Consider the following 288,358-nt stretch of genomic DNA (forward strand, 5'->3'; position numbering starts at 1 on the left):
TAATGAGGCAACAATATGTGGCAGTCCATCCACAAGGAAAACCTGGCTTGGGACCTTGCATTCTTCCTTTAAGAGGGCCAGTCTATCTATGACACAGGTAAGAACTTGAGGGAACTGGCCCTCAGAATTTTGTGATTTTAAACCACGAAAGAGAATCATCTTATGACAAATGCACCCTCAAATACTTTCACTTAACTAGGTGCAGTGACATTACAATGTGGCTCACAGAAAAAAAAATCCTGCAAGTCCCACTAACACGAAAGAAATGCATGTCTGATTCACTACTCATGGGGAGAAGCAATCCTAGATTTCCTATTACTGATATGTATTTAATGAAGTCTAGATTGTTGCATGAATATAAGGATGTTCACTTGTTTTCTTTCTTTCCTTCTCCTAAAAATTTTGCACTGTGTGGGTGTATGTATGTGTGCACACATGTGAATACAGACTATCCATGATGGTGTGGTACAGCAGAAAGCTTTGATCAGCACGCATTTGGGATGACTCTGATCTTTACTCACTTGTGCCAAAGCCACGAGTAAGCTGTCACTCTCCCAAAAGAGCAACAATAGAACTTACATAGCACACCACACCAACCGGTGTTCTGTGTGTGCTACATGTTTTAGAGCAAAACTGTTTTAGAAAATATTTAGAGTTCATCCATTTTGAAGAACATTATTTTTCAGATTCCTCAATCTGCAAAGCCAAGTGCTTGCATGATCACTTTTTTCAAAAGTGAACACTGGATTTGGGAGCCTAACTTGAGACACCTTGCCTTCATCTGGAGAGGAGATAAGTATACACAGCTCCAAATGGAACTGCAGGCATTTAGCACCTCAGAAAAATCAGGCCCAAGGTATCTCAAGCTGGGCACTCAAACATGGAGGAGGCACCCAAAATGAGGTGGAACTTTTGAAAATTTGGCTGTATGTATCCAATTGCACAGGACTCTCATGATGTAAAGCTCCCATTCCCAGTCTTAGGGATTCATAAGAAACAATGGTCTTTAATTCTGTCACTGGTCCAGGACTGAACACTATCCATGCTTCACCATAGGGCAGGAGAAGAGGGAAGTACAGTGCATACTGTACTCTATTCCTTCTCTGCCCAGTCTACTTCAAACATCCCAAACCTCTGCTCAACTTGCAGCTGTCCTTGTGGGTACAGAACTTGTTCCACAAGGTGGAAGGTCCCAAGATATCAGCTCTTAAAGTCATCACATTAGTAGGCACAGAAAGGCTACTTTAGGTAATTTTTAGAGTTTCTAAAATTTTATTAGTTATAATTTTTTTCTCTTCTTCATAGTCCTGTCGAGTCAGACACCCAGTGATGACAGCCATCTGGCTTTACAAGAAGAGATGCATGAAAAACAGCACCAATAAAAATTCTTAAAACTCGCTAAAAATCTTTCTGAAATAGATTTTCTGTAAAATATATAGTGTACACAGAAGACATGCTGGTGTGGTATCGTGTAAAGGTCTTTTTAGCACTCCTTTGTTGGAGCTGTCTAATCTACTCATGACTTTGCTACCCATGAGTATAATGGCCACCCCAAAATCACCCCAACAAATCCTTTAAATACCTGTCCCCAGCATGAATTATTTATCTGTCTATAGCTAATATATATATATATTTCATTCAGAAGCATAACTGGTAAATAGATGAATACTTCTAGTTTTGCTTTCTTCAGGTAGGAAAACAAATGCATATTTAATATATATAGCAAAAAGTTCAGTGCTAACTAGCAAAATATTTCCAAGCTAGAGTGTAGGGGGCTAGATTTTATGGTTGTGAGGCCTGAACTGAGAAGTATGATTTTAAATGTAAAATCACCAAAATGTTGCCAGCATTTGAGCCAATGGCACTGCAGTGTGGAAACGTACTGGCCCTGCTACTGTCCTCTCCTCCTCTCTACTTCCTCCTCTCGATGTGGCTCCCTGCTTTGTGTGTGCATGTGCAGATGAGTCAGCAAGCACCATATATCAGGACTCCAACCCAGATTCTATAGGCTGTTTCTTTTGGGAGCGGGGCAGGGATGAAGGGACAGGGGAAAGGAAAGTTTCAAAGGAGAGATGCTTGGAGAGTTATTTTTTGTTAAAGAGGGACATATACTAAGGGGAACGATACCATTTTGAGGATCAGTGAAAAGTATCTTAGGGACTTGAGCAATGCTGCTATGTGCTGGAGATTTAGAGGACCAGGATGTGCAATTTCTGGAGGCTTGGAGTCTTTGATGCCTGTCTACTTTGTAGACAAAATTGATCAGATTCAGACTGGATTGGCCAACTCTACTGTAGCACATCTGGTCAGGAAAGGACAAATGCACCTTCTCTGGCTTAATTTTTACAAGGTTTGCTCAATGAGGTCAGGATGAGCTGGGGAACCAGGGAACTTTAGCCAACAACAGATAAGATAGACTGGTACCCCTCCCAAAGAAAAGAAAGTACTGGACCTAATGCTGCTGGAGATTAACCTCTTCACATGATACTCCATAATTCTCTCTTGACACTTTCAGTCTTGCACACTAGCTCCTTCTATTCATCTTTCCCTATTTGGGTAAGGTTCCTGAGAAGGTTCAGCCAAAGCAACTCTGAATCCATCTGGAGTCTTCAGATTTTTATACCCCCTTTCAATTTGGCCCTAAGCCTTAAGATGGCACAGAAACGGCAGTCATTTTGTTGGTCAATTATCGCCTGCTCCCTGTGAATAGAGGTCAGATGTGCATTCTGATTCTTTTGGACTCATTAGAGACCTTTGATACCACTGACTGTGAGACTGAATTGACTTGTCCGTGTACTCCACTCAGGGTGGACAGAACCATGTTTCAGTGGTTTCATTATGTCCTCTCAGACTGATCCTAGAGGTTGGTGTTGGGCATTGCCCATCTGCAATGTAGTTAGATGATTGGTAGTGATACAACAGGTTCCAATGTGGTATCTCCCAGCAGCATGCTTTATGGCCTTGGCAGGTGAGTCACTTTACCTTCCTGCCTCAGTTTCTCCATCAGGGTTTGCTGTCAGTATTAATCAGTGGATGCTTGTACAGCACACCGAACATGTGAAGTGCTATTTAAATGCTTATTGTTATTGACACAATGATTTTCTCCTGCAGGGCTCTGGAGGTTTGTAATCTCCTCTGTTTCATCACATAGGTAAAGTTCCTGCAGGAAAAAATGAAATTATCTGGGCTGCAGGGCCATCAGACATAGCTCTGTGTCTCTTTTTGTAAACATGAGGCTGACCTGGTTTCTTAGGTATTGTCTACATTACATCAATGTAGCAACAGGGGCACCAAAAAGCAAGCAAACAGCGGTTGACAAAGCCTTATTCACTCCTAGGTGGAATTCAAGGTACTACTTCTTCGTGATTCACAAAGTCCTATGTGCTTGGGGTCCTGGTTAGGTCTGATTTGAAACAATGCAGTAGAACTCTTCCAAACTCTTCCCACAAATCAAATTCTGTCCACTTGAGCCACTGAAGTTAGGTATGATTCACAGCATATGGTGCAGACATTCAATGGTCTTATTCTTTCTTGTGTGCTTTGATAAGCAGGAACATAATTAACAATGGGACATTTTAATTATCCTTGCTATGCTGCAGAAACACCCCACTGAAACGAACAGTGGCCAGTTCGCACCTCTCAGAGAAGACACTGCTGAATCATGTACACTTGGTTCACAAACATGCGGCCTAAAGACGTTATTTTATGAAAGCTGAGAGTGTGTTGTACACCACGGCAGATTCCAGAAGAAACTCCTGAGTTTCTGGGCTGCCAGCTGGCCCAAACTGACCTCTTGCCTGGCTCTTTGAGAATCTCTCCCCCTTATGCTGCTGCAGGAGTTAGAATCATAGATGATTAGAGTTGGAAGAGACCTCAGGAGATCATCTAGTCCAACCCCCGCATTGAAATGGGCTGGGCATTTATGCCGTCAGTCTCGAGATCTGAGTGTCTGGGAAGCCCAGGGTAATTAATGGGCTTTATGCAGGAGGCTGTTTCGGTTAATATTTGACATCAAGTTACTTAACTTTTTTAATTTTGTGTACAAGCAACAGAAACGATCAGATGGGCACATTTAAAACTCTCCCAGTAAGTCAACTATCAAAATTTAAATAAATATTCACCTGCACAGCCACTGGCTACACAATCGGCGGTGCCACACTCCCAGCCCCAACACTCAGATCCACACCAAGTCTACAGGTTTTCAGTTCAAACCTTCTAGCAGTCTCCCCTCCCTTTCCTCTGACAGGCTCAGTGCAGAGGGTTTTAATTACAAATTATGTTTTTCTTCACAACATTTTTTGGATATTCTTCGAATGTATCCAACATAAGGCAGACAAGTGGAACGGGCTAAACACGCTGTTCGAGGTGCTGACAGCACACTCGGAGTTCCACTCTTGTCACTACCATGAGGTACTCAGAACCACTTGGCATGTTTTACACAAGCAACAGCATGGAGCAAAGCAGTTATCTTGTACCCAGTCTCCAGAGCCCGCTGGGGAAGTCAGACATTAAATGGAGTGCTCTGAGCCACTCCAGAACTGCAGTGAGTCTCGTACAAGCCTGTGCTGACGTGAGGCAGAGCCGAGGGAGCTTGCCTGCTGCATCACCCTGCAGCAGGGTGCAATATACTCTCCTGCCTCACCCTCCGGGGTGTGGTGTGCATCTTAGGAGGCACTAGCAGGGAGCCAGTCCTGAATCTAGAACAGCATTTGCGTCTGGACCTTGCATAGGGCTGGGGAAAGCTCTCTCTGCAAGGCCAAGGGACAGTCTGGCCCATGGTGTGGAAGCAACCCTTTTTTTGGAATGCTGTTACAGCAGATCCTGCAAGCTCACTCCCTCTCAGACAATCTCTTGTTTATCTTTCCTCAAGAGGAAGGATCTTAAAATAACTTTTCTTAAACCCAGCATTTGAAATTATTTCAGTCTCTCTCTTCTTGAAGCAATCATTCCAAACCTGTGTGGCCCACGTGGTCTGATTTCAGCCCGTTTGATTGCGGCCCCTCAAATGGTTTGAGTTCTTCTCTGCTAGAAGCTCCGAGTGGCTCACTGTTCGCTCTTTATTTTCCAAATTTGTTTTTTATTATTATTATTTTATTTTGTTCTCTTTCAGCTATTGCAATTGGCGAGACTTAATTTAGATTGTAAGTCCTAACGACGTTTTTCCCATGAAGTTATCTATTTTATCCCCTATTGTAATGGTTTAGAATGCAGAAAAGTGATGGAAAAATCCAGGGATAGTGATAAATCTCTGGGACGGCGAGTGAATAGGTTGAAGTCTTTATGCATGGGGTTGTACTTGATACCCGGACACACTGCATGAACCTTTGCTAGTCACCGACTCCTCCTTTCATAATGCCCACTGCAATATCCTTTTTGCCTAGACAAATAAAACCCTATTCATACATCTAAACCCCTTTAATCCAAATCTCAGTCCTGTCTTTCAGCCTGTATCACTTACCCAGTAGCTACCCTACTTATCTGAATGTTTTGATGTCCTGACTCATGTCGGATAAGCTGGGTGTTGAGGGAGCGCATACACAGCACATGCTCCAGTCACAGGCTGGCAGGGCTTCTCTGCTCCCACCCAGGAAGTAAGGGTTTACAGTGATTGATTGCAAAGAGTTTTCCATATTTCCGAAATAAACTTCTCAAGCAGAAGAGAAAGCCGGTGAGGAGCCCAGGCTGACTTTTATTCTATGAGGCAGGAATGTTGCTGTCTTTGGGCTCCCCTCTCATCTCTGTGTGTAGTCAGACATATCCCAGCTCCTGGGTAGGTTTCTGCGGGGGGGCTGAGGCTGTTCCCTGTCAATATGGCAGACTCTCCACCTAGAACACCAGCTCCTTGGGACAGGGACAGCATCTGCCTTTGTGCTTTGTTCAGTGTCAGGCAAACATACTCCGCACTCACATACAAATAATAATTTGAGCCTTTTGCTGCGATCGTTTGTCCACTTCTGCTCATTTCTTTCCTTCCCCAGACAGAGGAACAGGACACAAAGAAAGATGAAGGAAGAGCACGCCCTCCTTCCTCCATGGCTCTGTATTTACAGCAACACCTGCTTATGGCCCTCGCTCCCCCATGCTTCCCCCAGCTCTAATTAGTGATGCAATCCCACAAAGAGTGAAGTTGCCTGCCACCTCCCCTCACTCACAATGATTTATGTTCAATTTGTACAAATGGAGAAAATGAGATTTCAAATTTCAATGCCATTTCTGCAATGAGGTGATTAAAAGAGAGAGAGGTATTGCGTTCTACTGTATAGACTATTGATCCCAGTGCTATTTGCCTTTGCAATAACCATTAGCTCAGTATTATTTGCAAACCTCTAATGTGAACCTGGAAATGCAATTTACATTTGTGCTTTACCTTATTTGCTTTAACAAAACAACACAAAAGCTTTGGGCCTTTCAAACTATCCATATTGTCAATATAATTACCAGCTCCCCCCACAAAAAATATGTATGTGCAATCCCATCGCTTCCGTGTAAACTACCACAAGACTCTAAATATTGTTCAGAAGAAAAAGGAGTGAAACTATTAAAAGCCTCTGATCATTTGACAAATTGAATGCAAAACAAATTAAGATAAGCTTTCTTTCTGTCCACTTCTTTAATTCCTGGGCCCACAGTAATCTGCAACAGTTTCAGCAGAAGCCTTTGAGTGTATCCCAGCAGTAGGAAAGTGTTGACAGGAAGTGTCTGATTGGAACATACAAGACAAGTGCAAGCACACGCCTCTGCTCAAAGCCCCGTGCTTTTGCTTTACCACTAGGAAAGCTGTTCCTCACAATCACCAACTGAAACCCCTTAACAACCAGCACAAAGTGCACACGTACCCCTTGAACTCATACACACCTCTTGAAAATACACACACACACACATTCTTTTGGGGAAGACACTAAAAAGAAAAGAAAGAAGGAGACGGTAATCAAGAAATAAAAGAATAGAGTTGTACTAACACCACTCAAGTGGCAGTTTATCAGCCTCCAACTCTTCAAATAAGACAAGGCAGTTCCTCTTTTCTCACTGCTTCTGTCCCTGCAAAAACATTAGCTGCTTCTACTGCCTGGCAGAGTCTGGAAGACGAGAAAAAGAAAGAAAGAAAGAAAGAAAGAAAGCTAATGACCCATAATTGCCATGATAGTGGAATAGGGGCCAGGCAGCTGTTTTACATTCCTGGTATGTATAGTATGCAAATATCTACAAAGGGCCGACACAGTTACTCTATTGTGGATTCTGAGGGTAACCAAATTAGCCTTTGGCAGCCATGGTAATTGGGAGGTGCTGTTCCCATTAGGAGTCCTGCAAATTATGAAGAAAAATGGACCAAGGGCTTTGTCACAAATAATAATACCAAGAAGAAAAGAGCAGGCAGCCGTCTTTTCTTTTCTGTGCTTTGCTTTCTCTTCCTCCCACCCCCACCTTTTTTATTTTTGTTATTTCTAGATTGTGCTGTTAATACCTTTCTGTTTAGTAATAAGAAAACAGTCTTCAGTCCCCTGCTGAACCATGCTTGGGCTTTCATAGCAATATTAAATTTTGGGGAATACAAAATATGGGCCTGCAGCAGCAATCCCAGCTTCCCAGAGCACAAGTCGCATGATCAGACACTGCATTAGGTCAGACAACTCTGCCTCTGCCTCTGCCATTCATGACAGTTAGCTGCTTGAGCCAAAGTCAGAGAAAAAAACATTTCCTGTCACTCCTTGTGAAGCACCTAGATTTACTGCACACGCAGCTGCATTTCCCAGCGAGTGGTTTTATTTTGTCCTCCCTCCCTTCCACCTTTCTTGCCTGTCACGTTCTCAAGTTCCAGTGTGCAGACTGCCATGTAACTGCTGTGATCCTCTAGAACGTGGTTCTCGAACTATTGTTCTGGTGATCCCTTACACGTAGCAAGCCTCTGAGTGCAACCCACCTTATCAATTAAACACATTTATATATTTAACACCATTATAAATGCTGGAGGCAAAGCGGGGTTTGGGGTGGAGGCTGACAGCTCGCGACCCCCCATGTAATAACCTCCTGACTCCCTGAGGGGTTCCGATCCCCTAGTTTGAGACCCCCTGCTCTACAAAATCTCAGCTTCCAACTTTTTGACCTGGACCCATAAGCTGTGAAGCCACAAATCCAAACCAAAAACATTCAGAGCCTTAGTCCATAGCTTCCTTCTCCGACTGTGTAGTTCAGGTTTCCCAGATGGACTCATTGAGATAGTAGGTGACACTGAGCTGAGATCAGGTCTCTGTGGTTCTCAACCTATTTACCATTGTGGGTCACATATGCAGCCACACAATATATTTACTACCTGTATAGCCCTGATGATGTCACATGGGCCGCATTTGTGGCATCTGGCACAAGGTTATTGGGCTGCAAGGTTAGGAATCACTGCTGTGTACTGTCACATGTAAGTTTAGACAACTCACTAGGCGCAGTCTTGCCAGATGCCACAAATGCAATCCCTTCCTACCCCCAAAAGTTGTTGGAAGGCACAGTGATAAGGGATCTGGTAAAGGAATTCTGATTTGTTCCTCATCTTCCTTTCTATACATGTCAAAATATGAATGATAAGTCCCAAGTCTCACTTTTCTGGTCTCTCATTGGTTCAACAGAAAAATTAACAACAACAAAAAAGAGAAAAGGAAGCATCATAGGAAAAAAAACTTCCGAAGTCTTATTCATTTCCATTTCCTCTCCCCTGTGTACCTGCTTTATTTAATCATGTTACTTCTAATAAAAGCAGGGCTGAAGTCTTTAATATTTTAAATTTTCTTTTCTTTTTCTCTTAAGTGTCAGCACTAAAGGATAGGACAGAAGCTGCAGCTGAACTGGAGAACGGATAGGTTGAGATTCCAGATGCATGCTCTGGAAAGTAACATGGTAAAAAACAGGCACAATAGCCAAAAATTATACCAATGCAAAAGCTTAAAATAGGGCAGTCAAGCGATTAAAAAAATTAATCACAATTAATCACATGATTACAAAATTTAATTGCAATTAATCGCACTGTTAAACAATATTAGAATACCATTTATTTAAATATTTTTGGATGTTTTCTACATTTGCAAATATATTGATTTCAATTACAACACAGAATACAACGTGTACAGTGCTCACTTTATATTTATTTTTTATTACAAATATTTGCACAGTAAAAAACAAAAGAAATAGTATTTTTCAATTCACCTAATACAAATACTGTAGTACAATCTCTTTATCATGAAAGTTGAATTTACAAATGTAGAATTATGTAAAAAATAAAACAATGTATAACTTTAAGGTCTACAAGTCCACTCAATCCTACTTCTTGTTCAGCCAATCGTTCAGACAAACAAGTTTGTTTACATTTGCAGGAGATAATGCTGTCCACTTCTTGTTTACAATGTTACCTGAAAGTGAGAACAGGCGTTCTCATGGCACTGTTGTAGCTGGCGTCGCAAGATATTTATGTGCTAGGTGCACTGACGATTCATATGTCCTTTCATGCTTCATCCCCCATTCCAGAGGACATGTGTCCATGCTGATGACGGGTTCTGCTCAATAACCATCCAAAGCAGTGCAGACCGATGCATGTTCATTTTCATCATCTGAGTCCAATGCCACCAACACAAGGTTCAGAGGGGTAGCCGTGTTAGTCTGTATCCACAAAAACAATGAGGAGTCCGGTGGCACCTTAAAGATGAACAGATTTATTTGGGCATAAACTTTCATGGGTAAAAACCTCACTTCTTCAGCTGCATGGAGTGAAAATTACAGATACAGGCATAAATATATATTGGCACATGAAGAGAAGGGAGTTACCTTATAAGTAGAGAACCAATGTTGAAGGCCAATTCAGTCAGGGTGGATGTGGTCCACTCCCACTAATTGATGAGGAGGTGTCAATACCAAGAGAGGGAAAATTGCTTTCGTAGATGGTTGATTTTCTTTTTTGGTGGTTTGGGTTCTGTAGTTTCTGCATCAGAGTGTTGCTCTTTTAAGACTTCTGAAAGCATGCTCCACACCTCGTCCCTCTCAGATTTTGGAGGACACTTCCGATTCTTAAATCTTGGGTTGAGTGCTGTAACTATCTTTAGAAATCTGATATTTCTTTGTGTTTTGTCAAATCTGCAGTGAACGTGTTCTTAAATCAAACAACATATACTGGGTCGTCATCCGAGACTACCATAACACAAAATATATGGCAGAAATCAGGTAAAACCTTGGAGCAGGAGACATACAATTCTCCTCCAAGGAGTTCAGTCACAAATTTAATTAACACATTTTTTTTTTAAACAAGCATCATCAACATGGAAGCATGTCCTCTGGAATGGTGGTTGACGCATGAAGAGGCATATGAATGTTTACCATATCTGGCACCTAAATACCTTGCAATGCCAGCTACAAAAGTGCCATGCGAACGCCTGTTCTCATTTTCTGGTGACATTGTAAATAAGAAGTGGGCAGCATTATCTCCCGTAAATGTAAACAAACTTGTTTGTCTGAGTGATTGGCTGAACAAGAAGTAGGACTGAGTGGACTTGTAGACTCTGAAGTTTTACATTGTTTTGTTATGGAGTGCAGTTATGTAACAAAAAAAATCTCTATTTGTTCATTGCACTTTCATGATAAAGAGATTGCACTACAGTTCTTGTCTGAGGTGAATTGAAAAATACTATTTCTTTTGTCATTTTTATACAGCAAATATTTGTAATCAAAAGTAATATCAAGTGAGCACTGTACACTTTGTATTCTGTGTTGTAATTGAAATCAATATATTTGAAAATGTAGAAAAACATCCAAAATATTTAATACATTTCAATTGGTATTCTATTGTTTAACAGCGCGATTAAAGCTGCGATTAATTACGATTAATTTTTTAAAATCACAATTAATTTGAGTTAACCGCGTAAGTTAACTTCAATTAATCAACAGCCCTACTTAAAAGCAAAAATAGGTGAGCGCCTGGCAATGGAAGAGGCCCCTGACTTAATAGGCATTTATAAAACACAACAGAAAGACAAAAACAATGGGTTACTGTAATACTGGCTATAGACTTTACAGGAAGGGCAAATTCAGACATAAAGGTGGACAGTGCTACACTTTAAGTCCATAGAATTTAATGAAATAACATTTCTCAATGCAAAGTACTAGACCGTAGAATTTGTATGGATGTAAATATACTAGTCTTGTTATACCACCAAACCAAATCCAGAAAAGGATATTGAGTAGGCAGTATTGAGGCAGAATAAAGAATGAATTAAGTCTCATAAAGAATACAAGGTCAATTCAGCTATTTGCATATAAACTGGTCAAATGTCCTATTGGGACAAAGTGTATAAAAGCAATCTCTTAACAACTTAAATGATTGCTTCTTGGAACAGCTAATCCTAGAGCATACAAATGGAGAGGTTATTCATGCTTTCGACTTAACACACAGAAGCACCAGTGTATTCTCATTCATTGTTTCCAATGAGGCCTATCACTCACTAGAAGATGAGAGTCTAGGTAGGAGCTAGAGAATGAAGGCTGAAGAAGTTCTTCAAGTTGCCTCCTTCTGAACTCAGGAACTTCCCATACTCATCCCTCCCAGGGACTGTGGGTTCAGGTCACTTCCCACCAGTGCATCCTTTCTTGCTCTTTCATAGAGCTACCAGGGGTTTGGAGTGCTGACCTATCACCTCTGGTCAGGCAGAAAGCTGGTACTAGAAGTCTTCCTCAAAGTTCCTGAATATAATTTTATCAACTCTCTTTCATTGCATACCTCAACTTCGGGCAAAAAAATCATTGGCTCATTGGAATAGATTCCAGTAATCAAAAGAAGAGATGTGTCACCCTTTGCATGTGATTTATATCATTCCATGTAACCATCAGAGACATGAGCCTCCTGTCAGCATTACTGTGTCAGGTTCAGGGGCTGACTGGAAATCAACTTCCATGTTTATTCCCTATGGAGCTCCCTGCATACAGCACCATCAATGGACCTACACCCTGACCTGCAAGAACTCCATTGTCTTAAAGGGAGGTTTTCAATGCCCATCTCCATTCAGCTCTGAGATTGCTCACTGGCCTTCCCATAGTCAGATTCCAGAAAACACACCTCTACCCCGATATAACGCGAACCGATATAACACGAATTCAGATATATCGCGGTAAAGCAGCACTCCGGGGGCGGGCGGGGCTGTGCACTCCGGCGGATCAAAGCAACTTTGATATAACACGGTTTCACCAATAACGCAGTAAGATTTTTTGGCTCCTGAGGACAGCGTTATATCAGGGTAGAGGTGCAGTTAACACAGAAGTCCAGTGCGATCTTGCTCTCTGACAGCCTGATAGACAGATGGAGGAAGACGTGACACATTAAACCGTTGAGACTTTTCTGCAAGGGGAGCTCACTTGTTTCCCAGGTGATCTGGCACTATGGGCTGACCCTCCTGTACACTAAGCCCCTGCACACCAAGCTAGCGGTGGAAAGGGGCCTGAAAGTGGGTGTCAATGCCAGAAAGGTGTAAAGGGGCCTTAATGTAAATAAGAATCAGGCCACACAACTCCAGGATACCAGAGCTGCTTTAACAATGATAACAACCTCAACCAAGGAGAGTTTTATTAAGTGTTCACAAGAATTAAAACCAGCCTGTATAGGACAGAATGTGTCTTCTAGAGCACACGGATGTTTTACTTTTTCATACTTAGACTAACTCCATCTTAAAACCACTGTAGTAAATGTCTTAACCCCAGATCTTTATTTTTTCATGGTTTCCCCTCAGGGCCTCTTTAACCAGCGCACAGAAGAGTCACTTCCCGTGTAGGTGCAGTTGGCACGCCTGCAAGTGTACTTAAACTTTGCGTCTGATCAAGTTATGTGTATTGGATCTGAAACCAGTTAGTCAATTCTTTCAGGTCCCTAAGTGGCGATTTGTGGTAATGTCTACATCAATACTAACAGAGCGGTCTGCTGGCTGGTTTACGTAAAGCAAATGCCTAGAAGGATGGAGGGGCTGCCTCCAAGGGTTCTCTCAGCTAATGGAGATGTGGCTGAAAAAAGAAACAGACACAGCAGAAGTGCTGCTTTTACAGCGACTGTATTTTATAGAAACATCCAACTAACTGGAGATGACAGGCAGGCACTTCCCAGACCCACTCTCTTCCTTCTAACCCCAGCCCCAGACACAAACCTTCCGGTGAGCCTTCCGACACAAACCTCCGCTCTGCCACTCCCACCCTGCTCCCTGACTCTGCTTCCTCAGCCTTAGCCCTAACAATCAAAGGGAAAACAACCGGAATCTTCCGTTTGCCGTCGCCTCCTGCCCAGAAAAAAAGTAGAAGTAAAGTAAAAGTTACAAATAATTTTTAAAAATACAAAAAACGCTATGGTTAAATATAACTAAAAACACCCCAAAAGGGAAAACGGCTAAAAACAAACAAAAACACGAATGACAACCATAAACAAAGGCAGAAAATGGCTAAAGTTATCACACATTTTTGTTAATAAAGGCACAGTTCAAAATAAAAAAAACGGACAAGGGTTAGACAAACAACAACACTTAACAACGCTGGACAAGCCAGCTGTGGACATAGCCTCACCCTCACCCCTCTGTGAGGCCCTTGTACCTATTCCTTGTTCCTTCAGATTTTTCTTCTTGATCTTAATTAGACTGTCAGAGCTTCGGGGTACAGGCTGCCACATTCTATGTGTTTGTACAGCGCCCAGCACAAATGGGGCCTGGATTTTATTGGGGCTTCTGAGTGCTATTGTATTATTCATACAAACAAATAAATTATTATGCAAATAGGCTCCAGAGGGTAAGGACTTTTATTATGTGTTTAATTTCTCTGTAGGGTTCCATACACACCTATGGGGCTAGAGAGATAATTCTACCCAGGTCTCCTGTCCCAAGCACCAAAAACCCCATCACTTCTTCAGTGACCATGTGTTTTCTTTCATCTTAGATCAAACAGCCCTGAGCAGAGATGATGCATGTGTTCATGAAGAGCTCTGTATTTCTAGAATTGTACTGCTTAAGAGAATTAGTGGCCGACAAGAAACAACAAATCAGAGGAATTTAAGGAAATTTGGTTAGTCTGCGATAGATCTTTGGATTAAATGGGCCCAGTGTTCCCATGGACTGAGAAGAGAAGGGGTCAGTCAATCAGGAGTTACATTGGGTGCGGTATGCATATATGAGCATGGCTTGTACATCTTTTGTCACCGTTACTGGCTGCAGTGTCTGTGTGTGAAACCCAACCCCATTTAAGTCAATGGCAAAACTCTGAGAACTGTGATCTATTAATACTTGTATTGTCTGCAGGTTCTCTGTTAGCTACTTGACTTTCACCCCCATCTCTCTATCTCTCTCTGGGAGATCCCGATGTTACACAACACAGTAGTTTCTGAACATAAAACTGATTTTAAAACAAAATACAGAAACACAGTAACGAAGTGCACGAGGCATACTCAGCCTTCACACCCAAGAAGTAAAATACTTAGCAGATTTTTCATGTACTACAAGCAAACATGAAGTAACCTAAAAGTCTAGGATGTGTATTGAAGACAATAGCAGTTTTTCATGGCTGAGATCTGCTGCTTCAATTCACTGACAAATCCCAGAACATCAGTGGAGTCACTGACTAGCATGGCCACTAAACAGTTCCTGGCTCCAGTGGCCGGGGGATGTCCTCTGAGGACCCCCCACCCCCCGCAAGCCACAGTCATGGCCGTGCTTCCTGCCCCAACCGTGACCTCTGATCAACTCATCCTGCTCTGGTGGCATGACCTGGGGGCCTTGTTTATGAAAAATGCAGACACTGTTGAGAACTCTGGGCGCGATCCCACATTCCTTGGACACAAAAGCTCCCACTGATCTCAATCCACAAGGACACAGAGGCAAGATAGGGTCAGGTCCTACATGACTGCACCACTGCAGTGTTACTCATGAACATACTGGCTTCTACAAACGGCTCTTCTTCCTCAGATGTCCCACCCAGGCAAGTGCAAGGTGCTGGAACTGTCAGCAGATGGCTATAGGAGATTTAATAAACGCTTCTAAATGTAGTGTCTTTAAATAAGTAGTGAGAGTGATTTGTTTCCTCATAGTTTTACTATCTTTTATTAATTATTTGCTTTATAATTGTTCATCATCGTCTCTCTTTATCTGTGCTGCAGACATTTAGCATATAATTGATGGAAACTTTCCATGAACATGATGCTACAAAGAAAAGGAGTGACATAGTAGTTTAGAATTTGCAGACTATCACACGCGGAGCACACACAGCTGAGTTATGAAACTCTGCTAGCCTCTAAATTCAAAGTATGGCGCTGCATTCAGAAACTGCTGAACAGCTGGAGAGAGGAGCTTGGACTTGCAGCCTCCCGCCACCCACCCACCCACTCACCCGAGAACAACAGCTCCATTCCTTCAGCTTTTTCAGCCATTTATTGCTGGGATATTAACTGGTACAACCGGCAACTTGTATCTACTTGCTTGGAAGAGGGTAGCATGAAACTACAAATGCAACAGCCATGATGTTCAGCTGATTCACACTCTCTTCACACCAGAGTTCCCTGGAATAGAAAATCCTAGGGCGAGCGGAACAGATCACTGAACAGTCAGCATTTTACTCAGCTCCACTGAGCTTCAAAACAGTCTGAGCTGAGGATGAACAAACTCACTGCACCAAGATTTCCCAAGAAAACTAGGCAAAGAGGTCTGGCAATGAATCAGCTGTGAGTGTGTGTGCACATGAAGTGTGATATGCACATCTGCACAGTGTGTATGTTCAGTGACATGCAGGTGTGTCTGTATATGGTATGTTGGGTAGTGTTGTACTGCATGGATGTGTGTGGGGATCACTGATGTGCACATATGTATACAGATGCGTGGTGTGGTGAGGTGGATGCACATGTAGGTGTGTGTGGATGGTGGGAGGTGCATATGCAAACTTGTGTGTATGAGAGATTTACGCAGGCATAGGTGCGTGTGGTCAGAAGTAATGGGGGTGTATGTAAGTGTGGATACACTTCACAGAGTCATAGCTTCCAAGGCCAGAAGGGAGCATTGTGATCATCTAAGTCTGACCTCCTGATTAGCACAGGCCAGAGGCAATGCATGGGGGGGTATCTGGGGTCATGTGCCCCCCCAAATTGCTCAGTCACACAGCGTGGCCAGGCCTCCTCCCTGCGGGGCAGCTGTGTCAGCGAGCTGTGCCAGGCAGGCAGAACAGCTGGAAGCTGCAGGGAGGAGCTGCAGCTTTCCAGGAGGGGGGCTGCGTGAGGGAGGTGTGACTCAAGCTGTTTGGGGGTTGTGCGCGTCCTCCCCCCCCCCATCAGCAGGCACAGGTTGTCTCTGGCACAGGTCATAGAACGTCCGCAAAAATAATGTACAGCATATATTCTAGAAAAAGAGTGTCCGTGATGGAGACCCTTGGTAAATTGGTCCAATGGTTAATTACTCTCACTATAAAGTTTACACCTTACTTCCAGTCTGAATTTGTCTAGCTTCAACGTCCAGCCATTGGATCATGTTAGACCTTTCTCTGATGAATTGAAGAGCCCATTATTCAATCTTTATTCCCCAAAATATTAAGTATTATAGATATTTACAGACTGTAATCAAGTCACCCCCTTAACCTCCTCTTTTGCTATCTAAATGCAGACACTCTAAATATATATCTGAATATATTCAAGGAGCTCAATCTAAGGCAGGTTTCTAATCCTTTAATCATTCTCCTGGCTTTTCTCCGAACCCTCTCCAACTTGTCAACTCCTTCTTGAATTGTGGGCACCAGAACTGGACACATTATCCTAACCGCAGTCACACCAGTGCCAAATATAGAGGTAAAATAACCTCTCTGCTTGGGCTCGAGATTTCCCTGTTTATGCATCCAGGCTCTTTTGGCCATAGCATCACACTGGGAGCTCAAGTTCAGGTGATTATTCCCCATGACCCCAAATCTTTTTCAGAGTCACTGCACTCCTGTAAGTATGGCCTATGTTCTTTGTTCCTAGATGTACACGTATACATTTAGCCATATTAAAATGCATACCTGGATGGCATGTGTGTGGTGTTGGGGAATTGTGAATGCAAATGTGGGTACGAGGGGATGAGGTGTGTGCGCAGAGGTTCCAGCCTGCGGCTGCGGTACATGTGGGAAGGGAGGGGATGTGAGAAAGCTTGGCTGTCCGTGGACAGTGCGTGGGGGAGGAATGGGGGTACAAATGTGGCTGCATCTGCGCAATGGCTATTGAAGTGCAGTCTTTCATCTTGATTCAGGACCAGGGTATGTCACTTTCTGCACGTGGCTGTGGCGGGCAGGGCTGCCAGGCCCCAGTAAAGGGGCGATTTTCCCTTCAGTATGGCCAGGAATTCCAGAGCTGGCTGGTCAGGGAAGGCCTGGGACCTCTGTGTCTGGAGGATGCACTGACTGAGAACATGCCAAGGGCACTCTGCTGAAGAGACCCGATCACATCTTACACTGGGGAAAACCCCAGGAACGGCGAGAGCTCAACCCCCACCCCCCCACAAGGGTCCGGCTGTCCCACGAGATGCAAGGGAAAGAGGACCGTCTAGTGGTAAGGCACTGGCCTAGGACTCTGTTTGGGCCCTTGGACAAGTCGCTCTCTGGGTCTCCATTTCCAGTGTGTAAATGGCGATAGCACCACTTCCCAGCTACACAGGCTGGTCAGTGTTTTGCACGTGGCTGCTTGCAGTGTGCTCTGCCTGGGAACTCTGCGCAGGAGTTAGTGTTTGCACCTGCCAAGGTGTCGACCCATCTCCACTGTGTGTTGTTAACTATAATGAAATGAAATTGTCTCAGCCAATCAGAACACAGGACTGCTGTACAGCCACTGAACCCTAGGTGAACAGTTCTTCCCTAGTTATGCAATTCCCGGCACGCTGATTCCACCTGGAAGTCTGATATGCACAATCACTTTGAATCTGCAAATCTATCTACTCTGATTAATTATTACAGACCTTTTTCTCTAATTGGCTCCAGTAGTTAGAATTTTCAAGCTGTTTGCCAGCAATTAAGATGCCATCTCAACCTCTCACTCCCACCAGTTTAAGCATAAAAATGCCCAATACAAGAGTCAAGAGAATGGGGTTGTCAAATCACGGTCAGGAAGGTGTTTCAAGCCCCTTTCACTCATTTCCCTCCTCAGGCCCAGTCCTCCCACTGAAATCAAGAGAGTTTTGCCAGTATGAGATCAGGAACAGCTCTTCCCTCAAATGGCTCTGCCCTCACCCACCTTCCATCCCCACAGGCCAGCAGGGCTCCAGCCCCACAACTGCAGTGATGTGTTTACATGGTTACCTTGGGACAATCCCAGCTCCTCCCTCTCGTGTCCATTTTAACAATCAATATGAAAGAACCATAGCTGACAGCATTTCTGGGGAGTAGAAGCTGGCTGGGCCGTGGGAAGGAAGGGGGGACAGAGAGCAGATGGAAAATGCAGGCAGAGAGAAGGTGGTTGATAGGAGGGAGGAAGAACCACCACAAAGATTTTATGAAAGTTTGTTTTAAACAACGTCACTTCCCTAGGAGAAGGAGAAGGGCCTTTCTTCTATTTCGGTTCAAATTTGAATTTTTAATATCAAAGGTCAGTATAATAATGAAAACTTGAGGAAGCTTCCTGCTCGCACAGTAGGAACCTTGTTTTGGTAAACTCTTTGACCTTTGCATTCCAAATGTAGCTAGCTCAAGGTCCTGGGCCCCAGCCCTGCAATCAGATCTATGTTGGTAAGACTCTTGCCCCTCATGGAGCCTGGCTGACATCGGTGGGTTTCCATGGGAGTGCAAAGGTCCTCCCTCTCACACCACAGATCAGATTGAAGGATTAGAGCTGTGATTAGCAGGAAGCACCCTCAAATTCTCATGCTATTTATACAGCATGATAGATATGTATAGCACTTTCAAGACAATTAAGAAAAAGAGTCCGTGCCAGAAGAACCATATAGATCGTGGTCCCTTTAAAGTAGCTATTAAAAGTTCCACTGGATTCAGTGGGAACAGGATCCAGCCATAATAAGACACCACCAGAAGGATAAAAGGCACTGGACAAGAGGATGCGGTAAGGGTGGAGGTAACCCAACAGAAGGTAGTGAGAATACATGTTTGTGATACAGCCTCAGTTTTATAAACAATACTTTGATTGTATGGCTATCTTAAAATGTATTAGGCTGTATGTTTGTTTTTGCTTAGGTTTTATATTATATATAATAATATATAATAGCCATACAATCAAAGTATTGTTTATAAAACAATATAACATATAACATATATACATAAATAATGTGTGTATGTTTGGCTGTTTATTTTTAGACCAAGTAGCAGATGAATGACAAGAGATCACTGAAGTGTAGGAGGGTATTTGTTTATTTCACACTATGGAACAGACATTTTTCTCCTATATATTTTGGGATCAGCACATGTCATATCCCATTGCTATGGCATAAATATAAAGATAGATAAACACACACAGGTGTGTGTCTGTCTATAGATATCTATTTATATAGGTTATATTTATACAAACTCAGCACGTGTGATGATATCCAAGTGATTAATTGCAGAGCTAGGTAGTAAACGGCATTTATCATGCACCTTTGACTGCCTCACCTGCACTCTGCTCACTCCCCCAATCCTCACTGCAACATATTCTAACATTCCAAACTTCCAAGAAGCTTCAGAAGTTGACATTAAACACCCGTGCGCGTGCGCGAATGCGCGCGCACACACACACACACACACAAACACGTACGTACGTAAAAATTGCCAGAGAAACATTCCCTCCTTCCCCCAGGTATGGACTTTTTTCCCAAAACTGCACTCACCTGATGTGCAGGTTGGGAAGATTCAGTCCAGCACCAGTAAGGTTTAAGGACAGTATCTCATTACCCATCATGACTAGAAATTGGAGCATTTGTCCCATGAAAGAGGAAAATCTGTCTTGCCAATGGATACAATGTTTGCTCTAAAGCACAGGTAGGCTGAGACATATGACTTTAAAACGGAGACATTTTAACAAACATGTAGGTAATGTTTAGAGGCATTTTAAATATAATAGTTTTAATTTTTCTCTCCCTCAGTTGGGCTCACGGGTGTTCAGGTAATTAGGTTTATAGGTAGGAGGATGCAAGAAAAAGTAACAATACATTTTAAAAAACCCTCGCAAATGTTTTCAGAACAGCTTTCTTGTAAAGTATGTGGCAGATACAAGATATGTGAGTGTCTGTGGCGGGATCACATCCTTAAAACATATACCATAGATTCCTAGATTCCAAGGCCAGAAGGGACCATTGTGATCATAGTCTGATGTACAGGCCAGAGAAATTCCCCAGAATAATTCCACCATAACAGTATGTGGTCCCTACATATACACAGATTTACTTATTTATATAATTTCTACAATTTATAGCTATCAGTCGATAATCAAGCCAATACTGCGAATGAAACTGACAATCAGAGAAAGCATCTAAATTAAACAGAATTGGAGTCTCTTTCGAAGGATCCTTTAAATGAAAGAATTCTGCTGAAGACTCCATGGCATTTATTGAGAACACCTCAGAGCAAGACTCAAACTGTGAACAAAATGGAAAATCTCAAAGAGCTCTCAAAATTAATTAGAAAAATTAAAACAATTTTGAAAGAAGAGCCTCTTTGGAATGGAAGTTCATTCAGCTGATGAGCTGCTACTTTAGGGAGAACCATCTTGCCTTATGTCCTCCTGTGTTTGGCATGAGGCAACACTTCATTAAAAAGCAACTCATTCTCAACTGAGGTAAAAGTGACTCATTACAGCTGAACAAAATTCTTTCTTTGGGTTACAGAAAATAACATTACTTTTTTCTGCACAATAAACTATTTGTTTACCTTGATAAACTGTGCCTCCTGGACATACCAGGTTATCTCTGTGTGCTGATTTTCCACCAGGTGTTAAAGTTAGTAAAGAAAGGTTGAGGAAATAGCATTAAAAACCCTGACAAAGATTCCTATCGGACATACACCCATGCACATGTACACGCTGCTTTAGAATTCTGAGCATGGCCTTTCTGATTGGCTCTGGGCATATAGTTGTAGCTGTGTTAGTCCCAGGATATTAGAGAGACAAGGAGAGACAGAAGTTGGTCCAATAAAAGAAAATACCTCCCTCACCTTGTCATTCTGATTGGCTGTCAAGTCCTCCAAGATGAAAAATGCCCACTAAATGCATTTAAAATGTTCATTTCCTTTGGTTACCAAACCATACCACCACCGATAGGAATTACTAAACTGTCAAGGAGTTAAAGTTACTCGTCCTTTGGTATCTTGTCTCATAACAATATCTAAGATGTATAATAACTATCCATAAATGCACTGTTTCATGTTTTCTATCTATGGTAAGGTTTTCGATAGCACCCATCATCATAGCATTGAAGCACTGATTCATTTTGTTGTTGAACCAAAAGAAATATCTTCAAACATCTCACTGTGAGCACACAGTTCTGACCACTGCCCACGTTTCCCCCTGACTTCTTGAACATGCATGTGGCTTTAGTCACAAACATGTGCAGTGCTGTCTGTTAATCTCAAGACAGCAATCACAAATACACACGATCATGAATAGGCGGCAGCAAGTCTGTGCCAGTGCAGTCACATGTATGCACAATGTCCTTTATTTGTCTGTGATGCTTAAGAGAGAGTCCCCAAAGAGCACGGTTCTGCCACCATGTGACAGTGCTTCTACTCTCTATGCCTCACAAAATCCAGCCTCTCCATTGCCTGAGGGAAAACCATGGCAGCTTCACTGCGAGGCACCCTCTTCACCCGTGGAAGTAAGGGCAGGATTATCCCCCAAAAGAAGAGAGGGCTGTTCAAACATCCTGGGACGGAACATCAGATGTGTCAAACAGAAAGTACTGTATTTACAAATGAAGAGCAAATGAATTCAACTATAAAAAGAATGCTTAGCACTTCGAAATGTCACCATACTGCGAAAATAGCAGCTTCTTTATGAATTTCAAAGGAATAAAGAATGCAGCTATTAGAAAGGACTGGCCATTCCTACTGTATGTACAGACTTGGGCAGCTGAACTAGCCTGGGCCAATTCCAGGTGAAATCTCTGGTTTTGGTTAATGATGTTTTCAAACCTACTTACATTATCAGAGTCATGGCAATGTGATTAGGGTAAAGGGAAAAGCCAAGGGTATTCCTCAGAGACCAAAAGGGAGTTTTGTTCCCTCACAGGAAGGGCTGCTGGGACCAAACGTGCTAACAGATCAGTGTTCAGACCTGCGCTGATGCAATGAACTTTGGCTCTTTCAAAGTCTCAGTCCTTCCAGCTGCCACTCAACACCCAGGTCAGAATGAGTCAAAACAACTTGACTGATATTCTTTGACAAACTGCAGTGAGCAAGATCAGAGTGAAAACTCTGCTGAGACCTTAACAGCCTCTCCCTGGCCTTCTGTGCTTTAAGTTTGAAGGAACCACACTGAAGACAATTAACAAGCGACACATACAAACTCGCTATCCCTGGCTTGGGAAAAGGAAAACTAAAATCACTCGTCTACCTGTCCTGCCCTCAAAATTATTCTGTCCCTGAACTCCAGCCATCAACAAAGAAACTAAAGAAGAAATACTAACAAAAAGTTAATTAGTAAACACGCAGAAATTGAAGGATTTGGGCTGCAGATTCCTCATGACCAGAGTTCGGGAGTTCCTCCCTCCTTTGAAAGCCTCTCCATCTTGGAGAAAGTGTCTCTTTAATCCAAGCTAATATTTCTCTCTCTGTTGCTGAGCACAGGGGAGGAAGCCGGGTAGCTTGTATTACAGAATTTACAGCAACTCTTTGAACACGTAAAAGGAGCTGCATTTGTCTGCTTTTTACTATCACAAAGTCTGCCTAGCACCCAAAAGGCAGGTTGACCCAATCCCCAGAACCAACCCAAGAGCAAGTGGTGTGTTCACTGTGCAAAACATGGCAGCATAAAAAAAAAAAGGAGAAGGAATTATTAGAGGGAAAGAGTGAGTGAAAATAAAGAAGAAACGGGAGCTGGGCCAAATGAAGACAAAGCAATGCACTTAACCCACCTGGAGAGCAAAACAGGGCATCAAGTCTGTGTTAGCCAATCACCTGGGGTTTGCGACAGGGAGGAAAATCCACATGGGTTCATTTGGCCGAAGAGTGTTTCACAAACCTTTACAGTGCTGCTATGAAAGCTCTCAGAATCGTCCCACGTTCCCTGTCAGACTGTGGAGATTGGCTGCTGGAGTGGTGGTGGGGAGGGGGGTGGACTGGCTGGTGGTTTGATGGGGGCGGGGGGATTCACTGGGAGGGGAGGGTTGTTCAGAAATTATTTTTTTAGCTGCATATACTGAATGAAGAAAACAGTTTATTCCTTCTGGGTCATGTGAGAGAGCCGCTGGCAAAGATAATAATATACGAGGCAACAGAATGAGAGAGAGAGAGAGAGAAGCAAAAGGCTTTCTATTATTCGGGACACCGGTGATGCACACTGAAGCAGTCGGAAGATTAAATTAAGTATTATATCTGCTGACCCCATTGCCATGGTTACCGGACAGCGGAAAATATTAATCAAGCCAAGCCTTTTCAGCTGAACATACTAGAAAAAATGCTAAATATATATGTATATACTTGCTGCTTTGCTGTGCTAATGTAGAACACCAGCGACTGAACCACCTGATACTGTCAAGATAAATAAATTAAAAATATTCTTCTCTCTCTGCGAAGGCTTACGTCACTGTGGAGAGCGTAGCATCGGGAACGGAGCCTGCAGTGCGCTTGCTTTCCCTTTAACTGATTTTAAAAACAATAATGAACTATAAAGTCTGGTTTGATTGCAATGTCCAGGGTGTATTTAAGGCTCTCGTCTCACAGGAAATCTAGCCACAAACTAACCCACTGGTAAGGCATCATCCACATTGAAATATGACGCTCAGGATTATTGTAAAAATAAAAAAGTCTCTGTAACCATGAGGTTGATAAGATTGTACAGGGATTCCATTCTGCCCCTTACTGCAAAACCAGAGAACTCAGATCCCCACACTGCCACTCAGGGTTAGAATTGCGCCTACTGTACAAGCTATGAATTTCAGCACCATTAACATTTGACTGCTCCTCAACACCAAATTTTGCCTCTTCACAGACCACTGCCACCCAGAGGAGATAAAAGATGTTTCCCACAGACTTTACACCTGCTCACTATTCCCAAGAGTAAAAGCTAGAGCTAGTATTCAAAGCTAATATGGCTGCAATCTTAAGGATGCTATATATGCTGGCAAATCTTCACTATTCCTCTGTGTTGCATGCCTAATCTGCAGTGGGTTGGGTATGTTTAGTTTCCTGTGACTCTGCCATGGACTCTGTTTGTCTGACAAATGCAGTGTATAATATGGTGCTAAAAGATGGTATCCAAGGTAGTAGAAAAACTGGTATAATATATTGGATTATATATTGATCCTGTAATTAAAAAGACTGTATTGTAATGCACAAAAAACACTGGTCAGAGTAAGGCTTCCTGTGCAACCCTAATGTTGGCATTTCCTGACTCTTGAGTCCTTGCCCATGCACCTGCACCCCTAACCATCTCTTAAAACAGCTTCCTATATGGGATTTTCTAGATTTTCTAAAAAGAAAAGAAAAAAAATGAAAAAAATCACCACCACTAGTAACCTTCTGCCCACATAGCAAAACCAAAGGGGGACGGGGAAACTGAGGAAGAGAGGTTAGTTTGTTTGCTCACAGTGAGTGAGACAGGAAGTCAGTAGTAGAGCTAGAAAAGGAATCCAAAAGAACTCCAGTCTGCTACTCTATCCACTTGACTACGCTTCATGTCATACATCTCCCATACTAAAAGAAGATTATTTTCTGGAGCTGCTGGGGAATTTTTCAGCAAAATGTTTTTCCGTTGGAAAATGCTGATTTATCAAAACTGGAACTTTTCCTGGAAATATATCAATTTAGAAAAAATGTTTGTTGGGAAAGTGTCCCAGGTCCAGGAAAGACTTTCTGGCCAAAATAAGAGACCCAGAGATCCCAAAATAGCCAGGAGTCCAGTGGTTAGTGCACTCCTCTTGGAATCAGAGGTCAAGTCCTTGCTATGCCTGATTCAGAGCAGCTCCTGGGTCTGCTACCTCCCAGGCAGTGCCAGGGCATTGGCTACTCTGTGGTGACACTCTCTCTCCAGCCCAACGTGCCCTCACCACAGCACTAGAGCATCAGTCTGCAGCTCTCTGGACCAATGAATAGTTAACGATTTATACAAAGTGGACAGCTCCAACAGGAGAGATTAAGCAAGTGAGAGACTGCCTCTGTAACCTGATGGATAGGGCATTCACCTAGGACGTGAGAGACTCAAGATCAATTTCCTGTCAACAAGAATTCGAAACAGGATCCCCCAAATCCCAGTTGAGTGCTCTAACCACTAGGCTATTGGTTATTCCATGGTGGGCCTTTCTCATCATGAAAAAATTTGAAAGGTTTCAGGTTTGTTCCACATCAAAATGGAAACAAATCTCAAAATCTTTCACAAAATATAAATTCTGTGTTTTGACCAGCTCTGCTATTTTCCTCATGGTCACCTTGCCTTAGTCTCACTACTTGCAATCCCTCATTGGTTTACATATGGGTTTTATGTGCAGGTGCTGCTCACCTGCCTCTACAAGTAACAAACGTACAGAGGATGTTTTGGCAATAGCGACCCAGGACGTTCTGTTTTCAGGTTCACAGATATAAAGATGAGGCACTGCCAGAGACTGAATTCAGAGTAACAGCCGTGTTAGTCTGTATCCGCAAAAAGAAGAACAGGAGTACTTGTGGCACCTTAGAGACTAACAAACAGAGACTGAAGTGACAAGAGAAGAGGTACTAGAACACACCGATAAACTAAGGAGCAATAAATTGCAAGGACCAGGAAAAGGTAAGAATTTTGAAAGAATTTAAGAATGAAGTGGCTGATCTGCTAACAAAAATATGCAATCTCTCCTTAAAATTAGCTACCATATGAGGGCACTGGAGGGTAGCACATGGACCTATCTTTAAAAAAAAGCCACTAGAGGTGATTCCAGAAATTACAGACCAGCAGGCTTTGTACCAAGTTTCAAGTAAATTGGCTGAAATTATCAAAATAGAATGATAAACTATCTGGATAAATATGGTATGATAGGACAAACCAGCATGATTTCTTTAAAGGAAAATTGTGCCTCTCTAATCTATCAGAACTCTTTGAGTGTGTCAACACAAAGATGAATAAGAGACGGTATGATAGAAGAGTACAAAATAATGAGCAGTACTGAAAGGTAAACTGGGCACTCACATATACTCCCTTATAATAAAAGGCAACACATTTAAAACTGATAAAAGAAAATACTTTTTTACTTAACACATCATATTTGGAAGCTGATCAACTCACAACTCTTGTGATGCTAATGTGCCTCCGTAATCCATCACATACTGTTTATGGAGAAGAGAACCCCTAAACTGGAGGAGGTTTGAAACTGGAAAGAGATACAGAATGTTTTATAGTTGGCCCGAAAATCCTGTGAACGTGTATTTAATACACTGATTCACACAAATACACCTGTAAACACACTGACAAGCACAAACTGACGCTTGTACCCACACTGAAACACAAACAGGCTGATGTGCTCACATAAACACACAAATGTGCGCGCATGCACACACACAATCTCTTGTCCTTTACTTTTAGAGAGGAATTTTGGCAAAAATTAGGGATAATAAAATATATTCTATTGGGATTTGCAAAATACTGCAGATTGTGATAATGTATTTAACTTTTTGTATAAATATTTTTAAACAGGAACAAAATCTTATGGCTGAATTAAGATGACCTAAAACACAATGCCAGATTTATGGAAGGCATCAACAAGTAGGCTTATTTCATTAAAAAAAATGTTAATAAAGACTGAGATTCCTATTTGTTCTTGATCCACTCTGATTTTAGCAATGGTTCTAGTGATAATTATTGACTGTCTATATTTAGAGAAAAACAGCACATATGGCAATAACAGGGCAATCTAATATCTAGCCCCTCAGCTTCGTATTTTCTATAATTTATGAAATCCAGTAATTGTAACAAATTATTCAATCCGTTTGAAACTAGATAGATATCAATACGTAACAACTAGGCATGCCATTTACTCATTACAGCTCTCGAGATGGAAAATATCTCCCCATTAATCCTTAACATAAATGAAGCAAACAAGCAAGCAAACAAAAAATGATGTTCACCTTTCAACCCACATGGTGTGGGCGCTTCCTAAAATGTACTTACTGACACTCAAGAGGGATGCCAAGTGTCAGCCAAGTGGGCTCACACGATAATCAACAGTCACGTCTACTTTCAAGTACATATACAGTCATCGATACATGATGGTACATTCGTGGCCGAATTTTACCCAAATGTCACTCCTACCCGAATACACAGCCCCACATGTCCCCACCTGATTGCCCACAGAACAGGAAACTTTGTAAGGTCTTCCTGACATTCCCCAGGACTCACAAGCCCTATCCAGGCAGGGACCTTAGTCATTCGCACAGTCTCTGCCGCCTTAAAATGATTTTGAATTTTTTCTACTATTTCAGTCATTGTCAAGCTCCCTCCCTGTAAACCCTGTAAACCACAGGGGAAAGCTGAGTACAGCACGAGATGGAAGGCCAACAAAAATATCACCCAGAGTTTTCAATCTTCGAACAAAAAGAACAGGAGGACTTGTGGCACCTTAGAGACTAACAAATTTATTAGAGCATAAGCTTTTGTGGACTACAGCCTACTTCTTCGGATGCATATCTTAGAATCTTAGGACCTTCATGAGGATTTCCCATTTGTACAGCCCTCCCCCTCAAACAAAGAAACAAGACCCAAAATAAAACCAAGATGCAAGATGGCTTGGACCACTCACTGTCTGGCCAGCAATCCATTCCTGGCTGGGAAAATGATTACTACACAATGGCCAGCGTGGATGGCTTAGGGCAGCTGTGTCATATAAATTGTCAGCAATGACCATAAGCACTCAGAGAAACAATTTAATTCTTCACTCCCGCCATCATGGGCTGATATATTCTTTCAAGGTCATTACCCAAGGCTAGGAGGGTCACATGATTAACGAGTGACATGTCCAATGAGGGCTGGTGTGCTTGAGCAGGTCTTATATTAATTAGACTGAACCACTGGAAAATAAATGTTGCCAAGAAGGGAGGGGCCACATGTGAAACCAGATCTCTGTCTCCCCGTCCCTCACAAAAATCCAACACCCTGCCCTCCCCCATTAGCCTTAAACTTTTGATTTTAGAAATTACAAAACATGGTACATAAAGCATGCTTCATGTCTTGTTTGAAATGACCAGCGCTCTCACCGCAAGTTTCTGTTAGGTCTTTGTCTTAAGCTTTCCTTCCTCGTTACCTGAATTTATTGTCAAATACTGAGTGATAACATGAGAGAGAATTATTCCCAATTAATTACACACCTCAAGAGCAGCAAAAAATATTGCCTAAGCCCTAATAAACTAGCTGAGGCTAGAGCATTCAAAGCCCCATGGCAAATACGGGGCCCTTGTTGATATTTTTCAAAACACAGTGGGTTTGCTGAAGGGTTTCAGTGATGAGCCAACACACTATTTGGGGAATTGAATGGTTCTGAAAAAAATCAAAACCACCCTCTTCCCAAACTCCTGGGTAAGGCGTTAGACGGGCATTCCTGACTTCTTTCCATATAACCCAACAAGAAGAGAAAATCCCCAAGGCTTTTGATTAATTCTCAGCCTCTTTCTGCAGTGTGAGAGGTGAGGTTTCAGCATGATCAACCATCAGAATGGGTCTGTCCTCTCTACAGCCTTTGAAATCAGGGCTGCTGCTTTCAACACCACCACAAAACAGTGCTTTTCAATTTGGGGGTCCACAGATTATGTCTAAGGAGTCCATGAGTGGTTGTCATTACCACAGAACAGTGGTTTTCAACCTGGGGTCCGCAGACTATGTCTAAGATCTCCAAAGGGGCCTGCACCTCCATTTGAAAAATTGTAGGGGTCTGCAAATGAAAAAAAGTTGAAAACCACTGCTCTAAATGACCCTAGCCTGTTGATGACCCCTGGCAAATTAAGCAAACCTTCCTGTCTGCGTCTCTCTATATCAGTCGCATCTCTTTTAAGGTGAGCATAAGGCCTGCCTGTGAGCTGGGATTCTACCAAAGCCAAAGGGATTAATGTCAAGCTTCCCATTTGCATTTTGATATTGGGGAGTTCATAACTGCGGGGGGAGGAGAAGGGGGGAAGAAGTTTTGTGAATTTTGAAGCCACTCAACTGAGCAGATTAAAAATATCCAGATCCCACCAAAGAACCCAATTCAGCAGGTTTCTTTTGTCTGATGTACAGCATGTAAGAGCAACTTCCAACTGAGTAAAGCTTAGCAGAGCTCCTACCTGCTCGGGCAGCCCACAAGTCTTAGCTGAGGTGGGATTCAGGCTGCACACAAAGTGGCCCTGACTTTGGCTGGAACAGAGAGGGCAACTCAGAAGGGGGTTGAAAAGTGGTTCTAAATCACATTTGTACTCTCTACCCTGGGGCTGCTGTTAATTATGCCAGCCGCCAAAGCCCCAAGGCGTCGATATGCAGCTGCTGATCACTAGGGTTGCAGGAAAGCCTCAACCATATCCTAATGATGGCAGCCACCTGTGAGGGGGGTGCTGTAGGAGCTTCTATGCCAGCTCCACCACCTGAAAGCCCACCCTCGCCCTGGGGTTCCTCCCCATTGCCAGGTACACCAGCTGTAGGAATGCTTTGCCCTGGCCATGCATCATACCACAGAATCAGCCAGAGATGGGAACAATTCATTACCTAGCCTAATCTGGCCATCAGCTAACAATCTGCACACGTTTGAGTACATGGGACCATCCAGCTAAGACTCTTTTGTTGAATAAGTTGCAGCTGCTGTTGAGAACAGGTCTAATTCTCCTCCAGCCACCTTAATCTATTTTTTTGGGGGGGGAGGGTCTCCACTAACCATATTGCTAAATGCTAATGGTCTCTTACTAGCTGCAAGTTCCGAAGTGTAACAGGTACTGCAGTTATGCCAGAACCCCCATCCATACACCTGGTTACTTGTGAGAGACAGCACTGAAGGCCTTCAGGCATGCAGAAAGGAAATGCCATTATTCTGGTGTGCCCTCACTTCTTGAAGCTGGTCATTATGTATATACTACAAGAAGCAATAATACTATTTTGAACATACGCTATACTCTGCATTCAAAGTTTTCAGACACTTCAAAAAAGTAGATATTCTGTATCCAACTTTAGAGATGGGAAACAGAAGGGAGGTTAAGAATTTTTTAGTATAATTATTATTAATAATGAAGGCCACTCAGCAATTCAGTGATATAAATTACAGGATTAAGAAAACAGGCTTCTCTGACATCCACCTCTGTGATCTAACCACTATACTATTCTACCCCTCTGAGGAGTGTGGCTGGGGAGAACAGACACCCACAGCTTGGAATCCCTCCAATCCCATTTCTCTGGTTACCCTGCACATTTTATAATCCCCTTCATTCTCAGAGAAAACTAGATGAATTTCTGCCATTTTGCTTCCCTTGTGGTATGTCCTGCCTGCTCTTTTCCCATCTGCCATTTCACATGGTTTCATTGCTCCCCAGCCATTCACTTGTACTTTTGCATGTTTACAGTGCTTCTGCCTCTGATTCTCTTGTTTGTGAACAACAACCGAGCTCCCGAGGAACAATAACTGGGCTCCTGAGGAGGTCAGGCTTTCTAAAGCAGTAATCCACCCTCTGATTAATGTGCCCGTTGCACACAGCACCGCACACATAGGTCTCGATTGGTCTGGAGACATCTCCCGCCCGCCGTGCCATGTTGAACTAATTTGATGGTATTAAACCTAGCAAGAGAGAGACTTAGACGGAGCTAAGACTATCTATTGTTGTTATGTGGAGAAAATGTGTTTGCATGTTAGCTCAAAACCAGATTTCCCTACAAAAATCTAGAAGTCAGTAAGTACAGGTTCCCACAGGTTAAACTGGGCTTGATTTAGCTGTCCTAAGAGACTTAGAGGGACTGATGAATGATCCTATTGCCGCCAGGTGCTCCTAGCAGACGTGCCTGAAGTTTGCACTTTTGTATGAAAAGAGTTTACACAAATACGGAGCACTCAGGGTCTGAGTGAACATAATGGGCCTGATTTTCAGTAGACACCCGTGGCTGGCCTGTGCCAGCCGGCTTAGGCCGTGGGGCTGTTTTGTTGCTGTCTAGAGTTCTGGGCCCAGGCTGGACCCAGGGCTCTAGCATCCTGCAGGGAGGGAGGGTCCCAGAGCCCAGACTCCAGCCCGAGCCTGGATGTCTACACAGCAATGAAACAGCTCCACTGTCTGAGCCCCATAAGCCCAAGTCAGCCGGCACGGGCCAGCCCTGGGTTTTTTTTTTTTGCTGTGAAGACATACTCGAAGATACTGAATCCCCACAGCTCCAAACCTGGTCAATGGGAGCACTCAGCAAATCTGAAAAAGTCTGGTATTTTGGAGAGATATTTAACCAAGCCTTCCTCCCACATTGTGCTGATGTCTGCCTGCTGACCAGCAGCAGTACTGGAAGCTGAGAGACATCCTCCTGTATCTTATCCTACACTGTCCATGATAAACCAGCACCTTTATCTAAGGTGTGCCCAAGTGTACCCTGAAAGCTAAATTTGATGAACGGCATTCTACTAAGGCCTCTCTCATTTTACTACAGAGCTTGAGCCTACAGATAGTCCAGGTCCCAGCATGCAATTTTCGCTCAGTCTGAATGGCCCGCCTGCAGCTAGGAGCTGTGATCTCCTTCATATTCAAGACAGGCCTGGATGTGTTTTATGGAAATTAGATATATCCCTTAGGATCCTCACAAGTTACTCACATGCCTCTCGAATGGGCACATAGTTGGGGTCCATCAATTTTACCTGCTTGGGCCTCATTTCCAAGCTGTGAAGTGTGGGGTGGCAATTGACAGGGCTCTGAAGCATGTCGCCGGGGTGACAGAGACAGAGGCCTGTCCTCTGAACAATCCTCCCTCATATACGGGTGGGACAGAACAAGCCGTACCAATAATCTGAAATACGATTGGCTGGCCATTCCAGCATTTCTGTTTTGAATCTCAATAACCCACAAGAAAAACCCGCCCGAAAGGAGGACATTGAGAGGATTACGCCCGGGCAGCATCTCACTTTCTTTCGCTGGGGCTCACTGCCATATCATGGGTTAATTTGAACGGGCTAGAATGGGGAGCAGAAAAGCACTGACCCTTTCTTGCCTCAGCCTCAACCCTTTATCCGGTGCCCAGTTCTAATGAGCGACTGCAGAGGGCTTCGCAATCATTTTTCAAACGACTGTTGAAAAGTTCATGTCCAACAGAGACCCAAACTCTAGAGCTGGAAGCGGAAATTCAGCCAATGACCCAAATGCAAACTCCAAGTGGACAGTGCTCATTAGACACAAACGTCTTCGTTTTGCACCAAAGTTTACATTTATTCATAAATTGTTTTCTAGCCGCACATTCAGCTCAGCTTTCTTCCTCGTCCCGATGGAACAGGCAGCTCAGTGTAACACCAAAGCAAGACCTGACATACAAGTGTCCCTAACAGTGTACCCTGGCCGACGCACGCCTTCCCGTTCCCCCGGCTGAGACGTTTATGTGTGAAGACTAACCAGGGCAGTGCCTGTCTTCCCCACACCCAGGCATCCCAGTTCTCGGGCTGCAATGGGCACCTGCTGCTGTGTGGACGCTGAAGCAGGGATCTCTATGATACAAATTGAGCTAATAGTCTGTTTGTGTTGAAGGTGATGGGGGTCTTGTCTCCCACCCCACTACTCCCTTTTGAATGGGCTAAGACTCCCTAACCCCAAAAAGGGTGGAGGGGAGTAGCACCAACCGCTGAGCGGCTCGTCTTGGGGCTTGCTGAACCTACCTTACCCAGCCCGTACTCCAGGGTTGCTGTCTCCTGGTAGGCACAGGGTGGGGCTGGTACATGGCCTTCCTGAGGACAGTTTCCTTGAAGGTTTCCAGGAGCCTCCTTTGGGAGCCATAGAGCCGCCATCTGCTCTCTCCCAGAACCACCCAGAAAAGCAGTGCTGGGAAAAGCCGGTTTCCAAGGTTATATTCCACCTTGAGGTGATTGCCAGGGCTGGAGAGACGGGGCCAGCTTACCCACAGCAGCTCCTTAACCCCTTCATCAACAGTCTGGGTTTCGATACACCCTGGCCTGCCAGAGTGAAACTGCACACAGCAACACTAGGACAAAATACTAGATGACAGAGTCTGAGTACGTCTACACTGCTGCCTCACTCCCCAAACACACCAAGCTGCAGCAGAGCATCTCAGAGCCCAGGTCAACTAGCTTGGGATCCTGGGGTTTGCACTATGCAGCTACAAACAGCAGTATAGACACTCCTATTTGGGCTGGAGCCCAGGCTCTGAACCCTGTTGAGGGGACTGGGTCTCAGAGCCCGGGCTCTCACCCAAGTGGGAATGTCTAAACTGCTGTATTTAGCACTGTTGCATGAGTCCCGTGAGCCTGTGTCAGGTGACCTGGCCTCTGAGCCTTGCTGCCATGGGTTTCTTTTCTTTTTTCTTTCTTTATTTTTTTTTTTGTAGTGTAGATGTACCATCTGTAGCTTCCCAACTCACCAGCACAAATCAACACAACTGTACTCCTTCTCTATGCCAACTGTCTGCACCAGCCGCAGTACAATCACACAGCACACTATTAGCATGGGCAAACAAACTACAGAATTCAAAGCCAGACTGACAAACAAGCACATAAACTCAGGGAGATACATAATGGAGCAGTGTGGTTGCAGGGGATCAGCCTGAAGAAAGGGTGACGCTAACCTACCCAGGGGATGAAGGTGAAAGACAAATTACTGTGAGATAGTCGCATTAAAATTGTGTCACGCCTGGATAAACAAACACTTGTCCACACACCATGTGCATGGGAGGGAGAAGGCTGTTTGTGCGGGTAAACACGAGCTCTTGTGGACAAAGCTGCATAATTGTAGAGAAGTATGTCCCTGTGTTTTTAAGTGACGCTGGGTGTGTTAGCGAGTGCGTCTGTGCACACTTGAATGTGTGTGGGAGTCACTTTAAAGAGAAATGTGTTCTCGCTCCCAGTTTCTGCAGTTACTCTTGATAAAACTGATTTTTAGTGCAAGAAAATAAAGCCCCAGAGCATTACCTCCCCCCCTTTTTTTTATAAGGCCTCTGGCCTTACATTGCTGTTTATCACCTAAGGCAAACTCTCTCCCTCTCTTCCTTTCCCTCTCTGTTTCTTTAAAGCTCTAAACCACAAGGCAGCATGTGAGCAACACCGTGGGTCAAGATATCAAAAGCAGGAACTTTTATAGGTTTCCTCGATAACACGGACAATAAAAGAAGGCGGCAGCACAAGCAGCATCACTGACCTTATTTGATGCTGTGCAATAAAGGGAGACTGTTCCTTGCCTGCCTGCGTGTGTGTCCAGGCTCGCTGGCATGTGGAGAGAGAGGCACTGTCTAAACAGTCTAACTCTTGGGTTGAGGCTTTCAAAGCTATTTCAGCAATTAACACACAAATACTTGTGATGACTAAATGCAAGGAAGGTAGTACAGCAAGAACTTCCAGGGGGCACAAATAGAGAAACTACAGGCAACATACACACACATGAAAGCACATGGTCTGTCACACTGCGGCACGCAACGACAAAGACACATTCCCTTATGGATGCCAGGACCCACATACACACACCACGCACCTTCCATCAGCTGCTGGAAAACGTGTGCACCCACCCCACTCATTCCATATAGGAGCGGTAGTAGATGTGTACATATCCCATAAAGCAGTAGGGGCGCAGACGCACACACTCCAGCGAGCACCCAGGCCACACACACACACACACACAGTGCATATAGCAGCTAGAACCCACTACACACACTAACGGCGGCAGGTAGGAGACACATGTACCTGGCCACACATCAAGTTAGTTATTATTATTGATTATTTGTATTACATCAAGCCTCAGAGCGCAGTCATGGATCAGGGCCCACTGTGCTAGGTACTGTACAAACACAGAACAAACAGATGGTTCCTGCCGTGAGGAGCTCACAAGCAACGTATTAGACAAGAGACAGATGGGAAATCGGGATACAGACAGATGGGGGATTTCCAAGTCATTAGAACTAGATGAAATTTACAGACCAAAACTTTTTCTGTGAAAAATGAAGATTTGGCAACATTGAAACATTTCACAAATTCATGTTGGTTTCACCAAATAGTTCATTTAGGGGAAAAACTCCCCAAAGTTAAAAAAAAAGAAAAGAAAAGAAAAGAAAACATTTTGTTTTGATATTTTCAAAACCAAACATTCCGATTTTTCAGTTCAAAACGGCATTTCATTTTGAACTGTTCTTTCCTTTTATTTTAAAAAAATTATAAACATTTTAAAATGCTCAAAATCAAACCAAACTTTTTAGTTTTGGATTGAACAAAACATTTTGTTCGACACCAAATTCCCCACCCCCACCTGTATCTGACTGATACACTAGCCCCCGATCCCTTTGTTAGTTACACATTATTACTTGAAGCTTATAACACTGACTCTACAGCAGCATGGTCTCTGAACTCTGTCACATTTCCGCCCCTTCCTAGGAGCGCCCTTCTCATGTTCAGGGATAAACCTCACTGCTTTGGGAAAACTGCTTGGCAGAATGGAGCTAAACCCACTGATTCTAGCAGCCACCTGGGGTAGTCCAAGGGCTTCTGCCCTGGGCAGGGGACATGTAACTTTAGCCCTACGTGGTGGAGCTTGGGCTTGGGCTTCAGGCTTGCTGGGTGGGGCCCAGGGCCAACACCAGCCTTGGTGACCCCATTAAAATGGGGTTGCGACCCATAATTTGAGAACCCCTGCTCTAGCAAAAGGGGGGGGGAGGGGGACTCTCCCAGTCATTCGGCCAAGGCACTCACCTTCGCCTACCCTGAGATCTAGGTGTCTGCTATATTTCCTGGGCCATCCCCTCTCCTCCCCTAGCAGGCCACATTTCCCATGTCATTTGAGAATGTTTTCTCCTCTGCCATACTTCCTGAAGCAGGGCTAAGGTACGAGCACTTCTTGCTCCCCCTCCCCACCTTTGCTGACCTACTGCCATGGAACCCGTGGTTTTTCTCATTAGACCATAAGAACGGCCAGACTGGGTCAGACCAAAGGTCCCTCTAGCCCAGTATCCTGTCTGCCAACAGTGACCAATGCCAGGTGCTTCAGAGGGAATGAGCAGAACAGGTAATTATCAAGTGATCCATCCCCTGTCGCCCATTCCGAGCTTCTGGCAATAACAGGCTAGGGACACCATCCCTGCCCAGACTGGCTAATAGCCATTGAAGGACCTGTACTCCGTACATTTTTCTAGTTCTTTTTTGAACTCTGTTATACTGTAACCCTTTTAAAAGCTCTTTCAACTGCTGTTCTGATCAACCAGACATGGATCCAGACATGAGAGTTACTACAAAGGATGAGGGAACTGTATTCCTTTAGTGACCCACCTATTCTGCATACGCTAGGTGCCACATACCACAGCCACACACAGCCCAGGCATACTGTAGTACACACTGCATAAATACCCGTGCCTGCTGTGCAGACAGACACTGCATACATGCGGCAAACAGGCATACCTCACACTCACACATACACTGCAGCAGCATTACACACACACACACACACACACACATACACAGCCATGAGTTTGGAGACATTTTTCCAACTGCTAGGTTGTTGAAGACCCATGGATGAGTTCTGTAAGAACCGGTGGTAGTCACCGTTTGAATGGCACCTTTCCAGTCAGTACCACCATCATTAGAAACAACACCCCCTGAGCTGATGGGGCAGCGAATGCCAGACTAGAGTAGCAAAGCTGCTCCCCAGGAAGGAAGAACCTTCTTTGCTTGGATGTCGCATGGAGAGACCACAGGGTATTGTCAGGCAGTCAGCGCATGTGGGGCTCTGAATCCAAGCCTCGCTGTAATGTGCCCTGCATGTACACATCTAGGAGTATTTGCATTATGGCTGTATGAGCGTGTCTGGAGAGAGGGGAGATGTGGTGATGCCCACTCAGATACAGTATAAAAACACACAGACCAATTACTCAAGCGCATGTAAATACAGACAGACTCCTATTTATTTGGCAGACCATATAAAGGCTAAGAAATGAAAAATGCACTCACACGCCCTCTGACACCCTGGCCAAGTATATGCACGAGAGCTCTCAGTGGTAGGGACTGAAGACTGGTTTCTGGCTCCCTCTTTCTCCCTTCCGTTAAGAAGATACTTTGAGCGCAGGGATTGCTCACAGTCTGGCTGTGTGATTCACATACGTGAGTTGTAATATGCCTGCTCGTATTTCTCCCTCCCCCCCCATCTCTCTTGTTCTCATGTTCAGTGGTTATTTTAGCTTAACGTGGTGACATCACAGCTCTCCGAGTGAGATAAAGCCCTTGCAGTGAATGCAGAATACAGCTTCACTGATCACTTTCAAAGAATGGCATTTAGTGAGGGCTAGTATTTACTGTAACCTAAGATGCTGTGCTGTGGGGCAGGCTGCGTGTGGATTTCTCTGCTCTGGGTTTAGACCGTTGTGCTGCAATATGTGGATGACAGCTCGATGTGTGACTGTTTGTGGAAGCTGGGGGTGGGGACGGAGGGGGGACTTTTATTAAGGATGTTCCTTTTTATGCAGCACACTGGAATAGGTAGGCACCTGCCCACTGTAACCCCTTGACTGGGTGGGGTTTACAGACCAAACGAGATGACTCTCCACGGAGTAGAGGTGTCTGAGCACTGGGTGACATCTCATTTTTCAGCATCACAGAGCAGCCAGGAGAGCATTTGAATTAAAATAAAAATATGGCATGATTTTTTCAATTTACTTAAATACCCATCTTAAACTTTTCATTTATCTGGGGCTTTCCCCAGTTCTCTATTTCAGTACACAATGGTCCTTGGAATTTGTACAGCTTCTGAAAGGAGAAACAATGAAAGAGCAGATGATACAAACTCAACTCCTGAGCGGGTGGGAAGTGCAAAAGTAGACAATAATGCAGTCAGATCAGCTTCCCTTTGTTAGCAACTGCGCCCTGGTGCTGCAGGACAAACTGGGGTCCAAAATCCTAAACTATCCAAAATCATCCGATTACCGGTAGGAACAGCTTGGCATAACATGCAAGGGGCTGTGGGTTCACGACTGCTCGTAGAGCACATACATACAATTACCATTTCTATGCTGAGGTTTATTACCTCATTATAAAAATCCCCATCATAATTGTATAGGTAAAACCACCTTGGTATTACACAGAAACCCATCCCTTAGGATGGCCAGATTACCACCTGAATTTAAAATCTTTCTGAATTTTTAATAGTGCATAACAAATAAGATTATTTATGCACTTTCTTCAGCACGCCTCTTGCAGGGCCTACAATTACTTACAGCCCCTTCTCGTGCAATGGAAGGTCTTAAATTAGGCTACATATAGTGCTCGTTCTCTGTACATTCCCTCTCCTCCTTTAAACTATTTAGCTTGAGCTCCCTGTTTTCTTGTGAGCTGGATGAGGGAAGCCTGTCATTGGAGCCCGGCCCATCTCCCTGGGTGCTGCAGCCCTTGGCTGCACTATTGTAGAGCCCCCGGTAATTAGCACTATGGAGTTAGCAGCAACAGTGGTGCAAAGGAGGCAGCTGAAGAATCATAGAACTAGCTGATGAGAAAGTCAAGTGGAGGCCTGGCTGTCTGAAACCTCTTCAATAGATCTGTAGTCTGGACTTGAACCCTGACCTTTCACCTCTGGGTCCAGTATTTCTTTTTTCCCCCCTCCCTAACTCCCCTGCCCCCACTCTCTCTTCTCTCAGCTTCTCTATCAAGCAGGGATGTACTCAGGCTGACTGTGAATAAATGTAAGTGACCCCCATCCACCCACCCCCACTTCCCCGAGCCTTCTGCTGGAAAGAGAGAGAGAAAAAAGGAATGAGATAGAGAAGAGAGAGAGAGAGAGAGAGAGAAAAGGGTCCCCGACTTCCTCACAGGTAATTAAAGGGACTGTTTTCAAGGTTGCATGGGCAAAAGACAATTCGGCCTAATGAAGCATCGATCGGCCAGCACTAAGGTAGAAAGGAGCTGACATTCATTCAAAGGTACCTTTAACTGATGTAAAACACTGCACCGGGAATTATTCTTACGCTGCTCGTCATTGCCTATGACCTGATTTAGAAAAAAACTGAGTTTGTTTTAAATTTATTTTAATTCCGTAATGCCACAAACGTGAATATCGGCTGCAGACAATTATTAATCAGAGGGGTCAATTATTTTTGTGGTGCATTTTTTATTTTTTTTCTTCTTCAGGATAAATTTTCTTCACTGTTCACATTAAAACTCCACCAATCAGCTCTTAAGATGCTGAATGCATGAGGTCAGTTATGGAGATGCAGGAAATTACTGGGGATTGGCAGGGACATTTTTGTCGATTGGTAAGCAAAATCCTGTGTTATTGCAAGATTTTCATCACTGTCGATCTGTGCCGGTGCGAGCTATTTAAAAATAAAATCCTCTCGGTCACTGCAGAAGAATGCATGGGGAAGGATTACAAATATTAAACAGAAATATTTTTTTAAATATTTCCTCTAAAATAGAAGCAGGAAATAGATATTTTAATCTAAAAACCTGTCCAATTAAGCCCCCTGCAAATGACGACGTTTAAAGCTAGGTTTTCAGTCCCGAGCAGGCATCTGCTGCTCCTATTCAGAAGCCGATCTAGCTGGAGACGGGGCTTTCTGTACAGCCACAGCAACCCCCGCTTCACCCCTGTCTTCTCGGGTGCCCTAAATGTTTGCATTGGTAGAATGTCGGAATGGTAATAAAGGGCTAAGGAAATGATAGTTGTGCCAAATAACTGGGGGTGAATGATGGGGGAGGGTAGCTAGTATTGATTGGGAAACAACTTGAGTATTATCTGGAGAGGGTTTGCTCACAGTCCAGCACTACTTGGTGTTACAAGGCCCCGCTCTCAACAATAGCCTGTCCCTTCAGAGCAGAAAACACAAAGGGAATTTGCTCTGATTCAATCCACACAGTGAGGCCCCTCTGAGGATAAAGAGGGTCACTTTTTACCCTAGCTAAAAATAAGAAAGAAATTCTCTCGCTCGCTCTCTGTCTCTCACACACACAAATTGGAGACAGCAGCCTGCCTCCACTTGACAGCACTTCTAAAATCAACAGCTTTCTCCCTCGCTCATTCTTCCTCATAGACTTTGGAATTTACCATCATTTATTTTTAGTTTTTTTTTTTTTAAATAAAGTACTTTTAAGATGATCAAATAGCATTAAAACAGCATCTCTCTGCTATTGTAATATGTATTTACCAGATGACCATACTTCCCCCCATCTTACAGTATTGGCCTCTAAAAGCCCGTAAGTGGAAGCTGAATTTTAAGAGAGAAATGAGAACGCAGCTTTCAGGGCTTTGATGTATCCAGATTTATTTGTTTTGTAATATTTTTCTTTTATTTTTAAAACAGTTTAACATTCCCTTTATAAATTCAGTATGATTTCATCGAGAACCGGTCAGTAAAGAGAGGCAGTAATTGTGTGGAACACCTGCTGAAATTAAAAAAAAAAGTTTTCCCTAAAAATGACTCTAACATACTCAGCAGATTCTATCTGCATTAATTTGGCTGAACAACCAGATATTGCTGGGGACAAACTCTGAATAAAGCGGTTCCAAATTCCCAGAATTGGCACAGCTCAGCCTAAACAATGGCTGCTTCCTAGTCACCTTAACCCGGCTTTTCAAAAGAACATCCCCAGAAACACAAAGCGTCAGCGGGAAATGGCAATTTTATGAATCCTAATCAATCAAAGGGCTTATTAACTCAATGTGAAGCCAGATTAAAATCTTTAATTATAAATCGTGCTAAAAGGAAAAACAAAATGTACGTATGGTACATTGAAAATTCCGGATATTAACATCGTTGCCATTATCTCTTGTAATATTAAATCCCCCTCCCTGCCCCCCAACATGCTCACCTTTTTCTGTTCCTAAAGAACAGGTCTGCAGAGCTTTTTTGAAGGCTTATTAAAATGTATTCTTTTTCACTGCACACCACACAGTTTGCAGGGAAGCTGGTGGGTGGAGAGGGATTGAGGAAACCCCATTGCAGCTGCACAGTGAGAGGCAAAGGGGAGCGAGCGGCTGTTTATTAAGGGGGCAGAGTTGGAGTTACAGATTTTGGGGGTGGGGGCCCACAATCAAATGTGAAGCATTTTTGGTAATGAAAGCGGCATGCATGTCTGTGCAAGTGTGTGTGATTGGCAGGATTGCAGATTGATAGCCACAGGAAGGGCCCTTGCTTTAGGCCATGGTGTGAGAAAAGGCTATGGGTGCTTTTTTATCAGGCAGACATTTGGGAAATGACCACAGCAAATTTAATCACAGTTGGATGGGGAGTGGGGGTAGGGGAGAGCAGAGACTGAGATTCACATGTTTTATTTATTTGTTCAAAGTCACGGTCATCCTATTGTGTGTCCCTCTCTCATTCTGTCATTTCAGCCCCCTCCGACCCACCCCCTACCCTACCCTCATTGTTAATGCAGGAGACAGAGAATATAACCACGCTTTATAATAAAAACATACTCAACTCTCAAAAGCAGAAGGCTCAGCCACAGAAGGCTGATTTTCTGTTCATAATATTAAAATGATAAAAACAAAATAAATTTCCGCTCTAATGACACTGTGGTACTAAGAGATTTGTTCCCTGTGTGAGAATTAAGGCAACTGTTTAGCCGGGTGTTTGCCTTGGCCTCACATACTTTCACCTTTGTAGCATATTATTTTTATATTTGCAATTGAAGCCCCTTCCACAGAACTGAGTTTAAAAGGAGTCTGCAATTTCTTATGGACAGTCAAAGCTAATGAAAGATACAGAAGCCATGGTTCAGATTAAAGGTTACTTCATTTCTTTTACATAAAGTTCCTATTTCCCTCTTTCCAAGTCTGACTCCTGATATGCCACCTCCTCAGAATTTATTCCTTCAGCTCCTCTAATAACTAACTTTTTCCTAAATGTGGGCTCTTAAGATTCACTGTCATCTTTCTGCACTCTGCTGGAACCCTAAGACCATGAATCCCCCTTGAAAAGCCGGGAGGAAAATGCTTTTGGTTATGATTTTGTTATTTAGCGTTTTCATTTTCATAATGCAGATTTGATTTTATATTTGTATAATTATCTGAACATTGGTTCCAAAAACATATTTAAAACCACACTAGAGAACAGCCTCATCTTTTATATTCCCGAACTAATCATTGGCTGCTATTTCTGTACCCTGTCCTGAATTTGTACTTTCTCCCATACGTGCTAGAGACTACTGCAACACTATTTCAGATGGCTTCTATTCCATAAGCGCAGCGAAAGTAAGGGTGAGTGTATGTACCGTGGACAGGTTAAATAATTACTAACATTGCTTTTCATAAAAATACTAACATCTCTATGTAAGATATGAGTAAATGATAGTGGTTGTGAACATGAAAGAATTGCAATTTTTGCATATAAAGGGCACAGTGTTTCATGTCTTCTAACCAAATACAGATATGCCAAATTTCAAATTTTAAAATGATTAAATGTATACAAACACACAGAGTATGTCTGTCCTTCTACTGAATACTTACTATGTGTACTGTACACACATAGCAGAGATATAGAAAATGGAGCACTAAAGCTTTTTTTTTTTTATTAACCTACATATACTTCTCAGCTAAAAACACGAAAATTCATAGAATTCTTCTAAATTCTTAAATGCCACACAACTGTGATATTCCTTTGAAGATGATCATTAGACCTAATAAACAGGATACTGGAGGCACAGATCTTGTCCTCTTTAGTTCTTGCAACAGCCTTTCAGTAAATTCAAAAAAGACCCTTTGTGCCTAACTGGGTTTTCATTTCATTGCTTTTAAATTTGTTAAGCTTGACTTTTGACACTTTAGAGGCTTAGTCTTTTTTTTAAGTACAATAATATAATAAATATTTGTGTTTCCAAAGAAGAAGTGAATCTGTTGTTAATGTTAGTATATAAAGCATAAAACCTACTTCATTCTTTTGTTATAAATAATTCACCAAACTATGTACATTTTATAAACATCACATTTAAGAAACTGATATTATCTAACATTTTTGAGACAACACACAGAAATGGAGATATATTTATATACACACACAGAGTATTTACTACATTGTATTGGAAGTTGTAAACAAAATAAAAATTATTAATAAAAGCAAAAAAAGTAAAGATATTTTATGTAAATAATTATGTTAATACAATGTGTTTTCAGACTTATTTATACAAATTAGTCATCTAAATGACAAAAAGCTTTGACAAGCTACAAACCCCTATCAAAAATCAAATTATTTGGTTCATTTTCCCCTGCAATTTCTATCCCTAGTTTTGGCTCAGAAAACAGGAAGATGGGTTTAGAAACATGCTTGCTCTCTGTCAACATATTAGAAATGAGATGAGTCAAACACAGTTTTCTTTAATTGTGCATTAACAAATATTCTCTCAGATTTATAGAAAATACCTGAAAAAAATGGGTTTTAAAATATCCCAAAACACCACAATTATGATTTTTCATTCAAAATGGTTTTCCCAAAACATTTACCTGCCTCATATAATTGCTCAGTTATATTAGAAGAGTCAAATTTTCAATTATCAAATTAATCTGCAGAAAATATCTTATTTTCCAACACAAAAGAAAAATACTTTAAGAATATTCAACAAAGAAAATATGCATTTAAAATTAAAATGAAAAACAGAATTATGATTATACTTTGGAATAATTACCAACAGACTGAAATGTAGTTTTCATCTTTAATGTGAATATTTTTGTACATTTCACAATTGGTCTAATTTGAGGGTGTTAAATATGCCTATTTTTTATACTGTTCCTTTAGCATTAAAGATATCTAATGAAGGAGCACTGCCAGTGAGATAAGGATTTTTCCGCTGGACTGTAGGAAATTATGAAGGAAACACTTATTATATGATTATTTTAAAAACAAAACCCTAAAACCTAAAAAATTCCAATTAACTATTTTTTGATTTCTCTTTAAAGGTTGCAACTTTCTTAATGTTTGGCTTTGTCAATACCAGACAGGCCAAACAAATGCTTTTTATTGTCAACATCATCATCGACACCTATACGAACAAACACATTCATACACAGCAGCCTTCCTTGAGATAAAAGCTACAGCAACATACGTGGTTCCAAATGGTTTAATCTGGATTAAACCACCTCCACATTTGCTCTATAAACCTAACTTTTTAGGTATTCAAAAAGTGAAAAGCAGGGTTATGGGACTGTACAGTGACCCAGTTAGATTTGCCTCCCCAGCTTTTTTCTGCATCAGTCTCCATGTTTAGATAAAATCATTTATCTTTATCATTTCCAAGCTGGTCAGACAGAAAGGGGGTGGGGGAAGAGGTGATTGTTTCACTTGTTGTCAGAGGGCATTGATCAGCCCTTCTGTCTGCTGGTCTCAGAGGTGAGGGCAGTTCCCCTAGGAGCACTTCAGGGCTCGGCCATGTCAGTGTAAAGCTGTATTGAGTCATGATCCAAATGACTGCTCATTGAGGGAAACGGGTATTGGCGTCCAAATCATTCGGAGACACCCTCGGTAACACTTAAACAAGTCCACTCTGTTAATGTCAGGTCACAGGGGACACATTTAGCCCTCTCTGCTGACCATTAGACCCTTTGATGGAGTGGACGATAAACTTGACAGGACAGACTGGCCAGTGCTCTTGAATGTGCCTATGTTGACTGCATGCCATGGCACACAGTCTGCTCCTGGCACATACAGCAGGTGACTGTTTTCCTGTCTTCCAGAGTACATTCGCCATCTCTCTATCCGAGCTGTCAAGGGACTGGTCCCTTTTAAACACTACGGGTTAAAATACAAAACTAAAACCACTTTAATGACAGTTTCATCAAAGGAAGAATAACCAGGCTGAAAGTCCTTATAAAATACTCTCCGCAACCGAGTAAAACTCGGAGTGTGGCTAAAGGAAATGGACGTTACCATTTTATAATTTTCATTTTGTCTTTGATTTCATTCTTCTAAATGCCATTGCTACGGTCTAGGCATTTTGAAATCCATTTGTTATAGCCTTCTGTGGGGAAGAACAAATAATTTCTTATTGTTTCAGAAAGAAAAGACTTCTACAAAATGGACTGCATTTTGGTTGCAGTGTTTTCAAGGCAGTTTCTAAAAGTGGTCTATGTCACATTCTTAAGAATCAAAAATAGTCAAGAAGGGAGAACACTAAAGTCAACTGCATTTCCCCATGATGGGGCCAATTAGTCTAAAACAAAATCAAGCTCCAAAAATGAATCAAAAATAGAAACTAACAAGAAATGCAGTCTTGGTTAACTGATGTTTTTGAAGGTAATATTAATAATTGTGTTGCTACTATTAAAAAAAATTATATTTAAATCTTCCCTTAGATGAGAGCTCACTAATGTTTACTTTTTCATCTTTTCCACCAGAAAAAAGGGCCTCAAGTTTGACAGAGCAGATTTTCTGGCATTTTGAAGCTTTTATCCCAATTTTAACACCTTATCTCTTTTCCTCTGGAGAATTAACTGATACTATGTTAAAACAGAAAATGATATAGAATTTTAAACAGTCCACACAACTGGAAACTGACAATTCTTACAAAAATAATCTCAATTGGAACAGAATCTTTATCTGAGCAACGGGTAAATAATATGCACGCTGTTAGTAGGGACAAACACTACCAAGTGGCTAAATAATTTGACAAAATTAATTTAAAACAAAATCTATTCTTTATTATTAACTACTACATTAACAAGAAAATGTTAAAACAGCTGTGGAATATTTCTTTACCTAACATCTAACAAAGAATGACACAGCTAACGAAAATGTGAGTATAATCCAGTTTATTCAAACAATTTGTATTGTCAGTTAAACCTGAAAGGTTTGGGGTATTTTGTTTTGTTTTTTTAAAACAAAATAAATATTTGTCGGCTACGAATGCATTTTGTAACTTTTACAATATGTTCAATTTTAGAGCTGTCTTAAAAAATGCTATTAAAAAGCCAACACTTTAGCTACACATTTCTTACTAATTTAGCTGTGTTGCTCTCCAAAGAATATGAAAACTGAACCTTTTTCCTATCATATGTTATAGTAGTTTTCAAAGTGATTCCTTCATTTATTTAAAGTACGTAAGTATCTTCAACCTGGAATCTGATAATTACAGTAATTATCACTTGAAACTGTGTTGTTCTTTTTTGATATGAGTAAAAAGTAAAGAACATCATCCCCCGTTACGCTCTGCTGTATGAACTGCTATGTTGAGATAATGTAAGAGGTTGCTGTGTGCTCTGTCTGTGCATGCTTGCAGGGTGGGCATGAGTGTGTAGACAGAGTGTCGGTGAAGGATATTTTAGATATTTAGGTGAAGACAAAGGCGAAGCACATTAAAAACAGTCCTATTTATTTGGAAGTTCTTTTCAAACCATAACAAGGAACTATAACTACTCTAATTTATTATGGTTGAAATCCTGTGATTTTCAATGGGCCTGGGGACTGCAGAATCTAGTGTCAAAGGGGAGTCTGCATCGCGCCTGGAGCCTCACCTACAGCTCCTCTTTGTGTTACATTTCTCTTGCACCTCTTCTCTTTGTTTTTCAATATCATGTCATTCTATAATTACAAAGGTATTGATTAAATTCAACATCTAATACTTAGTCATGCAAATTTACATCACTGATATTTTATTGTAGCCTAATAGTTTGATTAATAACTAAATGTAGAAGGCATGAAACACATTTCCTCCAAATAAGCAACAAATCCCAAGAACACAAACTGACAAATATGAAAAAATAATTCACAACCAATAATCTTCTGATTTTTTTTCTTTTTTCTGTTCACAGTGTCTGCAAACACACTGAAATTCCTTGACTTTATGCATTTTTCAAAATAGTTCACTAATATCTGCATCAAATAATTCTTGGTCTGCAAATCATTTCTGGAAATTGTCACAGTGCCAGTTGTTACATGCTAGATAAGCCATCCAGCCAGAAACAATCACTGATCAAAGCTCTGATCCTGCAGTGCAACCCACTCCTTGGACCCCTGCCCTGGGCAGAATTTTGCTGAGCAAGCACAGGTACCCAGGTACCAGACCACCATACTGCAGGTCTGAGTCCAACACAGCGCTAAGTGAAAACCATGAATTTTATAATTGAATTTTGTAAAGTTGGGTGAATGTCTAAGCTAAAATCTCACTTCCCTGCCTGTACTTACGTTGATTTAGATAGTGAGCACTTTTTATTGTGTGCATTCAGCACAATGGAGCCCTGATCTCTGATCAGAGCCTCTAGCTAGATAAACAGTAACAATACTCCCAGTGGCAAACCATGAGTCTTCAATACTCACAAAAGCAAGCAAGTATTAGCATTAAAATATTTCCATTATTCTCAGCAAAACTAAACGGGATATAATTAGCAATTTCAATTTGATATATAAATTAATAAAAATGTTATCCGCACTTCGGAGCTTTAATTTTGGTGTCTACCACAGGAATTCTATTAAAACAATCATTTAAAATCCACAATGATGGATACTTTGTGTACCATACAATATGTCCACTTCTTTAAAAAACCACAACGCACAGGAGGAAGTATGAATTTAAAATCTCTAGCACTGAACTCGGAGTTTGGAAGTAACATACAGAAGAAGAATTTTGTTCAAGTAGTAAAAGTAATCAAAAATGTAAATGTTGCATCAAGACGAACAGTCTAACTGGCTAGCATGGATTTTCTTGAGGGAAGCCCTTGATCAGGACAGCGCAGGCCCTTTCCTCCTGCCCCCACACTCTACAAATAAGGCTCACACAAAATAAACCAGACAACATAAACATTTGAAGATGGCCAGTAAGCACAATTACTCCACATTCAAGACTACTGAAAAACATAGCACAAAAGGACTCCAGTACTCACTCTTAGAAACCTTGGGCACAGACAGCACTATCCTAACAAGTCTGTTCCACGCACTGTATGCGCATAGGATTCCATGTACAGCATATTGCCTGTTATATGTTCCTTATCCCACTGCTAGGCCAATATAAAAATTATGTCCTCAGCTAAAACAGATCTAAGCTGACTAACATCATGCATGTTGAAAATGTATTGTTTCATTGTTTCACAGAATTATACTGAAATTTAGAAAACATATATAACAACATTTCTTGTTGTTTCGGTTACATCAAATATGATAAGCCTGATTTTCTTTTTGCATTTTTATGGATACAAATAACCTAGTTTGGATGACTCTTTCATACTAACCAACAAGGCCACGGTGTATTGATTTTCTCCCTAAATATCCAACTATGTAAATATATATTTTACAAACAGTTCTGCAGTTATCATTGGGAACTACTGTAAACATAAAACAAAAGAGCTCTGAAAGACTTCCGAACACTGAATCATAAATGCAGAAAGGGAGCTTTGTACAGTTTTCCTCTTAGGATAAAGATTCCTAGTGACACCTCTTTCTGCAGAGTGAAGAAAGCAGCTTAACAATGGACAAGACACTAAAATGATCCTGGGACCAAATGCTCTAATACATACGACAATAAGCCCACTACAGCAGGGAACGGTCACTGGCACCTTGAGAGGCATCCTGACATTTCTCTTTGGAACACGTGGCTTTTGGTTGCTTGCTTTTTGCATTACAAACAATTCCTGTAATATTTTTACCCAGAGAAATCTACTGAATTTATTTATGAATTTATCAAATATAAATTTTATGAATTCATCCTACACACGAGAAATGGAATCTTTCAGTATCAAGATAAATATCTGCAATCTCCTCTCCATTGATAGGGAGCCCTTTGGCAACTCCAGGACGGGCCAGTGGGTCTTACATCAGTGACACAGTTTAAATAACAGATCTGGAGTTCATTGGAAGAATGCTGGTGGCTTTTCCGGCAGAAGAATGTTGGCTGGTACATCAGGAATTTCACTTTGTTAAATAACTTTTTGTTGTTGTTGCTGTTGTTAAAGAAAGGCAGTAGCTTTCTTGCAGCTTAGTAAGACCAGATCTCTCCCTGAGCTCAGGCCTGATGTTCATGCAACCTGGATATTCTTGGGTGAAAAGAGATTTTCCTTTTCCTTTAACTTGCTCATCATCTAGCCACTGACATGCTTAACCCAGGATTTCAGGGAGAAAATAGGGCAGATGGCTAGAAAAAGTGATAAAATGTGGGCTGTGTTTCACAGAAATGTTTATAAGAAACTAACTTTGAATCACTGCACCAGATGCAGTCCAAGGGAAAAATGTATGCAGGCAACAGGGAGTTAAGTAAATAATTTTTTTCTTTTCTTTGTCGATGTGTTTAGTTCTCTTCCTGCCAAGACTCATTTCACTCTGCTATCTTGTGAGAGACACATATGGTGCAGTGAAATTGCCATCCAAGAAAGCATGTCCCAGCCTGTTGAGACATCATCAAATAAGATTAAAGCAAAGTAAAAATAAAAAGATAGAACGATTTTTTTTCTTTTTCTTGTACAGAGAACATCTGATGAAAGTCACTGAGGTACTTGAATGCTTCTAAAGGTTTTGCAACCATTTCTTTACTTTGCATGGTTAAGAAAAAGGCAGGAATAACAAGCCAGCATCTCTTTTTCCTTCTTCAAGTTAGTGAAAAAATGTGCTTCATAATAAACCTGATGTATATGAATAAAGCACAATATTGGCTTGTGTACTCCTGTGGAAAGAGCACTTAAATGCACTATAAACAGCATTGACTTTTTGTTCTAGTCTCCTCTCCACTGCTGTCTCTGAGTGCTGTGTACAAAAAATCTTTTGGGGTCAGGACAGAAAAATTAACTTATTAATCGTACTGTGTGAAGGTACAAGTTACTTCTTGATAGCATATTCACAGGGATTCTCAGATTACAAAAATGAAACCTCCTCATCTGAGAAAAACAGAAACTTCTAAAGTTATATCGTTGAAACTAAGGGCACAAGGGGATGAAAATAGTTGCCCTGTTCCCTGCACCTTATGAAGGCCTCACGACACCCGTTTGGATGAACAAGCCAATTCAGGGTCTTTCTTACCTGTTCTATTCAGCATCCACATTAAAAAAAAATTGGATTGGGCTAAGAAATTCCAGCTGATCGCCGCCTGCTTTTGTGCAGCCTGTATGTGAAAGCACTAGGACGAGGTTGAAGCGCTAGTAGGGTTTGTATGGTTAGAGCAACAAGAATTGCTAGGGAAGCAATATTTCTGGTGCCCTTTCCTGCTCTGAAACGAGGCACTATAATTATTTCAAACTTCTTTCACTGTTCACTTACCACCTCGAGAGCACACATGATAACAGCACGCGCGTTTATCAGTCTCCTAAACCCCCGATACAGTGCAAACGATGTGTGCTTTATTTAAACGGGCCTTTTAAAAATTATTCTTTTATTCTTATTTTCATTTATTGTTATTACTACTGGGCAAATAAACCCCTACCCAGAGCCACTGAAAAATCTACGGACACAACAGGAATCCTAAACCACAATTAATATCACCACACAGTGCTACAAAAAAAAAAAAAAAAAGGGTGGGGGGACATCTTAAATGCACTCATACAATAACCTGCACCATACTGCCAGGCTGAGTTCTAGCGCAGAACTAGGAAAGCAGCTTGTGCATTTGTTTGCAAACTGTTCTAGGTAAGAGGCCGTAGATTTCCAGGATTTTGTTTCAGATGCACAGCCTTAATTGGACCTCAGGAAAGCAACAATGCATCAGTAGCAGAGATTATCACTGGCCTTAATAAGCTGTTGTTGGCTTTCATAACAACCCCAGCCGAAAACAAGTCACACCGAGCTCAGAGACAATCTTAGTGATAGCCTGGAGCAAGGATTAAAGAAAACAAGGATCTAAAGGGGGAAAGGAAAAAAGAAAAAGAAAAAACCCCCAAAACAGGGGCTAATGTAAAATCGTTTACATATTAACCTTCCTTTCTTCTGACAGTGCTCAAGTTTTGATTCAAAATACAAATTATCTCCAATTACTTCAAAAGAGGCAGTCACAGAGCTGTCACTTAACCTTCACCATCTGTTGGGCTCAAAAGAAAGCCGTGCAGCCTGCCACTTTGACCACATCTTTTTCCTTCCGCACTGGACAGGCACCAAAAGAGGAGAAGGCTTATTGTTCTCCAGAGAAAACCCATCCATTTTTTTGGGGGGCGGGGGTGTGTGCAGGGCGGGGGATGGAGTTTCAAGAGGTGACTTAATTCAAATGTTTCAGGGGGGTTGTTTTGAGAGGATGAGTCTGCAGACCTTCCTGACCTCTCTGTCAAATGTCCGCAGAGATGAAGTTTGTTTAAAAATGGAGCCTTCTGTCTAAGAGACAATCATTGCTGTACACTGTGCGTGTGCTGTGTGGTGCGTGGAATGAAGTCCATTTACGATGAATTCTGGCCTGCTGACTTTTGCAAACTCTACTGTCTAGTCACAGTGCACACAGTAAACCATCCACAATTCAGGATTTCACGATGGGAGTAACACAGGTGAAGAAATAACTGACTAAGCAAGCGAGCAACACTACACAACAATCCCAAAAACAAAACAAAAAGGTCCACACCACTGGCAAGCACAACTATACTGTTCTAAAATATGATCCCGTTGTAGGATAAATCAGAGATCACTACCACTTCCAACCGTACAAATTAGACCAAAGTTTCTCTCAAACTGCTCATTAGGGGCTGTATATTCCAGCCTGTTTCATGGCTTCAAGGGGAGGGAGAGGAGTTTACGTTTCAAATCGAACTCAAAAGTGGCAGCAGTAAAGCAAAAAGTATAAATCCACAACCAGTGAAGGAGAAGCAGTGTGTCAGACAAGGAGGAGGGGGGGAATCACAAGCGCAGTCTGAAAGTGCCGAGGTGTTGGGAATAAAAAAACCTGTCAGTAGAGAAAAGAGGTTTGGAGGAGCTGCAGGGCACAGTCATGGGATGCAAATTTCTGAATATCTCATCGTCTCTGGACAGTTTCTAATGCTTCTGCTCAGACACATTACAACATTTCCATTGACTCCCATCTTTACTTTCACGTTTATTGCCCACTGCATACTGGGTTTCTCTGAGAGAGAGAGCGAGAGAGAGCAGGTCCTTTTGTAAACCGGGGCCGCTCCAACTCCTAAATGTTTATGCACCAAGTGTCTAGCACCAGGATTGTTTCCTGTGTGAACAGAGCTCCTAAAACAAAACTCCCTGTGCCTGCACACACTACATGACACTTTTGGCATCTCTTGCCATGCGGAAGCAGAGCACCTTTTCTTGTCACACAGTATTTAATGCATGAGATCCACACCACAGTGCACAGAGCTGGATGACAAGGGCTGCATACTTTCCAATTTCATAGCAGAGGAGAACAAGTCAATTAAGCTACAGGACAGTTAATAGCAAGAAATCAGTGTATAGGAGATAGTAATTTCCTCTTTGGAAGAACTGAGAGGAAGATGCAAACATGAAGCACACAATCATATAAACACCTCCAATTAATATCCTTTTACTCCCCAGAATCAAATTCCATTGCTGCCTTTAAAAAACAACAACAAAATATTGCACTCAATTTGCAGTTCAGTGTGTTCTCTCTATCTGAATACCCTGACAACAGCTATAGCCACACTGAACTGTTTAATTTGACCTAAACTCTTCTCTTGGGCTTGTGATCTATTTGAAGTGCTGTGTGCAGAATTATTTAATGAATTCTCAAACTAAATACTCTCCTTTCGCTGCGGGCCCTTTCCAGGAACAAACTGAAGGCACACGGGCTTCTCTCTCTCTGTCTGAAAGCTGAATTTAAACAGATGTCCTATGGACATCAGCTCCCTTCAGATTACTTCCCCCATTCACTCTCGTGTATCATTGGCCAATGCAAACCCCTCAAATTAAAAACAAACAGAGAACAAAGATAAAAAAATATGGCAGACGTCCCCAGAACAAAAAGGTCTCTCACAGACTCTGGCTAGCCCTTCTCCGTGGTAGGAGATGTGGTGACAATGAGAAAGTTGCTTAGGAACAGCATCTGACTTTGATTAGGGAGCAAGCGGTAGCATCTGCAAACTTGTCAGCTCTAAGCCCACAACAAGGTCCTGCAAGCAGATTTGTGTTCAGAACAGGAACTGGCTGTTTCATTTTATAAGACCAGTATTATCTATTTCCATTCCAGGGTACCTTGTTATTAAAAGCTAGACATAATACACACAATTAAAAAGGCTTGTTTCACTTGATATTTCATCTCTTAAAGACCCAGGGGAAAAAAGTACACAATTCTGAGCTTGTCCATCAAGAGTCTTCTTTTCACATGTGTTTTTTGACCCAATTTTACCCAGAGTCAAACAAATCACCAGACCGCGGTAGCCATTTCCCAATTTTCATCCAGACCAAAGAGCCACCGCAGAGCAGCCGCTTTTCCTCTTATTCCTCTTTCCTCTGCATTTTTTCTAACTAAATATCTATTACATTTAGAATTAAAAAGTTTTTCTTGTTTCAAACAATTTCAAATCAGAGCTGCAGCTATACGCAGTTGGGATACACAGTGCATAAAACACCAGTGAGCCAAAGTCAAGCTTGAGACAGCTCCATTTACTTGAATGGTATTCAGAGTAGGTAGGAATTTGGCCCAGAGTGTGTTACTTGGAAGGGACAGACATAACCATTTTCAATACTTTTCTGCTGATGGAAAAATTCTGTTCTTTATTTCGTGTTGATTTGCTAAATTCATTGTAATTGTATTTATTTATTGCATTTTAGAAAGTGGATTTCATGGAGAGAGAAAGTTCCCATATTGTGCTAAGTTCTTCAATACTCTTTTTTTCAAATATGTTGAGGATTTGATCCCTCTCTATGCTCTTTGTGTGTATCTGAATGACGAACCTGCAGCTTTGTGTCTCTCTTCTATATCCTGAAACAGACTTATCCTTCTACTTCAAAAAATGAAAAGCAAGAGACTCCTGCACGCAGCAGGGTAACTTGTCCAAAGGCTAAAACACAACAGAGAAAGCAAACTTAAACCTCTGCCCATCCCCGCTTCTGCCACTGCCACAGTGGGAATATTTTTAACATCTAAGTGGGACCAGTCACGAGCTACTCCAGGAAAACACTTCTCTGTCAAATTAAATATTAGTCAAATCAGTATTAGGGCTTTGGGTACCATATTTCTCTCCGTGTAGTTTCTGGAATGTGTCCGAAAAGCACCTAGTTTGGGAATTTCTCTGTGCAGTTTGGTTTTGAAAGTTCTCAGCTGGATGCTCTGACCTGTCCAGTGATGGGTTGTGTAAATTCTCAGTGTGGCTGGCAGCAGGCCTGGAGAATACAGGAAGGGGAAGAGACGAAAGCAACAAGCCACAACCTCCCTAGCAGAGACCCACATGAGGGGGAAGAAGAGAAAACACAACTTGCTCTCAAACAGAAAGAAAGAAAGAAAGAAAGAAATACACACCCTGCAAAAGACAAAAAATGCAGACTAATTAAGAGGATCCCATTTACTGTGTTTTAAAGCCTTGCTAAGAAACCTAGCCTATTTATTAGTGGTGAAATACAAACCATGTTATCAAGAATCTTAAGGAAAGGGATGGATGTTAAGTGATACTTCAGAATCCACCCCCTAGCAAAGCTACTGCACCATTACAGAAAGATAAGCAGAAAATCCTTCCCGCAAATAAAAGCGACTTTTTTGAGCTACTGTAAGCCATTCAGTTGCATTTCTAAAGCCACTGACACAAAATATGGCTCTGGAAAAATTCTGCTACGCAGCAGCATCCAGTAGTTCTTATAAAGTGAGACATATTAAAGAGGAATGTGTCTTCAACTAATTATCCTGAAATGGTGTTACCTAATCCTTTAACTCGCACTGATTTTGTTAATAATATAAATGCATCTCTATATTGCATGGGATTGAGTAGCTTCCATACAGAGCTATGAGAAAATTCTAAGAGAAATCCTTTCTAAACAAAGTAGAAAAGACACCCACTGGTGAACACCAGAGATAAAGGTCTATTTCCACTTGGATAGCACTAACTGTTTTGGCAGTCATTTTGCTCTCAGAAAACCAGGAGGAAGACTGAAGACTGCTAACACTACACCTTGCTGGAAGGATTCAGGTGTCAGGATTGTCTGATTCAAGAATAAAGTTTAAAGAAAGTGTCACTTCTTGCCCAAAAAGATTTGCACCAACAGCAAGCACAACTTTAAAGTTCTTAAATATTATGCTGCCTTATGATAAACCAGCTATTGCCACCTCTTTCGACCTGAAAAATCAGAGTGAAATGTGGGGAAATGTATGGTATATGCAGTAGGGTATCTCTAATTCCATAGCATCTCCAGCAGAGGTCTGAGCGAGACAGCTTCACTACGAATATTTACAAGGGATTTGAGTTCTCCCTATATGATTTTGTAAACTATATCACTCTGTTAGTACACGTCTTGGAGGGGGTGGGCTGTTACATCAGCTGCCTAATGCAGCTGAACAAAGGGAAACAGGTCGGGAGTTTACAGTTTTTTTCATTTTGCAATTATCAGTAAAATCCTTTAATCACAGAATGCTGTTGTTTAAAAACACATCACATGGTATGAAAAACAAAACTGCTCAAATGTTAACAACAGTTCTTGGGGCTGGTGAATGCTGCTGTGTGCTCAGTCACAGAAACCAATGCCTGTTGGGAAATGGGCTGTACAGGGGTCCAGACATGCTGAATTGGGTCTGATTGGCAAGGACAGAATCTGAAGTCCTGCTTTCCGTTTGGGCACACCACTGCCCATCCCCACTTTGGGACTGTGACGAATGTGGGAATTTTCTTTAATATTTTATGAATGATCTGTATGAATCTGTACCCATCCCCTTGGAACCATTACCCCTTGAGATGGGGCACTGATTTTCTCCCTGGGACAGTGGGGAACGATGTGTGTGTCACACAGCTCTTTGGAGCAGCACCAATGAGTCATCAAGGGCTACCTGGAAGCAACACATACCAATAGAGGAACCAGAAGGACCGGGGGAACCCCAGTGACTATATAATTGACACGTAATGCAGCTGAACATGTGAACTCAGTGTGGCTTTACAGTGGAAGGACAATAGTCTGGTGGTGACAGGAACCTGTGATAAGAACAGGGCTCACAGACACAGAGACTGAGAGACAAAGGGGGCAGAGCGGGCAAGGATGGGCACCAGGGAAATAAAAAATGGCAAAGCCTTGGCTTCCTCCAACGGGAGCCAAATCCTCTGTCTGCCTCTCTCACGCTAACCCAAACACTTTCAGATTCTGTAGCCAGGTGACTAATACATTGTTACCTAGCTCTGAAAAGGCTGCCTGGTGTCGCTGCACTTATTTTCTGAGAGCACTGCACCCTGAAGGGGTAGAACAAATCTCCCAGAGTCGTCTTGCTTGGCTGGACTTGCAGCAGGGAGACAGAGAGACGAATCACTGGAGCCTGAAGGCCATGTCTTGGAGTTGTGGAGCCCATGGGCCAACTGCTGTGGAATAATGGGGATCCTTCGTGTCCAGAACACCAAAGGGTGACTCCCGGAAAACTGGTTAAAGGCCAGCGCATAGAGCAGACCCTCTGAATCTGTGACAGGAATATTTTCCTGTAAGATTCTTGATCTTCTCAGGACACTATATTGTGATACATAAATGCGCCATAAGTGGGCTTCTACATTCAATGCAAAATCTCATTGGTTCGTTGTCTGTCTGCTGATTTTGGTTTTGCACTTTGCAGATCAGTATTTCAGAGTATGTGTGCCCCGTTATGGGCCTGGGTTTGTTCTCACACCCCTCGTGGTGATACTGAAGTCATACAACATCCTGATTAGCAAATTTCACTTTGTTATCCACTTTCCTTCTGTTCTCTGCTATTAAAACATGCCAGCCTGCTGGCAGACCAAGCAACAGTATCACAAATGCATTTCAATAGCCTTCCCCCCCGTCTCCCTTACAGAACTGTTGCAAACTAGTGTGATTCCATCATCAAACTCTGACAGAATCTGCACTTCGGAGACCATTTTCAGCCCTCAGTGAAGAAAGTCATGTATTATAAAACCAGCATGTTGCGTTCATTATGAGAAGTGTTATTTGTATTAGGGTAGCACCCAGAGGCCCCAATCAGGATCAGGGCATCGTGCTGGGCATCAAACACGGAGTTTGCGGTGAGGAACTAACATCCAGTTTAAGAGTTTCCTGACCTGTCATCTCAAGGCACTTATTCAGTTACAATTTTATAAGTTTAAGGGGCCTTTCCAAAGCTTTATTCACCCACAGATGTGTATTTTTTCTAGCACAACCATAGCCAGTTAAAGGCATAGCCCTAAAGATTTCCATAGCCACAGATTGTTATGTCTTCTGTGTAAGGACCTAGAGCCATATTTTTAAAGGTGTCTAGGTGCCTAAAGATGCAGATATACATATAGCGGGATTGATTTCCATGGGAGTTAGGTGCTTTTGAAAATCCCACTAGCTGTCTATCTGCATGGTAAGGTGCCTAAATACCTTTAAATGTGGCCTGTAGAGAAGTTGGTAATTATCCCAGAATTTGGACAAACTCCTTGAGTTTTGTGAGAAATCCAAAGGTTATTTAAAAAAAAAAGACATTAAATTTAAACTACTGCACCACACAAAGTAACAAAGCAAAGATGACAGTTTCTTTTACGTGACTCTCCATCCTTATAATTGGAAAACAGTCAAAAACAACTGTTCTAAATGGGAAGAAAATTTTTAGAAATCAATTAAGCACGAGAAGCAACATGGATCCTTGCAAACAATGTCAGTTCAACAACAAAGAAAAGGTGGAGGGAAGAATGCAAATATCTCCTTTGAAAGCAAAAACATGAAAAAAAATCGCCTCCCGGGTTTCTGCTGGCAGCTGGGGATGATTCACAGTAGGTTGTTCTTTAACAAAATTCCCTTATGTTTCTTTACTTAGAAAACAAATTATAGGCCAGGCAACAAATATTAAAATCACAAGAAGATACAAAACCCACTACCTTTTCCTTCAGATCCTTTCCCCATTTGGATGAAAGGTTTGATATTCTGAATATAAAATCCCTCAGTTTCATGCCTTTGTGGAGTCATTGAAACAAAAGTTTGTGAACGGAAGGAATATCCCCTAACCAGTGCAGAACACACGAAAGCTCTGGTACCACAGTACACCTGCTAGCCAGCAAAGCGTGACGCCTGAGCTCCCCAAATGGAACACCTCATTTACAAAACAAATCTGTCCAGAAAATTACCTGCCTCTGTTGATTGCTGCAAATGGTTTTCATCAACCTGCATTGAACTGTACTTTCACTATGTTTCTCCCACACTGACAGCATTAAGTATAAGAGTCATTGTAGGAGAAAAAGGAATAGAAGCAATGTTTAAAAGCCATTAAATAAATAGAGGGTCCCCATTGATAGTGGTCAGTGCCTTGGGTGTCCACTCGTTAGGGAGGTCTCCTGCTGAGACACACTGCATAACCCGCCACCAAGCACAGAACTGGCTTGACTTAAAGGTTTTAAGGGCTATGTTCTCTTGCAGGATGCTTCGGTTTTGAAATCTATCAAAGGAATCTCAAAACAAATTACATGGTAAATGATTATCTCTGTTCTGGCCTCCTCTCTACACCCCACTGTTCAGCATGAACAGCGATGGGAGAGCTGCTCGTGAAAGCCTGCAAAAATAAGCAGATTACAGAATGTCAGGTGCCTCAGGCTACTCTGAATTTCACAGCCAAACTTCTCCGGACAAATCAGTTCTTCTTACTAATATGGGTCACAGACTGTGTCAATTAATGCACCTCTAATAACTAATGTTTGTTCCTTAATGTGAAAGGATCAACAGAGAGAATTACAAAGCAAACTCCTCCACACACCCCACCCTAACTGCACCACTGCATTTAGTTTCTCATACCGACTAACAGGAATGGAGGAACTATGCTTGGGAAGAATATAGAATTCCTTTCAGACAGAAACCTTTTATGTAGCTTTCCTATCATTACCAATGCATTTCTGGCAGCTTTCAGTGTCCCCTAGATCCCAGCGTACTGAATAACAAGACCTGATATGAAAACAGAATGCAGAAAACAAATTAGCATTTTGAAAATAAAAAGCATGGCTTTTAATCCTATTAAGATCATGGCTTCTTTTTTAAGTTCTCTGAAAGGGATACTGATGTTGCCATTAACATAAATGCTGAAATCAGCATTTCCTTTGAAAGAAGTTGTTAATATTTGGAAATGGTAGGATTTCCAATCCTAGCTTTGATTGTTATTCTGTGCTACCCTGCAAGTGCCAAGGTCATGGGGAGATTCACCTGCACACTGAGCTAAATAAATGCACTCGGCCACAATGCATGTATAATTTAACATTCTCCTCTCAAGTCCTCCATGCATTCCTAAAAATATTTTATTACAATAACAAATTGGTTTCAAAATCATGCATTATGTATTCTGAAATTAGGTCTTCCAATGAAACCTGTATATATATACAAACATACAAGCAGCCATGCAGGACAGCATGAACACAAATAGCATGGGTACTAGGAAGGTTGAGAGGAACAATTAATTCCTCCTGAAAACTCCACAAACTCCCATTTTATTAACTTAATCTGCATAGTTAAAAGAACAAACTGATCATTTGCTGTGAAATTTATTTAGCAATTGAATAGGAAAATTTGTTAAACTTAGAAGTGTGCAGTATATTCAAATGTGTGTTTGTCAGTCCATGTCTCTTGAGCAGAGATTAGGAAAATTATTATAAAGCTTCTCAAATATTTACATGACTTACACTTGCATCTTGGAACTTTACTGATAAATATTTTTAAAACAACTGGACTTTTACCAAATATGTAAGATAAAGTTATCAAAAACCTCCTGACAAATTCTTGATAAAGAATAACGGTCCCTTATCATGAGCTCTCTTCAGTCAGTTAGCCAAAGAGTTAACAAATTCATAACAATGTTTTCTGTGGCAAATGCTGTGCTGTTAATGGACTTTTGTGATAGACGGTTGTTTCTGATTTGAAAATTTCATTTTAACTTAAATATACATTGATTTAGCATTCTTTTACTGCATAAATATTCTTTTTCTCATGCAAAATAAGCATGTTTTTGGTCAACTGACATTTTGTGAAAATGGACTTGAGGTAGCTATTTATGAATAATTAAGATTAAAATGTTTCTCTGATTCCCTCAATGCTTTTTTTATTTTAAAACATTTATATCATGTCAGAAAGGACTTATCCTACTAAAGGTAAGCTTGCCATTAAAATAATGCAGAAAATGACATTTCTAATTTTATTAATAGTCCTGAGTTCTTAACTAAAGTCAAAGCTCTTTGTTGCAGAAGCAGGGCACTCTTGTTTAGGGCTGAAGCCATTCTACACAGTGCTGTTAAAAGACTTCATTTGAAATATTTAAAACACGACAAAGAAGTTCACCTCCATTTCCATTTTAAACTAGTTGCACAGTTTAAATCTCTCCACTTTTCTTCTGCACATGTATTTCACCCCATTAATATCATTTGCTTTTCATTTAATTGTGGGGAGAAATGGAGAATGGCAGATATTACTATTAGTTACACCTTGTTCAGTTTTATAAAGAAATTATTTGAAAAATAACTTGAAATATATTAAAATTAGATATATTTTACTTTTAGTCTAAGGAACACAGCTATAACATTATTCTAAAGAGATTGTGGTATTTTGCAATAGAAAAGCCAAATCAGATCTAAAACTTTAGATTTGTAAGAGATTTTAATTAAAGAAATACTGGATAAAATTAAAACCTTCAATCTTTCATTCGTGAATAAGTCTGCAAACATTGTGTAAAGAAATTGTTTCTCTATAATTTCGTTTAGATGTTCTGATATGACTAGACATATAGCTTTTTCAGTGCTGAAATTATGAGGAATAATTATCTCTAATCTAATCAGTAGTTACTGAAATTGGTAAATGTTAACAGCATAATTTGTGATTTCTTAAAAAACCTTTTGTAGTGCAATTTAGACTGACACGTTGAAGCTTTGCTTTTTAAAGCAACAATTAAGAAATTGTTGATAGAAATTAAATGTTACTGACAATTTTAAACAATTACAAATGCATTTTTCTTCTCTTTTCTGAGTGAAGAATGACAAAAAGGGAAATCTAAATACTTAGCATGAGTGAAAAAGAATATCTGAATCATTTTCTGTATTAAATAAAACTGTGATTCATACAAGTAATAAGCAAATCCCATTGTATGAGTCTATATTTTTAAAAAAACCCTTTAAAAATTCTGTAACTTGTAATCTGGAGGCTAAATGATTAAACCCCTTCCCTGCACATTTCAGTTTAGCTGCAGAGATATTTACTTGCATTTAGCTGTGGGCTATTTTAAGATGAATACAAACTGCTCTTTAATTTGTTATTAAAGTCTGTTTGCATCTTGCATATCTGTATATTGCGCGCACACACACACACACACACACACAATTTAAGAAAATATTAAGATATGCTGAAATACATACAAAGTTGTTATTAAATCTAGATTTCTTACACTGAAAATGGAGGATTTCACTTTTTGGTGAGTGATTATCTAAATGAAAAAAATCCATGGCAAAAATCTATATTTGTTACAAATGTTATTCTTCTTGAACCAATTCAGATCCAAAAACAAATTAAAATGTGTTCAAATCAGCATGAACAATTATTACAAAAAATGACTGAATGAAAAACAGATTTCAGAGGGAGAGGCCTGTGGGTATCAGTCAGTGTTAAAAGACAGAACACGAGCATGTTTCCTCATCAGAAACAGCCAAGTGGTCAGAGACAATGAATGCATGGCTCGGGCAGCAGCAGAATCACTGCGTTTGGAAGGGTCATTTCAATATGTATTGGAAATTATGAAAAACATGTAGAGGATAAAAAATACATTAAAACCTTTTCTCACCATAGCTGCTGAATCCTCACACAAGGCAGGAGAAAGACAGAGTATAATCATCTTGTGCTGTTGTTTATTTGTTGTGTACATTATGAACAAGTCTGAATTCAGTAGCTTTGGTAAATACTTAGATTAAAGAAAATACCGGATATATAGTGTGCAACCCGCTGACCAAAGCCACAGCCCTCAGTCCAGCTGTCTTCCAGGCAAGGAAAAAATCTGAGGACTTAAATGCCAAAATGGGACAAAGTTTCTACAGAATCTTCACCCTCAGACTCAGGTGATGACTGATGAGGTGTATAAAGCTAAACAAACCCACCAGTTCCTAACAGGATTAACAGGAAGAGGAAAAGACCAAAAATCAACAGCCTCCTGGAACATCTTCCAGTATAATTTTCTTTTTTCCACAGAATAACTATAATCAATAAAATTATATTGAAACAAGCACTATCAGAAAGTTTTGTCGGGAAAAATGGAAGGCTGTGTTGGGCCATAATTTGAATTAGAAATCAACAAAATGCAGTTAGTTTATTAGAATTGGGCATAGGTAGGGAAAATGCACAAACCTATACATAGCTACAAGACAGACATTTATAATTTACTTTGTATTCTTAGTGTGAAGTGTGGACTACTGGTCTGAGCAGATGACTGAGAATCAGGAATATCAGAGTGCTATTCCTAGCTCCAGGACTGACTCCTTTGCTGGCCACGGGCAGGTCCCTCAGTTTCCTTTTGTGTTAAATGCAGATAAAACTACTTACCTGCCTCAGAGGGGTGTTTGAGGTTAACCGGTTAGTATTTGTAATTTGAAGGTAAAAGGATGATAACTTCAGTTTATAGCTAAATACCAAGATGAATCCCTGGAAACCTATTTTCATCTTGGCAATTCTTTATTACAGAACTAGCCAGGTACTAGAGGAATGCTCTCCAGGCTGGATTATTCGACAGCATATCCCTTCTGGACAAAGTGTTTCTTGAAACCATTCCATGAACTCATTATTACGTTCTCATGCTACACCGTGTCAAAGGAGAGACAGAGCGTGGAAGTAATAGACTCCTCAGTGCTCCTGCTTCATCCAGAAGGCAAAACCCAATTCCCCGTACTTCACAATCCTACAAAAACGCAATCTCTCAGAAACAAATTGCAGTGCATTTCTCAAAACTAGGTTGTAGCCATTCAGCATATGGAGGAGGTTGTGGTGGTTAGTAAAATATATCATTAACTACACACACACACACACACACACACACACACACACACACACACACATATTTTGCCCACCTAATAATTTGTATAAAATGAAGCAATTTACAGGGCCCTCACTTGTAGTATGAAGTTGCGACCATAGCGACTAGTTCTTAGCATGCTCTGTAGCCTGGCCACTCAGATCAAATTGTCAGGGCAGGAGTGAATGAAGGGGTCTACAATTTGTTTACAGCTCTATGCTACAGAGGTCAGCTGTAGGCCATACTCTGAGCCCACTTGGCCTAGAATTTTGTAAATTTACAATACGAAGACAGTGACTCCAGGATAAGGCCATTTGACTTATGATGGATTGGGTGACAGCCCATCCTCTGGTTTAGAGAAAATCTCGTTTTGTGCCAATATCCTGTAACCTGTGTCCACGCTAAGCAGCACGAATTAGTTTATTTGGATTTCTACAACAAAAGAGGAGGCCTATTCATGACACCAGTTACAAAAAAAGAAAAAGAAAATTCAGCAGCAGCCACCCCTGACAGCCAACAGAATTCAGGCCCCTACAAAACACAGAACACTTCCGCTTCTCTCCCCCCAGAACTCACCACCGTCAAATGCCATCCTTTGTGACAGCCCGGGCAAACAGACGAAATAGAAGAGCTCCAAAGTACATTTTCAAACAACAATCCTGAAAGGATCACACACTACCACACACATTTGTAAGTTTGTGCTGTGAACAAATTATTGTAGAGCAGCGTCCCCTAAAAATAACCTTTGTCCTGTGTCTATCATACGGTTGTTCTTCACGTCCTTGGAATGCAGGTCATTAGATAATTGTGTTTTTCCTTAACTACAAAATGCTTGGCTCCCCCTCAATGGAGAGAGTCTTTTGTGTACATGAGAGGCTTGGTCCCTTAGGGTTCATTTATATTTTTGTTACTTGTATTTAATTATTTCCACAAACATGGTTCTCCTGGCAGTAAGAATTGGCTGGGAGGGTGAGATCTATTATTCATGCACTAATGCTAGGCAGTGGTGGAAGCACTTCTTGCTGTAAAACATCTCCATATACAATCCAACCAAGGGCCGCCGTGTTTTTCAAGGAAAAGTAAAAAAAGTAAAGAAGTGGCCAGAATGCCTCCAGTTTGGTGGGGAGCGTTATCTACTGCCATAGAGGATTTCACCCTGGCCCGGCTCTGGTGACTGCTTTCCTTGGATCTTCATTCGGAAAGTTTGCTTCCTTCTCTTCATTTTCAAATCACTTGCTCTTGTGTTTGATGCGTTTTGGGTGAAATGTCAGGCAATTATGGTGATGTGCTTGCGGTTATATTACTCTCTCTTCCCTCGATGGCTTTTAAACACACTCATATCCCCTATTTCCTCCCTTGCCCTTGTCTTAGTGGGAGCTCACCCTTGGCATGGGTGAACGGAGGGCGGCCACTGCCATATCTCACTCTCCCAAAGAGACTCAGGGCAACAGTAAATCCAAAGAGCAGTAATTCTGAAAGGGGCCATGGGCATCTTTTAAACAGTTAGTCGAGTGATGCATCCTGTACATCCTTCAGCAGGGGCCATGCTAAGTTTTGTTTTCCTTTTATTGTTTCTTTTAGGTGTTTGTTGGGGTTGATTCATTATACAGCACAGCAGTGATAGGAACAAGTCGTTTTTCAATTTAACAGGTTTACAGTGAAATGAGATTATGGTTTTGTAAGTCTCTAGGATGAAAAAAACCCCAAAAACTAACCTGTCCCACATATGAAGGAAAGGGACTTTCTGTCTGCAGTGCTTTTCTCTTTATAGAATAACTGCCTGCTGAATTCTTTCTTTAACATAACCTACAGTTTAAGCTTTTTCTGGTAAACTGCCAGCACCAGTACCCTGCGGGAGATCCTCACCAGATCTCCATTTACCCTCTTCAGTGTATCTATTTGCTCCGTGCCTGCCCTTCCCTCTCTGCATAAGGGAGGGCTAGAGACCTGATAGCTCCTTGCTATTGCCCATGGGATTGTGTGGGTCAGCAGCAGTTCTACAGCTCAGCACCTCCGACAGCCGTCTCCGCGAGAGGTGAACTGTGCTCTCCACCTCCTCCCAGCCTTGTCCAGCTTGGAACTGAGAGATTCCACCTATTTCCTGCCATTGCTCAGGGAGAGGGGATGGTACGCGCATGAAAAGGAGACTTTCAATTTGACTGGAATTGAGAGAGAGAGACACACACACACACACAACAGATTATGGGACTTTTTTTTAAAAGCTTTGTTAAAAACAATTCCCATTTAAGCAGTGACAGGCAGGAGTCTGTAATCTGTACATACAATTTAATCCTTTAAAGAATCAGCAGGACCCACATCAATCAAGCCTTCATCAACTTGTAAAAACAATATTTTGATTCAATCAGATTCAAAGCCCTGAAATTCCCAGCTAATGAATGCAGGGTCACTCAGGGGCTGTGCAGAAGTGGCTAGCACAGTGGCCAAATATTTACCCCTCAACACACTAGACATTAGGACCACCAAGGACCTGAGGAGTGGCCAAGAATAGATAATGCACCTTTCACTGCAGCAGGTTTCATTCACTACAAGTATTTGGATAAAGAATTATTACAAAGGGGAGGAAGAAAAAGAAAGTGACGCCCCTGCCTTAAGCAACATTCACACATCCTGTCTGGGGCTGTTCAATGCCCAGCGACCCAGGCAACAGCCTTCTCATTTTTTTAGTGTTTAACGTGCCTCTCTCCAGATGGTTGAGTTGCTCTGGTTATGGTCCTTCCTTACAACATTCAAAATACATTACATGCTGAAAATAATGGAGACAGGAGAGAATTGCTGACGGATCCAACCCACTGAAACTTGTTGGTTTATTTCAGAGTCCTTGATTGAAATTTTCTCCTTTAAACATTCTCAAGATCTGTCCCTGGAGCACAGTATATACCACACAGTACATACACACAAAGTATTTTCCTACTGGGTGTTTGTGTGTGAATAAATCACACATGCACCTGCCAAGTCTCACTCAGGGGGAGAGAGATTCCTTCTTTTGGGATTAATCTGAAGGCAGTTTTAAACTTCCCCTTCTAAAAAAAAGATTTGTGTATGTGTGTCATGGTTTTTTTTTTTTAATCTCTCTCATTCAAATGGTCACAGCTGCAATGTATATACACAAGGGGCCTAGGTACAACTGAGGGCATAATTGGATCCTTTGTGTGTGTATATATATATACAAACACATACAATATACATATAGCGTATGAGAGAGAGAGAAATAAGAATACATTTCAAGTGTTGGTCTCCATGACACCTGATCACTGACAGGCAAACCTTTGGTGAGAGAGGACATTTTTTTCCTCTACATTTCTTGAGAATGCCTGCAAGAACTGCACCCACTCACGCCCATTTTACCTTCCTTGTTTGCAGCTCCACTGCAAACACCTTCTATTTTCTCTTCAGAAACTGTATTCCATATATTTTCAGGGCACAGATACCGCAAAAAGACATTCCAGTGACATGCAAGGAAAGAGTTTGCTGCAGAAAGACAATGGAGCAGTGGTCTCTCTTCCCTTCAAGACTCCCTTTGGGTTATTGTATTTTTAAACATTTCTGCATTTGCACTCTAAAATTTTACAAGGGACAGAAAATGAATATATTCTGCATCAAATGACTATGCCATTTCGTTTCTGTCACTAAATTCATCATACCTAGGCATCTATTCTAGACAGACATTTAGAGACGGACAGATAAATAGGCAAATAGCAGACTTTAATGATTGGAAAAAAGCACGATGATCCTTATTTGCAGAAACTTTTCAAGAGTTATGGATCAAATATTCAATAATTAATTCAGAATTCTTATGTTGCCTCTGTTTGTGGCATCCTGAGCAGGCACAGTGCAGCTAGACGACTTTTAAATGACCATTTTCAAGAATCTATGTTGGTGGTATTTCATCTGAACGAGTCAATGCTTAGTGACACCTAAGTGCATTTTACAGGGATATTCTCTCTTGGCATATTGGAATTCACAGTATACCTCACTCCACTCGTACAGGACACACACCAAACAATTCTCCCCATTTTCCTTTACTAATCCTATTCATCTGCATAGGATGAACTGGACAAATAACTCGAGGTTTACAAGGGGAAAGGCACAAATAATTAGTACAACAAACAAAAAGTGAACAATAAAAACACTAGTTAAAAAGATTAATACTTTTACTTGTGTTATTACAATCACTCCAGATTATAAAACAAAGAATATGAGAAATGTTATTTGCTTCCCAATACCGATGTGGTTTGCTTATTTTTTTGCACTTCACACTCTCAACCTCAGCAATGAAGCTGGTCTGGTCTAATTTGAGTCACTTTCACTTCCTGATTCTCAAGCACTAATGCAATCCTGGAGTGTGTGGGATCCTAAATTGCTAAGAGCCTTATTCAGACCTTAAGAAATTGCCTCCGCATGTGTCACTTTTGCAGTGGTTTGACCTTTTCAAAAGACAGGCCAGTCTGACCCATGAAAGAGTAAAAGAAATAGAGCCACCAGCTTCATACTAGGTGTAGTGGGCTGTTTGTAGAAGGACTGTATAAACGAATTGCTTGCCCCCAAACAGCAATACTCCCTGTTTTCAGTTCCCCCGCTATCCTCCAGCAGGGACTACACAAACTGCACAAATTACGACAGCCTTAGAAATGCTGGGACAAAGACAGAAGCTCACACCCTTTTAAAATTATTTATCAAACCTGCTGTGGGGTAGCTCCAGCTCCCAATGGCTTTGTGAGCTGATATCTTCAGCCTAATGGGCCATTCTCCACACCCCAAACAGAGTACTCCCCTGCAAGCCCTGTACTGCTTTAAATCAGTGGCTCTCAACCTTTCCAGATTACTTTACCCCTTTCAGGAGTCTAATTTGTCTTGCGTATCCCCAAGTTTCACCTCACTTAAAAACTACTGGCTTACAAAATCAGACATTAAAATACAAAAGTGTCACAGCTCACTGTTACTGAAAAAATTGCTGACTTTCTCATTTTTACCATATAATTATAAAATAAATAAATCAGAATATTAATATTGTACTTACATTTCAGTGTATAGTATATAGAACAGTATAAACAAGCCATTGTCTGAAATTTTAGTTTGTATTGACATCACTAGTGCTTTTTATCTAGCCTGTTGTAAAACTAGGCAAATATCTACAGGAGTTGATGTACCCCCTGGAAGACCTCTACGTACCCCAGGGATATATGTACTCCTGGTTGAGAACCACTGCTTTAGATGTCTATGAAGGTACAAGTCCTCACAGAAGAGGCACAGAACCTTAAACTCAAGACCCTTTAAAAATATATGTCGGTGGAACTTTTACGCCTGCACACAACTCCTGTTAGTAATTTAGGTTCTTAAACATCTTTTATTTAAAAAGCTTTGCAGCACATCTTTAAGGAACCTGTGATGTATATCCGATAGGTGTACATCTCTCTGCAGCTATCCTGCTATCCCATGTCTATTGATCTGTGGGTTTCTATTCATTCATGCATAGAGATAGGACTCATACAAAAAAATATTAAAACCTTTGTACCATTCAGGGAAGCTGAGAAACTAACCAGAAACTTTCTGGGAAAATTTCCATATACAACAATAATGGAGCTCTTTCTTTCCCCCCCATTGTCATCGCCAAACTGCATCGGGTGAAGTGAAAGCAACAGATAGACATTACAGATTCTGTCCCCAAACCACCAACTCATTTTGATTTGAATGAGAGAGTGGTGATTATTCGAGAGGTAGAAAACCCAGCATGGGGAAGGCAAAGGAAGTTATTTCACTTCTTGGCATCCAGATCATGCACCTATCTGCACAGAAGACACTATTCAGGCCTTTGCAAAATCTCAGGACAAAGTACATAACTATGCACAAGGTTACTTGGAAACAGCTTACAGAATACCTGGAAAAGCCTGTAGATGTTTCTTTTATCATTTTTACTCTTTGAATTGCATTCGGATCCCCTCTTGCTATCAGGCAGAGGCTGATAAATTCAAGACGAAAAAGCACATTTTTCCATGTCCCTTAACAAGCCCTTGAATAAATATTATCAGTCCAGCCAAGTGTGTCCTGCATTCGAATAGGTGCAAAGCGGCAGGGACCCCCAAGAACGAGGCTCCTGCCCTTTAGCTCCACAGCACAGACACACAACACACTGCTTTTAACAATGGCTTTTAATAGCAGGAACACAAAGCTTTTCTCCTGGGGTTTAATACCTGATGTGTTATAGCTTCCTGTCTCAGACGCTAACCTAGCACGGGGACTTAATTGTTGGTAACTACTGATTTCTTAAGCAAATTCAAGGACCGTTCTCTTCCTATGTGGTTTCCCATATGCAGAGTCTTGCTAACCAAAGTGAACTATTCCTCTGGGGAGGTGAGGGGGGGAGGCATGTAGCAGTCCAGTGGAGAGATTTTATTTTTAAACTTAAAGTTCCAGTACAAACACAGACCTTAATAAAAGCCAAGGTGATCTCACCAAGCATGCACACTGTTAACAGAAACGTCACCTCGCACATCGCGGCTCCAGTTCCCGATGCTATTTTTTTTTTTCAGTATTATTTCAATTTAGTGATTATTGGAAGCAAGAAAGCACAGATCCTCTGGAGGTGACGTATGTTCCCAGCAGCAAAGACCTCTTCACATCATGTTTTTACTGCAACGTGTGAGCCTAGGATCAAACTGTTCTTCTCCTGTCTTCTACTCTAGCAAATCAATGTACGGTATCGTTCCACCCACACTGCACTACGGCAGGTCCCGGATACTCCCAGCATTGTCTTGCATCAGCCCCACTTCTACTCCAGACACTCAATCTGACACTATGTCCTGTAACCCTCCAGTAAGTCCACCCATCCCCTCACTCTATACCCACCAGCTCACCAGACCTGTTACCGAGCCTTGCATTCACACACACCCAGACGCTACACCTGATCCCTGGCCCTACCTCACCCCTGGTCCCAGTATGTGTCACCTCACTCTGTAGCCCAGGGTCACTAGAAGTGTCACATCGGCATGTGCCCGTTACCACAGTTGTCATCTTATCCTGTAGCCCTGTCACCATACCTCTCAACATAGCTTATGTTCCCAGTCACTGCACCTCTCACTTCATCCTGCATCCGTGATCATCAGATCTCTCGCCTCAACCTGATTTCCTGTGACATCCATCCTGGGTTTTATAGCAGAAATTCTTGCTGAAAACTCTTCGCCTTTAAACTCACTTCTGCATCATTGCCCACAAAAAGTACTTCACTTAAAAAGAAACCCTACAAAATTTAATTTGCAATGGAACCCCACAAAGGGCACAGACCAAAACTAAGAATCTATGATCTTATTACTGTAATCCTTGTCCTAGATCACCCTTCTCTTTGCACCATGTCTAAAATTAAACTGTAAGCTCTCTGGGGCACAGGCCTTGGCTTTCCCCATCTTTCTGTTAACCAGCTAGCACACCGTAAAAAGAATAAAAATACAATAAATGAGACGGTGTTCTAACTGCTCACCAGAATTCAGAAATCTGAAAAGGTGAAAGTAGAGACCTTTGGCTAAATCCTCACCTGGCATCAGTCAGCACATCCCAGTGAAGACAATGGAGCTACACAGTTTTACACTAGGGGAAGAATCGGCTCAGGTTATATAAAGCAGTGCAGTCTCTCATCACAAACTGCTGACATTTCGAGTTCAGTGATTCTGTGCCTTTCGAGCAGGAGCGCAGATCTTGGATTTTGATGTGTCAGAAGAACAAACCTAAACATGCAGATCTAAAACAAAGCAAGAAATGTTGGAAGTGCTTTACACAAGTGCATGGAAGTGGCATTAGTTTGTTTAGTGGCTTATCTTCTTTGAGTGAATGATTTTAAGTGTGAAATTATTATATAGCATGGGAATAACTGCTTCAGTTACAAAAATTATCCATGTCACCCAGTGGTGGATTAATAATTTTGCTGCCCCTAGGCCGGGAAATAATTGCCACCTTGCCCTGCCCCGACTCCACCCTTTTCCCGCCCCCATTCCAACCCCCTCCCCAAAGTCCCCGCCCCAACTCCGCCCCCTCCCTTCCCCTATTGGATCCCTTCCCCAAATCCCCGCCCCTGGCCCTGCCTCCTCCCCCAGCGTGTGGCATTCCCCCTCCTCCCCCCTCCCTCCCTGCCCCATGAAACTGTTTCGTGGCACAAGCACTAGGAGGGGAGAGAAACAGGACGATGTGGCACGCTTGCAGAGGAGGCGGAGGTGAGCTGGAGCAGGGGGGCGGGGCGCGGAGGGGAGCTTCCGCCCCTGAAAATTTGTCGGCCTAGGCAATAATAAGGCACTGATGTCACCCTGTACACACAGGAGCCAACTTAAATAGTAAAACTGCCATGACCAGAACTTGGAGACCAAACCAAAGAAGTGTAAGAAAAACCAGAACAAAGCATAAAAAGAGACCCCAAATCGAACCAAAACAGCCACCCAAACTCTAAATGAAACAAACAGACCCGGCACTATGTTTATGACACTATTGATCATAAGTGGACCTAGCCCACTGGCCTAGAGATAAGGTGGGGGATTGCAGTGAAGTGCACTGGAGCCATTAGCACAGTGGTCCCTTCCACACTGAGCCTTTTGAGGGTCAAGTTCTATCACCATAAAAGTTTAACGTGGAACTATGAGAAACCAGCATGTCCAAAGCATCTCTTTACCTTGATTCTCTGCAGGTTTAAGTTACATGGTATAGCGATTCAGTCTGACTGAGGTTGTAGGCAGTAGTCAATGTGATGAGACAGAGCTAACACCGGGGAGATCTTTGCCATTCTGTGGGTGCCCTGAGGAGGTTTGTGCTAGTCAGGCTGATCAAATACAAAATTCAGGGGCCATTTCATGCTAGAAACTTAACCTGGAGGCTCAGTGAGAGCAGAGGAATGGGCAGCGATATCCTTTAGTGATGTTGCATTAGACTGGGACACAGAAGACTTCAGTTCTCTGCCTCTGACCATTTGCGGGAGTATGGGCAAGTCACTTCACTTTTCTGTGGCTCAGTCTCCTCACTCATAAAATTGAGTCAATGCTTTTCTTCCTTTGGAAAATGCTCAACTCTATAGCTAAAAAGCAGACATGCCAAACCCATGAAAAAAATGCAGAAATTGGGATTGTTTTTGGCTTAATTGGCTTGTTGGCTAGTTTTTGGCTTGTAGCTTGTTGCTTGTTTGGCTTGTAGCCGGGGACTGCACGCCGGGGGGATCTAGTCACATAGAGTGTTGGGGTTCTTAGGGACTGGTTTGTTTTGGCCTAGTTTGGAAAGGGGATTAGCTTGATTTTTGGCTTATTGTGAAAGTCGGGGTGCTTATTTACCGCGCGAACATTGGCAACTGTGGTGACAAGCTCTACATGACAGCTAAGTGTCCCCGTGGCTAACAGCACGGGACTTGCAGTCAAGAGTTCAGGGCTCTATTCTTAATTCTTCCACTGCCCCCTCTGTGATCCTGGACCTTTCCTCTTGGCACAGACCTAGTCCCAATGATCCACATTTCAATGTCCTCTAAGCAGAGCTCGCACCATGTGCTTCAGTCTACGTGTGCCCTGGAAATCCGCTTGCAGGCTGTAGCTGTTGTGGAATATGGCCGCAGGTCAGCTCCCAGGTCTTCATCAATACACTGACACCTCTGCTCTGCGATCTGCCCTGGTTTTTTGTATCCAGCAAGTGGTTTTACTTTATATATTTAAAGCCTTCATTAATATAGGGCTAGCATTTCTGACGAACCCCCTCCAAACCTGTGTCCCACTGAAGCAGCTGAGGTGGGAGGAGTGGGAACCAATTTACAATCTTAAGAACAGGAGTTCTTTTCCTGGCAACAAATACCGAAGGGCCTTGGTGGCGCTCTTCACAAAGAGACTCAAAACTAGTCGGTTTCTCTTTATGTTTGGCTGTGTAGTCCTCCTGGGTTGCATTATTTGGGTTCCCTTTACCACATTGCTATGAAGTCTGTGGTTAATGGGGGTAATTTCCCCTTTCGGGCTTTTAGGCTTTTTTTGTTGAGGTGCACAGCAACCTGTATATTTATTATTATAATATGAACAGAAAACTGCCCAGCAAGTGCAACATTTCACTGATCCATCTGCTATACATATCGAACAGACAAGCATTCCCCTGGCATCTTCCTTCTGTGTAGTGCTGTGCCAGGAGAAGTTTGGTTAGCTCCATAAACTTCCTGCTCCCCATAATGAGATGAACCACTGACACCAACTTTTGTCCAACCTTGTGGCCACTGACAACTGGAGAGCAGACTGAAGGCCAAACTGTTTGCATCATGACTCCAACTGCAATCAGGCTTATCTTCAATCTGGAAGCATGTGCAAGGTATACGACGGGTCCCAGCATGCAATCTGTCCTACCCACTCGAAACAGAACAGATCACGGTATGCTGGAATCTATACAGTCTGTAGATTACACCTTCCTATTAAAGATGAAGGCAGCTACTTGTAGAAATCAATCTTCTGCACTTCAACCACCCTGCCACAGAGCCTGTCCTTAGCCAATGAGCTACGAAGAAAACATTTCCGCCTTGCCATTGCACAGGTAGATGTAAAATCAGCAAGAAATCTCTAAAGGATGAATTAACAAAAAAGTGATTCAATAAGATGATAGAAGAAACAGGGGAAGGACTCTATCTTAGAACTTCACAGTTGTATGCCCCATATTACTGAGTCTATAACTAGTCTGATTATATCCTTTATTTCTTGTTATTTAATAGTATTAAATTGATTTTCCCTCAGATATTGGACTTGCACAGCACATCTAATTCTTAGTGACTTTTAAACAGATGCTGTGAGATATCGCCAATATAATCTCCTTTATTGGCTTGTGTTAAATCTGGAGGGAGCCCTTTTTCCTTTTGGTTCAAAAATCTCAAATGCATCTTTTACTCATGTCCAAAGGAACAGTGTTTATTTGGGCTTCATTTTTAAAATCTGAGATCAAAAGCTGACTTGCAAAATAAAATTGGGACTATAACTCTTTTTCGTTTCTTTAATATTTATAAGACAGGCCTGAAAAGAATTGTTGTTGTTGTTTTCTAAACAGTTTTGTTTCAGCTTGTTATATACATTAGACATTCAAGTCTTATCTGTCCTGGAAGACAGTGTGATAACTGGAGAACTACTGAAATAATGACATGAAAAATCAAGAGAGTGCAAGCTTCAGCAATTGAGAAAGGAAGAGATTTTTTTTTAAATGTAGTTTTAGGGTTTTTTTAACCTAATATCAATAACTAGCGAACACGTTGAAGAAAGAACATCTTTGTTAAAGACTTAGTAACTCCTCATTTAAGGCATACACAGTATATATCCTTTAAATCATCCTAAAGGGCTTTCAATAAAGCCATGGAAAACCAAACTTAACACTTCTGGTACTGTTAAAAAAAAAAAAAAAAAAACAAGCAAAAGAAAAATCTCTTAAAAGAAAACAAAAAAATTTCACAACAAGCCCTTTCTCATAAAGCAACAAAAAAGGCCTACGGTCCATTTCTGAAATATCCTTTGCAGGTCATCTTCAAAGTAGTCTAAAAGATGAGTAGGAATTAAGAAATGTGATTTACCATCCAAATTAATACTGTGCATATTCATGGCAGCCAAACTATATGTATATATAATAATATAAACTGCCTCAGAAATTATGGGAAGAACTTGAAAACAAATAGTGCTTTTTTATTTAGCATTTGAGAATCTAGAGGTCTCCATTAAAAAAAAGGAAAAAACATCAGAATTATACCTGGAATGGAGAAAAAGGAATAACTGTTTACAGTAACATGAAAAGCAAACTACAGTGCACATATTCACTACACACTTAGCTCAAATCCTATGTACATTACAGTCTACTGTGTAAAGAAAAGAGACAGTTTCGAAGATGCTTACTATTTACCTAATAGACAATAAAAGGCGCCCAGGGAGTCATTACATTCAGCTGGGTCAATCTGAAATATGTAAATATGTATTTAAATGTTGTATGTATGTACAGTAGTTACAGCATGTGGCGAGTGGCTACTGTTGTGGAGTGGGGCAGCTTTTTCAAAGGTGCTTACACTGGTCCAAGTACCATTGAGCTACTTTGCAACCCAGAGATTGAAAACAGGAATCGACTGGAGTGTGAGGGTTTATTTTAGCTAGCAAATGGCCACGAACATATTGGCAGGATAGAGAAAGACGATCCCTATATTTATTAATTAAATCAACTTCAATAAAAATTACATTTTAAATAATTCACTATAACATCTAATTCTGGTGCCAGAGAAGGGATTGTTCATTTTCACTCGTGAATGAAAAGATAAATATTCACTCATGAAAACAGTTTAACTATTAACTTAAAAAAACACATATTTTATACATAACCCATAAATGCAGAATGTGCACATGACATGTATATGACTATGTTTCTTTTCCCTTCTTGAGGTTTCTCTTGCCCTAGAAATGTCTCACTTTAGTATAAATGAAATTGCTTGTAGCCTTTTTCTGTTTACACACAGGAAAAACAAACTCTTGGTACCTTCAGCCCTCTAAGAGGAACACCTAATAGAAGAATAAATCCATGAGTACTAAATTATTGTGCCCATTGCTCTACAACTGCTAAATTTATGGTTCAACTGGGTTAAGCAGACCTTTGTTAAAGAATTCTCCAAGTAAAACACCAGACTGTTTGATACACACTTGATTGTTAGATCTCTTAACAGAACAGAGCTCTGAAATGAATATATTTTCTGGCCACTTGTTTATGTCAGAAGAACTCTTCCTCATACCAATACCCGATAAAGAAATTCTCTAGTTGGGGTGGGAGAAGGAGAGAAATCCAGGAATGTCAAGGCCTGGCACTGAAGATTTTTTCAGTCATGGGGAAAGCTCTGGAGGTTTACACGTAAGAGAAAAATCCTCTCTGACCCAAGTTCTCACCGCACCCAGGCCACGTGTCAATGAGAATGCATTAGATCACATTTATTTATATGACGTTCCAAACATTGAGTCTAAATAACTCAGGATTTAAAGGGTTTGGGGAGAGGAGGAGGACAGTTTAGCTTTTTTAAATTCCAGAAGTGTGCACTACTAGATCTGTAGACACAGAGCTTCACTTGGATGAATAATCTGGGATGTGTGTGAAAATACAAAACATTTCCAGTCCCCTAATACTGAGGCTAGATGGGGGTTGGTTTGGCCCCCTGAATAACTTAAAAGCAGCCTGAGGGGTGCACTGAATTACACTGGAAGGAAGGGCTCCTAGGGCTCGCTCCCTAGACTGTGGATTAATATAGCACATGGCATTCCAGCCTTGTCCTCTTCTGTCCTGGCATGCCCTTTGCATGTCCCTTCCCAACAAGCCGCTTCTCCCTTTGGGGGGAAGGGGACAGAAGGGGAGAAGCCAGTGGGATAAATCTGCCTGCTTAAGGTAGCTTAGTAGCACAAAGGGGATTTAACCAGAGCCAGGTACAGTATTTGGCCCTATATGTGTATTTTACCTACACATATTCACAGGCATTTTCCAAACAATAAGTAATCTACATCCAGGCCAGCTCACATTTCCTGTGTAAACAATATTCACTTATACACTTAGAACCTCCACACAGACTTGCTTTCCAGCTGCCTCTCATCCCCATCTAGCAACCAAGACTTCGTATATGCTGGTTTGATAAGCATGTGAGTTGTGCAGTACGTGTAATTAAGGATTTCACTGACAGGTAAAACTGAAAAGTGCATTTGTTTAGGAAAAATATAGCAAAGTGTGCTTAGATAAAACTGAGGCTTGGAGGGATACACATCAATCCGAAACAGAAAGTTCAAAGTTAGGGCCAATGCACGATGTGATTCTGCAGCTCTTACATATGCAAGATTCCCTCTGACTTCAGTCAAGGCTATGCACCCCTGTGGTCGGTAGGGTCTGGCTCTAACAGATACATTGGGAAGAAAAAAATCTCACAAATTGGGGGCCAATCCTGCAAAATCTCATCCCTAAAAGTAGGTCAGACGTACACTTTGTGTTATGACTGGAACTTCAGCTTTAACTTTACATTTTTGGGGATTTCTTTATTTCAATTAACTTAGAGGTATTTCAAAAGTTTCCATAATGATTTTGCTTCTAAAACATAAAGAAGGTAAACAGCGTTCCTGAAAAGTTCTCAAACTCTGGGCATGGCTACACTAGAAACTGAAGTCTACTTCCGTTGACTTACAGCCACCACAGTAATTACTGCAGTGGTGCATGCCACATGACCTTCCTACAGTCAGTGGTGCACGTCCTCACCAAGAGCGACTGAGAGCCCGGGGTCTCAGCTCCACACGCAGCTCCCCAGTGGGAGCCTGGCTCCAGCCCAGGCTCTTGGCTCTCAGCTCCCCAACAACGGAAGACCAGCTTCCTCCAACCCCCCACCCCCGCCTCTCTCTCTGCCACAGCCTGGTTCCTGGCGGGGAGCTCTGTGCCTGGAGTCTGGGCTAGGGCTGCCAACTTTCCACTGGCACAAAACCAAACACCCTTGCCCCGCCCCTCCTCTGAGGCCCCACCCCTTCTCACTCCATCCCCGCTTCCTGTGTCACTCGCTCTCCCCACCCTCACTCACTCGCTCATTTTCACTGGGCTGGGGCAGGGGGTTGAGGAGCTGGGGTGTGTTCCGGGCTGAGATCGAGGGGTTCGGAGGGCAGGAGGGGGATCAGGGCTGGGGCAGGGGATTGGATGGGCAGGATGAGGGCTCCAGCTGGGAGTGCAGACTCTGGGGTGGGGCTGGGGATGAGGGGTTTGGGGTGCAGGAAGGGGGTTCCGGGCTGGGATTAAGGGGTTCAGAGGGGAATCAGGGCTGGGGCAGGCACAGCCTGGCTTGGAGCGGGGAGCCTTGGCAGCAGCCAGGCTGGGGGAGCCGGGACTTGGGGGGAAGCCTGGCTCTGAGCAGGGCATGTGCAGCCTTGCTGGCAGCAGGGAACCCAGGGGGCAGCCGGGCTCTCACTAGAACCCCCCCCCACTCGCCCTGGGGTGACAGCCCGGCTTGCTTCCCAATTTCACAGCTCCATGCTGGAACAACAGCCAGCATCTGATTAAGTAACCCACAATGTCTACACGGTCACTGTGCCGCCTAACGGCACTGACGTGAGCCCTGCCCCTCTCCTGGAGGTGGAGTTATGATGCACTGACACTGGTGGGAACAAGACTGCCGTGGGTGCACTGGCATCATTACGTTGACGTAAGCTGCCTTATGTCGACTTCAGTCTGTAGCGGAAGCGAGGCCTCCCCTTCCCTGCCTTGGAGACTGAAGCAGCATTTTCACTCTCTTTTGCTAAAGGTATTAAGTATTTTTCAAAGGGGTCATCAATAAATATTTAGTATTGATAATGTATATATTGAAAATCCTCTTAATAATCATGATCAAAAGGATTCAGATATTCTACATTTAGTAACTAAGATGTTCTAGTGTTTGACTTCAAAATGCCAAAAGGAATTAGCATTTGTTTTATACGGATAATGCGCCAAATTCCTTTGTATAGTGAATCACTATACAAAGGAATTTGGCGCATTATCCGTATAAAACAAATCCATATAAATCTTTTTACATTTATACAAAAAAATTACAATTGTTCAACTTCTTGAGGTGTTTTTGGTCTCAGCCTAATTTTGAAAATGGTAAATAACGTGTATTTTTAAATTTTGTTGGAAAATCAACCACCCCAAAGCCTCATTCTACACCGGCACATCAGAGCCACCCTTCAGTGTTGCATAATCAAAAAGCAGCTGCATTTTTCACTGAGCTGTATAGTGACATGCTACCACAGTCTTAACTCTACAGGTACAAACGTGCTGCTCTAATAGGAAAGTTGTATATTAACCAGAATATTTTAAGATTTGTGTGACCATGTTCAGTAACCTTCCCTGTTTCATATAATAAATAAATGACTATAGATGAGATAAGTAAAAAGTAAGGTTCTGCTTCCTATACCTAAACTGTAGATTTATTTTTGTCTTTTGGAGGCTTTCTGAATAGTGGAGGTTGCAGCAGCGTCCTTTGAATTTGTTTTCCATCACAGCTCAGGGTTACTGACCTTTTCTGCCACAGAATCCACCTTTTAAAACAAAGCTTAGCGTCTAAAATTAAAACAACTAATATCGGGGGGGCTGGCCAAGAAGAGAAACATCACAGACACAAAATGTAAACATTCTGTTCAATTCTGCTTTTCAAATGAATTAAAATGAGACCGTTGTTATTAACTGCAGCATTTGAACTGAAATGCAGGTAGAGTCCAAGAGCCCGTGTAAATAAACAAACATGACAGAAATAGAAGGATAAAAACATTCTAAAAGGGTAAGATGAAAATACCAAACATGGCAAAAAGAAAGACAAGAAAACTCTAGGAGTGTGAATGTGAGAAGACTGAATAGGAAAGAGATTAATACATTTAGAAGGAAAGGGAAAGCGGCTGAGATACAGAGAAGGGGATTTCAAACAAATATTTTGCTAATTTTGAAAAGACAATAGACAGAAAAACTATAAGAAAATAGAAAGAAAAGGAAACCATTAAAATACATAAAAATAAATGTGGGAAATGTAAAATATCAGGAAAGTGATTTCAAACAAATTCCAGTTATTAGCAAAACTAGATTTGTTTACATGATAAAGAGGAAAACTTGCTTAGGTGATAGCACAATTTGGATGATCCTAAATCTCAGCTGAACAAATGTATTCAACATCCCTCATGATATTCAGGTAACTGTTGGTGAAATGTAAAGAAACAGAGGCATAGGGGAGGTGTTTCTGAGTTAAGAATTGGCCTAATAATCCAAAACTTCCACGAGATATGAAAAAGTGTTGGTAGCTTCCCCCATCATTACTTCTCCTTTTTGGGTAGTAACTGTACTTCCTGGTTCTGGCAGGGACTAGAAGTGGAGGTGTTGTAGCGCTGCAGGCTCTTCCTGTGCTAATTCTGCCTGCTCATAAACTGGAAGTACCATAAATCTTACGAGAAAGCCAGTTCCAGCAGACGTACAGTCCAATTCTGTGGATTCAAGAGGTTCAGATAATGTTTGGAGAAGCATCAACATGCCTATATTCCTGAATGGAGATTTCTGCATTTCAGCAAAATCCAAGCTATCAGTAGTACCGCTGGATTTGAGTGCAGCTTTCATAATTAAAACCTGATTTTTTTTGCAATTTGTGACTGGTGTTGTGTAAACACCACTGAATCTGTTAATTCTGCAGGGCTGTGTGGTATCAGTATGGCCGGGGAGGGTTTGGGAACTCTAATGCTAATGCTGCAATAAAATGAGCCTTTGCAATCAGATCCCTAATTTTTCCAACACCCTCAGTGCATTGCCGTTTTCCATTAGAACCTTCTCTTAGATAATAAGATCAAGGAATACAATGAGTTTTAGCTTTCTACTGCCTCCATTTTGTGCAGTTTGAAGTGAACAGCATCTTAGCTTTACACGCTGTCTTTAGTTGTGAATGTGTCAGGAAAGAATGAAGTGCTCTTTCCAACAAAGTGATGGCTGGAGTAGAGGATAGGGAGAAATAGTCACTTATGAACTGGTATGAATTTCAACAATCTGCTAATCATACATTATAAATAATTCAGCTCTGAAAATCTTATTTTCAGTAATGTTTCTTGATGTTGCGAAGTTCAGTGTCAGAGTGTATTGACACAGCATGTAAATACACACCCCGAAATAGTGGAGAGCTCACTGATATGGAGGAGAAAAGGTTTAATCTAAATAGCATATAAAACAATAAAAGGCTTCCCATGAATGGAAAAACTATCCCATAATCAGCATCTCAGGTAACGTTTTCTCAGCTTCAGACCCCCCCGTTGGCAAATCCGCTCCAAAGCATCATCTTTTATTACAAATACAACTTTCTTCTCTTTTTTGCAGGGTTTGTAATTGAAAAATGAAGTTATAAACAGCAAATTACTAAGAAGAAATTTGTCGGGGGGGGGGGGGGACGGGTGAACTTGAACTCATTACCTTTTATCTTGTCTTCAGTCTTAGTTAAACGAGCCCCCAATCATAAAACGATCCCAACAATACACTACAATGGATAGAGCAAATTTTAAATATGAATAGCGGGGGTGGGGGTGAGGAGAGAAGGAGAACTGCAGATCAGGAGTGCAATGACTGAGATCTCCAATAGCAGGAATTGCTGCAGGCTGGCTGGGACTGCAGAGCGTTGGCAGAATACAATAATATGGAGCCCTAGGACTGGAATAGCAAAAGGGGTGATACGCAGCCATAAGGCGCCTTTTTCATACACAGTCCTGCCCAACAACCAGTTACCAGCCCACGCTTTCATGAGAGCTAAAATTCCCCTAAACAAAGACCAAAATATATTTCTTTAAAAGTGCTCTGCTTGGATAAAAGGGGCCAAAGACTGGCTGTTAGGTAGATAATTTCTAATCCAATAACCAGTAACCGCCTTCTATCAATACTGAAGCAGAATTGTGATAAACCCTCTCTTTGTTTAACCCATTATACTCTTCCACGGCACAAACGGTGAGTATTGAGATTCCAAAACAATTGTTAAAATGCAAAGTTACAAGAATCTTTTATTCAAATACTGAGAACGGAATCCCAGAGAGAATGCCCACCAACACCAGAGATTTCTATGCAGCCTAATCTGAACACAAGAAGAGTAAAATACCTCATCCCCCCCAAAACAAACAAACAAACCAAACAAACAGAGTGCTGTCATGACAGATGGACAGAGGACTAGTGAAATCTGGAAAAGCCCATATAAGAACTTCACCAAAAAATAAAATAAAATCAAGTCAGAACTTTATTCAAAATCCTAGAAGTGAAACATACCATTGAGCTTCATCTCTTATTCTTAATTATAATAATTTAAATATTTTTCACTAATACGATCTTAAATTTTAAAGTAAAAAAGCACTGAATGAAAAGATTTGTTAGTTAATATAAGAAACATTCAGTGAAAAACGCAAAAGCTACATGAAATTTTAAATGCAATTATCTTAGATTAGAATATTTGGCTTGAAAGATCTTGAGGGTATTGTTTTTGATAAGACAGACCCACTTGACAAGGCCTGTCACCACTCCAGGTCTCTCTGTTGTCAACTAAAGATGAAAGGACATCACAAAGAATTAACTTCAGCTTTTAAATATTTTGAAAATGTCAAAGAGGTCATAGCTGATCTATTTCCTTATACAGCATATTTACTTGATGAAATTTGTGGTAACAATGTGTTTTTACTTTTCATTCAAGATGGCCTAAAATCCTGGTAATTGATCACAGGATAATGAGAGCTGACAAGGAAACAATCTTATTGGATGAACTCTGTACCAATCACAGCTGTTGCAGGTACATACTGTGCATTTTTAGACTTTCTAATGGCAGTAATTGGCGACTATAGAAAAAACCTGCTAAAGCTCTTCATGTAGTTTCCAGAACCATTTATTTGGTTTTCAGTTACACTAAAGCCAATTTAAACCCTTTTATAACTAATACCTTCCCATGTGTAAGACCTATTGTTCATGCCTTATTATGTGCAATCTAAATATCCCCTACAATATTCTCAAGTATTGGTCCATTCTTTGGAACAGTAAAGAAACAAAAAAAAAAACAAAAAAAACCCTCAATATTTTTGTTGACCTATTAAGAACAATAACTGTGTTAAATTCCTTAAAAGTCACCTTACGTTGCACGTAGAAGCTAAAGTTAAAATCTAACATGCGGCCACATTTGCTAGCATCTGATTTTACATTTCCAGGGTGCATCAGCATCTCTAAATAAGAAAGCGGTAAGTTAAAACAAGTTAAAGTGCTGTTGTATCATGCAAATTTTTTTCCATATATGATTTGGAGAGAAAGGTCAAGTCTGCTGTCACTTCTCTCTAACTGATGCTCAGAGCCTGTGTGCATTGAGCATGATATATTTAAAAGAAGCCAAGCAATCGGCCATTTTCTGCATCAACTGTATTAATCATAAACCCTCCATCTTGAGCTGAAACGAGAGATTAGGTGCACAGGAATACGCAGCGGAAGTTCTTTCCCTGCTCAAAACTGAATACATCCTTTCCCTGTTTCAGACACATTCCTTGTACTGTGAGAAGGGGGTAATAATATTAGCTATAATTTATAAGGTAGACTGCCTAGGAAACAGGAATCTAGCTACAGATCTAATTGGACAATTGAGACCTGTGTCCGGGACAGACAACAAGAAGGCATATTGCAAACCCAGGTGAAATGAACGGAAAATTGAAGATATTGAATGAGAATGCTGCTGGACAGGGTATTATATATATCATATCTACATACATTGCACATGGACAACACAATGTTGTCTCTGCATAGATAAGAAAGAAATTACAAGCAATAGTAAATATATATTGTATTTTAGCCACACTAGTAAAAATACCAAAAGAATTAAAAATGAAAAAGAGAATACCAAGTTACTCTAATATCTGCTGTCTGTGTTGGGCTCAGAATTACATTAAACACCTTAACAAGACTGTTCAGATAGACTTCATATATTTCTGTAAGCAATTTTTATTTGGAATTTAAACAAATATCACCTGATGTTTAGGTAATTTATTAAGATGGGAGATGTATTCAATCTGTATGTTTTCTTGAATACAGTTATACTCTGCATTTGTAATAATTTGTAACAAGAGTGAAATGATTTATTGAATTATTACTTATTTGTTCAAAATATTTACCAGACTTAACTGATTAAGGAAACATCTTGTGTATAGGCATAGCATGCTAGGTTTGTAAGAACAAGAACATATTACCAAGAAACAAAACAATCCCAGAACCAGTTATAAGTTTTGAGTGGACAAGGAACAGAATCTCAACAAGCTGCCCAGATTTTACTTTGTGTGGTTGCTCTAAACTCTTCCCATTCAATACTGTCTGTCTTTTATAAGGTTTGAAATGCTTTTTTGTAGTACTGTATCCTGGGCCACATTGCAAATTAACTTTCACTGACAGTGGCCCCAGTTCAGCAAAATATTGATTTCAGGGGGACTTAAGCATACGCTTAAAGTCAAGTATGAGTTTAGGTGCTTTGTTGAAAAGGGATGAAATTGCTCACATGCCTAAACACTTGCTGAACTGAGGCATATATGCATTGGCTTGTAATATGCTGGTAGCACTTTCAAATGTTTGTTAACTGATGCTTGTGTATGGTACCATTAAATCGGCCCAGAAAGGACCTCAGGAAGCCCAGAGGACCACAGCATGTTAACCAGATGAATTCCTTATATAAATAATATATATTACACAGATTATACAATAAGATGCACTTATTTAGTACATGTCACCTGAAACTCTCAAAGCGCCTTACAACATAATCAAGTCTCATAACCCACATATCAGAGACGAGGACTATTATTAGCACAATTTTACTGATGGGTAAACTACAGTCCAGTGCAGTGAATTTAACCAAGATCACAAGGAGTCAGTGGCAGTGCTAGGAACAGATAGATGGTGATGTATGTGGTGCATGATCCTAAATGCAACAGAATCCAGGTGTCCTGATTCTCTGTCCACTTGACCATGCTTTGGCCATAATAAGAATTACTAATAGGCACAGAAAGGAAAGATGATTTTAAGAAGAACAGGAGTACTTGTGGCACCTTAGAGACTAACAAATTTATTAGAGCATAAGCTTTCGTGGACTACAGCCCACTTCTTCGGATGCATATAGAATGGAACATATATTGAGGAGATATATATACACACATACAGAGAGCATAAACAGGTGGGAGTTGTCTTACCAACTGTGAGAGGCCAATTAATTAAGAGAAAAAAAACTTTTGAAGTGATAATCAAGATAGCCCAGTACAGACAGTTTGATAAGAAGTGTGAGCATACTTACAAGGGGAGATAGAATCAATGTTTGTAATGGCTCAGCCATTCCCAGTCCTTATTCAAACCGGAGTTGATTGTGTCTAGTTTGCATATCAATTCTGCATATTTCACTGAAAATTAACATATAAAGTTGGCTTAAATTGTGGGGTGATGTCCTGTAAGCCTAGAGTAAATGGCAATCCAATGCTTCCCCCACCCCCTCCCACGTTAGAGCTACTTACATATCTAAAGCAGTGTAGGAGTCAGGAATGTTATCCGTCTCTCTGTCTGTTGTTCTCTCTCTGGGGCAGGTTTTACAATAAGGAAAGCAAAACTGTAGCCACTGTCACTGTGTTGGTAGAGTTAAGTGCTTTGAGCTGATGTGTGGACTGTGGAGTTACCTTACACATGTGCACGGATGGGAGATGTAATGAAAAGAAGGGAAGAGAAATGAATAGCTTTTCTCCAAGGGGCCTCACTCAGGAGTGAAGAACTCCTCCCAGATACTCTCAGGAACATTTTTAAGTGATCCTTCAGAATTCTACTAGACTCTCCAAAAAAAAGGGCATCACACTCTCTTAACAGTTGAAGTCTGTTGCATAGAAAGGAGCGCCTGCGAGAAGCAGCCATGGCCTCTCTCCCTTTCTGAATTGCTCTTTCGGCCAAAATATATTTCACAGACTACCCAGCTTGGACCTCAACACCTGGGCAGAGAACTTCTATCAGGGAATCTGGAGAGTGACAAAAGGGAGGTAATTTCCTCATCAAATGCTATTCAGTGACAGTGCTCTGGGTCTGTTCTTTTCTAGACTTGGATAAAAATTGGGACAAAATTATGCAATTATGTTGGGTTTTCCCCCAGGTGAAAAGTTGAGCCGGTATTTTTAAAATTAAAATATTTTGGGTTAAATCAGTTCAAATGGAATGGATGTAGTCAATGACTTTGAGTCAGGGATGGAGTGAGTTGAAATTAATTATTAGGCACATCTTGAATCCATGTCCCATGCTGCTGCTTGTTCAGGGGACTGGACAGATGCAGGCAAGAGAAGCGGCCTTACACATTACACAGCTAGCTGGAGAGCAAAGAAGTTGCAGAGCTCCCTGGGCCAAGTGATCAGGATACTTTCTTAGCAAAAATACTGACAGTTAAAGGGGAAGCGGAATTTGGGTAGAAACTGTGTTTCATAAGAACATAAGAATGGCCAGACTGGGTCAGACCAAAGGTCCATCTAGCCCAGTATCCTGTCTACCGACAGTGGCCAGTGCCAGGTGCCCTAGAGGGAATGAACAGAACAGGGAATCATCAAGTGATCCATCCCCTGTCGCCCATTCCCAGGCTCTGGCAAACAGAGGCTAGGGACACCATCCCTGCCCATCCTGGCTAATAGCCATTGATGGACCTATGAATTTATCTAGTTATTTTTTGAACCCTGTTATGGTCTTGGCCTTGACAACATCCTCTGGCAAGGAGTTCCACAGGTTGACTGTGCGTCATGTGAAGAAATACTTCCTTTTATTTGTTTTAAACCTGCTGCCTACAGTCCTGGCACTATTACTTTGTCTTCCCCACTGCCCAGCTCAGCTTTTCTCCACCTGTTGTGTCTTGTCACCTGTTGTGTTTGTTGGGTCTTGATTGTAGGCTCAGTGGGTCAGGGATTGTCTTTTTAGTTGTGCATGTGTTTGTGCATGTCATGGGGTAGTCTGCTGAAAGTGCCCTCCTGCTGCAGACTGTGGCTGACACGCACCCCTGCCGCAGTTACCCCTTCAGCAAAGTGCCCAGTAATAGTCCAACCAATCTATCTGAGTACAAACTTAGTCCTTGCGAGGATAATTTATACAAGAAAAAGCCCCGTGCACATAAGATCCAACACCATAATTCAGGCAATACATCAAATACAGCCCTGGTATCCCTTACCATGCCCTGGTTCTCCAGAGGCAGCCTCTTTGGCTTTATGGCTTCAGCTCTCCAGCTCTGAGAGCCAGGAGGCATCTCCCCCCGTTGATCTCAGCCTTCAGCACCCTCCAGCCTTCTCTGGCCTTGGGTCTCTCTTGCTCAGGAAGGACACCTGACTAGGCCCTCTGCTGTCTCCTAGGTTCTCAGCCCTTTTTGGCCTCCCAGCACTGACTTTGACTCAGGAAGGTCAGTGGGCTACCACCTCAATTGGTTTCCTGATAAATCCACCCTCTTTCCAGGAAGATGCCCAGAGACCTTCCCCTGTCTTATTCTCACCAGGGCCCCCTGGCTTTCAGATTCCCCTGGACCTTTATATCCCTCAGGTGACGCCCTGCCCTCTGAACTGGCCAAACTGGGAGCACCTGTTTTGGCACAGGGGCTCTGGATCTACTTCATTCACAGGGGCCAGCCTCCCTGCGCCAGTGCAGTACCTAGCCAATAGGGCCCTAATTTGTGCCTCCAGGCACTACTGCAATACAAACGATAAATAATAATGATGATAAAACACTATTCCTGGTACTGTGTATGTTTCACAGTTTTTCAGAGTCACCATTATCTAAAACTGAAATTCTGATTATAACACTTTTGCTGCCATTTTCCTCCTCCTCCTTCTACTCTCTTCAGTGTTCCCTGTGTCCCCACTTTCAGTTTTTACAGCCCCATGTCACCAAAGCATTTAAGCATGTTGCACATGCTTAAGTCCCACTGAAATCAATGAGCCTCAATCACATACTTAAATGCTTTACTAAACAAGGGTGGCCTGCTGAAATTTGGCTAAAGAGTTCTGTGTGTCTCCAGATTACCATCCCTCACCATCAACTCTGATTCTCTTCAAGTTTCCTGGGCCTGCCAACTCTCAGAAACCTGATGCTCCTGCTTTGGAAATCCCAAGGGCTGGAATCCTGGCACAGTACTTATAATCCCTTATCATTTAAAATGTGGTAGCACCTGGAGGGCCCAATCAGAATTGGGTGAGTCCTATAAGAAACACATCATCATCTCCAGAGGATTCACCGACTATAACCCTCTGACAACCACATACAACTCCAAATATGCTGAACAGCTTGCAGAAGGACTCAGAAAAATTGAGGAACCATCTCCTGATCTTACATACACTAGAAGGGACCACCTCAGACAAGAAATCACCATATGTTCCCACACACTGGACTAAAAAAAAAAAAAAAAAAAAAAAATCAGAAAACCAACCTGGAGATCACGCAGGAAACCCAAAACAGCTATCAAAAAAAAAAAAAAAAAAAAAACCCCGACGACAGCCATCCAACAGAAAAACAGAAAGCGGAACCAACTACAAAAACTTTACAACCAACAGAATACCGCCCCCAGCAAGAATCTCTTTGCCTGGACCCAACATCTTCAACATATCAAGACTATCCCTCACTGGGATAGAAGTATCTATACTCTTCAAGGTACTGAACTCCTGCCAAACCACACAATCTGATACCATACCAACTGGACACTCTCTCTCCTCAGTGGATGAAATCCACACTGGATCATTACGTGGATTGCTTCAGGAAAGAAACCAACTGTGAAATCCTCAACAAACTTTACATTAACCACAATCTCTCCGCCACCAAGAGGACAGCTATAAAGTCCCTGAAATACAACCATCAGATAGTGATCAAACCAGCAGACAAAGGGGGCACCATCGCAGTCCTTAATGGTGATGACTACATCAATGATGCCAGCACTCCAACACCACCAACTATAAAGAACTCAAAGAAGACCCCACACCACATTTCACCCAGGAATATAGGGATTTCAAATCCTTCCCCAAACAACTAAAGAAAAACTCTACAACTTCATCCCAATGTACTCATCCCAGGGAACTTCTACATGCTTCCCAAGATACACAAACAAGAGAATCCTGGCAGACCCATCATATTTGGCCATGGCATTTTCACTGAAGGAATATCAGGACTAATAGAAACCATCCTCAAACATCTCAGCACATAAAGAGCCAGCTTCCTCCAAGACACCACCAACTCCAGAAACTCTGCAACATTAACAACCTCCCCCCAGAACACCATTCTTACCACCAAGGATGTCATCTCCCTATATATCAACATCCCACACAATAACAGCATTACTGCCTGCCTCAAACATCTACAAGACGGCGGACAACACTTGGAAATCCACCCAAAACACATTGCCAAACTCATCAATTTCATCTTCATCCATAACAGCTTTACATTCAACAACAAGCACTTTGTCCAAACCATGGGAACAGCCATGGGTACTAGGATGGTTCCCCAAAATGCCAACCTCTTCATGAGCCACATCAAGGAAGAATTTCTGGAAAAATGCACCACCAAACCAATGATATACCTGAGATACATTGATGATATTTTCATCCTCTGGACAGATGACCTAAGCTTCCTCACAGATTTCTATCACAACTTCAACAACCACCACCCATCCATCAAACTCTCTCTAGAATGCTCCCACACCAGCAACAACTTCTTGGACATCACAATCAGCTTCAGCAATGGAACCTTACAGATGACTATATACAAGAAATGCATGGATCACCCCACTTACCTTCATAGATCCAGCAGTCACACCAAGAAATCTGTTATTTACAACCAGGTAATCAGATATTTACTCTGAGGAGAAAGTCTGGGAACAATGGATGCAAAACCTGCAGACATATCTCCACTGCTCTGATGATCAATATCCCCCACAACACACCTTTCAAGATCCCTGGGTCCTACACATGCCTGTCACAGCATGTGGTGTACCTCATCCAGTGCATCAAATGTCCCAACAATGACTATATATGTGAAACCAATCACTACGCTCTTGAATGAACTCACACAGACAAATAATAAAAGACAAAAAAAAAAAAAACCTATCACCTATGGGCAAACACTTTTTCACAGAGCAATCATTCCATATCTGACCTGCTTGCCAGGAGCTAGGATTCACAATGTGATGGAGAGACTGCCGAGACTCATCAAGCCCTCGGATCGCTACCCCTTCCTGCTTCTCCACACGGGCGCCAATGATACTGCCAAGAATGACCTTGAGCGGATCACTGCAGACTATGTGGCTCTGGGAAGAAGGATAAAGTAGTTTGAGGCGCAAGTGGTGTTCTCATCCTTCCTCCCTGTGGAAGGAAAAGGCCTGGGTAGAGATCATCAAATCGTGGAAGTCAACGAATGGCTACGCAGTTGGTGTCGGAGAGAAGGCTTTGGATTCTTTGAACATGGGATGGTGTTCTAAGAAGGAGGAGTGCTAGGGAGAGACGGGCTCCACCTAACGAAGAGGAGTATAAAAATATTGCTCAGGCATGCAGGAGTGAAATCAGGAAGGCCAAATCACACTTGGAGTTTCAGCTAGCAAGAGACGTTAAGAGTAACAACAAGGGTTTCTTCAGGTATGTTAGCAACAAGAAGAAAGTCAAGGAAAGTCTGGGCCCCTTACTGAATGAGGGAGGCAACCTAGTGACAGAGGATGTGGAAAAAGCTAATGTACTCAATGCTTTTTTTTTTTTGCTTCTGTCTTCATGACAAGGTCAGCTCCCAGACTGCTGCACTAGGCAGCACAGCATGGGGAGGAGGTGACCAGCCCTCTGTGGAGAAAGAAGTGGTTCAGGACTATTTAGAAAAGCTGGACATGCACAAGTCCATGGGGCTGGATCTAATGCATGCAAGGGTGCTGAGTGAGTTGGCTAATGTGATTGCAGAGCCATTGGCCATTATCTTTGAAAACATGTGGTGATCAGGGGTGGTCCGGGATGACTGGAAAAAGGCAAACATAGTGCCCATCTTTAAAAAAGAGAAGAGGAGAATCTGGGGAACTACAGACCAGTCGGCCTCACCCCTGTCCCCGGAAAAATCATGGAGCAGGTCCTCAAGGAATCCATTTTGAAGCACTTGGAAGGAAAGAAGGAAGGTGATCGGGAACAGTCAACATGGATTCACCAAGGGCAAATCATGCCTGGACAATCTGATTGCCTTCTATGATGAGATAACTGTTTCTGTGGATATGGGGAAAGCAGTGGACATGATGTACCTTGACTTTGGCAAAGCTTTTGATACAGTCTCCCACAGTATTCTTGCTGGCAAGTTAAAGAAGTATGGGCTGGATGAATGGACTATAAGGTGGATTGAAAGTTGGCTAAATCGTCAGGTTCAATGGATAGTGATTAATTGCTCCATGTCTAGTTGGCAGCCGGCATCAAGCAGAGTGCCCCAAGGGTCGGTCCTGGGGCCAGTTTTGTTCAATATCTTCATTAATGATCTGCAGGATGGTTTGGACTGCACCCTCAGCAAGGTTGCAGATGACACTAAACTGGGAGGAGTGGTAGATACACTGGAGGGTAGGGACAGGACACAGTGGGACTTAGACAAATTAGAGGACTGGGCTAAAAGAAATTTGATGAGGTTCAATAAGGACAAGTGCAGAGTCCTGCACTTAGGACGGAAGAATCCCATGCACTGCTACAGACTAGGGACCGAATGGCTAGGCAGCAGTTCTGCAGAAAAGGACCTAGGGGTTACAGTGCACGAGAAGCTGGATATGAGTCAACAGTGTGCCCTTGTTGACAAGAAGGCTAACGGCATTTTGGGCTGTATAAGTAGGGGCATTGCCAGCAGATCGAGGGACCTGATCATTCCCCTCTATTCGACATTGGTGAGGCCTCATCTGGAGTACTGTGTCCAGTTTTGGGCCCCACACTACAAGAAGGATGTGGAAAAATTGTAAAGAGTCCAGCGGAGGGCAACAAAAATGATTAGGGGACTGGAGCACATGACTTATGAGGAGACGCTGAGGGAACTGGGATTGTTTAGTCTGCAGAAGAGAAGAATGAGGGGGAATTTGATAGATACTTTCAACTACCTGAAGGGGGTTCCAAAGATGATGGATCTAGACTGTTCTCAGTGGTACCAGATGACAGAACAAGGAGTAATGGTCTCAAGTTGCAGTGGGGGAGGTTTAGGTTGGATAATAGGAAAAACTTTTTCACTAGGAGGGTGGTGAAGCACTGGAATGGGTTACCTAGGGAGGTGGTGGAATCTCCTTCCTTAGAGGTTTTTAAGGTCAGGCTTGACAAAGCCCTGGCTGGTATGATTTAGATGGGGATTGGTCCTGCTTTGAGCAGGGGGTTGGACTAGATGACCTCCTGAGGTCCCTTCCAATCCTGATATTCTATGACCTCTGAGTTTTCATCCTCAAAGGAAACCTACACAACACCTTCAAAAGACAAGCCTGGGAATTTAAATTCTTAACTCTCCTGAACACTAAAAACCATGGACTTAACAGAGACACTGGTTTTATGCTTATTAACAATTTGTAAAACACCTTGCTGCTTGCAATTGCTCACTGAATTTTAAGTGGTCTCTTTTAGCAGTGTATTCCTTTTAGGCTTAACAATCTGTCCCATCTGGTATTTAGATTGGACACCATGGTTATCTTCTCCAGATCTGAAGAAGAGCTCTGTGAAGCCAAAGATTTGTCCCTTCCACCAACAGAAGTTGTTCCAATAAAAGATATTACCTCACCCACCTTGTCTCTCATAAGTGATTGTAACAACCGAGATTGGGAAGGGCGAGGATAGTAGTAACATTATAGTGGTTACATAGGGTGATGAGTCTGACTCAGTAAGAGGTATAGCAAATGTACCAACATTAGCTGGCAGCTTCAAATGATTGAAATCAACAGTACAGCTGGATAAAGGCTCAATTTTCATGTAGCCTCCCAAAACAATACTTAATAAAAGGATTAGTAAATATTAGTAATATTAGTAAATATTAAAATAATTATCTTCAGTCATATTGCTATGTCCATCCAAGATCTCAAAAGAACTTTACAGATGTTAGTTAGTTATAGCCCATAATACCCCTGTTAAGTGAGTAAACACTAGAGATCACATCCCCCATTATTAAAATGCACCCACTTCTGGGATGGAAGGCAGCAGCTACTTAATAGCAAAGAGCAACACTTCAGGACACAAAATAAAAGGTGATCCCATATCTAGGGCCCTATCAAATTCACAGCCATGAAAAATGTGTCACAAACTGTGAAATCTGGTCTCCTCCTGTGAAATCTGGTCTTCTGTGTGATTTTACCTTATACTATACAAATTTCATGGGGAAGACCAGGGTTTCTCAAATTGGGGGTCCTGACCAAAAATTGTGGGGGGGGGGGTCGCAAGATTATTTTAGGGGGGTCACGGTATTGCCACCTTTACTTCTGCATTGCCTTCAGAGCTGGGCGGCTGGAAAGCAGCTGCTGTTGGCCAGGTGCCCAGCTCAGAAGGCAGTTCCCCACCAGCAGCGCAGAAGTAAGGGTGGCAATACCATACCATGCCATTTTTACTTCTGCTTTGTTGCTTTCAGAGCTGGGTGGCCAGAGACTGATGGCTGCTGACTGAGGGCCCAGCTCTGCAACCGCCGCTCTCCAGCTGCCCAACTCTGAAGGCAGCGCCGCCGCCAGCAGCAGCGCAGAAGTACGGGTAGCAGTACCGCAAACCCCCCCCCCCAATAACCTTGCGACCCCTCCACACAACTCCTTTGTGGGTTAGGACCCATAGAATTACAACACCCTGAAATTTCAGAATTAAATAGCTGAAATCATGAAATTTATGATTTTTTAAATCCTATGACCGTGAAATGGACCAGAATGGACCATGAATTTGGTAGGGCCCTACCCATATCCAATACCACTTCCTGGAGCACCTATGTATGGGGGTCTCCCATCTAATTACTAAGCTGAGACACGCTTGTTGACTGCTACGATTTGACAGGATCAAAGTAGACAGCAGTACAGTTGCAGGCACATCTCACCACCAGAGTAACACACCGAAAGCCTATCATACCTTCTCTTCAAATGAAAAATGGGAGGAACAGAGAGACTCCAACGACGGCCATGATCTCAAGATGTAATGAGCAGAAAAAAATTATGAAGGATACAGCCTCCTCTGCAACCATCCCCAGAGCACCAGAAAGACAAACACCACTCCGCTCTGCATTTTATGTTAATTGCATTTGAATAGAGAGATTATGGATTTTGTAAAAAAATTAAGCAAGTACTACTTTCTCTCAGTGGGTCTGCTCTAAGAAGGCCGTCTCTTTCATTTGACTCGTAACTGCCCCTCTTTATATGAATTTAATGGGGATCTAAAGCATAGTACTTGACCTTTGCTCCCAGTCTGACATTTTCCTCCATTTGCCTGTATTTTATATTGACCTGAAAAGGAGTTCTCAGGCAGAGGCAAACGTAGGCAAAACATTCGTTTCCCAAAACCAAGGACAAGGGGCATGAAACCTCTTTTCTTGGGCATTAGGTCCTTGCGGGGGTCTTTGTGTTCACAAACAACGTCCCTGTTGACTATGCCATGGCTTGACTGGGTTTGCACTCTATGAAAGGAGACAGACATTAAGTTGACTTGTCGGAAATGCATATTATATTTTAAAAGTGCAACATATTTTTTCTCTAATTCAAAACAGTGAATATTAAACTTAAAGACTCTTCCTAGCGCCTGCTAGTGACAGGCAGCACTCCCAGAGGGATGACTGCCTTCAAAGACAGGTAAATGAGGGCCCATATAAAACAGCCAAGTATTGATGTTGTAGTAAAATTCCAGAAAAACACATTGGCAGACAAGTAAATTTGTCACTAATAATTTAATGTAATTTCCCTAAAATGGAGGTAATAGGTACTCAGGGAATACACCTCCAGGGTTTACATCAAATGTGCATGTGGAAAATCATGAAATAATTTTTTTTAAATGTAGATGCTTTGTCTGACATGTTAGTTTATGATGAAAATCAGTCTCCTGAAATGATGAAGGAGATAGGAAAAAATATAAGTCTCCAAATATATACAACTTGTATCTCTCCTAAAACCCTTCCCAGAAATGACAGCTCGGATACTGCGACTGCTGGATGCTGAGATCATTTGTTTGTGTTTTAGTTCCCCTTTTAAAATGATGGACTACAATTACCAAATATTAATGAACCAATCATGTTGCAAATACTATTTCCTGTGTCATTCTGAGTTATAGAATCTAATATCAGGCTCATTTGAAACATTCCAAAATTGCATTTTTTTTCTGTTGTGAAGTGACAGCTCAAATTGTGTTTAGTTGCATCTGTCCGACCATGAGCAAATCAAGTATAAAAATTTCATTTTCTCTAAGTGTTAATGCAATTTTTTTAAGCTCATCTTCTATGATGGCTCACTTTGCACCACACCGGATGGTAATAGATGCTGCTTAAATACCATTATCAATTATAATATGTTGCCAGAAAATTTTAAAAGAGCACTTGTAGGTAACACAAGTGGTGAAGTTCAGAGAGAGAAAAATACAAAGAAAACATTCCCTCTGCTTCTTCAAACTGCTGTACTGTTTACATTTCATATTACAAATAGGGCTATTTCCAGCTATAAATCTGAATTTCATTGCAGATCTTGTAGGCTTAATATGAAAAAAGGCCTGCAGTTTTCTAAGGCAATAAGGAAAAACACAGCTGCCACCAGCCCAGCTTCTGATCAGGGTGGGAGATGGGAAAGAACAACAAGAATTATAAATTGATATGAAAAACAAAATTATAGAATGTCCATCATTTCTTTATATAAAATTGGCAGAGTGAAATGAATTCAGGAGACAATAAAGAATCTATCCTCCGAAAAATAAGCAGTCAAATATGCCAGCTCCATGTGCACATTTCATCAAAGGTGCAAGTTTAACGCTGCTGCTGGAGAAAAGCCTGATCCAATTTAGCAGCAGGTCACAGTAAGAAGTCCCCAGCCACAAATGCAGCTCAGGTTTCCCTGTGCAGTTGATGTAGCCGGGCTAAGAATGATTTGTTGTATGATATTCATGTACTCCATGTCTTTGTTGTGCATACATACATACTACTACTTAGAAATGTATTATATACATCCAATATATTCATGGCACATATAATTATTTATGAAACCTCATTTTTCTTAGCGTATGTATCTATAAAATGATGTTATCCACAGGGACGGTTATAAACCAAAGGCTACAATATGTGTGTGCCAGATGCCCTGCATCATTTGGCCCCACTCCTATTGATAGGGCCCTACCAAATTCACAGCCATGAAAAACACATCACGGACCGTGAGATCTGGTCTCCTCCCATAAAATCTGGTCTTTTGTGTGCTTTTACCCTATACTATACAGCTTTCATGGGAGAGATCAGTGTTTCTCAAATTGGGAATCCTGACCCAAAAGTGAGTTGCAGGGGGGGTCATGGTATTGCCACCCTTACTTCTGTGCTGCCTTCAGAGCTGGGCGGCCAGACAGCGGATGCTGTTGGCCCGGCACCCAACTCTAAAGGCAGCGCCCTGCCAGCAGCATCAGCGCAGAAGTAAGGGTGGCAATACCATACCATGCCATCCTTCCCTGCTGCTGCCTTCAGAGCTGGGCTCCCAGCCAGCAGCCGCCGCCCTCCAGCTGCCCAGCTCTGAAGGCAGCACCGCTGCCAGCAGCAGCGCAGAAGTAAGGATAGTACTACCACAGCGCCCCCCTCCCCAATAACCTTGCAACCCCATCCCCATAACTCCTTTCTGGGTCAGGACCCCTACAATTACAACACATGAAATTTCAAATTTAAATAGCTGAAATCATGAAATTTACAATTTTAAAAATCCTATGGCCGTAAAATTGACCAAAATGGACGGTGAATTTGGTAGGGCCCTACCTATTAGATACTGTGTACAATTGATTTCAGTGCTTAGGCGCTCATGGGGAGCGCTCAGTATCTTGCTCGACTGGACCTAAATGTATGATCACTCAGTGGTTGGAGATTTCTGCCTCATCAGGCATAACAATCTGAACTAGGGTGGAGCTTCAACTTCATGCCTGACCTCCCCGGATTAAAGCTTCTTTGGTGATTTCACATGGATTGCACAAAATGTCCATTTTAAAAAAAATTTCAAACTTCACCTTTTGTGACTAAACCAGAACCTGTTTTTTTAAATTCTGCTTAGGGATTTCCTATATTAGTTTCTCTTTTGTGAAAAAAAACATAGTAGCATTAAGGGTACAAAAATACATATAAAATCTCCTGGTCAGTAAATCCAGCATTTGATGACATTGCATTTGTCTCCTGGGTTCGTACCTTGTGAACACACAGAGGTTTTGTAAAGGGACACGCCAGATAACGATCATAGTCCCTAAGAAAAAACAAGACATCTATTTACCTTGCAATTGTGATGCTTTACAGTTTCAAAGCAGAGCAAGAGCATATTATTAATAAATAAAATCTAGCTCTGATCTAGCTCTTTTTATCTGTAGATCTCAGAGCGCTTTACAAAGGAGGTCACTATTATTAATCCCCGTTTTACAGAGAGAAGTGAAGTGACTTGCTCAAGGTCACTCAGGCCAGTGGCAGAACCAAAGCCAGGTCTCCTGAGATCCAGTCCAGTGCTCTAAACACTCAACCATAATTTCAATTATAAAAATTGAAAGAATAAAAAAAAAATTATTTCCCCCAGTAATGCTGCTTAGTCCTTTCTGTATTTCTGTGGTTTGCAAAATGAAAGTAGACTTACCAGTGGAGGGAAGGGATAGCTCAGTGGTTTGAGCATTGGCCTGCTAAACCCAGGGTTAGGAGTTCAATCCTTGAGAGAGCCATTTAAGGGATTTGGGGCAAAAATCTGTCTGGGGATTGGTCCTGCTTTGAGCAGGGGGGTGGACTAGATGACCTCCTGAGGTCCCTTCCAACCCTGATATTCTATGATTCCTTTGGATCTCTGTCATGGTCAGGTTCTCATGCAGCAGCACAATACTGCAATAGCTGGGTTACAAACAGAACAGAGGAAAATTACATCCATAAAAACTGTTTTCACTGAAATTAAAATAATGGAAATATTTCTACTGAACACAGGGGTTTGCAGAATTTTGGAATCATACCCATGTTTTTGGTCTGTCACACATTTACAAAACCTCATGGCTGGGGCCTTCCCTAAACGATTATTATTATTAATTTTATATCCTATAAGTCCTTATATATCGCTGGTGTGCACAATGCTTTACAGGAATATAAAAGGACACCATTCTTACCCCAAAGAACATACCAACTGAGATCTAAATCTCTCTTGTTTTACTCATGGGAGTAGAGTTCATTGGAACTACTTCTTGAATTAATGAGAACAGAATCTGTCCCTAAATGAAGGAAGAATTAGAAACAACACATATAGAGGATATGGAGGCTGGTTATACTGGGGACAGAGATAAGTCTGTGCGCTGGGAAGGCTGTTTCCCCAGAGCGACCCCAATACAAAGACAGATCAAGGGTTCAGATACTCCAGTGATGGGGTGCTATAGAATCCCAGGAGTACAGAAATTGGGGATCCTAAAAGAGCTCCCATCAAAAACATTTTTTTAATGTTAGGGGGGAAGAGGAAGTAAATGTATCCCTCAAAAACCATGTATAACCTCTGTTAGTGCCAACAATGGGATTGGATAGTTATGATTGCTGACACTGTTACAATATAGATACGCACACAAACGCAAAAAGCCATCACCTGTATTCTATAGGCAATATGTATACCACAAGATCAAAATCAGTGACATTACATATTAGTATATATTTAAATCTAACTCTTTCTTCCTCTCCATCTGTGCCTATGTGTATATACAAAGCAATCATACACATGTATAAACACACATATATGTGTATATATAAATAGATAGAGAAGGGTATCCTTTTTACAAGGTCTCTTTCTCTTTTGCCTCGATACTCTTAAAGTATCGTACAGAATATGGAAAGATATCACCAGAAACTTTGTCCAAAGCAGGAAAGCTGGATTGCTAGATTCAAAGATTTTTCTCCTTATGTGGGAGATCAGCTCCTTAAAATTGCATTACTGATGTTTATGATTCACATTACAAATAGTGTGACTTCTACAGATAAATTTGAAATTCATTGAAGATAGTGAGTTTAATAAGAATAAAAGTACACTATTTTTCAAGGCAATAAAGAAAGATGCACCTGCCACAAGCCTGACCACTGAACAGACTGGAAGGGAGACAGACTGAGCAAAGGTAGAACAAGAAGGGTTATGAATTCATATGAAAAAAATTATAGCACATCTATCATCTCTTACTGAAAGATGGACATAATGGGCTGAATTTAAAACACAATCAAAAACCTGTCATTCTCCCTCCCCCAGATGGAAAAAATAGGAGCAATAGAAGAGAGACTTAGAAGTAAACCATAACAGATAACAAGGTGTTTAGCTAACGCACGAAAATGCCATGCCAAGGGCTGGTCCACACTGTGGTGGGGGATCGATCTAGGAAATGCAACTTCAGCTCTGAGAATAGTGTAGCTGAAGTCGACGTTTCCTAGATCGAACTAAGTTTACTTATTGCGGGTCCACGCAGTGCAGGCAAGTTCCCCCGTCGACAGCGCTTCCTCCTCTCAGCGAGCAGGAGTTCCGCAGTCGACGGGGGAGCGCTTCTGGGACCAATGTATCGCGTCCAGATGAGACGCGATAAATCGATCCCAGAAGATCCATCTCTACCCGCCAAATTGGGTGGGTAGTGTGGACCTAGCCCAAGGGTGCATAATGAAGCATAAGGCCAAAGTCCAAGTGTCTCCAACCACTCAAGAAGTGCAACTTCAAGTGGGTTAGTGCTTTCATGAAATATTTTGTTACATTTTTGCCACAACATATTTCTGAGTCTCAAATCTGACCTGTGCTCTTGTGCTGCTCAGCTGGACTTTTACTCTGCCAAAAACCTCTCCTTTCAGACAATGAAGATGCTCTCCTGGAACACCTGTTTAGCACACACAGTTTCTAATACTCAATTTCCTCCCTCACTCCCCTCTCATTCTCTGTTTGGTCCAGGTAAATGTTATGGTATCCAGAGACAGTCAAGATACGACAGATATTTTTGTCAGAAGGATTGAAACAGGAATATTTCTAGAAGTAGCAATGTTTTAATGGCATGCTCTGAAATTTACTACTAATAGCTTAAATATCAAGGTAAAAAGATTTTAAAGCCCCTCCTTTTACAAATTCCCCCCTGCAATTGCGGAGCAGTGCACGGTTTTTAATATTAATTATTTAGAATCAAATTTTGTCACTTTTCCCCCCAACAAAATATTAAATAAGTTAATTGTAGATGAAATATGAAACCCCCTGAAAACGATTTAGCATCCCTGCCCCTGTATATTCCCCTGGGATGCTAGAGTGCATTGTGTGTAAATCTTTTAAAAAAAGAAAAAGAAGTTCGTATAACAGTAACATTGTGACATTAACTGACAACAGCCAGGAAATTGAAAGTTCACGATGATGCTTCAGCCTTAATTTGCACCATTGGAGAGAGGGGAATGTGGAGGCACTGAGTTAAGGACTCAGCGCAAGGCTTAACTTTTCATTTCCTGGTTATCATCAGTTTAAATAACAACCTGATATTTAAATGTATTTTTCTATATCTAATTTCTTTTTTTGGGGGGTGGAGGGGAGGGAGGTTAGAAAAAGGAATGGATATTATTTCTCTAAGAGACGGGAGCTGAACTGTAGTAGCAGTTTGCTTTTAAATGTGTATTAGCTGCCTGGCATTTCGCTGGTCCTAATGGGGATGGCCCCCGGAGCCAGCTGCAAACTGGAAGTGATGTTTCAGTTCACCTCTGATGTTGGGACTCAGATTGTAGGCTGTAAGGGACCATTCTGATCATCCAGTCTAGCCTCCTGCATAGCGCAGGATCATAAAGCAGAGGTGCACATCGAATACAGCTGTAGCTAATTCAGCACAGATTGTGAATCCAGCTGCATTGTAACCTGGTGTGCTGCTGCTGCTACTAGCATTCCAGCTATGACAAGAAGGCACTGCACGGATGGCCTCTGTCTCAGGGCAGTTTTTCTTGGGCTCTGGGGCTTTCATCATGGGTACTACTGATCTGCTACATGAACACAGTCCTGGACTTTGCAACACAGATGTAACTGCTCCCCTCATTCTTGCAGACATTCTGACAGAGATGCACTAGCGCTTACAGACAGTATGATATTATTCTCAAGTAAGTTCCCTAGCCAGGGATTTTGAAGCAGGAGACAGGATAATGCTTCACGGTGACGTATTTCAATGATAGGGTCTGGGACTTGCATAGAAATTGCACTGTTAGTGTTACGTCATTGTGGCTGTCTGGCTGCATCATCCTTCTCTGCTGCAGTTTTCTATCACTGCCCATCAGAACTGTGCCTCGGGGGGTCTGGGGCTGTGAAATACCTAGGGGGGACTCTCAGGTGGACAATACTGAGCTCTGGCCTTTTCTGCACTCCTGGATTTAAGTAAAACATGAAACAACCCATTTAAAAAAGAATGTGAATCGATAATTGCAGTCAGAAGGGAGACCTACACAAGAGAATGCCATGGGTTGGCAAACCCATCTCTTTGATAGCCAGGCAGAAGCCAACACATCTGTGGACAACACTATTAGTTCTGATTGGGTGCCAGATGCTGTAGGTAAGCGTGCTACTATTTTAACACAACACCTTATTCCTCAAGCATGACAGCATCACATTGCTGAAGTCATCCATCCAAAGACCCAGGTGAAAGAACTTTGTGAACATATGCTAGAGATATAAAACGTAGACTGACATACCCTCTCCAGGTCTAACATCCTAGTATGCAGCACACCTTATCCACACACATCACAATCCATGACTCTAGTCCTAGGTGATAAAGATATCCATTTCCATTAGGCAAATGATAATCCAATCCAAACATTGTGTGCCCGTGTGCTGTTGTGGCAAGGTTACACAAAGCAGTCAGGCCTACACATCACAACAGTACACCATTGTCCATGTCCCCAGCCACAATGCCATGCACTCATTTAAAATAATCAAAAAGAATATTAATGTCTATAACAAACTTGACATCTCTTCCAAGGCCAAGATACCTTGTGGATAAGAACATAAGAATGGCCATGCTGGGTCAGACCCATGACCCATCTAATCCAGTATCCGGTCTTCTAACAGTGGCCAGTGCCAGATGTTTTACAGAGAATTAGCAGAACAGGGCAATTATCAAGTGATCCAGTCCCAACTTCTGGCAAATAGAGGATTAGCCTGACCATCTTGGCTAATAGCCATTAATGGACCTTATCTAATCCATGAATTTATCTAATTCTTTTCTGAACACAGTTATAATTTTGGCCTTCACAACATCCCCTGGCAACGAGTTCCACTGTGTGTTCTGTAAAGAAGTACTTCCTTGTGTTTGCTTTAAACCTGCTTACCTATTAATTCATTGGGTGACCCCTCCTGGTTTCTGTGTTTTATGAAGGAGAAAATAACACTTCCCTATTCACTTTCTCCACACCAGTCATGATTTTATAGACCTCTGATCTGATTGGATCTGATAAGATTGCATACAAACAACAGTTACTTGATGCCCAGCGGTATCTATTGGATATGGGCAGGAACCGTACTACAAGTGATGACTTCAAAGGGGTAGGAATAGATAGTGAACATTTTAAGAGCCTGTACTGTAAGTGTGTGTTCTTATTCACTGTTTATTTCAATGGTTTAGACCTCTCCCTAGACTAAATGGCACTTGCAATGGCGTCTGATTAAAAAATACAATTTCTGTGAAAAAAATCCATTGTTTCAATTTCATAGCTTTTTAAACAGATCCATATTTGACTAAAGTTTTTACTGAACATGTTATCAAAACTTTTTTGAAATGGTTATTGAAATTAGGTTTTGTTTGTTTTTAATAACAATTTCAATGTTTTCAATAAAAAATAAGTAACAAATGTAGAGAAAAATGAAAAAAATGAAGTTAAAGGTTTGTCACAAAAATGTGTTTTCCAAAATAGGCTTTTTTTTACAAAAATACTTTTCTTTAGAAAAATTTCAACCAATTCTATTCATCACCATCTGCATCTACAGAGTGAGGACTGCAAGCTGTAGCTTTGGAAACTTTATGGTAATGGACCATTGTTTATTTGAAAACTATTTTGATGTTTTGTCATTGACACTGTACATCAGCAAGGAAATTTTGAGAGTAACTCCTCGAGTTTGCTGAATTAATTATTCCTTGCTTTCCTTGCCCATCTCAGACTCAGGAACTTATTTCTCTCCTCCACTGACAGTGCATTTTACTTTTCTGTAATCACCTGTACAATCATTGGATTCCCCTCAATGAAGTTGAGATTTCTCCTTTGCAAAACATCAACAGGATTTGGTGTCCCAGATCATGTGGATGTGGAACAGTACTGGAGGAACTTTTAGAATTGTCACTGCCTTGAACTAGCTGAGAAAATTGGTTTCAAGTGCTTGAGTGAAAACAAGATTCATCAAGGTTGCAGGATCCACCTTGGTAACCTTTCTACTTTGACATTGCCTGATATGAGCTTGTCAGCAATGCTCCAACTGCTTTCATCTGGCAATCGATAATATAATGTATATCCAAGCATCTCCCTGGATGTTAGTGGCTCCTGAATAGCCATAGCCTATGAAGACTTCTCACAAATTAATGTGTGTATATGCAACTATTGTCAATGTAGTCCACAGTTGGCCCAGTGTTTTAGAACATCATGCCAGTATTATGCTCCTAGTAATTAGTGAGCACATATGAGATGCATTTCTCTGACACCTTTCCATCAGAAAAGAAAGACTAACAGATTTATTAGGGCATAAGCTTTCGCGGGTAAAAAACCCCACTTCTTCAGATGCATGGAGTCTGGGTCTTGAACTCATTTCAACAAGCTGCTGGACTGGGACTTGGCCTGGGCCATTTCTCTGTCACAACCTGCTTTGAGCAATTCATTCAAAGGTGCCTATCTGACTTAGAAGCATAAATTCCATTCAAAGCCCTCCTAATCTCCACAGCTATGAGGAGCCCATACAGGTCTCTGTAGGGCAGCTGTGTTCCCCTTAGTAGTGTGTCCCTGCCTTCCCTGATGGGAATAGGGTGGGAGCAGGCAGAAGCTCCCGGGAGTGGACAGAAGCTTTCGGGAGCGGATGCTCTCCATCTCCTTGCCCGGCCCCTTGAGCAGTCCACCACTGCCACATTGTTGTTGTAAGGGAGGGAGGGGGGTTCAGATACATCCAGATTTGGGTGCTAATTGAGTGGGCCATGCCAACCCAGGCCCATCTGTGCCTACATCCTTGCTTTAGTAGAGAGATAGATATGTGAGTTGTTGGTGTAAAGATGGTATCACAAGTCACATTTGTGGATAAGGACACTTAGGGCAGGTCTACAGTGCGGGGTTAAGTCAACCTAAGTTGCGCAACTCCAGCTACATGAATAACGTAGCTGAAGTCGACGTAGTTTAGGTTGACTTATTGCGATGTGTACACCACGCTGGGTCAATGGGAGAAACTCTCATTCTGGTGGAGTACCGGAATCGATGGGAGAGCAATCCGTGGTCTTCACTAGACCTGCTAAATCAAGCCCCGGTGGATCGATCGCCGTAGCGTCGACCCACGGTAAGTGTAGACATACCCTTAGAAATGTGAGGAGTAGAGAGAAGAACAGGGGACCAAGGATGGAACTTTAGGAGAGAAGATTGTTCCAGCTGTTATCTGCATTATGCCACTCCTGTGTGCTACCAGCAGGTCGTTCTAAATGGAAATGTTGGTCCAAAATGAAAATTCTGTTTTGAATTAATATTTCTAAATGAAAATATTTTATTTGAAATGTCAAAAACTTTCTTTTGATCAAAAACATTAAAAATTTTTGACAGTTCCAAATTGAAATGTTTCTGAAATTTTTCATATGTGAAAAATGTTGATATTTCATCCAGATTCAAGACAAAAACAAATGTCAAAACATCAGAATTTCCCACAGGATGAAAATTCCCTTTTCCAACCAGCTCTACCACTCCATGCCAGTACTACTCTGTCAGCCACGCCCAATGCTTTCTAGCTGACCCCAGTGTGTGCTACCCACGTTCTGATAGAACTACATATTGTAGTGAATCTATTCTAAATGACAGAGGTTATATAGATGTTTCAACAACCTAAAACAATATGGGGGGGGGAAACAAAGCTGCTGTCTCTGTGATGTAGTTGAAGAAGAAATAAAAGTGGTGGGTTTTGTTGTTGTTTTGCTAATGGGACTAAATGTCATCATTTCTTTTTCTACAGGAATAAATCCAGACCTGGCTAGAGAGCAAGGACATGATTCGGAGTGTGTTTGAAACACCAAAACATCGAGTTACAGTGAGATCCCAATAAAGAGAGAATTTTAACTGACATTGATTTCCCTTTCTCATTCCAAACACCAACAGAAGAGAAAGGTTGTCAGCCTCCTTTCAGTCCTTTTACTTCAGAAGGATCAACTTCAAACAGTTCCGTTTACACTGAGCTTGTTGAAGCGAGAGGGTCTTGGTCCTGGGTTTATTAGCAGAAGGGAGGAGAAAAACATGGAAGTCAGATCTCCTAAGGCTAGGTCTATACTACCCGCCTGAATCGGCGGGTAGAAATCGACCTCTCGGGGATCGATTTATCGCGTCCCGTTGGGACGCGACAATCGATCCCCGAATCGACGCTCTAACTCCACCAGCGGAGGTGGTAGTAAGCGCCGCCGACAGAAAGCCGCAGAAGTCGATTTTGCCGCCATCCTCACAACGGGGTAAGTCGGCTGCGATACGTCGAATTCAGCTACGCTATTCACGTAGCTGAATTTGCGTATCTTAAATCGACTCCCCCCTGTAGTGTAGATGTACCCTAAGTCTCCATTTATGACTTCGGAAATTGGAAAAAAACACACATTGCCACCTCAGTCCCCAACTTATATATTTTAAGGTAACTTCTAAACAAAAACACAAACACGCCGAAGAACTATCAGTCTGGGATAGTTCCATGTAAACAGCGGGGAAGTGACTAGTAAGGCAGGAAGGCCTATTTTAGGCTATACCCTGTACAACCTATGACAAATATGTCTACAAGAAGGAAGCTGAAAAGCTGAGGACCTCACCAGAATATTTGGAGCTTTCACATCAGGAATTTGGCTGCTGCCTGAAGAAATGTGGGTTTTTTTATGAATATCCTGTAAAGCTGTTAAAATAAAAACTATTCCACCGAGACTAACATAACATGCAATTTTTGCTTTCAATTCACTAATCATTTTCTCAAAGAAATTTTGAGTGGTTTTTCTAGTTATGGAGCAGCTTATCTTTAAAAGGAGTAGTTGTTTTCAGGTTAAAAGAAATATAGAAAACTGACAGTATTTTTGTGTGTGTGTGATCTTGTGAAAGTTTCTTTCAAAAGAAATTAAATAAATTCAGGCAAAAGTTTCCAGAAAGGGTTGTTATAAAAAGGAGAGAGGGAAGTCATATCTTAAAGTTATTCATTGGTGATAAAGCCTGTGCCACAGTTCATGGAAGGAATTAAGGTAAGTAAATCTATTTATTCATGTCTGAATATTCATAGCAGAATGTTCAGAAGCCTTCACGATCCATTGCTCACTTTAAGCATTCAGCAACTGACCTTCCAGTGATCTGGTGCACACCATTCATCCATCTCCTCCCATGTTGAGCCTGACTAGGATGATGTTCCACCATTCTCTCCATGATAACGTTATCAAGGTTATTTCCACCTCTATACCTAACATGACCAAAGTACATACATATGTGTCTTTGATTTCTGACATCAGGGTCTGCTTCTTTCCAATAATATTTCTAACATAGGCATTCATCTTTTTTTCTATTCAGGAGATATGCAAGAGTCTTCATCTGCACCACATTTCAAAAGCTTCCATTTTTTTCTTGTCAGCAGCATCAACTTCCCACGATTCACATTCGTAAATCATTATAGAAAAAATTAGGGTTTTCACCAGTCCCACCTTCGTACATTTCAAGATGCCATGGTCTTTCTACTTGCTTAAGGGAAGCCATAGCTGAGTGACCCATCCCTAGTCTTCTTCCAATTTCCTTGGGCAGCCCCTTAGTTGGATAAATTTAATGTTTGGGATCATATCTACTGCTTTTACAGCTTGCCTACAATGATTGTGAAAGGAATTAGTGAAGTATAATTCACTGACATTCTTCTCCCTGAAGCCCAGGGAAGGAAGGCAGCTATCAGAGATGAGGGAGTCTATGAACTGTTTCTTTACTGCTTAGTGTTACATATAGAGTTTGCTCATCACTCGGTCACATCCTTTGCTGCACAACGTACCTGCAACACCTTCACATTCTATTGATAAAATGCCCATTTAAAATAGCAGCATGAGAGGGTAGGAGGGAAGAGGGATAGAGTCAAAAGATTTTGAGCTAGAGTTTAAAGATTCCAAAAGTGTGTGTGTGTTTGGGGAGAAGGTGGGGGGAGAAGGGGTGTGTGTGTGTGTATGGGGAGAAGGGGTGTGTGGGTGTGTTTTGGGGGGAATATTACACCATAATTGTTACAACATTGTTTACATCCCTTCTGGTCCTTGATGGCAAATTACTTGCAGGGCTGCGCAGAGTACGTCTTGTCTGAAGCAAAAGCACAGCTCCTAGGTGCGGATTTTCTTTACAATTAGTGCTCTTAAAGACTGCCCTTGGCATCACCAAGATGCAGGGAGCTATTCTAAATGAGTGCATTTGGTCTGTCCAACAGCACTTTTCTCAGTGAGTGTAGAATCCACAATGCTAACAACAAATAAACCTGCATCGTATTACAAGGGAAGCCAGAAATCCCTGCAACCAAATTTGAATAACCGAAATTAAACAGGCTATGTGGATTTGTGAATTATACCATCCTATCCAAAATTCTCAAACTGTCCGTACCTGGACTAAACAATACCCATTTGGAAGGGGAAATTAATCAGATCCTAAGTCTCTTCAATCTTCACTCCACAGACAGTAAAATTCACAGTAACATTTCCTAGTGTAAAACACCATAACTGAAACAGAAAGAGTTCTAGCTGTCAACAGAAAAAATTCCTTAATAGGACTGGCTCCATAATTCTACCACCTCCTTCATCAGCTATTATCGTAGATCGGTTTTATTTTCACATTTACTCTGCTTTACATATATTCCTAATACCTAGATGATTTTATACTGAAGTGAGAAAATGTCTGGTATATTGGCTACACAGGCAAATGATTTTAAATGGCACATGCCAATGAAGGAGAACAAAGAAGAAAATACGGCTAAAACCAGACAGACATGCAAAGCAGGCTACAGTGTGGTCTGTTTGGGGGCTGTGTGCTGAGCCTAGCAGCCTTCTAGACAAGGTTGAGAGCATCCTAACAAGGATGCAACCTCCCATCCTTTGATCCATAATCCCTTTAGGATCCCTTGACAAGGGGGTGGAGCTAACCCAAGGAGAACAGGGCTTTAAAAAGCCCGCTCCTATGTGACCCAAGGAGCTAGCGAACAGGGAAGTTTTGAAAAAGAGTTTGAGCAGGAGTAGGACCGCCAGATATATTTAACAAACATTCTCTACATTTAGGTCAATATATGTCCCCCCTCAAAAACAAACAAACAAACAAACAAAAAACGGCAAAATAATGCAGGCAGAATTCCAGCAACACAGTGGGAGCTATCCAGTTTATCGCACTGAATGCAGCATGTATGATTACCGGCCTTGTGGGCAGGTGGCGTACGTGTGCATTCAGTGCAAGCAGCTCATGGCCCTCAGAGACTGAGTATGGGCTTTTGAGACCAAAGTGGCTGAACTGGACGAGCTAAGGGAGATAGAATCATAGAATTCTAGAATGGGAAGGCACCTTGAGAGGTCATCTAGTCCTGTCCCCCACACTCATGGCAGGACTAAGTTACTACCTAGACCATCCCTGCCAGGTATTAATCTAACCTGCTCTTAAAAATCTCCAGTGATGGGAGATTCCACAACCTCCTTAGACAATCCGGTGCTTAACTATCCTGACAATTAGGAAGTTTTTCCTAGTGTCCAACCTAAACCTCCCTTGCTGCCATTTAAGCCCATTGCTTCTTATCCTGAAGTAAGAGGTTAAGAAGAAAAATGTATCTCCTTCCTCCTTGTAACAATCTTTTATGTACTTGAAAACTGTTATCATGTCCCCTCTCTGTCTTCTCTTCTCCAGATTAAACAAACCCAATTTTTCAATCTTCCCTCATAGGTCATGTTTTCTAGACCTATAATCATAATCTCTGGATTTTCTTCCATTTGTCCACATATTTCCTGAAATGTGGCACCCAGAACTGGGCACAGTACTTTAGTTAAGGCCTAATCAGCATGGAGTAGAGTGGAATAATTACTTCTTGTGTCTTGCTTACAACACTCCTGCTAATGCATCCCAGAATGGTGTTTGCTTTTTTTGCAACAGTGTTACACTGTTGACTCAGATTTAGCTTGTGATCCACTATGACTCCCAGATCCCTTTCTGTAGTACCCCTCTTAGGCAGTCATTTCCCATTTGTATGCATGCAACTGATAGTTCCTTCCTAAGTGGAGTACTTTGCATTTTTTCTTACTGAATTTCAACCATTTCTCCAGATCATTTTGAATTCTAATCCTATTCTCCAAAGCACTTTCAACCCCTCCCAGCTTAGTATCATCCACAAACTTTGTAAGTGAACTCTCTATGCCATTATCTAAATCATTGATGAAGATATTGAACAGAATTGGATTCAGAACTGATCCCTGTGGGACCCCACCTGAATTCCCTTCCAGCTTGACTGTGAACCACTGATAACTACTCCTTGAGAATGGTTTTCTAACCATTTATGCACCCACCTTATAGTAGCTCCATCTAGGTTTTATTTCCCTAGCTTGTTTATGAGAAGGTCATGTGAGACAGTTTCAAAAGCCGTACTAAAGTCAAGATATACCATATCTACCACTTCCCCCCATCCACAAGGCTTGTTACGCTGTCAAAGAAAGCTATTAGGTTGGTTTGACATGATTTGTTCTTGATAAATCCATGCTGATTGTTACTCATCACTTTACTATCTTCTAGGTATTTGCAAATTGATTGTTTAATTATTTGGTCCATTATCTTCCCGGGTACTGAAGTTAAGCTGACTGCTCTGTAATTCCCCGGGTTGTCCTTATTTTCCGTTTTATAGATGGGCACTAGATTTGCCCTTTTGCAGTCCGCTGGAATCTCTCCTGTCTTCCATGACTTTTCCAAGATAATTGCTCATGGCTCAGAATCTCCTCAGTCAGCTCCTTGAGTATTCTAGGATGTATTTCATCAGGCCCTGGTGACTTGAAGACATTAACTTATCTAAGTAATTTTTAATTTGTTTTTTCTTTATTTTAGCCTACTTTAGTGGTCTCTTGCCATTCTTCCTAACTTTCTTACGCATTGGGATATTTTGCTTGTGTGCCCTTAACAATAATGTCTCTCTGAAAAACTTGTACTGTTATTCCCCTTAGACTTGCTTCCCATGGGATCTTACCTACCAACTCCCTGAATTTCCTAAAGTCTGCCTTCTTGAAATCCATTATCTGTGCTGCACTGTTTTCTCCTAACATGCCTTAGGATCATGAACTCTACCGTTTCATGATCACTTTCACCTAAGCTGCCTTCCACTTTCAAATTTTCAACCAGTTCTTCCCTGTTTGTCAAAATCAAATCTAGAACAGCCTCTTCCCTAGTAGCTTTCTCCACCTTCTGAACTAAAAAAATTGTCTCAGGTACATTCCAAGAACTTGATGGATAATCTGTGCCCTGCTGTATTATCTTCCCAACAGATGTCTGGGTAGTTGAAGTCCCCCATCACCACCAAGTCCTGTGCTTTGGATGATTCTGTTAATTGTTTAAAAAAGCCACATCCGCCTCTTTTTCCTGGTATGGTGATCTGTAGTAGACCCCTCCCATGACATGACAGAGAAACTTTCCAGGACACAGTAGAGTGGTCCCACCCATAGTCTGACAGGCTCTGTGCTGTTGAGGAGGATGAAAGTCTTGAGGAAGAAGAACATCAACTTGGAGAGGAAGGAAACAATCCCACAATTGGGACCTCCTTCCTGATGATGTCATGGTATGCTCTTGCACTAAGGATACCTCTCCGGGTAGAGGGCCCCTGTCATTAGGAAGAGACAGATAATAGTAATGTGGTATTTGCTTATTAGAAATATAGCTAGTTGGGTTTGTGATGACCGGGAGAACCACATGGTCAATTGCCTGCCAAGTGAAAGGGTTGCAGACCTCCTGAGACATCTAGACAGGATTATGTGCAGTGTTGGGGAGGAGCAAATCGCCGTGGTACATATAGGTACTAATGACATAGGGAAAGGTAGGAGAGGGGTCCTGGAGGCCAAATTTAGGCTGCTATGTAAGAGATCAAAGTCCAGAAGCTTCATGGTAGCATTCTCTGAAATGCTTCCAGTTCTACAAGCACATGGCAGGCAGATGGATAGAAGTGCAGGGGCTCAATGCATGGATGAGATGATGGTGTTGGGAATTGGGATTTAAGTTTATTAGAAACTGGGGAACCTTTAGGGAAAGGAGGACCCTATACCAGAAGAATGGGCTTCACGTAAACCAAAATGGAATCAGGCTGCTGGCATGTAAAATTAAAGGTCGTAGAGCAGTTTTTAAACTGAGGGCTGGGGGCAAACTGACAGGTGCGGAGGAGCACACAGTTCTGACAGACACATCCTTTAAGGGAGAATTTATTAAACTTTACAACTGAGTAAAGAAGTTGATAAAGTACAAGTAGGAACTGAAGAGAAACAGTCAAACAAAAACAAAAAAAAGAGTACCAGTCAATTACATCACATGAAGGCAGACAACGAAATATTGACAAATTTTACAAGTGCTTGTATACAAATGCAAGAAGTCTAAATACTAACATGGGTGCACTTGAGTGCTTGGTATTGATGAGAATATTATAATAGGCATCACGGAAACATGGGGAAATGATGATAATGAAGGGGACATGTGGGACACCAGGATACAAAAGATATACGAATGGAAGAGTAGATCACACTGATGGGGGAGTGGCACTATATGTGAAAGCACAGCGTCAAATATAGTGCCAGTCTTAAATGAATCAAACAGTACTGTAGGATCTCTATGGATAGAAATTCCATGCTTGAATAATCAAAGAATATAGCAATAGGACTATATTACCGACCACCTGACCAGGATGGTGACGATGAAATGCTCATCAGGGAGATTGGTAAGGCGTAAAAAACAGAAAATCCAAAAATAACAGTGGATTTCAACTTTCCCCATATTGACTGGGAACATGTCATCTCAGGACAGGTGCAGAGATAAAATTTCTAGGCACTATTAATGACTGTTTCTTGGAGCAGCTAGTCCTGGAACTCACAAGGGGAGAAGCAATTCTTGATTTAGTCCTAAGTGGGGCACAGGATCTGGTCCAAGAGGTGAATACAGCCAAACCACTCGGTAACAGTGACCATCTTGTAATTAATTTAACATGCTTGTAAGGGGGGAAATACCAGAGAAACCCACCAGAGTAGTATTTAATTTAAAAAAGGGGGACTAAACAAAAATGAGGAGGCTAGTTATAGAGAAATTAAAAGGAACAATCCCAAGAGTGAAATGCCTGCAAGCTGCACAGAAACACCATAACAGGTATGTGTATATGTATCCTCTCTTCCTCCCAAAAAAACAGTAAGTGGACCAAAATAATGCCACCACGGCTAAACAGAGGAAAAGAATCTGTTAGAGACAAAAAGATCTCTTTTAAAAATTACAAATCAATTCCTACTGAGGAAAACAGAAAGGAACATATACTTTTACACTTGACTTGCCAGAATTTAATTAGGCAGGTCAAAAGAGAATTTGAAAACAACTAGCAAATGACACACAAATGAACAGCAAAGAAAATATAAGGCCATTAGAAGAGGAGAGCCTGCCAAACAATCAGTGGGGTCACTACACGATCAAGATGCTAAAGGAACACTCAAGGAAGATAAGGCTGTTGCAGAGAAGCTAAATTAATTCTGGGTCTTCACTGAAGAGGATGTGAGGGAGATTCCCACACCTGAGCCACTCTTCTTAGGTGACAAATCTGAGGAACTGTCCCAGACTGAAGTGTCAGAGAAGGTTTTAGAATGAACTGATAAATTTAACAGTAATAAGTCACCAGGATCAGATGGTATTCACCCAAGAATTCTGAAGGAACTCAAATCTGAAATTGCAGAACTATTAACTGTGGTATGTAACTGATCACATAAAATTAGTTGGCAGATAGTTAATGGGACACCAATTTTTTTAAAAGGCTCCAGAGGAAATCCTGGTAATTACAGGCTGATTAGCCTAACTGCAGTACAGGGAAACTGGCTGATGCTATAGTAAAGAACACAATTTTCGCACACATATATGAATACAATGTGTTGGTGAAAAGTCAACACAACTTTGGTAAATAGAAATCATGCCTCACCAATCTATTATGATTCTTTAAGGGGGTCAACAAACATGTGAACCAGGGTGATATAGTGTATGTGGACGGTCCTGTCCTGGTCCTCTCATGGACCAGTAACTGGTTAAAAGACAGAAAAAAGGGTAGGAATAAATGGTCAGTTTTCACACTGGAGACTGGTAAATAGTAGAGTCCACCAAGAATCTGTACTGGGACCAGTGCTGTTCAACATATTCATAAATGATCTGGAAAAAGGGGTAAATAGTGAGGTGGCAAAGTTTGCAGATGATAAAATTACTCAACATAGTTAAGTCCAAAGCAGACTGTGAAGAGTTACAAAGGGACCGCACTAAACTCAGTGACTAGGCAAGAAAATGGCAGATGAAATTCAACGTTGATAAGTGCAAAGTAATGCACATTGGAAAACATAATACCAACTATATATACAAAATGATGGGGTCTAAATTAGCTGTTACCACTCAAGAAAGAGATCTTGGAGTCATTGTGGATAGTTCTCTGAAAACATCTGTTCCATGTGCAGTGGCAGTCAAAAAAGCTAACGGAATTTTAGGAGCTACTAGAAAAGGGATAGATAATAAGACAGAAAATGTCATAATGCCACTATATAAAGCCATGGTATGCCCACACCTTGCTGGTGCAGCGAGACCACTGCCTATTATGCTGACCAATATTATCTCACTGTTTCTTTGTACTTCCCCCATCCCTCCCCGTCTGTCTCCATCAGTTGCCTCTTGTCTTATACTTAGATTGTAAACTCCTGGGGGCAAAGACTCTTTTTTTCTGTGTTTGCACAATGCCTATCACAACGGGGTCCTGGTCCATGAATAGGTTCCTAGATGGCATGGTAATAATGTAATATAATAGATACATTTTCTGACTTTGTGATTTTCAACTGTACCAGCTCAGTGTTGCATTAACATAATTTAAAAAAAAATCAAGAAAATTAAATACTATTAGCTAAAACATTAAAGGATTTGCTATAAATTCACAGATTTGAAGTCCAGGAGGGACCATTATAATCGTCTTGCCTGACCTTCTGCATAACACAGGTCAAAGAATGTCACCCAGTAATTTCTGCATCAAGACATAACTTCTGTTTGAGTTATAACATATCTTTAAAAAAGATATCCCAACTTGATTGAAAGATTTTAAATGATGGAGAACCCACCACCTTGCGCCCATGGTTAACTACTTCACTGTTAAAACATTGCACCTTATTTCTAGTCTGGATTTGTCTAACTTCAGCTTCCAGTCACTTGATTTCATTATGTCTCTTTCTGCTGATTAAAGAGCCATCTACTACTAGAAATCTTCTTCTCATATAGGGTCTTCTACACCATGATCAAGTGCCTACATAACCTTCTCTTGGATAAGCTAAAAAGATTGAGCTTCATATGTTTCTCACTGTATAGTAGGTTTTCCAGATCTTGAATCGTGATTGTAGCTCTTTTCTGATCCCTTTTCAGTGTTTCAGCGTGCTTTTTGGAAGATGGACCCTAGAAATGGACACAGAGTTCCAGTAAGGGTCTCACTAATGTCCTATACAGAAGAAAAACTACCTCCCTTCTCCAATCTGATATTCCCTTGTTTATACATCCAAGGTTAGTTTGCGCCTTCTTAGCTACAGCATTACTGTGGAAGCTCATGTTCAACTGGTTATCAACCATGACCCCTGAATTCTTTTCAGAGTCATTGCTTTTCAGGATAGAGTTCTCCATGCTGTAAGTGTGACCTACATTCTTTGTTCCTCAATATAAGATCTTGCATTTAGCTGTCTTGAAATGCATGTTGTTCAGATTAGCCCACTTTACCTCGCAATCCAGACTGGTGTATACAACTCATCATTATTTACCCTCCACCAATTTGTGCACAATCTGCAAATTTTACCAGCAACAATTTCCATTTAGGCCATGAATAGGATGAGATTTGCTACTGTTCTTGTCTGAAGACTATGGAAAACAAGATAAAACTTAGTAGGTTTCAAAATGAAAACTTTAAATTTGAAGATTATTTTTTAAAAATGCAGCACAAATTATGCAGTAACAAAAAAATTGCAGGTGAAAACATGGCCCTGTTGAAGTCAATGGTAAAACTCCCACTGACTTTGCTAGGGGTCAGGATTTCACCCAGAGTCCACAATTTCTCCATTTCCTTCAATCTTACCTGAATATCCTGACAGACTGAGAACAAAATCCTGACCTTTCCAGTTCCCTGCTAATTTTGAGCAGCGCCACTGAATGCGCATTGTGGTGGCACAAAAGGAAACAGGCTTTTTGGGGCGCCGCTAAAATCTTTTCAGCTACCGAGCATGCTCCAAAGTGATTTTCAATCCCTTACAGTATTTTAGGTTTCTTTCCCCAAAATCAAGCAAAGATGTTAGTCCTCATTGAGAGCTATACACAGGCCAAGTTGCAAACTTCAGCTGTTTCTGCTGCAGCCAGTCCTAGAAGTTTGTGTCTACCTCTTTGAAATGGAAAAAGTGTATTTCCCCTTTATTTTCTCCTCACTGATATTGATGAAAGAATTTATCAAATAAACAAACAAAAAATAAAATAAAATTAACCCCCTAGAGGGATAGAAAAAGCCTTGAAAATTGGAGCCCAGAAAGACAAGAGCATGTATGTGCGCTCCTATACAATGGTGTTAGATGTTTGTTTCAGAAAGTTGTACATTTATCAAAACAGGATTATAATGGAAACTGTTTTGCAACCTTAATTTAGCAGGTGCTACCAACTGTCTGTGCTAACAAAAGATGCATGCTCATGTGAGCAACCTGTGTGCAAAACAATGCCTAATTATGCAATGCACAAACATATAAATACAACCCAGTACTTCTACCATATAGACTACACCTGAATGCACACATCCTTGTACACTGTCCCCTCCTGTCTCCCCATAGTCTTGAGAGACCTGTAAATAGAAATGCACTACATACAATATGCACCCAGGGTCTCCTGCAGCACACCCCCCCCACACACGGCGGGCACACACGCACACCTGCGTGGATAAACAAAGAACTGCTAGAAAAGATGCTGTTTTTCCTTCCTGACAAACGGGCATGAAATAAGAGGCTGACATCTGCCTCTGCAGGTCATTCAACTCAGGCTGCTGCACGTCAGAATTCAAACTGCTCCATCCATCAATGGCAGACCAAAAATTAACGTAGCTTGGAAACTCTGCAGCAAGACAGTAACAGCCCAATTTAAAGTCTGACCTTCGAAGAATGCTGGGGTAAGATGGAAAAATTATTTCATGCGCTGCACCAAAGCCAACAATACAGTTTGGAGAGATTTTCAGTTAAATTAAATTTAAAAAAATCTCCCAGCACACAGCAGTTTAACTCTTAGGTCAGATAAGAGAAGCGTTAAGCATAGGGATTTTTAAATGGTAAGGCATTGCCTGTGACATTTGCAGACCTGAAAACACTTTCGTGGATGATATTTAGGTTTTAATTTCTATGCATTAGTGATTAATGTTAAGAAAAAGAAAACAAAAAGGTATTTAATTACAAACCGCATGAAGTTCTTGACTCCAATTTAACAATTAGAAAATTCAGTGCTGAAACTTTCTACATAAAAACAGAACCAATTCCCTCTCAGACCTTTTTTTGGCGGGGGTGGGGGGGTTCCCTTTTCAATACATTTATTTTCCCACTCCCACTCTCAGCACAAATTATGGCGCTATATTTTTCAGCCAACAACATTAGGGAGCCTCTAGACTCAGCCAAATAAATTAAACAGAAGGCCTGATGTATAAAAAAATGCTGCATTTTATATCAAGATTCCATTTATAAATTGTTTATAAAGGGTTAATAAATGAGTAATAGATGTTATAACCATGTTACAGACGTGAGAAACATGTTAACAGTTAGAAGCACATCAGTAGAAGGTGTTATAGGATGTAAGCTATTGTTAAAATCAACCCATTCACCCGTAGGACTCTATAACAGCGTATAATAATTGATTAACCATTTATTAAGACATCTATTAATCATTTATTAACCCTTAATAAGCTACTTAGAAATGGAATCTTAATATAGAGTGTGACCCAAAACTCTCTACTATTGGATCAACCTAATATTAGAAAACACCATACTGCCTCTCAAAATATCAACTTAGGTGTTCACTGAACTCTGTGAATTACATTTTACATGCATGTTCCAAACCAATGGAAACGTATTTATTTTTCCCCATGATTGCCCCTGGAGCTAGTCTGAGAAGTTCTCTTAGAGTTCCCTTCTGACAGGTCAGTGTTTTCTTGATCCTACAGAACATTTCCCTTTGTCAAAATGCTAGTTAACTTTGTAAGAAAATCCAAGAGACTGAATAAGTGTACAGAACTGTTCGTGGCCATAATCCTCATAACACAGGGAGCCAAATACTCCAATTGTGTGAGTACTACTGGAGTCTGCTTAAGAGGAGTATTAGTGTAATGACCACTGGCCATTGATTATTGACAAATCTATTATGGTTCTATACAATTATAAAAACATGTATATGATCCTGCTACTTTCCGATCAAATGGTCAGCTGTGACTATGCTGTCACTAATAATTTTCAGTTTGACATTAGCAGCTTTTTAGAAAAAAGTAAATATACTCAGATGATTGCTGAATAGGTCTAAACATAATCAGATAGCATTTCTCAAAAATGTACAGAGCTAAATCTTCTGGCATAACTTGAGCAATAAACAAATACATGCACTATTTACTAGGGCTGTCAGGCGATTAAAAAAAAATAATTGCACGATTAATCACGCTGTTAATAATAGAATACCATTTATTTAAATATTTTTGGATGTTTTTCATATTTTCAAATATATTGATTTCAATTAATTGACAGCCCTACTATTTACACAGACACATTGTATTTTTATATATATATTAAGAGTATACACAGGAGTGTGAGGTGGTGTAAAGGTTTTATGGAATGATTTTGAGGTGGCCACAACATGAGGCAGAGCATGTTATGTAGCCATGAGTGAGTTATGCTGGTCATCCTCAAAAATGGTCTCTCTCTCTCTTTCTTTTGGGGAAGCTGCCAAATGCTACTAACATGGGGAACACAGGAAAATTAGTTTAAACCTAGTTAATCCTGAATTTGGGTTGCAACCATGAAGAATGAGAATTCACTGGAGGGAACTGATTTCTCAGAAGTGGCAGTACACAGGGGGCTGCAAACCTCCCCCAGCTTGACGGACAGAGAGAAATTAACAAGGGAGAACTGGAGGCCCCCGGATATAGAGAGAATGGGGGAGACCCCCCTAATGTCCAATTTAGAGAGTGTGGGAGAATCATTTTGAAAGGCTTGTAGGCTCCTCAAAGACCATTAAGAGAACTGAACCCCAAACCTTATGATAATTAACTCATATTAAATTAACCTAAAATCTTCCTTAATGCACGACTCACACACACATCCTGTTATACAACATCCAGAGCCTCAGTTTCATCACAGAATTCCACAATTTGTATTTGGAAAGAAACAAGAAAATATATTAAAGTAACAGAAGAAGGATGAATTACTTTCCTCCTTAGTAACTATTGGACTGGATGTTAAACAATATCTAATTGATTAAATATATATATATATATATATATATATATACCTAATCAAAGAGACCAGATATCTTGCACCCAAGAGTCCTAAAAGAGTTGGCTGTGGTGATCTTTGCCCCGCTGATGTTATTTTTAAATAAAACTTGGAATACTGGAAGATTCCAGAAAACTGGAACAGTGCTAATGTTGTACCCATATTCAAAAAAGGAGACGCAGGATGATCTGAGTAATTATGGACCTCTTAGCCTGACAGCAATCCTAGGTAAAATAATGGAAATGCTAATACAGGATTCAATCGTTAAAGGATGAGGATATAATTAATGCCAGTCAACATGGTTTATGGAAAATAAGTCTTTTCAAACTGGATTTCATTCTTTGATGAGATAACAAGTTTGGTTGATAAAGGCCACTGTGTAGATGTAATCTACTTAAACTTGTGTAAAGTACCACATGAAATTGTGACTAACAAATTAACACTATACAGTATCAATAGGGCACATGTTAAATTGATAAGAACTGGCTAACTGACAGGTCTCAAACAAGTAATCGTTAATGGGGAATTGTCATTGAGTGCGGGTGTTTCTAAAGGAGTCCTGCAGGGATCATTATTATACGTGACACTACTTGATATTTTCATCAGTGATCCAGAAATAAATATAAAATCATTGCTGATAAAATGTGCGGATGACACAAAGATTGGTGGAATGGTAAATAATGAGGAGGACTGGACAGTCATGCACAATGATCTGGATCACTTGGTAACCTGAGACCAGTCAAACAAAATGTGTTTTAACAGAGACAGAATGCACGCCATGCCTATAGAATTGGGGGCTGTATCCTGGAAAGGATTTAGGGGTCATAATGGAGAAACAACTCAACATGAGCTCTAAGCTATGGCAAAAAGGGCAAATGCAATCTTTGGACGTATTAATCGGGGAGTTCGGCGTAGGAAGGTGATTTTATATCTGTATACTGCATTGGCGAGACTCTACACAGGGACACTCAGGAAAATTAATCGAAATTTAGGGCTGGTCTACACTGGGGCGGGGGAATCAATCTAAGATACGCAACTTCAGCTACGCAATTCGCATAGCTGAAGTCGAAGAACCTTAGTTCGACTTACCTGGCCGTCCTCACAGCGGCAAGTCAACCGCCGCGGCTCCCCCATCGACTCCGCTTACTCCTCCTGCCGAGGTGGAGTACGGGCGTTGATTCAGGGATCGATTTATCATGTCTAGATGAGACGCGATAAATCGATCCCCGATAGATCGATTACTACCCACTGATCCAGCGGGGAGTGTAGACATGGCCTAACTGTGTGAATTTAAAGTGGATTAGTTAAACTGCATTAGGTCCCTGTGTGGTCACTTTTATTCAGAATTAAGTGACCTTCATTTTGTTTGTGAATTAAACTAAGCTGAATTAAGACCACTTTAATTCTGAATAAAAGTGTCTACACAGGTATCTAATGCAATTTAACTAATTCATTTTGAAAGATAATTCAGATTAAGTTTCTTGAGTGTTCCCATGTAGACAAACCCAATACTGGAATATTGTGTACAGTTAATGACCACATTTTTAAAAGGATGTTGGAAAACTGGAAACAGAGCAGAGAAGAGCCACAAAAATTATTTAAGGGTTGGGAAAAATGCCTTACAGTGTAAAGATTTAAACAGTTCAATCTATTAGTTTATCAAAAAGAAAATCACGACATGACTTGATATGTTGTACAAATACCTTCATGGGGAGAAAATACCAGATATTAAAGGGCTCTTTTATTTAGGTGAGAAAGAACCATAATAAGAACCAAAGTCTGGAAATTAAAGCCAGAAAAATTCAAATTAAAAATAAAGCACACATTTTTAACAGTGAAAACAAACTACAAAAGAAAATGATGGATGCATCTCACGAAACCTTCAGTTCAAGACTGGATGACTTTCTAGAAGACCTGCATCAGTCAAACTCAAGCTATTGGGCTCAGTACAGCAGTAACTGGGTAAAATTTTATGGCCTTTGCTATACAGGAGACTGACCTACATCAACCAATGGTCTCTTTTGGCCTTACCAAAAATCTATAAATGAATCTATGAATTGTCCTTCACAGGGTTTCTTGTGTCTGCCTCTGAAGCATCAGGTAATTGCCACTAACAGAGATATGATACTGAACTAGATGGGCACCTGATCTAATGAAGTATGAAAATTCCTGTAGCCCAAACTGTCCTGACAAACCACAACATAAACATCAGAATTACAGTCACCAACAGGAAGTAAAGCTGCTTGCCAGGCTGAATCATAGGAGTTTTGTGGTCAAATATCAACTTTACCAAATGTGGTGTTAGTTACAAAGAGACTTGGGAAGCTCTACTGGACAATTGACCTGAACAAGTATACCACGCCTCACTTTTTACTTTGAGCTGAAAATTAGCATAATCTTTGTAGGGTTTAAAAATGTCTGCAGAATTTTCTTAAGGGAATTTTAACAGTTATCAGTATCTATTCACTTTAGGAAACAAGCATTTTTATTATTAAAAATATCATTGTTTACAATATTTGTTATTATGAACAGTTCATATTTCTTAAGAATCTCTTAGTATTTTATTCCCTAAATAAAACATGCAATCATTATACACTAGAGAAAATCTCCCAGTGCCATTATTCCATTAAACTAATGGAAAGTATTTACCCCTTTTGTTTTCCACAGTATTTATATGCTTGGTACACAGAACTTCAGGAATTATTTTAAACTAGTCCTAGGACTTTAACAGTTTACAATCACTTCATGATCTTCCCGTCACTGGATTGTATTTACTGAACTGTTGTTATTTCAGAGAAGCCAATTGTCAAATATTAACAAATATTTAAGTTACTATTAAAATTCCCTACTTATCCAAAAATAATAAAAATCCTCAGTCAGTGGCCTTCCAAAGGGAAACCGCACTGACTTTAACAATGACCTTTGTTAGTCTGAAAATTTAGTGTGACATAGTATTTCTGGAAAAGAACCCTAATAAGGAGTTTTAATTACTTTACTTCTCTTTGCTGCACTGTCGCAAAGGGCTCAGGGTTTAAAGTAATGTCAAATCAGTATTGACTTCCAAGTTGGACAGTTACTGTATATTATCAAATCTCTGGTGGAGTTGTTCAGATATCGATTAAGGTCACTTGGCAAGCAGTCTCAGATTTGTGTTTCAGAGACATAAAATAGAAGTTCAGAACTATGCTGTGTCTCCTTGGCTTCTCAGTCCAAACTTTTCTCTCACTAGTTTCCATGTGGCAACTGGCAGCTGTATTTAGTCTCTGTCTCAGAGCATCTGTGGTGGTCTCCCACTTTATCCATCTCCCTTCTGGGCCTCACAACTATTTAAGTTATGTCTAGCGCTATTAATGATTATATTTACAGAAGTGCTAAGGAACAAACAACTTCTCACAACCAAGGCGACTCTTGTAGCCTTTTGAGGACCCCATAGGAGGTAGATCATCTAGGGGTAGATGATATCGAATGTGAGGTCCATGGGAAGGTTACATCTTTACTCTCCTACAGAACTGATATTTCATTGATTGTGGAACTAGGCAAAGCTGCACATGAAATGCGCAACCTCATCTGCCAAACTAATATGGTGAGCTCAGTCTCCCATCACCCAGGAAAGCCTGGTTGCTAGATAAAAGAAAATGCTGGAGAGCTTTTGGGAACTTTGAGGGGGAGCATCATATCCACTACAACCACGACTCCCCATCCACTTTGTACTCAGACAGCCTCTTCACCAGTCATCCTGCCCTTACCCCACACCTTAGCAATGCCACATGTGGATAGTGTCTTGCTCATTCATGACCTTTCAGTTAGCAGTGTGTTGGAATCAGGGAATCACTTGGCATAGTTCCCTGAATGGGCTTGCATGCTCCAGATTTCCCCTTTCTTTCTTCCAAAGTTTTCTAAAAGGTTTTATTTTCCTCTCTATGGGCTTTGACTGCTCTGGAACTCAAATGTTTTAGGAAACTGACTACCTATCTGCTTCTTTCTGTTCTTTCTCCCTAGCCAGATCCAGCTCCCTCCTACTTTTCTTTTCATGATAAGCAATTACTCCTCTGTCCAATCAAATTCCTTTACCAGTTGCTTAGCCCTCTCCAGCAGGATTTTGTCACTGCAATTTTATTTCACTCTGTTTTATCCTTTCCTAAACAGTCCATGATAATTTTATTCCTCTTTCTCTTCTACAAGCAGCATGAATTCTTCCTTATTGTTGACATCAACACAAACCAGCACAGTGCATATGAGCGCACATGGCACTAGAGGAGCTGGTCTCTAGAAGAGTATTGGAGGGGTAGCCGTGTTAGTCTGGATCTGTAAAAAGCAACAAAGAGTCCTGTGGCTCCTTATAGACTAACAGATGTATTGGAGCATAAGCTTTTGTGGGGCAAATTCAGAATATTCAGAATTTGAAATTAAAGGTGTTCAGGGGAAAGGCCTCTGGACCTGACAAGGCGTTTCCAGTGCTACTTGAAAAGGTCGGAAGAGGGAATTCAGAAGGAGGATTAGCTAGACTTGAAATGTGACGGCCCTGAGGCTGAAATTCAGTACAATCTGAAAACGACACATGGTGTGATCAAAATACAATTATCTGTAACCCATAACTTTTTGTTATTTCTGGGGGGGAGATGGTCACACTTAGCAAAGCAACTTCCTAATTCAGGACTGTCACATGTCCAATCTGACACTCCAATAAGTCAGTGAGTGAACACATTTTTCTTTAAGGTGCAGATGCTTTTTTATGCTTGTCTAGCTGAAAAATAAGCAAACATATTACATTCAGTCTCTCAAAATAAAATTTCATCTTTGGGCTAAGCCCAAGAATGTGAAATTTCAGCCCAAATGGCCTTTTTTTCTTTTCTTTTCTTTTTTTTGGTTGAGAAAAAACTGAAAATACAGATTTACAAGGGAAAAATAATTTCAACCGTAACTATAGCATCTCTACTGCCCTACAGTATACACATTGTATATCTTATAATAATTTCCTATTTTAAGAATGGCTGTATTTACTCTGCTTTGTCCATTTTTATCCAAACCTAACGAAGTTGTAGTGTTTGGATGATGCATGGTTATGAAACGATAGCAGTACAAAAAGGGCCAGGTTGTTGTTTTCAGTTGACGTAAATGTTACAAGTGTATTGCAGAATGCATATTTACTTCTGCTTTCCAAAGTCCTTCTGTTCATGAACTATTCATGGGGGCAAAGTTAAGCACTTGTATATGTATTTGCAGGATCGAAGCGTAAGTGTGTCCCTGCATCAGGCAAAGTTTGTGCTCCTCTGCCCGGAGATAAAATCTTCTCTGCACAAAATCAGACCAACAGAAACAGAAAAACCAGGGAGGTTAGAGAGAAAAAAATCCGTCTGTTATGCGGTCATGTACTCTCCACCTCCCAGCCAGTGCAGGACTGGTCTCTACTTAGAGCAAGGTGGAAACTGTATTCCTCTCCTGATCAGATTTTTGAGAGTTCAAACATTTTTCCTGTTTTGGGATGAAAAGTCAAAATCTCAGAAATATTTCAGAACTGAAAACCTGATTTCTGTTTCAGGTTAAGTGAAGCATTTTGTTTTGATAATTTCTAAACTTTTTGTTTGGATTTTGATTCCCCCCACCTTTTTAGTTCAATTAGCTTATAGTTCTAAATGAAAAGTTGTTTCCAACTGCAAAACCACAATTTTTTGTTTTGAAAATGTCTAAACATTTCATTTAGACAATTTTGAAACTGTTTTTGATTTTTTTTTTTTGAGTCAGGAAATCCATCATACCCAATCCTATTTTGTAAAGAATTTCAGTATTGATGAATCAGAATTTTTCAACACAAAAAAGGTTCATCAAAAAAATTTCCCAACTAGCTCTCGTCCTATTGGAGACTTAGGAATGTCTTGTCAAGTCTGATTTTGAATGTACCACTCAGCCAGGCTTCTCCAAAATACAGGCAGTCATTTTGTTTATTAGTAGCAGCTGCCCTCTTTCATCACATAATTAGCATAGCAATTATCAGATATTTATATCAGATTTGAACTGAAAACAAACGCTCAGAAATGTAAACCGTGTGGAAAGGTACTATCTGCAAAGAGCCTCCATTCAAAGAAAGACCCTGTAAGGGATATACGAAAAAGCTGAGGCCATCTTGTGTGTCACAAGTTATATTCACACATAACAGGTATTTGATTTGAGCACAATTCTGTTTGCTATAAGGAACGATTCACAACTGAAAATACTTACCTTTTTTATTTGAATTATTTTAATGATCACCCTTTAAATTATTTGCGTACTAGCACTGTTCTATTTTTAAGAATAAATCAGTTTAAAAAACCCAAATTGAAATATAAATTGTTTACAAGCAGTTAAGGAAGAATTAAAGCTTCGAAGTATAAGAATATGATTAAATAAAAAAATGCACATAAACTATAAAGTTTAATCTATATTGTAATTAATTATGAAAAATAATTACAACTACAGATACACTGAAACAATGTTATTGTCACTGCAAACATTCATTTTTAAACAATATTTGTTATAAAAAGCTAAAATTTGTAGAAGAAAAAAAGGCGTGGAAGTTTTCCATTAGATACCAGAACCAGATCATCAGCCGTGCATTAGGGCGAAACACAAAGACAGCACCAAGAGAGTTGGAAGATGTAAAGAACAGAAAACGTACAAAGATATAAAAATATAGAAAGAGAAAGAGAAAGAAAAATACGTTATTTTTAAACAGTTCTACTGACTTTCAAGATACTAATATACATATCTTGTGTTGGATCTGCATTGGCAGTTTTGTATCAAAAAAGCAAACTAAAAGGAAAAATGAAGAAAGGTAACATACCATGTAAGCTTGCATGAAAATGCTTGTAGTATGCTAATGGGCAAAAACAAGCAAAAAGTTTACATTGCTTCTCTGATACAGAAACTGTCAAAATCTGTATGCATGTAACTCCCTGTCACCCCATCCCACATGCTCTGTAGAGGGGGGCTACAATCTCTGGCAGGACAGGCGTAACTCCCACTAGTGTTAAGTGCACTTGAGCACAGAGGCAGAATAGTAGACCCCTTTTAATTAAAAAACTGTTTGGAACGTTGATTTTGTTCATTTGATTGTTCTTTTGTGGGCACTGGTATGCTGAACAAGCGCATACTGCCACCCTGCTTGTATATGTGCCTATCTGTTGTGAAGGAGTGTGTGTTTCTGTATGCCCGTAGAGAGGCCATGCATGATCCATGTGATATGCATATTGGATTTGTGCAGTTTGAAAAATTTCTTAGTATCTGATTCTTCTTAACAGTGAGTGTGTCTATTGAAACCACTGAAAGCTCATTTAATCAACATAAAGCAATGCAAATGAACCTAAAATCAGAAAAAAAATAGATTGATGGAAATGCCTTGGTCATTGTAATTACAAAAGGTATATCATTTCCCAAATTCTCTTTGCCTTAAATGCATACCATACATTTATCAAACATAATTAGTACTTTAGGTGACAGTGATTTGATTTCTTTCCTAGTAATAAAATTCCTCTGCACTGACATATACATCTAGAAAGGGAAAGTGTACATTCCCCTATTGTTGCTGTTTATCCTCTTGAGGCAGAATTTCATATAATCACAGAGTTAGAGAGAGAAAGGTCTTGCTAGACTGAGGCCAAGTTGGCACTAAAGCAGAAAATGAGCAGTACGGACAGGTCAACCCTTAGTGGATCTCATGAGTATAAAAAAAATAAGTTAAAGCTTTTAAGGATCTTTCTCAAATGTATGTTCTTTGAAAGTGAAATAGTTGATAAGATCCCTAGTAAGGCTCTGTCTCCTTTCATAATTGGCATTTCATTATTTAAATATAAAAACTTTTATAAAAATTGATGAGTAGACAGCAGCAGAAACAGAAATAAATTAAAGAGCTACATCAAAATTAGTGGTTAGATTTTGGCTTTATGAGGAAATAAGTAAGTTTTCAGTTCAAGTATAAGAAACTAAATATATTCTGGAAAAACATTATTCCATATGCAGAATCTACATTTTTCCCTTTCTTCTTGATAGTTTATGGTTCTCTAACCATAATTTAAAGAACCCTCTGGTCAGTCTAGTCACACGCACAAGGGAAAATTAAATGTGATGCTGTGTCATGTCTAGCCATAGCAGTACACACCAGAGTTGATGTAACCCATTGACCTCAGATCCCTGACAATTCTGTACTTTTCATGAGAGCTTATGGATGGACAGTGTGTCTTAACTTGGAATTTTCTCGCTTTCCAACATTTTGATTTAAGCCTAATGTTACTGTAACCCTTCTTCTGAGTGACCATTTTGTTTTATAGTACAGGTAGTTCACATTTCCCCCCACCCCCAATTGTTAGAATATCAACCCTATGGGTTATTGTGCCTTTGGAAACATTACAATGTATTGGATAAAAACATCTTTAGGAGCTTTGTAAACATGGACCTATCTATCTATCTATATATGAGAGACTTTTTATAAAGGTGCATGTTTCTAAATCTGTTACAAACCAAAACAACTCCAAAGATGTGATAATTGAAGGTGGTCAGCACCTTGCACAAAGCACTCCGAATCCTACAGGATCTGCCCTTTAGGCCGTAAGCTCCTTGGAGAAGGGACCCTGAATTTTAAATGCCACTCACATCCATGGAGTTATGTAAATAATACTAATAAAGTCAAGTCATTACATACTCTGTATTTCTCAAGTCTAAGTTTTAGATAATAAAATTACTTAATTGTTGTGTATCTCAAATCTTCTGTGAAAGCACAAATGCAGGCACATTCTCTGTTGTAACAGCCAATAACACTCAGTTTTTATGGTAATACACAGTTCTTTCCCGCTGTAACACCGTCAGTTCCTTTCTGCTGCCTTCTCCACTGGCTGTTTTCAGCAGAACCCAAGCTGCAGGTGCACTGCTGCAAAAATAATTGTTTTACCTTTAAACTAAATCTACTCGTCTTGATATCAGTGCTTTGATTTTACGTAATCTCTGCTGTGTGCCTCAGTATCGCTTCCTACTGCTACTTCAGCTTTACACATTTAACTCCTGAGGTTTCAAACTTACAAATTCACTTTGGGGGGAAAATCATCATGGAATTTTTTTTTTTTTTTTGGTAAAGAAATTAAAAAGCAAAACATATTGCTCCTTTTTTATATTTAACCAAGCGTTACCAAATAAACATTAGCCAGTTTAAGAACATAAGAACAGCCAGGCAGGGTTAGACCAAAGGTCCATCTAGCCCAGTGTCCTGTCTTCTGACAGTGGCCAATGCCAGGTGCCCCAGAGGGAATGAACAGAACAGGGAATCATCGAGTGATCCATCCCCTGTCGCCCATTCCCAGCTTCTGGCAAACAGAGGCTACAGGCACCATCCCTCCCCATCCTGGCTACTAGCCATTGATGGACCTCTCTTCCAGGAATGTATCTAGTTCTTTTTAGAACACCGGTTTTCGATGCTTTTGTGTTTGTATGACACTTCCATGTTTAAAAGTAATCTTATTTTGCAAGTAATTAGCTATAGGATGACAAGAGCAGAGTCTAATTTGATAGGAGGGGTTGTTTATGGTAAAATGCATTTGTCATTTATTGGTAGATCTGTGGCTGGCACCCAATAAAAGGCAGAGAAAGGTAGAGAGCCAGTTTGTTTATACTCCACTTTTATCTGCAAGCTGTGCACATACGATTGATACTTTTCACATGCTGTGCTAGCAGCCGAGGCCCAGTACACGTGCTTTCCAAACGCTCTGGCTCAGTGCTGGTGCAACAGACCAAACCCACTGACTTCCGCTGGAAGGGAGGTGCTCAGTGCCTCTCAGCAGCAAGACCTACATTGCTATTACTTCCGGGTCATGATTCCTACCTGCATATAGTTAGTCCAATTTGGTAAAAAACAGACATTAAAAGCTAAGCCTGTTCAAGAATTTTCATTAGCACTTATGAACAATTATGAAACGCTGTGCTTTTGAACATTTTTTCTCTCTGCAGTTAAACTGCAGTGACATCACTTTCAATGACCTCCCTCAAGATGACGCTGAAATATTAAAATAAATACCACGAAGATAAGATTAGGAAGTCTTTTTTCTCTCAATAGTGGAATGTTTTTTACACTTACACGCGTGCACACACACACACACACACACACTCTCTCTCTCTCTCTCTCTCTCTCTCTCTCTCTAAGAACGATGGCAGAAAGCACTTTCCATTTTTCTCCTAAACTCCCCTAGGATGATGTGGGGACCTCATGTCAAAAACCCTCACTTTAGAACAATAAATAAATAAACCAGCTAAAGCCTTCCCGAGGCTGGCCAACTGTAGCATAAGTAATTCAAGAGGCTGAGAGATGCCAGATAAATTTGATTACTATAAAAGATGGGAATATGTTTCTTTCCTCTGAGAATTCACAAAAAGGGGTCAAAAACAAAGCAGCACTGAAAGCGAACAATTTCATTTCACCTGCAATTCAAGGCGAAAATACAAAGGCAATTTTGCAGGAACATTGTACCACATTGGCCTGGACCCTCAGCCTCCTACTCATTAATTGCTGAAAAAGAAAGTGGGGAGGCAAGGAGGCAGAGTCCAACCAAGATGGGCCTTTTTCTTCTTTTTGGAAGATTTGAATGCAGATTTGAGGGAAAAAAATCCCTCAAAGCTAAATCTATTGCTGGGACTAGGATTTGCTAAAAGCTGCTTTAGATCGACTCCAGAAGCCCGCAGGAAAACCCTCCCCATACCACTCACTAACAAAAGCGATTCCGATTAGCATCTCAGTAGAGACAAGAGTTTGAGAACCGTTTCCTTTTTACACCTGCTGCCTGACTCAAACTAACCTCACCACCCATCAGCTGAGAAACACGGGATTCCACTCCTCTCAATATTTCCCCTCCTTCTGTGAATTCCTGGGCATTTGCACGTTACAAGGCAGCTCACTAAGGGAGATGAGCTACCACACCTGAAAAGTTCGTCCAGCCTTATCGGAGGGCTAAAGTGCTGCAGCTCCAAGTCCTGGTTATAGCTGAATACTCTAAATACTCTCTCTGCCTGACCTGACCTTAAGTGCTCCTGACCTCCCAGTTTTCTATTTGTACATTTTGCCTCCATAAGTAGTTCGCAGTTGTTGCTTTAAATACTTCAATAGATATTTATTGACATAGAAAAAGGATGGAATGACCTTTGGCTAAGATTGCAAATGAATATGGAGATAGGTCATGGGAGGGGCAAAACCGCGTCATTCCAGGCTCTCCCACTGCTATTCACCTGTACCAAGAAAATGCAGCTCATCTTCCAGCTTTTCTACGGGAACAGGAAACTTATAGGAATTCTCATCTCAGTGCCAGATTCTAAGCCCTTCTTCCCCTCTTCAGCAAAGAGCTAGTAACCATAATGAGGATTTGAACCGATTCCGACATTGCACGACACCATAGAATGTTTGTTCACTTGGCATATGGTGACGTTTCCCTTAAAATAAATACTAGTTAAAGCAAAAGCCTTTGAACATTATTAGCTGCATGAGTATACAGACATATACTGGACACACACACCCTCACATACATAATTTATAATAATAATTAATTTATATAGTCCTGTAGATGTACATCATATTGCATGGTGCAAAGTCTGCATCAAACATAACTCCTTGTCCCGGAACTCTTGCAGTAAAAAGGCACAGGCAAAGGCAAACAGAACAAAACACAGATTGGAAGTTGGAGCACGTATGTTAGAGCTTGAATGCTTCCTGGGACAGGCAGGATTTTGGTAGTTTCTTGAAGATGGAGGCAATTTCTTCTAAAGTATTGAGGATTGGGCAATATTTAAGACAGGAAATTGAACTAGATGGATCATGAGTCTATTCTAGTCAGGAAATTCCCATGTTCCAATGCTGAATGCAGGGAACAAGAGTCTCTGCATTAAGAAACTGGGGAAATGGCAAAACTGACTTTCAAAAATGGGAAACAACTAAGATGGATGTTGCACTCAGAGGCAATCAGCACACCTCTCCCTTCTACCTACCAACTTTCTCTCTTTCTAAATCTTCAGTGAACCCCAGCACCAGTGTAGCTGAAGAACAGGGCTGCTGGCGGGATATATTTTGATTGGAGAGGGTGGAAAGCAGGGGGAAAATACAATAAGTGGTAAAGCACTAACAATGAAAAGTGCTTCTCGCTTCTTTAAAAACTAAACTATAGTTTCTCCCCTCCGAGACTAAACAACACAATTTACAAATGATTTACCTTCCAATCTTGATTGATTTCAATATTAATAATAAAACAGACAGCTAATCAATTTATAAATGCAGCAAAATTATATGTCCAGGGGAAGGGAATAATTCCCAAGCAAACACTCAGCACAGAAAGAGGGATGACCTGTTTCCTTTTACTGAGGAATCATTTATCCATGTAACTTTATAAAACTAATATGCAAAATCTTCTCCAGTTACCAATAATCCCGGTATTTCAGTGGCATAATTAGTTGCTTTCTACCAAGGGATTATTTCACAAACAGCTGAAAACTCCAGGACGATGCACTTGTGTAGAACAGATTTATAGAAGTGACTGATGGGTGGCCCTTTGACTAAGTCAATGAACAAATGCTCCTGTGGATTTTAATAAGACTGATCCACTCTAATGGATATTTTCTCTGCTCAGAGTAGGGTGACCAGATAGAAAGTGTGAAAAATCAGGATGGGGTTGGGGAGTAATAAGTGCCTATATAAGAAAAAGCCCCATATATCGGGACTGTCCCTATAAAATCGGGACATCTGGTCACCCTAGCTCAGAGGAAAGACTGATATTAACCAATTGTTTTCTAACCTGGCCAGAAGCCTGTAATGAAATGTAAATATAATGCTCTGTAAATATGGGAGGTGGTACTAGCATTTATTCAAGAAAAGGAACAATCAATATTTAATGAGAAAGCCCAAGAAACACTAAACACATTCAGATGTCACAGGGGAACTTTTTAAAGTTTAAGCTAACAAGTTCCAAATTTCTACTTTTCTCATCTCTCTTTTAACAGAATAGTATTACTATTATTTATTTTCATCAGTAGCACCAAAGGCCCTCATCAGAATCAAGGCCCCATTGATGGAGGTGTTGTACATGCACACACACACAAACACTATGTAACACATACTTCATATATACGTAATTCTAGATGCTCTCTTTTATATTATACACAAAAAACCCTATGTTATAAGAACACTCAGACTGTAACGTCAACCATTCAAGTTACAAAATGCCAGTATTAAGACTGCCTGTGAAAACTTAATGCATATGGACAAGGAAGCGAATTTACGATACAGTCTTTTATCACATGATCACACACTATTTTTGTCATAGGACCCCACATCATTCAGTGCACAGGATGGATGCTTCTCGAGTGAACAAATCAGGATTGAGTAGTAAAGGAAGCTGTTGCCTGTCAGACTCTGCCTCACTGGCTACATAAGTTGGAAGGGGTGTAGTGAACGAGAACAGAAAGGATGGTCTAATGCAATGGCTTTCAGCCTTTTTTCATTTATAGACTCCTAAAAATTTTCACATGAAGGTGCAGACCCCTTTGGAAATCTTAGACAAAGTCTGTGGACCCCCACAGGTTGAAAACCACTGGCCTAATGGTTAAGAATATGTAATGCCACTCGGGGGAAATGGATTCCATCTCTGCCTATGGCAGAGGTCCTCCTGTGTGATGTGGGCAAGTCACTTAACCACACATTTCACACATGACCAGTAATGGTGTGTGACTCCTTTTCTGGGTGCCCAACTTTGATACCTGGGGTCTAATTTGCAGAAGCACTAAGTATTCACAGCTGCAACTGAAATCAACAGGAGCTGTGCTTTGAACATAAAAAATGTTATATAATAGTAAGCACTCTGAAAAATCAGGTCCTAGGCATCTGAAATTGGGCATCCAAAATTAATGGTCATTTTTAACCTTCATTTTCCTGCACAGGCAACTTTAATAATGGCATTTCCTAACTCTTGAGTCCTTGACTTTGCAACCATAGTGTTCTTTTAACAGAGCTTTTTGCATGTAATCATTGGCTTTTCTAAAAAAAGCAACTGAAAAACTTGTATTTTAAAACACACAGTTCCATCATGTGGAATCATATTGACACCCACATAGGTCATCAGCAGGGTTAGAACCATGCAATCCAAAGCACAGACCTCTGCCACTTGAATAACGGAGTAACTGAAGGGTGGTCATTCAGTATGTGGACCAACCCCCAGAGGGGAAGAAGGCACACACTTTGTCAGTAATTTTTACAGCCATTTGCGGATAGCAGAGAAATAGTGAGACTCAAGAATCTTGGATTCCAGACCTGTTTCTGGAGAGGAATGTATTCTAGTGGGCACAGACCCTTCTGCCTGTGTCCTCCAAATCTGACCTTTTTGCCCCAATACCCTCCATCCTGTCCTTTCTCCAGTCCTGTCTTCCCCTCCCCCAGCTCCTCATCTCAGTTCTAGGCTCCTTGCTTAGCCAGTTACAGTCTCCACCTTCCCAAGGTCCTCATCCCAGATCCAGTGTCCTTGCCCAGGCATTCCCAACCTCCCTGTCTTGGCTCCTCATCCCATCTCAGCCTTCCACACCATCCCAGTCCCCCTCTCTAGGCTCTTCAACCGAGTCTCTTTGCCCAGCCACTCCTAGTCTCTTCCTCACCAGGCTCCTCATTCAATCCCAGTCTCTTCCATATCCCAGGTCCAGACCCAGTCTCCCCCCACCGGACTCCTCATCCAAGTCTCCCCAACCTAGCTCCTCATCCAACCGAAGTCTCTTCCCTGACTCAATTCACTCATGTTTATAAAGCACTCAACTGATGGAAGGTGCTGGAGAAGGGCAAAGTGTTGCTGTTATAATTTCAGTTTGCCTGTCTATGTTATATTGTGACATTATGCTCTTTGGCATCAAATGAAAAAAAATAATAATAAAAAACTATGGGAAAATGTCAAGATCTTCATCATTAGAGTACTGTACAAGGATTGATGTTTTTTAAGGGATTTGTGTTTCTGGTGGGCAGGAGTCCCTCTCTCAGTAGCTACAGCAGCGGATAGGAAGCACATGAGTTAAAAAATTAAAAGGTGCTATATGTCGGAAATATTATTAAAACAAATAGCCCTGCACAGCAGTGATTACAAAGATGGCGTTGGCTGTATTCGCTCTGTGCACTGGACAGGAATTTTTCATTTCATACATCATTTACAACTTGCTGCAGTGATTCCACAAAATCAGTCTATACCATTAGAAGAGAGACACCTTCTATATTATTTGTTGCAAAATTCAATGCTTTAGGCCAAAATTTTATTGCCCAACCAGACTGCCAGCAGCACAAGTGACAGAAGTCTCAAATTCTTAGTGCTAGATAAAGAAGAAAGATTATTCTCTCTTTTACAGGTATACAAAGGTACATTGCACATATTTCATTTGACTGTATCAAAACACAAGTTACACTGACTACAATCAACCGCTCAGCTTACTGCACAAAACAGCTGTATCACAAAAAGCAATAGCCAACCCAATCTCAATATTGTACACATTTCCTCGCATGTGTGCCTTGTACTTTCATGAATTCATCTCCTAGAACAGCCCTCCCCCCTTGCAAAAACAAGCATTCCTGGAGGATCCGAGGGCACGCGCACATGCACACAGTCTCGCCAAGACCACAGGAGTGAACAAGGGCAGGGCACTTAACACTGCAACTTTCTCACAAATATCATTCTGACAGTTATCACTGGGGTGGGCAGGATCTTAGAAGAAGGGCACTCAGAGGGATGGTCAAGGAGGGGTGGGCGCCAGAGAAACGATAGCTTACCCCTAATAACCCGTACAAGTTATTAAAGACTCTACCACGGGTGTGCAGTTTGGGAGGGAGGCCATTTTATTTATGGTGACATTCATTGTTGCCTTCCTTGGCCCTTTTAGAGTGAGTGAGCTGGTGCCTTTGGCAGTTGCAGACAGGTCCCAACATGCATTGAACTTAAAGGACGTAGGACTGTCCACAGGAGCAGCGTCCCTGATGTAAGGCACTCAGAAATGGACCAGAAGGGAAAGAGGGCTCATGCAGTATTGAAGGAACATGCAGGCAAATGCTTGTGCCCCAAAAAAGCACTAAAAACCTTACTAAAAACCAGGGGCCAGAAGCCAAATAGATACTATCTGTATATTGTACATTTGTAATATAAAGTTTTTGCATATCAGTTTGAAAAGGGAGATTAGTCAAAGTATGGTATATCTTTGTGTGCTTTTCCTGAGAAAATATCTTATTTTATTTGTAGTTTCAGTGTATAATTTGTCTAACATATGGTATACAGTAAAACCTCAGCATTACAAACACCAGAGTTATGAACTGACCAGTCAACACAGACCTCAATTGGAACTGGAAGAACAGAATCAGGCAGCAGCAGAGACCAAAAAATAAAAACAGCTAATAGAGTACAGTGCTGTGTTAAACGTAAACTACGAAAAAAATCAAGGGAAAACAGCATTTTTCTTCTGCAGAGTAAAGTTTCAAAGCTGTGTTAATTCAATGTTCAGTTGTAAACTTTTAAAAGAACAATCAGAACGTTTTGTTCAGAGTTACGAACAACCTCCATTCCCGAGCTATTGGTAGCTCTAAGGTTCTACTGTACATGACCTGTGAATCAGAAAGAAAGTTAGTTTGTGTCACCTTCTTTTGAGTGGTAAAGAACAACACTTGAAATCAGCACAACACTGAAAATCAAAATTTTGAAGGTTTCCAAGTTAATCGGCAATATATAACAAAAGCGTGGCACAGGTGACAACTTTTGAAGATAATGCAAGTCTCCAAGTCTCTAAATGTGAAAGTTAGTAAAAACTACCTTGCAACTATGTTAAGAAAAACTAGAGGTGTTTATACTGTGACTAAGAACTCATGAGCACAACTGGTTTATAATAAACATTTCAAAAATAGCTCTTTAAAAGACAATATATAAATATTTTAAGTGGTAAAATATAGGTGTTGGCTTTTTCTGTGTGTTAGTACCATGTCCAAAAAAATCTGCACATACACATCAAACTCTGTGCCTGGGGAATTCGTTTTATTGTTATGTTGGCATTTAAAACAATGTACCTGACCTATTTTGGGGTTAATATAACTAAATGGAACCTATTTGTTGTTTATTATTTATAGAAGATTCACTTCAGATTAGGCCTTCTGCAGAAGTGTGTGTTTGTGTGGCATCATCAAGTGTCTCCAGACAGCCCCCAGTACAAAACCGACAAGAAAATGACAAGTTAGGCTGTATCCCAGTACACACAGTATTCTGTAAAGGGAAAGATTAAAGCTGCTTTTTCCCCCTCTTCAGAAAGGCCACATGAATGAGCTGGTACAATGGCTAATGCATTGACCTTCTGTCTGATAATGACAAGTTCAAGTTCCTAGAGCTGGCTAGGATGTGGAACTAAAGTAAGTGCATTCAAACAACCAGTTCCCCTGATTTATTAGAATCCTACTTACAAAACCAGAATTTAAAAGGGATGAAGAAAATGGACAACTTTTCATTTTTAAGGAGGTTTTTTTTTCTAAATTATGAGCTAAACTCACAATTAGTTTCTTCAGAGAGACACTGATTGTTTCATGAATTCTTTTTTAAAAAAACCCTTAGATAACTTCAAATGAGTAAAAGTGACATGAATACAGAACAGAGTTCTAAATTTGACTATATACATTTGTTTGTTTCTCGTGTTTAAATTTTCATATTGTTATGTTCCTTCATTTAAATGGAAAGAGAATAAAAGATAGGGCAGGGGGACTTGAGACTGTAGTCCTCCATATTAAGCCATGTCAAGAAATGAGAAGCCCTTGTATACTATATATGGACATTGCACTGGAGACATCTCTAGAAATGTCACCCCCATAATCTGAAAAGACCTTTTGGTTTCCCTATCTTGGTTTCAAGGCAGAACATCATGGTTACATGAAGCTTTCACCCATAAAGCCACTTTTTTTCTGGAAAAAAAATGGAGCTTCCTCAGCGGGATATTCAGAGCCAATTTGGGATTTGTTTGTTCATTATTCCTAGATCTTTAGCCCCCAGTTTTGCCAGTTACAGTGTGGGGGGCTACAAAGGTCTGCCCATGCAATTTTACTGGCAGGATCAAGGCACAAGAAAGCCTGCCACTGTCATGATGCTAGGCACCATAGAATGATAACAGATTAGGTCCTGGTAGATACGTCAGACGAACAGGATTTGGACAAAAGTTAAGAGAGAAAAGCCCCTCCTGCTGGTCTACCTATGCCAAAAGAATGACCCAATAAAAATAAGGACATATGTTTATACATCCCTACAGATCATTGGCTTTTTTGCACACGTTGCTTTAATTACACCCAACAGACTAAGATTGAAGGTTGCAAGGCCAGGCACACAGAAGTTTAGAAATGCCAGAATTAAGGTTATCCATACAACTTTAATTTGCTCCCCCTCCCCCCACACATGCCTTCATGATCACAGACTATTGTTCTCCACGAGACCCCAGTGAAGGACTGGAGCCTGTAGCTCAGTGGTTTGAGCATTGAGCTGCTAAAGCCAGGGTTGTAAGTTCAATCCTTGAGGGGGCCATTTAGAGATCAGGGCAAAAATCTGTCTGGGGATTGGTCCTGCTTTGAGCAGGGGGTTGGACTAGATGACCTCCTGAGGTCCCTTCCAACCCTGAGATTCTATGAGTCTAGCGCCCTCTTCCAGCTGGACCTAGCGTTGGATTTCTGAGCTGGCGCCCGCTCACAGAACCCAGGGAAGGGAGTGTCCAGACAGATTAATTACTACACGTTTTATTTCAAGCCTTTTTAACAACACTTCACAGCCTCTCCCCTCAAAGTCTGTCCAGGTTAAGACCCTTTCCCCAAGTCTGTCCCTCACCCCACAAGTTCCTCAACCCCAAATTCCTGGTTCTCACCTCAGAGCCTTTGTGATAGCAGCACTTTCCCCCGTCTCCCTTCTGTCCATCTGTTCTTGGAGCTGCTCCTCCCAGCAGCTGCTCCAGTCTCTGGCAGGTATTGCCACCCCCTTCTAGTTCCTGCGCCTCCTTTTAGAAGGATCAGCCAATTATGATGCCAGTCTTTACCCAGGTGCAGTGGGTGGGGCTAATTAGCCAGCCAGCCAGCTGCAGGCCTCTGACCCCAGAAGAATGGTATCCCTTACACCTTCACACCCCTGCCTCATTCAGTGCACATATCCTCATTGTTCAGTGTGAGACCCCTTCCCTTATTTATTGCACACTATTAAAAACCCTGCTCTGGATGCAGAATTTTTTAATTTCTCCTGGGCTTTTCTATGGTGTTCATTTCTACAGCATCTGAGTGTTGCACAAACACTACTGAATTTATTTTGCAACACCCCAGCGAGAGTTGTTTATTCCCATTTTACAGACGGGGAACTAAGGCACAGAGTGATTAAGGTCAAAAGTGTCTCTAATTTTGGGTGCTCCGTTTGAGATGCCTGATGTCTAACTTTTCAGAGCACTTAGCATTATATAGTATTTCATCTGTTCAAAGCACAGCTCCATTTGTCTCAGTTGCAGCTGTGAGTGCTCAGCTCTTCTGCAGATGACCCCAGGTGTCAAAATTGGGCTCCCAGAAAAAGATCTCTGCCACTTGAGCTAACAGAGTAAGTGATAGTTGTCATCCTCTATGTGAACTAGATAGGGATGAGACACATTTTGTCAGTAAGTTTCACAGATAGTTCTGACACCAGAGGAGTGTTGCAAGTCAGGAATCTAGCGTTCGGTTCCATGTTCTGGAAGAATGTTCTCTGGAGGGTGAAGATCATTCTGTCTCTGTTTCTCCCCACCACCGCCACCACAAAACCCTATCCCATTCTGCTCCTCTCCACTCTAGCCTGCCCCTGTGCTAGTCCTGGCTCTCCCCTCCCTCCGTTCTGCAGCTCCTCATCCCAGTCTTCCCCCCACCTCTGGCTCCTCATTCCAGTCCCAGTCTCTTTGCCCAGCTAGTCCCAGTTTCCCCAAACCTCTACAGGATCCTTGTTCTAGTGTCCTAGCCCAGCCAACCCCAGTATCCTTCACCAGCCACCAGTCTTTCCCCAGTTCCATGACCCAATCTGCTACCTGGGCCACTTACCTACTTCCAAGCCCATCTCCTCACTCCTCTTCATTTCAGTCAGGCTGCTCCATTGTCTTCCTCCAGATAGGGGAGCACTTAGAGTGCAGAAGGGAGTCTCCCTCCTCTCAAATCCAAAGCAGTCACTGGCTGCCTGGAAGAGCAACTACACTAGTGGGGAAATTCTCCACGGGCACTGCAGCCCGGGGATGCAGCATGCCCAGACCAGATAGAATCTTCAAAGAATTTCACTTTCAAACTCTAACAAGTCTCTACTGAGCATGTGCTACCTAAGGTTTGACAAAGACCTCTAACTTGGCCAAATTTGGGCAAAGTTTCATGGAGACTGCAAAAGGCACATCCCTGACCATCTATCAAATTTCAAGTCCCTGTTCTAAAGCATGGAGGTGCTAGAGTTTCAGAATGAAATGGTTGTAAGAATTTTTTTTAACTTGCGCAAAACAATGCATTTTCCCAAAATCTCATTCTCAGAAACAATGGCTGAATCGTTTTTGCTGAGACTTCCCCCAAAAAATTCAGCCTGAGACAGACAATCGGCATGGGAAATTTAGCCTGAATGGGTTAAAGTTTAGCAAAGTTACAAGCAACTGAAAACATGGTCTTAATGGGAACTGTCAGGTTACCTTAACTATGGGCAGTGCTACCAGCCCTACCTTTAATAGCTACAGTTACATAAAATGTGAGAATGATCAAATGAACAAATAAAATTTAACAAACTCCTTCACATTAACAGAACATCTTGCCGAGAGCTTTCAGAATCGCTGCCTCTCAGTGTCACGGGGAGCTGCTGTGAGGGGTCCTTAGTTTTTAAAGTTGCTCTCCCTATTGGTCCAGCCAAATGTGTTAACCTTCTAAACATGTGTTTTCTCTCTGTTAAATCTCTCAAGATGGTGTGAGTCAAGGTAAATATATTTGTGAGAATTCCTTTGTTTATATTGTGATTTTAATTTATGGGATAGGTGCCCAAAGTACCAGATGGATGCCTAGGGTTATATTTGAAAATTCTGAAGTAGTGGTCATAATCATAAATAATAAAGATTAACTAGGTTAATTTCAGAGCAAGTCTATTACCCTGTTTTGAGATCAAACAGTACAAAGTTAATTAACCCCACAAAACATCAATGGCTTAAAGTGATCCTAACTACAAAATTCTGAGTTTAAATTCTATCCTTTACCCTTCCTCCAATGTGCATAGGTATTTCAAGCTTCTGTGAAAAGGAAAAAGAACAGGAGTACTTGTGGCACCTTAGAGACCAACAAATTTATTAGAGCATAAGCTTTCGTGGACTACATCCGAAGAAGTGGGCTGTAGTCCACGAAAGCTTATGCTCTAATAAATTTGTTGGTCTCTAAGGTGCCACAAGTACTCCTGTTCTTTTTACGGATACAGACTAACACGGCTGCTACTCTGAATCCTGTGAAAAGGAAGTGTTTTGACCTGCATCATCCCTACATAAGACAGTGTGTGAGAAAAATCTCTACACCAAATTTCTGACATGCGTGGGTTTAAATTTAAAATAAAAGATATGAAAGAGATATAAACTCTCATGCCACAAGGCATAAGCCAACCTCCAACAGATGGGATTTGGTAAGAAATTTTCCCTATGGGCCAGTTATTCCATAACAGCCTACTGCAAGGTGCGCCACAACCTACCTCTGGGATGGAGCACTGGTAAGATCTGGTATGGTGGTTCCTAGGACTTTCAAATGAGGCAAATGCCAGCCTAACACAATAAAACATGCATCCGTACTTTAAAACATATGTTCTTGGAAGTTTAATACTTTTATCACTAATTTTAATTATCAAAGAGATCTGCTTTCTAAACAGAGGTTTCTTCTCCCTCATCCAGGAGTGGTGTCATAATACTGAATTAGCAACATGATCACAGTCTTTTCCAGAACAATGGAATGAGTCACACACAGAGACTTGGGATTTCACTGCAGGATCAAGGAGAAGAAAAAACCTGGTTACAATGAGGAAAGATTGGATTTCAAAGAAATATTTTCATAATTAGCAAGTATTGCAAGGCTTATATAGAAAATGACTGGCAGAGTCCTTTTTCTATAAATATCCTGTTTCCAGGTTTGTGTCAGGGTGAAAGATTCCCCTTTTTAATATCAGTCTTTTACTCTCCTTTTGATGTTAGCTTAATAAAGGAAAAAATAAAATCTCTTCTGGAAGTGTGTAAGATTTGACACGATAAACTTTAATGGTTTCTTTGGAGGTGTTATGACCTATCATGCAGCTATGTATGTAGACAATTTCTAAAGTGTATATTATTTACTTGATAACGATATATGGTAAATTATTTTGCCATTGAGTAAAGATATTTAAAGAGTTTGTTATATGTAAGTTATTTGCTTAACACACCTAAGGGCTCATTATGTAAAAGACAATGTTTTAAAAACAAATATTTACTCAAAAAATTAGATGTTTAGGGAAGGAGCTATTGCATCTTAGTGGATAAATAGATATTTAGATATTTTTAAATGAGCATTTAAAGTATTCATAGTAAAAAATCCTTATGAAAAATGGGTACTTCCGATCCACAGCACACATTGCTCAGAATTAAACCCATCAGCAATTTTAACTTGTTTCCCTCCCCCCACCCCGCAAAATAACAGAAGAGACGTCATCTTTGCATAGTCTAATCTGACAAAACCGACTAAAGAGTTTCCGGCTCCTCACTGACCATGTTAAAACAAAGCCCGCTTAGAAATCATTCTGCTCATTTATTTTCTGTTTCTTTTCCCTGGTTTCTAATCATAAGTGGATAGCTGCATAACGACATTATTATATTTTAGATACTGGTGTGCTCCTTTTTCTCGACCTTAAGACATACCACTCTCTTTATGACATCACATTTCTTCAGAAGTCATTGGAAGCATCAGACAGAGAGATTTAGGACTTATAATTTCAGTTTGGGAACAAAGAGCAGGAACCCATGAGGCTCCATTCGTCGTGAGGATAAAACCACGTTAGTTGAACCATTTTAAATATGCTTCATTTCAGCAAATTAGCACAGGATGGAAGGAAATGTAGGATTTGTCCTTTCTTATTCACAAATAATTCTGCTGCTTTCTGATACACAGGGATCTCTTCTATTTCTTTCTTTTATTCTTTCATGTACAGGGATATTTGAACAAAATCAAAATGTATTTTATGTTAATTAATCCTCCAAATCTACCTGTGAAGTACAAAGGTGTCACTAGGCATTTTGGTCCCAATTCCTAAAACGCTTAAACACTAACTTATGGCTGAAGGTGTTTAAATGCTTTACTCAATCATGGTCTTACTCTAGATTCAGCGCTGGGACAGATATTATTGCCATTTCAAAATAGGGACACCGATTCACTCTCAAACTGAGATAAAATAAGATCAAGGGACTGGTCTTCAAAAACGCACATAAATGAATGCAATTGCTGTGATTTCATATACAAATCTAGTAACTGCATCAAAAAATGGCCATTTATATATTTAGTTGCCCATTTACACCTACGAACATTCCACTGTATGTACAACCACTGTAACTGCATACATGAATTAGCAAGACAGCATTGCACACGTTTTTCCTGTGCAGTTACACATGCACATTTTGAAAACCAGCTCCTAAATGACTTGCCCAAGGCCATGCAGCAAGTCGGTGGCTGTGAAGTTCCCAGGATCTCTGACCTTGTCTACGTAGAATGTAAAACAATTTAATTTTTAACCCATGTTTAAAGCCAGTTTCTGCTATTTAAACTATTTAAACACAAGGCCAGTATAGATCTATATAACCATTTTAAGTCCACCATATCTGATACTCAGGAACCATGGACCTATGTTTAAACAATCTAGCAAGAACTATTGTTAGCCATGTTTGTAAACTAATCCATTATCATGGTTTTATTAGCAGAGTACATCTGATTATAGAACCTGGCTACTGTTGCTAGTTCAGCCATTACCTCACCGAGTGGCCTTGGTCAAATCATTTAACCTGTCAGCATCAATGTTCTCCTGTCAGCAAAACGTGAATAATAATACTTCTGTAGGGGGCAGGAACTGGGCTGATTACTTAACAAAAATAACCATAGAAAAGATCTGGTTTCATTCTAAAGTCCCTCTGTAATAAAGAACAAGGCAAAGAAATACAAAAACAACCTATACAATAGACACAGACAATGGATTCTGAATAGGAAGGTCCTAATTCTGTGCTGGCTTCTATTCTAAAGATTGCATGGGGTGGAAAGAAGAATTTGGCCCAAAGATTTCCAGAATGCATCAGTAACTCATTGTTCAGCCTGGAACAAAAATTTTATTGCCTAGATATAAACCCCTGAAAAACGGGGTTTATAATGGAAATCCTGACAGAACATTGGCTATACTGTAGTTGTGCTATCGGGTGCCACTATAATACAGTCTATTCCAGAATAATTTTTCTTTTTATTATTTCATTAAGTTGTATTTCACTAAAGTTCCTCCTAGGATCTCTCTTCAGCACCAAATTTTTCATTGAGAAAACTATAAATCATAGGCCTAAATTACAATTTAATTATAAACGCCTTCCCTTCTAATGCTGCCTGGGACCTTTTACCCTCCTACATAATTCTAAAAAATGACCCCTGTCATAATTTCCTTCACTAGAATAATATGGAGAGATCTAATCCTGAATCCTGCTGTCTTATAATTTAATATAAGAGGTAATTATTATTCAAAAGATAATGTTGCAGATATTGAAAATATTCTGAAGTTTAGGTCTTAAAAAAAGACTTGGTATGTGGAGGCTCCTTATCTTGTAAGTATTAAAAATGGAAATAAATAAAAAGGTTTTTAAAGTTTTATGAAAAATATTAGAAGAGAAGCATTATTTGTAACTGGAATTTGTCTGAAAGATTTTACATAACCTTTGAACCACAGATAAAACACACAGAACAGCCAGAAAAGCACTAGACACAGTTTACTATTAACCCTCCCCTTCTGAGCTCAGCTAGTGTCTCACAGCAGGAGGTTAGACATACCACAACGTTTGCATTGTTAATATTTGTTTGAAAAATATGTTTAAGGTGGTTTCAGATTTGTGAACATGGGGGACTACATCCTAGGTTACCATACTAGGAAGAGGTCTTCTCCCCTTACCCAAGTTTGTTTTTAAATTAGTTGCATCAGAGAAATTTTCTGATACGTTTGACCAAAATATTCCTAGGACCAAACTATTCAATTATTTTAAAAGCTGTAGGTAATGAATGGGTTTATTTATTTTTCCTAACATTCAATGTTTAGGTAATTCAGAAGCAAAGAATTGCACTCTTTTGTCATAAATAATCTTGCACAAGAAGATCTGGATTTAATCTCAGACTAAGAACAATGTATCTAGCCACTATTTTTTCACTTTTCAGAGACAGACTTTGGGCTTAGAACTCTTTTCGAAAACTGGGCTTTTGTCAATGAAAACCTGTTTTCTCTTTAATCAACTCTTATGGCATGGGAGGGTGACTGCCCACCTCAGGGCTAAGGGATCCCATTAGGGAACTGGTAGAAGAGGTGCAGCTGAACACAGACAGAAAATAAAACATGATGAAAAAGGGAATTAATGGAGGAGGCAGGATAGAGATTTCCAAAAGCAATTACAAAAGCTCATTAGAAGGTGACATTAAAAACATGACTGAAATATTTTCACAGTTACAAATTCAGGGAGCACTCCCCATTTCTACAAATAAACCATATATCAAACTAAAAGGTGCTGCTTCTCTCCTGGCCCCATAGGAAAGCATCAGTGTAAGTGAAATAAAACATCCAAACTGACAGGTTCAATAGACCGAAGAGGTAGGGGCTAGTGGGGTTATCAGGAAGTGGGGTTCACAAGAAGTAATTATAGTCCATGCTTACCATTCTTAGGCTAGTCAGAACACCACTATACAGCTCAATAAAAATCAAACTATATAGCACAGAGACACTGGTTTACTGCCCTTTTTGTTTTTGCTTTGGGAGCAGTTCATTTAAGATGTAATAAATTGGAGGTTTTTTCTGTCCTTCCATAAATCTAGGAACAGTGCAAATGAGGTGTTCCTCATTATCAACAAAAGGAAAGGGGCTCCCCAGATGGTGACATGAACTACAGCATTAAGGCACTCATTAAAAGGAGCTGTTCGCCTTCTCATAAGGAATATCATTTAATAATATTAGAAACATGGTATGCTTTGTATTGTCAAAGTGAGATTCTGGGGTGCAGGACAGGCAAAAAGGGAGAAAGTCCATAATTTTCAGAAACACAATTAAGGGAGAGAAAGAGAAAGTGACATGAAATTTTGCCCATAACAAACTAGTAATAAAGAGCAGAATGGACATTGGAGCACTGTGCCTACCTGAATCACTTCATGAATTAGAAAGATTTAGGGTTCCCAGGGGGTTCCTGGTGCAGACCAGAGTATACTTTCAAATAAACAAACAAAACCACATTAGATGGACACAGGTAGACTGATAAAGATTGCCTGAATGCACTTTTCGAAGTTTAGGACACAGTAAAACCTTTGCACAGCCTAGAGAATTTTCAAGGGTTTCTATTACTAGCAAATCAGAATGGATCACTATAGAGGGGAATTGTACAGTGCCAAAGAGACAAGGGTGGAACAATGCAAAAGGGACTTTCATTTTACATTTCCCATGGGGGTTTCTCTATCACATTAGTGAAGAAGTACTCTCAGGTTCATACACAGAATCTAAAGTTCACCCCTTTGGAGTTTGGTCAAAAAAGAAGAGGATTGCTAACTGAGAGGCTAAATTCTTCTGAAGATGGTCACTATTCAGAATGAACATTTGAGAAGCATATGCATTGGAGAAATCGATCTATTTATATCACAATGAAACTGTATCACTTTAAATCATATCAGAAAAGAATGTTGGTCCATAGAGGCTGGAACCATACCACTAGGAACCTTCCTCCTAATGCCAGCTCAAAGCCTGGAAAAAAAGAGTGAGTGTGGGGGGTTGGGCAATGGCCTGACAAGCCAATGTAACGCCGTCAAACCCCAGTCATCGGAGAGCAGGATCAAACCCGGGACCTCTAGAGCTTAATGCATGAGCCTCTACCGCATGAGCTAAAAGCCCACTGCCTGCTAGCTTAGGCTGTAGAGAGGGGGTGTGTGTGTGTGTGTGTGTGTGTGTGTGTGTGTGTGTGTGTGTGTGTGTGTGTGTGTGTGTGTGTGTGTGTGTGTGTGTGTGTGTGTGTGTGTGTGTGTGTGTGTGTGTGTGTGTGTGTGTGTGTGTGTGTGTGTGTGTGTGTGTGTGTGTGTGTGTGTGTGTGTGTGTGTGTGTGTGTGTGTGTGTGTGTGTGTGTTTTTTCTCGCTGCCTACATGGGACAGAACACCGCACCCAGAAGCTGTGTCAGTTACACCAACTCTGTAAAACAACTCCAGTTTTGACATGCAGAAGAAAAGGGCAGAAAACTTTGGCACTTTCATCTGCTTTTGCTGTTTCATCTGGTAGTCACAAGATAACCAAGCTTTAGGATTCATCTAAATCTTCTATGACATGCAGAGGAGTCAGACCATCTGATTATGGTTCTTCCATAAACCAGAGATGGGGGGAAATGCCTGATATGATGATGGTATGTCCACTTCTGCAGTGATATCAGTATTTGAGGATAAGATTGTGGAATGTTCTATAATTAAGAGACGCTGGAATAACAAATCTCCTGGCTGGAGAATTGGAAAGGCTGAATGTTGATAGATGCAGGAGACATGATGGAATTTGAGAGCACCACTTTGCCTTGCAGTGGTTAGACCTTTTAATTGTTGCATGCCTGTGAGACATCTGATGGGTACGCTGGCATTGGTCTGGTTTTGTCCCCAATGACACAATCTGCACGAACGAATTGGCAGGCTTATTCTCCAAGCCTAACCGGTGCCATTTTCAGTTTAAAGATAGGATGTGTGGTAGTTATTAATACATATGTTCCACATGATGCAAGGCCTGATGCTTTTTATGCCATGTTAGATTACATTGAATTTAGTACATCACCCAACTTCTTATTATCATCTTAGAAGATCTGAACATGAGAACTGGCCATGGTAGAACTGGATTGTAATCGGTACAGGGTTTACACAGCCTACCAGAAGAGAGTTCAGATAATGGTGTTCATCTATTAGAATTTGCTTCCATATATGGACTATTTTTAATGGCTACCTGTTTTCAGCATAAGAATTACCATTAATATACATTTCAATATCCATCAGGCGACAATGCAACATTGGCTCACATTCTAGTTCAGAAACCCTTGACTAAACTCAGCTGGGATGTACATGTATTTAGGAATGCTTGCTCTGGAATCTGATCATCAATGCCTAATAGCACCAATCATATTCTATTTAATAAAGTTCCAGTTTTGGGTATTTATTACATCCAAATGCTTCAATATTGATAAGCTTCATGATGAAGTGATCTCCAATAGCTACGTGGTAGCTATTTCCAACAAATACCGGATGACCAGATGTGTATTGCAGAGGCACAGTGGACTTTATTTTGGGATTCTATCACAGAGATAGGTGCAGAATAACTGGGACTAAGGAAAATAGAAAAGCAATTTTGGATTACAGGTGATACCATAAAATTATGGGAGAGAAAAAAGAGGCATGGTGCAGAACAGATGCATCTGTATGTCAAAGTAGAGTCAATGATGAAAGGAGGAAATGGGCAATGGAGGTAAAGAAATGTCTCGGAGGAGCAGTCAAGAGGGTCTATGAGAATGATCATAATCAATGGTGGAATAATATGAGGTAGTGCACTGAGGAAGCCTCTGAAAACATGACCAGAAATGTGTATTTGAGACTTTGAAGATCCTAATGGGATGTCCACTCTTACAGCTTCTGCCATGAGAATGGACAAAAATGGAGACTTTTGCCAGGATATTGAGGCCCAATTTCAGCACTTGCATTTTTGTGAATTAATGAACAGATCCCCACCAAAAGGTAAAATACAACTTAATTCAAAAATGAACCCAGCAGAAAACAGACTGGTGACATTAGAGGAAATAATGATTGCAGTCAATGATAAAGCACCTGGTCTTGACAAGATTTCATCAGGACTGCTAACGAGTGGAGGCCTGAATTTATTTCGCTAGCTTCACACAGTTGTCTAAAAAGTTTGGGAAACAGGTCACATTCCAGAAGATTGGTAAAGTATTGCATCATGCCTTCTTTCAAAGAAGGAAAATGATTAGCTTGCTCAAATTACAGGGGAATAATGCTGCTGTCAGTCCCGGGGAAGGTGTTTATAACCATACTACTGAACTGACCGAAATACTATCTCAACCCAAAAATGAGAGACAACCAGGGTGGTTTCCATTCAGGTAAATCTACAACCCACACCATGTGTGCTCTTTGAAATGTTAATGAAAAATGACTAGATCAACAAAAGGAAGCTAACATCGCATTTACAGACTTTGCAGCCACTTTTGACTCAGTGTATCGATCAGCATTGTGGATTCTGCTCCACCAGAATGAGGTGCCTGAGGACTTAGTGTGCCTAGTCAGTGGAAGAACTGTACCTCAGTACACATCATAGCTGTGTGAGGTTCATCGGTTACATTACAAACTTGTTTTCAGTAGAATCCAGAGTATACCAGGGATATGTTCTCTCACCTACAAGTTCTAATAGACTAACTGATGACAAAGTCGATTAAGGTCAAAGTAGGAGGTGTGAAATTTAAAGATTCATCGTTAGAGGATCTTGTGGAGGCTATGCCACAATTACAGCTGACCAACTACAGCTAATGCTGGAAACGCAGCGAAAAAAGCAGAACCTACGGGACTTAAGATCAATGGTGATAAAGCCAAAGCTATTCATGCCTTCTACAAAATGGAAATAAATGACCTGCTGATGCTGCATGTAGAAGGGAAATAAAATTAAATGGGTGAATAGTTTTATCTATGTGAGTATTTGGTTGACAGCAGGAAGTTCTATATCCAGAGAAGTCACACGTCAGATCGGTCTTGCATCAATGGCATTTCAGCATCTTCAAAGGCCTCTGTTTGGGAGATGGGATGTCTGTGTTACAACTAAGATACAGGTGTCAATGTGATAGTGGTGACTGTGACGTTGTGCAGTCTATATGGTTTTATAAAAACTTGATAATAAGTCAATATAATGTAACTGAGATGGTTTTAGAGAAAATACGGTAATAAGTGAATGTAACGTAACTGGGATATGCTTCATGCAAAAGGTCTCTTGTAAGGTATCATTACAAAGCTTATAATCTACTGAGTGTGATCATCTGATTTGTATAAATGTACCACTCTTGTATCTAAAACTAGAAATATAAAATGTAACTCTGAGGGCCTACTGTAATTGTGTAAAGTGTGGACCATTAATGATGGTTTGGAATCTTGATGACTCCCATTGTCTGCAGATGGCTGTATTTACCTGTGAGTCTTCCTGTATATGTGTGTGCTGGCAAGTGAGTAATGAACTCTTGCAGTGACATGTGATCTTGTCACCTGAACTGGAATCCATCTTTAACCTGGTGCTTTTCCAGTGAGGGGGGGTGGAAACCCAGAGAGACAAAGAGTTCCCGCCTTATGCAAAAGATATATAAAGGGGGGGAAGAGAACAGAGAAGGAGAGAAGCCATCATGAAGAATCCCCTAGCTACCACCTGAGCTGCAACAAGAGCTGTACCAGGGGAAAGAATTGTGCCCAGGCCTGGAAGGTGTCCAGTCTGAGAAAAACTTACTGAAACATCTCTGAGGGTGAGATTATCTGTATTTAGTTTGATTAGGCATAGATTTGCGCATTTTATTTTATTTTGCTTGGTGACTTACTTTGTTCCGTCTGTTACTACTTTGAACCACTTAAATCCTACTGTCTGTATTTAATAAAATCACTTTTTATTTAGTAATTTACTCAGAGTATGTATTAATACCTGGGGGAGCAAACAACTGTGCATATCTCTCTATCAGTGTTATAGAGGGCGAACAATTTATGAGTTTGCCCTGCATAAGCTTTATGCAGGGTAAAACGGATTTATCTGGGTTTAGACCCCATTGGGAGTTGGGCATCTGAGTGCTAAAGACAAGCGCACTACTGTGAGCTGTTTTCAGGTAAACTTGCAGCTTTGGGACAAGTGATTCAGACCCTGGATCTGTGTCTGGAGCCAAACAGGAGTGTTTGGCTCAGCAAGACAGGGTGCTGGTGTCCTGAGCTGGCAGGGAAAGCAGAAGCAGGGGTAGTCTTTGCACATCGGGTGGCAGCTCCCAAGGGGGTTTCTGTGATCCAACCCGTCACAGTGACAACTCTGTTATATGGAGCAGAAACTTGGCCATTTAAAAACAGCTGAGGATAGGAAACTACTGAGTTCTCAAATGTCAAAATTTACGGTGTATTCTTAACGTACATTGGTTTGATTTTGTCATGAATGAGAAGATACTTACACAATCCTGGCAAACTGCAGTTGTGCACCCGTTCGGAACAAGATGACTGCAACAGTGGGGTCACGTCCAATGTGGAGAAGGTTTATAAACCTACGGTCAAAGGAAGCAGAGCACAAAGCCGTCCACAAATGAGGTTGGAAGTTGCAACGTGGAGGGATTTAAGATGTCTACGCCCTCCTCTACTGACTCTTGCCAAAGGAAGAAGATTGTAAGGGATGTTCAAGATGGAAGTTCATGCTATATGTTGCCACAGCAACATCATCACCATGTGAATCTGCTGCTGCTGCCGCCATCTAGGCTGGTATACTGTCTCCAGCAGTGGCCAGTGCCAGATACTTTAGAGGAAGGTATAAAACTTCCTTAATACCTTTCAGCGTGTACCTGCAGTGTATGAATATCCAGGGCCGGCGCAACCCATTAGGCGACCTAGGCGGTCGCCTAGGGAGTTGCGATTTGGGGGGCAGCGGCCACGGCGGTATTTCCGTGGCGGGACCTTCTGCTGCCTCTGTGGGGGGGGCGGCATTTCGGGGCGGGACCTTCCACTGCCTAGGGTGGTGGAAAAGCTGGCGGTGCTCCTGTGAATATCTGTGGGATTCACATTCCTTCACCTGATGCAATTCAGCCTCAGAAACCCCCTAGAAAGCAGTGCCTGTTGGGAACACACTGTGCCCTCTTGCAGCAACAAATGTTCAGAGCTAAGACTATGTGGCCCTCAGCTGCCACAGTTCCTTCTTCTTGACATCAGAATCCATAAGGAAATAGAACTCGAGAGAGAGAGCAGGTATTGTGAATATGCTGAGACAACACTTGACGAACCAGAGATAGCATGGTAAGTAACGCTGCTTTTTTTTCAAAGCGGGCTCTTCATATTTCCATTTGTCGCAACATAGTACAGCAGCACAACTCCCTTCTCCTGGAAAGGAGGGCAAGAAGTTCTGATTGAACTAGTGAATGCCAGATCTATATCCCAAATCCAGAGATTAATGGCATATACATGTATGTTCAGAACTGCAGATAGCAGCCGTGCAGATCTCTATGCAGTAAACATGACAAGAGTAGGCCAGTCATGCTGTCCAGTCCTGATAGAGTGAGACCTAAGACCTTCAGACTCTGGCACCAAGTTAAAGTATAATATGGCTCATTGCATAATCAAATCCATTTTGATTGCACAGTGAGGAAGGGGCATTTCTGCTTTACACTGATTCCCAAATGCTACAAAAAGGTTAGGTGACTTTCTAAATGCCCAAGTCAAATCAGTACAACACAAAACCCTTTTTACATTTATGGTCTAGAGCTCAGTTGCCCTCTGATGAAAATGAAGTTTTGGAAATAAAACTGAAAAATTAATGGTGAAACTGATCCAGATGAAGCTCAGACTTCTTGGAAAATGATACAGGATGACTTTGTCCCTAAGATATACAATGGAGGGTCAGCTATCAAAACCTGAAACTCAATCTTTTTGCAATATAGTTTCAATTAAAAATACTGGGTTATATTCTTGTATTCTACTAAGACTGCTTTGTGCTCTTCCGGGGACACAAAGCACCCATCAGCGCGTTTAAATGGTCCCTTGAAAATGGGGATCCCTAGGTGGTGCAAACAGCACAGTATCTCTAGGATAACCCCTTTTCCAATCCCTAGGGCAGGAGGCATGACCATGGGAAGTGTTAATTGTCATTATTACTCATGCAGAAGTGCCCCTGAGACCCTGTATTCACAGCAGACTTCAGTATCCAGTGCAGACATCTTCACTAACTGAGACGGACACAACAACTGGACCCAAACTAATGTTCATGGACACAAAATAATCCTATAAAGCTGATGAGAGTCCTCATTATTGGGCAATCATGAAGTTCTTATTCATCCAAAACTCTGACTGGCCTGAAAAAGAATAAAAAGTGAACGACTAGATTTACATGTACATCTGGATGCACAATCTAGAAAACCTATTTTCAAGGAGCTACTGAAATCAATAAAAAAACAAAAAGACATGGTTTCTGACTAAAGTTTTCTGTTTAACATTTCCGCAGAGCAGAACAGATTTACTACAGTCTAGCCAGTCTACAGGTTCCAACCATTTGCATGTATCCCACGTGTGATGTCCAGAAGAGAGTACTGCCAGTCATTCACTGCTTAAATCAGCAATGAGACTCTTGTTTTCCCTTTGCGTTAATTTGTCAGCTACTCTATGCAACATGAAGACAGCATTACTAAATCATTTTACATCTTATGTAAAGTGCCTGGAGAAATCCTGCCATAAGTTACTTAGAAGATGAACTGTTTTGTCATTACCTGAATGTTCTCACCTACACTTTCTGCAGCTGTGACTTTCACCAATTCCATCTTATTCTTTGATTTAAGCTTTCCCCACACAAAACCAATATCGCTTTTCAAAGCAGAAAAATGATTTAAAGTTTGAAGCCAAAGTCAGGTACAGTTCATCCAAGTCAGCGCTAAGGATCAGCCCATTATGCAAGTCACAAACTTTCCCTAGGTGCAGGGCTGGTTGGCTTCCAGCCCCAACATCAGTTCATCTTTCCATTTATGATTTGAGGGTGAGTGCTTGAATTTTGTTTTCCTTTCTGGTTCACCACATGTTACTTCATCCAGATCAACCCCTTACATCTCACAACCAGCATGTACTGTGCCCACTGCGAGAAGAGTTGTGAGGTTCTCTCCAAGAGAGAAAGAAAACTTACTTGAGAAAGCAGCTGAGATATCGAAGGCATCACTTTTTAAAATACAATTCAGAGTGGTCTGATGGGGATTTCATACAAGTAACAGTTTGTATTTGACCCAGAATCACTAGAACTAGTGTAAAAGCTATTAACTGGAATAACCAATATGCTATTTACTACATTGACCACATCTGACTGAGGTGGCATATATGTTGTTGATTAATTATTTTTAGCTGTAATTACACACTTCACCCAGGAGTCAGCAACCCCTCGCGTATTTTGTCCGGGGTAGTTATATATTTTCTCTATATTTCCTTCCCCAACAGCTGTAAAAAGCACATGCACAAGTGTCCATTTTCCTAGAATACTGAGACACTTGGCACTAATAATGTTTTTTCTACTTCTCTCCTCTGTCTGTAAATAAAGAGACTGGCAGAAAAGAGCAGGGGAAGGAGATTTATGTTTGTTTTGTGAACCAAATCACAAAACCCCAAACTACTGGCTGGATGCAGGCAGTCTGTAGCCAGGTGCTTTGCAGGAGGAGGTTTGCACAGGGAACCCAACCCCAGCCCATTTCTCCTCGTTCTCCAATAGGTTCACAGGCCTATTTAACTGCATGTTTAGTCAGTGTGCATCAAACCAGGGTAATTGACAGCTTCCCTCCCCCAGCATCCCTACTCAAAGAAGGCACTTGCCCCAGGAGCCACCTTGTACAACCTCAAACACTTTATTACTGGTCAATTTGGGTTTCCGGCCCACTTTAAGTGGCAGTGCTGAAGGTCTCTAACTCTCTCTAGCCTCACTAATCAATAGAAGCAGTCACTTCCACGGTATTTCCTTGCTACTCAGCAAGAAGGACGATACAGGCTGCCGTTGGCTGTAAATTACCATGTAACTTAAACATTACATCACAAAACAGGTGAACATTCCAAAATAAGAGTTTTTAATTGCTTATGAGTTTTTTTCTATTTTAATTCTTTACAGGGAAAGCAAAGAACTGCAGTCAGTCTCATGCCCTATTTGATAACTGCACTTGCCTCATCCACAGCCTGACTTACCTCTGCCTCTGTACCCTTGTTTTGGCAAACATCCCTGCTTGCCAATAGATATTGCATCTCTCTCACTGAAGGGAGCAACAGAAAAATCCTATAAAGTGTAAACCTCAGGTTTATAGCCAGTATATTATAGGTATGAGAAAGTCGGGATTAAACAATTATTGGCTTGAACTCACACAGTAAAATTTGTTTATGAGGTAAATTTTAACACAAAACAAACAGTTAGTGAGTTTATAAGCAAATGCAAGCTGTAAAAAAATAGGGACTGCTTTGTAAATGTCAGTCTGTGGGCCAGACGAGTCCTGCAGGGAAACTCCCTGCTGTTGGCAGCTGGCTCTTACACGCACGCAGAATCTCGATCCAGTTGTCTTACACCCAGGGCTTTCAGGCAGGGCACAGTGGTGGGAGGCATAGTCACTTGTGCGGTAAAGCTGTCTTTTAGCATAGGTCTTGCCTTCCATTATAAGCACTGACTATCCTCATAAAGTCCTCGTTAATAATAACCACAAATTCTACACATAAGTCTATTACCAACTAGGAGCAAATGTGATGCAAATTAGCCCAAGCCACACCGTTTGGATCCAAATCTGAACTTTTCAAGCATTTAGAGGAGTTCAGATTCAGGACTTGGTTTCAAACTGTTTAATAGGAAATAATGGTATTCATATTCAGCCCTGAAATCCATCCTCCTCTTCTGAAATTGATTCATTAGTTGGAGCTGCAAGAGAGTTCAGAGATTCAGTTGCTTCTTCACAATACAATGCCACCAAACCATTAATGACAAAACAAGATGACTGTTCAGGAGAGGAACACCAGTACAAACGCAGAGGGCTGCAGGTCAGCACAGAGCTGCATTGGCAGAGCTGGATGGGACAGAAGATTTGCCATAAGGGAGACTTAGGGTTGGAATAACAAGGGCATGCTGCAAGTAAAGACTGAGGTGGATTCACAGAACTACGTGGGGCTAAGGATTTGAATATCAGAAATGCTGCAGCTCGAGACTGACATATTAGATTAGAACAGCAAGGGATGCTGAGGTCAAGACCGTGTGTTGCACATCACCTGCCCTTCAGATGACTGGTTCTTGGCAGTGGTAACGGTCCTTAAGTGTCATGAGGACTAAAACGTGCCAAATTCACTGAAGAACAACAATAAAACGCTCTTCGGTTAAAATCTCACGTGCCATCACTTGACATACTGGGGAAGGAAATGTACCTTAGCTGACCTAGTCCCACCAGCCCAGACTTTACTGAAAAACTGGGGTGTGAGGAATTAAAAAGAAAAAATAGAAATGTATTGTTTGAAGGCATGAAAACCCACAACAGTGAATCTCTGCTTACACTACTGAGGAGAAACTTTTAACAATCCGGAAGGGGTGTGATCAGCCCTGTTCCTCCTGGCTCCGGTATGGGGTGTTTGTGTGGGGGCTGGCTGCTGGCTTAGATGCTCACTATCATTTCCCGGAGCCTTATACTTTTCCCAAGCACAAGTACAGGCCCACCAGCTTGCTGACAAGCTGATCTATTGGCTCTAGGACACTGAGGGGAATTATGCTCCAGCCGCCCTGATGCTCTCCTTTGTTTAGAAAAAGAAGAGAGAAAGCGAGAGAGTGAAAAAAACTCCTCAATCGTTTAGTACAAGTCATTTTACATGCTGGGATAATGAAGTATAAAAATGCCTTCAAAGGACTGATTTCCTACTTTTAACTCACTACCAGCCGAGCTCTTTGTGAGGCCCTCTGGAACACGCATTCCCAGCCCCACTCAAACAAAAGAGCTGCGAATTCATTAAACTATTTAATTATGCCTTTTTATTTTTCTCCATTAGCAAGCCCTGCCAGCACAAAGTAAATAAAGCCACTATGGTCTTTCCCCAGCAGACACACTGACTGTTTTTATTCTTTATTCAGTTTACAATATAAAGGGCTATTTCCCCCCCTCCTCCTATTCTTGGCTAGTTTCCTAATACAAGCCCTGCAAACAGAAGCACCCAACTGTACATGCAATGCATGGAACTAGAGCAGCAGCGCTCAGCATTGCAAGCACATACCCTAGACAGCTTTCAAAGTACCAGCATCCAACGGCAGCCAAACAGCACTTTACAGCCAGGCGCGGAAAAGATATTAGCTTTTTTTTTTTTTTTATACTCTAGTAAATTTGCTTTTTACATCTATTTCTTTTCAGAAGGGCTTGTTATTGAGCTTACTGTCCACAAATTCCATTGATCTCAGGCTGTGACTCAATCCATATGCTCACGCTTTGACACCAGCACAGCAAGCAAGCGATACAAATCCTGTTCAGGCTACAAACTTATTGATTTTATAGATTTCCCCCAAAGTTGTGATAATGATATATCATTGTTAAATTTGGTAGAACAAACTGCTTTCCCAATCTGTCAATGCGAGCATGAAAACCAATTCACAGCCTTGTTTAGAAGGCTTTCCCTTCAGAAGAATAACTACTGCTAGCGGAAGCAGATCACCAATACCCAGCCGCTGGCATAGGCTTGATGGATGTTACCTTCCTAGCTGCCTTTTTCTGACCTGTAGTATGCTGGGTTGCCGGAATTCTACTTACCGGCTACAATTACCCACCTCTATTGTTTAGCAGGATTTTTTGTATTTATTATTGAAAACTTACAGTATATCTGATCCATATTAGTAGCTTTAAAAAAATTAAATGATTGTTAGAAGCAATGAGAATACATTAAGGCAACATGAAAAGTACTGATTTTAACAAATCATTTTGTCCGCTTCATTCTTATTCTAGTCTAAATGACAAGGCTATGCTTCTTTCTTCCAGAAGTGGGAGACAGAACATTGTTTCCAAAGAGAGGTGTCCTCACTCCCTGCTCCTTCTCAGTTGCTTGAATCTTCCAGCAGCAGTTGGGTACAGTGAAAGATGTCACTTCACAAGTAACGGCCTCCACTTTGGATCACAGAGTTTTACTTACGGCTTCTAGGGCAGAGGAACACTCTAATTGGACACTTGTATCCTTATCAATGAAGTAATGAAGTTATGCCTTTAAAATTTAAACTGATATCTCAGGTAAATTTCTTCTCATGCTTTCAAATTAAATTAAAGATATTTGGAAACTTTTTATTTGAATGAGTAGAAAAAGACATTTATCACAAAAATGTATCTGGGTGGTGCACACTGCACACAAAAATTTAAAAGATTGTTTTGAATGTTATAAAATTGCATTGAACAGAATGATTACTCAAATGATGATGCAAACCTTCAATCACACATTTTTCTCAAACTTGGAAATAATTATTGTAGCTTTAAAGTCAGATGTAATAACATGGGTAAAATATTGATCAAAGAAACTGATGGTATCCAAGAGACAAGAATTACAGCTATGGAAAACAAAGATTAGAAAATCCGTGTGACTAACCAAACAAATAGAAAGTATTCCAGAGATACATTATTTCCCCTCTGTGTCCTTTCCCTCCATTACTTCTCCATATCTGAGATCATGCAATACTTTGAATTTTTTGATAACTGTCTCCACTCGGAGACGAAATGCTCTTTCCCCAGCTTTAGGGACTAATTATAAACCTGTCTGTTTTATGGCTTTTATCCTAAAGCTCCCACCTCTGGGCACATCTCCAGTGCCACTCACACCCACACTCCCTTTCTAGCCCCTTCTCCTTTGTAGAGGGTAAGAAGCATTCTCCTATGCATTGTCCACAAATCTGTTGCATCCATTTAGTCCTTTCCACTAAGTAACTCCCAGTTCCTGCCTCCATGTTGAAATTTCCCTTCACTGCTGCTCAGCATGGAGTGATAATTTCAGAGAAAAGCTCTCGGTTGTCCTTCATTCATTACTTCCTTACATCTGTACTCTAAGGCCTGGTCTACACTACGGGTTTAGGTCGACTTTAGCAGCGTTAAACCGAATTAAGCCTGGACACGTCCACACAACGAGGCCCTTTCTTTCGACTTAAAGGGCCCTTTAAACCGGTTTCTTTACACCACCTCCGACGAGGGGATTAGCGATAAAACCGGCCTTTGCGGGTCGGAATTGGGGTAGTGTGGACGGAATTCGATGTTATTGGCCTCCGGGAGCTATCCCACAGTGCTTCATTGTGACCGCTCTGGACAGCGCTCTCAACTCAGATGCACTGACCAGGTAGACAGGAAAAGACCCGCGAAGGTTTGAATTTCATTTCCTGTTTGCCCAGCGTGGAGAGCACAGGTGACCACGCAGAGCTCATCAGCACAGGTAACTGTCATGGAGTCCTCCCAGGATCGCAAAAGAGCTCCAGCATGGACCGAACGGGAGGTACGAGATCTGCTCGCCATATGGGGAGATGAAGCAGTGATAGCTGAACTCCGTAGCAGTAAAAGAAATGGAAAAGTATTAGAAAAGATCTCCAAGGCCATGAAGGACCGAGGCCATAACAGGGACACACAGCAGTGCCGCGTGAAAATTAAGGAGCTACGGCAAGCCTACCACAAAGCCAGAGAAGCAAACGGAAGGTCTGGGGCAGAGCCGCAAACTTGCCGCTACTACGCGGAGCTGCATGCGATCCTAGGGGGTGCAGCCACCACTACCCCAACCGTGTGCTATGACTCTCTCACTGGAGAAACACACAGGGAAGACGGTTCGGGGAACGAGGAAGATGACGATGGAGGTACTGTAGGTAGCTCACAGCAGCAAGGAAGCGGAGAAACCGGTTTCCCCAACAGCCAGGATATGTTTGTGACACTGGACCTGGAACCAGTAACCCCCGAACTCACCCAAGACCCTCAGGGCACACAGGAGACCTCTGGTGAGTGTAACTTTGTAAATATTTGTAAACATTACAAAAAAAAAGCAAGCAAGTCTGTTAACGTGTATGGGGATGGAGCGGAAATCCTCCAGGGACATCTCCAGAAAGCTCTCCTGGTTGAAATGGGGTGATTTTATTAAGGGGGACATTCAGAGGCGCCCGTTCCTGCTATTCTGACCAGAAATGTTCCCTGCTGTTAACCACGCGGTGGGGGGGAGGGGTGAAGTGATCATCCCAGAGAATCGTGTGTGTGTGTGGGGGGGGGGGGGGGTTTACTTGTGTTTGTGCCGCATGTTAACCGGGAAACCGCAGCCCCCTCCTTTTACATTGAAACCCCATTTTAAATGGACAACCCAATTCATCCTTGATATGGGAAATGCGCTGCTGTTTGCAACCTTTCCCGCATGTTAAGAAGGTTAAAAAAGCCAAAACACTGTGGCCTACGATGGCTGCCTGCAAGCCGAAATATGCGACCTTGTAATGAAAGAGTGTACCCATTGTTCCCTAAAATGTGTCTTTTTTAACCACCTCTCCCTTCTCCTCCACCAGCTGCAAATGTTTCTCCTTCGCAGAGGCTCGTGAACATTAGAAAGAGAAAACGTAAGACGAGGGACGAGATGTTCACGGAGCTGCAGATGTCCGCCCAGGCTGATAGAGCACAGCAGAATGCGTGGAGGCAGTCAATGTCGGAGATGAGAAAAGCCCAACATGAACGAGAGGAGAGGTGGCGGGCTGAAGACGATAGGTGGCGTCAACTTGCAGACAGACGGCAAGAGGCAATGCTCCGTCTGCTGGAGCATCAAAGTGATATGCTCGAGCGTATGGTTGAGTTGCAGGAAAGGCAGCAGGAGCAGAGACCGCCGCTACAGCCCCTGTGTAACCAACAGCCCTCCTCCCCAAGTTCCATAGCCTCCTCACCCAGACGCCCAAGAACACGGTGGGGGGGCCTCCGTCCACCCAGTCACTCCACCCCAGATGATCGCCCAAGCATCAGAAGGCTGGGCTTCAATAAGAGTTAAAGTTTTAAAATGCAGTGTGTCCTTTTCCATCCCTCCTCCCCCACCCATCCCAGCTACCTTGGCAATTATCCCCCTACCTCTGTAAGGAACTAATAAAGAATGCATGAATGTGAAAAAACAATGACTTTATTGCCTCTGCAAGCGGGAGGGGAGGGGAGGGTGGGGTGGGGTGGTTGGTTTACAGGGAAGTAGAGTGAACCGGGTCGGGGGGGGGGTTGGAGGGTTCATCAAGGAGAAACAAACAGAAGTTTCACACAGTAGCCTGGCCAGTCACAAAACTCGTTTTCAAAACTTCTCTGATGCGCACCGCGCCCTGCTGTGCTCCTCTAACCGCCCTGGTGTCTGGCTGCGCGTAATCAGCGGCCAGGCGAGTTGCCTCAACCTCCCACCCCGCCATAAAGGTCTCCCCCTTACTCTCACAGATATTGTGGAGCGCACAGCAAGCAGCAATAACAATGGGGATATTCTTTTCGCTGAGGTCTGAGCGAGTCAGTAAGCTGCGCCAGCGCGCTTTTAAACGTCCAAATGCACATTCCACCACCATTCGGCACTTGCTCAGCCTGTAGTTGAACAGGTCCTGACTCCTGTCCAGGCTGCCTGTGTACGGCTTCATGAGCCATGGCATTAAGGGGTAGGCTGGGTCCCCAAGGATCACGATAGGCATTTCAACATCCCCAATGGTCACTTTCTGGTCCGGGAAGAAAGTCCCTTCCTCCAGCTTTCGAAACAGAGCAGAGTTCCTGAAGACGCGAGCATCATGTACCTTTCCCGGCCATCCCACGTTGATGTTGGTGAAACGTCCCTTGTGATCCACCAGGGCTTGCAGCAGCATTGAAAAGTACCCCTTGCGGTTTACGTAGTCGGTGGCTTGGTGCTCCGGTGACAAGATAGGGATATGGGTTCCGTCTATGGCCCCGCCACAGTTTGGGAATCCCATTTCAGCAAAACCATCCACTATTGACTGCACGTTGCCCAGAGTCACTACCCTTGCTATCACCAGGTCTTTCATTGCCCTGGCAAATTGGATCACAGCAGCCCCCACAGTAGATTTGCCCACTCCAAATTGATTCCCGACTGACCGGTAGCTGTCTGGCGTTGCAAGCTTCCACAGGGCTATCGCCACTCGCTTCTCAACTGTGAGGGCTGCTCTCATCTTGGTATCCTGGCGTTTCAGGGCAGGGGAAAGCAAGTCACAAAGTTCCATGAAAGTGCCCTTACGCATGCGAAAGTTTCGCAGCCACTGGGAATCGTCCCATACCTGCAGCACGATGCGGTCCCACCAGTCTGTGCTTGTTTCCCGGGCCCAGAATCGGCGTTCCACGGTATCAACCTGCCCCAGTGACACCATGATTTCCACATTGCTGGGGCCTGTGCCTTGTGAGAGGTCTATGGCCATGTCAATTTCCTCACCACTCTCGTCGCCGTGCTGCAATCGCCTCCTCGCCTGGTCTGGGTTTCGCCTTGGCATGTTCTGGCTCTGCATATACTCCAGGACAATGCGCGTGGTGTTCATAGTGCTCATAATTGCCGCGGTGATCTGAGCGGGCTCCATGATCCCAGTGCTAGCTATGGCGCCTGGTCAGAAAAAAGGCGCGAAAGTAGTATCTGATGGACCAGGAGAAGGAGGGCGGGAGGGAGGGAGGGAGGGAGGGAGGGCCGAGTGACGACATGGCGTACAGGTACAGGAACAGGGAGAAACACAAACAACTGTCACACAGAATGGTCCCCCCAAAGATTAAACTGGAAACCCTGGGCTTAGCAGGCCGTTGATTTCACGGAGGAAGGGGAAGCAAATGAACACAGAACAAATCTATTTTTTACATCTTAAGGTGGCAGCCGACGCTGCAGCATGAGTGACAGCCATACCAGTACGATGATGATGGGTACCAATCATAATATACCATCATCTGCCAAAAGGCAAGGGGCTGCTGCTGTGTAGCAATGCAGCCCCACGTCTGCCAGCCCCACGTCCGCCAGCACCCAGCATCGCCCTCGGCCTCTTCTGGGTGCTTAGCAGACAATATTGGGCAATTGGCAGAAAATAGTATATTATGACTGGTAACCGTCATCATCAAAACAGTAGCATGTCTGCCCAGGTGGCCATGATTGACAGCCATACCAGTATGACGACGACGGGTACCAGTCATAATATACCATCGCCTGGAAGGGGCTGGTGCAATGCAGCACTACGGCTGCCAGCCCCACGGCTATCACTCATGCTACACCGTCTACCGCCAAAAGGCAGTTAGCAGCTGCTGCTGTGTAGCAATGCAGTCCCACGTCTGCCGGCACCCAGAGGACATATGGTGACGGTGAGCTCAGCTGAGCTGAGCGGGCTCCATGCTTGCCGTGGTATGTTGTCTGCACAGGTAACCCAGGTAAAAAGGCGCGAATCTATTGTCTGCCGTTGCTGTGACGAGGGGGGAGGGGCCTGACGACATGTACCCAGAACCGCCCGCGACACTGTTTTGCATCATCCGGGCATTAGGATCTCAACCCAGAATTCAAAGAAAAGGCGCGAACCGCTTCTCGGCTCGAGCTGTGGCGCAAACGTAGTATCTGACGGCCTAGGGGAAGGAGGGAGGGGGGCCGAGTGACGACATGGCGTACAGGCACAGGGAATTAAAATAAAGAACGGTGGCTGTGCATCAGGGAGAGACACAAACAACTGTCACAGACTGGTCCCCCCCAAAGATTAAACTGAAAACCCTGGGTTTAGCAGGCCGTTGATTTGACGGAGGGAGGGGGAAGCAAATGAATACAGAGAAAATCTATTTTTTTACATCTTAAGACGACGGTGCAGCGTGACTGATAGCCCTCGGCATCTTTCTGGGTGCTTGGCAGCAAATACGGGGCGGTGTATGACGATGGTCTTCAGGCCTATTGCACGAGCTGCTGCTCAGGGAAGACTCTGCTAACGTGCGATGACCCGACTTGTAATAGGCCGGCTAACAGTCATAATACACCATTTATTGCCAAAAGGCAAGCCCCACGGCTGCCAGCACCCAGATCGCCGATGAAGGCTACCAGTCTACTGCACCGTCTACCGCCAAAAGGCAGTTAGCAGCTGCTGCTGTGTAGCAATGCAGTCCCACGTCTGCCGGCACCAAGAGGACATATGGTGACGGTGAGCTCAGCTGTGCTGAGCGGGCTCCATGTTGTCTGCACAGGTAACCCAGGTAACCCAGATAAAAAGGCGCGAATCTATTGTCTGCCGTTGCTGTGACGGGGGAGGGAGGGGCCTGACGACATGTACCCAGAACCGCCCGCGACACTGTTTTGCATCATCCGGGCATTGGGATCTCAACCCAGAATTCCAAGGGGCGGCGGAGACTGCGGGAACTGTGGGATAGCTGTGGGATAGCTACCCATAGTGCAATGCTCCGGAAGTCGACGCTAGCCTCGTACTGTGGACGCGGTCTGCCGACTAGAGCACCTAGAGCATTTTATTGTGTGGACATACACAATCGGCTGTATACAACCGATTTCAATAAAACCGGCTTCTATAAATTCGAACTAATTTCGTAGTGTAGACATACCCTAAGAAATGCAGTTTAGGTCTCCCTACAATATGACATTGGTTCTAGCAAAACCAATACGACTGGCTCTTTCCTAATTTATACCAAAATCTTGCCTACCAATGATGTCTCTAAATCTGGCACTCTGCACCCTCAAGGTATTTAACTATGACCCCCGGGACAGGAGCATTGAGGCACAGTTTAAAGAAGAGGTGAAATTCTCTTCCTCCACCTCCACTCCTTTCTTTCTTGGGGCAGGGTATGATTCAAGCTGATAGATGCTCAACTACTTTAACTACCTCCACTTTCACTTACTTTTCCATCCTCGGACTCCTACAGATGTGAGAAGCTGTCTGAGAATATCTGTCTGGTGATTTTTCTCACCTTTTTATGACTACAATAAGTAACAATAGCTCTCATATGCCTCTTGCTCTTCTACATTAATTCAGATCTTCTCTCTAAGAGAGCATCCAGATATGTCTGATTACAGCAATTGGCACCAAAATCCTACTGGCTTGGATGCATAAGAAAGGCCAGACTGAGAGAGAGAGAGAGAGGACATTCTATCAGATTTTGTCTTCATGCTACCAAGAAATCGCTCTCCACTAGCCCACAGACAGGAAGTGAGATTACAAAAGAATTTTTTCTGTCTTCATCTGCTGGAAAAAGGAAGCACAAATCCACGGTGCAGGGATGGTGTCCTTAGCCTCTGTTTGCCAGAAGCTGGGAATGGGCGACAGGGGATGGATCACTTGATGATTACCTGGTCTGTTCCATTCCCTCTGGGGCACCTGCCATTGGCCACTGTCAGAAGACAGGATACTGGGCTAGATGGAACTTTGGTCTGACCCAGTATGGCTGCTCTTATGGTCCTGAATAGTGTGTAGGGAACAGAAACAAGTGGGATAATCCAAACTCAAGTCCTGCCTTTCATGCACAGTTCTCCAGATTAAACCTTGTATTTAATGGGCCAGATCTCCAGGTCTAGCTTCTGTGAGCTTGAAACAGCTTAAAGGGGGTGTGTGGAAAGGTGAAATAAAGAGCTTTTCCCCATTGCACTGGCTACCCATGATCCCAATTCCCCAGGGAATAGGGGTGCTTTGCTCTTGCTCCCTTTCACCTGGCCTCTTGCGGAGCAGGATTGGCACAGGAGCTGCTGCTCCCCAAGACTCCCCTACTAACAGGAACCCTCAAATGGCACATTACTCCGGGTTTGAGTCTGCTTTGTGCCACCCCAACAGCACTGAGGATCTGGACCAATCTTCTGAAAGTTTGAAAGAATTCGTTTCATGCAGAACTAACACCAACAAAAACAGTGCTTTGCTATTCCGCAGCACTTTTCATTGGAAGAACACAAAATACGTGACCAAGACGATAAGCCTTATTATTATTCCCATTTTGTGATGGGGAAGCTGAGACCCAGAGGGTGAAGGGACTCACCCAAGGTCACACACAAGCCAATGACAGGCTTATAATTAACATCCACGCATCCCAACTCCCAGTCCTGTGCTCTAGTCACCAGACTGTATGCCAGTCTAGAAAAAAGAGACAGTCAGCAAGGGAACAATCTTGCACTGCCAGAGAAACAGACTGCATGGCCTACCAGCTCTTGCCTCGCACATTTTAGTGGAACTGCAAACATCACACAGGGAAACTCCAAGCTCTAGTGAAGGACACCATGGGCAAGGTGAAGGGAAGCACGTGAAATTATGCTGTGTGCATGTCCCTTGGACCCAGTACCCTACCTTCGGGTTTCCTCCCATCCCAGGTCTAATTTTCATGAATCCCACAATATAAAAAAGGTGACATGCTGCCCTCGCTATGCAGTGGAATTCCCTCTCATGGAATAACAGGAATCACGTGGTCCTAAATCCTTAACTGTCACTTGTCAAAAACAATTAACCAGAAAAGTCTGAATGTATGATCAGTTCAATCAGCTCTTTCCACTGGTGTAATACAGCAGAATCTTGTGTTCATTTCTCTCCTGCCCCCAAAGACTGACATGTTTTGGACAATTCACAGAATGAGCCCTCAATTAAAATTTGTCTGAGGAGTAAGAGTTTTTTTCTTGCCCTGCCTCCCTACCCCCGCCCCTCCCCAAAAAAGGAGAAGGAAAAACCAAACCAAACAAAAAACAAACCCTGCTGATAATTGCACTGATCCAAATGTGCAGAGGCTTTCACATAGAATGATGGCTTCCCTTGTCTCTTGCATTTGTTCAGCTCCTTTGGGAGGAGCAATTTACAGAAAGCATTATCGATTTTTGCCATAATAGGTACAGAGATGCCTCACTGTCCCTGCTCACCCAGCTCGCTCTCTGCATCACAACTGTCAGGCCGGTTTGTGAAGCCCGTCATTATTCCCCCCCCCCCCCCCGTGTAAATCCATCACAGGAAGGGGGGGGGGTGAAAATAAAATTATTTTCACTTTGCCATACAAAAAAACAGTCATGTTCCCTACTGGAAATTAGTGCAAATGCTGACAGCTATGAGAGAGGAAGGGAAATTCAAAACCTCTACCCAGGGGTGGGGGGAGAGGAGCTAATGTACTTTGAACACATTCCAGAGTTCTCCTTCTAATGCAGGTATTTTTGGATTGTCCAGCAGGCCCCGCCACTCTCCGAAGGTGCTGAATTCTACAGGAGACGCAGGCATATTCTCTGGCTTTTGGGACGCAGAAGAGATTGCACGGAGTTTATGTGGCACAGTTATTGAGTATCATTGGTCTGTGGGATGAAATCTGCCTTTAAACCTCTTCTGAATACAGACCACCCAGCCTCTGCCGAGATTACCAGCTGAACTCCACTCTTTTGTGTGGTTTTTCCAGTCGCTGTTCACCGGGGCAGGCTGAGGCCACTAACCCCTTTCTGTCCCTGATCAGCATGTGAATGTTGAGGGAGCCTTACTTCAAATAGTTCTGAAAATAAAAAGCCTTTTAGAAATCACATCTAAAAACAAACAAAAACCCTCAAATTGCATTATTGACTCTCAAACGAGGCTTTTGGTATTCATGCCTCCTCCGTGATTAGTCTTTGCTGTACCCTTCATGTTGGTCACTTATCTCACATCTTGAAGGTCAGAGTCTGTAGTACCCTATTCCAAGGGCCCTGGACTCTTTTTTCATTTCCAAAGACAGCCTTGCTTTGGGCTCAGAAGGTTTAATCCAAGAATTGGCTCGGGATCTAATTCCCAGATCCTCAGTTCATTAGCCATGAAAAGTGATAGCTGCTTAAGAGTTTTATGAGACATTGTTCCAAAGGCGGACCACAGAAACTGCACAATTACACAGCACTTTGCAGAAAGCCCAGGCTGCCTTTGGCACCGACACAAGCAGCTCAATAGCAATCAAACTGCCTCATGAAAAGCAGCAAGTTTGCACTCAGTAACGAGTGATGAATCTGTGAAATTTGCTTTCCAAGTGGTGCTTTTGGTAAGGACACTTGTTTGGATAAAATTCAACCCACCCTACCCCTCCTTTCGGAGTGCTGGCACTTAAAGACACACAAATCATTTCTTTAGGGTTACCATACGTCCGGATTTTCCCGGACATGTCCGGCTTTTGGGGGCTCAAATCCCCGTCCGGGGGGAAATCCCCAAAAGCCGGGCATGTCCGGGAAAATCGGGAGGCTCGGCCGGGGCCTCTTTGTGCGGGGCCGGGGGCATGGTGCCGGGCCGGGCCCGCGGGGCCGGGAGCCGGCCCGTGGGGCTGGGAGCTGGGAGCCAGCCCGCGGGGCTGGGAGCCGGGCCGGGGTCGGGGAGCCGGGCCCGCAGGGCTGGGAGCCGGGAGCCGCCGGCCCGCGGGGCGGGGAGCCGGGCCGGGGTCGGGGAGCCGGGAGCCGGCCCGCGGCGCTGGAAGCCGGGAGCCGGCCCGCGGTCGGGGAGCCGGCCCGCAGGGCTGGGAGCCGGGCCGGGGAGCTGGGAGCCGGGCCGGGGAGCTGGGAGCCGGGCCGGGGTCGGGGAGCCGGGAGCCGGCCCGCGGGGCTGGGCGCCGGGCCAGGCCCGCGGGGCTGGGAGCCGGGAGCCGCCGGCCCGCGGGGCGGGGAGCCGGGCCGGGGGCGGGGAGCCGGGAGCCGGCCCGCGGCGCTGGAAGCCGGGAGCCGGCCCGCGGTTGGGGAGCCGGCCCGGGGTCGGGGAGCCGGGAGCCGGGCTGGGGTCGGGGAGCCGAGAGCCGGGAGCCGGCCCGCGGGGCTGGGAGCCGGGCCGGGGTCGGGGAGCTGGGAGCCGGCCCGCGGTGCTGGGAGCCGGGCCGGGGTCGGGGGGCTGGGAGCCAGGAGCCGGCCCGGGGGGCTGGGAGCCGGGGGTGGTCGGCCAGGGCCCGAGCCGACCCAGGCTGGAGCCGCCGGGGGCCAGCCTGGGCCGCGCCTCCTCCCCCCCACACTCCCCCTTACCTGCTTCAGGCTTCAAGCAGGGGAGGGGGCGGAGACTTTGGGAGGGGGCGGAGTTGGGGCGAGGGCGTGGGCGGGGTTGGGGGCGGGGCCGGGGCCCCCGGGAGTGTCGTCCATTAGGAGGCACAAAATATGGTAACCCTACATTTCTTCCCCCTCGGGTATCAGCATTTGGAAACATGCAGCCTTCAAAGCTCATCTGTCTGCTTTAAGGGGATGTTCCAGCTCCGCTGAAATCTGGGGACCTGGCTGTTAATATTGAAACTAGCTGTATGTGCCTAGTTCATTAGGCAAATTGTGACAACAAAAAGCCAGCTGTGTATAACTCTCAGGGAGGGTGGGTCTCAAACTGACTCTATGGGTTCCCAGACAGTCCTCAAACCACAGCAACCCCACACACACACAGCAGCTCACTGGTGCCAGGCTAACAGACCCTGCTCAGCAGAGACACCACCTACAATGTTCCTGGTTGGAGGATGCATCTGGCCTCTCCGATTGGCTCAGACTTGCCATGTAAGGCAGAAGGAGGCACAAGAAGCTATCTGAGGAACTAGGTGAATCCCTGGCTGGCTGGAATATTGGACCTTGACTCGCTCTTGTCTTATTCCAGATCCCTGCTTTTACACCCCACCACTGGCTACCGACTCTGGCCCTGACCCTTGGCTTGGTTCCTGACTCTGGGGCTGTCTCCTGTTCTCACCCCTAGGCCTGGCTGCCTACATCCCTGTCCACGGCAGTGGGCTCCTTTCGGTTAGTATGTATTGAAGCCACATACACACAAAAAACCCAATACCACATTATAATAATATTAAGACTCTGATATAGGCCAACAAAACCCAGTAATTTCAGCGGGAAAGTGGACACTCTACTAAATGCTGGATTAAGACTAACTGGCTGGATTGGATCCAGCTCCAAAGTGCCTTCAACAAATCATAAGCCTCCCTAAATCACCACCACACAAAATGAAAATGCTTGTGGTACACCTGCCTCGCTGCCCTCTCAAGACTAACTTCTGTTCCCAATTCCACATGTTGATCCCCAGCAAGCTGTGGCCGTGTTCCTTCCTCTCACCATGGATTCTTTAATCCAAACTTTTTGTGGCAATGGGCTCCCTCCAAACTCAGGACAGGATCCCTGAATCCTGCCTTAGCCCATGCCTGACTGTGTTCCTTACCTCCCTGTATCATGCCTAAGTACTGCACCATGTCTTACTCTTTGGAAATCGTTGCTATATGTCAGGCACCACCAACAGGATAATTGTTGGTGGTTCGGTAGTGTTAGTGCCTTTGCTAATTCTCTTCTCACCTTAAGATCCATAGTCATTTGACTTGCTGATTTTTATGTTCAGTTTTCTCTTACCTGGTCCTTATCAGTAGTATGTATGTAAAAAACTATATATTGAAAAAATATACATTGTTTGCTCCTTGCATCAAAACACCTTCCGGATTATAACACAGAATTGTTTGGTATGCTGACGAGGTTTTGTTATATTTGCAGAAGTCAGAAGCCTCGCTAAAAAATAAAAAACAATTGACAGATGGAATTTGGGCAGGTATCAGGCTTCAACATAAATGACAATAAATCTGAAATGTTAGGGATTAGTAATCCCCAAAGGGTCAAAACAAATTGTTGTCAGTTCCATACAAATTAAATGAGTAAAGGAATCTTTAAAATAGTCAGGAATAGATATTATGGAGAAGCATAAAAATCTTTTCAAGGCAAATAACCCGCCTATGATGTTCAATAAAATAATAAAAGACTTGGAGAAATGGAACAAATATGAAATTCCTTGGCTATGTAGGGTAGCTCCTCTAAAGAAGATGCTGTCCTCCCAAAATTGTGATTTTTGTTTCAGTGCATCCCTGACATGACATTAAAAACATGGCAGTATGTGCTATTAACATTCATATGGAAACATAAAAGACAAAGGATGTGTTCTAAAATTCTGCATAAGCCTACCAAGTGGGGTGGGCTAGCTTTCCCTAGTTTGGCTTATTATTATTATGCATCACACTTAAAAGATGTGATCAAATGGGTTAACAATAGACCATCCAAACAATGAGTAAAACGCAAACAAGACTGGCACCCAAATATAGCTCTTCATAGTAATTGGTTAAAAAGAAATTTAGGTCACCAAAAATAAAGTTACCCATTCATCCAGACCACATTAGCAACTTTGGACAAATTTTCTAAATGCTTGTCACTGAGGCCCTCTTCCTTAGTTATTTTAATTAATAATCAGGAATAAATATCCCTAAGAAATACCACTATCTGATATTTGTGGGTAAGAGCTGAAATTACTCAATTCGGACAGCTGTTCCAGGGCCCTGATTTGAATCCTACCAAGAGATATGTATCAATGTAAATAATGTACAGATCCTGTATTTTCAGTATTTACAAATCAAATGTTTCATTGTGAAATATGGATATCAGGTAGTTCAATCTACATGCAGGAGCAAACTGGAACAAAAGGCTTAATTTCCAAGATATATACAATTTTAGTTGAAAAAGTTGGCAAAAAACAACCCAGATGAAAAGATGGGAGAGGAATTTGAACAAAAAAATTGATCTGGAAGAGTGGGTCTCTATATGGGAAAGGGGTTATATATTTTCAATTTGCGTAGCCCATAAAGAAAATGTTTATAAATTACTGTATAGATGGCATTTTACTCCAGTTAAGATCCATTATACTTTTGTTATCAGGAAGGCACTCTGTTGCAGGGGTTATTGGGTCAAGGGAACATACATGCATACAAGATCGTTGTGTCCAAGAATCAGATGGTTTTGGGAGGAAATTAGTAAAGAGATTCATGTTATGTCAAAATACTGGTTCTTACACATTCTCTGATCTGCTTACTTAATACTCCAGTAAAGGATCGCATTTTAAACAGAACAACAAATTATTTTTTTTTTATTGTCAGTAGCTAGACTATTACACAATATTGGAAAAATGTGATCTTTCCTCCTATAGAATGTGGTACTGTAGTATATGGACTATTCTAGTAATGGAAAAGCTTTCACACCAAGTGCAAACAGAACAGAAGCACCCAATAGTAAACAGACTGCATTGTTTCCAAAGGAACATTTTCAAAGACAAGTGACTAAAATTCTGGAACAGGGTAAATGGGTAACTGCAGGTGTTATCAGGGAAACCAAGTTATTGTCTAGTTTGTCTTTATAATCCTCCATGGTTCCTTATAGGTCATGCTACTGACCTCCATGGAGTATACTTTAGACAGCACCCGAGCTTCCTGTTCGTTTGAAGAATCTATAGAGAAATAAAGGTGTCCCTCATTTTTCACTGGAAAGCTAAAATGAGCTTTATAGTACAGCTGTGGCAGGCCAAGGGATTTCAGCTAATTTATCATATGTACAAAAGTGGCTAGTATTGTTATCATGCAATGCGGTCTGCTGTCTAAGCAGCAAGCCCAAATTTCAATAGCAGGAAAATTCTGTCAATTAATCAGCATCCTAAGGGGAAATTAGCTTAGTTTGTTCTTTTGTTCCAACATATATATTCCAGATAGTTCTTGTTTTCATCTCGTTCTCTCTGGTGCATATGCACCCAACATTACGTCAGAACAGGTGGCTACCTTATGTCTCCCTCATTTAGCCAATATTTCACTCCACTTAATTCATACATATGTTCAGACACATGCACACACGCCCATAAACAGATGCATACACAAAAGCACACAGACACATATGTTGCTGTTGTTTAAATATAACAAGTACAGTAAAAACATCAGCTCAAAGAGTTTGGAAAAACCAGCCGGCAGATAAATCATCTTTATTTTACTGTTTTGTTTTAACCAGTCTTAAGTTCATCAAGGTCACAAGAGAAGCACGTACTGCAACCAGAACAGTTCAAGTATTTGAAATTCTCATGTTAGTTTTGGGGAACAATTTGTAGCCCATCTGAAATAGAATGTGCGTCCCATCCCTCATTGTCCCTCACCAGTTTGGAAAATGATTATTTTATGGCATGTGGCCTTACTCTGAAAAATGACTATGTAAAAATGGTATTTTCTCACTCAACATGTCTGCTCCCTGTGTATATTCAGGGTCAGATTTGCTGACGTTAGTGACAAAAATGGTTATTTAGTGATTTTTGACCCTACCGAGCCAACACAGCAAAGGTTGCGAGAGCTAAGTTCTACTTTATCTCGTGCATTATCAACAAAATAGTTTTCTAAGTTCCAATCTGTTACAATTTGTTCAGTGCAAATCTCCAGAAGACAACTGGGGCTGTAAATGAGTCAATAAGGGCCTAATTAACCTTGATGATAGTAATGACACAGGAACATTTAAAAAAAAAAACAGCTTGATTCTAAGGCCTTGATTATATTAGAAAATTTTAATGAATGTAACTCAAATTGATCTAGTTACACCCCCTCAGTGAAAACCCCTATATGGACACTGGACTGGTTTAAATCACACAAGCCAATTTTGCTTATTTCAGTAAGTTAAATTGGCTTAAGTGCATCTTTATTAGGGGTTTGCACTATTTTAGCTATGTAGTTTGCACTACATGCTGATTTTAGCTACATTTGTGCAAGTTTTCTACTACAGACAAGTCATCCAAGCCTAGACTGACTTTGCAGCGCTAACAGAAAAAACCTCTTTTTACTTTTAAAACGGAGCCCCTCTGACCTGGAAATAATTCTGACAGAACAACTGTGGAACCCCCCCCTGGCTTTACCAAAGGCACTTTTCACAGTAAATGCACTTTTAAAATTCTTCAATAAGATTTAATTCATAATCCGTTCTCTGCTCTGTGAATCCGTCACCTGTCAATCCAGTACTCACACATTTCACACACCGAATCTAATCCACTGCATTCCCTGTGTCCATTAATTTTGTAATTCTGTCAGAAAAAGAAAGGATTTTTGTCTTTATAAATTTGCGTTGATTATTTTTCCTGATTCTGTTAGCCTCTTGATACTCAACATGTGGTACCTGGGGAGGGAGAGAGGAACCTCCAACTTGTATAGACAGACAGAATTGCAAATATCCGTGATCCAGTTAGCTCAGGGACTGCTCTCTAATTATTTCTCTGGGGGTACAAGACTCCCAAAAAGGAGTAGAGAGGTGCAGAAAGATGCAAAGAGTGGATAGAACCATGACTTCTGCGCATGCGCGCACACATACAGACAGACCTGGTAAGGGTATGTGTCATTCCTTAAAGAGGCGCAGCAGTGTTGCATGCTTCCACTGTGCACCAGGGAATTCCAGGTGGTCTGCAGAATGCCTCCTGGTGCACTGCAGCTCCTCAACACAGGGTTGTGTTTAACAGACATAACTAAGCCTCTAGTGATTTCATACTCTTAGCATTTGTTACCTTATTTTTCTAGGGGTCAATGTTACACTTATCTGGACAATAATTGCAGGGATCACTCTTATTTCCATTTTGAAAACAGGTACCACATTTATTCTCCTTCAATCTCCTGCACATCTCCAGTTCTCTGTGGGCTCTTTGTCTAATTCTCCTTTATTGGTCAAAAATGTAACATCTATTGTGGGTTAACCATATGTTTCAGCAGCTCTGTTCATTTTCATATATGTTAAGATTTACATTCCTGACAGCTATGTGGCAGTTTTTAACCCATATTTTAGGTCCTTTGTAGGCACTAAACAAACAATAATAATAATAATGAAAATGAAGAGGAGGAGGAGGCAGAGTAGAAGGATGAAGAAGAGGATTGCTCTCCTTGGAAGAGGTAAACAGAATTAAGTGCGCAAATGTAAAGGGATGTTTAAATGTGCAGGTGACATCAGTGATGGGCTGCCTACCTCACCCTAATACATACATAGAGACTGAATTACTTTGTTTCTAACCCTGCAAAGGTGAACGGATCAATGAAGAGGCCTCTCACTTACAGTTTTGTGGAGTTAAGAATGAAAAAGAGTGAAATATAAGAAAGCAGAATATTTGTATAAGGAGTATAACGTTTAGAAGCACATACTCAGTTTGAATACCAGGATAGAATCGAAGTACGCAGCTCCTTTCCTTGTGTTTGGCCCCTGGCTGTCCAGCTGGTAACCAGATCATGTGAAACACAGGCCTCTGAAAGGTGGGAAAGGATCTCAAATATGAAACACTGCTGTTTTACTGCTAATTCAATAGGGAAAAACCCCTATAAAATATTAAAGAAAGTATTTAAAGATATATTAAACACAATTTGTAGCATAATAGCTTAACCTGAAATCAAAATGCTGTGTACAGCTTGCTTGTTCTGAGTTTCAGAGCACTGATAACAGACCAAGAGGCAGAATATTCCATACAGCCTTCAGTGTTTCATAAAATAGGGTTTGGGCTTCTTTAAAACAAATTCCAGGTGGAAAATTGGGCATGCTGATAAAAGCAGCCCAGGAAAGAGTGTTAGCTCTGACAAGGCAGGGTGGGTATTGACTTTACACTCAACATTACAAGAATTAATTAAAGAGGGTGACCTGAGGACCCCAGCAAGTGACAGGCTAACATACCTATTTGGAATAATGTAGTGTTACTGAAGTTAATTCCTTTATAGATGTCTCACACTGGAATGTGTATAACAATATTGTAATTTGGGGGGGAAGATGGAGAATGTTTTACTGCTGCTTAGTCAAGTAAAACAAAGAGTCAAGATAGTCACATAGCAGTAGTTATCCAACCAGGATTATTTTTTATATTTACAAACCATAATATTTGTATGCATTTTCTACAGTCAGAGTCATCATCTCTCAAGAGTCCTAATCACAAAACAGTATATGGACACTAAGAAACTCTGCTAGCCCTTTCTAAGGTGGGCTTCCGTTCAGAATGTTGAACAACTCACAGTTCAACAATTTATTTTTTGTAACTACTACAATCAAATATGATTTTGAGAACCAAAGAGGGCTGAAATTAATAGAAGTTGCTAAAATCAAGCTCCAGTCTAAGAAGTTTTACAGGCTGCACTTTAATAACACATGAATATAATTGCTAAGTTCAAATGCCTGACTAGTAAGTGTCAGCGCCTGTTCTTTCCTAAGAGTCAGTACATTGTCTTTCTCTATTGCACCCCTAGTATAAGCTACCAAAACATACTTTCGAAGAAAGTCACTCAAACTAAAGACAGAAGGAAAGTTTTTGAAGTGAGATTTAAAGAAAGGAAGTGATGCAGTGGCTCAGAGCAAGAGAGAAGGAACACACAGGTGATAGTTTAAGTTAGATATTTATTAAATTCAGAGCCTGTCTTTTATTTGGTTACAGGAGTAACTGCTAAAATGTCTTTGATCATATGCTACACTTAGTTATCCGTGGACTTCTCATTCATTTTCCAATCAAGAATATTATTATAATTACTACTTTATACTGTTGATCACTCTCAAATTTTCTGCCCTTAAATTTCTGTGCCTAGAATGTCGATTTCCAGTTCTCAGTGTGGCCCTATAGCTAGGTACAGAGCACAACAAGAAGACAGGAAGTAGGGATGAGCTGGAACAAGGACACCAGAACTGAGGCCCTTCTAATGTGTCTTGGGCCCATCTCTATAAAGGGGTGACCTAGAACAACAGATCTCAACACTCTGAGAATCTTTGGGGAAATTCAGTCTGGGATCCAAATCCAGATGTGAACAGCACCACCTGGGCCCTTCTCTAGCCTCATTACTTTAGACCTCACTTCATCAACAACATGCAACTCTGTGGCTCAGACAGAGAAGGGAACGCATCACTATAGATAAATGACTCCCTATTTCTTTATTTATTTTCCTACACATATTCACAACAAAATCAAAACAATCCCACACTAGAAAGAGTAAAAACTAATATTGTAGTTTAGGGGCTTCCATAAAGGGTGTGGTGAAGTGCCACTGACAAATTCTGGAAGGGAACAGAAACTCAGGGAAAAAATGGTCAGAAAGGGTTTGAGTGTGTAGTATACACTGGTAACCACTAGCTTAGTGAGACATACAGTGTATGTCTTTATTCCCCATTGCTTGATAACCTTAGAGGATGACTTTCCTCTGACCTAGGGGTACTCAATTAATTTTCAAAATAAACGTCCGTATTTCCAGGTCCTCACACCTCATCATTTCTTCTTGCATCCCTCATTTACATACCTCCAAGCTGCAGTTTTCCTTTTCTCAGAAATTTTGATTTCACAAAAGCAAAGCAAAGGAATACCGCAAAGTTTAGATGCCATACATTTCTAAAGGAATTACAGCATCTGTAAGGTGTAAAAAATTATTTTATTTTTTTCCTGTAAAAGTTGTTTATTCACCAGAAATACCCTCAGTCAAAATCTAAAAAACGACTTTTGTAAACCTGACAAACATCTGGCCAATCAAATTTACAGAAATAGAAAGAGTGTAATAAAAGTTTGTTTCTTCTTGAAGAATAAATTTAAAGGTATATTTTAAAAAGTTTTATATTAAAAAAATGAAAATTAGGGCAGCAGTTCTAAACCAAGCCTTACTTCAAATGCACTGCTGACTAATGACATGCAACAGATGAAATTCCAGTTCCTTGCTTTTACACAGTACCAGGCTATCCACCACAATCAATCATTAGAAGGATCCTCTGACTATCTATGAAAAAGTCAAAATACATGACCCTAAAAACGATACAAATGCAATTTTTCAACAGGTGGATATTTCCAAATACAGTGAACGTCCATACCTCTGCATAGAACAAGTATTTCAATTGCCAGATTTACTTCTGCTGGTGGGCACTATCATCTTAAAAATATGCTTCCTGAGTGCCTGTACCAGATATGGCACAGAGCCTCCTAGTACCAATTTACTAGTGTGAGCAGATCTCTTCTCTCACGATTCTCCAGGTAGATAAACCCAATAATATAGAACTGTGTTCAGACCCTTGCTCTACAAGGCAGTGGTTCTGTAAATAAGAGGGAGCTCACTTACAAGATTTTCTATGTTTTCCTCTGCATTTCTATCATGCTTAAACAGTTTGTTTCTGTGGTCCAACATGAAAAGGCAGTGCACACCTTGTTGCTGACCAATCAAAAGTTATACACATGGCTGCCAACTCTTCTTAGATTCAGACATAATTTGTTTCTTCATTTCAGATGGATGCATTCATTTGTAGTCCATCTGTGTCCTTCCTGGTGCCATTGTCTGCCATGGTCTTGCCTTCAAATGGAGTGTCCTGTGGTTAATGTATTCTGTTATGTAAAATTGACAACTTAACTCATACTCAGGGGTTTCTCAGGGAGTTGCAGCAGAAACCTTTCCTAATGACAGAATTCCTATTCAACTCCATATCTTCTTTTTTCCACTGTTTAGACATATTTTATTGGAAACTTTAAAAATAAGTTGAGATCAATAATAAGAAAGCATGTGAAAGCAAGGGATGTGAAGGGTAACAAGAAGGGTACAGATACAGTGTATCCAGGTTAGCCAAAAAAAAAAAAGCACTTAAATTTAGTACAGAGCTTATATTTATCTGCAAATCAGCATTTTTTAATGGTTACCAACCAATGAGAATCAATCTTTCTTTAGGAAAATAACTAAAAAGAGAAAAGACAAAATAATTTTTTGGGGGGGGGGCGGCTAGCTCAGTGGTTTGAGCACTGGCCTGCTAAACCCAGAGTTGTGAGTTCAATCCTTGAGGGGGGCCATTTGGGGATTTGTCCTGCTTTGAGCAGGGGGTTGGACTAGATGATCTCCTGAGGTCCCTTCTATGATTCTATGAATTAAAATCAATTGTTTAAATCAAGGTTTCCTGCTTGCTAATTAAGATCATGATTAAAAGCAGTGGTTTAAATCATTTTGATTTAAATTAACCCACTCTGATAAAGGGGCTGTGGAAAGAACACCACATTTTTGTTTGATGCCATGGAAGATGAGTGAATGAATGGAGGATCTTAAAGAAGGGTATAACATAGATAAATGAGTCAAATTGATGATCTTGGCAATCATATTTTGAATGGAAATGAGGGGAGTGAGGCTGCAGGCATAGAGGTCAGAGGAGAGGGAATTATAGTAGTCAAAGAAATAGGTGATCAGGGCTGAGTTGAGTTTTCCCAGATCTTGGAGATGCAGTGCAGGAAGAAGTGGCAAAATTTAGATATAGCTCAGATGCATGTCAAAGGAGAGAGACATGGCAAATGATATAGTCAATAGGAGAATGTGGGGTTGTTCACCAGGAGAAAACCAGGAGGTTGAGGGGCAGGCTTTAGGGAAAGATTAGGTGCTTGCATTTGGCCAGGTTAAGTTGCAGCTGGGACCTGGATCTTTATGAGGAGATACCAGAAAGGCAGGCCAAGATTTTACTTTGGATGAGGAAGATGGGTCCAGGTAGAAAGATAGATTGGTAAATCACTAGCATCAAAACAATAGTCAAAGCCATGTTTGCAGATGAGTCACCCACTTGGGTTATGAATAAATTGTAGTTTGCATTTTCCATGCATAGAAAACTTTTTACATTTAGTGAACTCCAGTGGGAATGGAGTTTTTACATATTTTACAATGTTCCTCCAGGATCTTTTAAGGAAAGTACATCACAATCATAATTTTTAAAACAACTTGGGTTAACATCTAACAAAACATATCCTACATTGTATTGTGAAAGTTCCACTCAGGTGCTTTCCAGTAACTTGGGACCCCCAAAGGACTGTTTAATTTTGTTGTTTAACAGTACAGTAATCTTATCATGGTTACATTCATCTTCTCATCCACCTTCTGATTCTTTATTACATTCACTTCTTGAGTCTTCAATTCAATAGTAAGCTCTTTGGGACAGGAATGGTGATTTAAATGTTTATAGCGCTAAGACAGTGGATCCCTGATCACAAGTAGGACCTGTGGGTGCTACAGGAATATAAATAAGAAAAATAAAAACAATATTGCACAGAGCTTGGGTTGGAATAAAATCATTGGCTCTGCTCTATCAAGAACATGTTGTTTTCCCTCTTCGTCTTTCACTGTTCAGAGGATTTGCTCTCATTCATCCGTGTCTGTAAAAGATGCAATAATTCTTCCACCCATGTTGTGTCCATCTTATTTCTGTACAGGAATGGTGTAAGTACGCATACCCACACACAAACATACTTATTATACTATCTTTTATATTTAAACAAGTCAATAGCAGCCACACATTTCCATATGCAACAAGTTCTGGAGCTTCTTTCCAGCCTAGATGCCTACACACATTCTCCAGCAAAACATTCCTTTTAATCACAGCTTTCTTTTGCAATCTAACTCCCACTAGAAAAGAGGTAAGTTTTGTACCTTAAATTCAGTTTGATTTGCCATTAATTCTATAATCCATTGTATTCAGTCTTATGTTTCTTCTTTCAGTCTTCTCCATTGATGTCCATGAATGTCATGATTTATCTTGCCTTGCCAGGATTTCCTCAAATATACCGCTGATGGTCTGATCATCCTCCTCTGACCTCCATGAGAATGTATCCATATAGACCCAATTCAGCTGTGGGGCTAGGTTGGCATGTGGTGCAGTAGACTATTTCTTATAGAAGTCTGAATTGTCTGACTTGGGGCATTATAGATTCTTCCAAACTCATCTGTGACTAGCACAAAATATTCATCTGACTTTTCCCTCTCTTAAATTTACTGAATGATGGGAGGAAAAAGGTTTCAGAGAGTGGGTCTGACCTATTATAATGCTGCTCCATCTCCTTCAAAGCTTTACCCAAAATGACTCTGATAAGGTTATGAATGGAATTTTCTGTTGCATGAGTACCTAGTGCTCACACACCTGGAATTTCAGACCACATACTCTGACCTAATCCTACTTTGAAGTAGATTACCTTCCAGAGATAACAAATAGTTTCTAGGCCTGTGTAAGGAGAGTTACTAGCTGCCCTGAATTAGAGAAGGTGCATAGAAAAGTTCCAGTTGAACCTTCTCTGCTCCCCCTATACTTCTCTCTCTCAAGCTAGGAGGCCCTGTTTAACAAAGGCCAAAATTAACCTTTCAAACTGTACACACCTTTAGCCAAATGGGTTGTCAGAAAGTTCACAGTGATGCATTATGGTGGATGTGTGTGCCTTTTATCCAAAGAAAACTTAGTTAATTCCAAAGTCTGGTCTGCAGTCTTTAGGTCTAAGCAGAAGGTGAACAACGGAAGTATTTTCCTCCCCTTGAGTAATTTATTAGTGAAAGTGGATGTAGCTTTACTGTCTATGGACAAAAGACTAACATTTTGCACTGCAGTTGTAGTTAGCTTTCAGTTTGGTGCTGCAGAACTCTTCACAAGTATTTAGACAATTTGATGAAGGCATTCAGCTGATCTTTCTATAATGGTAAATGAACAGAAGAGCTCTGCAATATGGAAATATAGATGATAGAGAGGAAACAGTAAAAATGTGTACAGTTTTATGACAAAGCTGACGTGAATGGAAGAGTGGTTACTACAGAATTTCAAGCTGTATAGCAGCAGAGTATATGAAGACAGGTAGGCAAAAGTACCCCAACTTTGCAGAGGCCTACATTGTTGCCAAGTTTTTGGTACCTCTCTGCCTGTGAAGGTAATGCACTGTAAACAATTAGCCCTTTCCAGCTTTTGGAGACTTCAGTACGCCGGATTCAGAAGAACAACGTGCACATGTCGCTAAGGAGCTCCTTCCTGCAGATGAGTGCACCAGAAAATTGAGGGTGCAAGTTTACATTACATCCTGACTCAAAGAACAAAGCAACAGTTCCATAATCAAAGGAGAACAATCCTCCTATCAGTAGCATTGGCTGTTCCAGACAGAGAGAGAAGAGGGGAAAACAAGAAACGAGGAAGAACAGATCTGAGACTTAGGGTTATAGCTCCTCCCATGCTAGCCAAAGCAAACTCCATGTTTAGCTATAGGTGTCACTGTGGACCTCTTCAGAACATAAGGCAACAATATAGATCTGTGAGAGGGAGCAAGGATAGAGGAAGAATGAATACTTGAAAATTAATGATGTCAGCCTGTCTTCATATATCAAGCTAATTTGAAAGGGCTTTAATTTTCTTAAAGGATAAAAAAAGGTTTCTTTGCTAGATTAAACTTGCAATTGTCATTCATATATTGTTTATAAGGTACTCATCTCCTCATTCTGTATTTTTTTGTTTTTGATTTTGTATATTAGTTAGCAGTGAAGACTTGTCTGCGTGTATCAGAAGGAATAAAGAGAGAAATGTCCTTAACTGTCAGTTTTAATAAGAGGAGTCAACATGACTCTATTCAGGTTAAATATTGCCCTGTCACATTTCAATAGAGTCAACAGATTTTTTTAAAGAAAAGTCAAAAGCAATGTGTATGCAAAAAAAAAAAAAAAAATCTTCCTTGTCATAGAGTGTCAAAGCCCTTCTTTACTTGGGGGGGGCGTGGAGATAGGACAGAAAATTCTTTTGTAAAATGTGAAAAATTACCACTCATAATTGCCACTGACATGAAAAGGTTTTTTTTTTTTTTGTTAGAAAAACAAAGAAAATCTCTAATTTAATAATCACCTGCAAAGTGTTATTGTGATGGGAACAAAAAACACACAATCAACGTCATCTCTTTTAAGTAACTATAGTGTTTTTAAGCAATCACTGCACTTTACTACAGCTCATACACATAAACTCATGTACAAAGTATAACAAGACACTCCAAACTCCTGAAGTAAAGTTTTTGAAATAACAAATGACAAGCTACAAAAAGCGAAACAGGAATTTGTCTGGAAAAAACAATCACCAAAATAAAACAAAACCAAGAATTTTATCTCAGAGTTATTATACTACAAATGGACAACCCAGAAAAACCTAGGAAAGCTAGCTAGATTTACCAGTGTAAGTTAATCTTTCCTACCACCTTGTATCTCTCAGCCATCAATGACGCTTTCTCTGATAGTGAGTTGGTTAAACAGCACTAATTATGGAAGAAGAGGTGAGGTACAAGACTCATCTCTCGAGGGACATAGCAGGGACATCGTTCTTATGGAACTTGAAAGGTCCTAGTTTACTGCAAATTTCATTATTTTAAAAATTGAGATTGCCCCACTGGATTGTGTTTTTGAGGAGAAAATACTAATTAAAAACTTTCTCTAAGTACATGCTGATGTTATTCAAAATGATTTCATCCTGCATCTATTATATTTGCTTAGTAAATTTTACTAAAGTAAATGCAGTATCTCATAAATGCACTGTTTCACAACTTGATAGGAATGGAATCAAAATGGGAATTGAGTCTTCCCAGAGAAACTGGCACAGGGTGATTCATGATTCAACAATATCAGTCTTCCTTGCGGGTACAGTGCCATTCTCATGTTGGGGGGGAGAAAGGGATAGTAGGCCCTGTTTGCAAACGGCCCCTCTGGAGATCTATTTCATATCTAAGGTCACAAGGATTCAGTTATCCAGGCCATCCCAAAAGGAACAGCCATTCTGATTCCCTTTGTGTGTGTCATACTTTAATAAGCTACATCAACCTTCTCTTTCCCAAGGCCATCACTAAATGGCGATGCCATTCCCCTGCATTTAGAGAACATGCTCTACTTTACAGAAAGCCTAACAGCTGTAAAACGGGTTTCACTTCAAGTTTCCAAAGCAAGTCTCACATAATATCAGCAAGACTAGTAAAGTTTCCTTTCAGTTCAGGTAACTCAAATCCTTAAAATCCAGGTGGCTATTTTGTTTTATGAGCCATCTGCCAGATGTTAACATTTCATTTCATGGACAGTCTAATTTTAATGAAATGGCTTATTCATGAAACTGAATCCTACAGGTGTAGAGCCAAGAAAGAGAAGAGGAAAAGCAGAGAACCACACCACTCTTTGTCTCCCCTGCATAGGCATGTGGGGCTGGCAGGATTGGGGGGGAACACTGTCAGGATGGCTTTTCCATCCTATTCACGGGAGGCTTCCTTGGCGAGCTGCTTAGTTATTTACAAATTCAATCAGCAGCGCGTTCCCCTCTGACTTGCCTTCACGCAGGCTGTCTGCCAATAGAAACCTTTTTAGGATATCCAGCTGGCTAATAAGGCTGGCACCCGGTACAAAAGACTCTTCCTTTCAGTTGGTATTCAAACTCCATCCCTGCACAATTTCAAAAATAGAGGAACAATTGTTCGGCATTACATTGCACTCCATGAGCTCAGAGCTCTACAAAATACTAATTCTGGCAGCTGTCGAAAATCAAAATATGGAGGAGTAAAATGGAGCTGTTACAGACTTCTGGGGAAAACTGATAATTGAGAAAGGAAACAGCTTATTTAAATACATAACAATAAGCAGGTACTTTATTAGGAAGAGGCAGCAATTCCAGCTAACTACAGCCCTCTGAACTTCTCCAAAGAAAGCAGAAACCTCACTAAATTCATTCAATACCAGGATCCTAACTACAAAAGCAGAAATGGTAAAATCAATATCGTTTATAAAGATTATCAATGAAGAAGCTCTACCAGATTACTTCACAATAGAATTGTTTTCACAAGAAAATGATTTTTAGAGTTGTCCAACAGTCCCCGATTTTGAAGACCGTGGCATTGCAACTAGCTATAATCCTCTGAAGGAAAAAATAACTATGTTAGCTTCAAGTGGTACATAATTAAAACAAAAGTTAATTACAAATCAACAGATACCCAAAGCATCTAATTTTCAAAAGCAGTACTTTTATTAGAGTGCAAATTTAAATTATTTCTTCTTTTTTTTCAGTTTGACACACAGAATAGGTAAAAAAAAATTCCAAAGAGGAGGTGGCTTTGTCTTGAAATATAAGTTCTTTATTCCTTTGTTGGAACAGTACATGTTTATTCTTAAAATGTTTTGTGGGTACAAAATGTATATCTAGGAAGGCATCACTACGGCAAACTTCTTTCATTCTGCCTCAGCCATAAAAATGTGTATTTGTCAGGAAAATGGGAGGTACTATGGAAGGAATTATCAAAACACAACTAGAAATTGTAGATTTCAGAGTTTCCTAATGCGCTAAACTGGATACCCATCGATGAGTATGGTGTGAGGAGAATGAAATCAATCAGTGCTTTGGCATGAGCTAGATAAGACTCAGGAAAGCGTCCTTCCATCTCAAATAGCTTGTTAATTAATTCTTCCCACCTATGTCTCAATTAAACTGGATTTCATATTAAGATTTTTGTTGTTGCAATGTCAGCTTACATTTAAATGCGTACTAGTCAACAGGCCCAGTGAGGAAATGCAGGGGAGAGATTTGCTGCTTTCTGTACTGGGGCTGGAGTGCAAGAAATGTCTCCTATATATTTCTTTCGTAGTCTGTCCTAGGATTCTGAACATCATCCCCAGCATTCAAACAGACATCTGGATGGATGTGCCTATAATTCACATGCTTTGGCTGCTACAGTGGGTGAGAGAAATTTAGAAGGCTTGGGTTTCCTGTACAGCTTCACATTTTTAAATAAAGGCTTCCCCTTCTTAGTGTTAAATCTACAGAAGGAATATAAAAGACAGAAAGCTCTCATCTCTCTCTGGTAAACAATGATTGCTTGTAACTGCAATGTGTAGTTTCAAGGGCTACTGTCTCTGCTTTGAAAAAGAAAGATTCAGGTTGAATTCTTTGGCTTTGGAATTCAAAGTGATCTTTGTTATTATCTTACATTTCTTTTTTTCATGTCTGTATGATTCAATTGCCCCTTTTAGCCCGAGCAGTTAAGCCAACATTCAGGGCCTTGCCAGGTTGTTTTCATTAAGAGGAGAGATTGATAATAGAGTCAGGTACTACTTTGGTTAAATCCTGTTTATTTACGAAGCATGTACACAAAATCCTGTTTCCCAGAACGAGAGTAGAAACTTACAACAGGAGGCAGTTTCCTTGTTCAGAAACCCAGGTCTGCCTTTTCAGCAAGTACTCTGCCCAAAAGAAGCTCTGTCTCTTGGATTCCTCCCAAGTACAGGCACCCCTACTTTTTCTGCTACCTGTTGGCTTTCCCTCCTGGCTTTTTGGTTCCTTTCACCCACATTCTGGCACACATAAGAATGGCCCTACTGGGTCAGACCAAAGGTCCATCTAGCCCAGTATCCTGTCTTCCGACACTGGCCAGTGCCAGGTGCCCCAGAAGGGATGAACAGAACACGTAATCAAGTGATCCATCCCCTGTCGCTCATTCCCAGCTTCTGGCAAACAGAGGCTAGGGATACCATCTCTGCCCATCCCAGCTAATAGCATTGATGGACCTATCCTCCATGAAAATTTATCTAGTTCTTTTTTGAACCCAGTTATGGTCTTAGCCTTCACAACATCCTCTGGCAAGGAGTTCCACTGGTTGACTGTGCGTTGTGTGAAGAAATACTTCCTTTTATTTGTTTTAAACCTCTTGTCTATTAATTTCATTTGGTGACCCCTAGTTCTTGTGTTATGAGAAGTAGTAAACAATACTTCCTTATCTACTTTCTCTACACCAGTCATGATTTTATACACAGCTTCAACTAGTTAATGCTCCAGTCCCTGCATTTGCAATCAGTCCCCAAGGAAGCCCTTTTGCTTGCCATGCTGGCCATTAGGCATGCCTTAGGCAGTGACCTCTATTGTTTCAGCTATCACTAAACAAAGGGACATTTAATTGCTCCCTCATTTAGCATGAATGAAGGGTAGGACTATCAATTTACGTAGATCTGTGACTGATGGACTCCATTAACACCTTCCAGCAGTAACTTCTATCAACACTTTAAATGCTGTAGTGTAGCAGATAACTTAGATTCACCTGGGGAGATCTCTCAGGTTTTGGGGTAACTATAGCACATCCCAACATGCCATTTCTCTCCCCGTTGGCGCTACCTTGGAATTTCCTCAGCCTTCCGTTTCCGGGTGGGACCCAGTTTCCCAATAGACTTACTCAGCTGTGTGATGAAACCTAACCTGCCTCAGTCCCTGGGGACATTCACATGTTTTCCTTTAGAAGAGGGAGAAAAGGAATGTCTCTGCAAGAACTAGGCTGTGTCCCATTCTGTTCCATTTATTATTTTATTCTATTCCATTTAGTGTTCTGTTCTATTCTGTGTAGGTTCTTATGGCTTAGTGCTCCGAAAGTACACCGATAATGCCCAGATAGCTAATGGTAGATACTGGATAGTTTTTGGCTGTCTTGCAGTACAAGACAAGGTTCTAGTTCTCTGTCTAGCACTCCTCGGATGATAACTTATTTGAAAATCAAATTCCAATGATTTCATGAACTATTTAGGCCAGTCTGGAAGATCAGTGGCTGCAAAGAACTGTGGTTACACATATTACAAGGAAACAAGATGCTCCTATACATGGGCAGAAATATCCAAGTGGTTTGTAGCAGGGGCTTCAGAACTCTCTGATGCCATAGCTTCCTTTTGCAGCTGTGAGATTTCCACTACTGTAAAGTCTTCAACTGCGGACTCCATCCATGGAAGCCCTAGGCCTCAGCCTCAAGCACCAGAAACAATTGCAGAGATTCAATGTTGGATATTTTCTAACAGGTGTTTTACTCACTCCCCAGTATCAATCCTTCCTCAACATAATAAGAGATTATTTCAGCTGTGGAGTTTACATAAAAGGAGCAGCTTCTGTGCAAATGTAAATGGTCAAATCCCTCCTAGAAATAATCTAATTTCTTTTAACAATGGAGGATCTCTCACAATTGAACAGATTAATAGATTCAAAGGCTGCAAAGGACCATTGTGATAATCTAGACTGATCTATATAAAACAGGCCACAGAACTTCCCCAAAATAATTTCTACAACCTGCCTTTAGGCAAACATCCCATCTTGATTTTAAAAAATTGCCAGTGATGGAGAATCCATCACAACTCTTGGTAAGTTGTTCCAATGGTTAATCACTCTCACTGTTAAAAAGTACACCTTATTTCCAATATGAATTCATCTAGATGCAACTTCCAGCCGTTGGATCATGTTAGACCTTTCTCTGCTAGACTGAAGAGCCCATTATTAAATATTTGTTCCCCACATAGTTACATACAGATTGTACTCAAGCCACCCCTTAACTTTCTCTTTGTTAAAATAAACAGATTGAGTTCCTTGAGTATATCACCGTCAGGCAGGTTTTCTAATCTTTTAATCATTTTCGTGGCTCCTCTCTGAACCCTCTCCAATTTATCAGCATCCTTCTTGATGTGTGAACACCAGACCTGGATGCATTATTCCAGCAGCAGTCGCACCAGTGCCAGATACAGAGGTAAAATAACCTCTCTGCTCCTACTCAAAGTTCCCCTGTTTATGCATTCAAGGACTGCACCAGAGAATCGCACTCGGAGCTTATGTTCGGCTGATTATCCACCATAACTCCCCCATTTTTTTCAGAGTCACTGCTTCCCAGGAGTTTTCCATCCTGTAATATGGCCTACATTTTTTATTCCCAGATGTATACATTTACATTTAGCCAGATTAAAACAAATATTGTTTGCTTACATCCAGTTTACCAAGCAATCCAGATCGCTCTGAATCAGTGATCTGTCCTCTTCGTTATCTACCACTCCCCCAATTTGTGTGTCATCTGCAAACTTTATTAGTGATAATTTTATGTCTTCTTCCAGGTCATTAATAAAAATGATAAATATCATAGGGCTGAGAACAGATCCCTGCGGGACCCTGCTAGCTGCACACCCATTTGATGATGATTCCCCATTCACGATTACATTGTGAGACCTATCAGTTAGCCAGCTTTTAATCACTTTAACGTGTGCCATGTTAATTTTATATCTTTCTGGTTTTTAATCGAAATGTCACTGCTTTCACCTCCTGTAGGATATCCTGTCATTTCTGAAATTATGGCCTGATGTCCCAGGAAATTAATTTTCATTGGCAATTTGCTTATTTTATATACAAGCTGCACTGGATTTTATGATTCTTTTAAAAGTAGCATTACAAATGCTTTTAATAATGAGGCAATATTAGTTTGATATCATGTAAACAGACAACAGAATTTTTTCTAAATTAATCCTTGTAAGACAGTATTCATTAATCTATAAAAAACTCCAGTCACATTTGTTAACCCGAAGGGCATGCCATCGAGATTCTATGATCCCTTCTGACGTACAAAAGTAGTTACTAATTTGCACTCATTATCTAAATGCACTTACCAGTAGCCCTTGGATGAGACTGAGGCACTCCCCTACCTACTTTGACAGAGCTGCCCATGAGAACTGATCTGTTCAGGTGACATCATTTAATTCTACCCGTTCATGTAAAACTGGAGTTTACCCAGGGATTTAGATATTATTATACAGCTGGCAAAGCCCGCAGACAACAAATGGAGGACCGAACCACTTGTTTTAATAAACAATTTGTTCAGCAAATCTTCTTAAACATCTCCTTCAGCAGCTGAAGGTACACAAGGCAACCATCACCCACCCAAGATACTTCCTTGGTTCTTTCACATTGTATAGTCAAAAGAAAAAAGCATCCTCGTTTTGTACAGTACAGGATTTTGTGTGTGTCTCATACATATCTGAATACGTAGAACTTGCTGGTTTTTATCTTATCCCTTCTCTGTAAGGTCTGGTCTATACTACCCGCCTGAATCGGCGGGTAGAAATCGACCTCTCGGGGATTGATTTATCGCGTCCCGTCGGGACGCGACAATCGATCCCCGAATCGGCGCTCTAACTCCACCAGCGGAGGTGGTAGTAAGCGCCGCCGACAAAAAGCCGCAGAAGTCGATTTTGCCGCCGTCCTCACAACGGGGTAAGTCGGCTGCAATACGTCGAATTCAGCTATGCTATTCACGTAGCTGAATTTGCGTATCTTAAATCGACTCCCCGCTGTAGTGTAGATGTACCCTAAGAGTCTTTTTCCTTTTCAGCCTTTAGCTGGAAGATGGCAGAGTATAGGCTCCAGTTTCCCTGGGCTTCAATTAAAATGCCTATTTGCAGGCACCTGTTTGTGTGAACACACTGTATAACTGTACTCACAAACAATGGTATTTGGATAAGCAATTACCTGATTTGTATCCACACATGTTTAATTTTGTGAATGCAAATGAGTACTCCCATAATTTTTCTAGGCACATTAATGAAAGCTCACTGAAAATCTGGACCCAATAGATCTAAAAGATTTCACTGTCTGATGCCTGCAAAGTGCAAAGCCTTTTCTTTCATTACCAGCAGCATCTGCATTAAAAAAGACCATTTAATCTCCATTTTCCCCCTCTATTTTATTTCTCTTTTTTCCCCTCCTGATATTTTAAACTTTGGAACCGTGTGTTTGGTTTTAGCAGGAACCCACAATGTTTAAGCAGGCACCAAACTCTTAGGAGATTATTTCCCAGCACATACTGGATTAAATCTCACAATTAGGAACTCAATTTGCATTTCTCAAAGTGAAATTCATTGTTATAACACCAACTGTAGTTGACTCAGTAGAATAAGCTATTGTTGAAGTAATTCCTGTAAAAGGTCATATATTTAAACCCTTCAATTTTTTTTGACAACCTCTCAGAAATGAGTGATACAGTTGCTCCAGTGTCCAAATAAGCAATAATGTCCATACTACTTATCTTTATAGGCAGGGTGGAATATTATTACCCCATTCATCATGGACTTTTCTGGTTATAAAATATGTTTCTTGATATTTGAAAGACCTTTTCTTTCAGTATCCTGAACAGACTGCAGCCTCTCGGGCTCAGTCTCATTCTAGAGGGTCTCCCTGGGAATGTATAACTCGCCAGTCTCTCCTCAGTAGTAGGCATATCACTTCTCTTTCTAGCTCATTAGCACTTAGGACATTTATCTCTAAACCTGGGCAGGGTTTTTTTGTACAGTCTTTTATCCCTATCTGTTATTGAGGCTGGGATCCTCAGACAGTTGAACAGAAGTGTGTCACATTTTTTAACCATGAATTGACAGCTGGTCTAGGTAGAGTCCTTTATGTGCCCTCCCCCGCATCACTCTGTAGTGGCCACAGCTCTAACCCATCATCATGCAGCCCGCCCTGAGGTGCCTCCCCTCAGTAGGGAGAAGGGCAGACATTCTTCCAGACCACCCCCAATTAACGCTATATGGCTGGAACAAGAGGGGTCTTTGATGGGTAGAGCAGTTCACACTATCAGAAGCCTAAGACCCTCCGTGACACCTAAAGTTCTGTCACTTTGAAGAACACTGCCCTCTGGTCACTTCACAAAGCACGTCTCTCATATCCCAGGAAAACATAGGGCACGAATCTTCCTTCTGCGGCAGCCTCTTTGTGCCACTCCACCAACTCAAAGGGGATGTAAAACAGCACAACCATCCCCCAGCCTCGAGTCCCAAGGTGATGTAGTACCACTATTCCCAACCTTCTCCCACCATTGTTCCCCACCCCCCTTTCCACCTCCATGAAGGGGCATGGCCTGAACCATACTAATATTTCTGGTTGCCATAACAGCCTCTTGACAAGCAGGAGCAGATCTGAAGCTTTTCTAATCAGCTGCAGAAGAGAGGACGCATACAGGGGGCATAAAACTACCTTCTTCTACCCTCACACACATCCCTGTTCCTTGCACCAAGCTGAGTTTGGCTAGTATGGAGAATCAGGTCCACAGTGTTCTCAAGCCAGGAGGACAATTGGGATGCTCCATTTCTTTTAACATTCAGAGAACAGGTACAGTAGTTGTTGTGACTTACATTTTTCCTGTTGGTATCTACTCACATTTGTCATTTTAACACTTTGTTCAGAAACAGGAGTTTTTCCACATACACACTAGTGCATTCTGCTTTAGTGTTAGCAGTGGGCACCAGGTGATCCATCCACACCAAAAATTCCTCATGTTCATGTCTCATTATTAATCAGCTAGAAGAGAAATAATCTCTCCAAATGGATCATGTATCTTATGTGATTATTATATCAAACCTGCTGCTGTTGTTACATAGTAATAACTTCAATAGTGTAGAGTTATTCTGCTGAACATTATGTTAGTCTTAACATTATCTGGGAGAAGGACTGTCAGATTCATAAGCTGTTCTGTCACTGAACAATGAAAGATGAGGGGAACCTCCTAGTTATAATTTTGTGATCAATCTCTTCCTTGCATGTGGAGGGGATGCAGGTTCAATAGAATTCAGTTTTAAACTGCTCCCAAGAAGTACTCACAATTGCTTTTTTTTAAAGCATGCTAAATGTAGTCATCTAGCAGAGCTGGAAGTGCCAGACAGTCCATCTAGTTGAAGCAATAGCATCTTTCTAGTCGGTTGGGTTTTGTGTCGCACACAAAGTGTGGTGTCTTATTGACGAACTGAATACTTAATTAGTTTTACAGATTTAGAAAACACTCACTCCATTTCAGGAATTTCTTTACACCGTTCTGTCTGGTGATGGACTGATTGAGGGGAGACTACCTGGATAATGTGATGTTGCTCTCTGCGTGTTAGTAACAGACAGGTCAGGCTAACCCCACCATCTGCCATTCAGGGTACATCTACACTGCACTAAGAGACCCGGGACACGGCTGTGGCTGCCTAGAAGTAGGCAGAGGAGCGGGGACGCGGCACGCTGGGGAGAAGGGGGGGGCAGCAGGTGAGGGGAGCTTGATGGGCCGCAGGAAATAACGTGTTTGAGACCCCTGCTCTAAATTATATCAAAAGAACGTAATATCAGGCTGTTAAGAAGGCGCTCCTGTCCTAACAGTACCCACCATCACCAGCTAAAGAAACAGATCTTAAGATGTGTAAAGAAAACTTTGTTTGACAGCATTCTGTTTCAGAAGAAATCACTTATCAACAGTTGTGATTGTGAAATCTATACTTCTTTATTGTTTTGCCTTTATGGTCCCTACTTCTCTATTATCAGAGGGGTAGCCGTGTTAGTCTGAATCTGTAAAAAGCAACAGAGGGTCCTGTGGCACTTTTAAGACTAACAGAAATATTGGAGCATAAGCTTTCGTGGGTAAGAACCTCACTTCTTCAGATGCAAGAAGAAGTGAGGTTCTTACCCATGAAAGCTTATGCTTCCAATACTTCTGTTAGTCTTAAAGGTGCCACAGGACCCTCTGTTACTTCTCTATTGTTTATCTAAATAGTTTCTCTCTGGTTTTTTAATTGTTTCTGTCTGCTGCATAACTAATTCTGCAAGGTTTAAATCAACTAAGGTGGTGGGGTATGATTGGGTAAAGAATTGTTTTGCAATATGTTAGGATTAGTCAAAGAACTACTTTGTAATACTTGGTAAAATGATTGGCTACGGTACAACTAAGCAGGACTCAAGTTTTACTTTATAAACTGGGGTCCAAAAGGAAGTTCTTTGGGACCAACTTCAGGACACAGTCCAAGATCCGAGCTGCCAGAGCTCAGCACCTGCCAATTATATAATGCAGAAGCTGGAATCCCCAGATGACCTGATCCTGACTGACCACCAGGAAAAGTTCATCTGCCTTATTGGGAGTGCTTAGCATGTGCATTCTGTTTTGGTGATTGTTAATAAAGAGAGGTTAAGGATATTACTGTGTAAGGCTCTTTCACTGCTAAAAGACCCCACAGAAGGTTACACCCCGAGCCCTAAGAATGGGGTATGGATAGGTGCCTTTCGCCCAGAGCCCTAGGATCTGGGAAAAGGTGGGGATACCTAAATTAACCGGGTTACACCTTGAGCCCATGGAAGGGTAAAGGTGGTTGCCCTCGAGTGGGTGGGTAACATTTGTGAGTACAAGACTTTAATAGAGACCTCCAGCTATTGTTCCACTAATATTAAACAACAGTTCCTCATAACCCCACACATGCTATACATTTCACAGAAAGGTGCAAATTTATTCCTCTTGATATATGTCCCTAGCCAGACAGGGCACTCCTATAGAACTGTGAACAAAACTCTGTGCTTCATACCATTTTTTGCCTGCTCAATGGGAGAAAAGACGACACTAAGATGTAAAACTAAACCACTGTATGTAGCATATTTGAGCTCCAGAGATTGGAAAATGTAAAGCAGCAGCACACGTTACATTGTATCTTTCAGCTTCTACATTTTGAGAAAGGTACTGCCTAAAATGCTTTAAGCTTTGGTTTTCTCTGCTCAGTTTGTTGTAAAGATGTAGCTACCTTAAAATTAGGCAATGTGAAGACAAGCACTAGTCTTATTAGAATAGCTATAAAAAAAGCACACACCCTGCTCATGGCCAAACCACAGCTCAATTAATCTTCAGGCACCAGATTTTACCTTGTATATTTTTTTAAACCCAACAAGATGAAGTAATAACAAAAGAAAATATTCATTAACTTTTATATTTAAGCAAGGAACTGGGTATTCCTGTGTTTGATGATACCTGAATCTCCTAGGGTCATCTTAGAACCTTTGTAGTTTCTGGGTCCTTCAAAGAAAAGTAACTAATTGTGCCTAAAATGGCAAATAATGAAGAAGAGTTAAAAGAGAACAATGCACTCTGTACCAGGGTATTACTGCGTGCTGTTCTGCTACTGGCAAGGCAGATCACGCCAAAGAATTTAGAAGCAGTGCAGCCAAATCCCAGGCACAAGTAGCCCTTGCCCGTAGGTACTTTTTATGAAAAACATACAGATAAATAATACATTAAAAGGAGAGCAGCAATTTAAAAAAAAAATCAACTTTAAGACAGAAGTGCCTTAGCAGAGACAGTATAAATAACCCTCCTGAGAGAAGCAATAGAGGGTCCTGTGGCACCTTTAAGACCAGAGGCGTAGCGAGCGCCCTCCGTACTCTCCGACCGGAGGGGACCCCGCAAGGAAGGGGGCCCCTAAAAGTGGCAAAATAAATACCGCATTCCAGTTTCTGCATTGTAAGGGGCCCCGCCCGGACATATGTTCGGAGGGGACCACCTTTCGGAGGGGGCCACGTTCTTTGTTGCTACGGCCCTGTTTAAAACTAACAGAAGTATTGGAGCATAAGCTTTCCTGGGTGAATGCCCACTTCATCAGACGCAAGTGGGCATTCACCCACGAAAGCTTATGCTCCCAATACTTCTGTTAGCCTTAAAGGTGCCACAGGACCCTCTGTTGCTTTTTACAGATCCAGACTAACACGGCTACCCCTCTGGTACTTGCCTCCTGAGAGAGGGGCACTCAGAGGTCAGTGCTTTCATTTAGAACAGAGCCGTTACTTGCTGCTTGGAGCTGGAGAAGAAAGGTCTGCAGGCCTGGCTGCCTGGAAGAGCAGAAGGTCACAGACAGCTCAGTGTGGGCAGGGACCGGGGGAGCAAGAGGCTCCTGGCTGGCTGCTAGGACTAAGCCAAAGACAGTTTGCTAGCAGGAACTGGGAGAGCAAGGAAGGAGTTCCTGGCTGGCTGCAGACACTGAGTGGGGACTGAGCCTGGGGAGAGCCGCAGGAAGATAGTGTCTCCAGGGAGGAAACCCTGGGGATACAGCCCCATACCAGGGCTGGACTGGTTGAAAGACCGCGGTCATACCCAACCAGCGGTGAAAGCCAGGTGCCGACCCCATTACACTCCCCCACAGTGGAGGAGGAGAAGCCATGTACCCCCAAGGGAGGTTGTGGAATCTCTATCACTGAAGGTTTTTAAAAGCAGGTTAGGCAAACCCCTGTCAATAGGCAAACACCTACTGAGGTCCCTTCCAGTCCAACATTTCTATGATTCTGAGTCTCAGGACCAGCACCCTGCTACCTACCATTAACGCTCAGAGTTAGAGGTGTGCTCAAGTACCTCGCTGAATCAAGTTCTGAGAACCTACCTAGAGTAGATTTAGCATGGGCAAGCTGCACTTACCACATTCAGTTCTGGGCACCTTAGTACTTGGGGAAACCACAGGGAATTCAGAAAAGAACCAGAAAAAATGTTATGTCACATGATGAACTGGTTTATGTGGTTTATGTGGAATGATTTAAAAAACTTAAAAAGAACAGGAGTACTTGTGGCACTTTAGAGACTAACAAATTTATTAGAGCATAAGCGTTCGTGGGCTACAGCCCACGAGAGCTTCGGATGCATCCGAAGAAGTGGGCTGTAGCCCACGAAAGCTTATGCTCTAATAAATTTGTTAGTCTCTAAGGTGCCATAAGTACTCCTGTTCTTTTTGCGGATACAGACTAACACGGCTGCTACTCTGAAACCTGTCATTAAAAAACTTAATATGGGTAAGATCTATTAGTCTTAAGGGAAGTGTTGAAAGCCCTTGGGTCACTCAAAGACAGGACAAAATAAACCTGCATTGCACTGAGGGATAGACTAGCTGCTCTTGTTGGCCTTTTCCATCTTTATTTTAGCGATTCTACAATAACCACCATTTGTGTGTCTCAGCATTTCATGCAGCCATATTATTTAATTGTTTATTTCCACCACAACAATGGAGGGGTTAGAAAGAAGTGGAAAGTACACTACACAGAGAAACAAAATCCCTGCACTACTGGTATAACATACTATTACAACATTTTTATGTAGTGTTATACATTCATTTAGTGCTTTAGAGTATAGAAAGATGACATGTCTTTCTAAAGTTCTTGTGGCCTAAACTTGGCACTGGACACACACACTCACTGTTCCCCAAGGACACAAATTACATCCATGTACCTACCCCGTGTACCCCTGTCACATGCCCCCAATACTCCAACTTCTGCCGTAACGCAGTTCCCTACAAGGGAACCCTTTACTTCTATCTGCCTGGAAATCTAAACAAAGCCTGAAATTATAAGATAAAATTTTACTGTTTATTTCTATATTTCCACAAAACTAGATTGTTTTCTATTTCAGTCTCCTACTTGCAACCTATAAGGGATTTAAGATTTAAATCAGAAACCTGAGTGTAAAATAAGGTTTTCTTTCTGGGCCCAGCTCCAGTAAAACAGTGTTCAGACCGTTGTTCTGTAAGCCAGGAACTAGAAAAAGGGTTACGGACAGAGTATAACCAGACGTCACCGGCACAGTGCAGTTAATAATATAGTTAAATGGGAGTGGGGTGGAAAAAGAGACAGAAAAATCCCTAATGACTTTAGAAAACTCTATAATCCATCCCACTAATCCAGTTTTAATTATATCAATAAGTAGATAGGGTACCAGACTATTTTTCAGGATAGAACATAATGTATGAATAATTCTTCATGCTATTTCTATTCTGCTTTTAAAAGAACTTCTGGAAGTTATCAGTGTGAACAAATCTACCAGGCCAACTTTTTTAATAATGTAGCATCATTATATAATAAGATTTAAAGTTCTGGTCCCTCAAGTACAAAGAATGTTGGTTAAATGTTGCAGGTTGTTCTATCCACCAGCAATAAATCACTCAACCCAGTAAAAACTAAAGGATCTTTGTCCCTAGTTGCCTGCTAAAAAGTGGAAATGCTCGAGGGAATTCAGATGATAAAGGAAGAAAGAAAGAATTAATGAAGCAAAAGTGATACTCAGAAAAATGGGCACAGTCAAAATGTAAAAAAGGATCAGCTAATCAACAAAGGAGAGAGCAGTGACTATGCTGTGGAACTCGGGAGAGAGCCGTCACATTCAAACTGTTCTTGGCCCAGATGGTGGGGATATTGTGTAGGTTTGTGACTGGGATTTGAGTGAATTAATAAACATCGAGAGATTTATATTAGCAAAAAGAAAAAAAATGCAAGACACTAATAGACACATTTCTTCCAAGATGTCTATAAACCCTAATTTTCCCCTCACCGAATGATTAACAGAATAGATGAGAGGGAGGGAACCAAAACAAAAGATGTGACATCAACAAGACATCTTTACTAACTTTACCACTCACTTCACTTCTTGTTGCACACTATCCTCCTCCTCCCCAATTCATCACGTCTACACTATATATTTAGGGTGTAGCACAGGGAAATGGCCTTCAAACTGGTACCTAGTACACTTTTATTAATAAATATTATAATTATGTGACCAACATAAAAATGCACCAACATATAGAGAGAAGAAATTAAGACAAATAGTGTCTCAGGTGGTGTTCGATATAAAATTTCCAATTTATACACTATAAGTTACTTTCAGAATACAGTCATCTTCAGCCTATGGGATCATTGTGTTCCACACGCTGCTGGGAAACCTGGATCATTCACCTCTAAATCTCCCCCGCAAAAAAATCAACAATTTTTGCATATTGGCTTCTAACAAAGAAACACAGGAAAAGAAAACAACTCTGCTCTACAGTTCAGATGGGGTCATTAACCAATTTAAAGTAAACCTGATTCAGAGCTCTTTCTCTAAATATGTGCAGTGAAGGACCTTCTTTCAAAATCTGAATTATACACCCATAAAGAGATTAAGCCGTAGTTACATATCTTCTATGTCAAGGACTGTAATGTCCGTGTAACCAGCACAGTAGCTGCACGGATGTGGCTAGTTTCAGATCACTTCCACATGCTCACTTGAGCCTTTAGCAGTGCAGCTAGTGGCAGTCACTGCACTGTAACAATCCAGTGGGACTTCTTTTCCCTTCTATCTTCTGGAGATTCAACACAAATGAGGGTGGCTACGATTAAAAAACCCTCACAATAGTGGCTAACAGGGCTGTCCTCTTCATTGCCTAGGGTTGCCAGGCGTCCAGTTTTCTACCAGAACGCCCGGTCGAAAAGAGACTGCCGACCGGGCCGTTAAAAGTCCGATTGGTGGCGCAGCAGGGGTCCAGGGCTAAGGCAGGCACCCTGCCTGCCCTAGCTCCATGCTGCTCCCGGAAGCGATCGGCAGGTCCCTGCAGCCCCTAGACTCATGGGCAGCCAGGGAGGCTCCATGCACTGCCCCCACAGCTCCCACTGGCCAGGGCCTGTGACCAACGGGAGCTGCAGGAATGGTGCCTGCGGGTGCGATGGCAGTGCGTGGAGCCTCCCTGGCTGCCCATGCATCTAGGGGCTTCAGGGACCTGGTGGCCACTTCCTGGAAGCCACGGTAAGCGCCGCTGGGACCCCTCAACCCCTCCCACACCCCAACCCCCTGCCCCAGCCTGGAGTCCCCTCCCACACCGAAACTCCCTCCCGGAGCCCACACCCTGCCAACAGCCCAACCCCCTGCCCCAGCCCCCTCCTACACTCCAAACCACTCATCCCTGGTCCCACCCAATAGCCTGCGCCCCCAGCCAGAGCCCACACACACCAACCCCCTGCCCCAGCCTGGTGAAAGTGAATGGGGGGGGGACAGCGAGCAACGGAGGGAGGGGGGATGGAGTGACTGGGGGCAGGGTCTTGGGGAAGGGACGGGGCAAGGATGTTCGGTTTTGTGCAATTAGAAAGTTGGCGACCTGATCACTGCCCTATCCTCCCAAAATGGTGCTCAAGCTCCAGCCATACTTGATGACCTCAGAGGCTGAGTCCATTCACAATTAGGTCAGTGTCACTCCAAAGAGTTTCATAGGAAAGTCACAAGTACCGACACCCAGATTCTGCCCTGCAGCATATCCCACTTGGCACATTAACAACTGCTCCAGCTCTCTGGAACCCATTTCCTTTTCCTACTCTATGGAACTTCTTTCCAGGCACAGCCCTTCTAGGAGTCTGCTTCAAGAGTGCTCCTGATTTTAAGAATGAGCTGAGTGGCATTTTATTTAGAAATGAAGACAAAGTTCAATCATTTTAGAAGCATGCATTTTTTTAGTGACACTGTTTGTCTAATCCTGATTAGGTCAGTTATAAATCCAACTCGGGGAGCGCATGGAGGAGTCACAGTGCTACTGCTTTTCTCTGTGAGGAAAACGGGGCCCAATCTCTCTTGTGCAGTGGTTTCTGTTTCCATTTTGAGAAAGACAATGGGAACATTGGCAATGGTACTGTAAGTGAATCGGGATTAGTCCACCTGACTTCAATTAACCAGAGGTTCTAGCTCTTGTAGATACTTACCCAGCCCCAATTACCATCGTGTGAGTGCATCACAACCTTTAACATACTTATCCACAGGACACTCCTGTAAGGTAGGGAAGTACTATTGCCCCATTTTACAGATGGGAACAGGCACAGACTGACGTTCCCACGATCAGATGGGAAGTCTGTGGCAAGGCAGGGAACTGAACCCAGCTCTCTCAAGACCCAAGCTAGCACCCTAGCTACTGTACCATCTTTCCAGGCTCTGTAGTGGTCAGTGGTGCTTCTAAGCACTATGGAAAAAATAAAACATACTCCCCTTTCCCACACCCACCTATTTTTATAGGTTCCTCCCCCCCCCCAAAAGTAAATTATTTTCCATGTTACCGGCTTCCTACTTCACACTTGTGAACGTACCTCTGGCCTTTCTTTACAAACAAAAATGCACTTTCACATCCCAGCCAGGTTCAAAATCTATTTTCCTTTTTCTCCTGTAAACATTTTACATTTATACAGAAACATCACCTTACTACCAAGCATGAATGTTACTAAGCATGAATGTATTTTCCACAGAGATCTAACAAGAGACTAGTCAGTAATGAAATGTTCACTATTTCACCTTAGGGGTTCTACACACAAGGAGATTTTAGCTGACCATAGGTGCCACAATACCTGGGCACAAAGAAATGAATTAAAGGTAGAGGGACATTGGCTTGGAAATTTCTTAATCATTTTGGTTCTTGGCACAAACAATCTACATTTTTGTGTTATAATTAGTGTCTTATCGTGATTATGTTACATATACAAAGAAACCAAGGAAGCAATTGTATATTTCCTCACAAAATGCCATAGAAAAGTTTAAATGAAGAATGGGTTTTGAGTCGGTATGAACAAGGATATGAGTCATATCGGTCACAGGTCCAAGTTGGGAACAGTCTCGGAGAAGTTATGGCATGTCACTGAGAGGGACTCTTGTCAGACACTACAAATTACTTTATTTTACTACCAATTATTCCAGCTCCAAAGGTTTCTGCATCATTTTCCATGCTGTTCCTTATGCTCAAAACTCCCTTCCAAAATTTATTTGTCAAGCTTCGATCCTCACCTAATCTGAGTCACTCCAAAAACACTTCTGCAAAAAACTGCCTGCACCCAAAGACTCTGATTACACTTTCAAAAATGTGAACTAAGATATACGGTTTCTATCAACTCTCCACTTCCTGGGGTGTGTTTTTTCCTTTAGTTGCCTGTAAATCTATCATTTAGGCCTAGATTCTGCACCAAGATCCACTAATGCTGACCCCTGTGGTCATACCAAGTCCTATTAATTGCCATACGCCTCTGCATGGGCACAGGACTTGTGCTAGTGGAACCCAATGAAGGGTTGTGGCTTTAGACTGTAAGCTCTTTTGGACAGGTGCTATATCTTTTTATGTCTTCTGAGAAGCACTTAGTACATTGATGGGTGCTATAAAATAATGACTCCAATGATAATAGTATCTCAAATGAATGGCCCCATCCAATTCCAGGTGAGTTGAATAAGTGGAGTACCTCACCCTGTTGGGAGGTATCAAATAAGTAGTCAGTTAGCCTTATTACTTCTTCCGTTCTCACCCAACAAAAAGCATCCTAGTGACAATCTTAAAATTCTATATGGAAGCTGGTGAAGTAATTGTTTTTCATAGGCTATCAGAAGAACAGGATTTATAGCTGTATAATTTTTAATTGTGTCCCACTTTCCCCCGCAAAGTATACAGAAAGCAATTGCAGCAGTTCTTTAACACTGGGCGTAGAGATGACCAGTTTAAAGCCAATAGGAATTTACCTTTTAAACGTTCTTAACAAGGGCATAGAAATAGCCATGCTGGATCAGACTTGTGGTCCGTCTAGTCCAGTAGCTTGTCTCCAGCGGTGGTGAGCACACAATGCCTCAATGGAAAGTGTCCGGAACTCCTCCGTTGGCAACTATGGGATAATATGTCCCTGATCAAAGTCGCATCCGAATCCTAATCCCCAGAAATTGGCTTAAACCCTGATGCCTTCTTTCCCTTCCAAAACTTTCTTTTCTTTGCATGAACTACTACTGTACTCATTATATATTTATATGCCCAATTCTTCCTGTAGTCTTGATAAATTCTTGGGCTTCATGTGGCAATGAGTTCCTCTGACTAATCATGCATTCTCTGACAAAATATTGACTTTTATCGGTTTTGTATTTGGTGTCTTTCAGTTTCGTTGCATAACCCCTTTGTCTTATGCGACAGGGAGAACAGAACTCCCATTTAGGCACAATAATATAAAAGATTTGACACTTTATTGAAACTCTCTTTAATTTCCACTGCTGTTTTGTCCCACAGCCTATTACGCTGCTGTGTTACTCACCTGATTTTACACCTGGGGTTGCCATCTGACACCTCTTTAAAGTACCGGTATGATAAATCAGTCTCACCTTTTAATTTTATTCAGAAGTGTAGAGTGAGTGAGAGTAACCTCTCCATAAAGCTCTTGGGTACAGAAATAGCTTACTTCTTCCAGTGGAAGTTTTAAAGAGGGACTTTAACACTAGATCAATCTTCAAATGAAAATATTTACTCAAAGTCACTCAATACTGCTTCAGATCATGCAACTGTTTCTCATTGACAGTCTTAAAATGACATGAACTACTTTTAAAAATTACATTGAATTTCTTAGTATGTGGGTGCAAACTTTTAACAAATAGAGTTTTGAGTTACATTCTTTCACTTGGAATGACCCAGATGGAAATTATAACTTTTGTTGCTTGACCAAATTTTAAAAACACTACGCAATGGTATCGAGGTGCCAGGCTCTCTCAGTATAACCGGGAATTAGCTATTTGCTGGAGCTGGCTGAAAAAATCTTTCTTAAAGCCATTTTCCTTAAGAGAATGCATTTTTGTCAAAATCTAAGTGCTTTGTGAAAATATGTCAGCTTCAACAAATTTTGTTTAGGAGAAAAACCAGGACAAAAAGTTCCCATTTTGACATTTCTGGAACAAAATGTTTTCATTTTGAAACAACTTTTCATTTCAAATTTGGTTTTATTTTGTATTACATAAAATAAAAGGTCAAAATTGAAACAAAATGTTTTGATCAATCCCAAATTATTTTTTTCTGGAATTTTCTGTCATGAAAAATGTTGAAATTTTGGGGTAAGGCAGGCTCTAGAATCCCATTATTGGGGGGGAGTGGGTATTTTGGGGGCCCTGGATGTTGCTATTTAAAAAACAAACAACCTTCCAGAGTCACTGCTTCACAGCACAGAATCCGCCATCCTGTAAGTATGGCCTGCATTCTTTGTTCCTAAATGTATACATTTACATTTAGCCATATTAAAATGCATTGTTTACTTGCAGACACCTTACCAAGCAGTCCAGATTATTCTGTATTAGTGACCTGTGCTCTTCATTATTTACCACTGCCTCAATTCTTGTCTCATCTGCAAACTTTATCACTGATGATTTTATGTTTTCTTCCAAATCATAGCTAAAAATGTTAAATAGCGTAGGGCCAAGAACCCTGTGCAGCCACATTAGAAACAGAGCAACTTGATGAGGATTCCATGTTTATAATTACATTTTGAGACCTATCAGTTACTTTTTTAAACTCTTCAAAACAGGGTAATATTGATCTACTCTGGCAGGATTTTGTTGTGATTTATACTTTTATAGAAAGGATGAAAATTCTCCAATCTGCTGCTGATCCACTACTTCACATTGGATAACTTTGTTCAGATCTTGGCCTCGATGATTTTTGGAGGGGGGGGGTTACATGTCCCTTTTGCTTCCTCAGTAGTGCCGGCCTGTTTTAGGGATTTGTCTTGATTCAGAGTGAAGACAAACTTTTAAATCTTGAAACCCTTGCAAAATGAAATTTCCATCCTCCACAAAGCTTGACTATTTGTACATGGATGAGAAGAGAGATGGCAGACTGAAAATAAACTCCCAGAGTTTACTTTCTTTTCTGGTGGATTTTACACTTTCACAGATTAAAGCCTTTGGAACATGACCAAACAAACGTTAAATATTTATTGCACACAGCATTTCGTGTTTTAAAATATAATTTCCCAGTTACAAAAAAATTACCCCCTTTGGAAATAGAGTTAGCATGTTTCTGAGTGCAAGCTTCACAAAATCAAATGTTATCACATTTTTAAAAGTCTGAAGAAGATCACAAAATGAAAGCAATTAAAAACAGATAGCATCACTAATAGGCTTGAGTTAGGTGTGTAATTATAAATAAATTCTAATTCATTCTCTACTACTACTTGGTTATTATCCACATCTCACACAAGTCCATTTATGTTCATTTGCAAATGGGTAACGTACAGTAGATTATCCTGTACAAAATGTATTTGTTTTACTGCACCTTTTACTCCCCTTTCTGCTTAAAAAAAAAGAACTTTCTTCCTTCATGTGGGATTCCAGCCACCTTGTGAGTTCAATACCTTGTGCAATCAAAGGCTACTATTTGCACCACAACATCTGTCACAGAGTTGTGATGACGGAGCAGGGGTGGCCACGTTTGGCATAAGAATTCATCCGCTCTGCCAAAATATACTAATAAAAAAAATTCAACTACAACCTAGCGCTTTCTGTTCTTAAACTGTTACCACCTGAAACCTCAGATCATTCTTCCATTTGAGATTCAGGGTATCTCCTTTGCAAGGGAATGTTTTTAAACAATTTAGCTAAATAAATAAATTAGCCCTCAAAGAGATGCAGCAAATAAAACTATGCCAGATCTGCAGACATAATTGCATGGAAAAGTGGGGGAAGTGGAGTCCATTCTCCATGGAAAAGGGAAAAATGTAGAGTGAATTTATTGCAGATGTGAAATTAGGTAAGGTACAAAAGAAATTGATTAATGTTTTACACTTCCAAGAAAAATACAAACACAAAAATCATGTTTCATGATCTACAAGTAAAAAATTGGAAACAGAATTACAAAAATTTATCACAGAAGCCAATGTACTGCCAATAAATGACCATGAATAACCAAACACCAGTGACCTCAAGAAACAGTCAGGAGAGTTTGACAGGCATTGGCATGGTTCTGAGCTCAAATACATGCAGGAGATCTGCAAACAGCATATCAGCTACTCTGCCTGCTCATTTTACAAGGTACACTCATAAAAAATGCCAAAGGGAGGTTGCAGAAGTACTGAGAGAACAAGGATGAAAGTGAAGAAAAGAGGAGCAGGAACAGTATGACAGACCTTTTGGCCTCTTCTAACTTTAGGATTTCCTTTGTCATTATTATATTGAAAGCATGGATGGTGAAAGTCTCTGAAGATGAGTTTAACAGTTTTTTTACTTATAGGGTTTTTGTTGTTGTTCTTCAGAGAGTAACATTATTAACCCTCCTCGCTGTATAAATGTTGTGACAATGCTTTCTCATTGGTTAAATAAATCCACAAGAAAGAATATGAAACATTAACTATTCATTGGCTGCCACATACACCTGACAGGAGGGACAAAATTCATCCCAGGTGCAGTGCCATGTCCAGTTAATTTGTCAGCACTGCCAAAGAATGCCAGAGCATTCGGCAGCAATGGGAGCGGGAACAGCTGCAGCAGGTAAAAGGTTTAAGGGTTCTACATTTCTAGGGTTCTCTGCGTTTGGCACTGAGATTTTAGCTCAGTAGTTTCCCTTAAAGCACTAACTCTACAGTGGGGAAGAGAGCATCACCCAACCCCACTCCCTAAACCAGTGGCTCTCAACCTTTCCAGACTGCTGTACCCCTTTCCAGACTGCTGTACCCCTTTCAGGAGTCTGATTTGTCTTGCGTATCCCCAAGCTTCACCTCACTTAAAAACGACTTGCTTACAAAATCAGATATAAAAATACAAATGTCCCAGCACACTAGTACTGAAAAATTGCTTACTTTCTAATTTTTACCATATAATTATAAAATAAATCACAACCCCAGGTTGAGGAACACTGATACAATATTTAGAGCAGTATAAAAAAAGTCTTGACTATATCAAATTTTAGTTTGTACTGACGTCATTAGTGCTTTTTATGTAGCTTTGTAAAATTAGGCAAATATCTGGATGAGTTAATGTACACCCTGGAAGATCTCTGTGCACCCCCATGGGTACGCAGACCCCTGGTGGAGAACCACTATCCTAACTCTTTCCTTTCTCTCTCTCCCTCACTCAATCTACTACAGAAAGGATGCAAGATAAGAAACAGAATCACAGAGGTCTCCAGGTGTGGCACCATTTCCAGCTGTGTTCTTTAGAGACATCAAACTGCATTTCACCAAAAGAACATTAAAAAGAAATCAACAGCATTCCTAAAATTTAGGATTTTTAAACTGTTTTCTTCATAGCTGTATGCAGTGTTATTGTAGCTGTGTTGGTCCTATGATATTAGAAAGGTAAGTTGGGTGAGGGAATATCTTTTATTGGACCAACTTCTGTTAGTGAGTGCGACAAAAGGAGTCATATAAAAAATGGAAACTAGGACAGATTACAAAGGATGAATATAGGCAAACAACACAGGAATGCAGGGGCAAGATTAGAAAGGCAAAGGCACAAAATGAGCTCAAACTAGCTACGGGAATAAAAGGAAACAAGAAGACTTTTTATCAATACATTAGAAGCAAGAGGAAGACCAAAGACAGGGTAGGCCCACTGCTTAGTGAAGAGGGAGAAACAGTAACAGGAAACTTGGAAATGGCAGAGATGCTTAATGACTTCTTTGTTTCGGTCTTCACCGAGAAGTCTGAAGGAATGCCTAACATAGTGAATGCTAATGGGAAGGGGGTAGGTTTAGCGGATAAAATAAAAAAAGAACAAGTTAAAAACCACTTAGAAAAGTTAGATGCCTGCAAGTCACCCGGGCCTGATGAAATGCATCCTAGAATACTCAAGGAGCTAATAGAGGAGGTATCTGAGCCTCTAGCTATTATCTTTGGAAAGTCATGGGAGACGGGAGAGATTCCAGAAGACTGGAAAAGGGCAAATATAGTGCCCATCTATAAAAAGGGAACTAAAAACAACCCAGGTAACTACAGACCAGTTAGTTTAACTTCTGTGCCAGGGAAGATAATGGAGCAAGTAATTAAGGAAATCATCTGCCAACACTTGGAAGGTGGTAAGGTGATAGGGAATAGCCAGCATGGATTTGTGAAGAACAAATCATGTCAAACCAATCTGATAGCTTTCTTTGATAGGATAACGAGCCTTGTGGATAAGGGTGAAGCGGTGGATGTGGTATACCTAGACTTTAGTAAGGCATTTGATACGGTCTCGCATGATATTCTTATCGATAAACTAGGCAAATACAAATTAGATGGGGCTACTATAAGGTGGGTGCATAACTGGCTGGATAATCGTACTCAGAGAGTTGTTATTAATGGTTCCCAATCCTGCTGGAAAGGCGTAACGAGTGGGGTACCGCAGGGGTCTGTTTTGGGACCGGCTCTGTTCAATATCTTCATCAACGACTTAGATATTGGCATAGAAAGTACGCTTATTAAGTTTGCGGATGATACCAAACTGGGAGGGATTGCAACTACTTTGGAGGACAGGGTCATAATTCAAAATGATCTGGACAAATTGGAGAAATGGTCTGAGTTAAACAGGATGAAGTTTAACAAAGACAAATGCAAAGTGCTCCACTTAGGAAGGAAAAATCAATTTCACACATACAGAATGGGAAAAGACTGTCTAGGAAGGAGTACGGCAGAAAGGGATCTAGGGGTTATAGTGGACCACAAGCTAAATATGAGTCAACAGTGTGATGCTGTTGCAAACAAAGCAAACATGATTCTGGGATGCATTAACAGGTGTGTTGTGAGCAAGACACGAGAAGTCATTCTTCCGCTCTACTCTGCTCTGGTTAGGCCTCAGCTGGAGTATTGTGTCCAGTTCTGGGCGCCGCATTTTAAAAAAGATGTGGAGAAACTGGAAAGGGTCCAAAGAAGAGCAACAAGAATGATTAAAGGTCTTGAGAACAAGACCTATGAAGGAAGGCTGAAAGAATTGGGTTTGTTTAGTTTGGAAAAGAGAAGACTGAGAGGGGACATGATAGCAGTTTTCAGGTATATAAAAGGGTGTCATAAGGAGGAGGGAGAGAACTTGTTCACCTTAGCCTCTAAGGATAGAACCAGAAACAATGGGTTTAAACTGCAGCAAGGGAGGTCTAGATTGGACATTAGGAAAAAGTTCCTAACTGTCAGGGTGGTTAAACACTGGAACAAATTGCCTAGGGAGGTTGTGGAATCTCCGTCTCTGGAGATATTTAAGGGTAGGTTAGATAAATGTCTACTAGGGATGGTCTAGGCAGTATTTGGTCCTGCCATGCGGGCAGGGGACTGGACTCGATGACCTCTCGAGGTCCCTTCCAGTCCTAGAATCTATGAATCTATGAATCTATGAATCTATGACAAGCTTTCAAGCTTACACAAAGCTGAAGAAGAGCTCTGTGCAAGCTCGAAAGCTTGTCCCTCTCACCAACAGAAGTTGGTCCAATAAAAGATATTACCTCACCCATCTTCTTTCCAGCTGTCATTGCTTACTTAAGCAAATGTCCGGTTTGCTTTTCACCCACAAAAGATGCTCAGAGATCCACCCAGACATGCATATGTCTATATGCAGACGTACACTCAGTCGCCGATTAGCTTGTTCCATATCAGCTGACAGAGAATCAGTTGTATGGAAGAGTCAGTTTTTAATAGTTGTTTTGTTCTTTTATTGTTGGATCAGAAAGTGTAACAGCTTTATAAGATACATTTTAACAAATCAAACCAAAGTTGCTCCTCTTCTAATTAGTTAACAAACCTACTCTTTCTCTCCCTGCTCAAAGCAGTTATCAAGGTGCTCAGTTCTTTTCAGAGCTACTGTGCAGAGAGGAACTCTCCAAGCATTGCCTTTTCACACTTGGGTTGTCTTTCTACTTTTTACTTTCTCGGGTTTTTCTGTATCCTTTTAAAATGGAGGAACCAGAAATGCACACAGAATTCCAGATACAGCTATACCAGTTAAACAGAACATGCAATCAAACCCTTGGTTTTACATATGATCCCCCTCTATATTCACATGTGAAAAACAACACTGTCGCCTAACTGAAATCTCATGTTTTGTTTGCTACCTACTCTAAGTCTTTCTCTGACTCATTGCTTTCTGGGCAGCTAGCCTTTAATTTGGGTCTGTCTCTGCTGTTTTTTCTTCTGCCTTGGTGTAATACTTTAAATTTATTTCTACTGAATTTCATCTTGTTGCCTGCAGTCCTTTTTTCTAATTTCTCCAGGTCACTGCAATTTGTTTTTGCACTCCAGGGTGTCTGCTGCCTCTCTACTCTTGATGTCATCAACAAAATTAATCATGTTTGAATTTGGACCTTTTTTAGATCTTTAATGCAAATGTTAAATAATAAGCTGTAGGTCCCAATAGTCATCCCTGTATTACACCACTTAATACTGTTCCCCAATTGGCAGTCTTACTGCTAATTACTCTGTTCCCGGTCTGTCAACTAACAGCTAATCCATTTTAAAGGTTTTTTTAGCTTATATTGTTTATCAGCACTGATATAGTGTCTATCATTGTGGTATATTTACCAATTTATATAAATATATATATATATATATATATATATATATTTATAAAACACATTTATCACTTTAATTTTATTTACATATGTTGTATGTACAGGTACATTTGTATCTACCATATGTCTGTGGATTGATTAAAAAAATGCAATTGGAGCATTTAAATGCATCTTTCTGTGGTGCACACAAATGTTAGTAAGAGGAAGAGATTACCCCAAGAAACGTGCTACTAAATGATAATATCAAAAGTAAACAGCTTGTTAAACATGAATGCTTCTGTGTGTAATTCCAGGTGTTGGTGATAACATTTAAAGTCCTAGGCAGGGTGGCGCCCTATCATGTAAAACGTCTTCCCCCTGTACACCATGGACACTAATTGCTATCAGAATCTAAAGTTTGAACAGCCTGACCAGGCTATGAGAAATGAGTGCCTAATAAGTCCATACATATTCATCCAAACATGTGGCCTGTTTTTCAAAAGTGCTGAGCACCCAGCAGCTCTTACTGAAGTTATGGTCAATGCCTGGGTTCGCCATCTTTAGAATTAACTCCTCTTGCCATCCCTTCAGAGCCCCAATCTAGTGAGCTGGAAAGCATAGGACAAGATATATTTATTTTGTTTAACATTTGCTGCATTTTTTTGTTTTGTTCCTGTGGAGTTTTTTTTAAAAGCACCTAGCTGCCATTGTAAAAGGTCTTAGAAAAACTGTTTTTCATCTTAAAGGTCAAACACTGAACTAGTCGCTTATCGAGTTGTGGACCCACTTCTCTTCACCCAGATATTCACAACAGGAAAACAAATGAAAGGTAAGTCCGATCAGTTTGTCTGTGTCATTCAGAAAAGGTAATGGAAGTTTATAATGCCTTTACAATTTATGTTTTCCAGATTTATATTAACTTAAAGAACTGGTGACACTTCAAGGCAATCACTGTAAAAACAATAATTTAAAAACAATATCCATTATTCCACCCCGATTATATAGTGTTTGAATTTCTCTTCCCTTTTTCTTCTTGAGTGCTTTCTACCTCAGAATTTGGTCCCATTCCTTGACTGAGGAAAACTAGTCCTTGTGCTCCCAAGTGGCACTGATGTTCCCATGCAACCAAAATCTTTAAGGATGAAATTACCCTTGTTAAAAAACAACTCATCAAGGATACCCCCATTTAACCCTTAAAAACCCCAAATCTATAATACAAGTAAGGCTTTGTATTTCTGTCAAGAGCCAGGAAGGAGGGTTTTTCTGGACTGGAATATCATCAAGATAAAGAGCATCTTAGAACAAAATCTTTTTGCAGGAAAGGGCATTTTTTACTTTTCCAGTTTAGTAACATGTTGCTTGAGGCAATCACCCCTTTCACATTAACACTTGTTTGCACCACAAAAAGGTGTTTTTAAGGACACAAACTGGGCTGCCTTTTTCTCCTGTCTATTAGAGACACATATACCATGGGTATAGATGCCTCACAAATGTCCTAGATAGATGAGATTAGATACAGCATAGAAGTATATTTTTAATGCAATACTCTGCCACTGCCGTATTGTCTACACTATTCTACAACTAGATTGTTTCACACTATATTTAATTTTTGTCTTCTTTTCTAAAGCAAGAAAAGAAATACTCATACCCGGACAAACTTCAGCAGGGTGATTCCTACCCCAGGGCCAAACACCCTCAATAGATATAGGTTAATCTGAACCCATTGTGGAGTTTGTTATTTTCTCTTCTACCTGGTTTGACTATGTGCTGAGTTCCTATTGTATTCAGGCAGTGGAGGAGAAAAATAGGGATATTAACCTCTAACTCTGATGAAAATAATAGCCACAATAAAATAGGGATGGAAAACACATTGTTAGTAATTATTCTGTTCTCGTTTACCCCAGAGTAAATAGTTTTCAAATGGAGCCTGTCGGCATGTTAGAAGTCCCTCCAGTTCCATGTTGTATAACACAGGTGTCCAGCATACTACAGAGATAACTTGTTATAGCCATGGACAGTACATGAATAACTGACAGGATTCTAAACAGAGCCCATCCTCTCTCCCTCAATGTTGCAGAGGTTAAAATTTGTTGACATGGGCTCTGGCTCTCTCCCCTCTCTGTCTCTGATCTATTTGGCAGAAGCCTACTGTGGAAAATATACTAGGCTATATTTCAAATAACCTAAACCAACTGGCCAAATGTACTAAATTCTTGCTTTTGTGTCTGGCTCTTAAATTCCTACAGACCTGACTTAACAGACAAGAGAGGGTCATAAAACTGAACCTGTGAAACAAAAATAGACCTTTAGGGATTTCACATACACACACAGCAGGGATGCCAAAACCCCTTTCATTTGTTCTTGTTTCAAATCACGTTGTGCTTCTTCGGTGTGCATGTGTGCACGCATGTATAGTATAAACGCGGGGGTGGGGGGTGTTGTATATTTGAGTCTATATTTGTTCAAGCGTATGTGGGTGTGTCAGCATACTGGGGGAGTGTTGCGTGTGCATTTAAGTAGGGGGGGCCAGAAGTCATCTTTTACTTAAAAACCAACTGCTTCTTTGTTTTAGACTCTCCATTACTGTAATTAATTTTTCACACTGATCACGACAGAACTTCATTCCGTGTGGTCCCCTAATTCTTCTCCGATTTGAATGTCCCTCTTTCTTGAGATCTCCTCATTCACAAATCAAATAAGTTAGATCTAATAAAAAATCACAATGCCTTTTAGCTGCTGATGAACTAGAATAGCAATAATAAAAAAAATAATAGCAGCAAAAATATGCAACTGTGTTAATGCCAGGGAACAAGGGATGCAAGAGACCAAAAAAAAAAAAAAAAAGAGAGGGAAAAGCATGATATTGCTGAAGTACTGCTCTCACACTAAGACCAGGGGGATTGGGATAAGGCTAAAGTTAATTGCATTTCCAGATGACAAACCTCTCACCTCTGAACTGAATGGCTCTTTATAAAAGCTATCAGTAATAAACTGTAAATCTCAGCTATGATTGCAAATAAAGGTCATCCCTTTCATGCTGCCACTTTCCTAGGCCTTATTATATTCCTGTCTGAATCTTTCTTACTTCTTAAGGTGTGCCAGCTGTCCATATAAGCAATCAGTAAGGCTTTATTTTATTTTATTTTAAAGACACAATACTATCAGATTTACATCCCTGCCCTGTACTCATTAGAAATAGTCCAATTCTCAACTTCAGACACGAAGACAGAATCCTGGCTCGCAGGATTAATCTTCATCTTCTCCTGTTAATGCAAAGAATGTCCCTCTCCTTCCTCCACTCCCCTCCACCTCTGGAATATTTATATAGAACTGTGTGGATCGGTCTCTTCAATTTTCCTTTAGCTCATTTTTAATACAAAAATTCTTGTGTGCCTAGTATAAGAGCTCATAAAAATCAGGGTAGCTCTACATAGATAGCTAAGTGGCCAAGCTCCCCTTCTCACAGCAATATTTGGCAAATCAGTACATTCAGAGTGAGTCCCCAGGTCTCACTCACTGCTGCTGTGGGTGATTCTCAGGCAAGACAATTTCTCTTCCGCTATGAGCAGGAAACAGGGATAGATGTTGTGAATATGCATTTGCTCTAAAGCTAGCATACTCTGCCACTGGATAATGCAGCAGCTACCACCAGTGAAAGGCACATCAGGCACTGGTGTGTGAGAATGTTTAAAAACAATACTGCTAAAAACTGGAAAATACCCAAGAGAAAAGCAAGTAGGAATCTATCTATCCTGTGAGGCTTCGGGATAGTAGCAATGCACATATAGTCCTCAAGAGTGGTAAACTGCAAGTCCTGGATGGATGCTTGACACAGCTCATCTCTGTGAGATATTTAGGGTCCAGGACCCAAGACTAGAATCTAGAAACCAAATATCACCTCTTTTGAGTATTATACCTGTATTACTGCTATCAGCAACAGTAATACTTTACATGTACATAGGGGCCTTTATCAAGACTTTGAAGGCATTTTACAAATCTGAAAATTGTATTCTTCCACTATACAGAAAACACTGTTCGACAGAGGGAAACATTAAACCAACATTCAGAAGTGGCCATTGGTTTTAGGAGCCTCAATCCTGAGGTGCTCAATTTGTGACATCTTGGCCCTGATCTTCAGAAGTGATGAGCACTTATTGAATTCCCACGACTCCCACTGAATTCAGCTGGAGATGTGGGTTCTCAGCAGTTCTGAAAATAAAGCCCCTTATCTTTCAAGTTAAGGCCCAAAAGGTGAGACCACTGCTGAAAATGTTGGCCTACATGATTTGCCCTCAGCAAGAAGCAAAACCACAAATAGAATGTGGAGTCGTGACTCCTGCACCCTGTTCGACAGGTGGGCAACACTCTATCCCCTTTTCACGTTTCCTCTTTGACTTTCAAGACTAACACATCCCCTAATGTAAACACAGAAAGGTACAATAAGAAAAATGAAATCCAGTTGTGCTAATCCAACCCAAAGGCAGAGGTCCCAAAGAGATCAGAAGCACTTAGGAATCAGTTTGGGAAATCCCAGGCTTTAACTATCCTTAACATATGGCAATTACTGATCTTCAGAGAGTCATCACATGCTTAGTCTTGGAGGCACTAAAAAAGTTCTCACAAATGTTCTCCTTCTATATTGTTTATGATGTTACACGAAGCCACCCGTTCTGCATTAGCTAGTTTTTCCATCTTTAGTGTTTCTGTCCCAGTGTTTCTGAGTTTGTAACAGAGCTCATCCAGCATTCAGGCTGCACTTTTTTTCCTCTGGCCAGTAAGAGGAACACATTGTAAGTAGTTTCACCTTGTTAAAGATGAGGCAGTGTGGTCTAGTGGTTTGGGCACTGAACTGATCTTCAAGAAACCAGAATGTAATTCTCAGCTCCGCCACTGACCCATTATTGCTTGGCTTTTCCACGCCTGTTTCCCCTCCAACTTCGTCTGTCCTGTCTGTTTAAAATGTAAAATTATCCTGTATGCAAGTCAATAGTTGGACTAGCCTTTCAGAGTTACGGTACCTCTTCAAGTCAGAGGGTCTCGCAGAATTATTTTTAATCTTTGTTATAATAAATATATTGCAAAGCATCCAACTAAAATGCTGAAATGTCATCAGTAAACAAAAAATGCTTTTTTTTAAAGCTTAAAAATACTCTCTCTCAAAAATAGACACTAAGGCCCTAGGCAACATAACCGCTGAAGTTTTATTATAAAATACATTTCAAAATAATGGCTGAAAGTCTCAGGACCGGAGAGGAAGATGAAAAAGAAGAAGTAAACAAGCCTTTTTCTACTGCTAAATGATAAATTAAAAGCGGCACTTTGCTGTTCTGCCTCATTTATTATCACATTGCACTCACACCACTATCGTTAAGGTTGTGTCTGCGTTTCCATTATAATCCCCTATTTTTAAGAGTTTATAATTCAGCTGTAAAAGTTCGCTCCAGGCTGAAACTTTGCATGCAAGGTCTGATCCTGGAATCAAATGTTTGTTTTTTCCCCCCTCAAAATGTAATACTACTTGTTTGGAAGTTACAAATGTGAGAAAAAAGGAAGGTGCCCCTCATTCCTGCTCTCTTCAAGTGTTTCAATAATTTCAGACTGTGGGCAGAAAGTCTTTTGACACTTTTAAAAATAATAGCATAAGCTGCAGATCTACTAATATCACAATATCAAATAAAGATGTAGGCCTTGATCCTGCAGTGCTGTCCTGCTTCTGTGCAGATTAAGTCAACATTTTTACATATGCATTTTAGAACAAATTACAAACTTATGTTCTTATGTTCTTAGAGGTACTTTCCTGAGAGAGAGAAGTGGATTTAAAGAATATGCAGGCAAGTGACAGCAGTTTTATAGCCACCCATGAAAGGTTTTTATTTTTAATGACCAATTAATTAAAATTTCATTTGTATGCTCACAACACTAACTGACATGGCAAAGAATTCACATTTATGGTTGCTATCCATCCTTATGTCTTTTTTCCCTATCGTGGTGTGATTTAAGATCAGGACATGCAGATATACTTTGAATTTTCTTTTTTTTGTCAGTTTGTTCCCTGAACTTATTTTTTAAATGTGGTGGGGGTAAGATAAGTAGTATACACCAAGTTACCCATGCTGTGAACAACTGCCCTGCTTCCAATGTGACTCCAGTTTATGTTAGCTGTATTAGAGAAAACACTTCTTAAAAAATTCCTTTTCCCCCACCCCCAAAAAGGAAAATAAAGTATAAGCCGATGGGCGTATACACAAACAGAGGAATTAATATAAAGCCCAGACTCTACTTCAGTTCAAGTCCCTTTCCCTCAGGGACAGCTTTATTAACATAACAAAGATCCCCAAATTTCAGTAAAATGTAACTGGGCCCACTATCTCGTGTGCACCCCATCATGGTCTAGGGTCACGCTAAAGGAAGCCTGCCTCAGCTTCCCTTCTTGGACTGTTCAAATAAACTTCTCTTCAGGCTTTTTCTTTGTCAAAACTACACACACACCCCATAATGGGGACTGGATTTATTAATATAAAATAAGCTGCCAATAAAGCTCAATGTCCCCAAAACAAAGTCCATTCATAAGTCCAGGCAACCCAAGGTTTCTCTTCCTCCTCCAAGGGCTTCCTGCCTGGAGGACCCTGCAGACTCCCCTGGTTTGGTCAGAGTCTCTCAGGGTATGTCTGCACAGCCCCCAGAACCAAGCCCCTCCAGCCAGGATCAGACTTGAGTTAGTTAGTGCTAAACCTCTAAAAAGAGCTGTGTATACAGTGCTTTGAAGTTGCAGCTTGGACTGGCACTCGGGCTCTGATGCCCACCGCCCTCCCTAAGCCTCAGAACATAAGCATCAGTCAAGCCACAACTTCACCATGTTGTCTACACCGTTCTTTTGCAAGTGCTAGCCCCACTAGCCCAGGCTGGAGGTTCATTCCCATGGGCTGGTTAGTCGTACCCCTCTGCAGTCCCTCTCCTGCTGGGTCAGTCTCCCCCAGACCTTTCTGCCGAGAGGGGGTTTTTCACTCCCTGCCTCAGCTTTCTGAGTCTTCCCCCCGTCACTTCAACTTTCATCCTGGATTGTTCTCAGAGGCATATCAGCCTGGAATCAGGGATGGCTTAGCCTCAGCTCTCCAGCCCAAGGGCCAACCCACCCTGTCGCACAAAGTAACACAACAGTTGCTTACAGCCCACAGCCCTTGGTTCCACCTTCCAACAACCGGAGAAGCAAGAGGAGGCACCCTTCCGCCTACATTAGCTAGGTGTGCTGCGTGAATCTGGATCCTCCTTAGATCCCAGCATGTAAGGGGTTACAAGAAGCATACTTATACCTTATCCAGAGGAGAAATGTCAGACAAGTTTATGCACCTTTAAAAAGAAGAACAGGAGTACTTGTGGCACCTTAGAGACTAACAAATTTATTAGAGCATAAGCTTTCGTGGACTACAGCCCACTTCTTCGGATGCATATAGAATGGAACATATAATGAGGAGATATATATACACACATACAGAGAGCATAAACAGGTGGGAGTTGTCTTACCAACTCTGAGAGGCCAATTAATTAAGAGAAAAAAAACTTTTGAAGTGATAATCAAGCTAGCCGAGTACAGACAGTGTGATAAGAAGTGTGAGAATACTTACAAGGGGAGATAGAGTCAATGTTTGTAATGGCTCAGCCATTCCCAGTCCTTATTCAAACCAACATACCTCTGAACAGCATACTAACCCACAGAATCCTCCCTACCAGCACTACAAAAAAAAGGATTCTGCATGGACTCCTCCGGACGGTCGAAACAACAGACTGGATTTCTACATAGATTGCTTCCGTCGACGTGCAAAGGCTGAAATTGTGGAAAAGCAACATCACTTGCCACATAACCTCAGCCATGCTGAACACAACGCCATCTACAGCCTCAGAAACAACCCTGACATCATAATCAAAAAGGCTGACAAAGGAGGTGCTGTCGTCATCATGAATAAATTGGAATATGACCAGGAGGCTGCTAGACAGCTCTCTAACACCACATTCTACAGGCCATTATCCTCTGATCCCACTGAGGATTACCTAAAGAAACTACACCATCTGCTAAAAAAACTCCCTGACAAAGCACAGGAACAAATCCGTACAGACACATGCCTAGAACCCCGACCAGGGGTATTCTATTTGCTACCCAAGATCCATAAACCTGGATATCCTGGACGCCCCATCATCTCAGGCATTGGCACCCTAACATCAGGCTTGTCTGGTTATGTAGACTCTGTCCTAAGACCCTACGCTACCAGCACTCCCAGCTATCTTCGAGACACCACTGACTTCCTGAGGAAACTACAATCCATCGGTGATCTTCCAGAAAACACCATCCTGGCCACTATGGACGTAGAAGCCCTCTACACCAATATTCCACACAAAGATGGACTACAAGCTATCAGGAACAGTATCCCTGATAATGTCACAGCTAACCTGGTGGCTGAACTTTGTGATTTTGTCCTCACCCACAACTATTTCACATTTGGGGACAATATATACCTTCAAGTCAGCGGCACTGCTATGGGTACCCGCATGGCCCCACAATATGCCAACATTTTTATGGCTGACTTAGAACAACGCTTCCTTAGCTCTCGTCCCCTAACGCCCCTACTCTACTTGCGCTACATTGATGACATCTTCATCATCTGGACCCATGGAAAAGAAGCCCTTGAGGAATTTCACCATGATTTCAATAATTTCCATCCCACCATCAACCTCAGCCTAGATCAATCCACACAAGCGGTCCATTTCCTGGACAATACTGTGCTAATAAGCGATGGTCACATCAATACCACCCTATACCGGAAACCTACTGACCACTACACTTACCTACATGCCTCCAGCTTCCATCCAGGACACACCACACGATCCATTGTCTACAGCCAAGCTCTAAGATATAACCGCATTTGCTCCAATCCCTCGGATAGAGACAAGCACCTACAAGATCTCTATCAAGCATTCTTAAAACTACAATACCCACCTGCTGAAGTGAAAAAACAGATTGACAGAGCCAGACGAGTACCCAGAAGTCACCTCCTACAAGACAGGCCCAACAAAGAAAATAACAGAACACCACTAGCTGTCACCTTCAGCCCCCAACTAAAACCTCTCCAGCGCATCATCAGAGATCTACAACCTATCCTGAAAGATGATCCTTTACTCTCACAGATCTTGGGAGACAGACCTGTCCTTGCTTACAGACAACCCCCAAACCTAAAGCAAATACTCACCAGCAACCACACATCACTGAACAAAACCACTAACCCAGGAACCTATCCTTGTAACAAACCCCGATGCCAACTCTGTCCACATATCTATTCAAGTGACATCATCATAGGACCTAATCACATCAGCCATACCATCAGGGGCTCGTTCACCTGCACATCTACCAATGTGATATATGCCATCATGTGCCAGCAATGCCCCTCTGCCATGTACATTGGCCAAACCGGACAGTCTCTACGCAAAAGAATTAATGGACACAAATCTGACATCAGGAATCAAAATACTCAAAAACCAGTGGGAGAACACTTTAACCTGTCTGGTCATTCAGTGACAGACCTGCGGGTGGCTATATTACAACAGAAAAACTTCAAAAACAGACTCCAAAGAGAGACTGCAGAGCTAGAATTGATATGCAAACTAGACACAATCAACTCCGGTTTGAATAAGGACTGGGAATGGCTGAGCCATTACAAACATTGACTCTATCTCCCCTTGTAAGTACTCTCACACTTCTTATCACACTGTCTGTACTCGGCTAGCTTGATTATCACTTCAAAAGTTTTTTTTCTCTTAATTAATTGGCCTCTCAGAGTTGGTAAGACAACTCCCACCTGTTTATGCTCTCTGTATGTGTGTATATATATCTCCTCAATATATGTTCCATTCTATATGCATCCGAAGAAGTGGGCTGTAGTCCACGAAAGCTTATGCTCTAATAAATTTGTTAGTCTCTAAGGTGCCACAAGTACTCCTGTTCTTTTTGCGGATACAGACTAACACGGCTGTTACTCTGAAACATGCACCTTTAAGTTACCCATGTGCACACGTGCTACCAGAATCAAAGTTCTAGTCCTGAGCGTTGTTGGGGTGAGGTTCTTCGAAAGGTTGGCTCAATGAGACAGTTTGTTTCTTTTTGTGATTCAACCTAATTCTTCTTTTGCAGTTAAATATCATCAACTTAGTTGGTGTTCCTAGTTAGCCAAAATGTACAGTATGGTTTGACGCGATGTATTAAGGTATATTTATTATTGGGCAGACTTGATGACATCTATTTTAAATATTGTGGTAACTAACTATAATAAATGCATTTGATACATTCTCCACTAAGTTTTAAACACCTGCACAGTATATTTTATTCAAATCATGGGAAATGCCTCATGGAAAAAATAAGATGATTCTTGTTCATGTAAAAAAATTTAAAAAAGAATATTTACCCAGCGTTCCCATATGCCCCCTACCTTAGCATAAAGCAAACCTCCCTCCTACCCACACCCCCAGCAACATTAAATCACACAAATAATGTGAGGTGAAAAAAGGAAAAGACAACTGTGGACAAACTAAAAAAGGAAAGTTTTATTAATGCTAAATACACTTTCCCTTTTGGGTTTACACTACAGCTCTCCTAACAGTTCCCAGATGTTTCAGCCATCATCTGAATAGCTACCTAAGAATGAAACAGTAGCCTGCTGCCTCTTTTACATTAAGAGGGCAAAATCTTGGGCATAAAAGTTGATTTATAGTTTTGATAAGCTAAAACCAAAGGCAGAGACAAATCAAGAAGAACAGGAAGTGAAATTCAAAATGAATTTTTAAAAAGCTGGCCATTGAAGAGTTAACTACAACCTTTTTCGTTTTAATGCAGCCTTCTGTAGCAGCTAATGAAGGTAATGAAATATGACATGTAGTTTGGCCCTTGACCACAGAGTGCACCCCCCCTCCCCTTTGCCTTGCGAACAAAGCCAAAACAGATGTAGCTACTTCTGTATAGTTTGAGGTTGACGTCTGTTACACAGAGCAGGTCACCATGCTCATTCCCAGAATGTTAGCTTCTGACACACATGGCATTATCTGAGAAGAGTCTGCCTTTGGTTTGGAGGAGAAAGAAGAGTGGGCAACAGAAAGCAAGCTAATATGTAAATTGAGTCACATGTACCCTCCGCTTCTTCCTATTGAGCATCCCATTGATTTCTAGTGCCTTTTCCTGCTCCAGTTCAACAAATATCTATCCCTTCCATTTAAACAGGCACACACATACAGAGACGTTGCTATGCCAGATGGTTTTGCTGCCACTAGCCAAAATTTAATGAAGGCGGCACTGACAAAAAACAAATGGGAGGCTATTGTTGGAGGATATTTTAAATCCATCAATGTGTCCATTGCTTTTGAAAGGGACCTTCTGTAAATATGGCAGATGAAAGCGGATATGGAATAGGCAGAATTTCATTAGTGAAAATGGAGTTGGGAAAAGAGAGCTCTTTCACCCAAGTATATTTGTTTTCAAGTTCAGAAAACACTAGCTAATTTTATGAAAGTTTGTTGTTCCCTCAAAGTTTCTATACGCATTACTTTGCTATTAAGATGACTGAAAATATTGTGATAAACATTATGTTACTTGGTTGAATTCAGAGCTGGAATGACTGTTTTAGAGTGCTCACCATGTGCCTAGAGATACCACATAGTTACCACAGCTGTTTCCTATTCTAAGCAGAAGCAAAATCACTGTAGCTGTTGGTTAGTGACAGGCTGTCTAACAACGATCACACAAGACCAGTGTCATTGGTTCCAGTTCCCACACTGGCCAAGTTTACTCCCCTCTTGGCGAACATCATTTTCACTCATTTATTAAAGTCAAAGAAGTTCACTTATTGTCCCCCCACCTTGAAGGCCCAGTAAAGATTCTGGGGGGACAGTAGCCCTGCCTGGCACCTTCCTGAAATCAATGGAGGTTTAACGTCACATTCCTTTTGGGGACTAGGCATGCAGCAGAGAAAGAATCCTGCCACCTATGACAAGCTGCAGGGCACCAGCCTGCTCAACAACAGAATTCCCAACATTTCCTGCTGAGCAACCAGAGACCCTGTTTGGTCAGAGCGCACACCAGGACCTCGGTGCCCAGTCGGGCTGAGTGACAGCCGCTGCTTTCATTTAGGCCATTGCAAAGTTATCAAAAAAATATCGAGCCGTCTCCTTATCACTGACAGGTAAAATTTTCAAAAGCACCTAAGTGACTCAACTGCTTTTGAAATTGTTACCCAGCATTACTGCTTGGCCCTCTGTCCTGGCTGAACCCTGGGCAGTGAACTCAATAAAGACTTTGTACCATTTCTGGAGACAGAACTGAAGTACATGTTTCTCGGGTCTCTTCCATCCTCAGCTCACCTGATATGCATGTTTTCTGTGTATGCAATCTTTAAATGAGCACGTCCATATGCTGCTCTATACCGCTGTCTTCTGTCCAAGAGCCAAAGATGCCGGCATGTGAAATTGTGCAATCATGACATTTGGAGCTAGACATGAATTTCTGAGACTAAGTTACAACATAATTGGAGGCCTCAAAAATTCTTAAAAACTAAATTTTCCAGTCATGAAAATCATGAAAACCAATTGGCAAAAAAAAGTATGTGAGAAATATACTCCAGCATTGCCATAACGTTGCCCAGCCTGAAACAAAATTTGCCGGCCAGGAGCTGTTTACTGAAGCATGCACTTGACACGTTCCACTGTCCATGTCCCACTTCAGGACTTACAATTTGCTGGATCACTGTTAGTTCCTGGTGTTAAACTTTCCACAGCTGGCAGTAAGGTCTCAGCAGAGAACAAATTCCTCTGGAACTTATCACCCAAATTTGGCCAAGTTTCCTCTGAAAAATCTCAAGTTTGCATACACACAATAGAGGCTAGAGTTTGGCATCTAAATTCTCTGAAGAGTCCATGCACCCTGGGCATGTCCCATCCCCTGACACTCCTATGTGTCAGTTAGACTGCACATGTGCCATTCCACAGAACAACTGAGCATGCTCCATCCCAGGGCTGCAGGCTCAGCATGAATTTCCCCGCAATTGCTCCTCCCCACTGTCTTACGCTATTGTGGTACTGGAACTGAGAGCCTGCAGACTCCTTCCTAGTCTCTCAGTGCTCCCTCTTGCTAGCACAGAGAAGGAAGAAGCAGGCTGACTAGAATGCAGAGGGTAAGGAGTTGGGCAGGGCAGATGTAGGGTACAGAGATGGGGCAGGAGCTTAAGGAAAAGGGGAAATAGCACAGTAGAAGCCTGGGGTAGGAGTGAGAACAGAGGGCGGAGCGCGAGGAGCAGATGCAGAGGGAGTGGGGAAGAGGGGCATGAGCAGAAAGGGATTAAAGGCAGGAGCTGTGGAGAGGTGGAGGATACGAGCAAGGAAGGGAGACAAGAGCAGGATATGAAGATAGGCAGGAGCAGAGAAAGGGGAATGGAGGTGCATGAAAATATGAGCCAGGGGATAGCAACGGAGTTGGGGTACACATGGGCTGGGGAGGGGAAGATGGGGTAGGAAGTTTATAACCACTAGAGAGCACTCCCTTTGGAGCCTAGAAATGAACACAGGATGTCTGAATCTCAGTGTTCCCTTGTTGTCTAGCAAACAGCTATGAAATCCATTGGCAAAATGTGTCTCTCTTCCCCTTCTAGTGGCAGGTCCACACAGAAGATAAAAACCTTATACTGCTACAGGTTACTCCATTAGCTCAAATGCTTGATGTCTGTGCTGTGGTTCTAAAGAGTCTAATCCTGCCAATGACCCATGTGGGCATTCAGTATGGTTCTACCTCACATAATATCTGTTTTTTCAGTTTATTTATTAAAAATATGAAATTACATTAAAAACTATGTTAAAAGACTGCTAAGGTTGTAAAGTCAAGCACTCAACAGTTAGGAAATGCCAGTTAAGGTTGCCTGTGCAACCTTAATTTGGCCCCCTTGTGATTATGCATTAGGATAAAGTCTTTGAATACATGATCACATACTACTTTTCCCACAGAACCTCTGTCTCTCTGAGTGCACTGGATTGACTGCACTCTGAGAATGAATCAGGACTGTGTAATGAATCAGAGCCTGTTGTCTGTAGGACTCCTGCCTCGTTTTCTGCAGAAGTCAGGCACCCAATGTTAGTGGACACTTCTGACAATTTTGATTTTAATCTCTGTGCCTCAGTTCCCAGTGTGTAAAGCGGGGATAATGATGATCCTAATGATCCCTTGTGGTCTTAAAATGTCTAATATCAGCTCACTTCTCAGTGATACTGTGAAGATACGCTCCTTAGTGTTCACAAAGCACTAAGATATAGTATGGACAGCACCTTAGAAAAGCCCATGAAGAATGCTGCAGTCTGTGCAGAGTTTGCATGGTATACAGGAATTATTGATTAGGACACTGAATAATGAGGATGAAAGGAAATATTGAATAAACTACCCATTCAGTGAACATTGTCCATCCTGTGCTCTGAACGAGGCGGGGTCCTGTAGAAAAAATAGTATGTGATCATGTAATTAAAGACTGTATCATAATGCATATGCATAAGGCGGCCATATTAAGGTTGTACAGGCAGCCTTAATTTTGGCATTTCCTAACTTTTGAGTTCTTGACTTTGCAATCTTAATATCCTTTAACAATAGTTTGGGGGCTGCAATATAAATATACTTTTGTATAGAATTAAATAAGTGAAGTTAAATACACCTCTACCCCGATATAACGCGACCAGATATAACACGGTAAAGCAGTGCTCCGGGGGAGGGGGGCGGGGCTGCGCACTCCGGCGGATCAAAGCAAGTTCGATATAACGCGGTTTCGCCTATAACGCAGTAAGATTTTTTGGCTCCCGAGGACAGCGTTATATCGGGGTAGAGGTGTAGTTAGAATGATATGTTTTATTGTTAAGGGTAATTATTTTTGTATTAATATAGAACTTGTTAACAGAATTGATATCACAATAATATCAGTCAGTTTGAAGCTGAGTTTTTTCCTTTTTTGCAAGCAACTAGCTCGAGCAGACTGTGCTAAAGAAACTGTATCATGTCTTAGCTTATTGCTAAGTGATATCCATTCACTTTGTCAGGATCATACCTTCAGTAAAGTTTGGTTCAACAAAAAGTGGGGGGAGTGGGAAGGGCCCTTGAAAATTGATAGCCTGTTTCAAATGTTATTTATCATTCTCAGCAGAGTCACTGACATGCGTCTTTTGAAAGGGGATACTGTACCTTTAACCTTGACTCTGAACACATTCTTAATTTGGGATGCAAGCTGAGGTTCAAAACTGGATGACCTTTTGGTGGCAGTTGTGGGGGAAGGGCGTGACTGGCTTATTTATGAGGTGGTTGGAAATTTTTGACATCACATGCTAGCCCCATTATTCACATGTTACAAGACACAAGATTGGCCCTTTTAATGCAGCAACATCACATCAAAAAAAATTGGTTTTCTGCTCTGACAGCAGGCTTGTCCTCTGCAGTTTCAAGAAGGGAATCTTTTCAGGTAAAAGTCGACAGCTTTCACCAAACAATGAAAAACTGGTTCTGAACCAAAAACTTGTTTTCAATAACTATGAGAGCAGGGAAGTTTGGATCTGGGCTGCAGTGTTCCCCAGAACACTGCAACAGTCATATTCTCAACCAGGAGATTCTCTAATATCTCATATGCAAAGTGGTAGTAGTTGCCGCAGAGACATTGTATGTCTGACAGTCTTCTCTGCACTAGACTGTGGGGAAACCTTTCAATGCCTGCCTGTATGCATCACTGAATTCTCAGAGCTCCCTCATCACACTAATGCTTCTCCTGTAAATCCATCTGATCCTTTAATCAGAGTTTTGCTTTTTAAAATTTGGGCAATACAATATTCTCTGCTTGATACATGCAAGTTTAATGTCCAGAATTCCTGTTACCATTAATGGAAGACACCCATGAGCCTCTTGGCTAAATATCAAGAGACTACATCCCATTATTTATATTTATAAAAATAACCGCCTCCCTGTCATAATTTGCATATATAACTGCATGTGCAAATTAGCTCAAAATTGTGTACTTGATGTATGTGAAAATCTGGTCATATAGAACCAAACTATCCAGTTTTCATGACATTTAAAACATCAGATTACACATTTAGAAGACAAAATATATTTTAAAATAGGATGTCACAAAATATGTACATTAAATATCTTGAAAATTAGCTGTACAGGGAGAGCGAATCGATTATATGCTTAAAATTTACCAGATGACTTTGGGTGAGAGTTGGGAAAGGTGGAAGTTTGGACTCTTGAGTTGTCCTTGAAAGTGCACAGTCAGGATTGCTACAGAATGACCTTTGTATTAATATAGGACTCTGAAAACCAGCTTGACACCCAAAATATAATTTAAATAGATAATTAAAATAGGCCTATTTTGTAGTTTTAAATACTAGTAATTTCTATATAAAGTACCTAGAATACATGTAAGCAAACCTAACCAAAACACAGTATAATGGAAATGAAGATTTTTTTTTTTTTCCCTTGCAGGTCATCAGGAATTTTATTCCATTTTTTAATGACAAAATTGCACATGTGCTGTTTTTTCCTTAATGCAACGGAAGAAAGCCAGAAGAACCTACCCAACTATGTAGTTCAAATGTTTCCATTACCACAGAACCCAGGTGCCTTGAGCAAGATGAAATAACATCATCACTTGACCACAAAGACCACCTGTGATCCCTCCTGGTGTTTCTTTGCTTATTAGTTCAGGGTCTTCTACCACCTTCCTCACCACAGTATCTGGACATTTCAGAATTGGATTAAGCAGGTTTCAGCTACTATTGTAGAAAACAATATTGTAATTTTAAAACTCTCACCATAACATAAGAAATGTCGCCAGCCCATGTTTCTGCCATGTTTGGGGAAACACTTGTGCAGGTTGATGGTTCTTGCAGCGTACTCAAGCTTAGCTCAGCCAGACACATGGTAATAAAGGATTTCCACAGCAGGTGAACCTCCACCAGGAATGCCCAGCCTCCACCCCAGGGGCTCTGTCATCTACACCGTCTCTGTGTAGCAAAGCTGTCTCACTAGATCACAGAGAGTGGAGAGGTCTCTATGAAAGTTAGGTCCAAGCCTCTTAACAGTTTTAAAAACAAGGGTCCTGATTTCGAATTGGATTCAGAATCAAATGGGAGGCCCGTGCAGCGTGCCGAGCACTGCTGAGATGTGTTCATGTCCGGTTCTCTAAGCACCTCGCCTAGATATTCAAAATATATTGTTCTAGTACAAACAAAATTAAACTCCGCAGCCTCCCAAAAACCAGGAAGGAAACAATGAACGAAGACCATCAAACCCGCAAATCCCAGGCCTCAGTATATCCCTGATTTCCCCCAAAGGCTCTGGAAAGAGATGACCTTGATCTGCTGTGAAGTCCAACAGCTTGATTATTTTGGACTGGGGGAGTGAACTCCCAAACTAGACAGCCCTTCATGTCTTGCCTGCAGCTCCCTTTCCTTACCAAAGGGAAACAAGATGGATACTGCAGCAGTGTGACATGGGGAAAGTAGTAATCTCTCAAGTAGGCAGGTCCAGGCCATTTAGTGTCTTATAGGTTGAACCCAACACCTTACACTCCACTGGGAAACCGACAGCCCCGGTGTCATATGCTCCCATAAAAACATGCCACTTCAGCAAGGCACTGCACTTTGCACCAGTTTTAGTTTCCAAGTAGATTTAAAGCATAGCCCCACGGAGAGCACATTTCAGTACGTAAGAAAGGAACAGACTACGATAGTAACATCTGCATCCAAAAGAAATGGTTGCAAATGTCCGTGCGTGAGAAGAGTCACCCTTAGCACTGCTGCTATAAAATAATTTGATAACATCTGAAGATTCAGTTCTGCCCCAGATTACAAACTCAAGTAACAGGGCTGATATGATCCTTGCCATATCTTCCAGCTGCTTCCCGTTTTACCTGGATTGAGCTTCAGCCAGCTAGTGCTCATCAACGCCCCTGTACGAACAGCCTTTCACCCATCTGATTTGAACGGAGTATCATGCAGTTAGCCATTTAGGTCTTTCAGGCAAGATCATCAGCCCCAAGGTTCTGTCAGCTCTCCAGCCATTAAGGATCCCTTGGGGTACTTTTCATAAACAAAGACGTTTAGCCTCATAGGTCTGGCAAACTTTTCCTCCCCTCCATTATTTTGCGGTACACTCTGGGCTGGCTCCCGTCCTCCATCCCAAAGGTGGCTGCATTTCAGCCACGCTAGGTTTATCATTTGTGATGCAATTTTGATCCTTCCTGATGAATGACAGACAGTTTATAAATATTATTTATATTTCAATATTACCATTATTTAATGAAATTGTGGATAGCAAATATTTGCACTTTTCAAGCAGCAATGGTTATTTTACCTTGCCTTCTCCATCAAGGTCCCCTCCCCACCATTCACACACACAAACACCTCCCCCACCCCCCGTCAGTACTCCCAGCATTAGATCACAAAAGAAAGACGTGTAATCATCGAGTCTATTTACAGGAATGTGAAGGGCACTGGAAGATCGTATTAGAACATTTTGTTTATGAGACAAAGTTTCAAGACAAACAGCTCCTGGAAAACCCTTCTCCAGAAAAAGGAGAGAGAAAATCCAAAGCCAGCATTACATGTTCACAGATTTCTATGGGTTTTGAAGTGGAGTTCCCAAGACTGGCAGAGCACAGAGGGGGAATTATATTCTCCTTATTAAAAGAATGAAAAGACCCAACATTGATTTTGTCCTTCATCAGCACACAACAAAACCCAACTACTGAAAGGATGACTGTAAGGATTATCACAGCAACATAAATCAAAGGGAATGTATTTATTAGGGTGACTTTGTTTGTTGTACATGTGTGTGCTGTTTGTTGGCCCATACAGTTATTATTTTAATTTATGGCTTGCTGAAACCCCCCCCCCTTTTTTTCTTTTCTTATTGGAGCCTGTCCACAAGTTTTACTCACGCCAGTTAAAATCAACATAATGAAATGTCATGGCCAGTTTCAGTAGCTCCACAAGGACGTCGGGCCACGGTGCTGTCTCAGCCGCGCTGTCTGCAGCTAGCTCTGTAAAAAACTTGATGCCCCTTATTCTGATGGGCAGCCCTGCACCTCCAGCTCCTTTTAGGCGGGGGAAACATGAGGCAGGGCTATCCATGGAGAGGTGGGGGGCAATGATAGAGCATCCTGGTGAAGCTGGCTAGTGAAACTAACAATACAGGGGAAGGGGGAAGAGAGAGGATAATTTTTCTAAGTTTTGAAGAACCTGAACTGTAATTGAGAGAGAATAATTCCTTGCCTCAATTTTTACACAATTTATCAGCCACAGTTGATCTCACACTCATCAACTTGTTTTAATCATATTCAAATACTTATTAAATTAGCAAAAACCTATTTAGCCTGAGTCAGCGCATGCTCAGTCACAATTGTGTGTAGCAGGAGGAGTAGGGAAGGGAGTTTACAAAGGATCCACTTGCAGCTCGCTAATTTTCAGATCCACATCTACCTCAGCATAATTTAGAGCAGTCTCAGGCTGCCCTGACTTGTATTAGGCTAATAACAGCACTATGCTGAGGGAATTCTCCGATAACGAGATTCAATGTTGTCAATTCTAGGCATTCAATTTATAAATTGGGTCCCAAGAAATCAAACATTTGCCTAAAATTCATGAGATTTATTTGCCTTCTGATTTCCAACTCTTTGCAGATCTCATTTTCAACCTTTTCTTCACAACCATGAGGGCTAGAAACTTCTTTAAAAAAATGAAAGCTAAGATTCTCATGTAATCCTGAACTCCAGGAGCTGGACTTTAAGAAAAACACCAAATATTGAAAGACACCTGATCAAATCATGACAGCTAGTAGTGCTGGAGGTTCAGCCAGCTTCCAGCTAGTGGGAGCAGGGGCAGGATTACAATAGAGAATCTGTCCCATTAGATTTAGTTGATCTCAAGAAATGTACAAATGTAGTGTTCAAGTCTGCAATATTGTTTTTATATTTATGTTAATCCAACTATGTGGTACATTGCAGTAAATATAAATATGAAAACTTCTAACATTTATTTACATTTAAGAAAATTAGCTGTATTCTAAACCAGTGGTTCTCAAACTAGGGCCGCCGCTTGTGCAAGGAAAGCCCCTGGCGGGCTGGGCCGGTTTGTTTACCTGCCGCGGCCGCAGGTTCGGCCGATCGCAGCTCCCAGTGGCCGCAGTTCGCCGCTCCAGGCCAATGGGAGCGGCAGAAAGCGGCGCGGGCCTAGGGACATGCTGGCTGCCGCTTCCCGCCGCCTCTATTGACCTGGAGTGGCGAACCGCAGCCACTCGGAGTAGCGATCGGCCAAACCTGCAGATGTGGCAGGCAAACAAACTGGCCCAGCCCGTCAGGGGCTTTCCCTGCACAAGCGGTGGCCCTAGTTTGAGAACCACTGTTCTAAACCATAGGATTGAGACAAATTCATAGGATAAACAAGGATCTAGATAGTATCTCTGATAGCCAAGTCACCACCATTCACATTATGAAAAGAAACACAATGTGTATAAGACAGAAAGTGCTTGTGTTAAAAATAAACAATGTAGGCTTACATGACAAAGGCTGGCAAGCGGTGACAGTCTATGATAATTTATGCTTTTTTCATAGTACCTGAAGAATGTATGTCAGTTTGTGTAAACCTCTGGAAGACCTGGTTTAGTTTGGCCTTTAGAATAGTTCTCTTGCTTTGCTTCTTTCTTCACTGTTACTTACAATTCGGTAGATTTTTCTTATAGTCTAAATTTACATGTATCTTAACTGCTAAGGGGCAGCTTCTTTCAAATGCACGACCTCACTTTATTCAATCTTGCGTGTATCACCACAAAACTGTCTCACTGCAATGTGCTCTACAGGAGGCTACACCTGAGCTCCATCAGGTACATTATCCTGTGCAAGATGTAGCAGTCTCCTTTCTTGAGAGCCCCTTTTGAGCTGTAGTGACTGCAATTCATTTCCTCAAACAAGTCAAGGTGTTGGTTTTAATCAATAAAACCTAAAATGGTTTGGGTTCTGGTTAAATGAAAAAACACATCTCGCTCCTCATTTACTACTGGGACAGTTGACATCAGTTGAGATAATCAATGGGTTTGCTAGCTTGGGTAACAGAGGAGGGCTCAGTGACTCAAACTCACTTCTTCTTTTGATCCAACAAAGACTCTTCAAAACTAGTGCAGGACTGTTTTACTAGCCTTTCCAGAGGGGAGGCACAAGGATGGTGTGAGTGGGCTACTTAGTAATTCTGACTAAACAGTTATTGCTTTAATACTACTGCAAAAGTCGGGCAAAAAATTTTGGCTGAAACTTTTTTCCAGTGAACAATACAGAGTCAATGACACCAAAACACTTCCCAACTGTATATCAATTTTGCCAAATTATTTTGGTTTAAAAAAAAAAAATATATATATATATATAAAATGCTTTGTTCTGACATCTTTAAAATGAAATATTTTAAATTTTTCAGAGCAAAATAACTATTCATACAAATAACAAAGGAAATTTTTAAATAAAAAAATATTAACAAATGTTCAAAATAGAAATGAAACATTTAGTTTGGGTGGAACAAAGGTTTAGTTCCACCCAAACAATTTTTTTTTTTTTTTACTTTTAGATTCACCAAAAATGTCTACAAATTTCGCTTTCGGTTTGACCTTTAATGAATTTTTTTTAATGTTTTGAAACAGGCAGGAAACCAAAATCAATTGTTTGGCCAGCGCTAACAAAAATCCCAGACAAAAATCCCATTCACTTAAATATGTAATTTATTTACTTGATTAGATAAGAACCAAGCAAACTGTAGGGATAATTATTCTTCTCTTCACTGTTCTTTTTTACACTTAGGAAGTGTGAACTAGGGTGACTAGATCGCAAGAATAAAATATCAGGACACATGGGGGGGCAGCCACAGACTCAGAGCCCCCATACTGGAGCCAAGGGGGAGGGGCGCAGAGTCCTAGGAAGCCACTGGTCAGGGGCGCGTAGCCCCAGCTCCCGCCACAGGGGGGGTTTCAAGAGTGTGGCAGGGGATTGTGGTGCAGGAGCAGATTCGGGGTGCTGACTCCAAGAGGGAGTTTGGGTGCAGGAGGGGGCTCAGGGCTGGGGGTTGGGGTGCAGACTCCAGGTGGGATTTACCTCAGGTGGCTCCCCAGAAGTGGCAACATCTCCCTCTGGGTGCTAGGCAGAGGTGCAGCCCAGGCGGCTGTGCGGTGCGGGAGGGAGTGCGGGCTATGGGTGGGGCTTACCTCAGGCAGCTCTCCAGAAGTGGCTCCCTGGAAGTGGCCGCGGTTCCCGGCCAATGGGAGCTGTGGAGCAGGCGCTCATAGCGGGGGCAGCAGGCAGAACCCCCCTGGGCATCCCTGCACCCAGAGGGAGATGTCGCCACTTCCGGGGAGCTGTACAGAGCCAGGTAGAGAGCCTGCCAGCCCTGCACCAACCAGATGCCTGGCAAGCAACCCTACAATATCAGGGCAAATGGCATCCCTGTCATACATCGGTCGGGGCGTGGGAGAAAGAGTTAAATACGTCTGGTCACCCTAGTGTGAACCTATGAGAGAATTAAAATAGCAGCTGCTATTCACTCTGAATTATTAATGTCACTAGAGCTAAACATGAGCTAGACTTAAGGTGGGATGGGTCACCTGCGATTGCAGATCCACCCTAAAACATAGTAGGAGTTCTGAAGAGCCAGTCAGCTGCGGACAAACTGTGTGTTTAAGAAAGGAAGGGGTTGGTGTTGGCAAATCTCAATCTAAAGGAAGGCAAAAGAGGGCTAGAGTATTGGCCTCCCTCATTTTCTTGTCAGTTTCCTATCAGAGGTATTCTTTTCAGGATACAATACTTAAAGGGGGAAAAAGGTGCCTATTCTGCATGTGAAGAATTAACGTGTGCATGGATAGAGTGTATGCTCATTTTAGGTTAGAAATAAATGTTACAGGTTTGCGGGTGATTGTTTAATTTTGCTTTTAAATATTTAGCTAAAATCTCTTTCACTCACTGCTTTTAGCCTGGATTAGGCAACTGTACTGAAATTCTTTGAGAAATGCTGAATTTGTGATATTTCTGGCCAAAACCAAAAACTGCTTGAAATTTTACAAAAAAGTAAGATCTCAAAAGATTTCCACCCCAATTATAGGGTCAAAGAGGTTTAGATAAGCATCCACACTAACGCACTGAATATTTTGCAGGTCGCTCATGTCTGTTTGAATTCTTGCACATAAAACACAACAGACAGAAAATTAAATCCCTGTCTGAGGTCCTTTCTGGAAGCCCTACACTATTTTTATCAGCACTTTCTACCAATTATACGGAAATCTTCAATTTATCTTCACATACTCTATATATACAAGAATAATAAATTGTAGCAAATGCAATATCCAATAAAAAGCAACAGAGAGTCCTGTGGCACCTTTAAGACTAACAGATGTATTGGAGCATAAGCTTTCGTGGGTGAATGCCCACTTCGTCGGCATGCATCCGATGAAGTGGGCATTCACCCACAAAAGCTTATGCTCCAATACTTCTGTTAGTCTTAAAGGTGCCACAGGACCCTCTGTTGCTTTTTACAGATCCAGACTAACACAGCTACCCCTCTGGTACTTAATATCCAATAAAACACACTGGGTGAATGATTCCCATATGATGGAAATAAGTAAATGCATATCCATTTATTCATATCTGAATATTAGTGACACCATAGAAGAATTTTCGGAACCTTCTTGATCCATTGCTAGCTTTGAGCACTCAGCTGCTGACCTCCCATTGATCTCCTATATACCACATATCCATCTCTTCGCTGGTCTTCCCCATACAAAGACATGCCACCATTCCTTCCATGATAACTTTCTGAAGGTTATGTCTATCTCTACGCCTGATGTGATCAAAGTACCGAAGTTTGCACTTGTTGATTCCAGACATCAAGGTCTGCTTCTCTCCAATAATATTTCTAACATAGGCATTCTTGGGGGAAGGGAAAGGGGGGGCTGGTCCAGGAGACATGCAAGAGTCTTCACCAGCATCACCGTGGCATAGAAAACATGGACAAATTTGCCAGATATAACCTTTAATACCAGTGGTACACCCTAGTTAAAACGATGATGCACACAGAAATCTGGGCAAAATTCAAATTAAGTGGCGCTCCCTTGAAACATTGTGAAAATAGCTGTCTTTTGCCAGAGTCTGGAAGCTCAGAAGCTAAACCACTGCCACAGATGCTCATGGATTCAGATGGCAGCCAGTTAGCTCTACTATATAATTGTGTGTTTGGTTTTGCTTCCAACTGAAGGAAGGATTTGGCCATGAGACTGTTACTGTTCAATGCCCCCTGCCTGCTTCCAAAATATACACGAGAGCAGGTTAGATTAAAAAATTCTAAAGCAACTACTTCTAGGATGACAAAGAACCTCTACCACATCTCCAGACCCATTTCAATGATTCATAGTCTATGGTAGTAGCAGGAGAATATAATGGCAATGAATTGACACTGGAAAACATTCAGTATATTTTTAGTTAACACTGGTTGGGGGGGTTGGTTGGTTGTTTTTGTTTTAAATGAGTGAGCAATTATGTTCCTGTAGTGGCAGCGGCTGCCACTGCTGCAGCATGGAACAAGAAGAACATTTTTCAGTTGCACATTTAAGAAAAGGTGTTTAAAAAGAAACAAAGCAAACACATTCCGCTCCAATTCCAAAGGGAAAGGAGCAGGACATGACCAGCTGATGCCTGCCTCTCATTTCTTTGCACATTGTAGCTATGCAGTCGTTCCCTGTGTGGGGAAAATCAGTTTGCTTTCAGGAAGTACTAACTCACTTTTTAATTAGCATTCTTTTCCAAAACTGAACAGAACCTTTCTGGGGACCTGCACCCTTGTGTAGCAATTTCTAATAGTTCCTCCCTGAGAATCTGGTATAGCTCCAAGGTCGCTGATGATGGGACCCAGAATACGAGAGGCATGCAAATCTGTGACATATGAAAAGTCCTCATGCTATTCTCTGCATGTTGTTACCGAATTTTGTCCTCCCTCATTTCCCTGACAAGAAGTCAGGGAAAGTAGAAAAGAACTGTGGTAACGTGAAGGTTTCTATCAGTGCAGATGACAAGAGCTAGATGCATCTCATGTTGCCTGGAGCTTCTAGAGGTCTCGATAGGGAGTCCCATCAAACATGCACTACAACCAAGGCCCTCGGTTCCCTGCGACAGTTTAGACATCTCTTCTGACACAAATACAATGGAATCATATAATCAAAACTAATTAGCGCCGTGGCATTTCTTCACCTTGTACGAGTGAGAGCTTATTAAAAAAAAATCTAGAAAAACACTGTGTAATAAAAGGCCTCATTTACACTCATATTAGTAGAAATAGCTTTAAATATGGTTTGAAACTGGTTCAGATTTCTATAATTTAACCAAGAATAAGTATTGTAAAATAGCATTTACAAATTACATTCCAATCCACAGGGACCAAAGAAGAGGCAACAGTAAACTGAGCCTGATCCTGATTCCTCTAGAAATCCCAGTTCAATTACTGATTTGCTGTTCTGCCTTCAGAAAGTCAACTACCCTCGCAGAGCTTCTCCTGCTACGTGGAAACCAAAGAGTGTCTTGTGTTGAAGGGACTGGACTAGGATTCAGAAAACCCGGATTCAACTTGAGGCTTGGCCACAGACTGCCTGCATTATCGTGAGCCAGAGATGTGCCTCGGGTCCCCATCTGTAAAATGGGGACAATAACAGTTCCCTAACTCACATCTCACAGTCATGTTGTAAAGATAATTCCATGAATGTTTCTGAGGTGCTAGATAATATGATAATGGCGCTTTACAAGCACATCAACTATGATAAAATTTACATTGATTACTTCAAATGGATTTGCAAGGATTAATAAATGTTAAGTACTATAACCACTAAGCGCTACTTTGCTCATTATTATTATTATTGGATCATATTAGCCTGGATTGGTTTTAAACCGAGTGCTCTGACTCCGCTGGGTTGGTCACAGCATAAAAGCGTAGATGGGGCTTCACAAATAGAAATATCTGACTCAATGTTATTGTTCTCAGGCGCAATCCCAGATAAACATCGCAGGCCAAATTGTGCCCAGCCACTGCACAGGTGCAGAAGTGGAAATGGGAAGTATCCAAAGAGCTTTCCCCTCTAACACCCGTTGCAAATAGGCTGGTGCTCATTTCAGTCCTGGAACCCTGCTGAGCATAAATGCTGCTCCTTGTTAGCACCACAAGTCATCCCAAAGGGGAGAGAGGAAGAGGAGTAAGGTGAGGTCATGGTCACACTGCCACCCCCTTCCAAACCAGCTAGCAGAGTGCACTGGCCACACAAAAAACACTGTGCCCTCTTTAAAAGGGTAGTGCAATGGCTGTGTGTTCTGGGGACTCCAGAAGGTTTTGATACTGTTTATTGGTGTTACAAACCCCAAACTATGTAGGCAAGAGGAAAGAAAGTTCCAAATCACCCCCTCCCAAGGAATGGAAATTCCTTCCTGAACTAGTCTACAAAGTAACACCCCCTCCTCATTTTAATCTCTCAAGATCCACTTTTTCAATGACACCTCAAGAAACCATTTATTTCTCCTTTCTACTCATTTATGTGGAGGAAAGGGGTAGGAAGTGAGCTGTCATCACCCTGATCCCTTTTTACTTATAGACTGTTCCCCCTTCTCTGTCTGCCTTTTTCAGCAGTTCACTCTTAAAACAGGGACTGTGTCTTCTTCTGTGCTTGGAACATGCCTACTGCATTCCGGGTGGTACTAACAATCAAATAAAGTTCTGGAATGGATTAGAAACTAAGAGACAGAAAGAGTAGGAGCACATAGCCAATTCGCAACAAGACAAAACATTAACAATAAGGTGCTTCCAGTATCTATACCAAGATCAGTGCTTAACATATGTATTCATTACATCCAAAAACTACATTAAGACATTACAGTTGCAAAGTGAGGCACTCAAAGGTTAGGCAATGCCAGAATTAAGGTTGTTATCCAAACCCTGCACCCCCTAATTCCTGCTCTTGCCCTGTCTGCTCCTCTCCACCCTCTGGCTCCTCCAACCTCTTTTCCCCTCTCCATTCTCCCCCAATATCTCTCCCCTTTGCATTCCAATGGGGCTGCTTCTTCCTCTTTTCCATGCTGCCTGGGCATCACTGGGGGAACCCTGAGAACCAGGGCCGGCTCCAGGCACCAGGCAACCAAGCACATGCTTGGGGCGGCACCTGGTAAGGGGCGGCGGGGGGAGCGCGGTGCGGCATTCTGCAGGGGGGCGCTCCGGCAGCGCAGCACTCGGCGGGGGGCGGGCTCCGGCGGTGCGGCATTCCGCAGGGGGGCGCTCCGGCAGCGCAGCGTTCGGCGGGGGGGCGGGCTCCGGCGGCACGGTGTTTGGCGGGGGGCGGGGTGTTCCGGCGGCGCTCAGCTGGGGGGGGGGCGGCGCTGGGGGCGGGCAGCGCGGCGCTCGGCACGGGCTCGGGGGGCGGCACTTTTTTTTGCTGCTTGGGGCAGCAAAAAAGTTAGAGCCGGCCCTGCTGAGAACACAGGACAGGCAGACTCCTGCTCTCAGTTCCAGGCCTGGAACCTCAGCATTCCCAGCTGTCAGGAGACGCAATTTCAGGGAAAGCCCAACTCAGCTGCTGCAACATGACCCTGGGCTGAAGCATGCCCAGTGCAGGTGAAATCTTTGGAGACGTTATCTGCCAAACTTTAAGAAGTGTCTACTGAGCATGTGCTAACTGAGATTTTTCTGAGGTTTATAACATGGCCAAAATTGGGTGAATTTTCATGGGGATAGCAAAAGGCACATCCTGGCAATGTTTCTCTCTCTCTCTCTCTCTCTCTCTCTCTCTCTCTCACACACACACACACACACACTTTCAAGTCCTGGCTCCGAAACCCAGTGGTGTTAGAGCTTCTCAATTAAATAGGTGTACAGATTTTTTAATATGGGCAAAACAATGTGTTTTTCATTAAATACATTCTCTGAAACAGCTGAACCATTTTAGCTGATACTTCAAACAAATAATCTGAGGCAGACACCTGGCATGGGAAATTTCAAACCAAACAATTAAAGTTTGGCAAAGGTATAAGCAACTGAAAACAGAGCCTTATAATGCAAAGTATCATGCAACCTTAACTATAGCAGGGCTACCAGCTCCACTTACAATTATCTAGAAAAGGGATGAATAGCTAAGTGGCAAAATTTGTGAATGACACAAAATTATCTAGGACAATCAAAAGTGGGGAAAATTGCAAAGAAAGGTAGAAGAACCTAACTAAACTAGAAGATTAGGCAGCACAATGGCAGAGAAATTTAATGCAGATTAGTAAAATGTGATGTACATTAGAAATAACTCAAATTATTTCTTCCACATATTGGAAGGATCTAAATTAAATATAACTGCTCAGGAAAGAGACCTAGGCATCAAATCAGGAACTCCCATTTAACATCACATAACACTAGAAATAGAGAGCACCTAATGAAATTAAAATGCAGCAAATTTAAAGCTGGTAAAGGGAGGCTATTCTTCATTGTGTATAAAAATAACTTTTGGAACTCAATTGTCACAAGATATCACTGAAGCCAAGAGCTCAGCAAGATTGAAAGAAGATGCTTTTATTATTAATAAAAACATCCACAGTTAGATTAGATAAAATAAAAAATTTATATGGGATATAAACCTTCATGCTTCAGGGCATAAGCAAACTACTAACTACCTAGGGTAAGGAAGATATTTTCTCTATGGGCAGGTTATTCCATAACCGTCCATTACAGAATTTCTTGCATCAGTACTGGCCACTATCAAGAGACAGGATAGTGAGCTACAAGGACCACTGATCTGATCTGTTATGGCAATTCTATTTGGGCTACGAGGTCTATCCTTTACACTGACCAAACAGTGAAAACTATCACAGCCTACATCATACTGCAAATATCCTGCACCTACAGAACTGAGCTCCTGACGATAGACCAACAATGAAACAGATTGTCCTTGGCTTAGCTGACAGATCAGAATAGAGAACTCCACCAATTTTGTGTCATCTGCAAACTTTATCAGCAATTAATTTATATTTTCTTTCAAGTCAAGAACCGATCCCTGTGGGATCCTTCTAGAAATACCGCTGCTCAATGATTTAGAATTACATTTTGAGATCTATCAGACAGTTTTTAATCCATTTATTATGTACCATGTTGATTTTGTTGTATCATCCTAGTTTCTTTATCAAAATATTGTGTGGTACACCAAATCAAATGCCTTACAGAAGTCTAGAGAGACAAGGTCGGGGAGGTAATATCTTTTATTGGACCAATTTGTGTTGGTGAGAGAGTCATGCTTTGAGCTTACACAGAGCTCTTCTTCAGGTCTGTGAAACGTACTCAGATCTGAAGAAGAGCTCTGTGTATGCTCAAATATCCTGGACCAACACAGCTACAACACTGCATACAATTACAGAAGTCTAGGTATATTACATCAACACTATTACCTTTATTACCCAAACTTATAATCTCATCAAAATACAGTTAGTTTTGACAAGAGCTATTGTCCATGTTGTTTGGCATTAATTATACTACACTCCTTTAATTCTTTATTAATCAAGTTCTGTTATCAATCATTCCATTATTTTGCCCGGGACTGATGCCTGGCTGACAAGCCTATAACTACTCAGGTCTTCTGATTTACCCTTTTTAAATATTGGCACATTAGCTTTCTTCCAATCCTCTGGAACTTCCCCAGTGCTCCAAAGCTTATTGAAAATCAATAGTAATGGACCAGAGAGCTCTTTTTTAAACTCTTGCATGCAAGTTATCCAAACTTGCTGAAAAATGTCAAACTTCAGTAGCTGCTGTGTAACATTTTCCTTAGTTACTGCTGGAATGGGAAGTATTTTTTCATCATCATCATATGATACAAATACATTGCCTGGCTTTCTCCCATATATAGAACATAAGTATTTATTGAACACCCTGCATTTTTGACATTATAATTGACAGTTCTACCATTTCCATCTACTAATGGACCAATGCCATTGTTAAGATTCTTTTTTTTCTTAATATACTTAAAACTCCTTCAGATTGTTCTTAACTCTGCTTGCCAGACATTTCACTTGGTGTCCTTTTGCTTTCCTTATCAATTTTCTACAATTCCTAGCTTCTAATTTATATTCATTGCTACCATCTTCCACTTTTTTCCATTTGTTTATATATTATATATTTATTTATTTTGTATAGCTGATTTCACTTCCCACCTGAGCCAGATTGTTTTTTTACCCAATGTAGTCTTCTTTCTCAGTTGTGGCTTTGGGGGCATTTAATAAAATGCTCTTAAACAGTTCCCAATTACCATTCGTATTTTTCTGTTTAAATGCTTTCTCCCAGCTGATTTGTTTCATAATTGTTTTCAGCTTTGTGAAATTGGCCCTTTTAAAGCACCAAGTACATACACAACTGGTTTGGACTTTATTCTTTTTGCATGTAACAAATGTAATCAAGTCATGATCACTTGCACCTGTGCAACCGCCCTTTTTTAGTTCTGTGATCAATTCCTCTTTATCTGTCAGGATAAGGTCTAATGTAGAACTACCCTGTGCTGAATGCAACATTTTTTCAGTTAGGAAATTGTCATCTATACTTTTTAGAAATTTCAAGGATGTTCTAGTACTGGCAGCCTATACAGATTGAAGTTTCCCATGATCATGCAGTTTTTGCTATACATATATACATTACAGGTAGGTGCTTAAGGAGCAGGTCATCCTTTTCCCTGGTGTGGTTTGGTGGTCACTCACTAATACCCCATCTTGTGCTTTATCTGTTGGAACACTGATTCATAAGCATCCATAAGCATTCGCTTCCGAGTTGTCAGTGACTCGACAACAGATGACAAACTTTGTTTTTAATATTCCACTCATGCAACAATTCCCACCCGGTTTCAATAATACCTACCACAGCAACTTTATGCTCAGAAAAGAGCAATTCAATTCCTCTTGTTTATTTACCCAGGCTCCTCACATTGGTGCATAGGCAATTAAATAATTTCTTCTCTTCGCATCCCTTGGTCCCTTGATTAATTTTGTTCTCAACATCTTGATTTTGTACTAAATGAGGGCTCATTTGTTCCACTCTTCACCCAGCAGTCACATAACACGTCAGTAGGATTAGGCCCATCTTACAGCTCAAGAAGCTGAGGCAGAGAGCGAGGTTAAGTAAGTTTTCCAAGACTACAAAGGGGAGCGTACATCAGGGTGAGATTAAAGTTTAGACGCTCCTGGCTTTGGCCAGGAACGTAGTCGAATCTTCCACCAGTGATACCCTACATTTGGTAATGTCGACACTAACTCTGAAGGCACATGTCAGCTGGAGGAGATATACCCACGCTAGTTCTGATCACGCTAGTACGCTAACAACAGAGTGTAGCTGCGGCAGCATGCAGGGGCCAGCAGTTCCAAGCTTGATGCGAGCCAAGACCATAGGCAGGTACTTGGGGAAGCTAGCCCCACCAGCTGCCACAGCTTCACTTCTACAGAGCTAGTGCGGCTATGTGTCCTCAAGCTGGAATTTATATCTTCCAGCTCTAGTACAGACATACCTTGAAAGTGCCCCAATCTGAAGTCAATGGAGCAGTGTCAATTCATGCCAGCTGCAGATCTGCCCCCGGTCTCTAACGATATGGCTAACAGAAAATAAATAAAGAGGGACCTGAGTCTGGCTACAGATAGTGTGTGAGTTTTCCTTGGAAGCACCCAATCCTTCTGTATTGTAAGGATGTGACAGACAGAGCGTGAGGTGCACTGCTCAGCTGCATTCCCTATGCTATCTTCTTTTTCACACGGACCTGGAGGATCGAACTGAAGTGATGTCGGTAAAATGCTCCTGTTTTGCTGCTAGAAGTAAATGTCTCCACGTGCAGCAGAGCTTCCTTGCGCAGCTGGCAATTCACTCAGATGCTCAACGGCAGAGCCTTGAGTTTTCACGGATTTATGTCCTGCACTGAACACAGTTCTATCTGTTTCATGGCTATTGTCCTCACTGAGTCCACTTCATCATTTAAATTATCAACAGTGGAATTACATTGACTGAGAAGCCTCTGCAACAGAAGGCTTTAAACTACAAAACCACGTATCGACATATGTTGACTTGAACAGAGAAACAGAGAAATTCAGAAGTAACGTCAGTTTCCCTCAGAGCCTTTGCTTTTGTTCAATGCTGATGGTTTTTTTATTTAATTTTCTTTCTTTTATGTTAGCACAAAAGAGGAAAAGGCTAGAAAAGCCTTTAATCATCCCCAAATGTCCTGGCATGCATTCAGGTGCCTTCATTTAACTCACTAGCCTGGTCTTCCTTGGCTGCCTGAAGGTGCATCAAAGTGCATTAAATGCTGACACTTCTTGGACAACCTCACTGCAATCTCAGAGCTCCGCTGCATGTTTGAAATGGTGGTACCTGAAACCATTTATGGAGCACTGGAATATGGTGATGTGCAGCTATGCAATATGGCATAACAGCTTCCGTGGAGACAAAAGATCTTATCTTGTACTGCATAAGAGCACAATAATGTTAGTAGTAAAATTATGTACTACAGGACATGTGAGTTCTAGCTAGGCGAAGTCTTACAATGATCCTGGGTGGGATTCCCAAAAGTGGGTGACTTAGACACACAAGTCACATTGACTTTCTGTTTTCTCCTCATTAGAAAACAAACTTATTTCCCTTCAGTGGGGAACATCCATTTGCCACAATCAACAATTCAGAAAGAAAAGAAAATATGTTCTAATTCCCAGAAGCCACTGTCAATCATAATCTTCCAAACAGCATTCCTCTCTATCTTTGCTTGACTTCCTTGGTTGAGGTAAGTACAGTATATGGGAAACAATTATAATTAAACCTATGTTAACCCTTCCCCTGCCCTGTGAGACAACCACAAGGTATCTCCAAGCAGTGTATAAGGTACTAAGCGACCATTTAACTAATATAATCAAAGGCAACCTAGAACTGATGCCAGATATAACAATACTCTCCCCTAAGAGGGTGGACAAACTCCATTAGACTTCAATGCTCAGAGTACACCCAGAGTTTGTACACAGGAGATTCTGCACTTTGCATACTTCTGTGTTCGGTTTTAAGTACTCATAAAAACTGCTGTCTTCTGGCTTCAGTATTTCTCCTTTGTTTAGAGTAACTGGCAGACATATGTTTCAGAGAAAAACGACCTTTACATTCAAACCAGTTTTTATTCATATTGTACTTCCAAGTTTGTGTTGTATTTTATAAAGAACATTCTATTCAAATCAGTACAGTTTAATATTTTATGGGATTCATGCAGCTATTCAAGTAAAATCTCACTAAAGACCTAACTCCCCGAAGTGACCATTTTTGTTGGATCACTGAATAGGGGTCCAATGTAGGTTTCACTATACTAATGGTACAAGTCACCCTTGCAAAGAGAAATTACTATCATGCAAAAATACAACATATTTCAATTACATCGGGTGTCCTGAAACTCTATATTAAACTAACCACACAGCCAAGAGCCACAGGTTAAAATCAGGTACAGAAGAGTTTTCATAGAGTCAGTTACCAACCACTGAAGAGACAGGTGTTCAAGGTTAACGGATGCTGACATTTCCAAACACAATACTAAAATGAATGTCTTAAAAAACAAACTTTCCACTTGAATGGAGGGGGAAGAAAAAAATAAACATTTGAGAAACTTCCTGGCACTGTTCTTCACTAACCATGATAAGCACAAAGATGACTTGGTAACTGGTAAGTATTGAGGTGTCTCCTACTGATGTGAGGGTTCAGGATTGTTTGATAATTTGCTATTACAGCTCTAATATAAGCACAGCACACAAATCCAGTAAAATCTTCCTAAATATCTCGACTATCTGCAAAAACACTTTCTACTGCTCTGACAAGGGCTGTAAATGAGATTCCAGGGGTGTCAGCAAGTGGCTGAGAATAGGAAACCACAACAAAAACTTTCAAAACCTAGACATGGATCACTTAAACCACACAAAGTCACTTCTTCTAAACCTGTTAAAATTAAAACAGCTTTTCACTTCAACTCTGGACGGGGCTTTTTCCAATTTTAAACAGGAAACATTAATGGAAAAGCCAAACTTACCTTGTTTCGAACAGATAAAACTAACTTTATGTACAAGATGTGGTGTCACACCAGCAAGGCTCCTTAAAGCCACTACATCAGATTTTCACTGTCCTGCTCCAATGGGGTGTCTGATATGCCGCCTGAGGCTCTATTCCTACCTAGTCTGGAGAGGCAGAGGGTCTGGCAGCAATTCCAGTACCACCATGTAGCTGTGCTGAGTGCCAGTTCCTTTTGTTGGAAAACATGCAGAGAGCCCTACTGTGAATCAGCAGGTTCTGGACTGAACGAGGCCCCTGGAAGAAGAAGTCCATATAAAACACAGCTCTCAAGACCAGAAGGATCCCTGGATTCCACAGCTCCTTGATCCAAAATTAAGAGTCTGCCTCCAGGCATAGGGATCAATGGTATCCTATGACTTCAAGGACCTTCCATTAATCTGCCAATTCTTCCAGAAACACACCACAGAGATGAAAAGCATTATTCTCCCTTCCTTTCTGGAGAATTCCCAGGAACACTTCAAGCATGATTTTTTTCCTTCTTCCCTTTCCTAAGTCCACCAGTTCTAGCATTAGTCAAACCCGAGCCTTTCGGTGGTGCCTTCCATCCTGCACAGCCACGAAACTCAAGCTGTATTGGAGTTCTAAATCAGCAGCAGATAAATCAGACTGACCAGGAGTGCCCGCTCTTGGTTTTATTTACTTTATGCTAGCAGAGTGGGTTGCTTAAAGCACGGGTGGCCTGAGCTTTGTGAACTACACTTTCTCTTGATGCTCCCAACCTGGGAATGCTAGATGGTCCCTGGACAATCATATAACCCTGCTGGAAGATTATTGGGAAAGGATCAATTTAATGGGTGAAATCCTGACTCCATGAAGTCCATGGCAATATGCTGACTGACTTCTTTGGGGCAAGGATTTTGTCCATTTTGAACTATCCGTGAACAAAAATTATTTGTTTTCATACCAGGTATAACTATGAGCTCATTTAAATATCTAACTGTATTGCAAACTCTTGCCATTACCATGACTCTAAAAAATACCCAGACGAACTATCTCGTGTGCACATCTTGGTAGCGTAAAGATTTCCTTAACTAGTGTGAGTATTTTTACCAAAAGCTTTACATGCACCTTAAGGAAAAGTATTTTTACCTCACAAATCTACCCAGATAGCTGGAAAACTATTTAGATATGCAAGTTTCTTCCAGTGAATTGTGCCTTTTCTTTGCTGATAACGCCAATGGTCATTAGAACAGCTCAGAGACAATACATTATTTGACATTCAAGGGGCCACTAGAAAGACAGAAGGCACGTGCTTAAGCAGCTCTTATTTCTCTCCTGTGGTTGTGTTCTGCCTTGAGGCCAGATTTGGTCCTTTGTTTGGGGTGTTGAGTTTTAATGTTTGCTAAAATCTATTATTAGCTGTACGAATGTAATTTAAACCAAAGAAATACTTGATTTGTCTGAATCCTGTCGAACGTGGCAATGTAGCCACAGCTTTAGAAGGAGTTTTACCATAGATTTAAATCAGAGCCGAGTTAGGCCAACACTCAACACTTTTCATAACTGATGTCATTTTGCTGTAGCTATAATTGAGACAGATGTAGATATAATATGTACACTACGTTATTTCCTCCAATCAATTGGGGGGGGAGGATTTTTTTTTTAAAGCTCCAAATTAGAGCACGTATATTCTAATTTTTAGTTTGTTTCTCATTTAAAAGTATATAATTTATAAATCAAGTTTGACACCATGTACGCACTATCCCCCTTTCCCTTCACTGCTTGGAAGAAGTTGTCTGTCTCTCTTTTTGATTCTGCTACCCATGTGCATTCTGCCATTCTCATCCAATTTCTATAACCTCTTAATATACTAGGGATGTTGATTATTTTATTCAAATCAACATTCATATACAACTCCAATGCAATTCTCTGTGCAGAGATCAATAACCCAAACTTTGGGGAGAAGGGCAGAATTTGACCCCAGATTTTTTCACATAGTTATTATACACAAGAGATTCTTGAAAAGCTGGTGGGCAGTCAGACCAATGCTGCTAATCCTGAAAGTCTCAACAACAGGGCCTTCGAGCAAATAACTATCTGTTACAATCTCTTGAAGCTTTTCTTGGTTTTCTTTTACATCAAATATCCTAATGATGTCTAGCATCACAGGCAAGACAGACCATGTATTTCCACTCAAAGAGCCTTCCTTGGGTTGCAGTTCTGAAGTCACTAAAATGGAACTGTATTGTCCACTTCACTCCTGCTTTCTATAAGTCTACTCCAGCCAGGCAATAAGCATGGTATCACAATGTAAAGCATTAGACATGCTTCTGGAAACCCTTTGCCCAGCTGCTCATTAGCACTGCATTAGTCTGTAAACTCAGAGCAAAACGCCTAGTTCAAGTTGCTCTTTCTTGATGTACTTGAACGGGCCTGTGAATTTATGGCAGGATAATGTGGAGCGCAGCACCTATTTATGAGTTGATCATTTGTACAAAACCCCCTCAAAGCACTGAAGGTTACCATACGACCAGGAGCTGCACTTACGCTGCTCGGAGGGCAACAAAGCCAAGTATATGAAAGTTAAAAGCATTAATAAAAGTGTGACTTATAAATTACTTCATCTTTGTCACCCTTTTTGAAATGGGGTGAGAGAGGCCAGGGTAAATTTATTTTTTAAGTGCTTTCTGAGACCTGCTAAGGTCAGGCTTGAAATGCTGTACTCTATAAATCATTCCATGCGTATCTGATAGATGCTCGGGCATCATAACATTAACAAATATTGATTTATTTATCATTTGCAACTGTTTATAGCTAAACAGAAGACATGATAATATTTAAGCAGAAAAGAAATTTTAATTTGGGATAATGCAGACTGGGAACTCCCTATTACAGCAGGAAACAGCAACCAGTTCTAGTCCATCACCCCAGTCAGTGCCTGTCCAATGTGCATATGAAGCCCCTGGGAGAATTAGTTAGGATACATGGTTTGCAATGTTTAGTCTGCTAACACCACCAAACTATGTCTCTGTTGCTTCTGATCCTATAGACAAAGTAGAACAAAACAGTGGCTCTGAATGAGCCTGGGGCTTGCGTGAGTGTAGCTGGCGGAAGCTCAGTCCAGATAAGAGAGAGGTAATTTGGGGTGGTTTAGGGAAACAACTGGAAGAACTGCTGAGGATTGTAACCTCTGATTAAGGGAGTGGGCCTGCCATCTGCAACACAGGGGCATAAACGAAAATCTTGTAGGCTCCCAGACTACTCCAGGAGCAGCAGTGACCAAAAGCAAATTTCTTCCACCTGCACCTAAGATGATGCGTGGGGCCTTTTCTTTCAATTGCAGATCTTGCAACAGTTACCCTGGCCCACAGTTCCAATCAGTTTAAACAGTATCACCAAGGTAAGCCAGAAGGCCCGCAGCAGCACATGGTCTTGTGAATGGTCTTCCTCTTTGGAACCTGTTTCCACTCTTCGTCTGCAGGCCTAGTATCTGAGGAGGGGGCAGACTGAAAGGTCTGGAGAAAGAACGGGGGATGTGATGGTCAGCAGAGGTGCAGGTATGATTGTGGTGAGGTGACGGTATTTTGGTTATTTAATTTAGTGCAATATTTTAGAGTCTGTTTTAAAATTAGTAAAGGCACCCAGAGCAATGAGTGGAGAATTACAATAAATCTCATGAACATAATGAGGAAGCCAAGTTTTTCTGTGAGCATCTCTGCCTGGTGTCTTAAATCTTTACAGGTTAGGAATTAGGAAATGGTCACCATAAGGTTCTGCCCCCTGAGAGTCGTATGTAGCTATACATAGACCTGTCGTGAGAAAACGAACTGCGAGTTCTTCCAGTGTGAAAATAAAGCTGTATGTGAAAAATGAAACCCAAAATCAAATAGCACTAACCCGTAATAACAAAACCCGGTATCTGCAAAAGATAGGGTTACCATATTTCAGCAAGCAAAAAAGAGGACGGGAGGAGCCCCGCCCTAGCCCCGCCCCTGCCCCTCCCACTTCCCGCCCCCCCAGAACCCCCAACCCTCCCCCCATTCCTTGTCCCCTGACTGCCCCCTCCTGGGACCCCTGCCCCTAACTGCCCCCCAGGACTCCACTCCCTATCTAAGCCTCCCTGCCTCTTGTCCCCTGACTGCCCCAACCCTTATCCACACCCCCACCCCCAGACAGACCCCTGGGACTCCCACGCCCCATCCAACCACTCCCCACCCCCTGACAGCCCCCCCCCGAACTCCCAACCCATCTAAACCCCTCTGCTCCCTGTCCCCTGACTGCTCCGATCCCTCTCCGCACTCCTGCCCCCTGACAGCCCCCCCCAGAACTCCCAACCCATCTAAACCTCTCTGCTCCCTGTCCCCTGACTGCTCCGATCCCTCTCCCCACTCCTGCCCCCTGACAGCCCCCCCCAGAACTCCCAACCCATCTAAACCTCTCTGCTCCCTGTCCCCTGACTGCTCCGATCCCTCTCCCCACTCCTGCCCCCTGACAGCCCCCCCCAGAACTCCCAACCCATCTAAACCTCTCTGCTCCCTGTCCCCTGACTGCTCCGATCCCTCTCCCCACTCCTGCCCCCTGACAGCCCCCCCCCAGAACTCCCAGCTCCCCACCCCCCTGCTCCTTGTCCCCTGACTGCCCCTTCCTGGGACCCCTGCTCCTAACTGCCCTCCAGAACCCCACCCCTAAGCCTCCCTGTTCCTTGTCCCCTAACTGCCCCCTCCTAAGACCCCCCCCAACTGCCCCCCAGGACCCTACCCCCTACCTGTACCCTGACTGCCCAAAACTTTCTCCACCCCCCCCCAAAAGCCCCCCCCCCCCCCCGTTTCTTGACTGCCACCTCCAGAACCTTCCTGCCCCCGGTCCCCCTTACCCTGCTGCTCAGAACAGGGTGTTGGGCTCTGTGCGAGCCGAGCCGGACACGTGGCTGAGCTCCCCAGCACAACAAAACCCGGTCCCTGGCCCTGCACAACAAAACCCGGTCCCTGGCCCTGCACAGTGCTGCCAGACCGGGTTGCAGGAGAGGCCAACTCAGAATGCAGGGCGGCTCCGGCTCCTCTACAGCTGCTCAGGAGTCCAGCCCGGGATTTTTCTGCAGCCCTCCCAGCTGCTCGCTCTGCCGGGGGAGGGGGAAATCCCGGACATTGTGAGTGCTTTACAAATTCCCCCCGGACGCTATTTTTAGCGCGAAAAGGAGGACATGTCCGGGTAAATCCGGACGAATGGTAACCCTAGAAGAGGAGCACTTCCTCTAACAGAGTATATACCACATCACGTCGCTCAGTTCTTCCCATTTCACTCCTTTGTATGAAAAGCTTCCACTAAGAAAAAAAGCATTCAGTCCCTTGCAAAAACAAAATGTGAACAGAAGTAAGAAGCCCAGTTTAAGCTGTACTGTACCAAAATAGTAACCCCAGGTCTGAAATGGCTCAGGCCGAGTTGCTAAGAGATACCATCAAGAACTGCATCTGTGAAAAGATGTGCATGGCTACTGTGTGTCAGCATGGTGCACCCATGTTTATTAGTCCATTATTTATTTAGTGGCACAGGTACTTCTTCCACTGCACATGGCAGGGCTAATATCCGTCTCGCTGTAACAAAACGTGGCTTGCTTTTTTCCAATCTGTTTTCTTTTTTTTCCCCTGCCTTTGTTCACCTCTCTTCTCATGAGCACAGGTGGGAGGCTTTTGCAAGTGGCCTCTGAAGAATGCAGTCTAGTAAAGGAATAGATAATTAAAGACACATGCAGAAATGCATGTCAAACATGACTCCAAATTAATCTCAAATTTGGTGCCCTTTCTTATGACCACCCATTTAATAACAAAAGCATATACTAAACAAATTAACGTAAGCACATTACATGAACGTAGCACCTTTCATCTTGAAAGTTCCTCAGGTGCTTCTCAGACAGGAAGAACAGGAAATGGTTCACCCACCATTAACAGGCAGCTACCTCTGTAAACGGAAGAGCAGCAATGAGGCATAGCAGAGTTTGGGGAAGGGAAGAACACTCTTCCATGGGAAAACTATGGGGAAATTTAGCAGAGAGAAAGGAAAATGTTTCTTAGAAACAGCATGTCATGTGATACACTACAGTTGCTTGAGTCCCCCTTCCAGGAGCTTGGAGGCAGCCATGAAAGGAACCCACCCACTGGGTTGAGTTCCAGAACTGTTCTTCTAAACATTTATATTATAGTAGCAGCCCGAGGCCCTGATCCGCTTGAGGCCCCTTTGTGCCAGGAGCTGTAATTGAGCACACCGTTAATACCAACATGAAAGGCATAAAATATCAAACGGTAGCCACACTGCCACAACTATGTACAAAACAAATGAAGACTGATGACTGTTGAGAGAAATGAAGATACCACTCCTAACAAGATGAAGGTGGGCCCGGATCAGAGGACAAGCTGTTTGAGAGAAATGAAATGAACAGGCAAGGACATTTTCTTTTCTCCTTCAAATACATGTTCTCTGGTCCAGTACAGCTGGGACGTGACTGCAAGTGAGATCTCCAAAAAGCTGGAGAATAAAGTGGAAGAAAGGAAGCCGAGTGTAAGAAACATAGGAGGTGAAAGAATAAGTTTAAGGATAGTTGAGCACTTGTGGGCCAACACACTCAAAAACTGCATCTGCAGAGAACCGTGTCCATTTGATAGGACTTTGTAAAAACGTGCATTATATTCCCAACGGCGCCCTTTCAGGGCTGCTCTGGTGATTATGCACCTTTTCAGCACAGAACAGAGAGACGCAGAACGGGGCTGCTATGCCATGACACTAGAGAATGAGCACAGGACTTTTGCTTTGTAATCCTCATTGATGCAATTCCAGATTCAATATGCCATGAATAATATACTGTATTTGGGGATGTGGATGGTCCTGGAAAGAGATTTTTTTAGTGTCTCCCTCATTTTTAAGGTGTGCTACAGTTTTTCCTATGGATGTTAGATAATCTCTCTGGTTGACCCCCTTTGTGACCTATAGAACTCTTTTCTGCATTTCAGAATGAATTTCAAAGCTGTGCAAAATACTAATGGAACACACAAGCAAGCAAAGGGTTTCTATGGAGAAAAGGCCCTATTTGGCTGAGGATCAAATATACTGGACTGAATGCACCCTGGGCGGGCTCTCTATTGACTCGCAGGTTGGCTTTTTTGTTGTTTTTGTTAAATGGGGGGGGGGGTAGATTTTCCTTGCTGGTTTTGCTCTGCCAAGAAAGTTTGTGGCTTAAGGGACAAAGGCTGCTAAAGTTCATGCATCAGAGGAGTATATTAGCTACACCTAAGGTCAGACCTGTCCCTTGGGTAGGGCAGATCGGGGTGATCGCTCTGGGCCCCGTGCTTTGGGGAGCCCCAGGGGATGGTGCTATTGGCCAGCGCGGTCGATCCTGGAAGAGACGACTCCGTCACTTCTGCCCCGGGCCTCACACCCCACTAGGGATGGCCCTGCCTAGGGTTGCTTTTTTTATTCATTTAGCTCATAAATCATAAGAAGAGGCCTTTGTAGGAGCTCTAGGGGCCCTAACAATTAATATTATAACCTAATACATGATAGTTTGGAGAACCCCTGTCTGAGGACGCAACGCCAGCCACATAGAATTTAGACCCTCTGCCAGCCTTGACACTGCTGTTTGATCAGTGGGTGTCAGGCACCACGGACTGAAGGCAATAGTAACATTTACCCCCTAACTCTGCTGCTGCTTTTCTGGTGCCTCACATGCAGTTCATCACTTGCTGTGACAAGGAGCCAGAATTCTCTCGCTGAAGAGAGGAAGCCTCCTTCCCTCTCCCTCTCCCCACCTCCACTAACGCTGGTACTTTAAATGATTTGGGAGAAGTAGCCCCTCCAGGAATTCTCTCTCCGAGTGTGAGAGGAGCCCTGGTGACCAATTCTGGATTTAACCTCACTCCAGAGTGTGCCCTGGTCCTTTCCCACTGTACACTTTCTAGCCTTGGGTTATGCCTTCCTTGGCTTCACTGCTACTCTGTCTGGCCTCCGGGTGCCACCTATAATCTCTGTGCTGAAAGGTTGGGAAATAAAGTAGAGTTGAAGGCAACTAAGTAAAGAAAAAAGTGAATAATGGGAAATAAAACAGAAAATCTCAAGGAAGTGACCAAGTATTCTGTTGCCAACAATATAAGGGTTCTCTGATCATCATGTGCTGAGCTGGGAGACGGACATTCTGGAGCTGAATCCAGATGGTGGGTCCCTACCACTTGGATGCATGGACGGGACCTGGAATGGAAATACTTAAGGTCGGAGGTGCCTGAACCAAATTTATTCCCTCAGCTTTGACAATGGATTTTTCTGTTTAGTTGAGATATCATGGAGTGACCGGTCTAAACTGGTTTCTACCAGACGTGTTTGACTGCACAAGCACCGCCATGTCAAATTAACACACTTGCATACAGCATCTTGCAGAGCACATTTCGCATGCACATTTTCACATAACAAAACCACCAGTGGCTTCAAACAACATGCATAACTATCCCCTGTGCTCGTAGAGACATGTGTGAATATTGGCACACATTTACAGATTAATTTGCCTGCATTTATTTACTCCAAGTACTTTTGAAAATCTAGTCTTCTGTAGAAAGAAGAACAGGAGTACTTGTGGCACCTTAGAGACTAACAAATTTATTAGAGCATAAGCTTTCGTGGACTACAGCCCACTTCTTCGGATGCATATAGAATGGAACATATAATGAGGAGATATATATACACACATACAGAGAGCATAAACAGGTGGGAGTTGTCTTACTAACTCTGAGAGGCCAATTAATTAAGAGAAAAAAAAAAAAACTTTTGAAGTGATAATCAAGCTAGCCGAGTACAGACAGTGTGATAAGAAGTGTGAGAGTACTTACAAGGGGAGATAGTCAACGTTTGTAATGGCTCAGCCATTCCCAGTCCTTATTCAAACCGGAGTTGATTGTGTCTAGTTTGCATATCAGTTCTAGCTCTGCAGTCTCTCTTTGGAGTCTGTTTTTGAAGTTTTTCTGTTGTAATATAGCCACCCGCAGGTCTGTCACTGAATGACCAGACAGGTTAAAGTGTTCTCCCACTGGTTTTTGAGTATTTTGATTCCTGATGTCAGATTTGTGTCCATTAATTCTTTTGCGTAGAGACTGTCCGGTTTGGCCAATGTACATGGCAGAGGGGCATTGCTGCCCTCTGCCATGTACATTGGCCAAACCGGACAGTCTCTACGCAAAAGAATTAATGGACACAAATCTGACATCAGGAATCAAAATACTCAAAAACCAGTGGGAGAACACTTTAACCTGTCTGGTCATTCAGTGACAGACCTGCGGGTGGCTATATTACAACAGAAAAACTTCAAAAACAGACTCCAAAGAGAGACTGCAGAGCTAGAACTGATATGCAAACTAGACACAATCAACTCCGGTTTGAATAAGGACTGGGAATGGCTGAGCCATTACAAACGTTGACTATCTCCCCTTGTAAGTACTCTCACACTTCTTATCACACTGTCTGTACTCAGCTAGCTTGATTATCACTTCAAAAGTTTTTTTTTTTTTTTTTTTCTCTTAATTAATTGGCCTCTCAGAGTTAGTAAGACAACTCCCACCTGTTTATGCTCTCTGTATGTGTGTATATATATCTCCTCATTATATGTTCCATTCTATATGCATCCGAAGAAGTGGGCTGTAGTCCACGAAAGCTTATGCTCTAATAAATTTGTTAGTCTCTAAGGTGCCACAAGTACTCCTGTTCTTCTTTTTGCGGATACAGACTAACACGGCTGTTACTCTGAAACTAGTCTTCTGTAGGGGAAAAAAGGTGAAGAAAGATTGTTTAGTGGAACAGGGCCCATACAACCTCAGCCATCCTAAAGTAGAGTTATTAAATAATAAAAATGGACTGAAAATTTCATCTGTGCGATCAAGAATTTTGGAACAGAAAACAAACAAACAAAAAGTGACCTGAAATGTTAAATGTTAACAGTAAAAGCTTCCCATGCAGCTGGCATTTCTGGTTGCATTTTCCATATACTTCAAAAGAACAGAATTAAAACCTGGTTTACATCTGAATATCAAAGTTAAATCAAATTGTACTCAGGTACTGGTAAAATTCCACATCTATTAAATAATGCACCAGCTGCTTATGAAAAAGCCTCATTCCACTTGGAGGAAATGGTGGTATAAGCATAAAGAGAAGAAAAACATTTTTAACAAGTAACACATCCCAAATTTAAGAAATTTTGCTGAACTTCAGTACAACATTCATTTGTTCTCTCAGGATTTGCACAGAATGATTTACAGTAGTACCTTCACCATTTAAAATGACATGGCTTCTGTTCTAGAAAGTTATAAAGCTAAAAAAAAAATTAATGTCCTAGAATCATCACCACATCACCTGATTTGTACATACCCTGAAAAGCTGTTCCTCTGTTCAAATACCTCTATTCAAGTTAATGATCAGTATTAGAACATATGAATGGCCATGCTAGGTCAGACCAATAGTCCATCTAGCCCAGGATCATGTCTCTGACAGCGGCCAGTGCAAGACCCTTCAGAGGGAATGAACAGAACAGGCCAATTATCAGGTGATCCATCTCTTATAATTCACTCCCAGCAGTCAGAAACTTAAGGACATCCAGAACGTGGGTTGCATCCCTGGCCATCTTGGCTAATAGCCACTGATGGACCTGTCCTCCAGGAACTTATCCAAGGCTACATACACACTACCACTTACATCACTCAGGGGTGTGAATAAGACATCCCCCCGAGTGACTTAAGTTACAACGACCTAAGTGCCTGTGCAGACAGCACTATGTCAGTGGGAGAGCTTATTCCAGTGACATAATTACTCCACCCCTGCCCGAGCGATGGTAGCTAAGTCGACAGGAGACCTCTCTCCCATCAGCTTAGAGCGTCTGCACTAACAGCGCGACATCGGCACAGCTGCACTGCTGTAAGCTCTGTAGTGGAGCCATAGCCAAATTCTTTTTTGAACCCAGTTATACTTTTGGCCATCACAATATCCCCTGGCAATGAGTTCCACAGGTTGACTGTGTGTTGTGTGAAGAAGTACTTCCTTTTGTTTGTATTAAACCTGCTTTCTATTAATTTCATTGGGTGACCTCTGGTTCTTCTGTTATGTGAAGGGGTAAAAAACGCTTACCTACCTTATGTAACTGTTGTTCTTCGAGATGTGTTGTTCACGTCCATTACACATTAGGTGTGCGCGCACCGCGTGCATGGACATCGGAAACTTCCGTCGGGCCGGCAGGGACCCCCCCTCCCGCCAGAGCGGCGCCCCGCTCTAGCGTATATATATCCCTGCAGGCCCGACCCTCCCTCGGTTCCTTCTTGCCGGAGACTCCGACAGAGGGGAAGGAGGGTGGGGAGTGTAATGGACGTGAACAACACATCTCGAAGAACAACAGTTACAGAAGGTAGGTAACCATTTTTTCTTCTTCGAGTGATTGTTCACGTCCATTACACATTAGGTGACTCACAAGCTTACCATTGGAGGAGGGTAGGAGTCAAGGAACAATTGATTGAAGCACAGCCCTGCCGACCACCGCGTCCTCTCTGGTCTGATGATGGATTGCGTAGAGGGCTGTGAACGTATGCACCGACGACCAGGTTGCCGCTTTACAGATTTCCTGGAGTGGAACCTGCGCCAAGAAAGCCGCCGAGGATGCTTGGGCCCTAGTCGAGTGAGCCCTGATCTCCGGGGCCGGTACGTTGGCGAGCTCATAGCATGCGCAAATGCAAAGCACAATCCACGCTGACAAGCGTTGATCTGAGATAGGCTGGCCTTTCATTCTCTCTGCAATGGCAACGAACAGTTGTGTCGACTTGCGGAATGGCCTGGTCCGTTCCAGATAGAATGCCAAGGCTCTACGGACATAGAGGGTATGTAGGCTTGCGGTGGCTTGGCTTGGCTGCGGGGGCTTAGGGAAGAACACGGGTAAACAAACGTCCTGCCCCATATGAATTTGCATGACCACTTTAAGAAGGAACTTGGGTTGCGGCCTCAGTTGCACCTTATCCTTATAAAAAACTGTATATGGGGGTTCCGAAGTGAGGGCTCTCAACTCCGATACCCTCCTAGCCGATGTGATGGCCACTAAAAACGCTACCTTCCATGAGAGGTGCATGAGGGAGCAAGAGGCTAGGGGTTCAAAGGGCGGTCCCATGAGTTTAGTTAGGACCAGGTTAAGGTTCCATGCGGGGACCGGCGGGCGCGAGTAGGGAAACACCCTCTCCAGCCCCTTGAGGAATCGGACTACTGTGGGGTTGGAGAATACCAAACCCCCCAACTCTCCCGGGTGGAACACCGATATGGCAACCAGATGCACTTTAACTGAGGCGGGGGTGAGCCCTTGATCCTTGAGGTGCAGCAAGTAGTCCAGTATTGATGGGATGGAGGCCCGGAGAGGCTGTATGAGATTACGCTCGCACCAGAGGGAGAATCTCTTCCATTTGGCAAGGTAGGTCGCTCTTGTGGAGGGCTTCCTACTATCAAGAAGAATTTGCTGAACCTGGTGGGAGCACCTATGCTCCGTATCGTTTAGCCAGAGAGATACCACGCTGTGAGATGTAGCGACGGTAGGTTCGGGTGGAGTAGGCGACCCCTGTCCTGTGTGACGAGGTCGCGATGGAGGGGTAGGGTAATCGGGGTGGTCAATGACAGTTCCAGCAGGGTCGTGAACCAATGCTGGCGTGGCCACGCCGGTGCGATGAGGATGACTGTCGCCTTGTCCCTGTGGGTCTTGAGCAGGACCCTGTGGATGAGCGGGAATGGTGGGAAGGCATAACTCAGGCTCCCGCCCTACTGAATCGCGAAGGCATCTGTCAATGATCCCGGGCTGAGGTTCTGGAATGAACAAAACTGAGGGCATTGGCTGTTGTCCTTGGTGGTGAAGAGATCCACCTGGGGAAACCCCCACCTCTGGAAGACTGAATGCAGGATGTCCTGTCTCAACGTCCATTCGTGCATGTGGTAGGACTGGCTGAGGCGGTCTGCTAACCCGTTTTGGACCCCTGGGAGATATGCTGCCAGTAGTTGGACTGAATGAGCTATACAGAAGTCCCATAGGAGGAGCGCCTCGTGACAGAGGGGAGAGGATCGGGACCCGCCCTGCTTGTTTATGTAGAACATGGCGGTAGTGTTGTCCGTCAGAACTGACACGTTGTGGCCTTCTATGGTAGCATGAAAGGTCTGACAGGCGAGGCGAACTGCCCTTAACTCCTTCAGATTGATGTGGAGCAACCTTTCTTCCCTGGACCAAAAGCCCTGGGTCCGCAGGTCCCCAAGGTGCGCCCCCCAGCCCAGGTCCGACGCATCTGTCACTAACGTCAGAGTGGGTTGCGGGGTGGCGAAAGGGACCCCTTCGTAAACTTGCTGCTGATCGAGCCACCAGCGGAGGGAGTTCGATACCCGAGCTGGGATTGTCACTACTAGGTCCAAGGGGTCTCCATTGGGGCGATATGTTTGGGCTAGCCACAGCTGTAACGGTCTGAGTCTCAGGCGGGCATGTCTGACTACATGTGTGCAAGCTGCCATGTGCCCCAAGAGTTGCATACAGCATCTGGCCGTGGTCATGGGGAATTGCTGGATGTAGCTTACGACCTTTTGAATGGCCAGGAACCGTGACACTGGAAGACTTGCCCGTGCCACCACCGAGTCCAGGACTGCTCCTATGAAATCCTGCGTGGGGATCAGTGAGGACTTGGGTACATTGACCAGTTGGCCGAGCTTGCGGAACACCTGTAACGCCAGTGCCACATGGGAGCGGACCTCGTCCTCCAATCTGCCCGCGAGGGATGGGATAATAGCGCCAAGGGAGACCATACGAAAACGTGCCTTGATCAAAAATGTGTTTAGTTTGCATAGGTCCAAAATAGGACAGAGGCCCCCTTTTGCTTTGGGAATAAGGAAATATCTGGAGTAAAACCCTTTCCCTCTTAGGTCCGGAGGGACCTCTTCCACCGCTCCTACTTCGAGGAGGGCCCGCACCTCCTGCATAAGGAGTTGCTCATGAGAGGGGTCCCTGAAGAGGGCCGGGGCTGGGAGGGAGGGGGCGAGGAGAACTGAAGGGTGTATCCCACACCTCCACCGTGCAAAGGACCCAGCGGTCCGATGTTATATGGGACCAAGCACGATAGAAATGGGACAAGCGGTCCCTGAAACATAGGGGAGGATCTGGTATAAGGATCGGTATGCTGTCCTCGATCACAGCTTCAAAACCCTTGCTTATTTCCCGGCTGCGGCTTGCCTTGGCCGTGGCTTTGGCCCTGGCCAGGCGTATTGTTCCGTCTACGCCTGTTGTCCCTGCCCCTTCTGCGGTACGATTCCTGTCTAGGACGAGGGTGATACTGCCTCTGCGGTGGTTGGGGCTTAAAGGGTTTCCTCTGAGTCACTGGGGTGTGCATTCCCAACGACTTGAGGGTTGCTCGAGAGTCTTTGAGGCTATGTAATCTGGCATCCGTCTGGTCTGAGAACAAGCCTGACCCCTCGAACGGGAGGTCTTGCAAGGTGTTTTGTACCTCTGGGGGAAGGCCGGAAGCCTGTAGCCAGGCCGAGCACCTCATCACCACTCCTGACGCGATTGTCCTGGCAGCTGCGTCCGCGGAGTCAAGCGAGGCCTGCAGAGAGGTCTTGGCTACTGCCTTCCCTTCGTCCACTAAGGCAGCAAACTCAGGTTGTGAACCCTGGGGCAGGAAGTCCTTAAACTTGGAGAATGATGCCCAAGAATTGAAATTGTGTCTGTTCAGAATCGCTTGTTGGTTAGCGATCCTCAACTGGAGGCCCCCGGACGAGTAGACCTTCCTACCAAATAAGTCTAAGCGCCTTGCCTCCTTGGCCTTGGGGGCGGGGCTTGCTGGCCATGCCGCTCTTGTTCGTTGACCGCCGAGACGACCAGAGAACAGGGTGTTGGGTGAGAAAAGAGGAAGTCGAACCCTTTGGAGGGGGCGAAGTACTTCCTCTCTACATCTTTCGCGGTTGGTGCACTGGAGGCCGGTGTTTGCCATACTGTCTTATAGTTAGATTGCACAGTTTTTATGAGCGGGAGCGCGATCCTGGAGGGGCTTTCCGGGCTTAGGATATCAACCATGGGGTCCTCCTGCTCTACTGTCTCCTCCGCCTGCAACCCCAGATTGAGGGCTACTCAGCGGAGCAGTTCCTGGTGCGCCCAATGGTCAATCGGAGGAGGGCCGGACACTGTCGTGCCCGCCATGGCTTCATCTGGTGAGGAGGAAGAGGTTAGGGCCTTCTGAGCGTCCTCCTCTTCCTGCAACTCCTCACTGACTGGGCGCTCCTCTGGGGTCTGCCGTATCTGAGACTAGGCTCTTTCTCGCTCCGGTGGTCTGGAGACCGTGGCCTCCTTGCGAGAAGAGGGGCGCCCCTGTGGGGAGCGGGACCGGTGTCCCGAGGGGCCAGATCTCGAGGTCCTGGGTGAGGGGCCTTGCTGGTGCTAGGCCCAAGGGGTCCAGAATGGCCTTGTCCTGGCTGGCCCCAGTGTGGATGCCAAGCGGCTTAGTGTTCCCTACCGGTCGGTGCCCGGTGGGTAAATCTGCTGGACTGGCCCGAGTCTGCCTCTGAAACCACGGATGGTGACCTGGATGGCCACGGTGGTGCCTTGGGACGGTGCCGGTCCGGGATCGGAGAGTAGTGCCTAAGTGACCAGGACCGGGAGTAGCATCTTGCCGACCTGGACCTAGATCGGTACCGGTGACCTCGGAACCGGGAACGACTGCGAGAGGTCGGTCTCAGGGATCGTGTGGCTGACACGTCCCGGTGCTTACTCGAGTAGGACTGCTGGGTCGGTGCCAGGCGCTTATTTGGGCCCGATGGCTGCACAGCCCTCTGCGCCGAGGGTAGCCGGGAGTCCACCGAGGCGGAGCTCGACCGGGATCGGCGCCGTGAATGGTGCCGAGATGGTGACCATGATGGGCGCACCATTGCCAGCTTGCCTCTGGATGGCAGTCTCGGCGGATTGTCCTGGACTTGGAGGGGGCCCTCAGCGGACAATACGATGAGGTCCTTTGCTGCCTCAAACGTGTTCGGGGTGGAGGGCTGTTCCAAAAGCTCCTCCAGCCCTTCCTCCTCACTCGATGAGTCTATCCTGGGGCTCGATGGGCCTCTCGGCGCCGGAGCCACTGGCACCGGGATCTGTCCTGGGGCCACCACGCCCTTAGGTGCACTCGAGGTCTTTGCGGGCGCTGCCCTCTTATGTGGGGAGCGTCCTCGGGCCTTGGGTTGGCCCTTCAATTTTGCCAGGGAAGATGACCAGTGCCGGGGGCGGTCCTGCTGTGTCGGTGCTGTAGGCTTAGGGTGCCCCGCTGGTGCCGGATCACAAACCGATGCCGGGGCACTCCACACCGAAGTTGACGGTGCCGCAGCCTGCTGTGCCGAAGAGGAGGGCTGTAATGCAGCCTCCATGAGCAGCTGCTTAAGGCGAAAGTCTCTCTCTTTCTTAGTCCTGGGCTTGAAGGCCTTACAGACCTTGAAGCGCTCTTTTTGGTGTGCTTCCCGCAGGCAACGGAGGCACGAGTCGTGGGGATTGTTTATCGGCATAGGCTTGCGGCATGTGGCACAAGCCTTGAAGCCTTGGGCATGCGGCATCCCCGCCGCCCAGGGCCGGTGTCGGGATTGACCAAACACCTAACACAAAGGAGCTTAACTACTACTAAAAGAACTGATAACTGCTAAGATTAACACTTGCTACTAAAAACTGATTACTGCTAAGAGTAACACTAACAACTAACGCTAAGGGACACTCTCAAGCGAGAGACAGAGCTGTTCCAACACCGTCACGGACGGTAAGAAGGAACTGAGGGAGGGTCAGGCCTGCAGGGATATATATACACACTAGAGCGGGGCGCTGCTCTGGCGGGAGGGGGGGTCCCTGCTGGCTCAACGGGAGCCGCTGAGGGAAAAAGTTTCCGACGTCCGTGCACGCGGCGCGCGCACACCTAATCTGTAATGGACGTGAACAATCACTCGAAGAAGAAATAACACTTCCTTATTCACTTCCTCCACATGATTCTATAGACCTCTGTCATATCTCCCCCCTCCCCCCGAGTCATCTCCTTTCTAAGCTGAACAGCCCCAGTCTTTTTAATCTCCCATCGTATCTAAATTGCTCCAGACCCCTAATCATTTCTGTTGCCCCTTTCTGTATTTTTTCCAATTCTAATAGATCTTTTCTGAGATAGGACAACCAGAACTCCATGCAGTATTCAAGGTGCAGGTGTTCCATGGATTTATACAGTGTCATTATGAAACTTACAATTTTATTATTTATCCTTTTCCTAATGGTTCCTAACAGCCTGTTAACTTTTTTGACTACCACTGTATATTGAGCAGACATTTTCAGAGAACTATCCATGACTCCAAGATCTCTTTCTTGAGTGGTAATTTAGATCCCTTCATCCTGGATCTATAGTTGGGATTATGTTTTCCAATGTGCACTACTTTGCACTTAACATTGAATTTCATCTGCCATTTTCTTGCCCCGTCACCCAGTTTTGTGAGATCCTTTTGTAACTCCTATAATCTCAGTTCTGTCAGGCAGTTCCTACTCATTTTTAAGAATTCATCTTTCTCCACCAAAGCATGTGGTGTGATGGGCTCACTAACTGTACTTACTCAAGGATCAAACATGGAATAAGTAGAACTAAATACAGGTTCTGCATCACAGATTTATTTCAAGGAAAGGAGATGACTATGTCTTGCTGCAGATGGAAAAAGTTATTACTGACACAGAATATTACTGTGGTGAACAGGTTGGAAACTGGTGCCAAGCTTAAAATGTTTCAAAAACTCAAGCCTGTAAAACTGTGACCAGCCAGGAAGAGTATGACCCTTTGCAGCTATAGAAACAGTGTGTTTTGTATAGCACCTCACCCTTCAGCAGAAGAGAGAAAACTCAGCAAGAGCCTCTCCTACCAATTAAAGGTCGTCAATATTGACTATCTGAGGGATTTCCATGCTCAGGAAGCAAATTAGAAACTCAATACCTGAACTATTCCTAAATGCAGTTATCAACTTCAGAGTTTTATCTCATAAAACCAATTCAGCTTAGAGTTTAATTCTATTAAATTAGGGCTTAGAAATAAGATTTGCTCTGAGAATGAATGCATCATTAGTTTTAAAATGCAATATACTGAAACCCAAAATGTGCAGCATTACAATTTGAAGAATAAATGAGTAAAGATGGCACCCAAATGTACTTCTCTCTAAATATATTTACCAGCCTCTGAAAAACTGTCTGCTCATTAGGATGGTAAGTCGTTTGGTGTGTGGGACATCCCCCTTCTTTAGGAAGCGATAATCCTCTTGTCTCTCTCCTTGGCACAAGTTTTCCCTTTGTTCTTAAAACCTTCCTATTTCAGCAGCTGACGGAGAAAAAAGAATCCAAGTCCCCTTTCTTAATAAAAATGCCACAATGAGATCCTGTTGGGCTTGTGCCAGGCATGTCAAAGGAGCAGATACTAATACAGGAAACCTCAAGAACTACCCATTTGTGTGTAAGTTACAGTATACAGGAGAGTCATGTAGGGCTGGTTTTTTCAATCAGACTTCCAGTACATGAAAAGCACCCTTCCATGGGGTGCAAGTAATCTCTGAATAGGGCCCTTAGTTTCCTGTGGTATTGTATTAAAACTCATTTTTGATACAATAATACAGGAATAAAATATGTTCAGAAGAGGAGTAGGTAGCCCAACAATGTCTGTCCCCTTGCATTATATACTGCTGTGTATGCTTTCATACTATACTGGCAAAACAGATACAAGGCCAGTGCGTACCTATAGTACTAAGATAACACGATTGAAAATTAGAAAAAAAACCAGAGTCTAATGCCACACCAAAGGCACCTAGAAACTTTGAACAAGCTAGACAAGGATAAGCCATTCTGGTGATACGTTTCTCATCAGTCTGTTGTTCTTGATTTGGTATTTTAGATGGGCCTGATCAAAACAGGTGGATTCTATGCACAGAAACAGCCCTGGCCATGTTCTTTTGCATTAAAAACAACATTGCTGTTATAAAAGGAAATAATTATGCTCCGTAACTTGTATTGTACTGCAATTTAGCAACCTGCACGGTGGTGTTATACCATCATTGTCTCTCACACGGAATGGCTGGATTACTGCTTTTTGAAGGTATATTATAAAAGGACTAATTTGATATTTGACCCATGAAATATAAGAATTTTGTACTTTGTAATATACAAAACAACAAACACTAAAAATGATTTTAAAGTAATGTTAGGGTACAGAAGAGTAATGGAATATGCCACAACACAAACTTGTAAATGCAATGCAATATGCTTAGGGGTTTTTGAAAATGCATATAAAATCTGAGATGGTGGGGGAAGGAGGGATAAAGAACAACACTGTATTCTGGCCATGTCCCCTTCCAAAGCTCGGTAGCTGGATGCAGCATTAATTCCTAGGTTGCATTTGCTTCTAGCTCTTGTTTGCTTGCACTTTGTTTCATTGAACTCAACCAGTTTATCTGTTAAAAAATAATGAAGCCGAGCAGAACAGTACTTACAATGCTACAGGGCTACTGGAATTGGGAGCACTTGTACAGCTCTATTTTCAGAAGTGTTTCCAAAGAGAAACAAACACTGGAGGGGCTCTGGAAATACAGATGTGTTTCTTTCAGCCACCAAGAGGGGAAAGATTGCACTGATGCAGCCTTTGACAACTAGTTTCGAGCAAGAGGTGATTGTCAGTCAATATTGCCACAAGAATGTGATGCAGGTGCAAACAACAGGGAAGTAAATGTGATGATCACTTCAATCCAAAGTCTGGGTCCCTGTGCAATAATATATTCCTGGCTGGGAGGAGTCAGGTAGATTTCCAGTAGAACAAGAAAGAATTTCTGCAGTCTGACAATCTTTGGCCTGACCACCTTTAATATGGACAACAAGGGTTGGGGAACCAGTGCTTTTACTGTGCAACTAGCCAGTGTACTGTAAATATCTGAAACCAAGACAAAGAATGAGAAAAGAGAAATATGAAAATGGCAGTAAACAGAACCCAAAGATTTAAAAATGGAAAATGAATCTTTTAAAAAGGAGAAATTAAGGAACTAACCAAAGTTTTACATAAGAACAGCAATCAAACAAACAAAACAAAAAAGGATCAACAGCCTTGCAACAATTTAAGGCACCTAAAATTGCTCATATCTATTTGTTAGCCTGGAGAAATCTCTCTCTAAAATAAAAACATCCCATTATATTTATATCTTTCATGCTTCTCCCATCCTATAGACAAATTGCAAAAGATGGTAACAGATAATTTAAAAGAAAAAGCAAAGTGTTGTTTGTGGCATGGTCTAAATTTAGTTTGACAGTGAAGGTCACATAACTTTTCACTTTTATTTAAAGACACTGCCTTGATCATTGCAAAATATTGCGACACACACACATTTAGTGTCAGAGTAGACAATCCTTGAAAACTATATTGATGCCTGATTATCCACCGCTTCAAGTGGAAAAGTGAAAATAATAGCAATCTTTTTTTAAATTACCTAATCTTGAGAAATTATCAAATTACTGAAAATTGTCACAAATGATAGATATTTTTTCAAGTTATGATTGGACTGTAACCAAAAACTTCCCCAGAAGTATAATCATTTCTGAATAAAATAAAATGCTCCCTGGACATTTTTAAGGAGCCTCTTGCTGCTTTATTTCCACAAACTTTCAAAACCTTTCATGAAGTTTGTGCTTTATTTTAATATTCGTTATGCTGTTTCTAGTCCAGGCATTTGTGGAGAGTGGTAAACTGTTTAAGAACAGAAAATTTGTTAAAACTAGTCATACACTTCATTGTCTGTAAAGAAAATTACCTTGGCTTGCAACATGTGTTTCTAATACTAATGTATCATATGAAGAGTAAAAGACCTCTTGTCTAATAGTACAATTCACATGGATCCATTATGGTCTTTATAGGGGAATCTCACTAATATCTTTGGTAAAAAAAAGAAAGAAAGAAAGAAAGAAAAAAAAAAAGGGAAAAGGGGAAAAAAATGCAGATCCTGAACAGATCGGGGGTCTGTTTTATGTACCTTCCATATCATCTCAGCGACAGCAGTAACTGAAAACTTTGAATTGGGTAGTTCTTGAACAGAATTATTTCACAATTTTCCCTGGAAGTGAGTATCAACAAACTACCCTGATCTCTGTTCCTGAATATCAGGTTCAGCTGCCATCTTCTGTCGTCAATATTTACCATCTTTCTTCTGATTCATACTCTCTAACTTGGTGCAATTGCTGGATACCATTTGTCACGTACATTCTCTAAACTGACAGTCACACTCAGCCTTTTCCTTTTGTTTTTTTAAACCTTTCAGAAGCTGCCTATTTCCTACCATGTTCCTTTATTGCAATACTCAAGCAGGCTCAAATATTCATATTTATCATATTATTTCTAACGGTACATAATGACTTGCTAAGCTTAAACTGCTAATATCATGCAACTAATACTTTGAACCCTAAATAAAAACAAGGGGTGAAACCTAGGCCCCAATGAAGTCAACAGTTTTGTCATTGACATCAGCGGGGTCAAGGTTTCACCCAACGTGTCTGCAATACAAAGGGTTTATTGGGGTTTTAGATTAGATACATTCTGTGGTCCATACAGCACCATACCTTGTATTTGTACCCAAAACTGTCAGGTAAATCAATGGGAGCTCTGCGCACATATGTAGTGCATCTACATGGTTTAGAGTCTTTTAATTAACTACATTTTTATTTACAGAGCAAATGGGTTTTAACCATACTCCGAGTTATTTACTGATCTTTCACTGCTTGGACTTCAGCACTTATTGTTACTAATAGAATTTATTATTTATATTAGAGACGCTCCCAGAGGCTACTAACCGAGATCAGGGCCCCTTTGTGCCACACACTGTGCATGCACATAGTAAGAGAGAGCTCTTAGTCCCTGCCTCAGAGCTCACAACCTAAATAGCAAGACAGACAAAGGGTTGGAGAAGGGAAGTTCTATTACCCCCATGTTACGCAGAAGGAGTCAAGGCAGAGAGAAATGTAAAAACTTGCTCAAGGACATGCAGGAAGGCTGTGACCCAGTTCATCTGACTGCAGGCTAGTCCCTTAACCACAGGACCCTCCATCAGCAAAATCTGCAGGTTGAGCCCTAAATCCTCAAAATTATCATTAGATTAATTCTGGGTTCTATTCCTGACTCTTGCATAGAATCATAGAATATCAGGGTTGGAAGGGACCTCAGGAGGTATCTAGTCCAACCCCCTGCTCAAAGCAGGACCAATCCCCAACTAAATCATCCCAGCCAGGGCTTTGTCAAGCCTGACTTTAAAAACCTCTAAGGAAGGAGATTCCACCACCTCCCTAGGGAACCCATTCCAGTGCTTCACCACCCTCCTAGTGAAAAAGTTTTTCCTAATATCCAACCTAAATCTCCCCCACTTGAGACCATTACTCCTTGTTCTGTCATCTGGTACCACTGAGAACAGTCTAGATCTATCCTCTTTGGAACCCCCTTTCAGGTTGAAAGGTAGTTGAAAGCAGCTATCAAATCCCCCCTCATTCTTCTCTTCTGCAGACTAAACAATCCCAGTTCCCTCAGCCTCTCCTCATAAGTCATGTGCTCCAGCCCCCTAATCATTTTTATTGCCCTCCGCTGGACTCTTTCCAATTTTATCACATCCTTTTTATAGTGTGGGGCCCAAAACTGGACACAGTACTCCAGATGAGGCCTCACCAATGCCGAATGGAGGGGAATGATCATGTCCCTCGATCTGCTGGCATGGACTTCCTCTGGGACCAGGGCAAATCACTGCAGCTCTATGCCTCTGTTTCCCCATTTGCAAAATATGAATAATAAACTGAAATACAAAGACGTTATGAGGATTAATTAATTAATGTTTGTAAAGTACTATGAAATCCTCTGGTGATAGATGCTAGGTACATGTGAAGTGTTACTGTCATCATAATATAATAAAAAATAATATATGGAGATATCCTATCTCCTAGAACTGGAAGGGCCCCTGAAAGGTCATAGAGTCCAGCCCCCTTCCTTCACTAGCAGGACCAAGTACTGATTTTGCCCCAGATCCCTAAGTGGCTCCCTCAAGGATTGAACTCACAACCCTGGGTTTAGCAGGCCAATGCTCAAATCACTGAGCTATCCCTCCCCCCATAAGCATCAATATGATTCATATCCATCCTAAAGGTAAAACTAAGAATATATATGTTACTCTCATTTTTACAATCCTCTTCATACAATATCCTTGGCATAAAATTTTACCTTTTATAAATAAGCATGGTCTTACTATACTTGACCATATACTGTAGATGCCTCTCAAGTAATCTATCTTGTAGTCTCTCTCTGGTTATTAATATTATATCACCTTTCAGTAAGATTACTTGGGGGCAGGCACATTGTACAACCTTTGTAAGTGCACTTGAGTAGAAGAACTTATTTCATGGTATACGCATAACCAACTGACCTTACTTTTCATGCAACAACTTTTGCTTGCGAACTTTTGCTGCAATTAGTTGTTTTTCATACTAAGGTACAAAAATTAATGCTGAGCTGATACAATTTTTGTTTCATCTAAAAATAAATTTACAGTCCAGTCCCCACCACTGTGACTACATAGCATGCTGAGTTTAGTATGTCATGTCCTTTTATCTTTGTTTTTCATCAGCCATCATTAAAGTATTGTCTTTTTAAAATATCAAAATATTTGTGTCCAGAAACAAAAAAGTTCCATTTTGCAGGATTCACCAGTGCCAAAGATATTCCAACTCCAAGAACTATATGCATATTACGATGCTGTAAGAGCTACTGGTATCCTAATCAAAAAGCTAGCCTTAGAAAGGAGAACTCGGATTTTCAGGACAGTGGGAACAAAGGATTTTTATTATAGACTATATGTGTACATATGCTATAAAGCAGTAGCTCTCAACCTTTCCACACAACTGTACCCACACAACTGTACCCCTTTCAGGAGTCTGACTTGTCTTGCGTACCCCAAGTTTCACCTCACTTAAAAACTACTTGCTTACAAAATCAGACATAGAAATACAGAAGTGTCACAGCTCACTAGTACTGAAAAATTGCTGACTTTCTCATTTTTACCAAATAATTACAAAATAAATCGACTGGAATATAAATATTACACTTACATTTCAGTGTATAGCATACAGAGCAGTATAAACAAGCCATTGTCTGTATGAAATTTTAGTTTGTACTGACTTGGCTAGTGCTTTTTATGTTGCCTGCTGTAAAACTAGGCAAATATCCAGATGAGCTGATGTACCCAGTGGAAGAGATCTGTGTACTCCCAGGGAAACATGTACCCTGATGGTGAACCACTGTTGTAAAGCCTTTGGGGCACGGACTGCGGATCAAATTCTCCAATGAGATGCTGCCTCTTGCACACTGGACAGAATTTGGCCATAAATGGCCGGCAGGGAATCCATAGGGTGCAGGGATACTCCCTGCTGGGGTAAAGCTGATACGGCCAGATCCGGAGACAGCTGCCCAGGGGCATGTCAGGGACGGGAGGAACATGTTGGAGGTGGGGATGAAGCATGGAGGAGCAGAGCTCCACTACGTCTACCCTCCACTGGCACGTGGTCCATTAAGTTAACCTAAGTAAGTGACAGCTCTTCTCCCGTCTCACCCACCTCTTCTCTGAGCTGTATATTTACAGTTCCTCCTGTGCAGGTGCAGAAAAAACTAACGTAATGCCATGGCTTCAACACAACAGAGTTTTGGCTGTGAGATCAGGAATAAGTCACACTTACACCTACTCTCCTCCCACGCCATGCCCTTTTCATTCCTTTTTGCCATGGTGAAATTTGGAGTTTGACACGGATGGATTAAGATGCTCCAAGGCCCTAGGCATCCCATTACCCGGGGTCCCAGGACTCCACACTGGTATCCCCACCACAGCAATGTGCCCCATTGCCCAATTTGGAATGGCAGGGAAGCCTCCCTCCCAGAGGTGAAGGGGCAGCATCAGGGAAGCTAGGATGGATGGCTCAGGCCTGCTGCACTCTTCTCCTTCTGTCACAGAGAGTTCTCTCCTAGGTGTTGGTGGGACAACCAAGAGGAATGAATCATGGAGCTAACGCCCTATTGATATGGGAAAGTTCACACACATTGACAGCTACTGTCTCAGGCAGATATCCCTACATCAGTTACATGGGTCATCTCGTCAAGCTTTTTTCACACTTCTGAGAGCTAGAAACTTTATTTTTAAATAAAAGCTAAGATTCTGATGTAATCACATGATTCCTGGAGCAGGGGCCCTACGCACAGACCTATGGTGCCTCTGTGCTTTCACTTATCCCTGCACACGGGGGGAAGAAATGCACTCTGTACAAATCTCCACTGAGGGCAGGTTGGCTTTTGTGCCTAGGACAAGAGTGGCCATCCTTAAACACTCCCCTATTCTGCCTTAGAGAAATAGATATGGTATCTTCCATTTCTGCAGTCTTACCAATACTCTCCTTCATACTGCAGAATAGAGAGAATGCCTAGAATACTGGAAATACTAGGGTAACATCATTTCATTAGCTTAAGCAACTGGCAAGTTTTTAAAGACTCACTACTATACCCGAGACACAAACTGCACCTAGTGTGAAAGGCTGCAGTGTGTTACTCCCCTCCCTCCACCCCGACAGCCCACTAAGACCAAGTGCAGGATTAACTTCTTAATGCAGGAGACTCCAAAGTATCTTCCCTCTAGACCAGCGGGCATTGAGCAAGTTGTGAAAGTGACACATTTGGTCTCAAGGAGACTAAGAGCTACACCATTTACAAAGCACTGCCTGCAGCCACCCCTTGGAGCCATCAGAGCAGGCTATTCATTTGCTTGTTCAGATAAAGGCAAGATGCATAAAGAGGAACAAAAGAGAAGAAGGAGGGAAGTTATGAAAAGAAAAGGAGAAATACTAAATTAAAACAAAGGCACAAAAAGCTCTTCTGCGAGTTCTTCCATGCAGCCGAGGAACATGCAAAGCATTAGATATTAATATATTTCTTAACTACTAATGACACAAAAAGTCTATTTTGTGCAAATAATTCCAGCCAAACAATCTTCAGGCAGCATATTGCAAGACACTACAGCACACAAAGCTTGAGAGAGAAGGGTTGAACGCCAGAGGAGTTTCCTGAGCTTCTTATGGCTCCTAGTGGACAGCAATACCACCCCTCTCAAAATCAGCGAAGCTCACAGGATCAGTGAGCTATCATTGCTGCCTACACAGTAGGTTTCTGAAACCCTGGACAGTGCTATTTGGGGAAGAAAAGAGAGCGAGCGAAAACCAGCATCTTCCTTCTCCTTTCACCAGAGTTTAGCTTAGTGTAAAATTCAGTTTGAGGAAAGAAACCCAAGCTCCTAACAACAAACTCTCTTGGACTAAATCATTCTTCCACCTATTTATAATACAGATCTGATCTCCTCTAACTTGCTAACACTCTGTCTGTGTTTATATTCCCCAGTGGATTGCAGATCCAAAGTAGTAAAAAGAAATTTAGGTCAAATGATTTAAAAAAAAAAGGGGGGGGGGGTTAAACCAACAATTTTGAAGTTCTAATTGTTTGCTTATTGACACCAATTTACATGGAGCCACTTAGTGAATAAAGGTTTTCACAGTACATGGCACTTCTTTATGTCAGTTTTTAGCCATCATGTCACAGCCTGGCTTGAAAAGAAGAAATGCTGAAAACTCGTAGGCCAGAAATGAACAGCCTATTAAGATCTGAAAAGCTGTCATCCCCACTGAAAAGACTTGCGTCAGCCACTGAGGATATATTTTAAACCGCCTGTCCGCAAGAAAACTTTAATAATGCAGCTTTGCTCTAATGTCTTGTGAGAGGAGAGGCAATTTTACTTCTTCTATTAACCCAACGTGATTACAATGGCTTATTTCATGGAATATTAAGTTCAAATTCTGCTCCCTGGGAGGACAATAAAAAAAAAAAAAAGTACGCTTATGACATTGCCCGAAATAGCCACAAGGACCGCAACTCCTTGGTGCTGCTTTTAATGCATCCAAGCAGTAATCTACCTTAATTTGCTAATGGTTAGATAAATTAGTAACAAAATAATAAAATACAAAAATATCAACATGGAAAGCAAATGTTTATCTTTAGCAAAGATTAAAACAACAAAAGCTTGTTTTCGTAAAGACTGTGGTGAGCTTTCTTCCCCTCTTCCCCAATTCAAGGAAAAAATAAACTCCTTGTGTTGGACAGGCTTTTGCCATGAGGCAGTAATAAGCAAAGCATTTTGTGCTGAGACCACAGCTGGGACGGCTTTGTGCAAATGGAACGGTTAATAACTGCCTGGAAGCAACAAACAATTTCAAAACTACCTGAACTATCTGCGTATGTACACTCCAAAAAATGTTAAGACTTGGTTTCCTCAAAGAATCCCGGTCTGAGCCATTCTGTCAGCATCCACATTGACGAGACATACCATGTGCACTGGAATTCCTGCAAAGCCATTGTATCTCCTTAAACTGTTCCATAGGTACCAGTTGTCTAAACAAAGATGCTGAACTGCACTCGTCTTTAGCTGGCTGACAAACTAACTCACTCCCTTAATTTTTAATCGTAGACTGATGATATTTTGAATGTTTTAAAATTAAAACCATCATTTACAAATAAGTCAACAGGCATAAAGAGATGTAGGTTATGTGTGCTGTGCACCCCTCTCTGAATAGCCATGGTCAACGTGACAAACTGTGCAGCCCTAAAGCTATTCATTTACCAGTGACTCCTTTCTTCCAACCCTTCAAGGTATAAGCAGAAAGTGAAGCTCTTTCCCCAGTTCTCATGGACAGAAAATTACCCTTTTCTCTTACATACATACAGACTGAATACCGGATGATAAAGTGATGGAAATTGGACAGTTAGCTTTAATGACTTTAATCTCTGTCATTCACAATATAAAAAAAAAAGCCCTCTCTCACCATCTGGGGCTTCCATAAACAATACTAATGCAGTGATATGTTAGCCACATCTTGTTTAATTGTATTGTTTAGTACAGGGTGTTGCAGACAAATTAAACCAACCTTACACATGGGTAAAGAGGGAAAATAGAGCCAATGGACAACTATGAGCAAGCTTTTAAATTTTCACGTAATAAATCTATGTAGAAGAAAACTATCATAAAAAGAGATTTGTGTTTTAAACTGAGCTAGAGCGTACATGCAGAAGTGATTCGCAGTGGCTTTCTTTCTAACATTGCCTTCCTAGCAGCAAACCTTTTCTAAAAATCTGAAAGAAATGTAAAGACTTTTTTTAATTTTTTATTGCATATATGCAAATTTCCAATGAAATTATAAATAACCACCATTAAACATAATGCCAGAGGTCAACAAATCTATAACAAATGGATAAAGTTAAACAAATGCATTACAATTGTATGCACTGTAAAGCTAAAGAAATTGTATAAAAATAGAACAATATTTATTTCTTCTCCATCTAACAGCTCCCTGTTTTATTAGGCCCATGTTACAAAGCGATCTGATAAGGAGGAGTGAGGCTAAATGGCGAACGGCAAACATCCCAAATCGCAACCTGATGTATTTCCACAGCCCTGACCTTCAGATAAAAATCATACAGAAATCTGCAAACCCACCAAATATGCAGCACCACATGCTTCAAGCGTTTTCAGACACAACAGTAAGGGGCAAAAAAGAAACAAAGGTGTTGCTATTTCAACTAGTTAGCCTTTTCTTCCCTTAGACTCTCTGAATTAGACTCATGTTTGTGTACTGTATACGTGTGTGTGCATACACACATACACACACACAAATATAGAGTGTCACATGCCTATATATATAGTATTTTGTATGTATATATATGTGAGAGATTGTTTGCATATTATATACGAGAATATATTCCACCCATATATTATATGTACATTTAGAAAAATACTTCAAACAGTAAAAATTTATTGCACGGTGAAATTAGCTAAAATTATGACAACTATAAGAAAAAATTATATGGACAAAATTTGGGTCTGGTGGAAGAATTCTTTGATGTCTGGATTCCAATTTAACCCCCGACTGAGTTCTAAGAATCAAATGAACAAAGTATATCATACACCCCAAGTCTGCCTGTCAGTGCTAGTCATCATTTTTTATTTTATTCTTTCCAGCCGCATGTATTTACAAGACCCTGTTCTGACATTTCCTCTCCCTTCTAAACGTACTGTGCACACTCACTGGATACGGCTAGTTGCCAAGTACATTTGCGACACAGTCCAACTCTATATTTATTTATTCATTAAACAGATATATTTGTATCAACAAATGTGTATCACTGTGTTCTCTTCACATTCCCTTATGCAGTCTTTACATTCATGCTATATAGAATAGCGTGCAGTATGCTATGTGGAATATATTTACACAGAGAAAGAGACATGCACATATACAATTAAAAATACATTTTCAGTAGAATTACGGGGTGTACAGATATATGCAAATACATATACACTGAATGTCTGTGTACATAACTAAACAAACCAAAGTGTATACATGAATAATATAAAGCATGCTTACACATAAATTAACATTCAATATTATTGCATCAAGGTCTTGTATGCCTATGATTACGTTTGTAACATCGCCATATTTTATAAATAGAAATAAAGATGAAATGTGTATAAATTGTACATACTATGCTGGATAAATGGTATAATCTCTATCAACTGTGTATTTTCCATACAAAAATAACTTTACCTTGGTACAGGACTGTAAAGTGGACCAAGCTTCAGAATTTTTAAGGCAGTTATAAATGTTTAAAATGTTAATAATAAATCTAGGTTGTTCAAAGAATATTTTCAAATAACATAAAATATTTAGTCTTGTGCCCCCTCCCACCAAACCCATAAAAAGATAAGATTGATCACAAAATGTTTGAGGGATAATCAGCCATTTTTTGCTAATATATTTTAATATTTATACACCTGACAAGCTGAATCTAAACGATACATCATGATTTCCCATCATATATAGAATTTATACAATTAACTGAATGATCCAATGGCTTAAGGGCACACAAGGTGCAAACAATGTTACAACGTTTTGCTGATTATTGTTATAAATCTTATAAACCGTGAAGAAATTACAGTTTATCCTATTTACATCATTTCTTTTCAAACACAGCATACCATTTTTTTAAAATTAAAAAGAACTGCACCTTTCCAGTTTATTAGATTTATGAACTAAAATTATGTACAAGTTTTTTAAAACATTTTATATTTTACCAAATACATGTCTGAAACATGCAATGAAATTCAGTAATAATTTTGAAAATATTTCTCCAGGATTATATCTGATCATAATAAAATTAGGAAAGCGTATTACTGGTTCCTCAATTCTTTTTAATTTTACTTTAAGTTAAATTATTATGAAAACTACCTAATTTTCTAATACATTTCTCACACACCACACACACACGCGCGCGTTTATATAAAATAACATACAGAAGCACGTAGGGGTGTATGGAAACACACAACACGCTATTTTGAACAACACTTCTTAATCATGTAATAAAAATTCAAAACGTGAATTGAGCAGTATAAAATCCAATATTTAGAGAAAATTATGCTACAATATAGTTTGGGTTTAATTTTAAATATAGATATATATTTTTTTTATTTTACAAAAATATATCTTCAGAGATTTCTGTTCCAAATACACATACATGTATGCATAGTGTGCAAACATACTTACAGATCTAAATTCCTAAAAATTTTTCCCAAATGTTTATAATATTCTAGTATTGTTTCAGTTATTTTCATTTATTTTTTGCATGTTTCATAAAAGGCTGAGCAACAACATCCAAAATTTGAAACAGAAACAGTACTGAGCTGTGCACTCAAAATCCTGGGGTTGTCCACCCGTTAGTAAAAAGGAACTGAACACTGCAGCTGCTTATCAAATCAGTTTTATGTTTCTGAAATGAGTTCCTGCTGCTGAGCCTGAATTTGTAGGCAGTCAGGAAAAAATATACTGTGCTAAGATTGATCTAGCCCAAAACAAAACCTCTGGAAACACATCTAAGTTACACTTTCTCTCTCAACACTCTTTATATTTGTATACATTGTATATGCACACACAAACATGACACACACATGCAATGTGCATTTGTGTACATATATAATGTACACATATAAACATATATATTACACACCCAGAAATATTTAGTTTAATATTTGTTTTGCCAAAGCAGACTGTTACTTTGTCCTCTCTATTGTACTAATAATCACATTTCTACCTGTTTATTTCAGGAAGCAAATCTTTTCAAAACTGAAAACAATCAGATATTTTTGTTTAAAAATAGTTCATATAATTTTTAGTAAGTCAATCGATAAACTGCCTGATGAAGGAAAAGAGAAAGTCAGTATTGCTATTTACTGTACTTTTACTCATTACTAATACAATCCCCTGATAAGTTACCCAGTATTCGTTTTTTTCTTTATTACATATGAGGCCTGCTTAATGATTTCTCTCTAATAGGCACAAAATCCACAGCTGGACAAAGAAATATAGAAACAAACAGAATTGTCTGTTTGCAATCGAAACATTTTAAATGTTTGAAACCAATTTGAAGGTGCTGAAATGTCAGCAATCTGAATGGGAAACAGTGCTAAATATAAGCCCTGCTAACTTTATTTTTAATGATGACTTTAAAGGGGGGGGGGGATCAGCAGGGTGAATGTAAAAACTGTTAATCTTAAATTTCTACAAACCCAAGTGTCAGGGCAAGCATGTATGGCGCATCAAGCATAACAAGATGAAAACGAGGAGGTGTTGGTGAGGAGGGGGGTCCTAGACACTTGCTTTTCTTGAATCCCTCTGAATACATTTCACAATTCATCAGTTTTTGTCTTTCCTGCCACGAGTGAGGACAATCAGACCAGACACCCATTAGATTTTTCATGCAATTTTTTTTTTCTTGTTCATGACATGTTGGCAGGGAGGATGGCAATTCTGAAATCTTACCAAATGAGAAAAATGTCAGAAACTGAACTGACAGCTAGTGGTTACTATGGTGATATGTGATATTGAAAAAAATAAAATAAGGCTCAGTTAATTCAAAAGGAATCAAGTTTGGTATTTTTAAGCCAGTTGATACCGAGGAAAACTTAATCCAGATACTGGGAGGTTATCTTGTTTTAGTTAAGAGCTAAAGAAACCATTTACTCAATTAATAATTAACACCAACTAACTATAAAATTGATGGTTATAATGAAGACAACCACAACCAGCTTTGATATATTTTTTAAAATTTGTATATAACAATTTTATTTCTAAATAACAGGTTATCAGGATAAACTTTTACTTATATATAAATATAGAGGAGAACTAGAATTTTCTTCTGCTTCACAAAAGTTTCCTAGTAGCCCAATATTCTAACAACAGTTTTGGGGGAAAAAGCAATAGTAATTTCATTGAATGATAGGGATGTATAAGCTTGAAGGTAAGAAAAGGTGCTAACTGATATCTCTGATAGAAAACAGGGCTATGCATTCAAGTTCCACAGGAACTCAAATATCTCAGTATTTGCGTATATATTTCATAAGGATTTTTTTTATTCCTGAGAGAATTACTTATGGGGCCAAAATAACGTGAGATCTGGTGTTCTCAAGATATTTCCAGCAGCCAGGAACTGAAATACCATGAGACCAGCAGATCTCTTGTTATTACGGCTGCATTAATGGCTCCCTTAGGTATTAAAAAAAGTCCATGAAAATCAAACACAAATATAAGAAGCAGAAATACAAATCCGAGAACATAAACCCCCATCAGAAATCCACTGAATGTTTTGTGCATCTTCCAAATAAAATCTGGGGTGGGGTGCAAGGTTTCACAGGGGTTCTCCCATTCCTTAACAAAGTAAAATTCTCTCTCTCTCTCACACACACACACACACACACACACACACACAAAGGCATATTAAAAATTTCGAACATACTCTTTTTCCCTTTGGTTTAAATCTAGTGTACATTTTCCTTCAGGATGATTACTAAACAAATTAATTAGAAGCTTTAAGGGTTACTGTCATGGACAACATATTTTGTGAGCAAAACTGAAATAAAACAGAAAAGCTCTGTACAGACACAGAGAAATTCCACAGGGATTGGGATTGATGGCCCAAAGTGTATTTAGTAAGGTACTAAAGGTAGAGGTAGTTTTTATTTTATGGAATTTTATATTTTTAAAATGTCCATACATTTATTTAAGCTGCATGTCATTACTACTTCTATATTTTTTCCTGTTTGGAACACTGACTTTAGATTAGTTAGTGAACAATATTTAAAAGAAATCAACTCTTTTCAGAGTTACAGGTAACCACAAAAAGCAGGATTCTTCTTTATGACCACTCAGATGGTATTTAATGGGGGGAGGAGGAGGAGAAAGAAAAACCTCAGAACAAAAATGAATCAGTATGTCCTACAGGTTAGAAGAGCTTCTTACCATCTACTGGACAGACTACAATGCCATCTACTGGGAAAGGAAAGTTAAACTCTAGCTAAAAGCTCATGTTTCAAAAGGCTGGAGAATTAACTGGAAAAATGCTCAATCCAACATTGTGCACTGAAGAAAAAGAAAAAGAAATTGTCATTGAAACATCAGATCCTTTTATAGTTCATTATGTTCTGTTTCTGAAATCTCCTCCCAGCATTTTCCCTCTTAATTTCCAGCTAAAGCCTCTTTTCAACTCCCTCCAACTACTGCTGAGTAACAAGTTAACAACACCCAGAAAAATAATCACTAGCAGCAAACGACATTGGTGTCCCCCTCTGCAATCTCCAGCCTGTGATTTTTGTAAGCCCTGTATGTCAGAATCTCTAGTGGAAAGGACAAAAATAGTAGGCGGTATGTTGCTCTCATATTTCAGGGCTTGCTCCTTGACATCATGGCACTGTTTATGATGCTTTGTGCAACGTATGTGATGTAATAAAAATCTCTGACATTTTTAGGGTATATCAAAAGTTTTGCACTAGATGACCATACAGTCTTTGCTCAGATCCCTCACTGCATAGACTAACCCCTCTGGAAACTAGCTAACTCCTAAATGCCTTTCACCTAGATCCAGATTGTTTCCAAGGATTTTCTGTGCCCACTCTGAGGCACTATTAATTATTATTATAAAGTGGAATTTTCAAAAGCAACTGAGTGGGCCTTGTGCTCCTAAATCATGCAAGTGCTTTTATATATTTCACTCATTATTATCTGTACTCAAATTGGACCTAGAGGCCATGACCAATATGGGCACTGTGCACGTGCATAGTAAGAGGCAGACCCCGTCCTGAAGAGCATACAATCAAAACTAACAAAACAAAAGATGGGAGAAAGAAAAGAATGTCACCATTTTACAGATGGGGAACTGAAGCACAGATAGATTAAGTCATTTGTTCATGAACACACAGGTAATCTGTGGGAGAGCCAGGAACAAAATCTAAGTCTCCCAATTCTCAGTCCAGTAACTTAACCAGAAAGCCACCCCCTGCCTTTCATTTTGCCTGGCAGGCAGGATTTCTGGTGATTCTGAAGAGCAGCTGACCAATAAACATGATGAAAGAGCAAAACCCACCTCACTTCTCCCATGCAGGAATCACAGCTCTTTCTGCTGTTCCGGGACTACCCCCTTTCCCCTGAGACTGATTCGCTGTCATTCCCTCCGATTAGGAATCAGCAGAGGGGAAGTGGGTCAACATCAGGTACTCATGCCAGGGAAGAATCAATATGGACCCAGCACCTTTGAAGAATGAGGAGGTGGGATGGCTAGGTAAGAGTCAGGAAGTGAGGAGCATGATATGATTGGTTCACTTGGCTTGAGAGTGTTTGTTGTTTATTGGCAGGGAGAGGCAGGTAGAAGAGGTCAAAAGGGAGGTGGGAAGACCCTGTTTTGGTAGGCAGAGGAAAATGGAAATAGCAATAACAGAAAGGAAGCGAGGACACCAAGTTAGAGAAGGAGCAGAAACAAGTTTATTCATCTTCATTGATTTAGGGGTTAACACATCTTGCTATTGTACAAACAAATGGGCCATAGTCTACCATCAATCTCTGTACAAAGATAGAATTTGTATAAGGGCCCATATACAACTACTAGGTTTCTTATTTTGCAAAGGAAATCTAGTTTCTCCTGGAATATATTTTACAGCAAATCAGCACCCCATATAGAGAAAATGTTCCTGAACTAGTTTTGGTATCTTACCAAAATGTAGATGTTTTTATCCAAATTATAAAGAAAGAAAATTTTTAAATTTGTATTTGCATCTGTTCTTACCATACAGTAAACATTTGTGAAGAAACAAGAACCCTGAATGTATTTAGGAAAAGTGACCATTCTATGGCCAAAGGGTAAACAATATCCCAGAATTCAATTATATTAAGGCTAGTCAATAAAGGGCCTGCCCTCAAAGTAAAACCCTGCCTCTACTGAACTCAGTGGGAGTTTTGCCACTGACTTCAATGGAGCTAGGATTTCATCCTAGATCTTTAGACAAAAATTTCCCCACTAATGTCAATCACAATCTCTACTCCTGAATCAATGTGTTACTGTATACCACTCATTTTGAAAGAACATAAAAACAGTACTTTATACACATATGCAAGGGTGGGGTGGTGGACCTGCTCTGAAACAATAGAATTCTCTTAAAAGTAAAAAAGTTGAAATTAAAAAGTTGACACAAAACAAAATGCACTAGAAAAAAAGATAAAGGTAATAAGGATATCATTATATTGATTCAAGCAAAGGAAGAGGAAATCATAAATCTACTTTTCCAAATTTAAAACATTTACAGAAATTATTTTGTTCTGTTTATAAAAAGAAGTCAGTATAAGAAAAGTACATATGTTTAAGGTATTAGAAATGACCAATGGAAGAAATAAAGCATACACTATGTATTATAATACCAGCTATAAAACTCATCTTTAAAAAACCACACAAATATCTTTAACTTAGAATAATATAAATTTATTTTAGTTTTGATTCCCCACCAGTAGCTCTGTCTTTCAAGTATCAAACCGTGAGATTTGTAAAATGGATATGTTTAAAAACCCATAGAAAAACATAGCCTATTTTTCCAGCAACTTTAAATATAAATCTATATTTCTGAAATCAGCTTAAACTGTCTTTTGCAATAATGTTAAGTTTGTAAAATATCAAAGCACAATTGTCTGGACAGTTCTTATTGAACATGGAAATATACTTGCCGAAATTAACAGATAATTATAATGAAAAACTGAGGTGATTAGTGCATCTTCCTTCTGCCCCCTTATTTTCCAGGCTGTTTTTGACAATAAGTTACTGTACAGTAGAATTTGCTCGGGAATGAAGGGTTACTGCTGTTTGTTTTCTAACATTTTTAATTTCAATATATTAGTATTCACTTGAATACCTAGGATTCAGAAGTTGATTGTTCACATATTATTTATACTTCATTAACACACAAATATGATGGTGACCTCATTGTACTATGTGCTGCTCAAGCACTTAGGATGACACATTCCCTGCCCAGCGACCTTACAAACAAACTAAAGACAAGATGAACCAAAAAGATAGTAAACAAAAGGCTGGGGAAAGGGGAAGAAGAAGAACAGTTTAAGAACATGTGGCCACACAAACCTGGGTATGCAACTTAATGGTTCCCAATCATTTCAAAGTACACTTTAAAAATGAATACATGAAGTGAGCTACCCCAAATGTCTCAACTTAGCTATTGTTATGTTTTCAGCATATACCCAGTGGTACCATGTTACGGTATGTAATTCCAATGCCTTTTGTAGCGACTTTCTTTCTTTCAATGAGCTGGACCACACATACTCATTCATTCAGAAGAAGTCTATAGATGAACTAGCCTCCAGTATTTTTAAAGTAACTGAGTTTGTGTAGCCTGCTGATATCTCAGAGAAACAACTATTTTCACATGTCATTCACATAATAGATGAGCTGCAGAGCAGACAAGGATTCTGAAAACTGTTCAGTTTGTCACACTATACATGAAGATGCTTTGATACTTCTATGTTCACTTTCAAAAGCTGAGCTCTTTTGCCAGGACACTTTTGTACATTAGACCACAGTGGTCACAGGTGGGTTTTTTGGTTTATTATTTTTTTAAAAAAAGAAAGAAATGTATGTAAATAACCCCACTGATCAAGTTGACAAAGCCTTGGGTCTAAAGTAGGGTTTGTATCACTGAGGTATTCAACACCTCTTTTACCTACTAAAGTACTTATTTTAGAAAGGCAAACTCAAAAGTTACATGTGAACATGTCAAACTCTCTAACTGTACACTTTGCCTATTTATACCCAATAAAAAAAAGCTGTCAAGTATCTGACAACAAGGGGTTGGTTTGTTTGTTTAATAAGATTGTATGGTTTTCTTTCAGTTATCTGAGTACTATCTGAAGAGTGTCTCTTAAAAGAGTTTGAGGTCCAAATTGCTCTCACTTTTATTATTTTACTCAATTGATTTCAATGAAATCCCTCCTCATTTACATTACTTTGAGATCAGAATAATGCCCTTAAGTGATAACTTTTTACAGTTTTTATTTCGGTTGCCAAAGTATCAGCTGTTAAATCTACCATTTCCCCCATTGTTTAAAGCATATTCTACCCTCAATTCTTGCTCAAAATTCAAATTGACTTCAGTGGGATTTCCATGTACAGAATGAGGCTAGAATGTAATCAAGTGGGTCAAATCCAGTAGTGCTACCTAAGACAACACTGCCATTGCTTTAACTAGTAGTAAAGACTAAAAGCAGACCTGCACATGCAAGTCTTTGCATGCAAGTTTTCTTTGCAGAGTCAGGACATAAACAGGAACTACCAAATTTGGACCTTAGCTTTTATCAATTGCTGAAAACACCATTAAATATTCTTGTTAATTGGCAAGGATTCATTAATTTTAAAAATATTGAAAACTACAAACAGTTGCATTTTTTGTTTGTTCTCAACATTTATTGAAAACCATTTCACATACTAAGACTTTTAGGCCTAGTGACATGACAAGACCTTTACCAAATTTTAATGCTTTGTAACCTCTTAGCTTTCAACGAAGCTGGAGTTTAGTGAGTGATGTCATCAGTGCGAAACACAGCATTTTTGCTGTCAAAGATGCTTTGAAGGATTATTTAAACAAAGCTAAAAGTAAAAGACCAAACTCTATGAAAGTTACACAGAAACATGATAGCTGAACTTTACATTTAGGAAGAATTAAGCTTTGAAAGAGTTTTTCCACTGAAAAAGCTGTTTAATGATAGTTAGCCAGGTGGCCCCCGGATTTATTGTTGGATTTCACTTTGACTGCTATGGAGTTCCCATGGGGACTGTTATGTTAATAATTTCTAAGGCAACATTTTATTCCAGATAACAGTAATTACTTAAAAAATGAGAGTTTGCGTCTGGAAATACTAGGATCCCATTTTGAATTGCCCACATCAAGCAAAGCAAAATGAAAAAAAGTTATTCTGTATCCTTTCTACTCGTGCCACCTTCACCTCCAATTAGATGTACATAAATATTTGTCAGACATTTCGTAACAACTTTCCTTGAAGCCACAGAAGAGTTTGAATATTTAAATTTCATTTGTAAATATGTTGCATGAGATTTAGCTACAAAACTTCTATTACTTCAGTATGAGTTGTTTGGTTATACCCAGCACAACTCTGAAAATGTAGGGGTACAGATCTATTGTCCACTCTCCACGCACGACACCTCCATCAAAGTCAGTCATGCCCTGTAGTCAGAAAGTCTGAGATGTTATGAAAAAGTCTATGATTAATTTTGGTAAGGATAAAAAATAAAAAGAATCTTCATTGCAATATATTAATGATCTAAATAGCTAAATGTTTTTAACAACCTCCTGTTCAACACTACTTAAAACAAATAAAAGTTAATGTAATCCACCAAAAATAAAAACAATTGTCCATTTAAAGATCTGTTGTAGGTACTATATATTAACCACATTTTACCACAGCTAAGTGTTAATATATGTTTATTGTATGTTTGCCGCATTTAATTTAAGCATTTGGTTAACAGAAAGCACAGGGTTAGATGTCCAAATTCCCAGAACGGAAGGCTCATGTTAGAGTCAGTTCTGGCTTTCTTGAGTAAATTGAAATCCATGTGTCATAAATACATGTTCACTTTTAACACATCCCCCCCCCCCCCGCCCCCCTAAAAATACAAACTGTGGTCTGTACCTGAAATAGTCTTCAAAAGTTATTAAGTGGATATACAAGAACAGAGGCCTAAAATAACTTGCAAATGGCTGTAACACAAGTCCTGAAAAACACTTTTTATTTTGGAGGGAAGGGGGCAGGAACATTTCCAAAATCTCAGAGACTCAACTGAAACATTAATTTTGAGGGAAAACGTTGTAGGGGATGGAGGTTGTTTTTGGTTTCTTTTGTAAATTTGAAAGATTATTACAAACCTCATATACATCACGTTTGCGTTTGAATATTTTCCTTATAATTGAACAAGTGTTAAACTGTATCAGGCTGTCACAGCTGTTACAATACATGAACCACACTTACAGTAACAGCTTTCGTTCCACATTTTTGTGGAGTAGTTTCCATAGCACTGTGATCAGGGTTTGCATATTTTTATACCACTTGCATATTGAAAATAAACTCTGATGTTTAGATTGCTTTCTCTCAGTGTATCTGGCACTTAAATGTCCTGAAAGACAAGCAGGCAACTATGATTTAAGGCCAAACAGTCACAGTATAACACCTTGTTTTATTTTTATAAAGTTATTTTTAACTTTTTTCTCCTAAAAGGAGTGACTAAATCATATATTAGATGAGGAAGCCTTAAAATATACATTTTATCCTGACTGTCATCCATGAATAAAACAAAGACAATATATTTTCCACTCAGAACAATACACAATATATTCAAATATATATCAGCCAATAACAATATATGTATTATGAACTATTGCTCAATTAAATGTTCATGTCAGATAAAGAATTATGTAGAAAAATGTGTTCAGAAGTTTTAATTAAATTGTGCACTTCTGATGCAAAAAGCACCTGATTCTTTCATTAAAGACTAATGACATTTCAGGAACAGAGGTGAATGTTTGCAAAAACTACTATGGCATTAAATTGGAACATTTATTTCCAGAAATATCTAAACATTTTGCAACAGAAAGGAAATAATGTTGATTAAGCTTGAAGAGAACATACTATATATCAAAAGTATTCATAGTATGATAATTACATCTTCATACAAACATGAGTTGGGCTATAGCTTATCAGAAAAAAAAAATCAACTCCAAACACTTGTTTTGAAAACTACAAATCAGAACAAAACTAGATTGTCTCTTGCCCATTGTCTTCTGTACAGAATTAGATCTTAATTGGCTTCAAATGCTTTACTTCGCCAAATTGCCAGTGTACACGTTCCCTAAACTGTGCCTCTTGGTGTTCAAGCCCCCCTCTAAATTAGCAGATTCAAAATTAGTAAGTTATATCAGTGCTTTTCACTTTAAATTTTAATAAGAAACAGAGATATCTTCTCTCTCTCTCTGTCCCTCCCTCTCTTCTAAGAACAGAAGGCTGCTGGTGAAAGAAATGAAAATCTGGAAAGAATTTGGGGTGGACTGGCCAACCCTTTCATTTCCTTCAGATGTTTACAATCTAGCACCTTTCTGAAGACAAAGATGGGAAAAAAGCTATTTTTTCCTTTGACTGAAGGGTGAGACAGGGGGGTATTAAAAACTGATCAATGTAATTTTTTTCTCAGAAGTATTTGCACATCTGTGAAATAATGTAATTTATGAAAAAAATCTTTTTATATGACATTCATTATTATAGCTTGATCTGGAGAATTATTCAAATATAAAATTAAATGCTCAAAAACTAGCTGTGCTGTGGATGACTGAGCTTTTACCAGCTGTGCCTCAAACTTCTATAATTCTATTAAAAGAATATAAGTGAGACTTTCCAAGTATGTCTGAATCTCTTTAAAAAGGAATGTTACATTTCTAAATGGCTTTCTGATCACTTGCTTTTTGTTTTCCCTTGATTATCATCCCAGTGGTTGGATAACATTTTATCTGACTGTAAAAAAAAAAAAAAAGTTAGGAATGTGTATTCATGGAAAGCGCTCTATAAATTATATTGTATTTTATTATCACAGGGCTTAGGGAAAAATTGGCTCTTAAGAAAGGTTAAAAACCTTTAAAGTGAATTCTCCTGTTTGGTTAAAATTACTTTTGATTTAATATGATCCATCTGTAATCTCTACCTGGCCTACCTCCCTCCCTTTCCCCCTTCCATCTCCCTCCCCCCAAAAAGTCAAGTGCTACAGCCAACAGATTGGGGAAGAGGAGAAGAGTACAAGAAGCAGCAATATACAAGACAGTTTTCTGTCTAAATGGAACAAAACTACAAAAGTTTTTGCCTCCTGTATATAATACTGTATCTCCATTTTTAGCTCTGCATGTGTTTCCTTCTCAAACAAGGAATCTTGATTACTATATGTTCAAATAACAGTGCCAGTGTTTTTTAAACAATTAATCCAATGGTCTGCAAATGGAAGTGTATGTAACTGAATGTCTTCTTATGCATTGTGTACTTAGAACAGAAATGGAAAGCCTTATTTTCTTCTTAAAGTTACAAGGCAGTCTGCTTAATTCAAACTGAATCATATAGGACTGAATTGCCAACTAGCTTCACACAGATTTAACACAGGCACAAAATCAGAATAAAAATTCAGTTCTAAGCTCACCCCTTAAATAATTATTTTAGTAAGGATGCTTTCCAGCTTTATTGTATTTTAAAGGTTATAAATAATGTAATCCTGAAACTACATGTAGTCTCACATGTAGCAATCAAATATTTTGAATAGAAGAAAATATACAATCCTAAAAATGTATTAAATGTTATGGCATAAACCCGCCATTTGGAAAAGAGTACCAAAAAAGACCACATTAGTAAGAGACAGGATCTGCAGTTATAATTTTACAAAACAGAAGCAATATAAGGGATAAGATATAGTTTCTGCTGCCTAAGACAGACGGACTTTAATAACACTTAACAGAATGATGCACATTAATGATCTCAGAAAGCACTTCTTATGCCTCATCCATCATGTGGGGGAGAGAATGAAGCCTTCGACAGCATTAGGAATTATTCTAGATCTTGTCAGTAATTCGCAGCTTCTCTGTAGTATCGTAACACAAATTTGTGTGTATGAGACACTGACCATTAATCTAAGGGCTTTTTTTTCCACACTCGCCACAGCGTGCGGAGAATGTATCAATTGTTTCATGGAGAAATTTCACATATGAAACCATACTAAAAAAAACAGGGAAAAGATCCAATATATAGCTACAGCAATAAAGAAAAAGAATGAAAAAAAGATTTATGATTAAAAACAAAAACATAATATTTCTGCATGCACAACTACAAATGTCCTGAACTGGAGATAGGCAGAATGTGCATTGATTTTAAAAGTTGTTTAAGTTCCCGTACAGAGACATTCTTACATTTAATTTGGTGAGGGTGTTCCCTCCTGCTTTTATTTCAGTATAAAAAAGATCTGGAATTTCTTCTCAAGGATCATGCATTTTTATCCATAGTAGCAAAGCAAATTTCAATTTGAAACCCCATGCGACCAAAACAAACAATATCTTTTGGCAACATTTTCCTTAAGATGAAATCTGCTGTTAACGGCATGATGGTCATTTCAACTAGACTCTCTACTACAAAGGAAAAGGTCCATAAATATTTGTACAACAAACTCCTTCTGGATAAAAAAATCCCTCTGAGTACACTCCAAATTGATTTCTATACACGCAACATAGAGATTAAAGCGAGCTGGTTGTATGTAGATTATGATAAATTAACACTGTCTGGCTTCCAAAAGTCACACAGAGATGTATTTCTACACAGATATGATAGAAGCTCAACAACAAAAATGCTTGTCAGACAGAATGAGGTGAATTCTTTTCTAAAGGTGGAGGAACTGAACTGTCCCCAAAGCGGGGGGAAGAGAAAGGTTAAAAGAAAATAATAATAATCAGAATTCAAAATACTTCTAATTTCTAAAAGCATTCATTATTTTATGTTACTTGAAATATGACATATAACCAAAAAATACTCAAAGGAACTTGGTTTTATACAGCAGATGCTGTGATTGCTGTGTAAACGTAGGATTAGATCCAATCTCTCATCTTCCACAATCAAATAATATAATTTTGGTTTTACTTATTGCACATGTATTTGTATATAACTAGCATGACAAATAAAGTCCACAATGCTTTTAGAATTTTTTACTTGACAAATATTGGGAAATGATTTGACTGTCACAGGTAATAAGCACAAACTACAGATGATAAACTCGTTGGAAAGTACCAACACCCATACAAGTCTGTTACACCCCTGAGAAAACCTGGAAATTAGAAATCCAATCAGTGAGCATCAACAGGGACTATAAGAGCTGGACAGAGATTTGTACTGTGCATGATGCTCATGTCATGAGTGAATGAAACATGGGTGGAAATTGAGGTTTTCACGAAATAATGAAGAGTTAATGTTGCAACATAACACTTGTTCGAACTGCTCAGATTCATTCTTTCCTCCTGTTTTATATTCCCCCAGAATATCAAATTTTTGTTTACCTGTTTCACATTTCCTTTCATATGTTTGAAAAATTACAAAATAAAAACAATATGCAGATTAGGGGAGAGACTGTTCTAATACCATCTGTATGAACAGCCTACAGTCCCTGCTTTAAAAACAAGATTTTTAAAAAAAATTATGTAGTTCCAGCTACAGTATCTATCCTAGTTTACTTTTTCATTTAGTTTTCACAGGCAAAATATAAATAATATTTTCAGATATAAAATTATCTAAAAGTTTTACTTTCACTTTATCTAATTAAACCACAAAGATATAGCAATTATGGTCACCTCACCCACAGCAACTACATGAACTTCTAGGAATGGGCACAGGGAGAACTAAAGAAAAAAATTTGTGTTTCAATTATTCCGATGTGTAACCTGAAACGGTAACAAAAGAACCTGGCATGAATCTATATGTTTATATAGTGCACTGCTGGTAAACATACCAAATAAAGTGCAGTAGATTATTTTAAAAATAGTTTCCCCTTAACTCCCAATACTTTTAATATGATCTGGAAAACTAAATTTAACTAGAAACATTCTCTCTACAGTACAGTAAAATGCAGCCAGATTTCCGTAAAAAAACCTAAACAAACAACAAAAATCCCCTAACCCTCTGCTGTCTCTCTGCAAGTCTGCAAGCTCTCCAGTGCTGAGATAAAGACCCAATCTGCTCATCAAACACCTCCGGGCTTGGCCATCTAATAGGAACAAATTGGCAATGACTGCCCAAGCAAGTAACACAGGCCCACTGATTTGTAGATTGATACTGATGCCTAATGATCCCCTTGGGCAGATCAATAGCAACAATCCTCATCCCTGCCTTTCTTCTTTATTGGCACAGAAGACTGAGGCGAAGAGAAAGCAGTGCACATACATGCATAGCACTTCAGGTGCACAGAGAGAGAGACAGAGAACAAGAATACAGGTGTTCATATATGATATAAAGCTGTAAAATCTGATCAAAATTTCCCCTGAAAGGGTGGCCAAAGAGACAAGGCAGTCATGCAATTTTATTTGTCATAAGAGGTATAAACAGTGTTGGTAAATCTGTCCTTTTACATGATATTAATAGTAGCCTCTGAATTTGTGGGACCTCAGCACACAATGTAGGTGAAATAAACTCATGCTGAAAAGCTTTCTACTGACACCTTTGTTTGTGAGATACGGGATTAACGGTGACTTTATACAACTGGCCCAAGGTTCTGCAATAGTTTGTGGAAAATTCAGAATACATGAATAATGAAATTAGCAGAACAAAAACTAACATTTATCAGAACTGCATAAAAAGTCATTGACTTCTGTGAGAACTCAAAAAAGATGCAAGAATGTAAGTATTGCCGAGATCAAGAAGGTAGTGATGACAGCCACTGTTCTAGCAATAGAGAATTTGGACAGGTGGGTTTCTCCTGTGCATTGTTATAACAGGGGTATACACCAGTCTTGCTGCACTTGCCTTTTTGCTTCTCTACTTTCCGTTGTCTCGTTGTCTCTTAGCCTACAGCGTTATGATCAATCCGGTAATTTCTATGCAGGATTTTTATTCAACTCCTCCCCCCCTCCAAGAGTTAGATCTTCTTTTCTGTTTATTTAGTATTCTAGTGAATACAATTGTCCAATTAGTATATCCCTTTAAAGTCTCCAGTAATAACTAAGAAAAACTAATGGAGTGGCCTTGGATTTTCTTTTTCAATGAATTAACTTTAGTGATATTCTGTTGACTTGTAAGTGGTCATTTATAGCATCAAGGCTATTGGCAGGCATCACAATCAGTACAAAACTTCTGTATGCCACACACACCCCACCCTCCATCTCTCTCTCTCTCTCTCCATATACACACACATTTATTTTGAACAGACATCAGGTATATACATATTATCAGAAAAACGAGCATATCTGCAGAGAAAAATTAATTTGAATTCTATTAGAATAGTTCAAGTATACTGAATATTTTAATCTCTTTTAGTTACATTTTTATTTTGGTTACATTGAAATACTCTCAGCCCTCTGACTGCCTTTACACTTTTCAGGGGTTATGTCCAAAACAGCAATAAGACTTAGAGAAAATATTCACAATTTTTAAATCACACTCAGACCCAAAACTAACTGCCTGAAAATCTGCTTTGTTCAGCAATCGTTGTGGTGTTATGCTTTATAGCTGTTTTATTAAAATGTGGATAAAGCAAAACAAAAGATAAAAATCAAATTTCATTGACTGTAAATAGCTAAACCAGTCCTCCAATGAAAGATTTTCTTTAAATAACAAAAATGTCTTTGATCTTTTTATATATTTTCAATAAAAACAGAACTGCATTAGGAATCTATTTAATTCAACCCACTATATTTCATAAATTAATAATCTTTTGAATTCTGCATGCTGTCTTTTTGAACATGAGAAAGTTAAATTCTTGTAGTAAGGGGATTTACCCTGATGCTTGAAACATGCATGCACACCAAATATTCAGCACTGACCATTTTAAAATTTAAATTTCACACTAATGATCAGTATAATCATTGCAATCATCATCATCATAACAATAAAAAGATGCATCCTGTTAGCCCCTGACATCAATCAACGTGTGGTGAAAAATCAGAAGCCTTTCTCGTTCTCCCCTGCTCGCTCTCCC

This window comes from Malaclemys terrapin, chromosome 14, assembly GCF_027887155.1.
Source record: "Malaclemys terrapin pileata isolate rMalTer1 chromosome 14, rMalTer1.hap1, whole genome shotgun sequence".
Taxonomy (NCBI): Eukaryota; Metazoa; Chordata; order Testudines; family Emydidae; genus Malaclemys; species Malaclemys terrapin.